General features: G+C 42.8%; 3 protein-coding genes across 3 annotated transcripts; 2 read left to right on the top strand and 1 right to left on the bottom strand.

The window, feature by feature from the left end:
• Positions 1-95,620: 95,620 nt before the first annotated feature.
• On the top strand, positions 95,621-149,040 carry chrm3b (cholinergic receptor, muscarinic 3b; the record flags this gene model as incomplete). The annotated part of the gene is made up of 6 exons (XM_080747427.1): positions 95,621-95,781; positions 145,023-145,174; positions 145,415-145,587; positions 146,057-146,352; positions 147,034-147,830; positions 148,553-149,040. The coding sequence occupies 6 exons, from the start codon at positions 95,621-95,623 to the stop codon at positions 149,038-149,040; spliced, it is 2,067 nt and encodes a 688-aa protein (XP_080603553.1).
• Positions 149,041-155,535: 6,495 nt separating this feature from the next.
• fmn2b (formin 2b) lies at positions 155,536-277,505 on the top strand (the record flags this gene model as incomplete). Its single annotated transcript, XM_080747426.1, has 19 exons — positions 155,536-157,826; positions 158,015-158,292; positions 172,825-173,006; positions 181,863-182,013; positions 185,420-185,481; positions 188,375-189,360; positions 192,053-192,200; positions 200,683-200,770; positions 224,588-224,649; positions 232,411-232,502; positions 233,869-233,998; positions 235,402-235,548; positions 237,576-237,635; positions 241,372-241,492; positions 251,076-251,168; positions 267,256-267,307; positions 268,040-268,189; positions 276,651-276,732; positions 277,479-277,505. The coding sequence occupies 19 exons, from the start codon at positions 155,536-155,538 to the stop codon at positions 277,503-277,505; spliced, it is 5,202 nt and encodes a 1,733-aa protein (XP_080603552.1).
• Positions 277,506-282,476: 4,971 nt separating this feature from the next.
• On the bottom strand, positions 282,477-282,983 carry grem2b (gremlin 2, DAN family BMP antagonist b; the record flags this gene model as incomplete). The annotated part of the gene is made up of 1 exon (XM_080747028.1): positions 282,477-282,983. The coding sequence occupies one exon, from the start codon at positions 282,981-282,983 to the stop codon at positions 282,477-282,479; it is 507 nt and encodes a 168-aa protein (XP_080603154.1).
• Between the last annotated feature and the right edge of the window lie 5,375 nt (positions 282,984-288,358).

Genomic DNA, 288,358 nt, shown 5'->3' with positions numbered 1-288,358 from the left:
TATGCCCATATATGGAGATCCCTAACAGAATCCCTTTTATGCCCATATATGGAGATCCCTAACAGAATCCCTTGTATGCCCATATATGGAGATCCCTAACAGAATCCCTTTTATGCCCATATATGGAGATCCCTAACAGAATCCCTTTTATGCCCATATATTATGGAGAAATCCCTGCTCTGAGTATCTGACATCAGTGTGATGTCACCTGTTTATGCCCATATATGGAGATCCCTGCTCTGCGTATCTGGTTGCTATGGTAAACAGTTGGTTGCTAGGGTAAAAAAACATGGTTGCTATGGTAAACAGTTGGTTGCTAGGGTAAACAGTTGGTTGCTAGGGTAAAACCATGGTTGCTAAGGTGGTTGCTAACGTACACTAACAAACCAGCAACAACAGACTGTTGCCACAGCAACGTACACAAAGGTTTGTGTACACATGTGGTGTGATGTCATACTGATGCGGAGATATGAGCAGGGCAAAGGTGTGACGTGTGACGTGTGACCGACCGACGGACGGCCGGTGGAGGTTTTCATAGTAAACTGCTCCCTGACGGTCGCAATTACACACAGACTGGATGGATTGTCTGACATATTGTCTGACATTGATGTGGAACTGTTTAGTTTCCCCTCATTTTTTTATCCTGTTTGCAAATTTCACGAATCATTGTGGCTATTCCAAGTTTTGCAAATATGAGCCAAGTAATCGCAAATGTCTGCTTACCTCAGATAGCCTATGTGAGTCACTACTTTATGACCCACTCCACCATTCATTTTTATTGACAGGCCATACAGGATCCAAAAACAATCATGTATGATTAAAGGTTGGACCTACAGGCTTGTGGTCAGAACTTTACAAGTTCAAATCACTGGACTGACTGCGAACCACAATAGACTTCAACCACATTACATATTGAGGAGAGGCCTGAGAGTGAATGCAGATGGTGTGGTTCTGAGTCGCCATGAATTCATGGTTGAGCCTTCTGGAAGTGTTGTCAGGTTTATTTATGGAGCGCATTTAAAAACAAGCCAGGGTGCTCGGGTGGAGCAGAGGTAAAGTACCTGTCCATCACCACAGAGTCTAGGGGTTCAAATCCACTGCACTGCATCCTGCTTGCTGTGCGTCTGCACGAACACAATTGGCCATGTCTGGGCTAGGGTTGCCCGTCTGGGAGGGCAACCTTTATCGCTGCTACAAGCTGGGGGCGGTGCCTGTCAGCAGGGGTGTTGAACGGGAGAAGTACTAGGCACTACGTCCTCCTGATGGGGGCTCTAGTAGGTGAGCCAGTAGACAATGTGTGGGGAGGATTCATTAGAAAAACCAAAAAAAAAGGGTAAAAATCATCTACAATTAATTTAGACAAGTATGGTACTATAGAGTACAAACTTGTTTACCCATTTTGTCAAAAATAGATTGTTGTAATTTTGCAATATAAAACAAAGCCATGCATTGACATCTTGACCAAGTGGTTCACTGTGGGAGGAAAATGTAATCCATTCATAATCCCACATTCAGTATTATCTTTCATAGACAAACGAGGCAGACGGAGGGAGGCTCTCTAGAGGACTTCATAATGAGCATTAATGTGAAGCTGCATGTGGCGCTCTCTGCTATATTGACTATCGAGTATCGGCACAGTCACAGATGGCGCTGGAATGAAGCTGGTTAGTGAGTCATTGCACAATGTGTCGCTTTTGTCAGAAAGGCAATATATACTGTAATTACTTAGATACTAATTAACAATTAGCAAGCTAAGGCATTGCAAAGTACAGTTTTATACATTTGACTTATTGTGCTGGTACATTTTCAATAAATGTATTTTTTTCTCTCCCAGAAACATACAACAAATTAATAAAAAAATAGACTATAGCTGGATGCCTGGAGGAGAGGGGCAGTGATTTGGCCAATCGCTGCTGATGGCCACCTGATGGCTTCTCTTCCAGGCCAAGGCTGTATCCATTAAACATGGATTATAATCGCATCTTTGATGTATTTACAAACTTTATTATATTTAATGGTTTACGAACCATCTGTATCATTCATTTAGTATGATAAAATTATAACAGTTTCAGTTCCCTTACAGTAGCTGTATCTCTTAGATTTTCTTTTGATCAAGGCCTTTTTCTTGCTGGATTAGAGCATTCTTCATTCATCTTCCCTTGAAGATGTATTATACAGTTACTGAAGTACATTACCAAGCATTCCACTGCAAGTTGTAAAAGTTAAGTGCACAGTATGTGACAAATAAAACTAAATCCACCATGCAACAAGGAACACTGCTGAATCAGGGAAAGTAAACCTTCCCACTCACAAAACTCAACCTCAAGTCCAATGCCTGCCAGCATATAATTATGTCCAAACAACTTCAACTTTATTATGACAGCTTTATTTTACAGATAAAAGAGTGGGAGAGTGGGAGTGGGATATGTTTTGTACAAGCTCCCAGAAAAAGAGTTGTAAGGGTAAAGAATAGAGGGAAACAATTAAGTCAAATAACAAGAAGACAATGGCAAATTTACAATGTGAAATATACACAAGGTATGGAAAGTATAGAAATGAATATGCTTCTCGTACAAGTAGAGAAACCGTTGCAGCAGAACTAAATAGCAGCAGATATCAGTCTATTGTGAAGGTCAGAGATCACCTTTTAGCAGCAGATATCGATAACATGCAAGTGCTACATTATGTACTCTAGGTACTATATAGTGCTACCAGTTGGGCTGTTGAATCGTATTTCTAGTGATTTTAACCACTAGAATAGTAAAGAACAATTAGAACATAAGTATAAAAGATAGACATATAGGTCTAAACCTGAATAGAACAGCAGAGAACCAAAGAACATCACAGCCCCTCAGGGGCTCTGTTACTTGGTCCACTTCTTGGTCCCCCAACACCAAATCTCTTCGCTGAAAATGGCTGATCTTCTGTACACACTCACAACGCAATGCATTGTGAGCTTGTAGATTTGCTATTTTCACAGAATATTCACTCCAGAGACACGCATTTGGGTTCATATGGTTATGAAGAGGCCTGCTGCATGCCACCACAGAGGCTGTCTCAGTGAACAGCTAGATGAGAGGCTGATTAATGGAACACTTGGTTGGCTTATAATAAAATGAGCCAAAATAAACAATCTGTCGAGGTCGGATGTTATTGCTGTACGGACTATTTCAGTAATCGCCATGAAACAACTGCACAGTTTGTCCAAGGACTGCCTTGGGTCTAATTGGCCCCTATGAATTAGTGTGTCAGAGAGAGGTACAGTGTACACACACACACACACACACACACACACACACACACACACACACACACACACACACACACACACACACACACACACACACACACACACACACACACACACACACTTGAGGTTATGGAAGGCCATCCCCTTGCCTTGACAGAATTCAACAAACACTAATGGTGACCAATGTATTTGTCCTTGTATGGTCAGGAGGGCTTCTGGAGAATTCACCATGCACCTCCAACCTGACAAAAACCCCACCACTTAAGGAGTACATGTCACATGTGTGTCACACATGGAGAGAGACAGACACATAAGAAACAGATAAAGCCGATATCAACAATACCTGTAAAGCCACTATCAGCAATCCCTTTACACAAAACAAATGAGTTATAGCCTACTAATTAATTACGTAAAGACAGAATTTGTTTTGAGCTATGTATTTTCTCCCCATGAGTGTATAGGGAACAAGGGGGAGAGGGGAAAAAGTACTGAGTTTGTAACATACCAGTAAGACACCCTATAAAGGCGAGAAGCGACGAGGTCGCTCACATTGGCGTGTGAAGCATCCGCCTGGGTGACGGCAGCCTTCTGGGCGAGGGCTGGCACTTTGGCATGGTATCAACTTTGACCAAAAAATAATGTACAGACCTGGTTGGTTGTTTAAATTTGAGAAAATGTGGCCAAAATGTGGCCATATTTTCCAAATATGGAGATCTCCAGAGATCAGAGATCTCCATTATGGGCATAAAATGGACAAGGACATGTATTAATGACATCAGGGATCTGATGTCATCAATGATGTTCTGACATCACAGAATTTAATGTGCTGGGATGAGGTGTGCTGGGATGAGGTGTCACACTGTGACGCACGCACAGGATCTGTTTTTTTTTTATTATAGTAAATGTGACCTACGGTTACAATATGCAGATAGGCTATGGTATTTTTTGCATCCCCAGAATAGAGACCGGTTCATTTGACTATGACGATACTATTCAAATGTAATGCTGGGTGCAACTTGCATACTTCAAAGGTTTTAAAACTAATTTCTATATTCTGAATACAAGTGTATGAAAAAGTAATGAGTTATAAGCTATGCCTACTGTATACAGGCTACATCTTATTTAGCAAATGTATGTCAACTTTCAAAGACCTTCAAAGAAATTTGAATGAACCACATGCAGCTGTTAATACTGAAGCTGCACAAACCAACTAATTGGCAACACCTGCGTTGATTCATCGCTGACTAGCCTCAGGAAGCTACACATAAATTAAACTGCACAGCGAACTGCTTTGATGCGAGGTTTGAGGAATGGTGACTAGCACTGAATTGTGTAGCCCTGACATGGTGAATTACCAAAGCCTTACCCCAGTAAATTATTTTCAACAAGCGGAATAAATGTTTTCTTAGGAGTTTGTACAGTTTGTGCATTTCCTTTTTGCCACTCACTCACCTCTATCCTTCACATGAAGCCTTTTTCTGGCTGAGGGCTGGATAATCTGCATGCCCATATTAGGATAGAGTTCCTAAGGGGTGTAAGGTCAAAGCCGTAATTGGAAAGCAGCCAATTAAGAGACTCTGGCCGTGTGTGTGTGTGTGTGTGTGTGTGTGTGTGTGTGTGTGTGTGTGTGTGTGTGTGTGTGTGTGTGTGTGTGTGTGTGTGTGCGCGCGTGTGCATCGCTTTCCTTGTTTACCTCAATGTTGGGTGAAAATGGCCGGACATATCGTGACGTTGATCGCCTTCGCTATTCGCTCATTCAAGGACATGACGTTCTGTAGGCAGAAGCATTCCGACGAGGAAACGCAAGACTCCGAGAAGTTTGAGTAAACATTAATTTATTGGAAACATAATGGACACCTGCCGATGAGTGGGCGCGTCGGTAGAAAACAGTTTGGACAATGCGGTGAGCACCTTTCTATATTGATTATGTTTGGAGCAGAAAATGGAAGGAAGGACTCGCCCAGCAAGAGAGGACTCACAAATAAAAACACTCCAAGAGTTATGATTTATGGCTAGTAAAAACCCTGGTTTACGACACCATGTATTTGACAGATGTTTGTATTGTACCACTCAAGGTGGCAATTGTTACTAAATTTTTTAAAGATCCATGTCTGTGTAGATAATATTTTGGTATAACCCTCCCTAAGTCATAGCTAAATTAGTGTTATCAGCTGTTAAAGTTACCCTCCCCCATTGAAAAATTCCATTGTAGACGCTGGTGCATCTTGATATTGGCTCAGCAGTAGTTAAATGTACTGAAGAATGCATGGACAACTTTTTTCAAAACCCAGCTGAGATGTAAATCCTTAATCCGTGATATATTCTTACGGTGATAGTATGCTGGAGTGATGCCTACCATTTTAACCAATTTTTTTCTGGATGGTAAACATTCTCTGCGTCAGCGGTAGTTACGCCCCTGATTCTTCCTCCACACTGGGAGAAAAACAGCATCTGAAAGTTTGATGGAATGCTTTTTTAAACGTGACCGCTATCCATCGTATTCTATGGGCAGCGAGGTTCATTTGGTGCGACCTGCGCGTACATCTAGTTTCTTATCAGTTTGACGTGGTCCAGAAATTATTTAATACAGCAGCATCAGCCAGCAAGGAGCATTCCTCCTGCCATGTGCCACATACACAAAACAAAACAAAGAAGAAACGCCCCTGATAAGATGGCAGGTTTCAATGGAATGCAGAGTCACTGATAGTTTTATTGTTGTTGCATCTTGTGTATGGAGATAAGAGTTAAATATTTTTGTTTCAGTCCCTCAGACATTGTAGCAGCAAGGTTAACATAAAAATAATAAACACACACACACACACACACACACACACACACACACACACACACACACACACACACACACACACACACACACACACACACACACACGTCCCATTTGTCTGACGGTGGTTAGGGTAAATGTAGACGCGGAAACCCAGGCTTTTAGTTTGGCAATAGGGAAAATGGTAAATAAATGGTAAATAGTGCATTTATATAGCGCCTTTATCCAAGGCGCTTTACTTAGATTGTGCATTACATTCACCCATTCACACACATTCGTACACCGATGGCGGAGGAAACCATGCAAGGCACCAACCTGCTCACCGGGAGCAACTAGGGGTTCAGAGTCTTGCTCAAGGACTCTTCAACACTAACTCTGGGGGAGCCTGGGATCCCTTCGGGAACCGTCCATGTTCTAATGACGGATTCTCTACCCCTAAGCCACTGCAACCCAGGGTTAGGGTTAGGTTTAGGGTTAACATTAAGGAAAGACCATTCAACAAAAGAGAGAGACTGTATATGGACTACTACTGTTTCACAAAGACGTGTTTTCGCTGGACACAAATTTCCGTGACCAACTAGACTCTAGTTGGTCACGGAAATTTCAAGAGGAAGGTCATTTACGTGGAAGATGGCAATGGGAGATAAACTAGGCATGCACGATTCTTTTTTACTTTGACTATGATAACACATATCACAAAATCTTAAGGCAGCATGACTTGCTTCTTTGGGGAAGCATGTGGAACAAAACATAACAAATCATTTCTTATCTCATCTTCTCTGGTATGATAGATACAGTATGTAGGCACCATAGCCAGACGATCTTCCTTCTGAATGAATCTAAATTCATAATCCACGTGTTGTTATTATTAAGAGTAAAAGCTTTGTTGTTTTGCTTCCTTCAGACAATGCAGCATAGATAATTACAAAAATAGTTTCCAGACAGTTTTAGCCCGTTCATTGAATCTGAATTGACGTATCAGTAGGCTGAGAGTTTGCTTGTTCTACTTTTGTTTTTAGTTAGCTTTTACTCTGGTTTCCTCCCACAACAAAACACATGCATGTTACTGTAGGTGCATACTCCTGAAACAATCATGGAAAACAATTTCATGAATAAAGAATCCTCCACACTGCTCTTGCTCTGCAGCTCTTTTTTATTTAAGTTGACAGACGTAATGGGCTGCACTGTAAAGCTCATTGCTCCTAGGATATGGACAGAGTGGACGATGAGGATGGTGCCGGCTGGTCTGTGGGGGGGAAATCTCGCCATAATAATAATAAGAAATAATGTGTTGGTAATTAGAACGTATGGCTTTATTCTGTCTTATTCTGTCTTATTAGTGTACTGTAAAATAGGGTGGGACCCCTTTATCTTATCTTTGATCGACTGGCAATGCAAGATTAGAGGTGTGTGCGCGTGCGTGCGTGCGTACGTACATGGATGTACAGGTTTGTCTGTCTGTGTTGATGACAGATGATTCTGTTTCTCTTCAAGATTTACAGAACAGATAACATCTGCTCACAGCAAACTACTGTATAAAATGACATGCAGTTTGACTCTGTGTGAATACCACACAGAAATGTCTCAACGAGTTGGTCCTTGTTGATACTGTAAAGCCTCATAGCCTGTCAATATACTTCCTCCGTCTCTCCAGATTTGACATTTTAAAGCAGGTAGGACACTGAAATTGTTTTGTCTTTTGATGAGACTTGTCTTTTAATGAGACTTGTGTGTGTGTGTGTGTGTGTGTGTGTGTGTGTGTGTGTGTGTGTGTGTGTGTGTGTGTGTGTGTGTGTGTGTGTGTGTGTGTGTGTGCGTGCGTGCGTGCGTGCGTGCGTGCGTGCGTGCGTGCGTGCGTGCGTGCGTGTGTGTGCGCGGAGAGAGAGAGAGAGAGAGAGCTTGGCAGCCTCCTAGCCTGGGTGCCATCCTGCTCGCTCCTTCCAGGATGGCACCCAGGCTAGCAGCCTCCTGACATTGTTCTAAAAATGAACTTTAGCAGTAGTTGGCTTTAATATTTTTGTTTTGGTGAATAACTGTTTGCTAATACGTACGCGTAATACATATCTGTGTAGCTCTTTATGAGCTGATTAATGTTTATTTAATGTACATTTTGCACCCCCCCCCCCCCCCCCTCTCTGTTCTCTTTTTCTGGAACAATTCCTTTCCATGTCTCAGGGATTCAAAAAGAAGGCTAGATTAACTCAAAGCAAAAAGGAAGTCTCTCCACATCTGAAGTAGCAAACCATAGTGAGAAGACTCCAGAGGAGACAAAAGAGTTAGATGAAGAAAACAGAAAAACATCCCCTAGAGGAAGAGGGAAGAGGCATAGAAGGCATACAAGGCATAGAAGAAGAGAAGTTTTTGATTTCTCAACCACACATCGTCCTGGTACAATGTCACTATCCTCACCAGATCCCTTGTTGGAGCTCCAAGACAAAACTTCATGCTTCATTGGCTGTAGGACGGGAGAATCTGTCTCTGTGCCTCATTCTCACGGTTTAACCTCACAGAGCCAAATTCCATTCATAGAGAACAAGAGAATTTTCAGAAGAAAGTGGTCCCAAAGTTTAAAAGATGATATGTTATACACCTGATATCATTGTTGTAGAAAACAAGGAAAGCTACTGGTTACGCTGCCCCCAAGCAGGGCTGTTCCAATGCAATGTGACTGGTCTAATGTTTAAGATAGAGGCAGAGGGAGATGTGACTTACAGGACAGTCCCTTGGAACCGAAGGCTTCTAAGCTTGGAAAGAGGCCTGCAGGTCCACTGTTTGACATAAAATGCCTTCAGACTCAGAGCCAGAGGTCTGTGTGTCAGTTACATCTTCCACATTGTGAGATCCTCTCCACTGGTGGAGACAAATCCTTGTATGTTGGCCATGTGATGGATGAGGGCATTGAGCTTATTGACCCCCATGTGATTACTGAAACTCATGCTATCATAAATGTAACTGGACTTTCTCTCTATGGTCTCGTCAACAATGTTGACAGCCACAGTCATAACAGTGCATTGATATTACTGTTTTATACACCACCGATTGATGATGAGTATCCCGTATCAACCCTGAATGTATTGCTGCTACCCGTAAATGTTGTGCTGACTGAAGTGTTGAACGAAAGGAGAACCATACATGGAGAGGAGATTTACATTGAAATCCCTCCCTGTGATCTGATGCCAAATCGAAAATATACCCTCTTCACTTCCCCTCAAGATGATTCCATCATTGTTCAACCAAATTCACCAATATTTGATGAATCCTATCACAATTACGTGTCAACATTTATAGTGACTTTAGAGAGAAAGTTTAATAGTGTTTAACTGTTTTTAAGATATACCGGTAGTAACACCTTGGACTATGCATGGAAAGGCTATGTAAACCTTTCAGCTCCTGCTTTAAGACGAAAACAAGTTCAGCGTACAATGAGTCTTCCTGCGGAGGAAAACTGTTTTCTGTACGGTGTGGCTTCATCAGCGGGGTTTCACTTCCTACCCTCAACAGTGTCCTGGACAGACTTTTAGAGAATAGGGTGTTAAACTATGATGAGTCGGAGATGGCTGATGGAATTGAGGGGGGAAAGAACAAGGCACGTTTTATCATCGATACAGTGAGGCTCAAAGGACCTGCTGCAAGTTCAAGCATGATAACGATTCTGTGTAATATCGACCCAATTTTCTCTGCATATCTTGGGTTGATGCAATCATTCGCATGTCCCTTGGTTCCTCAAAGTCTTTTGTGGTGGCAAATTGTTTGTTTATGTTTTTTTATTGTCAGTGCTATTATTATTTTTAATAATGTATAGAAATGATTTATGATTTATGTAGCCTAACAACATATCAAAAGTGAATATAATGTGAATGCAGTCTATAAACAATGACTAATGAATACATGTACAAGTACAGGGTCGGGAGTGGCTTATTGTCGGTATCAGCCGGTAACACACGGGAGTCTGTCCTCGTTACAATGCGCTAGACCCCTGGGAGATGGACTGCTGAGGTGGAGCGGCACACCTACCATCAGCTCCCAGTACTTGCCGCACAGCTTGCTAAGCCGTGCTACTCATACGCTGAGTTGGCGGTGCCCAGGATCGAATCCATGACCTTGTGGTCCAAAGGCGAGAGCTCTACCGACTGAGCTACCCGGGCACAGTCTGTCAATAATGATTATGTGAGTAAATATACAGTATGTACAGTCTATCAATGAATATGCGTGTCTGTTAAGTCTTTCGTCCCTTAACAGGCATCTGTCAAAGTTGTGTAGTGTACCTACATTTGATGTAGATATGTCAGATATATAAACTTATCTTGACAGAACTTTGGTAGGTTTTATGAAATTATGGTCATTAGCATCATTTGAAGCCCAAGTAGGCTTAGAAATGTACATGTGGTGAAATGTAACAGTATGTGTCTATGTCTGCGTGTGTCAGTGTGTATTCTTTGGCAGTCTCAGCTTGCATTTGTGTGAACAGTAGTCTTTGAAGTTATTTATATCTTCATCAAAATCACAAATCACGTATCTTGAAGCCATTGGCTAATTTAGGTAACGCTGTTCTGTTCTCTAGTTATAAGTTATAACTTGTGTAGACATAGACACACAACTTTCTGATTTATTTTAAAGAAAATACCAGATTAAATGCATCTTAAGGATATCTTGTCATGGCATTTACCTTGAAAGAATCTGTTATTGAAGTATTTTATCATTATTTTCAAGAATATAAAACAAAACTCAATGTGGAAAAATATCCACATTGCAGCACACTGTGAAATGGACCTTTTACAACTTTACTTTACTTTGACAAAGTCTAGAATTCTCCTGCCATATGTTAATTTAGTTACTTTAACTAAGGAACCTGTACAATTTACAACTGGAGCCTACAGAGCTACTCCCAGGTGGGTACATTGTGTGTAACTGGACAAACATTATACTGCAATAGAACACTACAGCAAAAGGGTAGAATGTGTGCTAGTTTTCTGTCACACAAGTTTATGTCACTAGTGCTTCAGGCAATTACACTATATTTAACCTTTCCCTGTTTTAACATTGAGAGCAGCAATTCCTTTTTGAATATTATACCATTTTAGATCTTTAGGGTGCTTTGGCCAATAGCCTCTAGATAACAATTAACACAATATTATATATGTTTTAGATTAGTAATCAGTAATACTTTTACATGTAAGTAACAAGAGTCTTTTAAACCATGACACTATTATTTGTGACATTTTAAAGAACAATTAAACTATAATATTAATTGATCCTGGAATATTAATTGGGATTAAATGACAAATTGAACGCTTCAGAGCTTTTGCAATGCAAGACCGTTTTACAAGAAACAACAGTAGCAATGTGAACCATATAGTGAAAGAGGTTGCAACCCAAAAGGTGGCAGTTGGTACATATTGGCAGTCATGCAGTTGTGGTCAGTCATACAGTATACGTAACGTGAGGCAGTGTGAACTGAATAAAACATTTTGATGACAAAAATAATCGAAGAAGTTTGACATCTTTAATTCCCCTCCGGGATCAATAAAGGATCATCTTATCTTCCTGTTTTGCTGACTCTGCATTTTGTTACACATTAATCGCTCTAGGTTCAAAATGTATGTTCATCACATTCACACAATAAACAGGAGTGGGTGAATTTATTTTGTTTTGCTAAGCTAGAAAGGTGTGCTCTCCTCTGTAGAGTGTATATTTATTTATTTTCTAATAAAATCCATACTTCAACCATTGCAACGTGCAAATGTGTATCCCCCCACACACAATTTTACCATTACAATTTAAGCATTTAGTAGAAGCTCTTAACCCAGAGCGATTTACAATAAGCAAGGTAATACATCGATACAATAAGCAAGGTAGGCCTAATACATCAATACATCAAATGCATAGAAATATCAATCTAGAAAAAATTACGTAGGTAGACCAAGCACCTAATCAGTAAAACACTTTATATAAAACCTAAGAATGCTATCTAGCTTTCATGTGGTCATTGAGGGTAGGTAGGTAGGCGCACACACTCAGTTTACAGTTTAGGCATTTAGCAGACGCTTTTAATAAAAGCGACTTACAATAAGCAGATACAAAACATCCAACATCCACACGCACAAGCACGCACGCACGCACGTACGCACGCACGCACGCACGCACGCACAGTCGCACACACACACACACACACACACACACACACACACACACACACACACACACACCTCACTCTCGCATTCCCGCAAGTGTAGTTAGGGATGTAGGTGAAGCATGAGTGAACTTGAATGACATTGTAAATGTGACGTGTCATTCACTGACACATGTGATTAATGGACTGTTGGTCAGGTTGCATAATAGTGTTGAGAGCAGCTAGAAAACTGACTGAATAATTGTTTGATTAATGTTACTGTTTTATCCTAGAGACTGGATTGAGAGAAAATAATCTTGTGTGTGTGTGTGCATGTACAGTATGTGTGCGTGCGTGCGTGCGTGCGTGCGTGCGTGCGTGCGTGGTGCGTGCGTGCGTGCGTGCGTGTGCATTTTGCCTTTATATTTGTACTTCTCACAATTTAAGATCATGGGAAGTGAGGACATTTTGCTCCTTCTATTTAAGATAAGGGTTGTGGTTATTAGACATTGTGATGAGGGTTACAGCTAGGTGTTATTCTTTGTTTGACACACGAAATCAAGTGTACTAATATGTATACATACTGGAATGTAGTTATAATCTATTCAATCTTGAGTTTAGTCTACTTTAAATTAACATCACTTTACCTGGCTCGCAATATAAACACAAATGAATTATGTGCATTTAAGTAGAACAAACAATTGGCAGGTATCAATCAGCCCGAATCTGCTGATGCCAAAGATTTTACAAAAAGTTTGAATTAAATAAGACTAACTACAGTATTGTGGGTGCTGAAGTTTAAGATCCTTCTGCAGGCTATTCCAAGCGGAGTTGAAGAAAATATATTCTTACCCAACTCGGGGTGAACTTTAGTCATAAGCACAATGCCTTGAGATAGTACCCCATAAATGTCACATTTTCAGGCTAATAAGATGATATATAAATAACAGTTCTGTCTACCAAGAATGGCCTTATACATAAAATATACCAGTGACAGGGTGTTCGAGTGGCACTGGGGTAAAGTATCCGTCCACACAGTGGTATAAAGTACTATAAGTACATTTTTAGTTAAAGGAGTAGTTCACCCCCAAAATGATTTCTTTTTTTCTATTGATTACTTACGCTATGGAGAAGAGTTCAATAAAAAAATATATATATACTGTATATTTGTCGCATTATTAAGACACAAAATGTATTATAGTACATTTACCTCAATTGATTCCGGATGGGGACCCAAATGCAAATGGGGGCTCTCTCTCACACACACACACACACACACACACACACACACACACACACACACACACACACACACACACACACACACACACACACACACACACACGCGCGTTTATTCCGATTAACAATTGCAGTATAGATAATGAGCTCATGTAACTAATGGGATGTGCTTGTAGTTGAACTTTTTACTTTTCCATTTACTTTATTGATATGAAAATACAGGATTGGAACTACAAAATGAGGCATCATTTAGATATTTAGACACTGTCAACCAGTATTCCTATTTACAGACAAACCTTTAGGTCAAAAGTGGTTAATGCTTGATGGAATTATTCTTTATCACCTCATCAACTATTTCTCACTGTATTGAGTTTCTCGCCTTATAGACCTACTTCACGCCCTCTCTTGCTCCATAAACTTTTCTGTCACCCTTTTTTATGAAATTGTATCTCTCCTCCACTGTTACAGTCACTGTCTATCAATCTCTCTTTCACACTGTTTTCCATTCAGGGTCCAGAAAGGTCTGCTATCAATGTCACTGTTGCAAATGCCACTGGAACCACAGTATGCCCTTACTTCAAGTATGGGAATATATCTATCGCAAGCCACATCCAGGAGGACAATAGCGTGTCCTCCTCCACAGATCATCAGTCACTGTCATCGCAGCTGGCAGCTACAGAGTGCCTCATTGACAATGATCTTTTTGTCACTGTGGTCCCTAAGAGGCTGTGCCACTGTGACTGTCCCTATGGCAAGCCACTCTTTGAGATTTTCCTGGCAGAGAAGAAGGCCTCAGGCCAGGACAACTCCTTGATCATCATCAACACAAGCGGGGAGGTGAAGCCGCAGTGAACCCCACTCTCCACTGTGGTGGCAGCCAGGGGCGCAGATGTCATTACGACTGAGGGCACACAAACAAGGTTCTAAAGAGCATGTTCAGCAGGGGACATCAATAATATCACCAACGTGGAGGTCATGCTCATTTATTTTTATTTCGTTTTAATTGTTTGTCTTTCTGTTTGTGAGCTCCACTGTTTATATCCATTCATGTTCGCTAAGCGCATCACTCATTGAACTAACATGCAGCAAGGAAGCTAATGAAAGGAAGGGACGCTGGAGACCGGGGATGTGCCATAATGCTTGTGGCAAACCTCACACCGGAAGTGCGATGAAATACCGTACATGGCAGTGAATGGTGAACAAACAGTATTTATGAACGATTGCGTCCTTTGTCATATAATCGGTTCAGGAATATAAAAGAAGACATACTGTATCACAGGTTGAAGAGAACGAAGTTGTAGCGTGAACATATTTTTTTCTGTGAGCCTTACAGGTCTATTTTGGTCCACTTTTACATTCAGACCCCGTTCAGACGACAATGCTCTGTAGAGAAACTGGTGAGGTCCCGGGACTTTGCTGTCGCGTTGTAATTTTTTATCCAGCTGCATATGAAGCCGCATCAGGGCATGATATGTAGTGTCCATTTAATTTCGCTAGGTGGCGGTGACGCAATTCAATTCAATTCAAAGGAGCTTTATTGGCATGAGAGAACAGACATTTGCAAAGCAAGTTTCAAAACTTAACTTAACTTAATAAAAAGAAAAAGAAAAAAATGGGGGACATATCCACAACTTTCCAAAGTCCCATCGTGCATTCCGCAGGTGGCGTGCAGCAGCTCCCGGCGCCGCAGCCGAGTGTGATCTACAAGCTCACAACCGTTGCATCTGCGACGCGACGTGAGCTTGTATGTCTGCTGTTAACCGGAAGTGTCCGGCAGATAATGCTACAGTAAATTCTCGCGGAAACAGGTGGATAGCCTGTTCCACCCGTGTAAACGACCCCAAAGAGTTAAATTAACACTGAGGGGTATACTGTGTGTTTTATAGTAGATTTCAACAATTCTTCTTGAAAACATTCCCTTTGTTGTTTGCCATCTTTCAAAAGCAAAAGCACAAGGCCCATGGAGCACATCAAAATAGATTCCCATTTGTCATTCAAAGTAGAGTTTTGGAGATTGGTGGAGGGTAATGAAATGTACAGTTGAAACTAACAACTCTCACAAGCTCACAGGCAAAGGGCAAATTCAATTGGAAAGGTCAAAGCCACAGGTTGGAAAAACACTGAAGAGAGTACAGACAGTTACGCTGAGTTTACTCTTCCCTTCTATAAGACAATCTTTGAGAAAACTTTCTAATAAAGATCTCTCCAGTTCTTTAGTTAACTGAAGATACATTTTCAGTTCTGGATGCCAATTTTATCCAATCAGTTAGGAGAGAGAACTCATACAGGATACAGCCATGCATATAAACAAGTGAAATTGGAAGTGATGAACCAACAAAATGAGAAGCCAGATTGGAACTGGGACACTATTGAAGCCGAAATGAGTTCTCTCTCCTGTCTGGATGAAACAGGTGTTCCACCTGGAAATGTAGCCTATTTTCTGTTTACTGGAGCTCTGGAGAAGCAGCCCATTATGACGCTTTAGAGGTGAGAACATGTTGCAGGAGAAGAGATGGAGTCCATGGGGAGACCATGCACTGTTCTACTGAACAAACACTCTAGTCCACTGGTTCCAATACTGGGTCGGACTCGGACACATTTTTATGTTTTTTTTTTTTTTAAGATTTGTTTCTGGCATTCCATGCCTCCACTGACAGGACAGCAGACTGACTGGAAATGGGGGGAGAGATGGGGAGCAACACGCAGCAAAGGCCGGGACCAGGAATCCAACCGGCGCCGCCGCCAGGCATCCATGCCCATTCATGCGGCAATGCATATGCACCCGGACCAGTAGGCCAGCGGGTGCCCTCTACATTTTGTTTTTAATTATTATTAATACAAACATTTTCAAAAAACAATCCCCAAAAAGCTAAGATTTTCATGAATAAAAAAATATAATTTCTATAATTTCATTAATTGGCCAAATAAAAGAAAAATAGAAGAAATTCCAGGATAACATAAAACAGGATAAAATAGCTGATCTACAAGCTCACAAGCGGTGCAAAGGGACCGTTTTGATCTTATACAGTAGCTAGATCTGCTATTTTCACCAGTTTGGGTCACAGACTCAAAGTTCTCTTTTGGGTCTCGAGCTAAAAAGTTTGGGAATAGCCTATAGCAATGATTATAGCCTACCCTAGGCTCTAGGCTATAGAACTTTAACCTTTAAACAAAACTAATCCTGCGATAGCATAGTTTGTAGGCGTCTGTCTGAGTGACTGAGAAGAACTCTGCGCGTACGGTAGATTTGGGTGCAGCATGGAACGGGAGAGGGCACCCGCAGCGCGAGGATGAATGGGATGAAGCCCCGTGGCACGTAGCCTACACTAACACGTTTTAGGATGTAGGCTACGCTATTCACCAGAGATAAAGGAGACTAACTGCGGGCTGCGACTGTGATAACTGATAACTGATAATAAACTGTAAGCCTGCCTATTCTGTCATATTGTAACGTTTCCTTAGGATAGCCTATCTCTAAACTCTTTAATCATTTTATTGTAGGCCTACTTAATGGCCTATTATTTTTTATTTTATTTTGCAGTTAATACTCAATGGTGTGTGTAGCCTAAAGTACTTTAATTGGCTTTTTACAATAATGCATTAATTTAAGACTAGGTCTACCCACAGCAAATCCCAGAGAGAGTCATTTGGGGTCGGGGTTTTTAGCCTACAACTCATTCAGGGTGACAGGGTCGCCCGACAGGGTGCAGCAATGTGTAAAAACATTGATTTCCATGAAGACACAATCGAACAATGGACAATCAATTACCAAAAGCTGCACGTACTCCACGTAGCCTACTACTACAGTACTAATCCATAGACCTATGGCCTGGTTCGAATAATCGAATTAGTTGTCCTGCGGGATGATAACATAATTGTAAAATTAAAAAAAATTCTGACTGAGTATTTTACTGTCCAGCTCAATTGATTGATTGAAGACTTAAGTTTGCATAGGAAAAGGTACAGTTTCATGATGGTACAGTTCACTGGTACAAGGTCTACTAAAAGGAGATCCATGAAAAGACTAAGCTTATTTCCACTGGAAACCATTGAAGTATCTCATATAACATTGAATGACAGACAAATAGAACACAGTACTATGCAGTAGATATGTAAAGAAAAACAAAAAACAAAACAGTAAGTCTAAACAAACAGTAGGTCTATATAGATCTACAAAGAAGGGGCAGGGGAGGGTAGGGTTGGGCTAGGTTCATTTTTTTTTACCAGTTGCAACATGTAATGTAGGTCTGGTTCTGTGCCACCTGCTGCGCCCTGCTGCGTCATGCTGCTCTGTCCAATCACAACGCGGCCGTAAGCGCACCGGTTGTGGAGCTGCCGGGGTGATTGTCATTCACTTTAAAGCGAGGCTGCTCCTAGTTGACACTGTGAGGCAGCGGACTGCTCTGTTCTGTTCCCATTCAAACTGCACACAGCAGCGGAGAAAGAGAGAGTCAGCCTGACTCCTAATACATTCTTGTGTCTTGTGTGGTTGAGTTGGGCAAGTTATTGATTGTTTGCCGAGTGGTTTCATAGAGGCTGTGGTGGCTGTCGCTGTAGCCGGCTGCCTGAACCGCGGACGTGGGGATACATAATGTGAACTGTCTTTGATGGAGATGCAAGATGTTGATGATGCGATGGTGCTGATTTGAGCGGTGCTTTTGACTTAAAAGAAAGACAGAAGGAAGACAGAAGAAAAAAGAACTCTCCACAACCTCCCCATAACGAATGGGATATGGAGGAATAAAGAAAAGCCGGTGAGTAGTGAATTAGGCTATTATTTATAAAGTTTATCATGTATTTCGGACACCAACAACACAGTGTTTTTGGTTAGTTTTATTCGGGGCTCTGACTCTGAAGGCAGCTAACCCCATACACGCTCGCACTACAGTAGGCTACACGCACTTAACCAATCCCCCTTGTTATGGCAAATAGGAGAATGTGAGCTCGTTGAGAATTCGAGGTGGGTAGGCTACCTGCCACTGTAATTTCTCCTTTCAGTGAATTAAGGCTTTTGAGAAGACCAATTGGCAATGAATGCCTAAACGATTATTTAAGTTAAGTCGACACAATTTCCTCATTTTACTTATAGCCTGCTATCTACGGAATTGTCTTTAATGTATACATTCAAAGTTGTGGCTCGTCAGTGTGGATAATAAACAAGGAACAGACAAACTGACTGTCTGTTGCCTGTCCAAACTGTCATCATCTCCACTGACTTGGCGTTTTAAAAATGACTACCTTCAGCAGATGTGTGCTGGAGACAAGGGGACTGTTGCAGCAGCACTTTGTCTTCTTTGCCCAGTGCTCAAAATTGATAGGCTAAATAGCATTCAAGCTGGTGCACAAGTTAAATAGTGACTTTCAGATGTTATATCATAGGGCAGGCAGGTCAAGTAATGCAAACATTCTGATGTCTGGCATTTTTTGTGTCTTTGCCCTTGTGCCACTGTTGCCAACCTGGTCTGACACTCTCATATTATGATGAACCTCTTCAACCCGATTTTGGCCATTTAAAACCCTATTTTGGCCATTTAAACAAATTCTTAAAATGTTCATAATGAACATTTTAAGATTTTTTTTAAATGTCTTCATACATTTCATATATATATTTTTTGTAGAATAGCTATTTTCACGATAACGTTTTTTTTTTTAAATTTGGGGAATTGTTTTTGCTGCTATTTATGCCATTATTGATAAGACAGACAGTAGACTGACAGGAAGTGTGGAGAGTGACACGCAGCAGAGGTCGTCGGGATCGGGACTCGAACGCGCTGTCGAGCATCCGAGCCTATGTGGTACGCGCCTGGACCGCTAGGCCAGCGGGCGCTGGCCTAGCGGTCTAACAGTTCAATGGTATAGTTAGCCCAAGAATGGATGTGATCTTACATACATTTCATGTATTCCACATACAGTGATCACAGCCATTTTAGGGCTATGGTTTAGTATGCATTTGCAGTCAAACCTTGTTTGTTCAACATTGCACAGCACACTGGTACCACCATAAAGCAAAATAGGTTTCATTGTACCAGTTAAGAAAAGTGACAGAATCGAGACTGCACAATATAAAAAATTGCATTGTTTATAATATCATATATGCCATAATCATAATGTGTACTACACAAATATATAATGCACAGGATTGGTTTAAAAGCCACTATTAACACCCCAAACAATAACAAACACTACACTAGAGGACTTTCTGTAACGGCGTGCTGATTTAGCATTTGCATTAATCAGGCACCTAACTAAATCTCAAGAGACATAAATTATGAGAGACTGGCTGTGATGTTCCATTTCCTCGCTAATGACATAAATGTATCCATCGAGCAGAAAGTGAGTGTTTTCATCATTTCAAGGACATTTTTGTGGCTTATCAGGTGTGAGAGATTCATAAGTCATGACCCCTGATTCCCCCCCTGGTCTGTGATGGAAAGAGTTCCTGAAGCCTGGGCTTATGCAATGCGATCAAGCTCTATTGTTTTATTTCAAAGGTTCAATGCACTGTTGATCTTAAGACTTTGTTTCTTGTAAAACATTGCATTCTTGGTAGCAGAGAGAACCTGTGGATGTGCCATGCTTGTACAGTATTGTGTACACCAGCAACAAATATGGTATTTTGATGTTCTTGAGTTGTTGTGTCTGCATCTGTCCACCTTTCGGATCTCTATGTCGAATTATAATTTTTGACCTATTTGAAATCTTTCATTGTACCAGATTAGGGCTGTCACAATTATTACATAATCGTCTAATCGTGATTATTTGACATTATCGCAATTATTTTGTCATAATCGTGAATGTTGAAAAATGGCCGAAATAGTGGAAATAGCAGATCTACAAGCTCACAACGCGTCGTATCGCGACGCGTTGTGAGCTTGTAGATCGGCTATTTCCACTATCAAAGTTATTTTTAAAGTAGTAAGTTGTCAAATATGTCAGTAATTTCTTTGTATATTTAGGTTATGTGTCATATCTACCATGTACAACTTCAAAGCCTAAAAGCCAAACAGAAATGTAATTATCAACGACAAAAACACAATTAAATCGTTAATCGCCAATTATTTAAGTGACAATTAATCGTCATGTAAAATGTCATATCGTGACAGCCCTATACCAGATGTTCCTGATATCTTGGTGTACTGCTGTACACAATGTCTATTTGTATGTGTATATTATTAGGCAGTGATCCTGAGCTGTATATACAGTTCTGTAGGTATAGGTGCACACCTCTGATTACCACACCATCAGATTTGATTTTGTGTTGTTGTTATTTTATATATTTTTCTGTCCCATAGCAACTGGGTGCATGGATCCACCATACGTATGTGAGCGGTCTCTTGCCCCAAACCATTCGATTTGTAATAAGTTATTGGGCAGAAATCCACTTTATCCCCCTTATCATTAGATTCATATTGATTAAAGATTTAAAATGCAGTCGTGATAGGCTAGACTTAGCGTTCTGTATATGCTTTCATGTAAGATAAGCTTATGACCTCAGGGTGGCTGTTATGATTATTAGCTGGGCAGCCAGAAACAGATCTGACTGTGAGCGGAGAAAATGAATGAACAATTCTCATCTTGGAACTGCTTCAGTGGAGGTGCACTTGAACTGGGCTTATTTCACTAGTGTTCACTAATGTGTGTGTGTGCACATTATGTGAACACAAATCTGTGTTCACATTTGTGCACTCTTCCGAGTTAAATTAACACTAAGGATTCTGCCGTGAACTGTATGAATTTGAAGCAAGGCATCGATGGAACGGTACATCAGGGTCAACTCGGTTAAAGACGGCTTAAAACCGCTGATGCTGCACTGTTCGGCGACACCATGCCAAGAAACAATGTTTAGCAACTCCTCCTGAATGCAAGTGGTCTTCGGTGGTTGTTACGCGGTATGTGTCTAACTTTAAGTCAGGTTTATGCTATAGGTGTCTTACCATCTGTTTCCAAGTTTTATTGGAGGGATTATAGCATACAACTATATTAACCAACTAAAAGAACTGAATGATGGCACTTCCAAATGGTTTTAATTAGCCACAGGAGATTTTACAGAAAATGGAAAAGGTCATTTGTCAGAAACTCTTCCCACTGCAATGGTAAAAAATAATAATCAGAGGATCAATTTTGTTGTGTTTTAAAGCATTTGTTCAACATATTCCTTTCTGGAAAGTAAACAGAGAGAGCACCACGATTTGGGAAAGGAAAAACAATGTTGGTGTCTCATTTGGGATGTTGTCATCCTGTAACTGTGATTTCATTTTAATGAGCACTGTCACATACTTGATGCCATCTGTGTTCTGCAGTGCTATGCGTTCAAACCTGTCGCAGATACACACACACACACACACCTGAGACTACTATACTCGTTCACCCTGATTTGTACTTTGTCGTATGGCGGTGTTGTGCACAGAAAATAGGCCATCTATAAGCTCACAATGCATTGAGGACGGCCTCAAACGGTGCTTCTTACTTTAGTTTTCCTCGTAAGACACTTATTGATTTTAGCCATTTCAGAGGTAAATAGGGACTGTAAAACTTCACAGAACGGACCCGTTAATCTGATCACCAATGACATTGTGCCAGTTCTAGAATATTGTTTTGCTATTGTTCATGTACTGTATATACTGTACATATGGGGGGGGGGGCTTTATTGATAGGACAGTAGACTGACAGGAAATGGGGGGAGATAGATAGGGAGTGACACACAGCAAAGTTGGTCGGGATCGGGACTCGAACCAGCGACACACTGCAGGCTACACCGAGCCTACAGTATGTGGTATGTGCCTGGACCGGTAGGCCAGCAGGCTCCCCTCACATCTTTAGAAAAGCGGTTTAATAATTTGGGTGAGTCATAAAGTGTCGGACCACAATGAAAAATGGTGCAGGAAAAGGACAAAAACAGATGGCATGTCGTCTATTGAGAAGGAACACCAAGGCATAGGAGAGCAGAACTGGACAAGTAAAGTTGATTTACGTCAGTTGAGGGAAAGTGTTTCAAAGTGCCCAATAATACCAATAACGACTATAATAAAACTCCAATCATAATCCATGGAAACCCGTGATCCACAGCCTCGCCATCAGAGCTCCTTCTCACCTCTGATCAAAGTTAGGGACATTTGCATAAAACTATTGTGACACTGCATTCCTTTCAATCCTGTCATGTACTTCATCATGACTCCTCATATCAGTCCACGGACAGCTCTATTTTAAGGCTGATAGAAGTGGTCTTTGCTGCGTTTTTCGTTGCGAAATGCGTTTTTCAGGGCAAGGAGAGAGAGAGAGATAGAGAGAGCAAGGGACCGAGTGGTGTGCGAAACGGGCGGCAGTGTGCAAACGTGACTGACATAACGTGAGGTTGATTTTTTTTATTCACGCGCTCCGAAATTCACCCCGATATTCGGCCCGAAAAACGCAGCAGTGTGCAACCACCTTTACAACCAGAAGGTGGTCGGTTTAACAGACCATGGCATGGTCAATCTGGGCTAAGGAGAAATTCTCCCTCTCTCAACATATGTCGAGTTGCCCTTAAGCAAGGCCCTTAGACCTCAAATGCTCTTCTAAAAGTTATGTTTGTGCAAATTGAGGGCGGGGTAATAAATTACTTTCAGCAATCTATAAACGAATATCAAATCAATCCAGGCCAATCCACAAAGTGAGCTGACTGACCGCCAGTATATATTTTCACAGGGCCTGACGGCACAGTGGCTTTCTATCAATTTAAAAGTTCTCTTCACATCCTGGGTTCTCTCTTCTCTGCTTGGAACCACTCCAGGAGTGCTCCCAGCACCATATGCTCTGTCCAGCCATTTGAAGCTCCTTGCGAGTGAGAGAACAATCTGTTCTTTGATACTGTCCTGTGACACCTGGTGTTGCTCCTAATGATGCATCTGTGGTCTTGTGTTGGCGTGTTGGGGAGCGTGTTGCATCTTCTGAGAAGACTTTGAGGTGTGGCGCAGACACAAACAACCTGCTCCCCCACTCTGGTTACATGCAATCTGTTATCACTGAAATGTAATGTGGTTGATGGCCAGAGGGCTGAAATGTGTTGGCCACTGATTTATTCCTGTTGGATGAGATTAGAGACTGATTTTGTAGTACCTCTTTGGTTCATTTTCCCCTGATATTTGAAACCAGAGCCAGTGGTGGATTGACCACTTAAAACCTATACTGATCTGTCCCCATGGGGTCTTTTAATACAGGTCCACAATATTTTTTCCCTCTATATAAAATCAGAATGTTCACCATGTTTTTGAATGTTCCCCTATTAGGACAAGCCCAGAAAATTGGGACGCTCGGGTCGGGTTCATGTTTGGTGTTTTTTGTTTGGTTTTGGAATCAACCTTCAAAATGCAACCTTCGATGTGCACGGCCCCTGAATTGGGACAGAGATTGTTGTGGTTCTGCTGGGCAGCTGCCAGTGTGACTAGACACTAGACTGTGTGGAGCTGTACAAGTGTGAATCAGTAGCCTATGTGAAAAATGAAAACTCTATTCTATTGCCATGTGCTGCTGTACAGTAAGTAGAAAACCATGGGGGCAAGACTGTCATGCTTCACCTGCTAATTCTTCGTAGTTTTTTTTATCCTAACCCATCTACAAGCTCACAACATATTGTGAACTTGTACTAGTGTAGATCTGCTATTTTTGGTGTGTGGAAATCGGTGTGCATTGCAAAGTATCAGTCTCTAAACCCTAAACCCTGACTAGAATCTTTTACTATGTAATTGTGTGTGTGTGTGTGTGTGTGTGTGTAGGGCTGTCACAATTATTACATAATCGTCTAATCGTGATTATTTGACATAATCGTGATTATTTTTCATAATCGTGTCAAAAGTAGTGGAAAAAGCAGATCTACAAGCTCACAACGCGTCGCATCGCGACGCGTTGTGAGCTTGTAGATCGGCTATTTCCACTATCAATGTTCTTTTTTAAGTATAAAGTTGTCAAATGTGTCAGTAATTTTTTTGTATATTTAGGTTATGTGTCATGATTGCCATGTGCAGCTTCAAAGCCTAAAAGCCAAACAGAAATGTAATTATCAACGTCAAAAACACAATTAAATCGTTAATCGCCAAATATTTGAGTGACAATTAGTTGTCATGTAAAATGTCACATCGTGACAGCCCTGTGTGTGTGTGTGTGTGTGTGTATATAAGTATAGTACCTCTCTCTGTCTCTCCCTCGTCTGTCTCTCACTCTCTCTCTCTCTATCTATCTCTCTCTCTAACTCTCACACACACACACACACACACACACACACGCGCACACACACACACACACACACACACACACACACACACACACACACACACACACACACACACACACAGGTTTGCAATTACTACTTTGTGGGGACATTACACATAGTCTACTATATTTGTGGGGACATTCCATTCATTTTTATGCAAGTCCTGTGGCCTTACCCTAACCTCTATCCCTAAACCTAACCCTAACCCTTAACCTTACCCCTAAACCTAACCCTATACCTTGTGGGACACTACATTTGTCCCCACAAGGTTTTTTCTCTCCGATTGTACTATCTTTGTGGGGACATGAGGTCCCCACAAAGTAGTAATTCCCTGTCCACACACACACACACACACACACGTCCTCTGTCCTACGTATCGTTCTTGCTATCTCAGAATAGCCAGCAGCCACTTACTAGGACAGCCTACGATGATTTAACATGATGGATAATAGATTTATAAGCCCAGTGTGTCATCTGAGGTTGGTGTATTTTCCACTTCAACTGAGGAGATTGAGGCGACTATATGCAGTCAGTTTGATGTCTGTGGAAAGTGGAAACTGCTGTCTTTTTTTTCCATGCGAGTCCATGAGGTACTTTGGCAATTTGAGAGGAAAGCAAACACAGCCTACGTTAAAGGTTAGCTCTGCTTGCTATATAAAGGCACAGTGAACAGACCTGCAGGACATATTATTTCAGATTATTTGAAGGGATCTGTTGACCAATCGTCCAGTTTCCATGCTGTTGATACAGCAGTTCACAGCCGCTTTAAATTCTATTGCCTGGCCTGCCTCCAAATTAACCAGTAGAATCTCTAATTTCCTCCTCCAGGGTGTTGGGGGTGGCGTTCCATATTTAGACCTATACTTCTCGAGTTTGAGACTTTCAACTTGAAGTTAACCAAATTTGGCTTTCCTCTCTCCTCTCCCGCTGTAATTGAAAACAAATGGAGTGAATCAGCCCACTTCTCACTGTCATCATCTCTGACTGCCACTTGATGTCAGCTAAAACACTTTAATTGAAATGTCATGGGAGGTTTCTGTTCTCACTTTGAAAGATACTGCGCCACCTATGCCTGCAAGTCTGTTTATCCCATTTCCATTTCATTTTATTCATTTATCTTTTTCTCACCAACAAATGTATTTGACGTAGCTCTTATTTTAATACAAGATGTAAATTAGTGTGATGGTGCCTGGGAATTTCCTCCTGAGGCTCACGCGGAGTAGAACACAAATGCAGAGATTAAAAGAAGTCTAATGAGTTTTAATGTCTTTGCAAATCATATTAGGCAAATAAGTAGGATAGATTACACTAATCTGGTGGAATCTCAGCCAATCTATAAGGGGTGATGCTAGGGGAACACCATAGATTGTGGTGTTAAGTAGTCTTGGGAACCAGCAGTGGCCCAGAGGCCAGGAGCCTAGCTCTTGTTTCCATAGCATGGGGCAGCTGATGTACTGTAGTACACCCCACAAGCTCAATCCACATTAAGCTAATCATCTGGTGAGAGTTTGGGAACCACTGGTCTATGCTATGACCCGGCTGGGTATTGAACTGCTGACCTCAGGGCAGACACATTTCCACTGACTCGGCTATGATCTCGGCTAGGACCTCTCCACCACCCCCCGTTGTTCTTGTTAGCTAGTTTTTATTCCAATGATTTTTAAAGACTAATGATGTTTTACGTATATATTATAGTTTTTATTATGGGTTATATCATGTCCTGAGTGTCTTGTCTTAAATGTGCTCTGTCTGTGTGTTTTTATCTGTGCTGTAACACCACAACAAATTCCTGTGTGTCCTTGTGACGCATTTGGCAATAAAGTGTTTCTGATTCTGATGATGGTGTGGGCAATGTCTATGTAGGGCTTCAGAGGCTCTAGCGAGTCCAGTTAGGAGTCTAGTGCATGATTTCCTTCCGGCTCCTGCGTGTGTTCGTTGGAGCACCCGGCCAAACCTCGCACAAAACACACAAGTAGGAGAACTGACTCTTCTTCTTATTCTCTTCGTCCACAAGGAAGTCAGTAACAAAGTTTTAATTTACCCATTTGTAACTCTGAGAATTGAACTGTAAGTGTCCAGTTGTACAGTCTCAGAGTTAAATTCACAGTTAGAATTTACAGTACATAATATATGAAATCATCAGGATCGAGGTCCCATTTACTGGTGTAGGTCATATAAAGTTGACACAGCATTATCACACAACCATACAATCTTTTTCGCCATCTAATCTAATGCACTTTCTCCCTACTTCAGCAATTTCACAATCGCTGAAGTGCATAGCACAAATATGACGATGTGCGCAGATCAATTCGGTACTACAAAATGTTTAACAAGGTGAAAATGTGAGCCACTCGTTTGCAGTTAATAGGTTTATGGTGTCTTTTAAACCCATTCAAATAATGATATGATTTCAGCTTTCGCACTGTGAGAATCTTGAACCACTGTATAATGTTGCTGTAATGGAACTTGGATCAATATTTAGCTGGCAAGGGACTGATTATTCTGCAATACAAGGTCAGGGTGCATTGATAGGCAGGCACATGCGCGCGCACACACACACACACACACACACACACACACACACACACACACACACACACACACACACACACACACACACACACACACACAGTGACAGAAAGACATACGCAGGCATGCAAACACCCATTCATCAACTCAACCTGATGCCATCAAGCGATGACGCTAATACTAGAGCCATTTGTTGTGACATCGATATCGATGTCAAGTTGAAGTGTTTTAATGGTTAGCCACTTACACTGATAGCTGAGACATAAAAGACCGTTGAAGTGACGTATGCATGGCGTGCATGTCTGTGTGGTTGTAACACAGTAAAATCCTCAATGTTGATTCAATTACATTTTATTGTAGTGCCAAATCATACAACAAGTTGTCTCAAGATAAAATAAATCCCTTTACATATGAACCAACATTGTCCCATGCTGAAAAAGCATTTCTGTGATGGTGGCAATGAAAAACTCTCCCTTAACTGGAAGAAATGTCAGGCAGACCCAAGCTTTAGGCTTGGGTCTTTAGGGGGGGGGGGGGACAGAGACAGGGAGAGATAGACGGAGAGACAGAGTTTAAGTCAACCACATGAACACTAGCAACCGAGTTGCCGATTTCTCTTAATTACACAAGTTGAGGTCATTTTGTTTAGCCATGCATGTTGGACAGGAGGGGCCACACCACTCCTAATTGTCCTAAACCAGGTTTCGCATGATGACATCACATTAGTGCTCAACCCACCCATCCATTTTGTTGCATTTTACACTCTTTGTAGGAAATGGATAAATTAACACCAGTGACATATGTGTTTTAAGGTCAGCATTCAGAGTTGTATAACAACAGACAGAAAAAGACCTAGCCTCAGGTCTTTGATAATATGCGCTGATGTTCAATTCTTTGATGCTCTGTCCCTCAGCATCTGAAGGTGCTGGCAAAGCAAATAATGTGGCTACACACGCAGCAAGCTAAACATACAGACTTTTAAACTTTGACTTTAGATGCTTACTTTGAGTGTGAGAGCTGACTGCCGCAACTTTCTAACCAATCAAAATGTCTCACAGCGTGCCTCTTGCCAATAGTGTTCTGTACAGGGAATTCTAATAAGGAATACCCAAAAAAAAACATTCCGTCCTAAACTTTTAGAGTTTGGTTATTGAATTGTTCACAACAGAGTGGTCCCCTTATCACCCTATGCTCTGCAATAATCTGATCAGTTGTGATAATAATATCACATTATACAATAAAAATGGTTCTTGATTAGCTGCTCATGACATGCTTTTAGTTACTGTATGTAGAACATTCTCTGCAAGGGTCCGTTTGACTGTCTGTCTGGAGTTAATCTCGCAAATGACTGGACTGATCAGCAGCAAATTTCTTGTGTACACAGTTTTTCCTTATTTTTATTATTTCTTTCAGCTGCAGGGGTTAATTTCAGTATGCATTGTGCTCCCTTTTATTTGAATGTGGCCAGACACCTTTATTTATTATTATATATATTATTTTTTTTCTGTCCATTTCCATTCTTCTGATTACGATATCTCAGGACAACCTTCAAGGAAGGACTGCTTTGTAGATCGGCCATTTTCACCCCTGGACAACGTTGTATAAATGGTAAATGGTAAATGGTGCATTTATATAGCGCTTTTAATCCAAAGCGCTTTACATAGATTGTGCATTACATTCACCCATTCACACACACATTCATACACCGGTGGCGGAGGAAGCCATGCAAGGCACCAACCTACTCACCGGAGGCAATTAGGGGTTCAGAGTCTTGCCCAAGGACCCTTCGACATTAACTCAGGGGGAGCCCGGATTCGAACTGGGAACCCTTCGGGATTTATACCCTTCGTGCTCTAATACCAGTTTCTCTACCCCTGAGCTATGCCGCCCCCATGTTGTATGATGTAGTATGAATCAGACTCCTCACAGTAGTTGTCACTCAGAAAGCATCTGGACTTTTTAGATAGTCCCCAATCTCTCATGGCCAGCCAACAACAGCATGGTAAATACGTCGTCTTCTCTTTGAGAATTAAGTTGCATGATTCATGGTCTCTGCCTAACGGAGGCGTTTTAATTGCAATTTGGTCGCTGCCTGTGGCACAAAAATCTTAAGCTGGAAAGCGCTGTAAATGTTAATTTGGCTTCTGTTCATGGTGCATTTCCGTAAAAGAAAATACAAGGCTGTAAAGCCTAATTTAGTCTTTGGCGCACAACGGTGTCTCTCCCGAATATCATTTGGAGAATCACAAATTAGGCTTAAGCTTCCCACCCCTCTTCACTCCTTCCCTTTACTGGCTTGTTCTTTCTAATGACGTGGCTCTTCAGGAGTTAAGCCGTCTATAAGAGGGTCGGCCTCTGTCTGGCTGTGTGTGCTAATCTCCCAAACCGCTGGGCCAATCAGCGCCCCATTTCCACGTTTTGTAAGACTCGTTAGATCGCAATGTGCTGGTCAGGACAAGTGCTGCTACTGATACCTTTTTACATGACTACGCATCCTGTATTGTTGAGGGTCAAACTGTCTTTTTGGAGAGATATTACTGTACTCTCCATCATAAGGTCACACTGGCCATCTCTGTGTAGCCTAAAGCACCCATCAACTGCCACATGCACTGTTCAATGTGTCCTTGGAAAAGAATACTGTACCTGACTCGCCCAGTCGTCACATCAGAGCATCAGCTAAATGGATAAAAAAGCATATGTGTGTTGGCCAAAGACTGTTATTAAGAGTGCTCCTTCTCATGCACGCTCAGCTCAAATGCTAAAGTGCCATTACAGTTAATGTAAGTAGAAGCACAGCTATAGTGAAAGCTGTCTTTTGTTTGTCTCTATAACCCGCCTTTTCCTTTCTCTCTCAGTTCCCCTCTCTCTGACTCACTCCCCCTCCCTCCATCTCCATTCTTATATTGTCATCATCTCTGCCAGGCCGCCCGGCTGGGCATCAGAGATTTTGTTTTCGCCCCCGCTCCAAGGGTTGTCTGGCCCTGTTACAGATGTTGTCCAAAAATCTCACAGATCGATACACAGTATCTCTATAGCCATTAAACGAAACGGGTATTTCTTACATTGATGCTCCTACATATTATCATGTAAGCACCAGTTAAAGTTACTTTCCATCCCTCATATACTGTGTGCACAGTAGGTCGGGAGTGGCTTATTGTCGGTAACAGCCGGTAACACGCGGGAGTCTGTCCCCGTTACAATGCGCTAGACCCCTGGGAGATGGACTGCTGAGGTGGAGCGCCACACCTACCATCAGCTCCCAGTACTTGCCGCACGACTTGCCAAGCCGTGCTACTCATACGCTGAGTTGGCGGTGCCCGGAATCGAACCCATGACCTTGCGGTACAAAGGCGAGAGCTCTACCGACTGAGCTACCCGGGCACAGTGCACACCCCATAACCCACACACTGCACATAATTTCAGAGCTCATATCATTGAACGGGTAAGGGCTAGTTTATTTAATTTTCAAGATTTAAAATAAATAAATAGCAGATGTTCAAGTGATGCGCTGCAAGCGTACATCTGCTGTTTTTGAATAGCCAACCTATAAATATGGATAAAGTGGTTAAAATGATTGTGATGCTATATTAACACATTTAGATCTGGACCCCCTGGAACGCCCTCCCCCCAAGGACTTTTAGAACCACTGTGCCGGAGAATACGTTACCTTGAAAAAACAAGAAAAGGAGACAGAAAAAAATGAGCAAGATTTTGACCTTTTGTTTCGTCTTGACAGAAGTGGACAGCTTGAGTTGGCTAATTTCCAGAAGGAGCCATTTGTTCCATGAAACTGTCTGCACATACTGACAAGCAGAGAGTGATTGTTTCCCTGTAATGAAAACACATGGAACCTGTGGAATTGCTGCAATCATTTCTCCACAAAAGGTAGCAATTTCTGTAAACACAAATAATATCCTTCACTTTTCTTTTCCCCGTCGTGTTGGTTACACAATCTGGAAACCCATTCACTTTGGATAAAATGGCTGTTGTATAACTGTCTCTGACCATGGTTAAATAAAAGCCCTAGCTATTGTCAATGTGAGACAGTCGATTTGGTAAAAAAGAAAAAAGGCATTATATACCTAGGTCTTTGTATGACAAATAGCAAAATAGCGATTCAATGTTTGTGCTTGTTGTTCTGCTTAGACAATTGTCCAAAATAGGGATGCCAAGGTTAAGGACATGCACACTGAGCACTAAACTATAAAAGAAAATATAGTTTTAAAATTGTTCTAAGGCAAGTGAACGGCAGTGTTCATACCAACTATTTAAAAAGAAATGCAATGGTGAAAGATATAGTTTATTGTCATACCTCCAGACAAGGTCCCCCTATGGGATAACCAGCGCCATCTGGCGCTGCAACAGAGTAAAACTCATAAGCTCCCGTACGAGAAATATCATTTGTCGGTAGGGCTGTCAATCACAAACGAGGGCGCCGCCCCCGAGTGTATAAAAGCCCTGCGGGCTATCATAACTTCCTCTTCCGCACCTCTGCTTACCTGCAACTAGAGTGTCGCGAACTCAGCCATATAAGTATATTTTTCTGTAAAGTTTAGCCTAAGCGTTGACTAGGAAGTCGGCCACTGGCCTTTATAGATTATTCTCCTGTACGTTTCTACTTCTATTCTTCCTAACAGTTCGGTCTTTTTCTTCACTTTCGCTTTGAGTCTTTACTTCTTCTCTGTACGTTCTGCCACGTGTCTCCCTGCCTTAGCTTAGCTTCGCTTAGCTCACGATGGCAGCTCGTCGACCTACAGTTAGCAGCCTGCTAGCTAGGGTACCGAAGAAGTGCGGCCTTCCCAGCTGCAAAGGCCTCATCGCCAATGAAGATACTCATCCGTTCTGCATTGTCTGCATGGGGGTAGGACACGCCTTGGCCTCTCTGTCCCCTCCGGCCCCGGCCACGGGGGTGAACTGTGCTGAATGCCTCCAGTACGATGTTCCAGCCCTCGAGGCACGATGTGAGATCGCTGCCGCAGGCTACGGCCTTCACACCACGGTCTCCGCCGGAACCCTCCCAGACACCTCTCCTCGTGTGCCGGACAGCGCTGTACGCCACAGCGCTGCTTCTCGCCACGTGGTTAGGCCTCCAGCGGCCTCGCCCTCAGCTAGCTTCGGTAGCCCCGTTGCTAGCGGGTCTGCGGCCCCTGTTTCCACTGCTGTTTCTCCGACGGGCTCGACTGGTGCCGTGCCCAAGAAGAGAACATGCAAGACCGCCCACGTTGTTTCTCCGCCAGCTGCAACATGGACCGTCCCCCCCAAGGAATTCCACCCTCTAGTCGTCGGTGACATTCCTCTCTCCTTCTCCGTCCCCCAGCTACGGGCTATGCGGCCACCTAGCCCCGTCTCCTGGCATGCTAGCGACGGAGACGAACCGGAGCTAGAGGACTGCGACATGGAGGAGTTGGACACGGAGGGTGAGTACTCGGAGGAGGACGAGTCCTCTTTCCCCTCCGGACAGGGCGGAGGCGCGGCCAGGGTGGTTCCTCATGCCGAGGCTTCCATCTCCGCCGCGTCCTCCCAAGCCCCTTCTGCCTCTCTCCCCCCTTCCATGCCGGCTGGGGCGAGAGGGGCAGCGGCGCAAGACCCAGACTCCATCCCCATGGACGAGCTCTCGGTGCTGGAACGCGCCACCATCCGTTGTGGCCTGGAGCTGCCACTCGGAGACGCGCCACTCGGACCACGGGCTAGGATTCCCCTCCTTGGCCAGGATGTGGATTCCTCTCCCCCGCTTCGGATGGAAAAGCTCCCACTGGTCCCAGGCTTTGCAGAGGCCCTGCATTCAACCTGGACTACACACAAGGACCCCCCCAAGCTCCCCTTCCTGGTCGATTGCCGCGACGCAGAGAAGGCGGGAATCCCCTTGTGCCCTCCCATGGACAAGCTGATGGCCCAGTCCCTGGTAGGGAGCCTCAAGCCTAGTCATGAGCGGACCGGTCCTGGAGGCCGTCCTCCCCTCAATCTGGCCGTGGGTAAGAAGCCTCCTGGGTTTGCCATCCCCTTTGACGACAAGCAGTCTTCAAGGGTGAGGAACTCTTACAGATCGTCCGCGCTGGCAGCCAGGACGATGAACGCCACCCAGCTGCTGCTTTTCTCCACCAGGCGCCTCCTCAGCGAGATGCGGGAGGTGCCTGACGTGTTGGTGGAGGAAATGGACAAGTCGCTGCGCATGCTGATGGACCTGAATGTCCACGCAATCGAGTGGCTTGGACACGGCATGGATTATTGCATCCAGGCGGAACGTGCCAGGTGGCTGGACAAGGTAAAGTGTCCTGGCAGTTCCGGAGAGGAGACCGAGAAGGTCCTGCAAGACCTCCCCGGCCACCCTTCCTCCCTCATGGGCGGTGGACTGGAGCTTCTCCGCCAGGAGGTGGCGGATAAGAAGATCACTCTGGAGCTCCTGGGAGCCACGACGGACCCCCAGGTACCCAGAAAGGAAAAGAGACAGGGACGGAGCAAGGCCCCTGGTCAGGCTGACAGGGGGCGCTCTACCTCCAAACAGGGGAAACAGAACAATCCCCCTAGGACCCCCTCTTCTTCCTCCGCGGGACCCCCTCACACTGCAGCGGGGGCTCAGGCCCGCTCTCAATCCCGCCACCCTCCCAGGCACGGGATACCGGCCAGCTCCCACAAAGCCCGTGGGAAGCCGCCGCGAAAGTGACACTGGACTCTGGCGGGGTCCCCCTGAAATTTCAGGGGACCCCCCCTTGCAAGCGCAGACGTTTGGACAATACGAACAATTTTTCTTATGCCAAGAAATCAATGTTTATTCCTCCTTTGTGCTCTCCTCCAGTGCCTGTAATAAAAAGTGTGTTGATAAAACAATGCCTGTTTATTTCAAACCCACCTGCTTTACTACAGACGACCCCATTTTGCATGAATTTAACCAGTGTAGAGAAGTCCAGGCTGGAATTTCTTTCCACTCAGAAAATATCGCTTCCTCCAGTCATGCAGACAGGTTACAAGCAGAATATTTCTCTTTGCAAAATGTTCCCAGACAAGCTAATTCCTATTCACAGTGGTATGGTCTCACTAGTGTGCAATACCCCTCTGTCTCCACCGAGCGGCACTGTTATGCCGACTCTAGTTCAGGACAGGAGTTTGGTCTTAGCGTCAGGGAAGAAGCCAACACATATCACCCAGGGTCGGCCTCGTCTTCCCGCAAGGAAGCATATAAAGGCCTTAGCACAGGTTATAAATGTAAATACAATTCCCCGAGCCGGGGATTATGTTACTTATGCGATGAACCCTGTCCCCCGGGCTCCACGTTGTGTGTCGCATGTATTATTAACAAGCGAGGCTTCTTGGAGGTCACGTGTTCGTCTCCCACCGGATACGGAAATAAGCGTACCGGAAACGGAAACGCTCTTTCCGCCGGTGACTCCGCGCCTTCCGGCCCGGCGTCTAGCGGATACGGATACGTGCCCGGATACGGAACCTTTCCCTCCCGGCCCAGTAGTTCCGCTCAGGCGGTACAACCCCAAGGCTTCTCCGTTGCTCAGCAACACGTTAGCACAGTGTGCAGAGCAATGGAAACGTTGCAATCCGAATCACTGGGTGTTTCGGACGGTGACACGGGGTTACAGACTACAGTTCGCGAAAAAACCCTCCCTATCCAGCAAGGTTATTTATACTCGAGCCCGCGGCTTGAAGGCGGATGCCTTGAGGGAGGAGATAAGCTCACTATTGCGCAAGGGCGCTATAGTGGAGTTATCACGCGACCAGAGCCGTTTAGGCTTCTGGAGCCGTTATTTTCTGGTTCAGAAAAAAGGAGGGGGGCTGCGTCCGATTATGGACTTACGTGCTCTGAACAAGCACTTGAAAAAGTTCAAATTCAGGATGCTGACGTCAGAGTCACTGATGAAATCAGTGAGACAGGGGGATTTCCACTGTTCAGTGGATCTGAAGGACGCTTATCAGCACATCCTCATTTATCCCCCACACAGGAAGTTCCTGCGGTTCGCCTTCGAGGGGCGCCTGTACGAGTACACGGTCCTCCCTTTCGGTCTTTCTCTGAGCCCTCGGGTTTTCGTGAAAGTGACCGAGGCAGCCATTGCTCCACTGAGGCATCAGGGAGTCAGGCTGGCGAACTACATAGACGATTGGATGATTTCCGCCGCCTCCTGCTCAGAAGCGGCGCGCCATACCAATCTGGTGTTGTCACACCTGAAGGCCTTGGGTTTCAACGTCAACTTTGGCAAAAGCATGTTGTTACCCTCCCAGCAGATTTCCTTTATAGGAATATCTCTGGACTCGGCCACCATGTCCGCTCGCCTCTCCCCGGAGAGGGTGGACAGGTTTCTGACTTGTCTCGGCTCCTTCCGACTGAACCAGGTGGTCAGGTACAAGGAGTGCATGAAGTTGACTGGGCTGATGGCTTCAGCAGTGCAACTTCTGCGTCTGGGCAGGTTTCATATGAGACCTTTCCAGCGGTGGTCACTGGCGCTCAGGATTCCTTCCCTGCAAGGGTACAGGAAGGTGACAGTCAGCCAGGTCTGCATGGACGCTCTGGTCCCATGGAGGGACCAGGCGTTGTTGACAAGTGGGGTCTCCATGGGCGAAGTGGTGTCACACAAGGTGATCACCACAGACGCCAGCCGCTCAGGGTGGGGCGCCACCCACGAGGGGCGCTCAGCCAGGGGTCTTTGGACCCAGGCCATGTTGGAGTACCACATCAACTATCTGGAGTTAATGGCGATCTACTTGGCGCTCAAGCATTTCGAACCATTTCTCCGGGGTTGCCATGTCCTGGTCAGGACGGACAACACGGCGGCCCTGTATTATCTCAACAAACAGGGCGGCCTCTCCTCGCGTACGCTGGATCAGCTGGCGCGCGAGATGACCCTCTGGTGCTTGCCTCGGTTGAGGTCCATCAGAGCCTCCCATGTCCCGGGCCTTCAGAACGGCGGCGCCGATCTGTTTTCCAGGGGGGAGCCTCGTTACGAGGATTGGTCTCTCCACCCTGCGGTGGTGAGGCAGATTTTCTCCAGGTTCGGTCGACCGCGAGTCGATCTCTTTGCCTCCCAGGAGAACGCGAAGTGTCCCCTTTACTTTTCAGTGAGGGGACCTTCTCCTCTGGGGATGGACGCGTTTGCTTACGAATGGCCACAAGGTCTTCTCTACGCGTTTCCACCCCTGGAACTGATTCTTCCCACTCTGGAGAGGATCAGATGTTCCAACCAGGAGGTTCTTCTGGTGACACCATCCAGGGGAGTGTGGAGGTCTCTGATCACCCCACTGCTCTCTCGACCCCCTTGGCGGCTTCCCTTGCTCAGGGATCTGCTGCGCCAGGCAGGGGACGAGATCTTCCATCCAGACCCACGGGGCCTAGACCTGTGGGTTTGGCCCGTGAGAGGGAGAACCTGCTTGCAGCAGGCTTCTCACCGATGGTTGTAGCCACTATTCAGAGTGCTAGAGCCCCCTCTACTAGGGCTGTGTATGATGGAAGGTGGAATGCCTTTTTGGACTGGTGTGAGCTACAGGAGCCACCTGTGGTGGCTCATTTAGCTTCGGCCCAGAGGGTGTTAGATTTCCTGCAGGACCGCCTGGACCTTGGTCTGGCGTTCTCTACACTGAGGGGTTATTTAGCGGCTATTGATGCCTGCCACCTGGGGGTGGCAGGTAAAGGCCTTTCTAAAATCCCTGAGGTGGTCCAGTTCATGCATGGTGTTGACCATTTGAGACCTGTGACCAGAGCCTTGTTTCCTGTGTGGGATCTACAAGTGGTTCTTGAGGGCCTTTGCAAGGCACCCTTTGAACCGATTGGGAGGACCTCTTTGAAACATTTAAGTTTCAAAACAGCTCTTTTGCTTGCCTTGTCTACGGCTAAGCGTGTGAGCGACCTTCGTGCGCTCTCTGTGAGCCCTGATTGTATGAGGTTTCTCAATAATGACTCCAAGGTTCTTCTAAAACCTCATTTGAGTTTTATTCCTAAGAACCGGGTGGTCCCGAAGGAACCTGTTGTTTTGACGGCTTTCCATCCTCCTCCGTTTGCATCAGAGGAGGATAGGCGTCTTCATTGTCTTTGTCCAGTCAGGGCCCTGAAGGCCTACTGTGATAGGACGGTGGACAGCAGGTCTACTTCTCAGCTTTTCGTGGTCATGAATGCCCGTCAACGGAAAGCGGTGTCCAAGCCCACTCTGGCGAGATGGCTTGTGGATGCTATTAGGTTGGCTTACACCCGGTCTGGGTCTGAAGTGCCGGAAGCACTTAAGGCCCACAGTACTAGGGGTGTGTCTACCTCTTGGGCTTTGTCCAAAGGTGTCTCCATTGAGGAGATTTGTGCAGCGGCGAATTGGTCTTCGCCGTCCACCTTTGCGACCTACTATCACCTGGACGTTGCGCCTTCTGCTATGGCGCATACGGTTCTGGGTGCTGCTGCCCTTCCTACTATGTAGTGGGGCGGCTCTCTCCCCTTCCTGAGATAGCATGCTGCTGTCTCTAGGATACGTGGGGGGACCCTGAGTTTTTCCCTTATATTATTGCAATTTTATAAGGTGGACCTGTGTCTGCCCTTAGTGCATAAGGCAGGCCTCGGTCTGTCAGGGTCTTTCTCTGTCTGAACACGCCCAGGCCCTGTGGGTCTGGGTCGGATCAGTCCTGAAAGGGGTCACGTCGGTTGACAGGACCTCCTTTCCGGGTGTGGTCGGTGTGCACGACAGTCTTGTCGGTTCATGACTTCTCGGGGAGTATATGAGTCCCATAGGGGGACCTTGTCTGGAGGTATGACAATAAACGTATAGGTTCCGAACGGAACCATGTTTATTTAATACCGGAGGACAAGGTCCCCCGAATAAAGCCCCTCGGTTCGCTAGTTGCGGGCGCAGAGGTGCGGCTTTAGAGGAAGTTATGATAGCCTGCAGGGCTTTTATACACTCGGGGGCGGCGCCCTCGTTTGTGATTGACAGCCCTACCGACAAATTATATTTCTTGTACGGGAGCTTATGAGTTTTACTCTGTTGCAGCGCCAGATGGCGCTGGTTATCCCATAGGGGGACCTTGTCCTCCGGTATTAAATAAACATGGTTCCGTTCGGAACCTATACGTTTTAATTCCAGCTCAGTGGCCTTGTGGTTAGAGTATCCGCCCCGAGATTGGAAGGTTGGGGGTTCGATTCAAGGGACCCCCAATGCTCCCTGCTTGGCACTCAGCATCAAGGGTTGGATTGGGGGGCGGTTGATCACCTTTACTGATTCCCGAGAACTGCTGCATCTCACCGATCCAAGAGATGGGTCAAAGGCGGAGAACAAATTTCAATTACAGTATCTGACAAATACATTAATTATAGTTATCTTTATAGTTATCGTGCCCAGTGGGAATGGCGCTTTAATGTTTTAATGTGGTGATGCAAATTAAACGCTACTGGACTTCGGTATTGGTATAGATCAATTTGACCATGGAGTTCATCGGTTATCAGATATCCTCCAAAATGTAAATTTTGTTCATTCCTAATTACGATGTGGACATTTTGTCTGGGACTTACGACACTATTGCGGCCAATATCATACACCTACTGTATCATCTATCTGTTCATTCTAACTATCTATCTGCTGTTGTGTGGAAACCTCATTGTGCATTGTTGTCATTGTTTCCTTTCAGGATTCAAATGTAAAAATAGCAAATCTACAAGCTTAACATGATTGACTATTTTTTCTACTTTTGTCTGACACTGTAGTATGATTAAATAGGACATTAGTTTATGAAAAAAAACATAAAAGTTAAAATAGGGAAATAAGCGGTTTTCTTTCCGACAGTGACGATAGACCATAGTTACTGTATGTTTGGTATAAAATGTAATGAAGTTGTGTTTATAACATTAAACATCCAAGCAAAGCATGAAACAAAACTATTTTAATGTAATGGTATCTAATGGAATAATATGGCACAAAATGTACAGCAGTACATCAGAATCACTTTATTCACCACAGTTGGGAACTGGAATCAGCTCAAGGACATACAACAAAAATCCACCTTTCAGGCGGATGATTTATGCTGTGCCTTTGTAACATCTGCTACCTGTTTCTTGTTCTTGTTTTTCAGTGCTGGCGGTAGGTCCTGTTCTTTTTGCGTTATTTGTTGAAGTGTAGTCTAGTTAGTAGTTAGTACAGTGGTTTTCAAACTTCTTTGCCCCCAAGGCACTTACAAAGTAAAAATCCCAAGGCACATCAAGGCAAGTATTAATAACTGTGCAAAATAGTCTCTAAAACACGTTCTCACTCTTATAACGCTGTAAGATTATTTTTATATTTACTAATGCCAAATATAAGGTACACTTGAGCCATATTTCATATTTTTTCTATTAAATTGTGGAAATTGTATTCATATAGGCTACTGTATTTGTTTTTCAACTCACCACAAAAATAGCCAATTTACAAGCTCACAACATATCACCATATAACCTGAGCTTGACCAATGTTTGCCTACTATAGGGTATGAGTCTGTGTTTGATTATTTTTCCCAGCTCTCAGGAATACAAATTAGTCTGGTAATTTCAGTGTGTTAGGTGTACAGTGTCTTGTGGTTGATAATTCCCCAAAAATAGGCCCACACCTAAAAAGATTATTGAATCATTGATTGAATATTTTTGATTGAATATTTTATTAGACAGAAATGCAAAAACAGTACAGTCAAAACACTTTGGGCTCTAATTAAGTCCATGCCTTAACCCTTATCCCTAAAGTTCTTTGCTTCTTTTTTTTTACTATTTTGAAAAACATTTTAAAATAGTTTTACTGGCCGATCTACATCGACACGTTGTGAGCTTGTAGAACAAAGTATTTTAAAATATTTTTCAAAATAGTAAAAAAAAAAAAAGTTTAGGGATAAGAGGTAAGGCATGGACGAAAATAGAGCCCTTTGTCTAAAAAGATTGTACCAAAAAGGTCCTTGCGGTTATTGTGGTGCGGATGCTAGAGAGGTCTACTAAATCTATTTGATTAAAAATCAATAATTTTTTATTATAGTTCGAGCCTTGAAGTAGGGCGAATGGCATTGCTGTAACCATATTACTGAAGTTGAGCAAATCTGAACATAGTTTTCACAGTCAGGCATATTAGCTTATAATAAATCATGTCCAATAACTGTATAATCCATAGATAAGTACATTTAACCTTGGTTTTGGATTAAATGTGAGGGGGAAAGCATGGACCAGTGTTTCTCAAATGGGGGTATGTGTACCCCTAGGGGTACGCGGAGGTACTGCAGGGGGTACTCAAGATAATGGCCCCCAAAAATAAAAATAGAAGTATAAACCATGATACTATTATTCATAGTTAAATAATTAACTACAATTGAATTAGAAGGAGAAAACACTTTTACTGTTATGTTTAATGATGACACTTGGAGAAACTTGTTGTGAGCCTGACAGTTGCCAACCCAACTTACATATTAGGCTACCAGGCAACTGGTATGTGTTTGAATGTTGTTTGAATGTAATTTACTAGAATTTTGCGGGCGCTTCGCTGTTAAAAGTTGTTATCCTTATGCATAGATTAAAAGCTGCCGTTTCATTTGCTGTGACGTTGAAAGTGAACACGGTAACACGTGTGAAATCAGTGGTGGAAAAAGTACTCCCATGTTATACTAAAAGTATCAATGAGCAGAGTGAGATCAGCATGACAGAACAGTTAGCTTAAATGGGACTAATAGTAGTTTGTCAGTAGTCAGTGTCAAATTAGGCAAAGTACAAATTGTATTTAAGGCAGGTGTGAGATTCAAGTTAGAAGAGAGGCTTAGCTTACAAAACTGCAGACAAATTGACAGGAAGGGTGTAAATGTTAATGTGTCTGATAGCTGAATGTTTGTGAGACAGAAATTGTGAAAGAAATTGTGCAATTGTTTTTTTTATCTCTTAATTTTTATCCCACGATGTTGCAACCCATTTTATCACCCAGTGCCAATTGCCTATGTAATCCTGGGCTCTGCTCTCCCTCTGCCGCGCCTGGGGAGACAACGGACTGACCTCATGCTTCCTTCAATGCATGAGTAGTCCAAGTTGTTTCTTTTCACCTGACAGGGAGGATTTTCCCCGGGATGGACGTAGCGCGTGGAAGGAACAAGTTATTCCAACCAGTTCCTTTCCCCTCCAATCGCGCCCCGGCTGGCCAGGGGGAGGCATTATTGAGACCAGGATTACTGAATGTTTTTGTGAGGGTATCAACCCTAGGAGACACGGGGAGAACATGCAAACTCCACACAGAAAGGCCCTATCGCCGACCCCACCTAGGGTGTGGGCACTGATGACGCGGAGGGAGAAACACGCCCCCAGCACCCACAGCGCTCCCCGGTGGGAATCGAACCCAGGACCTTCTAGCTGTGAGTCGAAGCGCTAAGAAATTGTGCAATTGTGTCTGGATTCTTAACCACTGACGAGACAAAAGTTATGAAAGTAGCTGTTTATCTGCACTTGAATCTGCACTTGTGGGCTGTTTCTCTGTTCTTCCCTATTCTGAGATATTGTAGGTATTTTGCGAAACTCTCCTCCAGAGAAACACCACAATTCTTTCACATTTCACAAGCCCTAGTTGCTTATTTTTGGCTTATTTTTATAGACCTGGTTGCTTGTTGTGTTTTTTGTCATGTCTAACTCCCGACTAAGAATTTATGGCCACAGTGTTGAAACTCTCACTCCCTTTTTTTACTTTTTGTGATGTTAGATTCTTGAAAAGGGGGGTTATACCGTTATATACCGCTAGTTATGGTTTTAATTGCAGTTGGGAAAATGTTGTTGTCGGGTAAAGGGGGTACTTGGATTAAAAAATCGGCGAAAGGGGGTACTCGCCCCACTGGCACTGGCATGGACTGTCCTGATATGACACAGATGCCTTGTTTTGGATTGCAGGCCAAGAACCCTTTCCCCTCTAGAGAGAACTAATCACGAACAAAATGTCATGTCTGCAGCAGATATGGATGTGGCTCTGAGGGCATGCTGGCCAACTTATGGGCCTTTTAATAAAGGCAAGAGCTGTCTCAATCTGATACTAAGGAGAGGTAGGTGTTGGGAGACAGACTTTGATATTTATTTTTACATTTTATACTGAACGGGAGTTCTCATGTCCTTTTTTTATTATACTTGCAGGGGTTGACACTAGGGTCTCAGAGGCACTTGCCCATCGGCCAAGTACAGGTCATGTTCTACTTGGCCGAAGGTAATGCCCACTTGCCCGAAAAGTAAATCGTCCATTATAAAATGATAGGTACAATTTTAATTACCGCTCAATTTAACACTTATTTCTTTACGTTCTGGGGCTGTGCGATAAAATGTCACACCTCAATACCTCCAAATCCAAATACCAAATACTTTAGCTATGATTGAATATGTCTATGGTTTCACACTTGTTATTATTTTTAAATGTAGCAACAGTAAAAAGTAAAAATAGAGCTCTTATTTTACATTCCACAGACCAGAAGACACAGCGCACTGTACCACGTTCAGGTGTTTAGACAGATATCTGGTGTTGTGTTTATAGACATTTGTGTCCCCTCTCAAATGAGCACTTGCCCGGGCGGTCGGGCAACCTGAAAGCCAACTTCACCTGCCCTGACGTTTTATTTACCTGCCGGGGGCAGGTGGGCAAGCCTTAGTGTCAATGCCTGTACTTGTTTATTCATCTCTGCCAGCCAGTGCCAGGAGATTAATATTGTCAGCACTCTCTCAGACAGACAGACAGACAGACAAAATGCTGTTGTAATCATCAGCGTCACCACATAAAGGATGAGAGAACAGTACAGAATAAGTGGAAGAATAATACTCATTAAAATAGAATAACAATATACATTATATGACTGATATCTAAATTAATAATATGTTAAATAAATATGGAATATGGATGAAATCATAACCAAAATAAGACGGAGACGAGCCAAAGGACTATATCTTAGATTGCTGTATTTGAAGAGAGTCAGACAAGGAGACAAAACAGTGAGCGTACCATCCTAGTGGTAGCTCTGCTAATTCTCTCTCTTTCAAAATGGAAGTTAACTTGTTGACTGCCAGGCGCCGCTAGTGGCCGCTAGAGTGCCAGCCATTCTCCCATAGGCATTCACTATCACATCCGGGTCGCCAGCCTGAACTGGCTTGGCTTTTCACTCGAATGAGTGCTATGCTAGCGAGCCGGAGGAAGTTAGCTATCAGTTAGCAATCGAGTATATAATTTTTTTTAGAAGTGCGATCTAAAGTTATTCAGCCGCCAAAAAAACGTTTCTGCTGGCCTCGGAACACAATCCGGAGAAGATCCGCTGTAAAGATGTGTTTTTCTATTGGAGTGGGCGGCGTGGTGCGGCCTTTTCTTCCCATTACGGGCTGTGTAAACAGAATCGCGGCCTTGTGCTTGGATGGAAAATTAGACCGGGGCTTCGTTGATGCCTCCGATTATTTAATTCATTTTACTAAAGGAACTGAAAAATTTCGGTTATTGTAATCCTTAATACGTCTTGCAAAAACAGCGTTTTTTTGGGGGGGCTCTAAACTTTTTTCTAAACCATTTTCAATGGAATAAATCATCGGGACAAGTAGAATGGCTCGTTGGGAAGCGGTGGAGGAGCCAGGACCACCCACGTCGCTACTAGTAGCTCAGGGTAAGCGAAATAGAAAAAAAAATCAAACCTCGGTTCGAAGTGGAGCCGTGAATTTGAGCAGTTCCAGGTCTATGTTTTTGATTGAAGTGATTTGTAATTATAATCAAAATCTACAAAGTATTTACAAAATAAATAACTTTTGAACGGCTCTTTGAAAAGAACGGATCCCAGAGATTCGGCTCACTTCAAAGTGACATAAATCCCATCCAAAAAATCGGCTCACTTCAAAGTGACATAAATCCCATCCAAAAAATCGGCTCACTTCAAAGTGACATAAATCCCATCCAAAAAATCGGCTCACTTCAAAGTGACATAAATCCCATCCAAAAAATCGGCTCACTTCAAAGTGACATAAATCCCATCCAAAGAATTGCGCATGGGCAGATCCTATTCATTCTCGACTGGACACAGACTCTGGTGAGACAGGACACACATTGCCACTCAGAGGGAGCCCATGTGCTCTGCACACGGCTCCAAAAATAGTATTGGAATGGAAAAAAGAACCGAAATTATTCGGTTTTAGCACTGTAAGAGTTAACATTCAGTATATAAAGAGTACAGACAGTAAGATCTTCGTGGGACTCATGGATTCGTTCCCAGATCATAACAAGGAAGACAGTGACACGTAGTGTTGGTAACTTTCCACTAGTGACATACAGTATATCATGATTTCATAGTCAGGGCAACCTGTAATCTATTAGCCTGAACTTACAGTATACAACCAAAATATGGTCTCCTATACTGTAAGTTCAGTTCATAATATAACTTATATGGTCATATGAGCCTCATACACAAATCATAGAATTATGTATCATAATTCATATCTAACAATGACAGTAAAAGGATGGCATTATTTCATGCATAAGTAGAAATAAAATCATAGGCATTGTTTGCATTCTACCACCAAATATACAAGCTCAATATACAAGCTCACAGCGCGGCACCAAGTGCCGCGCTGTGAGCTTGTAGATCTGCTATTTTTGTAAAATTGTGAAAATTAGAATTTTGACCCGATTCTATAAGTGTCTTTTGAATCCTAAGATTTTTTGAAAACCCTATGTTTCTATATGTCGGCAATCTGGCTAGCCATCGTCAAAGAAAAGGTCCTTTTCACTTTAAAGAGGTGGTGCCATAGTTTTGTACTTTTTCTGTTTTTCATGTGTCTAGGAGGTTGAAAGTACTTCATTAGACCCCCTGGTGTGTTTATTCTCTTAGTATTTGTTTGTTTTCTCTTGGAGGCTGCCACCTTGTGGTGAAAAGTGTCAGTTAAAAAACACAGATACTAAGTATGTCACAGTATCAACTCCTCCCCAATTACCATTCACCCAACACTGTGGGGTGTGGCTATATCAGCTGGGTCACCACCCACAAAGGAATCCTTGCATAGTTAATGAACTGAGGGTGTGGCCACATAAAAACCCAATTTTAACTCTTTCTGTATACTTTTTTGGAAAAAATCTTCCTTCTAGTATAATCATAATACCTGATAATCATGTTTTAGAGGGGGGGTAATCATGGCACCTCTTTAACTGGAGCTCAGTTAGTCTGTTCTTGAGAGACTACTATGTCAGTGGTTCTCAAACCTTTTCATGTCAAGGACCCCCAAAATGATATGTATTTGGCCACGGACCCGCATCTCAAAATATTTAGTTCCAGGGACCACCCAGAAGCAAAATTTGAGTTACAAATGTTCGATATCTATCTTTCATATAATAATTAGTGGCATTCGGGCGTATTTGGAGTGCCATGCAAATGCTGTATCCTTCAGTAGACTACTTCTCTCTCTTCACTTTTCTTTTGGAGAGGAGAGACGCTGAAAGCGCCGGAAACAGAGGTGAAATCAGAAAATGAATAGAGCTGTCACAGCAGCAGCCGCTCTGCCCAATATCGTCAGGCACTTTCCAATCTCACCAAAAATACTCGACGTTATTATTCATACACCGTGAGTGGGCAGCCCGAAGAATGTCCCGGAAACTTGATTAAAGATATAGTTGGCCAGAGCTGAAGTGTTAGAATATCGCTGCCTGAAACCGCGGTGTAACTTCTGTGCTCGGAGCCTAACAAATCTCACAGATACTGGATTTGAAGTCACCGGTTGTACGTATGCACTGCTTGTACTGTAGTTGTAGGTTATGCACACTGTTGTGAAAATGATGACCAAAACACACATGAGATGGAGATCAACGGATTGAATAATGCTCCAGATCAGATACTACAGCAGGGGTAGGCAACCTTAGGCATGGGTGCCAACATTGGCACAGGGGAGGGTGATCACTGGCACACTGGCAGAAGTGTGTGAGAGAGGATTTTTATTTTAAAACCAAATATTGTTTTAAATGTGGTCAATTCATTTTAGTCAACTAATTTGCAGCAAATTACATCCTGCACATAATTCTACATTCATTCACATTTTGAACATTGACTGGGGAGCGAGTCTGGGAGCTAGATGGTTATTGCGTCTAATGAGTCTAATAATCGTTATAACAATGTCCTGCCAATCAAAATGTGTAGAACGTTTGATAGCGCCTCATTAAAATGGATGTTGACATGGCACACGGACTATCTAGAAAAGTTCTAGTTCACGCAAAAAAACAAATTTTGTCTTTGCTCAGCCCATGGAGACTTCATGGATATGTTTTTGTTTTTGTCGTATTCCTAAGTCAATAATTTGATGACCAGCAGTGGTTCCCTATGGAGACACAAAGCACCTCCTTAAATAGTCAAACAGTCTTCTCAAATTATTGGCTTAGGGGACAAAACGAAAGAAAAAAAAATATATATATATCCTTGAATTCAAGTCTGCATGTGGTGAGTAATCAAAGTAATTTTGGGGGTGAACTATCCCTTTAATGTGCAACATTGTTTCTCACTCAACAGCACACAAACCAACATACCTTAAAGTAAGTTACAATTTAAGGACTTTTAATACCTTTTTAATACCGCTAAACTAAATGTAATGCTTCAATTCTTACAATTACAAGTGCTTTTCAGGGTGGGGGTCTCCAGTTCAAATACCGGTATGATTATTTGGGGGCGGGGGTCACGGTCAGACAACTTTGGTCTCCGATATATACGGTCTGGGGGGTTCATCCTGCAATCTCCCAGTTAGATTTTGAGAGGTTCTGTGTCAGGGTGGCAAGAGGTCAGGACATGGGTCACCGGAGTTCATCAGATGGTGAGAATGAACACTCATTCCAATCCACCCATTCTACTTTGAGAAATATATTGTGTGCAATTGGAAACTTAACATTTCTCCCAAGGGATGTGCAGGGTGAAAGAGGTCATGTGTTCGTGGAAATCTGTAGAGTCAATTTGCCTGAGAGCATGAAGGTGGACAGTAAATTCCATGGCAATCAAATCCAGGAAATCATTTTTGAGATATGTTGTTTGAGACCATAGGTAATAACAAGATTTTAGCAGGGATGGGTGCGTGCGTGCGCTTGTGCGTGCGTGTGTGCGTGCATCTAAATAAAGGTGGTTTGCGTGCCTTTCTACAACAGCAATTTAAGCACAACTACTTATTACTTAGATACGTCTGAGAAAGGCCATGACAAGTCTTTTGCACACCTGAATAAAATGTCTGATGCGTTGGTGGAGTAGACATGTATCATTAAAGGTATCAAGAACGCCCACACACTAGCTGTGTGCACTCGAACAACCCTCTTCAGGCATACATATGCATATATGAATAATATGGAAGTATTAAAAGCCTCTGAAAAGGACAATAAAGAGAAAGAAAGGTCATGTGATTGTGGTCAGGGGCCACTCGGCAAAATGCCAAAAGTTCAAGGGCCGCAAGCTAATTATATGACAGTCCTATTTTGGACGTTTAGACAATGATTTTGTAACACACTACACGACTAGTTTAAACATTAAGGAAACGCAGAAATCATTTCCATCTATAAGGCCAAATCTCATTGAACAAATAGATTGTCATGGAATTAATTATGAAATTATGAAGTTTCTTCTTCTTGAATAAACAAAATAGCTAAAAAATTGTTTGTTAGGGGTGATGGAGATGGAGAGAAACAAAAAAATTACATCAGAAAATATTTGTCCACACTGAAAGTAGAAAGTACATACATTTGTATTGGTAACGACATGCCGCAGGGGCCACATGTGGCCCACGGGCCGCAGATTGAATAGCGCTGGTAGACCCTACAGCAGTGATACTCAAACTCAGGCCTGTGGCACAATTTTGACTGGCCAACCAATCAATTAATGAATCAATACAAAAAATAGACAGAATGAAGTTATTATCTTATCTTTATCATAATTACATTACTATTATATGAATAATCAGCCAGGAAGGGAAAGCTGCGTGCACTCATTCAGAGCAGCAGCAAAGATGAGCCTCTGCAAGCTCCAAAAAGTTGATGCAGAAAACCGTCACTTTAACCCAAAATGGACCGATGCTTTGCTTTCATTTTAGCATCTCATCGAATTCAATAACACTATGTTTAATTTGACAGAAAACAGTGTCAGTTGTTAAGATTGACACCATAAGGCACCAATGAAAGCCAGAAGTTATCAAGTATCATTAATGTTGTCATTTTATCAACTAGCCCCTGGCGCTTTGCCATTTTTGTAATGTGGCCTACATGCTCAGCTATTTGAGTATCCCAACTCTACAGTCTACAGCAGTGGTTCCCAAACATTTTAGCCTGTGAAAAGAGGGATTAGACGTTTGCCCGGAACCCAAACTGTTGAAAACTGCAGATCCACAAGCTCACAATGTGTCGCTTCACGCCGCGTTGTGTGCTTTTAGATCGGCTATTTTCACTACTTCTTAAACATTTTTGTTCTGATTTATAGAATTTCTCATATTTTTCTTTGATTTCTTCATGAAACCATAAAAAAAATCATTGAAATTTGTTTTTAATTCATGAAAAGAATATAGCTTTTCAGTGATTTTTGTAAAAAAATATTTTTAATATTAATAATTAAAAAACTAAATGTAGGAAACGAAAAACAAAAGGACCCATCAAAATGTGTCCGCGACCCACACATTGGTCCCGACCCACTGTTTGGGAACCAGTGCTCTACAGTATTTCCATGCGGAAAAAAAATAGATATTCTGAGAGAAGGAAAAAAAAAATAATAATATTATAGTGACCCGTTTGTAACGTCCTTGTAATGGAGGCATGATGTACATTGATCTAACATTGAACTGCATTCAGTATGCATGCAGAACGCGGGGGTCATAACGGAAGGTCCCCGGTCCGCCTAGTCTACGTGTCGGAAGTGTCCCTGAGCGAGCCACTTAAATCTCTAGCGCCCACTGCTCCTAATAGCTATGATGGGAAAATGCAGAAATGTACTGTGGCATTCAATCATCACTTTCTGCTGCTTCTTATCAGCTTTTGTTCACAGCAAGAATGTTTTACCAAGGCCAAAATAAATTGATGTTGTCGGGTAGAAACCTTGTATGTCCAAAACCGTTTGTATTCATCATTTTAAAAATGATTTAAACTATTGATTTAAACCAATCTACAGGTGAGACGTTGTGTGCTATCTGCTATTTTCACTAGCTTCGTGCGACAGTCTTGTATGATGAAGCATGGCTTTTTTAAGAAAAAACAGACACATTTGAAACTTGGAGATACAAGGTTTCTGCCCGACGGTGATGAAATGGTGGTTTGTTCCACACGGTCAAAGAAAAAATAATGCACAACCACCATGATGGATTGCAAGACCGCCCTGACAGCAGATGTGACACTGTGTGACAGTGTGGGGAAAAGTCTCACAGTCCTTTCTTATCATGTTAGATCCTGTGTCACACGGCCACACAGGCCACACAGCTTGCGTGGAGCAGGTATTTACCATTTCCTGTCTAGGGATGGGACGATAAGCGATATTATCTTTTATCGTGATAAAAAACACTCACGATAATCGTATCGTGGAGATTGAATTTATCGCGATATCGTCCTCCGTCATGCACTGGGATCAATTCACCTTTTATTTGCCGAGCTGCATATCCGGTACCACGTAAACCCTTTATAATTGGTAAAAAAGTACTTATAATATACGTACTTGATACAGTCTTTTTTTCACTGTATCAAATGTCTTTGCCAAAAAATAGCCGATCTACAACTTCACAACGCGTCGCAACGCGACACGGTGTGAGCTTGTAGATCTGCTATTTTTTGGCAAACGTTCCGCCCCAGGATAATTGATTTTGATTATCGCGATAATATCGTAAATCGTGATTTCTTTTGTCACAATAATCGTGATATGAAATGTTCTTATCGTCCCATCCCTATTCCTGTCATGTTATATGTTTAGAAAAGACTCTGGGGCTCCTACAGTAATTAGTTTATCTCTGTCTGTTCCTGTTTTCCTTGCATTTCGCCCTGTGTTTTTCTATGCGGTCCTCTCCTCCGCCGCTGTCAATCCACGTTGCCATTTTGGTTTGTCCGGAGGGTTTGAAGTCAATGATCCCTGGCCTCCCATAATCTCTAGTTTTAATTAAACCGCCCATAGCTATAGGAGATGGCTATCGCAGCGCAGTGACATGCATGAGCCAGGGAAACGCAGCACATGGCCAGCCGCCCCCTCAATCACCAATAATGATTCAGGCTTTGGTTTTTTTTTTTTCGTTCATGAATGACTTGTGAGTCACTTCACCCGTTCCTCTTTGTTTCTCATGTACAATGCAAACAATGGCTGCCATCATGTAATTAGCAGTACATCAGACAGAGTGATTGTTTCTGCCTGACACATTCTTGCTTCATAGCTACCGCGTAACCATTCTGCTTGCTACCTGTAATGCCATGATGTACATGAACGCTAGTGTCCCTATTCTGGGGTAAACATTTGGCAAAAAAGTTCAGAATCACTGATGTCCCTCTACATACATAAAGAATATAATATACTGTTTCCCCTCAGTCACTTGCAGTCCAACATAAAACAACAAACCATCTAAAAAGCATCATAAACAGACAAAATCTAAAACACAACATAGACAAACGTGCAATTCATCTGAGAGTCACTAGCACAGTACATATTGCGACCGTAGGTCGCAGTTATAAGAAACGGCACATCATGTCTACGTCTGTCCGTGTACGTTTTTTTACGGTCTATGGGTTTGACGTCTTACTGGTATAAAGTGCCATGGTGCAATCCTTTAAAAATTATCCAGTGAGTATATTAAAGTACTGTTGTGCATTTCAAAAGTGCAGTTACATCATGTCCAGTCCCAGATAATTTCAGTTGGGTTGTGGGGGGGGGGCAGATCTACAAGCTCACAATGCAGCGGTGTGAGCTTATACAGCGCTATTCTCCACAAAGATATGGTGTAGAGGGGGAAAATGAGCCTGGGCCAAGTATCTGGGGACCCTGGGACGCAAAGTACAGTTATGTTTTGGGAAAATGGTCTATGTTTATGTATGATATAGCCTATGGAGGAAACTGTACGTATTGACTGAAAGTTGAATGCACAGGTAGAGCGCTACTGTATGTGTCTTCCATGGCTCCTGTGGTGTTTCAGCGCTGACTGTCAGGTCCTGGGTTTTTGTTTGGTATTTTGTACTGTATTCACTATATTAATAAAGTGTTTCTGCGTTTGGTGCCACCCACACAAACCTTGGCAAGATGTTGTACTTGGCAAATAAAATGCTTCTCTTTCCGATTGCGGAGGATTAAGACTTCATTGCATCAGTTAAGCCTGGTTACAGGATCTAGTTATTGTTTGTTCAGTAATCGATTTCTTTCATGTGCTCCATCTGAGATCTTGCCGTGTCAAGTATCTGTCTGTCATCTTGCTGACGCTTCGTTGTTGTTGCGTGAGATGTTTCATAAGATTTTCTTTTTTTTCATTTCACCCAACAACATTTTAGTTTTTATTTTTATCTCTTCGTTCTGTGTTCTTAATATTCTTGGACTCTGAGTGCACATAAATATTACACAGACTTTTATATGCGTGTGCACACACACACACACACACACACACACACACACACACACACACACACACACACACACACACACACACACACACACACACATACTGTGATTACACACACAGACACATTCGTGTTAAGAAGCGGCGAGCGCCTTGGCAACATTCTGATGCCGTGCTCAACAGTGCGTGTCGTCAAGGGAAACATCAATTAATACGGTGAGGGCTACAGGCCAGGCCACACACTGTGTGTGTGTGTGTGTGTGTGTGTGTGTGTGTGGGGGGGGGGGGGGTACTTGGAGGGAGAGCTAGAGCGATGGTGGAGAGAGGCCAATACCTGGAGGAAAACCGAGAGTGAAAGAATTAGTTGTCGGTAGAGAGGGAGTAGGTGGGGGGGGGGAGAGGTGTGTGTGTGTGTGTGTGTGTGTGTGTGTGTGTGTGTGTGTGTGTGTGTGTGTGTGTGTGTGTGTGTGTGTGTGTGTGTGTGTGTGTGTGTGTGTGTGTGTGTGTGTGTGTGTGTGTGTGTGTGTGTGTGTGTGTGTGTGTGTGTGTGTGTGTGTGTGTGTGTGTGTTCGCACTGCGTTGCGAGCTTGTGGTTCTGATATTTTTCACTACTTCTGAAAGTGGGAAAAAGAGGAAATTATTATTATTGTATCTTATTTATGAAAAACTTTTGAAAAGTGTTTTAAATTTATGAAAAGCGGTGACTTTTTTTGTTGAAACAATACAATCATTTTCTAAATGTAGGAAACGAAAAGTAGGGGGGACACGGGTCCCAACCCACTGTTTTGGAAACAGTGCTCTATAGCAATGATTACTATCAGAATGTAGTACTTTCCTTTTAGCCGGTTTCGATATATTGTCAGTGCATTATATTCCGAAATATTCCCATCCCTGGTACACGCAGACTGCTGCTTTCCTTCCTCAAAGAGCAGTACAGATTGAATCGCACTATAACTGTACACCAGCAAGTGTTTCATTTACAGCCTTTATGAGAAGTGTTGTTTATCTTCTGTTATTCATGTCAAGATAGAAAAGCGGTGTGATCTTCGTCACGCTCTCATGCTGGGCGTCTGTAGTTCGTGTCTCTTGCTCCTCCTCTTCCTCCATCTCGTTGTCTCGTTCCTCCTTCGTCTCTGTCACCGTCCCTCCCGGTCATAGATTGTGAGTCATACTCTCACTCGTACGAGAGCGTACGAAAACATGTCTTCTGCCGGGAGCTAATTCCATCTGTGTGTCAGAAGCTCAATGGGGTTCCAGGAAAATGGATATTAGGGGTTAAGGCCATATTTCATTATATTCCAACACATGCAAAATGCAAACACGTTTATGTTGGGCATACGTTGTTTCTGCTGAAAAACATCATTTACCACTTCAGCCAAGGAGTGAAAATGGCTGATCTTCAAGCTCTCAACGTATTTTCAGAAATTTGCACAAAATAGAGACACCAGGGTTCATGTGGTTAAGCAAAACAGGTAACTGACTGTGATCCACAGTAAGGAGTAAAACCACAGGGATTTCAGTAACTGACTCTAGTGACTGTGATCACTTGGAGTAATCGAGAAGGAAGGTGAGGTCCGCACACTGGTGGTTTGCTCCCAAAATGGATTATTTATTGTACCATTATAAAAAAGACAACGTTTCGACGCCCTTCGGCGTCTTCATCAGGTCTAAAGTGTCTCTGTCCTCACTTGGAGTAATCCACAGGAATTTCAATGACTATTACAAGTTATACAGGTGATCTGTGATTTAGCCGTGATATTTAAAAGATTACTGTGAAATACTACTCAAAGGGAGTGGTTGTCCAGGATTAGGACCCGCCGCAGTGGTGTCCGGTGAGAACTTAACCGAGATGTCAACCCTCATGCTTATGAGATATCTGGGTTGTAAGGCCAGATATCCCGACTCGTACGGATTACGGAAGGCTATGGGCTCTCTCCGTGAGAGCTGGCTAATGAATGGGATTATAGACTAAAAGAGTTGTGTCGGAGTATATCTCATCCAGGTCCAAATTTGGAGTTTGTAAGGTCAGACTTGGTGAGCTGCGTCGGGTATCTCCATATATGGGAATATCTCCACATATGGAGTATCAATATTCAGTGGCTACCTATCAACTGCCCACGTGACGTGAAGGTGAGTGAGGGTCTTCATAACAATTACATTTGTACAAGTTCAACCGTGTGAAACTGTGAATGAGATGGATGGATGTGATTGCATAGCTTAAGTTTCAATCTCAGTCATTATTGCCAATCTGATCATCGCAAGGCTATGCAAAGCTATTTGGCTTAATAGCTACATACACGCAAGCATGCACGCATGCACGGCACACGCATGCATGCACACACACAAACATACTTTTGTATAAACATGGGAGCGTACTTTAGCACACACACACACGCACGCACGCACGCACGCACGCACGCACGCACGCACGCACACACACACGTAAACAGTCTGGCACTGTGGTGTAGGTAGACTGGAGATAGAGGGTATTAAACATGGCCCATAAATTCTCTTTGTAGAGGGTAGGTTACGACCAAGTGCAATACTCTGATTGAATTGTTTTGGTTATTGACACAGATGAATGGGGTATGAGCAAGAACGGTAATTGTTATTGCTAGGGGGTGGGGGTTATCACTCCGTTCCTCAATTTTATGGCATGAGTTCACTTAGCTTAATACCGTAGATGTGTTTTAAATGGCTTCTGTTTTATTGGTGTTCCGTGAGTTTGAGTGTCTTCTTCAACAGAGTGAGCAAAGTGGTGCCTGAGTCTGTACTTCATTGCCAGGGCACACCAGGATTTTGAGACAGACACACATGTGACAGGCACTCTTGGGATTTTGTGACAAACACACATTATTATTATTAATACTAGAAGCTCGGCCGAGTGTCTAGTCGGCGCCCTGGCCAACTCGGGAACAATGTAAATAGGGGATGAATGCCCCGCCCTTTAATGCAAACCCCATACCTGTTGTCATAGGATCTGTTTTGACCATCTGTTTGTGTGTGTCCATTTATGCCCATATATGGGGATATCTGTCTGTCTACGTCCATTTTATATCCATATAATATGGAGATCTCTGTAGGACCCGTTTTGACCATCTGTTTGCCTGTGTCCATTTATGCCCATATATGGAGTTATCTGTCGGTCTGCGTCCATTTTATGCCCATATATGGAGATCTCTGTAGGATCTGAATTGACCATCTGTTTGCCTGTGTCCATTTATGCTCATATATGGAGATATCTGTATCCGTCTGTCTGCATCCATTTCATGCCCATATATGGAGATCTCTGTATCTGTTTGTCTGTGTCCCTTTATGCCCATTATGGAGATCTCTGTATCTGTCTGTGCCTCCGACTGTGTTGCAGACACAGTGCTGGTTCCCCCTTTAATGCAAACCCCATTATACCTGTTGTCATAGGACCCGTTTTGACCATCTGTTTGCCTGTGTCCATTTATGCCCATATATGGAGATCTATGTATCTGTCTTTTTACGTCCATTTTATGGCCATATATGGAGATCTTTGACCATCTGTTTGCCTGTGTCCATTTATGCTCATATAAGGAGATATCCGTATCTGTCTGTCTGCATCCATTTTATGCCCATAAATGGAGATCTATGCAGACACAGTGCCGGTTCCGGAAAACCCTGATGTCAGACATCAGAATCCGAACCTTTCGTGCTGGATCCAGAAAATCGCGTATCGGATCGGGTCGAGGCCGGGCACTGCACTACCTGCTGCGGCGGGGAACGCGCGTGCCGAATTTGAAATAGGGAATGAATGCCCCACCCTTTATTGCAAACCCCATTATACCTGTTGTCATAAGAGCCGTTTTGACCACATGTTTGCCTGTGTCCTTTTATGCCCATATAGGAACATCAGAATACGTAACCATGGCATTTTTTGTTGACTCATTCATAGGACCCGTTTTGACCATCTGTTTGCCTGTGTCCATTTATGCCCATATATGGAGATATATGTATCTGTCTTTTTACGTCCATTTTATGCCCATATATGGAGATCTTTGACCATCTGTTTGCCTGTGTCCATTTATGCTCATATAAGGAGATATCCGTATCTGTCTGTCTGCATCCATTTTATGCCCATAAATGGAGATCTATGCAGACACAGTGCCGGTTCCGGAAAACCCTGATGTCAGACATCAGAATCCGAACCTTTCGTGCTGGTTCCAGAAAATCGCGTATCGGATCGGGTCGAGGCCGGGCACTGCACTACCTGCTGCGGCGGGGAACGCGCGTGCCGAATTTGAAATAGGGAATGAATGCCCCACCCTTTATTGCAAACCCCATTATACCTGTTGTCATAAGAGCCGTTTTGACCACATGTTTGCCTGTGTCCTTTTATGCCCATATAGGAACATCAGAATACGTAACCATGGCATTTTTTGTTGACTCATGTGGCGTACGTGATGTCAGAGCCTTTTATGAGGTGATGTCACAATGAGTCAGCGCTTGCGCCGATTTCCTCCGGAACAGCCTGATGTCAACAATCAGCCCGCATAAGGAGATTCCGAACGTTTCGTGCCGGTTCGGGAAAACCGCGCGTCGGGTCGGGTCGAGGCCCGGCACTGCACTCCGTGCCGTGGCGGGGAACGCGCGTGCCGAATCTGAAGCCGGTGGGACGAACGGTTCTCGAGATACGCGGATTACAGACACACAGACAGACACGCACGCAGAGACTTCTCGCATTTATAGATAGATTATACAGCTATATAAAATAATTTCTATATAAAACGTTATTCAGTACTTTAATACAGAGGCATATTTCCTGGTGAAATATAATATATATTTTTTTAAACTTTCAACCCTGGTGTCCCTATTTCGGGTATGTCGTTGAAGGCATATTAGGCAAATCTTTATTAATGTGGTTGCCCTAACAGGGCCATATGTCAAATCAACCGCTTCATCAGGACTTGTCTGCTTGCATTTAGCTGAGAGCGTATTATTGTTTAATTGATATTCATTTGTTAGTGAATTAATTTTCTCCATTGACTTGAATGGGAAAATGCAACAATTCGACTTTTCCCAAATATGGAGATGACTGACATCATAGATGTCTGACGTCATAGACCACAATACACATGAGACTGACACAATATGTCCATGTATGGTTATTTCAAGATATTGATGACTCGGGGATCTCCATATATGGGCATAAAAGGGACAAGGACTGACAGAGATTTCCAATATATGGGCAGTAATTTATTAGTGAATACGTTTTCCCCCTTTGAATTGAATGGAGAAAATTCAAAAGGTAAGACGGAATTTGTTTGCAAGTGTGACTCGCGTCACAGCAACTCACTTGCATTTTCCCAGAATTGCATTTTTCTAGTTATTACTGAGCTTCTTACGCAGTGTAAAAACTACTGCTGTACATACTGTAAGTTGTTAGTCTCCCCTGATAACCTATCATCAAGGCTTTGAGCTCACTAGAGAGAAAGAGAAAGCAGCCCGTTCCTGCGGCTCTGTGTGTTTTTAGTTTTTTTTTTTTTGCTACTAGATATCAGAAAGGAGCTTTTCAACTCATTTCAGCTCAACTGAGCAGAGTGGGGGAAACATTGACACTTGGATGTAGGTTGAGGTGGGGGGAGAGAGAGACGGAGAGGCGGAGGGAGAGAGAGCTCAGGGCAGAGTAGCGCTGATGTCTGGAAGCCTGGCAACGAGAGAGTGAGATGTAACGGCGAGGTGGGGGCATCAGACAACGAGAGGCTGATCAAGAAGCCAGGCAACCAGAGAGAGGAGGGGAGGGATGACATTGACGGAGAGATGGAGAAAGACAGAACGAGAGCATTCATTTTTTTCAAACATTTAATTACATGCCAAAATCTACTTTTAATCGCTTGTGTTGTTAAATTGTAGGTTATAGATTCATTTTTATTATTTTGTATTGTTATAATTTATTGATTGAATTGATTTGTTCGATTAACTGTTAACCCCTTATTGATTCATAGCCTACTGTACTAAAATGATTAGTTTAATGTTCAATTTCTACTTTTCTAATCTTCTACTATTTATTCCAGGTTGCATGTTTTTGGTGGTAATGCTTTTTACTGACCTTTCAGTGCTCTTGTCTCTACATGGAAACCTCTTATGTCCATATTCTAACTTCTTGTGTTTTTTGGAGCGGTGAAAGCGCTCCCAATAGACAGGTATGTCCGTGGGTATGTGGCTGGGTGGCTGGCTGGGTGGCTGGCTGGCTGGGTGGCTGGCTGGCCGTGTCCGTAGTCTGGCAATACCTTGAGTGGCCACACACAACACACTAGTTAAAGGAGGGGCGCTGTTTTGTGCAGGCCAGGCACACTCACCACTCACTCACAGGCACAGTTTACAGTTTACAGTTTACAGTTTAGGCATTTAGCAAGCTGCTCAGATTCACCGCTCCACTTCGAACCGAGGTTTGATTTTTCATGAATGAACGCCCTGCTTCATCATACTACAGCGTCACACAAAATGATCAAACCTCAAAAGTAACAGACATACAAGCTCGAAATGCGTCGAACTTGTTTTGAGCTTCTACTGTTGCTTTTTCTACTTTTTAGGACATACAGTAGAGGTTTCCACCCGACAGAGACGATATACTGTACACAATAACATACTATGAGAGAGGGAGAGGGGGACAGATAAGGAGCCTTATCTGATTTAATAGCCGCATAATGACATTTCTTCCCAGCAGGGGGGGTGTGTGTGTGTGTGTGTGTGTGTGTGTGTGTGTGTGTGTGTGTGTGTGTGTGTGTGTGTGTGTGTGTGTGTGTGTGTGTGTGTGTGTGTGTGTGTGTGTGTGTGTGTGTGTGTGTGTGTGTGTGTGTGTGTGTGTGTGTGTGTGTGTGTGTGTGTGTGTGTGTGTGTGTGTGTGTGTGTGTGCACGCTACGTATGCACTCACTTATATTTGTTTCTCGGTGTCCATTCCCCAACGTACTGTCACAGTTATTGAAGACTAAATGATTAAAAAACACAGACTGCCCACTGGGGCAATGTGCCGGTGTCGGACACACACACACACACACACACACACACACACACACTCATAAATCAAACAGAACACTAACCCTCTAAATGCCTAATCTTAACCCTCATCCCATCCTGAATCGTTTACTACTGTAATTGTAAGCCTATAACTCCCCAAATCTTTTAACCTTCACAACGTCTTATTAGAGAAATAAGATTCTACTGCACTTGTAGGGACAGCATAAGTATAATAAAACAAGTACACACACGCACGCACGCACGCACGCACACACAGCAGGGGGCCTGCAGGACAAACTGTATGACCTGCTCCAGGAGCTTTGAAGGCCCACAATATTACAATAATATGACTAATCCAATAAATATTTCATTTCAGATGATGTGCACAGATTGTGAGTCAGTAAGGCTAGGTAATATTTTATTGATCCCCTTGGGGACATTCATCCTCTGCATCCTAGTTATTAAGAACAGAGGGCAGCCATGACACCCTCCCCAGCCTTGGTCTGATAGGAGTGTGTCCCTGACATGCATGTGTTTTACTATGGAAGGAAACCCCCCGTGAACATGGGGAGAACATTATACAGACTCGCACGCATGCTGGCCCCAGTCGGGTTCGAAACCCGGACCACCTTGCTGTGAGTGAGGCAACGGTGCTACTGCTAACCACTGAGCCACCGTGCCACTTATTGTTCAGATCAATAATGATTCATCCAGTCAGCTGAGAGGGTCATCAGTTGCAACCTGCTGTCACTTCATGACTTCCTACACCACTAAAAGAACGACTTTACCACTTTTCAACTTATCTTAAATATATTTAAAAATCTTGCAAGTGGTAGGCGGGTTTCTGAACAGCCCACAGCCCTCCTCCTAAGAGACGCAGGCCAAGTCGTCGCCTTTTTTTTTTGCTATTTTATTGTGAACGTTAAGACCAATTATACAGAGATAGGTTGAAAAGTGGTGAAGTCGTCCTTTAAGGATCTGCATTCTGCACCTATGGAAGAAAGCAGGACGATTATGGCCTTTCCAGGGGTCATTGCCATGCTGGCTTGTGGTGGACATTTTGTCAAAAAGAAAAAAAGAAATGCCACGGACATAAAAAATAGATATGTCCACATAACCAGAAACACATAAAGAGATAGCCCTAAATGACCATAACAGGTCTGTAACACTGAGTGTAATGGGGGTCCTTGAAAAATAAAACATTTGAGAACTGCTGGTGGACTCACAATGTGCCATAGTGTCATACGTATGCCATAGTAAATCGGTGTTATACATATTCTGAAGAAAACCTGCAGACCTGACATTCAGTAATTGAGACTTACAGTATGATGAAAATAAGAAACTTATAATGGTGTGTAAAAAAGAAAATCTAGAACTTGCCACAGACAAAACCAAGTCTTGCCATGGACACATTTGTCAGTGTATGGACATTGATGAACCCTGATCCTTTCCCCCTCTTTCACCACCTCTCTTAAAAATGTAACCTGCAGCAAGAGGTCTATTATGATCACTTCCCTGTAACACGCCAGCGGTTTCCTCCATATGGCAGTGAGGCTCACAAACGAGCCCCACTGCACTGTCAAATTCCTGCAACTATGACTTTAATAATTGCAATAATCAGCATTTATTTATTAATCTACCTACACTGCATGCTAAGCCAGCCTGCGCAATCTATAATGCACATTGTGTGTATTGCCATGTATATTGCCATTTATATAGGACGGGGGTGCCCAAAAGGTAGATCGCGATCTACGAGTAGATCACAAAGGCTGTGCAGGTAGACCACATGAAATGCCCCTAAAAATATATATTATTCAAATATGAAAAGAATATATATTTATAAAAGATAATCACAAAACCCCTATTTTTTGGCATCTGTGACTTGAATTAATAAGGTTACTTGATTGATTGACAAACCCCCCAATGCAATGCTTTGTTCAAGAGTCAGTAAAGAACCTGAAAACCAACTTCCATAAAGAATCGTATGAAGACTTTTCCCCCGAACTATTTCCCTATTTTTTCCCCCTGCTATTTAAGTGTGTTTATCTTATATGTAATGCCAGTTGCCACTATTCCAAAGCCCCCTCAGGGAATTTTGGGTGGGTAGATCACGTTGAGCTGGTCATTTGAAAAGTAGCTCTGAAGTAGAAAAAGTGTGGGCACACCTGATATAGATGTACAGTCAGCCATGTTGCACGAAAATTGCTATTTAGTATATTGCTACAGTATAGTGTTTATTGTTTATTACCTACTGTATATAATTTCTTGCTATTTGAGGATACCTTTTATATTGTTGCCTGCATCTTTATGTTTTCAGTCAGTTGTTGTAAATACTTTATTTGATTTGAAGGTAGTTATTTTACATGTATTCCGTGTAATTCACCAACCACTGAGACATGTATTCTCATATTTGCATAACTGCTAATAAAGAAATAACTGATCAAACTCATATTCACCAGGAAATGTTCATTAATGTGTATAATCAGCATGGAGACGGCCTGGTGTTTGAATAAGCCTTCATTAGTTGAGTTGAGTGAATTTCACTTCCTCTGAGGTGGTGTAATGTGCAGATCCCATTTCACATGGGCTACAGTACAGGTGGTAATTTAATTATATGACACCGGAGAAGTTCTCCTTATACGGTCTTGGAAAAGTTGTAGTCGATCAACTAAAACACGTCTGCTCTTTTGCTAATGGCGCTCTGATTGCTGTGTTTGCTTTTCTTTTGCTTTTTTTAAGTTTCTCCGCGAAATGATCCAGTTGAGGGCCGCCGCCACCTTCATGCTCCGCAGACAGCTTGGGCTGCACTGTGACCAGAGGTGAATTCATCACGCCATTCTCTTCACACATTGGTAAGTCCTGATCTTCAAGGTCAATGTGATCGATGGCATACTTGATGGTCTCTTGGTCAAAGTCACTGAAATCCCCCCCTTGCTTCAGTTAACCTCTTGTACCCCATGTATCCAAATTCTTCGTGGGAACATTAGCCCAAACAACCCGTCGCGGTCCACACGCGATGTGTTGTGAGCTAGAGACAAATTTTAGTTTGAATACATTTTCTGCTGATGGAAAGAAAAAAAAACTCATGTCCAGACTCCAGTTTTATTAACTCTAGAGCAGGGGTCTTACATTTATTCAGGCCAAGGACCCCTTAGTTGAGAGAGAGATGGAGGAGGGACCCCCACAACCTTTTCATAGATTCCATATAGTTTAATCGTTTGACAGCACAATCATCATTTTGGTTTCATGTCAATTTGTGTTTTCATATATTTAACCTCTTGAACTGTCAATACTTAATAAACTTGGCCTTTCACTCTAGTCTGCTCTTTTTCCCCTCTACACCAAACGTCTTTGCCAAAAATAGCCAACCTACAAGCTCACAACGCCTTGCAGCGCGAGGCGTTGTGAGCTTGTAGATCGGCTATTTTTAAGTTCTCAGAATGATGGACACTAGGGTTCTAGGCCAGTCAATCTGAGGTTTGACCCAAAAGAAATTGCAATAGTAATGGTTCAAGGCTTTTTATGATCCTTAGGGTCATCCAATAAACATGTTAAAAGTTCCCATTATATTAGTGGATAGTGGATAAAGGTATATTCAGGGTGTACCTAAAAAATCGTCTTTTTAGGTAGCATGTGAAAAACATTCCTTGGGCTAAAAACAGATCCCACAAAACGAAAAAAAAAAAAAAAAAAAAAGGGATGAAAAGTGATAACTCATCACTAAACCATAGTTTTGTGGGTCTTTTTTCAGAATCATGAAACCCCCCTAGTTAGACCCCTCACATGCTACTTAAACAAGATTTTTGGGGGGACTTTTTGTCCTGTATAGTAAGTGAAGGGACCCAAACACGAACCCCCTGAATTTACCTTGATCCACTAAGAATATAATGGGAAACTTTTAAGGATCCCCCTGTTGAAGACCCCTGCTCTAGAGGGTTTAAATGGTTATGGTGAATCAATAGAGTATGTGACGATCTCCTGGTAAAGACACTCTGGCCCCTTTCCCACCTGGGTTGAACCGGTTCAGTTATCTTTTCTCGCCTACTAATGTTGAACCAGTTCAGAGTGTTTCCACTGAAAATGAATTGGTTCAGAACCCTAAAAGTTGGTTGGGAACTGGAACCAAAAAATGTCCGCCGATTCCGTGGAAGCACCAAGGTTCCAAGAATCCAGAATGGAACCATTTCTAGAACCAAAGTTATTTTAGTGGAAAAGGGGCATCAGTGAGGCTGAAATACCCCATTGCTTCGGTTAAGCTAAGTTTTTGCACCCCAGTTCGTTATCAGTGTTCACGTCGCCCTGGGACACTACTTCTTTTCATCTGTCTGAGAGCTTTTGGATTGGTCCGGGGCAGGAGATTAAAGCATTCTTTCAGAATTTTGCAAGGGCTTACAGTGGATAGAGAGACATACTGCAGCACGATGGGGACAAGGACAGGGAGAGACCATGTGATTGTCCTCTTCAGTCAAATTCACCACCTGCACTGTGCATGCCTCACTGCCTCCAAATTGAAACGGGCAGTGAATTTGTCTTCGGTCAGCCGCCCATCAAGCAATGCATTTCGCTCTGAAGTACTTTGCCAGGATTAGTTTGATGTTGTTTGATTGCTCCTCTTTTATGATGTGTGCTCTTGCCCCTCTGGGCTGCTCACACACTGTCTATTCATAGAAGTTGTACCAACAGCAAAGTTCCTCATCCATCAAATATTCACATTTGCTTGAGGATTTACACTTTTATATTAACATTCATATTTCAACATGCCCACCCGGCTGAAATATAAAATCGTTCTGGGTATGATAAAGGCAGACCCATTGCTACCAAAGTACAGTAAAGTACAGTTGGGAAGCAGTGAATGCAAATTTACATCCTTAGTTCCTTCCTGACATACAACATTAAACTGTTAAAACAGGAATACAAGGCAAGTAGATTACAGAAAGGTTCAAAGTACCGGTATACGTAAATAAAACTCATCTTTAGTTGACCGCTTTCACTGTTATTTAAATGTTTCACAAAAGAGCAGATCTGCAAGCTCACAACTTGAGCTGGCACAACGTCTATTTTGGCAAATTTTGTGTGACACTGTTGTATGATGAAGTTGAGCACTCATTTACAAAAATAAAAACTTGAAAAGTTGGAGATATAAGCTGCTTTCTGCCCTACAGTGAAAAGAGTGGTTTATTTGTTATTGAAGGAAGCCACTGAATTTAATTAATTTCTGCTCAATATGAATATCAACTTGAGACCTGGAACTAGCTTGAGATGGCTAATCCAACACAGCAAACTTAATATTTTGTTAGAGTTATGTTATTGCATTTTTTTTGCTGACCAATAGTTTAGTGGCGAATAGTCTGTTCTGCAGGGTATCAAACCAGGGACTCGAGATCCCACGTGGCATGCGCCCTAACCACTTATCTACTGTATACAATATGGGACATTAAATGCCTCATTGTTGTATTAAATGCATTTTAAAGCGTTGAGTGATTTGTAAATAAAGAAATTGGGCGAGAGAGAGATGGGGAGTGACATGCAGCAAAGGTCGCCGTTTTCGGGACTCGAACCTGCAGCGCGCTGTTAGGCTGCAATGGAGCCATGGTGCACGGTACCGCTAGGCCAGCGGCCATACTTCTCCATTCTGGCCCTGTCATAATAGATGAACATTCGGTGAGAATAGGTAAACATTTGGTGGAGGGGGCGACGTGCAAACCCTTGGGGACCCAGGTCAACGAAATATACAGTATAGTGTTTAAGTGGTTAAATGGTTAATGACTAGGAAGGAAATGTATTAGGTATGGTCCTAAAATAAAAATGGGGGGTTGTGTACTGTACATAGCTGGTATACAGTAACTTGTATTTGGTGTTACAGTCAATCTATAATAATTGCTTTCCTTCTTGAACACAAGCAGACCTGGGACATTTATGGTTGATACCTGAGAGTTCATGTGGTACGATCATTTCTTTAGGTTGCAAGGGAATGTTCATTTCACAGACCTTTTTGTAAAATAAACCCTTGAAACAATAATCAAAGAGTTACCATACATTGTTGACATTGGAGTGATGTGCAACTCACTGAAGTAGAACTGACTGAAATCAGCCAACGGCAGAATAATTTACCAGCGTGTGCTAAATCTAACACAGGATTGAAAATACAATCCACTGCATCTACAGTATGAATTTAAAAAATATATGTTAAAGGAACTCTTAACAGTGGTACAGAAAGAGAGAGCGGGATATGCAGTGAAGGTAGTGCGTGCAGGTGTGCGTGTGCGCACGTGCATGCCTGAGTGTGTCCTTTTTAGGAGTCTACATCAGGTTTGAACATAGGTAGCATCAAGTACAATGGTCACCACGTGCGTGCGTGCGTGCGTGCGTGCGTGCGTGCGTGCGTGTGTGTGGGTTTGGGTGGCTGGCTTCAATAGAGAGGGAAAGCGTACGTCAAAGGGTCCCATTACCTTTTGGGATGGAACATTATTATGTAGATTAAGTGCACCCAACTTTGCTCTCTTCCATTAAAGCTGTTCTTTGCCTCCTATTCCATCCATCTATCCCTCTATTTTCTGCCATCCATCCATCCATCCATCCATCCATCTATCGCTTAACAGCATATCCGTAGGGATTGAAAATATTATTCATTGTGGGAGATATTTTTGACAAAGCAATATTCAATGTTTACTTCACACCTGCCTGAGCACCGGCTCCATTATGCAAAGTGAAATAAACAACGGTTGTTTCTTTTTTTCTTTTCTTTTTTGAGCTCGAGAGTCACCAAATGAGTTATTGTGCTACAATGCATTAGTCTGCTGGCCTGCCAGAGCATTTAGCAGTTTTACTCTTAATTTCTTAATTATGTTTGCAAAGCGTTATTCTGTTATTAATTTCCGGCTAAACAAAATGTGTTGAAAGTATTTGATCATTGTATGTGAGGTTTTAAGACCAGCTTACACAAAGTATAACGCTGACTGTGGTTTGCAGTGTTTCACATACAGTATCAAATTGTGTAATGAATGTCAGTGGTTCTCAAAGTGGGGTCCCAGGGGGTCCCCAGCTAAATGGGTTAATATGGGATCAAAACCAATTTGACCACTTGAATCTTATTTTATACTTTGGCTATTCACAAATTCTACAAGTGATGCGTTGTGAGCTTGTTCAAACGGTTGTTTTTGAAAAAACAAATGAATCACAATGTTCTATTGCTATTTGTCATAATGATGAAGGACATACTGTAGGGGTTAACTGGGTTTAACTCTGTGAGTGAACAGCTTTATGGATCCGATGGGTCTTGCTGGGCGCTTCAATTCCTCGTTTGAGAAACAGTGCTTCAGGTATTGCAGGTAGCCAGGTTCCCTGTCTAAATTCATTTTTACTGTCACTCCAGAAGGGAATTGTAATACATTTCAAACATTCTTCTTGCTGTCTTACTTGGACACCAAGGCCACTAGTAGAGGCTAAACAAACTTCATGTGTTTCCTCAGGCTCTGATAACACTTCCAATTTACAAACTGCTGTAGGTACTGTATATCTTAAAGTTGGGCGTGTGTGCGCGTGTGTGCGTGCATGCGTGCGTGTGGAATAAGAGGCAGACAGGATTTCTATTCAACCAATGTGAAGGGCTTGTGGGATGGCTGAGGCCTCAGGGCCTGGGGGGGCTCCCTGTGTCTCTGGGTCTCTCAGTCGACCTGGGGTAAATGCAGATGACGGGGTGAATAATGTAGGCAGTCAGGGAATGGTTGACAGGCTTACGAGTCTCTTGGTCCGTGCAGAGTTTTTCCTGTGAGCCAACAATGCCCAATACCAGCACCCTGACTCGGTTTGACCAGAATGGAACAGAGCTATAATGATTAATTAGCATTGGTAACACCTATGAAGGAGGAAGTAAGAGGCCTTTCTTTCCAATATGCTGTGCATAGAATCCTGCTCACCTGTTCTTTCTCCAGGTCTGCCACAACAGAGTGGGGACATTATCAGCCCTCCCACACCATACTGCCCGTCTCCTCTGTGGCCCTGGGCTCTGCCCAGTGAGCTGTATGCCACAGTGTGTGTTCGTGCACAAAGTTGAAGCTGCAATCTGTGAGATTTATGTTTCGAAAACCATCTAATAGAAGTGTATTCCTGACATTCGAAATCAGGTCTCGCACACAGGATTACGTTTCTACCAGAGAGTTAAGACAGAACTCTCTTGTCATGAATGGTAAATGAAAATGGTGCATTTATATACAGGTACTTTATGTGCATTATATTCACCCATTCACACACCAACAGCGGAGGAAACAATGCACCCCCCAACAAACCAATCAAAAGCCACGGTTCGTTTTCTGCCGTTTGTGCACGGAGACGGGATGCTTTCCAGACTGTGAGTGTGAAGAGAAAAGTGCTGAACGAAGCAATCGGTCTGGATCCCAGGCTAACCAACCTGTGCCGTCACCAGTGTTGTAAAGTAACAAAGTACTGTGCTTAAGTACAATTTTGAGGTATTGGTACTTTACTTGAGTATTTCCAATTTCCAATACTTTTATTTCTACTCCACTACATCTCGGATGGAAATATTGTACTTTTACTCCACTACATTTATTTGAACACTTTAGTTACTAGTTACTTTTCAAATATAAGTTATAATATTTTAAAGTTATACTATGTAACTTTTTAAATAAAACAAATCTTAAAATTGTCCTAACTATTAAATCGCTAAAGTTTTAGAACACCCACTCCGTTAATTTCTGCCCCAAAAGCCTTTTCTTTATATGTTTTCTACATAGCCTTGACAGGGGCTGTATTTCCCGGCAAAATTATGTCATCTCCCACATGATACACTACCGGCCAATCACAGCGCCGATCATGCACCACCGGCCAATCACAGCGAGTCTTCCTGTCTTCAGGAAGTAGCTTCCCTCAGCAACTGTGTTTACATTGGTGAAGGAATCTGAATCTACTCCCTCAATCCTGGTCTAAAAATGATGTCTCTACGGATGCGTATCGGCGAGGTGGAGGTGGTCGCGGCAACTCCGGGCGAAAAAAGCAATACCGCTACTGACCACTAGTTGAGCAGCTTCCACAGTACAGCTTTAAAGTATACATTAACCAGTTTAGCCATGTTTTATACCTAGGCTGTTTGAAAATAGCCGATCTACAAGCTCACAACGCGTCGCGATGATCTGCTATTTTCAAACATTTTGTACTTTTACTTTTGGTACTATAATACATTTTGTACTTTTACTCGAGTACATTTTTAAATACAGACTTTTACTTGTACAGAGTATATTCTTCTATATTGCAGTATTGATACTTGTACTTAAGTAAAGCATCTGAGTACTTTTTCCACGACTGGCCGTCACATACGGTTGGCTGGTTGGCTCCCAACAGCTTGTCGGGAGCCGTAGTGTTCAGTGTCTTGCTCAAAGACACATCGACACGCAGCCTGGAGGAGCTGGGGATCGAACCAGGAACCTTCCATTTCCCAAGCGCCCACTCTACCTCCTGAGCCACTGCTGCGTGTTCGAGTCATGTTCCTTTACCCAACACAGGCTCTAGAGCAGACCTGTGGGACTGGACCCCCAGGGGGGTCCCCAAATTAAATGACAACTTAAACATTGGCTGAATTGTCATAATTAGAGGCAGAAATTGTGAAAATAGCCGATCTACATGCTCACAACGCCTCGTCTTCTACAAAATGTAATGCATCGACTCTTAGTGCTCGTCAGGGTGGGGGGGTCCCCAGTTAAAATATGATTATTCTGGGGGTCGCAATCTGAAAAGGTCGAGAACCACTGCTCTAGAGAGCAGGAAGATCACTTCCAACCGCTGCAAATGTACTAGTTCTATTGTATCGACATACTTGACCACACAGATTGGTCAAAATAATTGTAATCAATAACATAAGTTCCAGATTTCAGCTTTTACAAAGAAGGACAGCTCTCTGTCTATCCACACGGTTGAAAGCTTGGCTGCAGGGACCTTTTTATTTTATTTTCACTTCTCATCTCTTCTTTCTCAACCAGCCCCCTCATTCTCTCTCTCATTCTCTCTCACATGCTCTTTGTATCTGACCCTAGGTGTTTAAAAAAAAAAAAAAAAAAAAAAAGGAGGAAGAGAAAGATAGATTTGACTGCAGTGGAGGCCCACCACTGGCTAAAGTCATTCATAGTATGTGTGCGTTTCATAGCAGACAGAAACACACTGTTCACATTCCCTTATCTGGCAGTGTGGCCATGGAGCATTTAAACCATTCTTCACATTCTCTCTCACTCTCTCTCCCTCCCGCCCCATCTGTTTCTTGCCTCACCTACCCTGTGTGTCTATTTTCTCTCTTTGTGTGTGTATCCGTTAATTTTTTGCCTGTCATCGCCAGCTGCTTCTTGTTTGTCTGCAATTTGTGAGTCTACCCCTGTTCATGATGTCCAGTGACTGCAGTGTTTAAGCCTACTGCTACTTTATAAGTCCTGATTATACTTAGTTGTGTGCCGGTGTGTTGCACACCGAAAATAACCCATCTACAAGCTCACAACTCAGGCTTTATAATCTAGAATACAGGGGTCTTCAAAAATTGTGTTGCAGATTAAACCTTTTCATAGATTTCATAAATATCTTCTTAGACTATCCGTGTTGTGTGAATTCATGTTTTTTGTTTATTTCATACATTTAATCACTGAAACCCTCAATGCACCAAACCTCTTTCCCGAAAATAGCAGATCTACATGTACATCTGCTATTTTCGTCTAATGTTTCCCTCAGAATAGGGCGTTAAAACAAAATCTCTATCACACAAAGACTTGACGGTCCCCCCTGGAGTAACTCTGAGGACCCCCTTGGTGTCACGGACCGCCTGTTGAAGACCCCTGAGCTAGAAAGAACCTTGATTTTTGCCATGATACCGATGCGTTTTAGGTTTAAAGATTACAAAAACCGGTCATGCGATGAAGCAGACAAATTAACCGTTTTTTTTATCTGCTCCTTTTGAGGTTGTATTTTTCCCCTGACTAGTGTCTGATTGAAAAGACAGAGAGAAAAGCCGACAAGTCGGTCAGACAGAAGGAGACAGAAGCCAACAAGATGTGTTGGGTACGTCAAATAGAGGAAGAAAGAAAGATAAAAGGGAGATAAAAGACAAACCAATTGAACAAAAAGATGAAGGTGACAGTGAGGAAGAGAGGCAGATATACAGAGAAACACTTAACTCATTTAGTGCTGATCCCGAGAATACTCGTGAAAAGTACTCGAGTACCCGGAGTGCCAATCCCGAGTATACTCGTGAAAAGTAATATATTACTGTAACGGCGAGTACATTACCGAGAAGAATGACCGCAGGTCCGGAGACGAAATCCGTCGCTGATTTCGCATCATCACGGCTCCACGAGCACAAAATAGTCCCATCCATAACATTGAGGTGGACAGGGGATCTCATCTTTAATGTCCATTATCTCAAAACTACACTTTAGAAGCTAGGATGGAGGCAGATGCTCGCTTATGTTACACAGTTATAAAAGCTCCCGGTCGGCCATTACACAACTCCACGTGGACACGGATCGGTTCCGGCGCACGATCCGATGACGTCAGACCGGAAGTGATTGCGTGGTGGACTTCTGGCCTTCAAAATAAGATAACGGCGGTGATGCCAGCCTGAAGGTGGCATCGTGGACTTTATAATCCGTTAATTTCAGGGGCACTAAATGAGTTAAGATGGAGAGATGAAGAAAGTAAGCGAGAAATAATAAGGGCTCAAAGCCTAGTTCATACGCATTGTTAGTTTGAACTAGCCTGGAGCCAGCCTGTTCGCTCCGTTCCACATTTTGTATTGTCTCTACGCGACAATACAAAATGTGGAACGGAGCGAACAGGCTGGCTCCAGGCTAAGTTTGAACATCATACGTTTTCACTGAGTGACGCCATGCTATGACGTAAACATTTGGCTTAGCTTCATTTTAATTACTTATCTTGGTGTTGGAGCTTGCAATAACAACTTGTTGACTATAGTGTTCAACACTATAGTCATTTGGTATATTTTGAAATGTATAAAGAAAGAATAACGCTCATCTGTTTTTTGGTGCTGAGCCAACAGTTCTGTTTGTCGCATATATATATATATATATATATATATATATATATATATATATATATTGAGCATTCAAAAATGAGTTGCAAGCCCCCGCTTTGTTATATATTTTGAAATATAAGCACGGGCACACATGCACTTGTTCGTTTGTAGGTTATAAAGGTCTTATGTAATGTTATGTACACATGCCTATGGACGGACACAAAACACACACACACACACACACACACACACACACACACACACACACACACACACACACACACACACACACACACACACACACACAGCATCTCTGTTTGTTCTGTATCCAAGTTCCCCGTCTCATTCATCATCCTGCCAGGTAGAATTTACTAAAGAATGCTGACCACACACACACACACACACACACACACACACACACACACACACACACACACACACACACACACACACACACACACACTCACACACATTCTAGAACACTTCAATCATACAGTACGTATTAAGTCCTGACTGATTGTGAACGTGGCTATGTAGTTCACTTCAAACACACAGCAGCTTGGAGAAAACTTTAATTCTCTTTTAAAAGTCGAGGCAGCATTCACAACGTTTCGTGTGTGTGTGTGTGTGTGTGTGTGTGTGTGTGTGTGTGTGTGTGTGCGTGTGCGTGTGCGCGTGTGAAAGAGACTTTCTTTCGGGGATGGTGCCTCTGTGAGAGATAAAACACTAGAAAGACACAGCGAGGAGAGAGCACAGAGAGAGCACTCAGATGTCCCTGTCAGCGTCTGTTTTCCACCCCCTCTCCCTGTATTTGCCTCATTCACTCTTTACTCACTGATTTTCTCACCTGTGTCCCGTGGAGAACGTGTATTGTTATATGTGTGTGTCTGTCTGGCTGGCTGTCTGGCTGTTTCTAACAGCAATAATTCAGGGGGAGGTCCAAATGGACCTTGGCAGGTCTGTAAGTCTTGAGAGTATACAAATTCCATTTGTACACTCTTGGAGTTATGGGGGTCCTTTAAATAAAACAATAAATGTTGAGAACCACTACAATATAACAATGACATAATGATAGTGAGCTAGCTTATGCAAATCTTACCATTACACAAGCACTACAGTATTTGTTACTAAGTGCTTGCTGAGCTGATGTCACAAGTTTGCTCCTGGAAGACTGGAGGAATTGTCTGGAGAATATCCAGCGTCGCTCTTGTTTTAGCTGTTGAGTTATCAGAAAGGGTACTTTGTTGGTTGAGAGCCACTTGAAGTTTGTGTTTTTGAAGTTGATGACTTACAGGAGATGTATTAACCCTTCCAGTTTGTTTTGCTATTTTACTTACCCTGAGCTGCTTGTAAAGACGTTGGTGGTCCTGGCTCGTCCTACGCTTTCCAAGGAGCCGAGCTACGTGCTCCGACGATTTATTCCATTGAAAATGGCCAGATGCCAAGTTTACAGCCCCCCAATTTTTACTGAATCTATGCTGTCGGCGGCGCGACGTTTCACGGGATGCCGATCCCGAACTAATTCAGCTTTTTATATAAAATGAATTAAACGCTCGGAGGCCTCACCGAAGCCTGAGGCTAAATTTTCATCCAGTCCGCCGGCCGCGATCTGTTTACATCGGCCCGCGAGAGCGTCGCGCCGCCGAATCGCGCCGCCGAATCCAATGCATTCTCACATCTTTGAAGCTCATTTTCTCTGAACTGTGCTCTTATGGAAGCGGACAAGGTTTATTTGCGGCTAAATCGCCGAAAATTGGGCTTCTAACATGAGTGATAGCCTATATGGCTATCTTGTAGCTAACTTCATCCGGGTCATTTTCATGACACGCACGAACGTGATCACGCACGTCACTGCTACATGAGTCCCCGTATGTTACAGCACTGGTCTATGGGGCTTTTAAGCCGTGACATCATTTTGTAGGCAGAGGAGAATCTGCCCCCAGAGCATTTTCTTTCCCTCGCTATTTTCAACAGATCCGAGACAAAAATAATGACTAAAGTATAATTCTAACACTTTCCTTTCAACAACAAAGAGAAGAAAAATGTGTAAATAGTAAAAATAGTAAAAAGATTCACGGAAACTGGGGGCAGAAATTCTCCTCTGCCTACAAAATGATGTCATACTTAACAGCCCCTATTTGGTGCCCTCAAGTGGCCGTGGCACAGTATGAGTTAAAGTCAGAATAGACTTTAATAGAAAATGTGAAATAGAAGTGAATGCATCACAGAGTTGGAATTCATTGTCATTGACTTTTCTGAAGGCTTGTGGTGTCTCTAAAACTAAACATATCTGCAGATGTCTACATGATGACCACATTTCCCACAAAATCAGCTTTGGGTTAAGATATTTTGAATATTCAGATCACAAACAAAACCCAACAGCTCAAAACAACGCAGAATGATTTGTATTTTGGTGAATGACACTAATCAGCTGTTTGTTTGTTCTGTATATTGTCACTTTTGGGTGGATAAATTGCATATCCAAAGAACCTGTGCTCTATTGGATCCAATGTAGTTATTATTTAGTCACAAGCTTTTGTTAATACTTTTCATTGGCTAATATTTATAAAACCCACAGACAGACCCACTTAACCACTTTCAACCCGGCATGATATTAGAGTCGGAAATCCCCCCAAAACATTTTGTGAACTTTTAGATAATGCTGCTTTTGTACAACATGGTGCCAGTGTCATTCAACAAATACAAATAGTATACATTTATGAAAAGAAGAAGAAAGATATGAAGATACAAGGTTTCTGCCCGACAGCAACAATAATGTATCCTCTCGTAAGCTTGAAGTATCCATGTTGTTTCACTGCAGCGTCAAAGTCATTAATTTCCATAATGTTGGCTTCCACACTGAGCAGCCCAGCAGAACACGTGAAGTCAGCCTCCTCAGGGTATTCAAGACAGATAGTTCAAATAACACAATGTCGACAGTGGTTTTCATATTTTCATTTTGATCTCAATAAATTATTCATTCAACTTTTTTTTATATTTCTTAGAACTCGTTTAGAGATGACAATAGCAGAATAAAATACAATAAGTAAATGCCAATAGTTATTATTTATAATCAACAAAATACACTATACTCTCAAATCTAGCTACGTTTCAAATCAGATACTTTCCTGTAATTTAATATTTGATTCTGTTGATATGTTGTTGGGAACATGTATTTGTGGTATACATGTGACATTTTGCTAGGGTACCACAAATAAAATCTACCCTGAGAATGCTGAAATATCTGTGAAGGTGAAGAAAGATCCCCTCCTCCCCTCTCATGGAAATGTATCAATCCATGGCGTTGTGTTCTCCGGAACCTCAAGATGGAAGGCCCGTGTGGAAGACATTTGATGATTCTGTGGAAGACGTTTGATGATTCTGGCTTTAATTAGTATAGCCTGTATGAGTGATGTCATCTATTCTTTACAGGCTATGCTAATCTATGCCAGAATCAGCAATGCAATGGGACCAGTGGATTTGACCAGGGGTGCCGGATTGTACCACGTAATGGGGGACATGAACGGACAATCACGTTTACTCTAATAAAGGTTTGAAGAACGGTGTATTTTGAGATTCATTTTGTGACTTTGAAACATTTTAACAATGTAGCCAGGAGTCAAATAAATTATATAAAATAAAACTTTACGAATATCTAGGCTACTGCATAATAATGCAATGGTTCTTATTCAACAGTGTTTAATCTTTTAGTAGTGAAATCCAAGGCAATAGCAAACCACAATCATTCAGTCAGTCAGCACCATGAACATGATCCGTGGCCTCCCTATTTCTCAAAGTAGCCTACTGGGCTCGCCTGTCATTCTCAAGCAAATGCTTTTCACCTTTTTACCTTGTTCACGTCGTCCATCTCATTAGTCAACAGCTTGTGGCTGTGCAGGAAAGGGAGTTTAATGATTGGTTTAAAAGGTAGATTATGTTGCACACATTGTGCACATTGCTCACGCCGTTCCCCCAGCGCAAGACTGCCCTCAACCACCGTCCTAGACTGAGGAAATCCCAGATTTCATTTGAATTATTTCCACTAATCTTGTGGCAATCATCAATGATTTAATCATCTGAATGTGTTCTTTGGTACAATTAAAATCTACCCAATGTGCGCATTGAATCATGCAAGATGTTCTTAATAATAATAATAATAACTAGAAATAAGCCCCCTGCGGGGGCACGAATGACACACACACACACACGGAGTAAAAGTAACACACACACACACACACGCACACGCTCTCTAAAGGCACAAATGCAACACTTACACGAATGACACACACACACACGGAGTAAAAGTAACAGCACGCACACACGTGCGTGCACATTGTTTCTCGTTGTCTCACTGCTTCTGCCAAGCAGGATTTAGAAGCACGACACAGTATACACACGTGTGGTCGGCGCGCGTGCGCGTGCGTGCGTGCACAGTCATACAAATGAGAGTGAATGGAGCAAAAATAAACATCACAATCTGTCAGCAAGTATTGAAAGAAAGTGAACAAAATTAAGTAAATAATCACCTGTTGTTGATGCTGCTGCTGTTGCTGCTGCTGCTGCTTTAACCACGCGTAAATAGTGTTTGCGTTTATGACGGCCAAGGGATGTCTTTTTTTTTCGTCCCATGTTTTTACACGGGAGGTGTGAAAGGAAGATCTGTCCCTATAAAGGCGATGTCGTTTCTTGAATTTGACTTCGAGAGATTGCATCGCCGACGCTGAACTGAGCGAACAGTGTGTTGACTTTTAAATGTATGTACAGTCCTGTTTGCTGGTTGTGTCTGTGTGACGCTAACTCTGCACCAGAGCAGTACTGGGAAAGATGGATAACCACGGCCCGGACTCATTTTTGAAGCTTGTGATAGGCTGAACCGGACGTAGGGAGCGCTCCGTTGTAGTCACTTGGACCGCGCGAGGTGCACCAAAACCCAATAAATGATTGCGTTTATCGTGCACTTCAGGCCTTACGGCCTGGGCCTAAATAGAACGGTTTCCATCCATCTTTCCCAGTGCACAGACAGCACAGTAGAAGAGACGTCAGTCTATTCCACGTGGCAAGGAAAAAAAGCCGTAACACTTTGAGTCTGGATATTTTGCAACCTGTGTTTGCTCTCTCTCTTTCTCTCTGTTCTGAGTCCTCTCCCCCTCCCCTCCGCCCCCTCCCCCTCCCCTCCCCTCCTTGGAATGCGCTGTCTGCGCACAGAAAGACAGAGTGGAACTGCCCCCTCCCCCTCGCTCCATCTCTGCATGTGAGCTTGCAGGCAAGCTGCTTGTGGATGCCCATTTGTGACGTAAATCGCATCACAGGACAAAGCCGCCGCCTACAGGCCAAAATTTTGGAAAATATTTTAAACATTTGGGGATTATGAGAAGTAGAGACACATTTGAAGGTGATAAAGTTGATGTTGGGCAAGGTACATGCGTTATTGATTTTTGTATTATGTTTTTTAGACAATTGAACAACTGCTGAACGTGGAGTTACAGATGGAAACACACTCTAAGTTTTTGGGGCGATTCTGATAAAGTTGTGAGGATAATAGCTTGGATTTATATAGCGCTTTTCTAAGTACCCAAAGCGCTTAACAACAAAGGAAAAAACAACTTTATTAGAATAAAAACATCAAATTCAACAATCAAAAAGATAAAAGTCAGTCGGGGACTCTGGGCATAAATTCCAGACCTCAGCTGGGATAGGCTATCCTGAAGAGGTGGGTTTTGAGTGAGGTTTTGAAGGAGGGGAGGGAGGGAGCGCTTCTGAGGTGGTTTGGGAGAGCGTTCCAGAGGGTGGGGGCAGAGACAGAGAAGGCCCTATCCCCCCAGGTGCGGTATTTGGCCTTGCGGACCTCCAGGAGGTTGGCTTCACTGGACCTGAGGGATCGGGTTGGGATGTAGGGATCAATAAGGTCAGATAGGTAGGAGGGAGCCAGGTTATTGAGTGCCTTGTAGGTGGTTAGCAGGAGTGATATGGTCTTTGGAGCGGGTACTGGTGAGAAGGCGGGCGGCGGAGTTTTGGACATACTGTAGTTTGCTGAGGATTTTGGCGGTGGTGCCGTTGAGGATGCTGTTGCAGTAATCTATCCGGGATGTAACAAATGCGTGGATGAGTGTTTCGGCAGCTGTGAATGTGAGTGAAGGCCGGAGGCGGGCAATGTTCCTGAGGTGAAAGAAGGTAGTTTTGGTGATCTGGTTTATGTGGGGGCGGAATGGGAGGGTGGAATCAAATATGACACCAAGGTTACGGATGTGAGTGCAGGTTGATACAGTGGAGCCGTCAATACTGAGAGTGAAATTCTGGGTGGGGCGGGTGAGGGAATCTGGGCCGATGATGAGGATTTCTGATTTGTTGCCATTGAGTTTGAGAACGTTTTTTTGCATCCATTCTTTGAGTTCTGTAAGGCAGGTGGTGAGGGTGGAAAGGGTGGCAGCGGTGACAGTTTTGGTGGAGAGGTAGAGTTGAGTATCATCGGCATAACAGTGAAATTGGAGGTTGTGGTGACGGAGGATCTGACCAAGTGGTAGTATGTAAATGATGAAGAGGAGGGGACCAAGTACAGAGCCTTGGAGGACACCGTGGGTGACTGGGGCAGTGGAGGAGTGGCAGTTGTTTATGGAGACAAACTGGTGACGGTCGGAGAGATATGATGTTAACCAGGAGAGTGCAGTGTTGGTTATTCCAAGGGAGGATTTGAGGCGGGAGATGAGGATGGAGTGGTTGATGGTGTCGAAAGCGGCAGAGAGGTCGAGGAGGATGAGGATGGAGAGGAAACCATTATCAGCGGAGAGGAGAATGTCATTGGTGACTTTGAGGAGGGCTGTTTCAGTGCTGTGATTTGAGCGGAAACCAGATTGGAATGTTTCGTAGAGGTTATTTGAGTCCAGGTGTGATTTCAGTTGAGAGGCAACAGCTCTTTCCAGGATTTTGGAGATGAAGGGGAGATTTGAGATAGGCCGATCGTTGTTAGGGGTGTCAGGGTCAAGTCCGGGTTTTTTGAGAATGGGGGTAACGGCAGCCAGCTTTAGGGCAGCTGGGATGAGACCGGTGGACAGCGAGGTGTTGATGATGTTGGTGATGAATGGAGAGAGCGTGGGGAGACAAGCTATGACTAGGGAGGAGGGTATTGGATCGAGGATGCAGGTGGATGTTTTCATGCCAGAGGTTATGGAGGAGAGGTCAGTGGTGGTGATTGTGGCGAAGGTGCTGAGGGGCTGACCAGAGAACAGCGGGGGGGCAGGTTCGGGGTCAGAGGGGTTGGTGGAGGGGGTGGCCAGTTCAGAGTGAATGGTGTCGATTTTGGATTGAAAAAATGTTAAGAAGGATTCACATTTACTGGTGGTGAATGAAGAGGTGGTGGTGTCCATAGGTTTGAGCAGTTTGTTAACAGTGGAGAACAGTGTTTTGGGGTTATTGCTACCGGACTGGATGATGGATGAGTGGTGGGAGGTGCGTGCATTGTTGAGAGCTTGTTTATATTGCTGCTGGTGGGAATTGTAGACTTCGGAGTGGACAGTTAGACCAGTTTTAATGGCGAGCCGCTCAAGCTGACGGCCCTTCTTTTTAAGCTGCCGGAGGTGGTCAGTGAACCAGGGGGCAGAATGGGTGTAGGAGACCGATTTATTTATAGTAGGAGCAAGCTGATTGAGGCATGTGGAGAGTGAGTTATTGTAGTTGTTGATAAGTTCAGTGGGGGAGGCATTGGGAGTGAGTGAGGAGTCAGGAATGGTATCAATCAGGAGGGAGGAGAGAGAGGAGGGTTGGATAGATTTGAGGTTGCGGAATGTGATGGAGCGTTTCAGCTTGGTGACGGGGGTGGGGATGTCAATATCCATGGTGAGGGCCAGATGGTCAGAGATGTGTTTGAGAGGGTGTGTCCTTTATTATGAGTTGGAAAATCAACGTGCTGGGTGATGTTGAATAGGTTTAAAATGTCCAATAATTATATGGCAGCGGGAGAGTTTGCAGAGTCAATGTGAAAGTTGAAATCGCCAATTAAGAGAAGAGATGGGGAAATAGCACAGAGGTGAGTGAGGCATGTAGGGGGAATGATATGTTGGGTTTGGGGGGGCGATATTCTTGAACCGACATGCCTTCTGCTTGGAACTGACCTATAGTACTGAGTGCAGAACCATACATTCAAAGAGTGCATGGAAAAATAAGCTGTTTCTATGTAATTCACTGATTCCTGATGAGTGGCATCAATTAGAGAGCGGCAGAGAGACACCAGACACAATATACATACATTTTAAAAGATATGAATGAGAGATAAACACAGGTGTAGATATAGCATAGACATAGTAGAAGAGACAATTCATTAGAAAGATGCAAGGCTGGGAAATTGAAGTGTGGTTGCCATGACGTGAGTTCCGTCTTTCCATTTGAATTTTCCCCATTCAAGTCAATGGGGAAAAATGTATTCACTAATAAATTAATATGGAGGTCTATGAATATGATATATGGAGATCCCTGATGTAATCAATATTAAGCCCATATCTTGGAATTCCCATATACTCTATGGATATACTGGTTGAATCATCATTTTCCCATTTGGTCAGTGTTTTGTGGTCTATGATGTCAGACATCTCTGATGTCAGTCATCTCCATATTTGGGAACATCTTATTATGTCCATTTCCTCATTCAAGTCAATGGAGAAAATTAATTCACTAACAAATTAATATAAACAAATTAAATATAACATGTCTCTCGAAATGCAAGAACACGATTCCCAATGAACAATTGACATACAGTATATGGCCCAAGTGCGTGCCACCAAAACGGTGGGAGTAGCGCGGCAAAATAACGTTTACCTGGAAAGATGGGAGATGGAATATGGAATAAAGAAACAGACAAGTGACCACACTTATTAGACCACAGACAGACGGGCTGACAGGCAGTTAGAAACATCCAAATAACAGTACTCTGCTGTCCCTCAGAGTATGACTGCCCTCACTCTATTTTCAAACATAACTTTTACAAGTGCATCCCCAGGCTAGGCACACACACACACACACACACAGTCAGTCTCACACACACACACGCACGCACGCACGCGCGCACACACTCACACACACACACACACACACACACACACACACACACACACACACTGTGTCCTTATGCAGCCCTGTCCTCGCATTGTCTGCTGCTGCAAGCCTTTGAAAATTAGATGGTCTACTTGACATTCAGATCGCAACTCTAGTCAGAGAGAGTCTGCATGTGTGTGCGTGCGTGTGCCTATTCTAGGCTCTGTATGACGGTTATTCACACACAGTCTATGCTGGATGATTTAACAAGGCCTTGTTGCTATAATTCAGGCCATAGTTGCTTACACAGCAGCTTGTCCAGGACACTGGAGTTGAATGGAACTGAGTGAATGCCACAGGCCCACATGCCCATCCAATGTCCATACTGCCTGTCACAGGTGTGGATGAATAAAACCCCAAATGCCTCGCTAAGCTGTATTTCAAACCAACTTAAGTAGGGCTGAGCGATGTGACTTCAAATATCAATATCACGATTATTTTGAACCTTCCTCAATGTGTGTTACTATTGCAAACAAATACAAATACAAGGTTAAGTGGTTGATCATATCTATGTTGTTTTGTTGAGATATAAGAAATGTAAATTCTTCTGCTTCTAGATTATTCGATTAACCTACATGATGTCTGTTATTGGTTCTAAATATCGGTGTCAATGTATTTTCACCAGTCCTAAACTCAAGGGCCGGGCAATTACCTCCTAAGAGGCCAATGCGTTTCTCTCAATTATGTGTGACCTAGTTTAACGCAGACTTATTATTTTACTCCTTATTTTAACTTTTGGGAAGAAACTAGCAAAATCTTTTCATTCTTTTTTTGAAGGGCATGGTTCATTTCACCCACTGACAATAAGTGCAATGCAATTATAAGTATACTTTTGTGTGTGTGTGTGTGTGTGTGTGTGTGTGTGTGTGTGTGTGTGTGTGTGTGTGTGTGTGTGTGTGTGTGTGTGTGTGTGTGTGTGTGTGTGTGTGTGTGTGTGTGTGTGTGTGTGTGTGTGTGTGTGTGTGTGTGTGTGTGTGTGTGTGTGTGTGTACTGTGCGTCCGTCCGCAGCTAACTTGGCAAAATGCTGGGCAACAATCAACAGCAAACTTTTAATGCTCACTACCAGTGGGCAACGAAAGTAACTCCACTGTTTATGTTTTCCACATTTGAAATATTTAACTTTAATGGAGGTCAAAGGGGCTCTGATCAGGCTGGAACCTCGCCCCCATTCTTTATTTGAAAGTGACATTTGACCACTGTGATGCATAAGGTTGTAGTGGATGATGTTGTATATGGTGCATAAGGTTGCAGTGGATGACTTTGTCTACCAGTATGGTACATAAGGTTGTAGCGCATGAGGTTGTTGTGAACCAGTATGGTGCATAAGGTTGTAAAACAGTATGGTGCGCAGGGACGTGCAGAGAATGTTAGAGAGGCAGGGGCTGACATTTCTAACGGCCTTTTGGTGAAAATATCGGAAATAGCAGACCTCTAAGCTCATTGTGAGCTTGGAGGTCGGCTATTTTCGATGCTTGATTTTTACACAGAGAGGGCAATTCTTTCAACATAAGATGCTGCATTCAAGTTCAGGAGAGTTTGGACAAGGCAATTCTCTGGAATGCTGCATTTAGGTATGGCATATGGAAAGAGGACATTTGTGTTTCTTTCACTGTTGTAAAAACTGCATTCATGGTCTGGAGAGGGTAGTTTTTTACAATTGGATAAAAGGGCAGGCTTTGATGTCTGTGTGCACGTGCCTGTGCATAAGGTTGTAAACCAGTATGGTGCATAAGATTGCAGTGGTTGACGTAGTGAACCAGTATACAGCACAGCAACTGACTAGGATCCTTCTGACTGGACCTAACCAAATATGGTTTCTGGACTGGAAGAAAATGTGCATGCACGCACGCACATATGCACGCACACATGCATGCAGGCACCAACACGCACAATGACAGAATGTGTGCATTCATAAAATTCTTTGAATGCACATTGTTAACACACAGCAAAGTGAGTACACAGACTAAACACAAACACAAAACTGAATTTTTATAACATGAATATTCAAATATCACACACATAAGGCCGGACAAACCGAAATAGTCTCTCTCTCGCACGCACGCACGCACGCACGCACGCACGCACGCACGCACGCACACACACACACACACACATACACACACACACACACAGTACAAACACATACAGACTCATTTAGGTCCTGCCAGCCCTTTGCTCTAATCATCTCTGTGTCATGTTGCCAGTGGAAGAATAAATAAACCATCGTGATGAATACATATTTCATACTTTACATCTGGGCATAGTTTTAGGCTCGTGTTCATGGAAATCTTTCTGCGGTCTCTCCCTCTCCTCTCCAGAATCCATATTCATCAAAGTGGAGAAATCGAGAACAATTAGTCCAGTGGCTCTCAAAGTTTTAATTTCAAGAACCCCCATAACTCTCAGAGTTACAGATCTGTAAGGGTCCATTTGGAACCCCCTTAAGAAACCCAGAGGACCACTGAAGACCACTGGACCCCACTTTGAGAACCACTGAATTAGGGTTAGGGCAGGGATCTTCAATGTTTTCAGGCCAAGGACCCCTTAGTTGAGAGAGAGATGAAGCAGGGACCCCCACAACCTGTTCATAGATTCCATAATAGTTTCATCGTTCATATAGTTTCAGCGTATTCAGTGTATTTTGGATTCATGTCAATTTGTTTTCAGATTATTTAACCACTTGAACCATCAATACTTATAAAACTTTACCTTTCACTCTGTTCTTAGTCTGCTCTTTTTCCCCTCTACACCAAAGCTCTGCGAGGCGTTGTGAGCTTGTGTGTGTTGTGAGCTTGTAGATCTGCCATTTTTGGCTAACGTTCTCGGAATATGGACGCTAGGGTTCAAGTGGTTAATATAAAAAAGGAGAAAAAAAAAGTTTCTATAACACAAAGATTTGGAGGACCCCCTGTAGTAAGTCTGAGGACCCCCTGTTGAAGACCCTTGGGTTAGGGTGAGGCCAACAAAACGCGAATGTCACTGACTGATGAAGTTGCAGCATTGGTTAGCCAGTTGGCCTTAAAACGACCTAGCCAATCACCAAGCAATTGTCCCTCCAGGCAATGGGATTTAGTCTATCACTGATATGGCTGGTTGCCCTAACAAGAATCTAGCCCATTACAGATCACTCCATATGGGATGTGCCAGAGCGAGGAATATGGGGAGAGGCAGAGAGTTTGTGTCAGAGAGAGAGAGAGAGATACTTGCATTTTTTATAGTCTATGGAACACACTCCTTTCTTCGTTTCCAGTCAGAGTGGATGATTTATTGAAGTAGAAAAAAAAATGAGCACACTCTGTATAAATGCAATTTGCCCAGTGCACGGCTCACAAAGACTCATATAAGAAAATAATAGCCAGCACTCTGTCTGAAGTCCTACTTTTAGTATGTGTACTGCAGTGGTGTAAAGTAAGTACATTTACTTGAGGTATACTGAGTATTTCCATTTCCATTACCTTTACTTCTACTCCACTACTTCTCGGTTGCAAATATTGTACTTTTACTCCACTACATTTATTTGAACATTTTAGTTACTAGTTACTTTGTAGTCAACCTCGGCTCTTTCTTATATTATTTGACAATTTCTTGTTTAATTTAAAACATTTTAATTGTCACTTGACTGTCAACCAGCGACTCCGCCCCCAAAAAATCATGTGAGGACCCCCAGTCCTGACCCACTGGTTGACAACCACTGCATTAAGCGAGGTTAGATTAAGTTCAAGTTGTCGTTATTGTCATCACACTGTACATAACATTAGGGTGAAATTGAATTTCTTAAAAACGGCACTCAAGACTAGACACATTTGTATGATGTGACACATAGGCAAAACATCTATCGTATATGAATGAATAAAATGCATTCATAAAATAAAATGCACAGTGTGCAAAGTGTTAAGATTAATAAATAGGAGTACAATTTACAATTTAGGCATAGCAGAAGCTCTTTATCCAGAGCGACTTAACCCTGCAAGGCCCAGCGTTGCTTTTTGGCAACATTTTTTAAATCATTTTAAAAAAAATGTTATAGTTAGTTTTCCTGTTCTTTTTTCACATTAACATCACCATTAAATCCTATTGTTTAGTATTACAATGCCATTGGCCACGATATTTGCATATAAATACCCCCCACAGTGGCTGACATTCACACCTCCCAGAGAAGTTGAAATTCCAGCGTCTGGACGAAAAACATCTCACTTTTTAACTGAAGCTATTCCTCACAAAAACATAAGTAAAATGCCTGTAATATGTTTTTTCGTGATCATTAGAATGTCTAGAACATGTACATATGTTATTATTGTGAAAAATATCCCCAAAATGCAAATTAGAGCATGATTTATGATTTATGAACCTTACAAAAACTCCTAGGACTCCTACAACAGCATCTGATTAAAAAAAAAAAAAATTTGGACAGTAGAAATTAATTCGGGCCTTGCAGGGTTAAGCAAGGTAAACAAACACATACCTAAATCAAATCAGTATAAACAGTATAATATCAAAAATAGAATCTGTTCAATGAAACTATAGGAATTCCAGGTCAATAAATGAACCCAGCATCTGTCTAAATAACATGCTATCTAAATTACCTTTGCATACGACTGCATGGTCGTCAGGCTATGGTCTTGTTGTTGTTGTTTTCCTTTATTTATTCAGGGGAGCCCATTGAGAGCAAGCTCTCTTTTTCAAGTACACCCTGATCACATCATAAAAACAACACAAGCAATGACAAATACAATAGACAATCAAATCACAGTATAACGTTACAGATGCAAGAAGTACATAAACATATACAGTACCGTATATATAGTTCTTACACAAAACATGTACAGTCACTATGTCGTGTGCCCTCAAGGAGCACTTTAAATGTCCCTATTGAGACCAATCGAAACAGTTTCAGAGAGTCCTGAAGTTTATCCCACTTGTGTGGAGAATAATACTTGAAGGCAGTTTTTCCTTGCTCACTGTTCATAGTTGGACAGGGGTCTAAGGCAGGGGTCTTCAACGTTTTCAGGCCAAGGACCCCTTAGTTAAGAGAGAGATGAAGCAGGGACCCCCACAAGTTGCCACAACCTTATCATAGATATAGTTTCATTGTTTGACAGCACAATCATCAGTGTATTTTGGATTCATGTCAATTTGTGTTTTCTGATATTTAACCACTTGAACTGTCAGTACTTAACTTGACATTTCACTCTGTACTTAGTCTGCTCCTTTCCCCTCTACACTAGAGCTCTACTGAAAATAGCCAATCTACAAGCTCACAACACCTCACGCTGCGAGGCGTTGTGAGCTTGTAGATCTGCTATTTTTGGCTAAAGTTCTCAGAATAATGGATGCTAGGGTTCAAGTGGTTAATATAAAAAAGGAGAACGTTTCTATCACTCAAAGATTTGGAGGAACCCCTGTAGTAACTCTGAGGACCCCCTAGGGGTCCCGGACCCCCTGTTGAAGACCCATGGTCTAAGGTGAAGTCTGACGGAAAGTTGGGATTGGGTCTGCAGTTCTAACTGCAATGGGGAGTTTGTTCCACAGTTTGGGAGCAAGACGAGAGAAGAATCCGGGATTGTTTAGTGTTGTCCCGGATGTTTTAGGGAAGGTTAAGACGGCTTCCCTGTGTTAGCTGATCTGAGTGAGCGGGAGGGGTTGCATAAGGTTGCAAAACAGGTAGTAAAACAAATATAGCTACAAAATGGATAATTGATTAAAACAAGTACACAACCCGGCACTCCCTTTGTTCAAATGGAGGCACTTGTGTGGTCAAAATGTGCTCATTCTCAACACACAACACAACACGACAACAATGTTGCAAATTGTACACCCAGGCAAACATAGTGTACTATGGAAATTGTATAAGTGCTCTCCTGCTGTTAAGGTTTGTCTGCATTTTGTGTGCCGATATGTACTGCTCACCTGTGGGGTAACTACAGGATTAGCAACATGCAGAAGCTTAAGGTGGTTAATAATGATGCTTTGCAGCTGCTGTTGCACTGGCACAGCGCCAGCCAGCTGTTGGGAGTCAACTTGGGAGTGCCTACCTGTCAAGCTCTCTTAAAAATCCTGATTCATGTACAAGGCATTGTGGTTTGAATTAATCCTGTAAAGCGCTCCAATTGCTTTTCTTCTACGTTGTGGAGACATTGGTGCTACAGCCTCTATAAACTGTAATCATCTTATGTGGACTGTATGTAGGTAGGACTGCTTGTTTTTTATATGGACCTCGGGAAACATAGGTAACACTGAGGTTGACAGTAGACATTTTTGTTATAAACAGTAAATGTATTCCTTTTCATTGTTATTTGTATCCTCCCAGAAACAATTTATCGTGCTATTCCAAGTATTCTGCGCTGTTATGCCATGGCTGTCTTTTAGTTTTCTGTAACTAAAAGACAACGTTTCTGTGTGTGTGTGTGTGTGTGTGTGTGTGTGTGTGTGTGTGTGTGTGTGTGTGTGTGTGTGTGTGTGTGTGTGTGTGTGTGTGTGTGTGTGTGTGTGTGTGTGTGTGTGTGTGTGTGTGTGTGTGTGTGTGTGTGTGTGTGTGTGTGTGTGTGGGTGAACGGGTGAATGTAATGCACAATCATTGTAAAGAGCCTTGGATGAAGGAGCTATATAATATAAATGCACCATTTAACATTGACAAAATGATGCCTACAGTATCAATTGGTCTATAGAATCTCAAGGTTCAAGGTATTCATGGTGTTCTATTGTCACATGCACATACAGTACATGTAGAATACAGACGTGCTGCAGTAACATTGCAGGCAGCAGCAACAACAGCGTAGAATGGATACAAAGATTATAATAAAAATGTTTTATGTTTATTGATTTTTTTTCCACACAACAATACATACACTCACACTCATTCACTAACTGCCACACACACAGCCTACCCCCTGCACATGCCCATTAAAAGTCACCTTGTTTACAAAATAAAAATAAAAAATAAAATGAAATACCAAAAAATAAAAATAAAAAACAATTCAGATGACGTTGTTCACATAATTTTCTTTTTTCCCCCATTTATTTTCCTCCTCTCCTTAACCTAATGCACATTATTTTCAGGTATTTGTCTCCACAGCACCTATATACCTCCCAAAGCTGTTCGAAGTCACTCTGTCTACCCCCATTCCCAATTATATAAGTCAGTCTCTCCAGCCCAATAGAGTTCATGAGTTCTCGATGCCACATTCTCAACGTGGGGGCATCAACGTTTTTCCAGCATAATGCCACCACCCTTCTAGCTTGAAGAAGACCAAAATCTAAGATTTGTGTTAGTTTTGCTGGCTGTATAAAGTTCTTCGGATAGATTCCAAGTATGCAGAGTTTAGCACTTAGTGGAACTGTGGTTTTAAAGATTCCTGACATACAGTACACTTCATGACTTCATTCCAGAAAGATTGCATTGCAAGATTATAATACACCAGTAAGACTCCCTAATCGGGAGATAAGCGACCGTAGGTGGCTTATCTCCACAAATAGGGCTAAAATGTGTTTTTCCAAAATCTTCCTGATCCATGTTGATGACATGAGTGTAGACATGCTGTGTAGTGATATTGGTGATTTTAGGGCAAAAACTGTAGGAGCAGTGTCCAAAAATGTGTTTTAAAAATCGGCCTGAAGGTGGCGCTAGAATAGGGCCATGTGAGAAATGAGGGGTGGGGTCTCCGCGTTGCCTTGGCGGACGAATAGGTACCGGCCCCGGCTGTCCCGGACGCTCCTAGCCCGAGTTACGGCATTTTATGTGCGCTGAAGATTCATTCAAGCCATAATTTTCCTGTGGTTTTGACAGCACAAGAATAATACTAATGTAATATCTGCCTGTTGTTTCTTTCATTACGACACAGAATCTTTGGTTGCCACTCTGGAATTGAATTACACAATGGCAATCATAGACACTCCAGGTTATAATGAAGCTGTGTCATTATTCTACCAGCATGTTCCGCAACTGCACACTGCAGTGAAACGGAACCTGTGCCATGGCAGAAAACGGCATCAACACTTTGTAAAAAAAAAAAGAAAAAGAGAGAATATTCATGTTTCGTGGCAATGTTTTCATATTGTTTCTTAGAGTCCTTGTCACCCTTCTAGAATGTAACCCAAAAGTAAAACGTACTACATTAAATATGAGTCATGTTAAAGACTCCAAGTTGAACTAGAGTTTTCAGTGCTACAGTAATAGTGAGCTTAGAGAGGCTGGTTGTGGTGCTGATCAGGGGCGTCACAAGGGGTAGGAAAGTGGGACTGAGTTACTAGGGCCCAAGGTGGAGGGGCCCCAGTAACTTTAGCTATTGAAAAATAGCAGATATACAAGCTCACAGCGCGGCACCGAGTGCCGCGCTGCGAGCTTGTAGATCTGCTATTTTTGAAAAGGCGTGAAAACGTGCGCAAATCTTTGAATAGATGTATTTTTTAAGTGAACATTTGTAACTCAAATTGTGCTTCTTGGGGGGTTCCTGGAACTAAATATTTTGAGATGGGGGTCCGTGGCCAAATTCACATCATTTTGGGGATCCTTCACATGAAAAAGTTTGAGCACCACTGACATAGAAACAACAAGTTTCTTGCAAACATTTTCACAATTTTTTAAAAATAGCAGATCTACAAGCTCGCAGCGCGGCACTCGGTGCCGCGCTGTGAGCTTGTATATCTGCTATTTTTCAATGGTTAACATTCATGGGGGGCCCGCAGTGAATCCTTGTACCCAGGGCCCAGAATTTGGTGTGACGCCCCTGGTGCTGATGCTCAGCTTTACAATGGAGGCCTCTGGAGGTGTCATCATGATGAAAACATCTTTGATGGGTGATCCATCTTCATAATCCCAATGATATCCTCTCTCTCTATCTTTGTTCTTTCCTCTGGATTTCAAGCACATATTTATGGAGGTCCTGTTATAGCAGTGGTTCTCAAACCTTTTTGGCTGCAGTATCCCCCTATATTGATCTGTGAAGCCAAGTACCCCCTTCCCCTGACTACAACACTTTTCTAAAAGCTCATCAAAAGTCCAGTTCCAATGCCAACATCAAAATAAAATGGCATAATGGCAAATAAACATGCTTTCTATTCAATAACAGTTTCACTAGTCAAGTTATTGATGTAATTTGGTTTTACAATTTACAGATGAGCAGGTTCACACAAAGTCAATGTGTTGTCATTACCCATAACAATAAAATACATTTTCCCATTTTCTCCATACCCGCTGCAGTACCCCTACGTACCCCCATTTGAGAAACTTTGTCTTATAGCACTACTTCATGTGTACTGGTAAATGGCTTCTGGAAATTAAGGCATGGCATAGAAAGCAGTTCTTGCAGTTCTTGAAAGCAGTAATTGCTGTCTTTGTTGTCTCCGCCAGGCTCAAAGGCATGGCTGAGACTATGATTTCGTCCGTCCGTCCGTCCGTCCGTCCGTGTTTGTGTGTGCGTGCGTGCGTGTCCTTCCGTCTAATTGTCGACAGCTAATCTGCGGCACCGTTGGCACGATGGCAGCGAAACTGTGCATGCACACTCGCTGGGTGCCAGAGCAGATCCTCTGCCCACAATAACCCTTAGGGTTAACCTAACCCTAACCCTTTTCACATGGGCCTGTTACAGCGCCACCAGGAGGTAGGTTTGTGCAAAACACATTTTTGGACAGTAGCCTACTCCTACAGATTTTGTAAAAGAAAATCCAAAAATCACGCAAATCGGTACACAGTATCTCTATAGCCATTAAACAAAACGTGTCTTTCAGATTCATATTCCATCCTGATTGGCTAAGATTGGATCCCTTTTGAACAAAATGTCTTAAATCATGAACACAGAGTGCGATTTCCATAACATTTTGCACACACATATCAACTAGACAAGACGGATCTGTCCGATATTTCACATTCCATTATGATTGGCTAAGTTTGGCATCTAAAATTAGCGGAAGTGGCTCGTTTTGAGCAAAATGCCTCAAATCATGAACTTATTATTGCTGTGAAACTTAACATTGACCTGTTTTATAACACCACCAGGGGGCAGATATTTTGTCCAAACATCACGTAAATCGATACACATTATCTCTAAAGTCATTTCATCATGGATAATATTGACTTCTACTACCTGGCCTGGCAGAGGCCCTGTGCTTTTTTCTATTCCTATGTTTTTTTTTTGTTTCATTCCCCCAAACTAACAAGTTAAAACGGGTTGGGAACATACTGTCACAGGTTTAAACCAAAAGAAAATCCGCTTGCCAATTCCTGCTTTCCCTTTTATAAAACATTTATTAAAAGTCAAAAGTGGGAATGAACATTAAATGCTTAAAAGTTCCTCAGCTGCAGGAAAGATATGCTAATTTTGTCTCATCTGTCTATTATGACAACCTTGCCTCATATCCTCATATGGTTCAATTCACCATTACTGTTTTCATGAGGCGTGATTGCTGACTGCAAACTTTTAGAATATGGTTCAATTCACCATTACTGTTTTCATGAGGCGTAATTGCTAACTACAAACTTTTAGAAGATAATGTATGTACTGTATGTAAACAAGGGCATAATTGGGGAGCAGTTGCAGCCAGCTCTCGGTTTATGCTTGAAATTGTTTGGACCTACAAACTGACAGATCGACTAAATCTTTATAAAATTGTGAGCTACTAGAGCAGCTATTTTCAGGACGGTGCACAACAAAGTATACATCTATAAAGTCTTTGTTTGCACTAGTTGCATGCTCCCAGAAAAAAAGAAAACAGGGTCTACCAACGGCATGGCATCCCTGAGGATGATGATGTCATATTGTGAAGATATCAGTCTTGCAGGGACTGGAGGACGGTGGATCTTAAATTATGAATTCACACAAATTGGAACAATCTTCACAACGGAAATATTCATAACATTAGGGATTCTGGGATTTACTTCTTTGGCCTACACCGCAGGGGTATTCAACTAAATTGTTCAGCCCCCCCCCCAACTTTCATCTACATTGCAAAGTAGAACACTTCATGTAAATGTGCTTAATTTCTGTGCAACAACTGTACAACATGCTTTCTTGTTTAGAACCTAGCCTAGCTACATCACACTAGTGATGGCCAGCCACTTAGCTTTGATGCTATCTTAGAATGGATGTCAACCTATTTGATAGCCTGACACTCAGCCTGAATTGACATTTCGTTTCACTCCATTATTCAGTCTGAACTTGGTCTCATCTAAGGCAATTTCCAAAGAGGCAGTCTTCTGCGATTGGTTAACTGTGACGTAGTGTTGTTATGTGTGGCTGGCTAGTGGCTAGCCTGTTGCTTGCTAGTGCTACTTGCTAGCCAAAGAAACAGGCAGAATAGGAGCACTACGAACTAGTAATCAAACACAACATAACATGCCTGCTACTGGTGTTTCATAGCGAGATCGATACGATCGCATTTTACCGCAATTTACCACATTTTATCGCGACGCGATGCGCGGTACGGTACGGCGGCGGCGCTGGTGTACTTGGAAACACACATGAGTTCTGGGAAACCCCCACCCACGCTGATCACAAGACGCTGATTCACAACGCTGATTCGCCGATCGGATTTTCAACCGAGGCAGGCCTCTTCAATGAGAGCGATGCTAGACCTGAATCGCCAAAACAAAAAATGTAAAGGGGTGTGGCTAGCGATTCAGGGTCTGGAACTAGGCTATATTAATGCCACCCCATAGTGTGCCTATCACTGAAAGCGGTGACATGGGTCAATTGTGAGGCACTGTTTGGGACTGTCTTCTAGATATCAATTTGTCACTGTTGGGCAGAAACCTTGTATCTATTTAAACTTTTCATGATTTTTCGTAAATTGGAATCATCGGAAGACAGGTTATTTTTTCCATTTCCTGAAAAGTAACAGTTGGACATACAAGGTTTCCACTGACATAATTGAATTGCATTTCAATACCCGCTGCTACAGTATATTGTTCTTCTAACCATGGCACTTTAACCATACACACGAAACTGTGATTACTCCTGCTGCTACTTGATTCGTTTTTTAGTACATGCTGTTCTGTTGTTGTTGTTGTGACCGTCAGGTCGCAGTTACTGCCAAAACCTCCACCGGCTGTCTGTCAGTCTGTAAGTCAGTCAGTCTGTCCGTCATGTCACACTTTTCCCCAACTCATATCTCCGCCACCGTTGCCCCAATACATGCCAAACGTTGCACATACACTCTTTGCCTGCCAATCCACAACCTCCACCCCTCCAGGGACCCCCAGGGACCCCCAAAAAACTGCAAAAATGATCAAATGCCGTAACTCGGGCTAGGAGCGACCGGGAGAGCCAGGGCCGGTACCCACGCGTCCGCCTCGGCGGCGCCAAAAGAGCCATTAACATGAATCTGTTTTTCAAACACATTTTTGGACACTGCTCCTACAGATTTTGCCCTAAAATCACGCAAATCGGTGTATGTCTACACTCATGTCATCAACATGGATCTGTCCCATATAGCACCACCATCAGGCCCAACACATTTTTGGACACTGCTCCTACAGATTTTGCCCTAAAATCACGCGAATCGGTACACAGTATGTCTACACTCATGTCATCAACATGGATCTGTCCCATATAGCGCCACCATCAGGCCGATTTTTTCAAACACATTTTTGGACACTGCTCCTACAGATTTTGCCCTAAAATCACGCAAATCGGTACACGGTATTTCTACACTCATGTCATCAACATGGATCTGTCCCATATAGCGCCACCATCTCGCCGATTTTTTAAAACACATTTTTGGACACTGCTCCTACACATTTTGCCCTAAAATCACGCTGCGACCTGACGGCCGCTTATCTCCCGATTAGGGATTCTTACTGTTTTTTTATGGCTTTAAAGGGATACTGCTGTAGGTAGAATTGCAGCGCTATGTGTACACACACACACACACACACACACACACACACACACACACACACACACACACACACACACACACACTCCCCCTCCCCTCTCTGACAGCTATCAAAGTGATTGCTGTCATTACTTGCGCCAGCAGAGAGCGCAAGTGATGATGGCTGTCTGTGAGTAAGTATGTTTGTGGGTATATTTGTATATGGCCATATTTGGCTATGGGGCCAGCCAATGAGGAGAAAGTAACACGAAATCACTAGACGATGACTAGATGACTAGTCTCTTGTCACCCTATATTTGGCTATGGGGACAAGGCCTCGCCTGGCCATGTAGTATGCTCTTTTGCACTACTCTAACCTATCTGCAATGTTGAGATTGTGCACAGTACACACACACACACACACACACACACACACACACACACACACACACACACACACACACACACACAATTCAACCACTCTTTTATGCCTGTAATCATGTGACATTACAATAAAGTTGATTGTGATTCCTATTACTGATTGTTATTGTTAATTTTGTTGACTAAGACTAAGACAAAAAGATACATTTTGATATTTAGTCGAAAGAGTAAGACTGGAATAAGACTAATTTAGAATTTGCTGTCAATATTAAGACTGTTCATTGTAGAATGTTGAATAAAAACGTTGCTACTGCTTCTGTTGTGCGTCGAGGTCCAGTATTTCTCTCACCAAGTCATGGGATTTGAAAGGTATTTTCAGCTCTAGGTTGGCGTCTTACTTGCCGTTGCTTGTTTTGCGCGCACACAATTTCTTCTCGCACACGTTATTATCTAATGTTCCTGTTGCCAAACGTCCACCTCCCAGACTCAATTTTGAACAAACATTTCTGCTCAGATGACACATTATTACTCCCCCTCTGTCAACACCCACACACAGCAGCACATATCCAAACAGTGTATACATGTAATCAAATGGACCTGTAAGGGTCAGATATTTATATACACTCTTGGAGTTACAAATGGATATAGATCAACAGGATTTTACTTTGTACTTCACTCTTTCATTCATTCACTTTACTTTTTACTCATCTACAATATCTCGACAATGTTGACAATCTCTAATTCCCTCTTTCTTAAAGCTCTGTGCAATTAGCATTCTATCCTTTCTCTCGCCCCCCTGTTATTACGCTCTGGACTATTAATGAAAATATATCAAACGCCATTGAGAACCACTAACCGACTAATCTTTTTTATTTGTGTTTTAGGCTACATATCGATGAATCAACACAATAAATTATTTTAAAGGTCTTTTATAATCAACTAAATTGATTTGTCTGATTTATAACATAACTCTGTATTATATTGTACTTTGTTGTACAATGGTGGCATACAAAGTAAAACATAGAAGATGTAAAGATGTGTAGATTTTCACTGTGTTAACTGTTAAATAATCGAAGCAAAGCCCCCCTAATTTCCTTTTTCTCAAATGCTTAACATTCATCCTTTCTCTCTCACCCCTATTATTACTCTCTCTCTCTCTCTCTCTCTCTCTCTCTCTCTCTCTCTCTCTCTCTCTCTCTCTCTCTCTCTCTCTCTCTCTCTCTGTCTCTCTCACTCTAGCTGCAGTATCTTGCTAGTCTCCCTCTCTTCTTTCTCTCTCTCTGGGGATGAAGTACTCAAAGAAAGGCCCATTTATGACAACCCCTACAATATTCCTGTGTGTGTGTGTGTGTGTGTGTGTGTGTGTGTGTGTGTGTGTGTGTGTGTGTGTGTGTGTGTGTGTGTGTGTGTGTGTGTGTGTGTGTGTGTGTGTGTGTGTGTGTGTGTGTGTGTGTGTGTGTGTGTGTGTGTGTGTGTGTGTGTGTGTGTGTGTGTGGTTTGCTATAAAGCACCATTTGCAATTCAAACAGACTTGCTGATGATTTGTTTAGTGAAACGTTTGAATCATTGGGTCACGATCATCAAACACACACCGGAGACAGCATTATAAGCTTCACCTCTGACACCACTGAGAGAAGTGTGTGTGTGTGTGTGTGTGTGTGTGTGTGTGTGTGTGTGCGTGTGCGTGCACGCGCATCTGTGTGTATTATGTATGTGCACACGCATTTGTTGTGTTTGTGCTCAAGGTTAATTAGTTGAAGTAAACATTGACATTGGGGTTATGGCAACTGATTGTGTACGGATTCAATGGTTCGTCCTTCACTTCCCTTCATTTGCAATGATTATCCAACATTAATCCACACTGAAGACTGTTAAGACAACGTTGAGCTCAAACTCAAATAAAATGTAGTTAAAAGAAAAGTTATGCAATACAACTACACAAATATGTTTACCGTATATATTGTTTCTGCATGAGGCACTGTAATTTTGGGAGACATGGGACAGATGGTTGTTAGGACGACATAATATTGACAATAATGATACTCTAGTTGTATTTGTTGAGTATATTGGCTTTAGATAGCAATGTAAAAATATGTGGACAAAGATATGTGGACAAAGCAGTCGTTGCAATTGTTCTTTGCAGGTCGGCTATACAAGTGTGTGTGTGTGGGCGGGTGGGTAGGTGGCTGCAATTACTAAGTGGTCTCTTTAACATCACACACAAGATATTTGTTCTTCAGCAGTTCTTTAGGGTGGTTGAAGTGCCCCTCTGTTAATCTTTTGTGCGGACTATCTAACACAGGGGTCCGGGACCCCTAGGGGGTCCTCAGGGTTACTACAGGGGGTCCTCCAAATCTTTGTCTGATAGAAACTTTTTTTCTCCTTTTTTATATTAACCACTTGAACCCTAACGTTCATATTCTGAGAACCAAAAATAGCTGATCTACAAGTTCACAACGCCTTGCGCTGCAAGGCGTTGTGAACTTGTAGATCAGCTATTTTTGGCAAAGAGGTTTGGTGTAGATGGTAAAAAGAGCAGACTAAGTAGAGTGAAAGGTCAAGTTTATTAAGTATTAACACACATTGACATGAATCCAAAATACACTGATGATTGTGTTGTCAAACAATGAAACTATATGGAATCTATGAAAAGGTTGTGGGGGTCCCTGCTTCATCTCTCTCTCAACTAAGGGGTCCTTGGCCTGAAAATGTCGAAGACGCCTGATCTAACGTCAGCTGGGGACGGGAGGATATGGAGGACAGCCATTCAGCAGCCATTCAGGGCTGCCCTCCATATTCTCCCGTCGAGCGATAAGTTCCTGAGCTCTGCAGTGTTTTTAGCTCTGCTGTCGCGCTTCAGCGTGTCTGCGTAGGTGGTGCACCTCTCTCCCCTCCTAGCTGTGCCTCGGAGGGGAACACAGTGTCAGTTTGCTCGCCATCAGTTCCGGGTGCCTGATGCAGTGCCTGGCCAGCCTCATCCTCCTCTCTCTGCCCGTACTGTGACCCGTGGGAGGTGAGGTCCGTGTGTCTGATGTGGTCCGCCCACGCATCGCATCGCATTGCATCGCAGCCAGTGGTCCGGGGACCTGGTCCTTGAGTGGTTTTCAAGTGGTCCCCAGGTAAATGATGGAGGGTTAGTAACCAAAAGAACCCTTATAGATCCCTTATAGACCTATGCCTAGGTGAACCATAGCCATATGGTTCACCAATTATTTCCCAAATGGTTTCGTTTTACACTCACAAGAGTTACATTATTGTTAAACATCTGCGCTACTTAATTTACAAAAAAGTCAACACAATTAGAGAATGTAGAGAATGTATTTTAATCAACGTTTGCCTGTTATGTCTCCTGTATTACCACATCAATACAACATGGACTTGTGGACAAAATAGAGGCCAAATCTCATCAAATGGTGGTCTGTGGCTCAAATGCAGAATAAATAATGGACCTTGATATGAAAAGGGATGAAAACCACTGCAGTAGAGCATTAGATGAAATAACATGCTATATCAACACATTTTGCTGGGAAACCTCCTTGAACCCCACTTTGAGAACCCCTGTAGTCCAGAACCTCTAAAGTTGCTCACCATAACAAATATGTATTGTGGTTTGAGGTAAATTTTGAGTTAAAACAAAAAACTAAACAAAAGTCAGTTGCTGATGTGAGACCAGCACTCCAGAACACAATGGATGCTTGGGTGATGGGTTCAAAATATAAATGCTCCGACTCTAAACTGTAAAAATATGAAAAAATTATTTGCCCTGTCTGGCATTGTGTAACGGTCATTCCATAGAGGGAGACATGTGTGAGATGTGTGGGTGGTGTGAATGAAATGCTCACACAGGGCTCCTGGTTTGAGGGTTGGCTTCACAGTGCTGACCTCAATAAATCATAATGGTGGTGAACTACACTCTGCTGAAGCATGAGAGCAAAACGTTCAACCCTGGCGAAAATTTCGTTTTTTATTTTCTAGATAATCATGTTGAAGCTCTGGTTTCATATTGTTACAGTGGAGGGTGCTTTTTTCTTTCTTTCTCCCTTTTTAATAGTCTAGCCACAGCTAGACCAGAGTTAGGAACTTGGTGGGAAACAATGGATGAACGAAGTAGACGTTTGAAGAATTGACAATAATTAATATAGTGGATTTACTTTTGTTCAACCTTTATGTATGCAGGTGAGAGTTTTGATGGCATGCTTTCTCTTTGTAGAACCCCACTGAGTTACACTTACAGCACATGCCATTTGTTTATGGTCTGAGCTGTTGTCTTCAGCCTGTTGTCTACTGAATACCTCCACATAGGTCAAATGTCTTGCTCAAGGGCAATACCTTGCTGTAAGCGTGCCTTTGCTTCCCAAAACTGGCTTGAGAATCACCTACTTGTGAAATGAACCGGCATCTTTATTTATTGTTTAACTTTGGATGCATTGCCATTATTATTATTTTCTTCACTTTCAGAATTGCACTAACACTAACACTTTTTGATTACTTAAGAAAGAAAAGAAAATTAGAGTTGCTACTGAAATAATTAGAGTTGTGAGCACAAGAGCAGTCTAATCAAGCCTTACAAACCAAAACATCAGATAGTTAAATAATTGCTTTTTAAAATGGCGTCTGGGGTCCCTCATGAGGGCGCTCCAAGGGGTGGTACCCCCAGGCTAAATGATTGACCGTTAGGAACCCAATGGGCACTTAGAGGTCTATAACTCTCAGATTTAAATTAACAGAGGGTTTTACAGTGTGGGTCCCAGAGGTAAGAATCGTGTCAAATAGTCTGTGGCCTAATAAAGTACATAAAACTGGGGGTCCTTGAAATTCAAAAGGTTGAGAATAACTGGGCTAATGAGGCAAGAAACCAGGCACAGCGTTTTCTTTCCATGTGGTCAACATTCCAGAGCACACTGTTCACAAAGACAAAGAAACCATACCTGAAAAAATAAAATACTGCGTAATTACATGTTTCTGCACACGGCTAGGTATACACTGGTAGGTGTACATGCTCATATCGACTGTGGCACACTCTCTCTGTGTGTGTGTGTGTGTGTGTGTGTGTGTGTGTGTGTGTGTGTGTGTGTGTGTGTGTGTGTGTGTGTGTGTGTGTGTGTGTGTGTGTGTGTGTGTGTGTGTGTGTGTGTGTGTGTGTGTGTGTGTGTGTGTGTGTACAATTATGTGTGGTGTGATTTATTTCCTTGAGGCATTGTCCAAAACCACTTACCAGACGCATCCAATTAGTGGTGAGCAACATGAGCTGAAGCGTTTCATAAACCTCATCATCACCGGCATCACTTTTCCATGACAGTTTGTGAGCGCCGGTAATTTCAGGGCAAACGGATTTCCATTCCTCATTTTGAGGACATTACCGGTGGAAATTAGATCTTTACTTAATCCAATCAGAATGAATTGGTGTTGGAATTGGAGAGGTTTCGGTCGGTTTCAAATATTTGCTGAGTGTTTAGCGCCTTCAATCAAAGCGAACAAGTCTTGTTCCCTGAGGGGAAGTACAATGTTTTAACTTAAGTAACTACTGATTTTCATGGTGATCACATATCTTGGAATCTGCATTTACCCCACGGTTTTATTTTATTTCCCTAATATTATATCCCAGAACAACATGAAGAATTATTTAAAACTAGCCCTTACCCGTTCAAAGATATGAGCTCCGAAATTATGTGCAGTGTGTGGGTTATGGGATGTGCACTGTGCACACAGGTGCTTGCATGATAATATGTAGGAGCATCAATGTAAGAAATACCCGTTTCGTTTAATGGCTACAGAGATACTGTGTCCCCCCCCCCCCCCCCCCCCCGCCCGCCCACCCGCCCGCCTGCACACACACCCGCCTGCCTGCACACACACACACACACACACACACACACACACACACACACACACACACACACACACACACAGAGCTGGTTAAACATGTTGCCTCATGCTAGATGCAGAATAGATATGCCTCATGCTAGATGCAGAATAGATAGTAGATACACCATAAAAATGCTAATATACAGCATATGATTTGTGAAAGTGACAAACAGGCTTCACAGTTATGTCAGGTGTGTTCATATGCTAATGGTGATGCCATTTCACATCAATTGCTCCAGCCAGTGAGGAGAAACGCTGTTTCAGACAGACAGACAGACAGACAGACAGACAGACACTAAGACATTTCGAAAATTATATGTTAGATGTTAATGAGCATACTGATCTCTCAGGATCTCTCTCTCTCGACATTACTGCTCAGGGTTAAGTGAAGTACCTTGCTCAAGGCCACTTCAGCAGCAGTTGCTGAGAGAGGAGATAGGACTGCTTGTTTACTTTCTCCACACAGATTTGCCCAGCTGGTCTGGGGATTATTGCCTGCACAAACCCAATTGGTCCTCTAACGTTGAGCATTAGGCTGACGGAATACCCGGGGGGGAGTTGGGGGTTTGGGGGGTAGGCCCTTTGAGCAGCCTAGTCAAAGTTAAATCAATAAAGGGGCATCTGGGTGGTGGAAAGTTAAACTCGCACGGCCCACTGTATGGACTAGGATTCAAATAATGGCGGCAAATGATCGTGTTTTTGTCCCTGGACTAGCGACTCTTATTGGTTGGTCGAGTTCAGTGGGGAGGGGATCTGGGGGGGAAACTCCCAGGGAAGCTCTTCACTGTCAAGTGAAAATAAGTATCTGGTGCATCATGATGTATTGGAGGAGACATGTGGTACCCTCCCTGGGGGAAGAGGGCTTACAGCACAGACGGACAATTGCTTTAGCAATGTAAACGTATGTTTTCTCATGCCAGTAAAGCTCCATTGAATTGAATTGAAACATGAAGCTCTACTAGTCCATACCCGGGGATGTGCTCACTCAAAGCAGTTGCAGACTTTGAATTATGTATGGACAAGGCGTGTGTTCCTATGACTCAATCTCTGCTAGCTCCGGCCGCTACAACACACGCCACAACCCACTGAGGAGAGCCATGCGAGACAGATGGTCTGTCGTGTGTCTGACTGACTGACTGACTGACTGACTGACTGACTGACTGACTGACTGACTGACTGACTGACTGACTGACTGACTGACTGACTGACTGACCCGACCGACCGACCGACCGACGGTGATGGACAGAGGTTTCTTTAATTTTATGTAGGATATTCTGATAGTAGTCATTGCTATTGCTTAAAGGGCCATTTCACCTCTGGGACAACCCGATCTTATTTTATTGTTGTTTGGGACACGATCAACACAATCCTGAGTTATTTTTTGTGTTCAATCTATGTTTTGAGATATTTTAGTATTTCAGCATGTACTAGTGATGCAAAACGCATCATATGATGCTAAACGCATCACTAGTACAATATAAATACTAAAATATCCCAAAACACAGATTGAACACAAAAGATAACTCAGGATTGTGTTGATCGTGTCCAAAACAACAATAAAATAAGATCGGGTTGTCCCAGAGGTGAAATGGTCCTTTAAGACAGTGGTTCTCAACCTGTGGGTCCTCAAGTTATTTTCTCATTCAACAGTAAACAAACCAACATAAGGTTTAAGTGTGTAGAGGGTAACATCACATTTCTAAAGTGACAATTTAAGGACTTTTTAATACCTCTAAAATGACAAATTACAAACATTAGAGGCAGAAATTGTGAAAATAGCTGATCTACATGCGAGGCGTTGTGAGCATGTAGATCGTCTATTTTCACCATAGAACCGTGTTATACGTACAGTACAAAATGTAATGCCTCAACTCTTAGTGCTCTACAGGGTGGGGGGGTCCCCACTCCCCAGTTCAAATATGGTTATTTTGGGGGTCACGGCCTGAACCACTGGCTTAAGAGATAAGAGTGTTTGTTATAGGTAACAGATGTCTCCCCATCTCTCCAGCTCTTTAGTAAACAGATCATGCGTAATATCGGGATACCAATTTTATCCAATCAGGAGAGCGAATTCCGTCAAGTGTTCCAATTTTGTCAGCTAATTTTCTTGTTTCAGCACTTCCAATTTCAGTTCTTTATCCTGTATCACATAATGAGTTCTCTTTGCTGATTTGAGCACACTGATCAAATCATGGGATTTGATCCACTTGATCAAATCAGGATAAAATATCCCGACCTGAACATTTGTCTCCTGTTTACTAAAGAGTGGAGAGATGGAGAGACACCTGTTACTGAACGAGCAACGACTGCTTGAGAAGACTTTCATATCTTCCAGGTGTTCTACAAATCAGTTTTGCAGAGTGTTCTGTCTTTCGGCCTGCACCTTCGCCAACATACAAGTTCAAGATCATCCCTAAGTGTATGCCCCCCCCCCCCCCCACACACACACACACACACACACCCATGAGCAATACGTGTGCCCCGTTTGTAGGCAGTTGGTGTGTTGTGGAACCCCAACGCAACCCCCATCGGAGAAATGGGGTGTGCGCGTGTGTGTGTGGGTGTGTGTGTGTGGGTGTGTATTCATGCGTGCGTGTCTACGTGCGTGTCTACGTGAGTTGGAGAAATAAAAAGCGTATCTATCCCTTCTCCCTTTATGACTGATTCTCTCTCTCTTTCTTTTTATCTGTCTAACAGTTTTCACTTGCCTCTCTTTGTCTTTCGTTATCTTCTACTTGTCTTGTCCACTCCTTAAGGAGAGAAAGTCTCTCTCTCTCTCTCTCTCTCTCTCTCTCTCTCTCTCTCTCTCTCTCTCTCTCTCTCTCGGGAGAACAGATGACTTCCAGCTCTCATTGCTGTTGAATAGTCTTCTATTTAGCACAGTTTGCTCTGCTTAATTTGATTTTTTTGTGCCCCTCGTTCCATAACATTCTCTCTCCCTCTCCTTTGTATACATCTCCCATTCACTTTCCCTCTTTGTCTCGCTTGCACTTACCTTGGACAAGACCTTGGGCTGTGAAGCTCTGTACACAGTGAAATCCAGAGTGTTAGTTTAGCTCTGAAAGTGTATTATTGTACCCTTTTGGGTAGTGGGTCAGCATAACACTCCAGACTGTCTACTGCTGTTGTAGGTCAAATTTCCCACATTATAAAACCTAACATACTGCATTGACCCCCGCAGGTCTGTACATGGTCCTCTCCTTGTTTCCCTCTACACAAATAAAACTCTACTAGCCCACAGTGTGTCGCGTTTGCAACGGGTAGCTTCTGACTACAGTGGGTATACAGAGCAAATGGAATCTTGTAATAATGTGTATTGTCACTCTCTCTCTGTGTGTGTGTGTGTGTGTGTGTGTGTGTGTGTGTGTGTGTGTGTGTGTGTGTGTGTGTGTGTGTGTGTGTGTGTGTGTGTGTGTGTGTGTGTGTGTGTGTGTGTGTGTGTGTGTGTGTGTGTGTGTGTGTGTGTGTGTGTGTGTGTGCACGCGCGCGCGCAAGTACGTACATGTGTGTGTGTGCGTGCGTGTGCATTCGTGCGATTCAATTGTTCCAGACTGTCAGCTCAAAAATGGTGTTCTGTTGATTTCTTAGTTTGTATTCACACACACACACACACACACACACACACACACACACACACACACACACACACACACACACACAGCAGGATCACTGTTACTGATTGAATAATCAATAATCACTCTCCTGCTTGTTGAATGGCTCTGTCTGTCCATCCGTGTGTGTGCATGTGCGCGTGCGTGCGGGGGGGGGGGGGGGGGGGGGGGGGGCTAGCGAGAGGGAGACAGCAGGGAATGTCAAACGTATTTCATTATTTAAATTTAAGAAAAGGTCAAACTAACTTTAAATGTCAAACTAATCATTGTGCCGGCAAAGTCGGCAATCGTTCTTTCCCTTTCCCTTTGTATACAGGGACAAGGATCCTCTCTGTGCACATTTTGTGGATCCTTCAAGGGATGTGGTATACAGTATGGGGTGGTATGTAGTTTTCATGTGGCGGCTAACAATGCTAACCAGCATATTTCTCTTGTGTTAATTGAGGTAACACAAAGAGGAGACATTAGAGCCCTGCACTCTCTCTCTAGTAGGGCTACAGAGTTTTACAAGATTATTATTATTATTTGTGCTAGAATTCGGGGAAGGAGGTGGTATACTGTATTCACCAAAGGATTAACATTATAACAACTAAAGCTTTAATGTGAAATAAACTAATATCACTAATAATAGATTGCATTTTGGCCTATGGCACAAGATCAGCGACCAACTTCACCATAATTACAACACCGACCTTAGCAGGGTTTAAAATGTAACTACCTATAAGAGGCCCCCCAGACGAGATGCGACATTGCATCAGATCAGAACTCGGAGCCGGGGGTTGATCGGTGTTCATTTCAAACGACAGCGATCCTCTGTCTTGAATTCGGGCCCGGTATATCCCGCTGTGCCAAGTGAAATATCTGAGACCATTACAAATGAGCCAGATATCCTGGATGACCACCCCTAGCGATCTCGGGCCAGAGTTGATTGGGGAAAAAGTTTTATTTTATTTTTTCTGGCAGTTGATTGAATAAAGAAACAAGGCTCCAGCCTCGGTTCTCAAACTATGTGTCCCGACCCAACGTGGGGTCGCGGAAGGTGCCATGGGCTCGCACATTGACGACCATACTACTGTGTATAACGTCTATTTGCCCTTCAACTATAAAATATATATTGTTTTTTATGAGACACGCATTGTAATTAGGCTATGCTCCCAAATCCATTTTATTACCTTCTGTTTGCATATGCAATGAGTCCTGCAGTGCTGCCAATCTGTTGAAGGTGAAATGGAGGTTTTTTAGCGAGGTGAAACGCCATCAAAAGCCACCTCGAAGATGCAGGTTGGAACTCACTTATATGGAGCTCAAATTAATCATTACATCATTGCGCGAAACTAGGTCATGATAAATAATTAGCGCATCAGTTCCAGGTGGTGGTCCGCTCTCAAAAGTGGCCAAGCGTCGTGAACCTTTTTCATGTAATATCCATCTTCGCGTTCGTTGATAGCCAAAAAAGCAGATACAAGCTCACAATGCACTGTGCCATGGCTGCGTCTACAGAGAACAGATCTGTTATTTTGGGAACATAACCATGCTGCGCATTTTGATGACCAAATAATCCTGTGTGCACTGTAATATTACGTGGGAATGATATACCTTTTTGAACAATAGCCTAAATTGCGTGGTGTTAATGAGTTGTGGTCATACAACACCAAACAAAACAAGAAAAAAGACCGCACGTAGTAAAAAAGAAAAAAAAAATCCCAAGGAATGTATGTCTCTCTGACTTTGAGTATGATGACATTATATGAATAATAATGTGGCATATAGCATCAACCAGCATTTTAACGGCAACCAGCCAGACATTAAACAGACATGAGCTTAATCAGCTAATAGCAATTATGAATGTCCAAACCTCGCCGTTGTGGGCGCGCGTGCAGTCGCAGAAAAAAAAAGGTTTAACCTCTCGCTTTTTTTTTACTGTCCCACCACCTCATCCAAGCATATAGAATAGGGACAGGCCTAGGTTCCTCAATATCATTTAGCTGGGGACCCCATGGAACTCCCCAAGGACTGGCGGTCCTCTTTTAGGACCAATGAACAAACTGACAGCACGAGAGGCGCAATGATGTGCCCGCAGCCCGCGCGTAAAAGTAAAAAAAAAAAAAGGAATGGAATGTCTCTGACTTTGAGTATTACATTATATGAATAATGTGGCATAGTAGCATCAACCACCATTTTAACCAGCAACCAGCCAGACATTACACAGACATGAGCATAGGCTACTATGTCTATATAGCAAGATATGAAGAGCAGAAGAGAACTTTAACTCCGATGTGACTCCGCGTTGGGCGTGCAGTCGGAGAAAAGATGATTTGACAGCCAACTCCAAGATGATAGCCCAATATATTATCTTTTATAAATATAAAAAATATATATTATATATCCCCATGTGTTGTCGTGGGGAAAGGCTTTCGTGAGGTGATAGAATAGCCTACACTGCATGCCGTGTCGCCAAATGACTGCGCAGAAGAAAAAAAGGAAAAAAAAGAACGCTATAGGCTATAACGTTTTTGAACAAGTGATTACAACATTTTAGGGAGAAAGTAGGCTAAAGTAAAAAGTAAGTAGGCTAATAATAATAATAAAAGTGTAGGCTATTCTATTGTGAGGTGACAGAATAGCCTAGGCTACACTCTGCGCAGCATAAAAAAAGGGGATCTGGCTTCATATAATCTGAAGCAATCCCGTGTGCTCATTGAGACGACAATAATTGTAAAGGATTCCTACCCGATGACCCGAGAATATCAAGCTTTTTTGATTTTCTCGGGAGAGCCCCCGACGAGTCCCGAGATCATAAAAAGCTAATTAACACCAGTAAGACTCCCTAATCGGGAGGTCGCTTATCTCCTGTCACACTGCTGACATCAGTATGACACCAGTAAGACCATGGTTGCTAAGGTGGTTGCTAACGTACACTAACAGACCAGCAACAACAGACTGTTGCCACAGCAACGTACACAAAGGTTTGTGTACACATGTGGTGTGATGTCATACTGATGCGGAGATATGAGCAGGGCAAAGGTGTGACGTGTGACCGACCGACCGACCGACCGACCGACCGACGGACGGCCGGTGGAGGTTTTGATACTAAACTGCGACCTACGGCCGCAATAATCCGATCGTGTCGGGGTACCGTTCAAACCCAAGACCGAGTCCGGGGCCGACCGAACGATTTTCCCGGGGGATCATCCCGACAATCGGCCCCGGGGAATCGGCCCCGGGCTCGGCCCAGTGTGCACGGGCCTTAAGACTAAGAACTGAAAAGAGAATAGATGAAATTAAAGAAAAAAAAGGGGAATAGAGGCAAACAAGACAATTAAGATAAAGAATCTATGCCGGTGGGGGGAAAAAACATATCAAATAATAACATGGTTAAACAGTAGAAACATGTGAGCCAAAACAATAAACAGATAATAAACTGAGAACTGGATGAAGTAAGAAGAGATTTAATATAGATGATACTGGTTATACTTATAGTGGTTATACAGCTGTGGAGGTATTCCACCGCTGAAATATTACCAGTAAGACTCCCTAATCGGGAGATAAGCGACCGTTGGTCGCTTATCTCCATAAATAGGCCAAAAGTTTGTTTTACCAATTATTACAATCTATGTGAACATTTACATCAACAAATCCCAAGTACTATGCAGAACGACCCATTTCAAGTTTTTAATGTACAACAATATTTAGAAAATAGGTCTACAAGCTCACAATGCTACGCATTGTCCTCGTCCCTTATATTCCCATAGGTTATATGGAGATCTCAGTGTTTGTCAGTCCTTGTTCATTTATGCCCATATATGGACATCTCTATATCTACTGTAACAGTCCTTGTCCCTTTATGCCCGGAGATCTCTTAACTGTAAGTCCTTGTCCCTTTTATGCCCATATATGGATATTCCTGATGTCATCAGTATATGAACATATATGGGCTTTCTGATATGCCCATATATGGAGATATCTTAACTGTAAGCCCTTGTCCCTTTTATGCCCATATATGGATATCCCTAGCCCTATATAAAGGGGCAATTCTCACCAGGGAAGAGAGCATTGCCTGGAATGTTGAATCTCCATATATGGAGATAACCTACGCATCACACAAAGTCTGACCTCACCAGCCCATACTTGGGCATGGACGACTTATATCTCCATATACGGAGATGGCCATATATGGAGATACGATGACATCACAGAGTCCACAGCTGATGATGTGGCGTGATGTCATACAATAAACAAACAAGCCCTATATACTGATGCGATACGATGACATCACAGAGTCCACAGCTGATGATGTGGCGTGATGTCATACAATAAACAAACAAGCCCTATATACTGATGCGGAGATATGAGCAGGGCAAAGGTGTGACGTGTGACCGACCGACCGACCGACCGACCGACCGACCGACGGCCGGTGGAGGTTTTCATAGTAAACTGCTCCCTGACGGTCGCAACCAGCACAACACACAACCAGTAAGACTCCCTAATCGGGAGATAAGCGACCGTTGGTCGCTTATCTCCACAAATAGGCCAAAAGTTTGTTTTACCAGCCCATACTTGGGCATGGACGACTTATATCTCCATATACGGAGATGGCCATATATGGAGATACGATGACATCACAGAGTCCACAGGTGATGATGTGGCGTGATGTCATACAATAAACAAACAAGCCCTATATACTGATGCGATACGATGACATCACAGAGTCCACAGCTGATGATGTGGCGTGATGTCATACAATACACAAACAAGCCCTATATAAAGGGGCAATTCTCACCAGGGAAGAGAGCATTGCCTGGAATGTTGAATCTCCATATATGGAGATAACCTACGCATCACACAAAGTCTGACCTCACCAGCCCATACTTGGGCATGGACGACTTATATCTCCATATACGGAGATGGCCATATATGGAGATACGATGACATCACAGAGTCCACAGCTGATGATGTGGCGTGATGTCATACAATAAACAAACAAGCCCTATATACTGATACGATACGATGACATCACAGAGTCCACAGCTGATGATGTGGCGTGATGTCATACAATAAACAAACAAGCCCTATATACTGATGCGGAGATATGAGCAGGGCAAAGGTGTGACGTGTGACGTGTGACCGACCGACCGACCGACCGACCGACGGACGGACGGACGGACGGCCGGTGGAGGTTTTCATAGTAAACTGCTCCCTGACGGTCGCAATAATAAAATGCCTTACGAAATTAAATTACAAACCAAAGATGGAGCACCGAGAAAGAGTATGCTTTCTATGTGTGTGTGCCTCTGCAGGTTTGAGCAACGGAAATGTGCTTCATCTCACAACTGCACATTCTTCCTCTCGAGAAGGTCCCCAACGCTCCATGCTTACACTAAGAAAGAAAGATTGCTGACTTTGTTAATATACAGGTAGTCTCTTTGGAATAGCTGCAAGAATGGAGGCTGTCCGGAGGCTGTCTGAGGCTGAACACTTGCTGAATTTACAGTATTATGTCAAAATGTGTCTTCAGCCCACTTGAAGCACTTTCAGAGAGAGGTGAATGCCATACATGTCACTGCTTGTTCCTACTTGATGCGGGACAGTAGAGCCTGACCACTTGAGCTTTATCTACAAGCTCACAATATGTTGTCGTGCGGTGTGTTGTTGTTTTCTGGACGTATTTGAATATGTTTGAAATGGGATTTCACCTATTCACATTATTCCTGGCTGCTCCCAGGAAGTAGGGCGGACACCTGGGAAAGTGGTAAACAGGAAAACTCAATGATGTTGAGCTCTGGGTGAAACCTGTGTTGCCATGTCTGCTTATAACCAGTAAGACTCCCTAATCGGGAGATAAGCGACCGTTGGTCGCTTATCTCCACAAATATCACAACCTCCACCTCTCACGTCATACGGGTAGCCATAGTTACACCTGGAATGTTGAATCTCTATATATGGAGATAACCTACGCATCACACAAAGTCTGACCTCACCAGCCCATACTTGGGCATGGACGACTTATATCTCCATATACGGAGATGGCCATATATGGAGATACGATGACATCACAGAGTCCACAGCTGATGATGTGGCATGATGTCATACAATACACAAACAAGCCCTATATAAAGGGGCAATTCTCACCAGGGAAGAGAGCATTGCCTGGAATGTTGAATCTCCATATATGGAGATAACCTACGCATCACACAAAGTCTGACCTCACCAGCCCATACTTGGGCATGGACGACTTATATCTCCATATACGGAGATGGCCATATATGGAGATACGATGACATCACAGAGTCCACAGCTGATGATGTGGCGTGATGTCATACAATAAACAAACAAGCCCTATATACTGATGCGATACGATGACATCACAGAGTCCACAGCTGATGATGTGGCGTGATGTCATACAATAAACAAACAAGCCCTATATACTGATGCGGAGATATGAGCAGGGCAAAGGTGTGACGTGTGGCGTGTGACCGACCGACCGACCGACCGACCGACCGACCGACGGACGGACGGCCGGTGGAGGTTTTCATAGTAAACTGCTCCCTGACGGTCGCAATAAGCGACCGTTGGTCGCTTATCTCCACAAATATCACAACCTCCACCTCTCACGTCATACGGGCAGTCATAGTTACACCTGGAATGTTGAATCTCCATATATGGAGATAACCTACGCATCACACAAAGTCTGACCTCACCAGCCCATACTTGGGCATGGACGACTTATATCTCCATATACGGAGATGGCCATATATGGAGATACGATGACATCACAGAGTCCACAGCTGATGATGTGGCGTGATGTCATACAATACACAAACAAGCCCTATATAAAGGGGCAATTCTCACCAGGGAAGAGAGCATTGCCTGGAATGTTGAATCTCCATATATGGAGATAACCTACGCATCACACAAAGTCTGACCTCACCAGCCCATACTTGGGCATGGACGACTTATATCTCCATATACGGAGATGGCCATATATGGACATACGATGACATCACAGAGTCCACAGCTGATGATGTGGCGTGATGTCATACAATAAACAAACAAGCCCTATATACTGATGCGGAGATATGAGCAGGGCAAAGGTGTGACGTGTGACCGACCGACCGACCGACCGACCGACCGACCGACCGACGGACGGCCGGTGGAGGTTTTCATAGTAAACTGCTCCCTGACGGTCGCAATAAGCAATGTGGGTCTTAAAAGTGAATAAAAGTGTAGTCACTTACTGGGCTATATCTAATGTTTTTCATAACAAGGATTCTGAGCGTGATCCACAAGCTCGCAATGTGTCGCAATGTGACACATTGCTATTTTCAAATACCTGATGTAAAGTAGTAAAATTGTGACTAGTTGCTTCTATTGGACTTATTTTCATAGACCTGCTGGTCCCTTGTTTCTTTGGCAAAATCTGGCAACACACGATTCCCTGTTCACTTCCTTATGGGAGCACACAGAGAAAAACTCAATGGCGCCCTCTGTAAGGCACTGGCGGCGTCCTCACTGCCCTGGAGGGCCAGGAATATGGTGAATAATGACATGCTGAAAATAGGGATGCCAGTTTGAAAGTAATGAATGCACAGGGCACTGCATTTACCCATCCTAACTATAGTGCCGTTAATACAGAGGACACATTTCAATGTATGTGACAAATACCCCAAAACCAACGTATCTTTGTACATCAGTCAGCATTTCACTGACACTGTCTGCAGCTCTACTGCAGCTCATTCGTGGGCAACAATATGACTTGAGTCATAAAGTATTTGGAATGCATCAGATAGATCAAAGAAGGCTGGAGTTCAAAATCTCTCGCTGGTTGTTGCAGGGGTCATATTTGTGCCCTGCAAGTAGGGCGGGTCAGTATATCATGTCGATATGAGATAATATCCTCTTGGATTTTGGATAATGTAATACTGTGATACAGTGTTGTTTCCTGGTCTTAAAGGCTGCATTACAGTAAAGTAGTAAAGAGTTGTAAGTTGTTAACTTATCTTCTCGTTATTCTGTTTTTATGTGCCTTGGCATGTACCCATGCCATTATAGAGGCAATTCTGATGATAATTAATAATAAACTCTCTTGAGTTATTATCTTTGACAATATTGTCACAATATCGATATTGAGGTAATTGTAAAAAACTAAACAAAACTTTTTTTATTTTTTAACCTATGACAAATATCGTCCATATCGCCCAGCAGACTAAAATGCTATTGATTGAATTACCTCGCCTGCCCTTCCCACCTTAAAGTCACTTGCTAAATTTTTTCTGCTGAGCATGCATTAAATGTATTGCTGGCAGCAGATCTAGATCGTGCTCGCACGTTGTCTTGTGTTAATTGAGCTCAGAGTCAAAATGTCCACTGGGGATTGTGTGGCTCAACCCCATTGAGATCATTGTCTCAAGCGAAAGTGTTGAAGTGGAAATGACATGTTGCTTTTAAAAAGGGCAAGGTGACATTAGAGAGAAAACATTGCGTGTGGCTTAGTTGAAATTTTATGCGCGTCTGTGTGTCAATGTGTCCTTACAGGAAATGGAGGATGAGCTCTCTGTGTCTGTCTGCAGGCTGTGATACACTTGAGCAACATTGACACCACGCATCCAAGTTTTACTGACACGCATCAAGAGAAAAAAATAAAAGGTTACCTTCCTGCATTGCTCCAACTGGGTCTGACTCTGTGCCACGTGTCGACCCTCCAAAATGGAACAGAGCAGGAAGGAAGGCCAAGCAGGATCCTAATCAGTGTGTGCGTGTGTAATGACAACTAATAACAGATTTAATTAAAAAAGAAAAGAAACTCGATGAAACAAGATGAGCCGAGTGCTTCAGAGTTTAGCATGTGTAGTATCTCCAGTCTTGTCGTGTTTGAGGTGCTAGAAGTTAATATAGGATCAAATCAGCATGGGGTCCCATCGGGAAGTTCTTCTCGCACACTCGGAGCCAAGGAACGCATTAAAAAGCCTTTATTTGACAACTAGGGCTATTACATATTAAAACAATAAAAAACCAATAAAGCCTTTATTGGTTTTTTATTGTTTTAATATGTAATAGCCCTAGTTGTCAAATAAAGGCTTTTTAATGCGTTCCTTGGCTCCGAGTGTGCGAGAAGAACTTCCCGATGGGACCCCATGCTGAAGAAAAGAAACTCTTTTGACTGGATGACACAGGCAATTCTTCAAATAGACCCCATGGCCTGTCATTTATATCAATATAAGTTGGATAAAAAGGCTATATGTTATTTTAGTCCAGACTTGTCCTTAAAATGGCATGTTACGTGCAAAGAAGGGCAGTGCTAGGTGGTATTAAATCTCTGATTTAGTGATGGGTGTGATTTGTGCATTAAAAAAATTACCAATCAGAGTGTGGCTAGACACTAACTGATAGATTTATTTGGAGGAGACGCAACCTATCTTCTCCTTGGGAAAAGATATGACATGGACAGTGTGTCCATGTCATAGCAGCATTAATAATATCAAATGAGATTTCTGGAGATGCTTTAAACTGCTGAAGGAAGGTGTGATTATTTTTATGCCCTGAAGAAGGCAGTTGGCTGCCGAAACGTTGGTTCTTCTGATCTCTGTGTCCTAAAATAAATACTGGCACTTTGGCTACCGTGTGTGTGGCCACTTTTTTGTCTCTTTAAGACTACTTTTGTGATTATTTTTATGCCCAAAATGGCAAAGTCACCTCATGAATGTCCAAGCCAAGCCACAACTTCACAGGTTCATTCTCAGTTATGTTCTTCATTTAAATCACCTATTACAGTATGACAGAGACGCTGCATCCTCCTAAATGGATCTTGACAACTGTCACTGCTGTCCATTGATCAGAGACATAAAGAATGCCAGGAGGCTATGGATTCTGACACTCTTACATGACGAGAGGTATTTGAACATATTCTGTCAGCAATAAAGTGTTACTTACTGAAAAAAATGCATCACTATTGGGGATTCCAAGCTAATGGAAATTATACAGCTTTGTCTTCCAGGAAAGCTAATAGCCTGAAATACAAGCTATTGTTCTTGCATTCATATATTTTATTTATTTATTTATTATAAAAAAGGTAATTTTTTTTGTCAATGCCCAAACCTGCCTACCAAATGATGTCACTGGTGTTACAATAGGTGTCCTATTGTTGTCTAGGTAGTTGTCTAGGTAGGAACATTCCTTTTACAGGTGGCGCACGGACGGCACTTGTTGGTTACACCTGGCGGGAATAGGCACTGTACTGTTAACGTTAGCTGGAGCTGTAATAAACTATTGCCCGGCTGGGCTGAAGATATATAAATTCTGTGTTGCTTATTAAGAAATATAACAGAATTTAACAACTGGTGGTAGGTAGGTTTTTCTGGACACAGACACAGAGCGAGTAGACATCTTATAATGAGCATTATCAAGGACACATTATATGAAGATAATGTTGATAATATAATGCCTGGTAATCGTCTTTTATAGTCCATATCCTTCTGTCATTAAAGACTAGGTTTAAAAGGTTAATAATGTGATTTTGAGTCCATGCTCCACTGTTTTAATTCATTATTTCCCTTTCCCAGTGGGGCTGAATTGAACTTAAAATCTAATAAGATAAGATAAACCTTTGATGATCCCCGGAGGGAAATTCTGGCATGTGCATGTGTGTGTGTCTGTATTATGGCGTTTCCGATTTGGTTTTATCTTTAATGGAGGATCAATGAAGATTAATCAAGAGGTTCAATTAAACATGGACTCTATAGAAACACATTACATCTTGAAAAACTTGACAGAATGCTTCAAAAACATTAACAGCATGCCATAATTGGATTAAGTAGCAACATTAAATACCAACATTAAAACATAATTGGAAAGAATTTCTTTTCACAGTTCATCAAAACAAAAAGCTTCTTGTAAATGTAGTCTGCCAATCACAGATTAGCATTCCTAAAATTGGTGCTAAGTATTCCTTACTCCCTTACCGCCCTCTTTTTCCTCTTCACTTCACTTCACTACCTTTCCTGGCTCCTCAAGCTCAGGGGGCATGTTTTCACCCTCCTAAATCCTCCTACTTAATTACCTCCGCTCCTCTCTCTCTCTCTCTCTCTCTCTCTCTCTCTCTCTCTCTTTCTCTCTCTCTCTCTCTCTCTCTATTTGATTTCATTTTATAGTCCCCTATGGGAGTTTTGTGGAGCAGCAGCCATTTAGTGTGGCACGAGCATGCACTGTACCTAGCATGCATTGTGTCTTTTGGTGTAGACAGGAACCCAACGCACTGAAAAGAAAAACTCCTGCGCACTTCAAATGCAGTTAAAAGGCTTTAATGGAAAATCACAACATTTCTGTTTGTTAGACCATCGCCAGGCTAGAACCCAAACATGGTCAGAACATGCAAACTGCACTCAGAAATGACTCACCTGACAGGATTTGAACCTGGGACCTTCTTGCTGTGAGACAATCCGTGCTAACCACTGTGCCACCATGGCTGTTTGTTGCCTTCCTCTGTCCTCACTTCCCTCCATCGCCTATTTTGTCCCTTCCAAAGCTCATTACACTCACGAATAAAATGTTGCTGTGGCAATGGACCATACAGCGCTATCTCTGGATTTTTATAAATACACATTAATCATTCAAATGATGAATGAAAAACGCAAGGATTTACACACACACACACACACACACACACACACACACACACACACACACACACACACAGGCAGCAGATTTGTCATGCTGGTCGCAATTACTGTTGGGTTAGTTGTTGCACAGGAGGTGTTTATCACCTTTCATTCCGTTCCCTTCATGCCAGGCGTTCTCCTTGTCCCCCAGCACCCCTCTGCCTCAGTACGTTAATATAAAATATCCTGTCTCTCCGTGCACATTGTAGCCACCCTTACGGCCAGCTTGCTGCAGGACAACAATCCTTGCTAATAGGCACACTGAGAGACGTGTGGACGTGCAACGTGGTCTCTGCACTTCTTGCCTTCGTTTTTTTGCAGGTGAGTATATGCCGGTTCACATGAGGACAGAAGAGCCGAGCAAGTGTGTGTACATGGTTCATGTAAGGACAAGAGTCCAGCAGTGGCTCAGGGGAGCTGTCTTGAAATGGGGAGGTGTTTGCGGCACCTCGACCCTTAAATGCTCCTCTTGATGAGCAGGTTGGTGTCTTATATTTCCTCCCCTGTCCTCTGTCCTGTCGGTCTGTGACTGTGAATGTGCGTGTGAAGGAGTTAAGTGAACGTGACCCACATTGTAAAGTTTTGGATAAAAGGTGCTATACAGTAGAATGTGCCATTGGCCTAGCCCAGACCGCTAGGCCAATGGTCTGGGCACTTATAGGCTCAGTGTAGCCTGGCAGCGTGTTGCATGTTCGAGTCCCATTCCTGACGACCTTTAGTGCTCGTCGCTCCTCGTCTCTCTTCCTTTCATTTTTCCTGTCATTCTCTACTGTAACCTAACAATAAAGGCAGAAAAGTCACAAAAATATCTTTAAAGAAATGCAGCAATTTGCCATTTAGAAGAGTGAATAAATTGGCATCTATAGTCCAGAATAACATTGTGGAAACCTCGACTGCCATATCAGGTTGACATGCCCTACCTACTTAGGCGTTTTCACTCTTTGGAAATGTCACATCATGCATCTATGACTTCAGCTTCAGCCCTAATAACCTAGACTGGAAATGGGAGAGGCTATAGGTCTTGACTGTGTCACCCATGTTTCATTGCTTCCAACAAGTCTGCACAAACGGCTTTGTAGGTGGTCAAGGGGCATACCCTCATTAGTTCTGTGAAAGGTTGGAACAAACAAGGGGGGAAAAAAGGGACATTTATTTGAAAAGGTATAACTTAGAATTGTCATACTTTTTAAACTTGAAATGGTGAATTGAGTTCCTTCTAATACATATAATGGATTTATATAGATTTATATATTGTTATTTTCCTTTTTTATTGTGCTGTTTTTTTTTTAATTAAGTCTTGAACTGAATATAATCTGTCGCCAAGAATTCATATCCTTTTTAATCACACAGATTTTTATATATTTTTGTGGCAAACAAATTAAATGGATGATTGCTGTGCGCAATTTGGACCTGTTTGTTACTTGCTTAGGTTTTTGTCATCTATTACATTGTTGTCATGTTATGACATTCTTTAGCATTTTGCACAATAGTATAATAACTAGCCCTTACCCGTTCAAAGATATGAGCTCCGAAATGATGTGCACAGTATATGAGGGATGGAAGTAACTTTAACTGGTGCTTGCATGATATGTATAGGAGCATCAATGTAAGAAATACCTGTTTCGTTTAATGGCTATAGAGATACTGTGTACCCCCCCCCCCCCCCCCCCCCCCCCCCACCCGCCTGACACACACACACACACACACACACACACACACACACACACACACACACACACACACACACACACACACACACACACACAGAGAGCTGGTTAAACATGTTGCCTCATGCTAGATGCAGAATAGATAGACATAAATTATAACTTCCAGCAGAGATCGATATGCCTCATGCTAGATGCAGAATAGATATAGATGCACCAAGTTAAAGTGACAAATGGGCTTCACAGTTATGTCAGGTGTGTTCATATGCTAATGGTGATGCGATTTCAGATCAATTGCTCCAGCCACTGAGGAGATACGCTGTGACAGACAGACAGACAGACAGACAGACAGACAGACAGACAGACAGACAGACAGACAGACAGACAGACAGACAGACAGACAGACAGACAGACAGACAGACAGACAGACAGACAGACAGACAGACAGACACTCACTTAGACAGACAATCATTCGGAAAATTATATGTTTGATTTGATCATTTGTGAAACTAACTTCAGTGTTTTTTCACTAATGACGGAGTGCCTTGGAAATCCTTTCTCTGTAAGTCTGCTGTCTACACCTTTAGAACTTAGCAGTACTTCATTGAAACTTTTTTTGTTCATAACTTTGTTTGTTTTTCTGTATGAGTTATGGCACCTGTACCTGTGGTGAGTTTGTGGGTCTGATTTTGCATTAGACGAGGTTATCGTGCGTGCACCTTGATAAACGTGACAACGTTCGGTTCTATCATCTTATCAATCAGATGTCGTACATAGATCTACTCACTATTTGCAAATACTTTGTCAAAATGAAAATCCTCTGGCTTTGTTGCGTTTTATCCTATTTTATTTTCTTAACTAACTGTCTTGGCTCTCATGATATGTTTGTCTTAATGCCAACTCGGAATGCAAAATACTATAGCTTTTTAGAGATGAGAAGAGTTCTCCACTGCTTTTGATTGCTTTTTCTAATCACGGCATGGAGTGGCACTGACCACGGTGCCAGCCTGCGTCCAGTATATTATTGGAGTGCAGTGAGTAACATTCTTGACATCTTGGCACAAAGCGCTCAAAGTTTGTTGTAGGCCTACGCCCATGGACACATTGGCCAAGCCTCAAGACGCTTAATAAAATTAACTCATAAATAGCAGCCCTCACTTAACACTAGGTCAGATTATTTTTGTGTGTATGTGTGTATATATATATATATATATATATATATATATATATATATATATATATATATATAATCGAGCGGAGCCGCTCGATTGACCACGACATTGCAAGCGGCGCGAAGGCCAGCGGACCTTGGTCCTGCTCTTCGCCCCCGAGCGCCGCAGGCGCGAGTGGCCGCGAAGAGCGAGTTACGAAGCCGTGGTGAATGCAATCGTTATATTTATGCCCAGGCCGTAAGGCCTGGGCAAGCCCACGATAAACGCTCATAGTAAGCTAATGGCTAAGCTAATGGCTAAGCTAATGGCTAAACACCGCCGAGCTAGGCTAGTAAATAAAGAAAGAGAGTCGCAAACGAGTGACGTCAGCGCCTGCACTAGTGAATGGCTGTCGTCGCCATCTGGTGGTGATTAGTGTGTGGTGAACGACAAAACAAGCGCTCTTACAATGAACGTCCTGAGTTACCCAAACATACTGTAACATATATATATATATATGGGGCTCCTTGGCACGAAAAAGTTTGAGAATACTGATTTAGAAGGCATCTGTAGAATCGGCCTCAGGTCGTTATGGGTTTAAAACGAGCACAATAAAGGTAACAGCTATAGAGCTGGAGGCATGCTGGGGGCTTGGATGAACTGAATGCCATTGCTGTTGAGCAATCAGTACTGATTCTTAACCTTCATCACTTGATTCCCTCTGCTCCACTTTGCTTCCTGTCACACGCCACTGTCTGCTGTCTGGGACGTCAGACATGCCCTCATCACTCTCCCCGACTCTCTAGACGGATGATAGATGGATGAATGATGGATGGATTGATAGACGTTCCCCAGGTCCACTTCGTAGTCAAATTAAGAGGATTTGACTTTGTATATGATAGATAAATAGATAGATAGCAGTATTTAAATTAGAATACTGCATAAATAAAGCAATATAACAAATCTGCTGATAGAATTAATGTATTTCTTATTCCAAGACAGGGAAAATATGTGTGCCTTCCCCTGCAGGCCCAGAATGTGTGCACTCATGACTTTGTGGAGGAGACTGCTTCTACACAGCGGGGTGTATTACAGTACGTGTACGATGAAAGACGAGCTGTTAATCCCCATGAATTCACTCAGAAGAGAAAAGGTCCGTCCACACTGAGCACTATAGCTACTGTATAATGATAACTATAATTGTAACTACAGTATATCGCTCACCATTGTATTTCGTCTCTGTTGGGTGGAAACCTCACATGTCCAAAACTGTTACAGGATTCAAATAGAAAAACAGCAAAAGTAGCAGATCTACAAGCTCAAGACGTGCCACTTCTCGCCGGGTTTCGAGCCGTTTATTGGATCTGCTACTTTTGATGCTTTTGTCTGTCACAAGGGTGTTCATTTATGAAAAAACACAAAAAGTTTAAATATGGAGATAACAGCAACAATTTGTTATAGTTGTGGTGTGGACTCCATCCACTTGGCAATTTTTAAAACTATATAGTTATAGTTATAGTGCTGGTGTTAATGGCCCTATATATGAGAGTGGAGCCAGAGAGGAGTTTTGAGAGGCCCCAGAGGCTGCATCTACACACTTGATAGAGCCTCAAGGACAAAGTTCTCCTTCTGCTGTATAATAATTAATACAACTAGTCAGGATGCCCTAACCGGTTATGAAATACCCCATGTACCAGTAACCCCTTATCAGAGTACCCGTTGTACCCGTTTTGTCTGGCTGTGTTCCTTTTTATGCCCATTTGGAGATCTCTGTATCAGGTGTTTCTTAACCTCAGAGCACATTTTGCTCTTTTCTTTTTGTACAGTTTTTTCTAACCTCACTGTCTCTTGTTTTTCCTCTTTCTTACTCTTTCTCTCTCGCTCTGTTTTGATGGCCCTCCTTTCCCCCCTACCTCCCTCTCTCTCTCTCTCCTGTTCTCTATCTCTTTCACTCACTCTATCTTCTCTCACTCTCTCTTTCTATCTCTGTATCGGTCTCTCTACACCGTAGCGTATATCCTTCCTTTCCCTTCCGACCCTTACATTAAATCACTCACTTTATTTTTTCTCTACTGTGTTTTTCTGTTCCTGCCCTCTCCTTTTTCGCTCTCTCGTCTCTTTTGCTTCCCCCTTCTCTCTCTGTCTCCCGCTCTCTTTTTATAATCTTTATTCCTTTCTGTCACTTGTATGCGACGATGCGACTGGACCGCTAGGCCAGCGGCCCTAGTGGTCACTGTTCCAACAAAAAACTTTAATGATTATACAGCTTACACTTTTAACAAAAATGTATCGCTGTGATCAAACCTTTTTCCATTGCTGCCCTGCATCTTTAATAAATATAGGCATATTACTGTATCAATGTACAATCGAGCACCAGTAATATGGACATACTGTATGGGTAATAATGATATGAGGCTGATAAACGTAGCCAGCTGCACAGTGGGAGTATGGAAAATATTTACATATTTACAGTCAATCTACAGTGAATATACTGTAATGAGCTAAATTCAATCGATTAAAGCAATTAACCACGGTCTGGCCCCTTTTACATTGATGTTTGGATGTTAATTAAAAGATCAGGATCGTTTGCTTATTTATTCTATTTATCGTTTATTTTCTGGCTTGTGACTTGCAGGCCTAATCATTCTGCACTTGTATAGCCATCTGGTTAAAATAAACTCCAACCCCACTAGCTCACCATAGAGGTTTACTTTGAACCTTAACCTCCATCGTAGTGGCACTGGGAGGATAGCTTACAGTGTACATCTTCTTCTGCATCCTCCCATCAGCAACTACCTTGTGTGTGTGTGTGTGTGTGTGTGTGTGTGTGTGTGTGTGTGTGTGTGTGTGTGTGTGTGTGTGTGTGTGTGTGTGTGTGTGTGTGTGTGTGTGTGTGTGTGTGTGTGTGTGTGTGTGTGTGTGTGTGTGTGTGTGTGTGTGTGTGTGTGTGCGCGTGTGCGCGCACGTGGTGGCCTGGTGGGCGTGCGAATGTAACGCACATTGTACCACTTTGGATAAATGTGCTATAGAAATGCAGACCATTTACAAACAGCCTCATTACAATCACTTTGTATACATTTTAATGTGTTTGCAGGTTCCGCAGGTGCCATGATTCCCGGCCTTTCAATTTTCACATTAATGACATGGCAAACACCTTTCCATAGCAGATGGTTTCAGTAAAGCGATAATGAAAGGTGCCTGCTGTATTAGTTGATGGCACAGTATTGTTCTCATTACACACACACACACACATGCATACAAACACACATAGCGGGCATGAAACGGTGTCTCTTGAGTACACTCTCTGTTGCAGTCAGATAAACTGTATAATGGGGCTGCGTTTGTCTCTATCAGAGCTCCCTGTTCAAGGAGGATTTATACTTGACTGCATGTCGTGTCACACACACATCGCAAATAGCAGAGCTATAAGCTCGCAATGTGTTGACGTGTTGCAACGCAACGCTTTGTGAGCTTATAGATCTGCTATTTGTGTGCAACTAAGTATAAATCATCCTTGAACAGAGCGCATTGTCTCCTGGGGGCACAGATGCCCACTTTTCTTTTTTATTTTATCCCACAAATTTGTGGTGCCAATTGGCTAAGCTGTAATCCTGTCCCTCTGCCAACCTGGGGAGAGAACCCAACATGCATGAGGAGTTTGCATGCTGCTTCTTATCACCTGACAGGAGGGAGTTTCCCCGGTAGGGCATAGCGCATGGAAGGAACACATTGTTCCAACCAATTCCTTTCCCCTCCATCAACCACCCCAGCTGACCAAGGGGAGGCAGTACTGTATAGAGACCACTGAATGTTTTTCCTGAGGGTACGGGGAGAACATGCAAACTCTACATGACAACCCCACATAGGGGCACTGATGACGTGGAGGAGAGAACACACCCACTGCCTCCCCGGTGGGAATCGAACCCGGGACCTAGCTGTGAGGCGACAGCACTAGGCTGCCTGTTTTTTACTTTTTTTTTTTTTATGTTTAAGTAAAAGTGTATCAGTGTTTTTGAGCGGTGGTCACACCGTCTCCATAGCGTGGCCGTGTGTGTAGGTATGTTTGTTTGTTTGTATGTGGGTCTGTATGTAGCCTCAAGCCTGTGGTGTAGTACCTTTTCTGACCACACATGTTAAGGGAGGGGCGCTGTTGTTCAGGCCAGGCCACACACACACACACACACACACACACACACACACACACACACACGGGGGGGGGGGGGGGGGGACCACCGCTCAGTTCACACGGGTGTGATTTTTTTTTTATGATTACTATTAACAAGATATTTGATCCTTCGAATCCTTTTTCAATTTCCTGAAGAGTAACGCTTTTGGGAATACAGTAGGAGGTATCCACCCAACAGCGAAGAAAAGTCACATTATGTTGCTTTGCTTTTGGTATTGATCATCCGTACTTGCCTGGTAAACCAGACCGAAAAACAACACCCCCTGGCGGTAGTGGTGTTGTAGTACGGTCTGGTACTGCTTGGATTAGCTTATTTTTCCCCAAACAGCTTCACTGTTTGGCCAATCAGGGTTGTATGCTTGGGGCACGTGGTTTGGCGTCTGGTGGATTCCCAAGGCTGGTCCGGTCCCAGCCCCCCCCAGCCCCCTCCCTTCAGAGCTCTTCTGCCCACGTGAGAGTCCCTAGTGGACTCTGATTGGTGCTCTTCTGCCCACGTGAGAGTCGCTAGTGGACTCTGATTGGTCCGTGAAAACTGTCATGGCGGAGTCAGGCGGACGCCCGCTCGACTCGAATTATTTTAATAAACTATACAATAGTGCCGTTTCATTACGTTTTAATACCATTTTGCACTAACGTAAACATGCAATCATATGATATGTTATAAGAAATAACGTATTTTTGCAATGTCACGCCTAGGGTTGGGTACCGAAATTCGGTACCGGGACAGAACCGATAAGGACATGACGGTTCCTGGGTACCCAAAAATAATATTTACTTTCGGTACCGCTTATCGGTTCCTAGACGCACCAGTAAAAAAAAGACGTGCTGCTATCCGTTCAAAAAAGGCTACATTACATTACGTGCACTTCACAGGAGAAGCCCTACACGGGCTACACAACGAAGGGCGCACACTCTGAATTGGGAAGCGGCTCTTGTATTCCTCCAACACACATAGACACACAAGCGCACACACAATAGGCGGACAACTGCGTTGCCGCTCAGTCAACAACAGCGATGCTAGCAAAATTAGCAGCCCATCCACCAGTACAGCTGAGCCCTGCACAGCCACAGAGAGACGTGAGATGGAGTCGAAACATTTATGACAGCGTGGCATTCATCTGAAAGACTGAACGGCAACAGCAACAGTGCTTGCGGACCCCCGCGTGTCTCTATGAGTTATGGAGCGACTGCGGGCTCAGTCAGCTCTCTGGCGCTCGCTCGCTGAGCTGTGTTATTTTGTCAAATCTAAGCTGGCAAATCGAACACTTCCGGTAGCCGATCTTTTCAGAATAAGATATGTTGCGCTAGCCGCAATAAGACTTCCAGGCGGTGGTCATTTTCGTAATGCAATAATACTTCCAGACGGTGGTCGACTTCTTAATCTCTTCAGAATAAGAGTATCGCTGAAGACATTGAAATATGATTTAATTTGTCATAATTCATTAAAACTGTAATTAAACATTCAAATTAAATTAAAAAAATATGTTTTAAATGATTCATTCAAACTGTAAATTAAACATTAAAATTACATTTTAAAAAATGTGTTTGTGTAAAAACCAAACCATTTTGGAACCGAAATAGGAACCGTTTGGAACCGGAACCGATAAGCAGAACCGAAACCGGAACTGGAATTGTAAAAATCCAAACGATACCCAACCCTAGTCACGCCACGTCGCCGTCGGGGGCTCTAAGCGTGTGTGTGTGTGTGTGTGTGTGTGTGTGTGTGTGTGTGTGTGTGTGTGTGTGTGTGTGTGTGTGTGTGTGTGTGTGTGTGTGTGTGTGTGTGTGTGTGTGTGTGTGTGTGTGTGTGTGTGTGTGTGTGTGTGTGTGTGTGTGAGAGACGTCAATAGGCTTTAGCCCGCCCCCCCCAGAAGTGGAATGTCTCCCCGAAATACCAGACTCTCTTCCCAAAACGAAGTGTGTGATAGAGTCAGGCAACATCCGTACATATACGGATATGTCTGTAATAGTCGTCCCTCATTGCCCTCTCATTACATTGCTCTCACACTCTTATTACCCAATCAGTGTACTCTTCTTAGAATTTCCTCTGTGCTGTCTGGTGTCTCTGATAGACCGTTCACTAATCATTGACCAATTGACCAATGACAGTCCGGGTGTGTCCCTATCTAGTCTTGTGTGGCCAGACTGTTGCCTCCCACAATTTGCAAATGCTCCCGTCATACAGTCTGGGAGACGGAAGTTCGAATCATGCGTATCCGGTATGAGAAGCGATAAAGCGGAAGTGAAGCCTCCTCCCCACTTCCGTTTTGTTTTTACACTCGCGCACATTTATCCTAATATAAATAAAAATCATCTAAGCATGTTTAGCGTGCTGCTTTGCAGAAATGACATTTTAAAATATATTTTTGTGAATGGAAATGCCAGCTTCCGTTACGTGGATTTCAGGAGGAGTAGTTCCAGACTCTAAATAGCATTCGCAGGTTGTGGAATAGTTTTCTGGCTACACGAGACTAGTCCCTATATAACCCCTCACTCCCAGTCCACAGCCCTCATTCAGTTCACATGCAGCACTCACTCCTCCAGCCCTGGCAGCCATTCGTACATGACTAATGTAAGCATTTGTACAAATTTGTTCTGTACTGACTTGACTTGACTTGTACTGATTTGACTTACTTTGCAATATAACCTTTCATAAGTTCTATTTAAATGCCAGTTGCAAATTCGTAGCATTTAGTTTACTTTGTAGAAACCATGGTGAATGGGAAATCTGTGAATTCTTTGAAATGTACTCTTTGTGTCGAAACCTCTCTTTTTTTGGAGAAACAACAAACACAACCAGATGGCCAAGTAATTAATGGAGAGAGATAGCACACACTTTGACCACTATCTGTTGCCAGAAATGGTGAAAATTCAGAAACAGATTATGTCAAAGCACGTCAGTGACTGATGAAAATAAACAGCGGAGATCCAGCCAGATGATGCTTAAGGCCTGTCCATAGTCAATCCGAAAACCAAACCTTTCTTCTGAGAGTTCCGACTTTCCGGCGTGCAGATTTCCGAACTCTAATTCGGTGTAATGCTTTTCAGAAATCACGAGTGACGTCATTTTGTAGTCGAACCGGACCTTTCCGACGAAGAGTTTAGTTTTGGATAAAGTATGGACAGGCCTTTAGTTGGCAGCGTCTAGTATTCAGGACTGAAAGGCGAGTTCTGCTGTAAGGCGTGCGTGCGTGCGTGCGTGCGTGCACGCTGAAGGTGGAGTGAATGAAAAAGTTAAGGAGTTGCACTATAGTTGAACTATTTCCGTCAGCTATTTCTCAACTATGACCTGCTCACCTTTCATTATCCCATGCATATATTAAGTTGTCTATTTTACATCAATGTACACTTGAATTCTTTCCTGCTATTTATTCTGCCTGGCTTTAGAATGTCACTTTTCATCCTCCTGGAGAGTTTTTGGAAGTTCTCCTTCACATTCACTTGCAAATCATATATTGCTTCTTTTTACAGTATATTGTGTGTAGGGGATGGCAATGGCATACAATAAAACCGTGTGCACGCACGCACGCACGCACGCACGCACACACACTCAAACACAGTACCTCTCGCTCTCATTCAGTATTCCATCGACTTTTTCCACCTTTTATTCATTCCATTGTTTTCCCTCTCCTCCATATTATCATCTCCCTCTTTCACTCTGCATTCCAACAGTAATAATCTCCATCCTTGAAGCTGGAGTTTTATCTACTAGGTTCAGACTTCTATTTGCTGACGAAATTTGTTGTCGGCTGTCATAAAAAATATGGCCATCCGATATAATGTCATCTAGCATAATATACTGGAGAAGTAACCGCAGGACCAAATTATTTTGTGTAAAAAAAAAAGGGATCTTTAGTGCAAAACAGCATGACTGAGGTGTTTCGCTGTGAGTGATGAATCCTTAATGAACCTGACAATGCACTTAGGGAAACTCTTTTATCATGTCGTCTCTCATTAATGTTTTTTGTTGCAGTTGCCAACACCTAGGCTATTGTCGCAGTACAGGATGTGCAGTAAGCTTTTTAACACTGCGTGCGTGTGTGAGATGGAGAATGTTCAGCTAACTTAATCGCTTCTCTATCAGATACTAACGTGCAGAGTGTGTGTGTGTGGCTGCACTCCTCAGGGGGTTGATGACACAAGGAAATTACCCATCAGTCCTTTCTGTCGACATTGCCATCATGTCTGATTGTGACCATTTATAGAGAGCGGTGCCACAGGAAGACGGAATAACAACAAGAGAGAAGGTAGAAAGAATGAGGAACTTGTGTGTGTGTGTGTGTGTGTGTGTGTGTGTGTGTGTGTGTGTGTGTGTGTGTGTGTGTGTGTGTGTGTGTGTGTGTGTGTGTGTGTGTGTGTGTGTGTGTGTGTGTGTGTGTGTGTGGAAGCTAAATCCTCTGCGCTCTATTTTTGCCATAACGCAGGATCCTAACTTGTGCCTTGGAGGTGTGTCCTGTAGATTTTGTGTACAATCTACAGGGAGTGCATTATGTGGGTGCAACGTGATGGCGCCTGCTGTAAAACGCCCTGAATTAGTCATGGGTGTGTTTTGGGCATTAATCAGAGTGTCGTCTGCCATCACCTTTAACAACAAGCTGCTCCCGGTGTGAGGCGCAATTCTATTAAGAGATCAAAAATGATGAAGCCTGTTAGTAAGCCTACTAGTTCAGTCAGACAACTTTAAGACCAGTCCACACCAATGCAACTCCTTGCAACATTCAATTTCCCTGCCTTTCAAACATCTTTGCTCAAATGTTATGCTCAGAGTTTTCTGACTGAACTGAAGACGCACAGCACACTTTTACTGCAACTAAACCAATGTCCTTGTCCATGAAATGAAAACCAAGCAAGCAACGTGACGCATTGTGCCTATTTTTGGCTAATCTTACCCCTAGGATATGGATGGTGGGGTTCAAGATTATATAATTTGTCATGCAACCAATAGTGAAAATATCCAATTTACAAGCTCATAACCTCGGCTCCCAGGCTTGCTTTCTCAAAAAGAACACACAGCACATCACACAAGGACATTTGTGCATTTACACACATTTGTGAGTGTGCTTGTATACTTTAGTGTACGAGCGAGGGTCCCCTTATGTCTGGTGATTTTCCATCCATCTTTCTCCCTAGATAAACTTTTTTTGCAGGACTACTCCTCCCACAGTTTTGGTGGCACGCACTTGGGTACGATACGTCACATAGTCTAAGTTATATATGATATGGGCATTCCCAGATATGGGCTTCTTAACTCATTAAAAGCCAACCCCGCGATGTCGCGGGAAAAGTAATAGAGTATCTATAGTGCCATCCACGCGATGTCGCGGGAAAAGTAATATATTACTGTAACGGCGAGTAAAAATACCTAGTACAATGGCCGACGCTCCGGAGACGAAATCCGCGCTGATTTGTCATCATCACGGCTCCACGAGCACACAATAGTCATCCCATAACATTGAGGTGGACGGGCCGCCTCATCTTTAATGTCCATTATCTCAAAACTACACTTTAGAAGCGAAGATGGAGGCAGATGCTCGCTTATAAAACACATGTATAAACGCTACGAGCCGATCCAGCATGGCTCCACATAAACAATGATCGGTTCAGTCGAAGGATCCGATGACGTCAGACCGGAAGTACTTCCGGTGGCCTTCAAAATAAGACAAAATAAGAGAACGGCCGTGAATGGGGGGGGGTGGGAGGCACTCTGGATATTATAATCCGTTAATGTCTGAGGCTTTTAATGAGTTAATATGATGACATCAGGGATCTCCATATATGGACATAAAGGGGACAAGGACGGAATGGGTAGCACCACTAAAATTGCGACAAGGACTGACAGATAAAGAGATATTTGCAAGTGTGACCCGCGTCACGCCAACCACACTTGAGATTTCCAATTGCATCTTCCTAGTTTTGTGTTAGTGTTAATTTTAAGGCATTACTTTTTACTTTAAATATCACTTGCATGCTGAATTTGTCAAATTCTGAAGTAGGGCTGTAAATCTTTACCTGAATCAGGTTAGGATGAATCCAAAGTTAAAGTAACTTTGCCCTGTTTACATAACAAAACAATATTTTTTACCCATCATTTCCCTAGCTGTATACCAGTCACCTGCCACTTTAACTGCAGAAACACATTGCTCTCTGGCTGTTTTTGATGATTGTTTTTTGGTTACCCCAAAACTTTCCTGAATACACCTTCCTGAATACAAAAACACACCAAAATACAGTGTGTTTCTGCAGGTAAACAACACCACACTCCAGTGGCTGATTTCTGCTGGTATAGAGATTAACACAGGGAAAATTTACATAATATGCCTTTGAAGCACATCAAACCTTTCTAATCATAATCTATTAGGCTATATGAACACATCCCCAAATAGTGATTGCTAAGAGAGAAGAGCTTACAATTATGAAAGCACTTATAGTTTATGGAGCACGCTCATTTATGGCAAAATAACGTCATGATTGAAAACACGCCAGATAGATTAGGAGATGATACTGATGAAGCAGGTTGGATCTTTACAGCTGCGTATTACACAACGCAGCAAATTCCATGCTGGCAATCTATTACTTTCACTAGCAGGCTGTACACAAATAAAATTAAGTACAACATAATCACACTCTAGTCCAAAACAGCATGCTGTACGCTGTATGCAGTCTCCACACTGCCTCCGCATCACACAAACGATCCAGATAAAAACTGTACAAGCAACCTATTAATAATGGGATCTGATTCACTGTTTCAAATGAGAATTTCGGAGTGGAGCGAGATTGGCCTCCAATCTCCAATGCACCACATCACGATACGTTGCATCTGCTATCTGCGGGAGATTTTAAATATTTGTGAAAATTGATTGAAAGTGCTTAAATGGTATGATCAGCAGTGGAGGTGGGTGGGGGAGCGTCTACCTTGAAGTTTTCCAAGTGGACAGGCCGGAGCCCAAGTGTCCCGGATTTGAACATCATCTCTCACACTCCGGGAGAGGAGTGTAAACCTCCTGAAATGTTTACTTAAATTGATATCGGATGTCTGCAAATCATCATTCATGACAGCTCAACTACAGCCCCCAGTCCAACAATTCCCTCATCCTCAACCAATACTTTTGTGAATGTCTACTCTCTTTTAGATTTGAAAATGAACGGAAGAGAGTGTCCATCACAGCTGGCTGGTCAAACAATGCCTTATCAAAAATGGCAGTTGGGGACCAAAAATAAGGAGATGGCAAATACAATGAGGTGTGCAGATTTTTATTTTCAACCCCAGTAAAGGAAAACAAGCAGATGTATCCAAAATAGTAGCAGTCCACAATAATGAAGAATTTATCACAATCTGTTAACAGCTTTGAAAAAAAGGGTTTTTAGTGTCTCCTACTCCTACACCTTTAATTTAAGTCGGAGGCAAGTTGTGAGTCAGAGACGGATACAGATACATGTAGATGGGTAGATATGAGAGAGAGAGAGATAATCCGAGCAAGCGACATTGGGAAGTATTGTGGTAGACAGGTGGGCGACTTCTTCTGAGAGAGTGTGGGGTGCAGTGAGAGTCAAGTGCAGTGGTTGTGCGTCTTTGATATGCACAATGAGTGAGTTTGTTTATCAGAACTGTTGATTTATTGTCCTGTTGTCTGTGAATATTTATTTTGTCCCCAGAGATTATGTTCTCAGTTGCCCACTGTTGTGTATGTGTGCCGCCTTTTGAGCTACACATACATAATAATAATATACATACTAGATAATTAGATCGCAATGGTCACAGTATCTTTGAGGTACTTGTGTAGGTACTGTGTGCTTGGTTCCTACATCTAGATGTTAACCCTACTGTAGGTGTGCATTGTTCAGTATGTATAAATATCTATTTATGTATATTTATGTACGTGTACATTAACATTGTGTGCATATGTTTTTGATATTCAAAGTGGCATGTGGCAATGTGCATGGTGTGATTCAACACATATGCTTCAGGGTTAACACTTACGCCGCTCGTTAAGTTTTCCCCAAGTATGTTTGTTCATAAGCCTGATTATTGGGAAGCAGCTTTTTAGCTATTTCCATACAGGGTTCACACAACATAGGGCTGTGCAATTAAACAAAAGTATATTGAAACCGATATTTAGAAACAATAACCTACAGTACTTAATCTTGCAGTTTAATCGAATAATTGGGAATAATTGTTTTTCTTATATCAACAAATCAACATGAAAAAAATCAGCAGTGGTTCAGGAGTTAGGAATGGTTCAGGAGGCCTTGGAATCCGAAAGTTCTGGGTTCAATTCCCGGCTCCACCTGGCTATGTGTCGAAGTGTTCTTGAGCAAGACACTGAAGCCATACAGTAACTGCCCCCTAACTGCAGGTTGGTGCCTTGCATGGTTTCCTCCGCCATCGGTGTGTGTGTGTGTGTGTGTGTGTGTGTGTGTGTGTGTGTGTGTGTGTGTGTGTGTGTGTGTGTGTGTGTGTGTGTGTGTGTGTGTGTGTGTGTGTGTGTGTGTGTGTGTGTGTGTGTGTGTGTGAGAATAGGTGAATGTGAAGTACATAGTATAGCTTTGGAGAAAAGCGCCATATAAATGCAGTTAATTTATGAATGATTAGTATCTATGAATAACCACTTACGTTGTACAAGGGTGTGCACAAAATTTGCTGTTGTGACGCATTGCTAGCTTGTGGTGCTACCATCACTTTCTGTTTTTATACAGTTAATAGTTCATTAATCATAATCGAGGCAAAAGACTTAATGGTGATATTGATTTGATATATAGTATGTGTCCTGGATGTAGGACACATACGCACATCCACTGGGCTGTTTTCATGACCTTCTGCAAAGCTTTGTGGTTGAGGTCAGTCCAGGTCCCAGTGATGCAACCAGTGCTCTCTCTCCCCGGTGGCGGGGAGAGAAGGCCTGTAGGACCTTGGCCCCGTGCCAAGCTTTCGAAATGTCCTCACTCTCTGTCATTTTAATCATTTTAATCATCTTTCTATCCTTGAGAGGACATTTAGTTCTCACACAAATAGCAGTACAAGTACACACATACACACACAGGCACGCCCACAGACACACACATAAACACAACTTTTGGCCATTAAATCTACTGCGCATTATGTTGTCTCATTTCAATATGTAATTCCCCGCACTGTATATTTTGTTTATTGCTTGTGTTGTGTTGTGCATGACACCAGCTGCAAATTTAATTTCCCATTAGGGATAGGAGTGTGTTGAACATCAACTTTGAAGAACAAGTCGACTACGGTATCAAGCACGAGGGTTTGACAGTTGCCACAGTGGGGGAGTATATACTGTAGTCGCTGTTGGGTGGAAACCTTGTATGCGCAAAACTTTACTTACTTTTCGAGAAAGTAAATAAATAACCTGTGTTCCACTGGATCCAATGTAGTTATTGATAAGTCCTTGTCATTTCATAGGCCTATTTATAAATCCCACAGACACACTTAACCACTTTCACTTTGAAAATATTTAAAAAATAGCAAAGATCTGCAATGTTTGCGCTATTTTTGCATGTCACTGACACAGGTTATATTCATTTACGGGTGGAGATACAATGTTTCTGCCTGACAGCAACAATACTACAGGGCTGTGTGCATGATAAGTAACGCTGTATGTGAGCTGTAGCCTGCTTGTTAGAGTTTCAAAACAAAGAAACAATGCCCCAGGCTTATAGATGTGGGAGTCAAGACTCTTCTATAGAGTCAAGAAGACTCTTCTGTTTTGTATACTTGACATCTAGGTTGAATTTGAACCCCATGCGCCCAATTTGAACCTAGCATCCGTATTGTGTGCATGTCATAATAGGCAAACATTTGGCATAAATAGGCGAAACATTCTGCCAAAAATTGCCAATCCACAAGCTTGCGACGTGTGGTAAGCTGTGTGTTGTGAGTGGTGTATACTGTATGTGTGTGTAACTCTGGATAGAGACAGGCGAAAGGGGAGAACGGCTAGTTCCTATTTGTACATTATAGCACTTTTCAACAATCAATTCAAACAATCAAATTAAGTGCTGTCACAAAACATCACAAAACATTTAAAGCATTAAGACAAAGTGCTAAAGAAACCATTTACATTTAAAATTACATTTAAATACAATTACAAATAGTTATTAAAGAGTTTATCTATTTTTTAGATACATAAGACGGATAAAAGACTAGGATAAAATGACAGTGCAATGCAAGAAATTAATCAAAATCTTCAGTATAAAACAGGCAGAGGAAGTTTTTTCACCTTTATATATTTAAAAGTGTAGCAGTGTTCTGGATGTGTGCGTGTGGCACGTGCAAGTTAATGTTGCAGACCAAGGGTGTTCAACAGGGGTTCCGGGACCCCTAGGGGGTCCGGGACCCCTAGGGGGTCCTCAGAGTTACTACAGGGGGTCCTCCAAATCTTTGTGTGATAGAATTTTCTTTTCTCCTTTTTTATACTAACCACTTGAACCCTAGTGTCCATATTCTGAGAACTTTAGCCGAAAATAGCAGATCTACAAGCTCACAACGCCTCGCAGCAAAGAGGTTATGTGTAGACTAGAGGGTGGTGGTTAAATATCTGAAAACACAAATTGACATGAATCCAAAATACACTGATGATTGTGCTGTCTAACAATCTGGAATCTATGAAAGGGTTAAAAGATATTACATCAAAGATATTACATCACATAATAACTTAAACCCGGGAAGCAGGGTCCCTGCTTCATCTCTCTCTCAACTAAAGGGTCGTTGGCCTGAAAACATTGAACATCCCTGTTGCAGACTACTATGCCAATTTGCGTCATATTTTCTTGTGCATGCTGACAGCAGGCCAAGGACCTATTATCTTATTATCTTGGTTATTTTTCAAATCAGTCAACGACAACTCTACACGTCCTACCAGGCTCTGGACTGGAACTATCTTGTGCCTGTCTGTCCGGGTTATGGGATCTATACCACTAATTTCCCGATTATAACATGCCTATTCCATAGAGTACCGGTATATACAGTATATAATAGAGAGCGGACAGCCCCGCCCCCAGCCATTCACTTCAATGCAAGTGCTCAGTGGCGTTTTGAAGCATGCGGAAGTAGCTGAATCCAGGTGCATTCTGGGGGAATTGGAACCAGATTTGGTTCCAAAATGTTTGACGTCGAGACGTAATGACGTCACGAATGACGTCGACGTCCATTGAACCCTATTGTAGACCCCAGGGGCGCGCTCTTTGCTTGTGCATGTATGTTTCACCCCGCCTGAAATTCCAGCTTTGGCCAGTAGGGCGGCCGCTTCAACGTTTACAAGCCGTTCTGGGGGCTTGGCCTATACGGTACCTCCGGCTTATGGGAAGTACCAGTACTAGCCAATCACAGACATGCAAATACAACAGCAAAAAAGTAATTGGATTAACACCAAAATGAATAAACAGACAACATACCCCAAAACCACAAATCAAACCCACAAGTCTTAATTTCTGTTCACATTCAAGTCAGCCTGAGCTGTCTTTAGCCTCTTGACACAGTTTAGAGTGCCAACATTCACCAACGCATGCACCCACATTTATACAGTAGCCTAATACAGCACCATCTCGAAATCACAGTAAAGCTGCCAAACGAGCATGCTGAATTTGAAAATAAAATGTTTTGGGTGATTTGATCGGAATTTAACATTGCATATGGGTTTGCGAGACCGACCGGTCTGTTTTCTCTCTTTCCATCTCATGCACATTGTTACACAGACACAGGTCTTGGATCTCTTTCCTGACACTATGACATGGTCTTTCACCTTTCTGATACAGTACATTTACTGCATTATAGATGTGTACATCTCATCCTACATGCCATGACAACATGCTACTGTTTGAGAGGTTCCTGTCAACTGATGTGTCTCCAACTCTCCATACAGCCTGTCTGCTTTGGTTGATCATACTTGTGCTGCATATACTGTACTGTTTATGTAGTATGTACATTAATAAAGTAACAGTGTGCGCAAAGGCACAGTTAGTTTTCCAAATCCTTCATATAACTCCTCTAATCCATGATGTATTGTTGTAAGTGGGCTGTCTTAAAGTTGTCTTAATGTCGCTTGAAATTCAGGTCCATGACTTCACCAGGATTTGGCTTGTGTTGTCAGCTTTCACTTCTCTGTTATCTGTGAAAAAGAGAAAACAGACAGACAGACAGACAGTGAAGTTCAAGCGCTGAAGGTTTTGACGTCTAAGTAGCTTGGGGTCAGAGGTGCTGTGCTTCTGTCACTTTCTGATATGCCATGACATGTCAACAGTCTGGTCTCCATGGTAACTGACCGACCTGGCCAGGTGGGAGATGCTCCATACTCCAGGCTGCATAAACAGCGATACTGTAATTTCTCTCAAACTAGGATTTTCTCTTGTGGAAATACTTGTCTTTACTTCAATGGGCATTCTGGGCAAAGTGAATGTGGATTGAGGCAGATGGCAAGATCATTATGAACAACAGGGGTACGGTAAATGATCTCTCTAGTTACCCACCATCTCCCTTGATGACAGAACAGCTAATTCAGTGATTCTCATTCATTTCAAGGACTCCCAGTTTGATATGCATAGACCATAGACATATCATAATAATATATACGGTATATAAATATTCATACTGTAACAGTGTTTATTAAACTCTGAGTTTACAAATGGAACCAAATGGACCCTCACAGGTCCATTTGGTTCCATCCATGTTATCCCTGGTTTAAGTTATTATGTGATGTAATATCTTTGATGTAATATATTTTACCATGCTGTTTTTAAAAAAAGTAACAAAGGATTGCCCCCTCACAGCTCATCAAAAGTAAATCAGATATAGCTATTTTTATAGCACCTGTCCTGTGGTACAGTACACCAGTCATTATGTAATCCTGCAATATTGGCTTTTGTAATAAAAAAGATATATATGTGAATGGTATGCCAGCTGCCTTTTGGAAAGTTTGGCATTGCATCATGGCAGTTATTACAGAGAATAATGTCACATATTGTACAGCCAAGTCTTTTATCTAAGCCAAATGTTTTAGTTTTTTTGTGTGTTCCAAATTGTTCCATCATCTCCAAAATGTTATCTGGTTTGATCTATTCCAGATTGGCTGAACCGCGGGGGTCCACATGGGCCTCTGATTGCCAAATCATCAGTACTTTGCAATTCACCCAGAATCGCTTATTTTCATCCAGCTTAAAAGGATGGAAAAAGCTTTGCCGACCAGACGTGCACTGCACTGCACCAGCTCGGCTCTCAGTATGCAAATCACCATATAAAGTATTAATTCTTCAAGTATCAATTAATTTTCAGAAGCAAGGACAAACATTAGCAGGTTGTCATACTGTACTGTCAGCTGTGATATTATATTTACTTAACATTGCCAGACGTTGAATTCCTCTTCCCCCTGCTGACTGCAGAAAAGCCTCACTCAAAAACTTGGACAATGAGAACATTTTAGAAATCTAGCTGGTCAATCTGAAGTCTGGTCAATCCAAATACACTGCGCTGTATGTCTGTACAGTCTGTGACTGTATATGTACCCAACACTATTAGCACACATGGAGTCTAAATATTTTGTTGGCTTGTACGGTATTTCTCTATTTCAGAGACTTAATGTAGATGGATACAATTATTATTATAGAGCGGGTTCCCTGGGTACAATTATTTTGTTAGGGTGCATTTTGTGAGGCATTTTGTTAAAAACGGGCCACTCATGCAAACTTTGGTTCCTTCTTGGCTTCCAGGGAGTGTGCGTGCAAAGTTTCACGCTGATGAAGCTCTCTGCAATCCATGAAAAATCTTTCATCTGCAATGCAATTTTAGATACCTAGTCTTGTTCCCCACCCACATTAAAGGAGAATTCTGTGCTAAATCGCTTTCTTACCTTTTATTGTTGTTATTTTGCCTCCAAAAAAGTGGTCCAGGTGTTATTTTGTTCAAAAAACGCAATATTGTCCATTTTGGCCCACCCGACCACAGCTCAAAACGGCTTATGCAAATCTGCTTATTCCAACCCTCCAAAATTAATTTGTTTCGGCTAATATCTTCCCTTCATACAAACACTATTGACATAGTAACCACATTGTACTTCAGGGTTATGTCATTGATGAGATTCTGCCGTAAAAGGATTCAGTCACGTTCTAAATCTCGTCTTGCGAGGTGAGATTTAGAATGTGTGACTTTCAGCCACAAACCCAGACCCATAGAGTTTAGGTCACCGCAGCCAGCATAAAGCCCTTGCTATGGTTAGCAGCATCTGGCATTTTTAGAGTGATGTTCTACAGCCATGCAGAGCTGGATTGTTTAATAATGATGGTGTTAAATTGGGCAGAAGATGTGAATTGTTCAACAGCCGCCAACTGCAATACAATTAAAAATGCAGCTGTTGAAAGAGGGACAAAGTACCAGCTGCTACAGCCTAATTTATGTTCCGTGGCACAATGGTGTCGCACGGCAAAAATTACACACCTACAAGCAGGCCCGCAGGAAGTCATTTACAGTAGGGGGGGGGGCTAATGCACACAGGTTTCCCTGTGGGAAGAGGTCAAAAGGGGGGTGAGTGTAGCAGAGTGACTCACTGCCTCTGCCTGATGGCCTCAAAAGTCTAATATCTCCCCCGGTCCATAGGGATATCCCTTTGGTCTAGTGGTTAAGATATTAGATTACTTAGGAGAGACCCGGGTTCGAATCCCTGGCGTTACAGGTACGTACGTACGTACGTACGTACGTACGTACGTACGCCATACATACATACTGTATGTATTACATACATGCATACATACATACAGTATATACTGTACATAGATACAGTACTGGATACCACATAATGCTAGCTGTGAGGAGTCACTGATGGAGACATCAGTTTGCTTGAATGTATTTATTTATTAGCTTAGGGGCAACCACAGTATTGTACCTACAGTATTTTATTCATAGCTAAATAGAGGCATAAATCATGTCAGTGGCTCAGGAGGCAGAACGGCCGCTTTGATCCCCGGCTCTGCCTGGATTAGTGTTGAAGTGTCCTTGAGCAAGACACTGAACCCCTAAATGAACCTGATGAGCAGGTCGTGCCTTCCATGGTTTCCTCCGACATCGGTGTGTGTATGTGTGTGTGAATGTAATGCACATTGCAAAGCACTTTGGATAGATATTAAGCACCATATCTAACTATATACCGGTAGTTTATGGAATGTCTGTCTGTCTGTCTGTCTGTCCGTCCGCCGTCTGTCGTCTGTCTGCAACTCTGCATGCTGACATCACTGATACTAAACAGTGACTCCAACATGGTAACAGCCATATGATGAAACGATGCCCAAATTTGGAGATGAGCATGCTGACATCACTGATACTAAACCGTGTCGCCACCATGGTAACAGCTGAATGCTGAAACAATGCCCAAATTTGATGATGATGATGATGATGATGATGTCCGCCATCTGACGTCATAGTACTGACATGCCATATCACAGACTGATACAACAAATGGATGTCAATGGTGACTGTTCTGCCCAACGGGCACCGGTCTGGGTTCTCCAACATTACTTCTGAGAGTACTCAGGGACATTGACTTTATGTGTAGGTCTCTATGTACCGTATGTGTCCTTATGTATGCAGTAGTAACGTTTCAGAGCTTAATGCCCAGAACTCCATGTATGGAGATAACTAACGTACACGTGTCAGGCCTCCATAGATCCCATCTGGTCACACGATGCAAACTGCTCCTACGTTTGCGTTTCAGAGCATAATTCACAGAACTCCAACTTACTAAAGACTAGTAAGATGCCTCAGGGCGACAAGCGACCTCAAGGCCATGTCTTGGCTGTCTGGCCAGTGATGTATATCAGACCAGTTACCCATATCTGTAGACCCCTGGTACCCATATATAGAGAACCATGTACTGCATATGGAGATATGCTGTGAGACCCCAAACATGCTTACTCAGTTATTCATTTTGTGAAAATCCTATGACATCTATCACATATCTGACATCATACATACAATCCCCTTTATGCCCATACATGGAGATCCCTGTCTGAACCAGCCACACAGATATGGGCAGTCTTCCTCCATATACTGTATGGGCATTCCCATATGAAGATATGGGCTTAATATTGATGACATCAGGGATCTCCATGTATGGGCATAAAAGGGATTCTGTTGAATCCATAGACCACGCCTGACACTGTGGTTCCCCTGACACTCCCCTGACACCTGTGATGTCACAGTGATGTGTCAGTGTCAGGGGAACCACAGTGTCAGGCGTTATAGACAGACAGACAGACAGACAGACAGACAGACAGAGATACGGTCAAGCTGTGACTGTTCACATACTAAACTGCGACCTACGGTCGCAAATCAGACTGACAATGAGTTATGGGCCATGTTGTTCTTACATCATGGGGGGAATAATAAAACTAAACGTTCCCTTTAGTTGTTGCTGTACATTCACTGTACATTTGCACATACTGTATCTGTACGTGAAATATGTCCTCAGTTAGGGATTGGTGTCTTGCTCAGGGACACTTCGACATATAGCCAGGAGGAGCCAGCTAGGGATCGAACCTGGAACCATTGATATTTCTTTGAGTGGGGGGGGACCTTCTGATTCCCAGGCAGCCTCTGCGTTTTGTGCGTGTGATTGCGTGCGTGCGTGTATGTGTGAGTGTGTGTGCGTGGGTGTGTGGAAAGTATTTGAATATTTTAAATTATTTAATATATTTTGTTTGCAAACCTCACAACAATTCAAAGCACACTACTTTTTACTCTTTTGGAAATAATATGATGGGAATGGATCTACCGCTCACCCACAAATGAAGGTGTTGAGCGTAGATTACTGTAGGTGAGACGATGTTGTCCACCCACAGTTACATCAGGCTTAATTAAGCCTGATTTATACTTTGTCTTATGACGTTGCTGTGTCCCACAAATAGCCGATGTACAAGCTCACAATGCATTTTGTCCCATCATGCTGTGAGCTTGTAGATTGGCTATTTTCTTTGGATCAATAGACCTTCATTCGAGCATGTCTTTGATGGAGGTCTATTGATCCAAAAGGAGTTATATTGACTCATAGTTAGGTAAGATATTAGCATACAGTTAGGTAAGATATATTAACCCACACAGTTAGGTAAGATACATTGACTCGCAGTTAGATAAGTAAATTAATTCACGACAGGTAAGATATATTGACCCATATGACCTGCAGGGTTAAGTCAGCTAATTAACCTACAGTTGGGTAAGATGTATTTGCCCATGGCTAGTTAAAGGGATATTTCACTTTCAAAAAAACTTTTGGTCATTTTATTGTTTAGTCAGGCTTTTATGAACACCCTGAACAGTTTTTAATTTGCTTAATTCAATATTTAGATATTTGATGTAAATGTTACCAGGTCCTCCTCCTGCAGGAGGCCTCCACATACACCCATTGTAACTTAAAACTCCATTTTAACCATGATGGATTCATTAAAAACACGCATTATTTTTTCTCGTGACTCATAATACCCTCCTAATACGTGAGCAGGTCGGGTTTTTTCAATAACTTTTTTCATTTATTTTTAACAATATTTTATTGTATTTAATTTTTTCCATTTTCCAAAATAATTATTAAAAATAAATGAAAAAAGTTATTGAAAAAACAGCCTGCTCACGTATTAGGAGGGTAGTTTGAGTCACCAGAAAAAATAATATGTGTTTTTAATTAATCTATCATGGTTAAAATGGAGTTTGAAGTTACAATGGGTGTGTATGTGGAGAGGAACTGGGCCTGGAGGGCCTGATAACATTTACATCAAATATCTAAATATTGAATCAAGCAAATTAAAAACTGATCAGGGTGTTCATAAAAGCCTGATTAGACGATAAAATGACCAAAAGTTTTTTTGAAAGTGGAATACCCCTTTAAGATATATTGACCCATAGTTAGGGAAGATATGACTAAATGGACTGCATTTATATAGAGCTTTTCTGACCCTTAAAAGCAATGTACTTCACATTCACACAACCGATGGCAGAGAACCTCATGCATGCAAGGCACCAACCTGCTCATCGGGAGCAATTAGGGGTTCAGTGTCTGACTCAAGGACACTTCGACACATAGCCAGGAGGAACCAGGGACTGGAACCATTGATTGGTTGATGATTGATTTTATTGACAACACTCATTGTGGTCCCATCTGTTGTTGTGGAACTCTCTACCTCCTGAGCCCCTTCACCCAACAACACGTTGCATCGTCATGTGCTTTGAGCTTGTATAGATCCTCTATTCAGGGGCGGAGCGTCCGGTTAAGCTGGGTAAGCGGCCGCATATAGGCCCGCGAACCACAGGGCCCGGCCGTCAGATGATCAGATCATATGGATCTTTAGTTTATTATAGGATTTGGACGCACTTTGCGTCCTCCGCCTCTAGGTGGGGCAGGCGGGCGGCGGGCCCATTTAAAACTTACATCATCTGCACACTTACATCATCAATCACTTGTCAACACAAGACAGTTAGCCTTCAGCAATGCGTTGTTTACGCAATAGCTTAATCATGAGCGGAAATGCATATAAACCACATTGGGACAAAGGAGACTTTACTGGACTGACTGTCCATGCTGTCAATAGAAAGTGAACGAGGCAAAGAAACTGCAGGGCATACAAAAATACAAGTGGATGATTTTGCAGAGCAGAGCGTGGAGTCTCCTTCAAATAGTGGTGAGTAGGATGATTTAGCATGACAAGACAATGAAGAGCAGAGGCAGAGGAAGCCTATTTGTTGTCATTATGGTTGGTTTTAAATACCTAACCACAATCATTTTGGATCTATTTGATTAATTTAAGAAGAGTACAGTAAGGTAATCAAAGTTATATAGAGTAGGACTATATGTATATTTGTATACATGACATATTTGATGCAGGACAATAATTATTTTAATAACAATAAGGGAATATCAGTGAATAATAATACTTTAAAATTTATATTTTTACAATTTCTTTTTAATTATTATTTTTCAAAATTTAGATAAAATAATTTATTTTCTTAACATCATTAATTTTTTAATTAATTCATAGAGAGACAAGAGAGAGAGCTGATCACTTAACATTCAATCAATCAACTCAATTGTTGACAGCTGGTCTCTGTGTGAAATCTATTGACTCCAGTGAGCAGTTGGTCAATTCTTTAAAAAATCATACCCGGTCATTGTAGCTCGCATACGGGCCCGGTGTTCACTTGTTCCGCCATTGCCTCTATTTTTCTTCAGGTCAGCAGACCTTCTTCGAAGCATGTCTCCGATGGAGGTCTATTGACGCAAAGGCAAACCCATTACCTGGAATATAGCATTTGATTGCACTCTGCAGGCAGCATCACATTTGTCCTATACATTTACACCCACGGTTACTGGTCTTTCTTTCTGCAAGACCTTGACTTCAAAGCTTGCATTAAAAATACAAATAAAAGCTCTAGGGCAGCCAGAGGTCATGGCAGGTCAGGGTCCATAAGTGCCGAAACTCTGTATAAGCAGACCCTAGTGTGATCCATGGCAAATTAATGAGCTGCATTTATAATATTATGATATTTTAAACTATATTATTTTCATGTATAATATTATGGATCGCAAAAAAGGAAACCAGGTCCCAAAAAAGGACTTCAAGGATTTTGACTGACACTTGGAATTAAATATTTAGATTTTGATGGAATGTATGGTTCTTCTCTTCTCTTCTCTTCTCTTCTCTTCTCTTCTCTTCTCTTCAATGTTCATAAATAATGTATTATCATTATTATCTATTCATACTCACCCCCACAGTTAATGTTATGTGTCATGGGTCTGTAAGGTTGTTCATTCAGCTTTTATGATTATTATTTGTGTCTTTTGGGTGACAATTTATGTCTCACAAATCACAGATTGAAAGTAGACACAAGGTTTATAAGAGGAAGAATAACATGTTTTCATTACCTTCAAGAAGAACTAGTCTTTTGCAGCGTGGGATGGAATTTAGTACATACAGTATGTATGTGTATACAGTCAAAGAGAATGGCTCCCTAAAGCTTACGGAAATGCATTTTCCTGCTTTCTTTTCATTTTACACCCCCCAACAAGCACACACACGCACATGCACACGCTCACACTCACACTCACACTCACACTCACACACTTGTCTCATTCACTATGAAAGGAGACTTCTGCCTCCTTGCTGCCTTCCATCATCCACACTGCTTTTATTTATTCATTCATCTTTAACCCCCCCCCCCCCCCCCCCACACACACACACACACACACACACACACACACACACACACACACACACACACACACACACACATCTCGCTCCCTTTCTCTTGCTCTCTCCAGTGCATTCCAAGCCCATTTCCCGCTCTCTCTCTCTCTCGCTCTCTCTTTCTCCCCCCCCCCCCCCCCCCCCCCCTCCTCAGTCTAACTCCTTCACTCTGCCCCCCCCCCCCCCCCCTTGCACAATAGAGGAATGAAAGTGTATGACTTTGATATCTTTTATGTAAACCTGGCACACTTCACCTGAGCCCTGTCACTTGGCGTATACGCTCCTTCTATTTATAGTTCCATTTGGCAGCCCCGGGGCTCCAGAGTCAGCAGTCTCATCAGAAGAGAGGATATGCTGTGAGACTGACCATGGATTCATTCCCGGCCAAACACTAAACCTTTTGGTGGAAGGTCATTTAATGAGGAGGGGTTTTAGACATTTAGCCGATGTTCCAATGAGAGCAATTTGGACTTTAAAGTGGTTCTGTTGAACAGTTGGGTTTTTATCGTTTGTCATCAATTTAGTCAACCGTAGTCCAAAATGAGGTTCATGATGATCCTGTATGAATTATTTAGAAGCCTGTGAAGGAATGTGATATTTTGATCACTGATCATTCTCTTTGCTCTTGTTAATCCATTCAACATCCCTTCAAATAATTTGATCTGGTCCATTTCATTTTACAAAACAATGTTGGATTATTGGTAAAATATTGTTAAAAAAATCTAGGACATATTTCTAGAAATCTCACTTGTTACTGCCTGCTTGCTATGGACATAATAGTCCTTGATATCGTTCCCACTGTGAGAAAAGCCTTCATCACTGAAATGGCACACAATTCATTTCCTTATCAGAAAAGATTGCATTGTTGACATATGGAAACATGTCAAACTATTGCTCGACCCGAGGAGGAAATATCTGTACCCTGTTACAGATAACAAGTATAATCTAGTCAGCTGAGAGAGATAAATTCTTTGGTATGTTAATTTTACACAAGTGCATAAAATAATCTGTTCCTGCAGTACGAACCATGGAGTAAGGATTTACCTACAGTAGTGTATGATTTACCTACAGTAGTGTATGATAACTCCCGATTTACTTTTCCAATACTGTATTAAAGTCTGTCATCTGCCTATTCTCCAGGAATGTTTATTTAACTGGACACAAGGAAATGGTACAATCCATGGGTGGTTTAAGGTTAGCCATAAGGTAATTCTCTAACCTGACAGAGCGGACTTGTGTGTTTATTGTGTGTTACTTAACTGTACGTCCATAACACTAACTCCAACTCTAATGTGCCTGCTCTGCCACTTACACGTTCACTACTTGTTGTGTTACATTGCGACACAAGAGTTTTTACATCTCACATACCAGTATACAGAGGAACATTCTTTCCTTTGTTCCCTCAACGTTGTAGAGTAGAAGCAATGATACCAATTGCAAAAGAAATAACTAGGAATAACAAGTGGTAAGGTAAATTATGTGCATTAATTATAGCACACTTTGAGTTGCTTTGAAGTTGCTGCTTGCATGGGTCCTGCGTCTAAATATTATATAAATGCATTTATATCCATTTACATTTGCATTTGTGTATTTTATAATGAGATACAGGATGTATACAAAATATCAATTTTAAAATGCTTATGGTGAATCATATTCTGCACAGGTTCGTGTATGATACCGTGGCCCACCAGCTGTCCATGAATTATTACTGTGTGAATTACTGCTGTGCTGATGTGTGGAAATATAAGCACACTCTAAGCTCACTGTTTTCAAGAAGAAGGGTCACACATGAGGGAACAAGGGGTGTCAGTGTTCACAATTTAAAACACAGCACCCCTTGAGTGCTCCAATGTCAAACTTTGGAACGAACATATGTCTGGAAAATGCAGTGGCTTTGCAGCACAAGCTTTACATAATGTCAAACAAAATGTGTACGTCCGATCCACATGAATGAAGATGTACAAATCCTTTTGTGTTCCCTAAATTCTCCTCTCGTCTCTTCACATCTCGTCTTCTCTCAGGCACTTGCACACGTAGACAAGCAGGCTTGTCAACTCTCCTGGATTTCCCAGGAGTCTCCTGGATTTTGAACCCGTATCCTGGGAGTCTCCTGGATTGGCAAATCTCCTGGATTTCTCCTGGATTTTGTATCAAACTCCCAAAATTCACCAGAACACAGGAAATTACATCTACTATGTTAAAAATGTTCTGGGGGAGGACCCCCAGACCCCCCGCTTTAGGGGTGGGGGCAATGCATGCAAGAAAGATCATACAGATATTGACTTAAGTAATGACTTAAAGATGAGAACTCATTATTAAAGATGTCCTTTTGCTTCAGTCATCAAATCTGTACACCAACATTTGGCATTTTAAGGGTTAAAAATGTTCTGGGGGAGGACCGCTTTAGTGGTGGGGAAAATGCATGCAAGATCATATAGATATTCACTTAAGTAATGACTTACAGATGAGACGTCATTATTAAAGATGTCTTACTTTGCTTCTGTCATCAGATCTGTACACCTACATTTTGGCATATTAGGCTGAAATTGTACATGCTAGTATATCTATTAATACGTTTTGGGGAGAGGACCCCCCAGACCCCGGTTGGGGAGTTCCGCGCATCCCCCAAAAATAAATCTCCTGGATTCTGACAGTCCAATGTTGACAACCCTGGTAGACAAGGGGGGATTGAGCCCCTGCCCTTTTATCTGTCTGTAAAAACTGCCCTTTCCAGACCATAAATGCATTTTTTACTATGGTGAAAGAAATGCAAATGCCCTCTTTCCATGCCATACCTGAAGGCAGCATCTACTATTACATTTTTCTTAGAGCCGCATCCCACTTCCAAGGCCATACACGCCCCTTTACATCCACTTCAACTCATAGCTAGCTCCGATGTTGGTAGAAGGCCATACACGCCCCCTTTTACATCCACTTCAACTCATAGCTAGCTCCGCTGTCGGTAGAATGCACGGCACAGCCGTCCGCTGATTCGCCCCCCGTCGCCATGGTGAGAGAGAGAGAGAGAGAGAGAGAGAGAGAGAGAGAGAGAGAGAGAGAGAGAGAGAGAGAGAGAGAGAGAGAGAGAGAGAGAGAGAGAGATGCTCCGCTCTGAGAGGGGAGAGGTTGGCGGCCCTTCGGGCCACTCACATCTAGAGTTCGGCCCACTCACCTCTTCACAGCAACATACTGTCTGTCTGTCTGTCTGTGTGTGTGTGTTGCTAAAATGAAAACATTGAAATAATGAAAATAAAACATTGGCAGGCCTATTACAGTAACAATAATAACACAATTAGGCCAAAACTTTTTTTTTTTTTTTCAACAAACATTTTTTTTTCAAAATTTTTTATTTTTACTTTTTTTTTAAATTAAAAAAAAAAAAAAAAAACGGGCGTGGACTCTAGATGTGAGCGGCCCGAAGGGCCGCGAACCTCTAGTTCAATAGAATTGCCTTGTCAAAGCTCTCCTGAACTTGAATGCAGCATCTTATGTTGAAAGAATTGTGTAGAAATCCATGCCATTACGCCACATCTCCAGTATTAACTTGGTTATGCTTAGTTCAGTGTGGTTTCACACACCAAAAATAGCCGACCTCCAAGCTCACAACGTTGTGAGTTTGGAGGTCTGCTATTTTCTGTGCTTCCACGGGCCCTTTTGGAAATTCCAGCCCGTCTCTCTAACATTCTCTGCACGTCCCTGTCTTCTCGTCTTGTCTCCTCTCATCTCCTCCCCTCTCCTCTCCTCTCTTCTCCTCAGATATCCTCCTGGACTATGCCTTTTGGCCACCATGAGCCTCAACTCCAGCTCTGAGCCCGGCCTTTTCCTCTCCAACAGCTCTCCTGTAATGGGAGTTCACCCTGACACTGCCATCTTAGCTGTGGGCAACCACCCGGAGTCTGCCATCCTAGGTACAATTAAAGGGAATCTCTCTCTACACAGTAAAATCCTCAGTATTCATTTAACATTGACAAGTCCATTTGTTTCCATTCACACATAACAACTAAAAACACAATGACAGCCAACATGTAAACATAACGACGGAATGGAATTATTTTAAACTCAATTGCCATTATTTCAGTACATCTTATTAAAAGGTAGATGATTTTCCTGTTTAATTTCTTGTCTGAACATGATTTTTGTAACCGTAGGCAGCCCTTTCCAGGAGTCCGCCATTTTATCCAGCAGTGCAGGTGGATGGCAGCAGTTCAATGACAGCCACGTACCAGGGCAGCGAGGGAACTTCACAATATCACCAGTCAATGGGACTCTGATGCCCCCAACAAAAGAGTACGACCCTTTGGGAGGCCACACTATATGGCAGGTAACAAGTAAGACTGTTACCATGCTGCTTTCAAACAGCTTCATCAGAAAGTGCTTCAAAGCTTGAATCCGTAATTTTTATGTCCTGTCTGGTGTGATTTGAGCCTGCGCCTCCCACCGAACTTCAATCCCTCAGTCAAGACATCCCCTGCTTGATCGAGGGCTATTATTTACCATGTATTTAAATATTGAACATACTGACCCCCATACTGATTGTTTTATTTAGTACTTTTTTGTGTTTTATCCTGTTATCCTGTTATTTACTGAGAGTAAATACTTTACTGTACATACCGTTGTGGCATTTACATGTTTTGACTGATAAAGTGATTATAATTAAAATAGTTTTAACAGAGAACATGTTCTAATCTGTGTGTGTGCACGCACATGCAATTTTGTACTTCTAAAATGTCCCAACATCCCATCTCCAGATACTATTGTGTGTCATACTTAACTTTGTCTTCCTCCCTCAGGTGATACTCATCATCTTCCTCACCGGCTCTCTCTCCCTGGTCACCGTGGTGGGCAACATCCTCGTCTTGGTGTCGTTCAAGGTCAACAAGGCGCTGAAGACCGTCAACAACTACTACCTGCTCAGCCTGGCGTTTGCCGACCTGACCATCGGCACGCTGTCCATGAACCTGTACACCACCTACATCATCATGGACCAGTGGGCTCTGGGCCCCGTGGTGTGTGACCTGTGGCTGGCTATCGATTATGTGGCCAGTAACGCCTCGGTGATGAACCTGCTGGTCATCAGCTTCGACAGGTACAGTATAGAGGGAATGCGCGTGACATCATCATCATACCCGGAAGTTATGCGGGAACACCTACTGAGTGACAAAAAACTACTTTCTGGCCATGACAGCCCATACATCCAAACAGAAATGTCCTGATTGCATTAAATGACGTTAAACTCACTTGGCCACTCACTTTGCCACTCGGTTTGCCATTCACTTTATGCATGCGCATACCCTCTATTTCGTTGTGGTTGGATGTCCAAAACCGTTCGTTTTGTATTGATCATTTTTGTATTGATCATTTAAAAAATGATTTAAACTAGTGAAAATAGCTGATCTGCAAGCACACAACGCCTTGCGGTGCGAGGCATTGTGTGCCTGTAGATCTGCTATTTTTACTAGTTTTGTGCGACAGCCTTGTATGGTGAAGCAGGCCTTTACTTGATGAAAAAACATACACATTTGAAACTTGGAGATTCTGCCCGACAGTGAGTTTTGACTTTGCTCATAATTAAATGTATTAATGATGAATTAGTGTCTTTGCCATCTTGTGGTTTTAACTATTTTATTTTGGTGGTCCTGGGACAATTCAATCCCCTTACATCTGCACTATACTGTAAGTGCCATCAGCAGTAACGTCGGTGCTGTCTTTTCAGATCTACTGTACTCATTCCGACGTATCTCATCTCATCTTTGTCCTGTCTCCTTAGATACTTCTCTGTGACCAGGCCGTTGACCTACCGCGCCAAACGGACAACCAAACGCGCCATGACCATGATCGCTTTGGCCTGGTCCATCTCGCTCATCCTCTGGGCCCCCGCCATCCTCTTCTGGCAGTACTTTGTGGGCAAGCGGACGGTGCCGCCCGACGACTGCTACATCCAGTTCCTGTCGGAGCCCATCACCACTTTCTGCACGGCCATCGCCGCCTTCTACCTGCCGGTGACCATTATGACCGTTTTATACTGGAAGATATACCAGGAGACGGAGAACCGCTCCAAAGACTTGGCGGGACTCCGGGGATCCGGCTCGAGCAGCAACCGGAACCAGTGTCAGAACCAAGCCAGCGCAGGTAGTCAGGGGGAGTCTTCGGCCATGCTCCCCCAGGCCGTCAGCACCCGCCGCTGCAGCAGCTACGAACTGAGCGATCCGGCCGCGGGGAAGAGCCACAAGTCCAAGGCGGAGCTGGTGGGCCGAGGTGGCGGAGGAAGGTGGGGAGGTCTCTGGCTCCGCCTCTCGGCGCTGCTGCCAGGCCGGCATTCGTCCAAGAGGTCCGTTACCACGCTGACGACAACAGTCGGAGAGGCAGAGCACAGCAGCAGCGACAGCTGGAACAACAATGAAACGGGCGCCTCTCTGGACCAGCTGGACTCGGAGGATGAAGCTGAAGGGTCCACCAAGGCCATATACTCGATCGGTGGGAAAAGTCAAAGGTCAGGAGACGAGCCACAGCTGACCTCACCGGAAGAGGATGTAACAGAAGAAGACCTGTTACGGCCGTCTATAGGTTGAAATAATAATATGAATAATAATGTCTGTGTAAAATTGTGTGGCTCTCAAACCTTTTCATTTCAAGGACCCCCAGTTTGATATGCCTTCCTTAGGCCATAGACCCCCAATTGACACCATTTGTATCTGTGGAACGCCAATCTATATTGTTAAAACTTTAACTTGTGATTAATCAATGGATTAAACTTTGTTGAGTGTAAATAATCAGGAATAACCTATTCTCTTGAGCCTAATATCATTAGTGTTAGTTTTATATTCACTTTTGAAAAGAATTTGGGCAAAGAACATTCTACTGGGTTTAGACGGTCCCTTATTTTTGTTTGAGGTAATGTTTTCATGAATCCATCTGATATATGCTACCATGTTTACATTTAAACCACCTCTACTGCAAGTTTAAAATTAATCCTTTGCTGATGTTTAAATCTAAGTTTAAAGTAGTAGTGCAACAGGACTAGTAAGACGCCTCAGGGCGACAAGCGCCCTAAAGGGTGAGGTCGCGCCATGTCTTGGCCATCTTGGCCAGTGATGTATATCGGATCAGTTACCCATATATGGAGACCATATAGACATGCCGCTGGGGCCGCATGTGGCCCACGGCCCGCAGGTTGAATAGCGCTGCCCTAGAACAACCTCAAGGACCGTTGGGGGTCTTTGAGTACCAATGTGATATGTAATAAAATACCCATCCATATGTCTGTCTGTCTGTTTGTTTTTGTCCAGATGGGAAGAAGTCCAGAAAGGTAAAGAGAAACAAGGACAAAGCCCCGTCGCCGTCCAGCAAAAACCCAAAGGGGTCCAAATTGAACACCACCGCCACGGCGGAGGCCAAGCGCCTCGCCTACAAGACCAAGACGCACGCCGTCAACAAGCGCAAGAACGAGAAGAAGGTGAACGAGAAGAAGGCGGCACAGACGCTCAGCGCCATCCTGCTGGCGTTCATCATCACGTGGACGCCGTACAACATCATGGTGCTGGTGAACGCCTTCTGCCAGAACTGCATCCCCGCCAAACTGTGGATGCTGGGCTACTGGCTGTGCTACGTCAACAGCACCATCAACCCCATGTGCTACGCCCTGTGCAACCAGAACTTCCGCACCACCTTCAGGGACATCCTGATGTGCCAGTGGGACAAGAACAAGAAGAAGAACACCAACGCTCAGTTCCAGCAGAGGCAGGCTGTGGCCTTTCGCAAGAAGGATCCGCTGTAGTGGAGAAAAGAGGGGAGATCATAGGATGGATTTATGCTTTAAAGATGGATTATTTCCTGATCAGAACTGCGTGGAGCTTGTAGTATGCCAGGCTCTTCTTGCGTTTGCAGGAAATGCTGGAAGTACAGTATAGCCTACTGTATGTTTATTCAGGAAAAGGTTGCTGAGCTGCAGTGAATGGAAGAGATTTAGGGGATATTTATTTAGGGGAGAGCACCCCTAAATAGTGTGATAGCTAGCCTTTCAGGAGTTTATCAAAAGGACAATAAAGGGACTTGGGCAGAGCTTTTATTAGTCTGAGTTTGGTGTCACCCATTGTGTTTCAGCCTCTTGTCTTGTCCTTGTTTGAAAGGTCTTATAATAGGGTGCTGCAGTAGACTTTTGTCATTCAGTGAAAATGACTGTCTTTATACGTACAGGAGCCTTATCATGTTATAATATGACACTCAACTTACTCAAACTGATCTACTTTGAAAATGAATGCGTAGACTTCATCTATGGCATATTCAGATCACACAATCCCACTTTCAGCAAACGTTGTGATTCCTGGGGATTTTTTTTATATGAGCTGAGCTTGCAGAACTGATTTGATCCAAGCTCACCTTAAATGTCATAAATGTGTACATGAACTGAGATGACTGCGAGGGAACTAAAGAAAATCCCTCATGGTGAATATGAAGTTTATAGCTGCACTTCAGTGCAGGCATAATGGCACTATAAGAATGCCATCTGAATTTGTCTAAAAGTGTTTCTTTGTGTTTCTACAGAACTATGAACAAATCGTATTGTATCTGTGTATACTGTAAGTCAATTAGGCCAGTTTAAAAAAAAGAAAGAAAAGAAGCAAGGCTGAATTTCTGACTGACTCTTTTCATTAAATATTATTACATTTCAACACATCAGTGAGATTTCGGTGAGAATTGTTGTTACTGTTGCTACACATCCACTATTTAAAAGAAGAAAGCCAGCCACATTGATATTGATGGAAAGTGGGGAGTCTTCTATTCTTCTAACACATGAGAATATCATTATACTGTCAACGTGGTGCAGATCTGCTCTGCTCGGTTTCTGATCTGAGGATTACACTGTGGAGCAGTGGCTCTCCAACTTTTTCTACAGGGGATACAGAGGGAGAGGATTACGTCTCTTATGGTTTGTAGGTTAAGAAGCACTGCTCTTAAGGTCAGGGATTCAACTTTTAAAAACCCCACAGATGATTCAGCCCGTCCTCATGTCACATATTGTAATAGCCTGCTTCATCCCAGACAGTGATAAAGGGACAAAACACAATTTATCACTATTGACGTATGGCTGTTTATTATCAGAGATGAAAGGGCTATTGAAAATTAAATGTATTAAAGCCCAGTTTGTTAAATATTAATTTGTTACATTGCTTTCGTGTGGGGGGTGCATGTGCGTGTAGGTCGGAACACATAAAGGGCCCATGTGCAGTTATTTTCTTTAATTATTATTATTTTATTTTTTTACACATGAGGACCATCATTATGGTCTTATACGGTCTTTGCAGCTACAGGTCCCTAGTGATTCTTTAAGTCCTTTCCATTTCCGTGCTCTGTTGATTTTGCCTAATTGAACAAAAGGCAAAAATCCCTCATGCAGTAGATTACTCAACCTGGATGGCTCTCCTGCCATCATGTGTGACATGACATCACACACAACTGTCCATATTACCACAGCCCTATTTTATACTTGGCATCGCATGAAAGTAGCAGGTTACAAGCTCGGCGGTTGGCTTGTAGAGCTGCTATTTTCTTTTGCTATTTTAGAACAATTTTGAAAAATGAATGCTCATCTACTGTTAGATGGTGTTGTGAGCACTGACATTGTGATGAGAACCAGTTCAATCCTTTGACAGAGGGAGTCTGTACTTATAAGTATAGTACATGTTATTAAAAATGTTTAATAAAGTGTGTGCACTTTGAATTGATGTGTTTATCATGTGTGCGACTCAGTGTTTCAATAGAAAATGATTGTAATTTTTTTTAATCAATTGTGTCTGAATGTTTCACATGTACGCAGATGAGTTGCAATAAAATGTATAGCCTCGAATATCATTTTATCCAGGGATGAAGGTATAATATTGAAATGTTGAAAGAAGAAACATTTTTGAATCTAACATTGATATCAATGAAACAGAGTTTTGCTCTGTGGAAACAGTGGTGGTATGATAGCGCCATCAAGTGGCAGCAAAATTAAATTAAACCCAGTTAGATTTTTTATATTTCTTTATTCAGGTATTTCGGTGACTTATGAGACCCTGTTGGTTTATTTAAATTTTGAGACAGGGCATTGATATAATTTGGGTCCAGAACACACACACACACACACACACACACACACACACACACACAGGTTGTAAACATAATACTGATTTCCAACATAGGTCACACATTCTCATCCTCAGCTGTGAGATTGGCATTTAGCCTGATTTATTTATCTTTTACGTTTTTAACACATGTATAGTTAAATTTTCGTTTCTAAAGGCAAGTTCAGTTTGTATTGGTTGTATCACACACCTATAGCTGACACAGACTGCATGATGGATTTAAGGGAATTATGGTTTCACTGTTGACAGAACAAAGGGAGTTTTTAGAAGTGTTGTGTATTGAAGGAGGAATTAATAAATAAATGTCAAATTGTGAAGTCTCATTTGATATCCCTGTGTGCATGTTTTAACTGTCTAATTGGATTCTTCTTTCTATACTGAATAGCAGGGGTGCCACACTTTTTGACTTGAGAGTTACTTTTAAAATGACCAGCTCAACATGATCTACCCATCCCAAAAGTTTACCTGCGGGGGGCCTTTGAAATACAGCCCTGGCGTTACATATAAAACACACTTGAGATGGGAAATAGTGGGAAGAAAGGTCTTCATCCCATTCTGTATGGAATTGGTATAGCTTTTCCACTCTTGAAAACAATTAAAGCATTGCATTTGGGATTTTGCCTACTTTAGAAGCCATAAAGGGAGCTGACAGGCCCTTCTTGATGTCAATCAATCAAGTCATCTAGATTCTAGTGACAGATGCCAAAAAGAGAGGTTTTGTGATCATGATGTTTATGAAACAAATTACATCTTTTAGGGGCCTGTCATGTGGTCTACCTGCATAGCCTTATCTACTGGTAGATCTCGATCTACCTTGTGGGCACCCCTGCTGTATAGCATGTTTCCCTCTCACTCTTTCAGCAAAAGACACACGTGGTCATGCTACAATAAAGATGTGATTATTAAAGCTGCACTCTGTATCTGATGTCATACCTGAAATTTAAAACCAGGTCCACCACTTTAGTGGTTCAGATGCTATCACAGGATCTGCCAGGGGTCTTCAACGTTTTCAGGCCAGGGACCCCCAAACCGATGGGGACATGGAGCAGGGACTGACTGTGCATTCAATACTGCCATCTGCTATTAAAATAATAGATTAATGTATTCATGCCTTTATTTTAAACATGCATTAAATTATTAAAATAAAAATATATTATTTTATATAAATATAATATTTTTTCTCCAACAATTTCGGGGACCCCCTAGGGGTCACGGACCCCCTGTTGAAGACCCCTGATCTAGGCTAATATCTCTGTAGAAGAGCAGGGAGGGAGTAGTAGTAGCCTAGTCGTCTACCCTACAGTTTGGTCAAAATAAAAATGTAGCCTATTCACACAAGAAGTTTGATCAGCTATTTCAAACCAACCAAACCAATGGAATATGTAAAATAGGCGCAGCTTACCCATAATGTCTTATTTTCTAAAACTGTTATTATTATTATTATTATTTATTACAAACAATTCAGAGACCATTTAAATTGTAAATCCATTATCATGACAGCCACCACCACTGGTCCAGCGCGTGAACAATGTGGTTCAGAGAGGTTCAGAGACTGAACCATGAGTTGGACTGAACGCATTCTGTCTAGCTATCGCAAGATGTCGCTGCTCTCTCAAAAATGATGAGCAGTTTCTGCCTTTCAGTTGGTTAAGCCCAATATACTGTAAAAATATAGGCTAAAATAGGTTATCTGGCGTCAACTGCTGGCGAAACTGAAAACAACATGCATGCGCGTTCACGTGAAGGGGGAGAAGAGGGGATAGAAAATGATACACCTGGCAGGACCCAAAGTGTGAGTATTTATTTTACTTTTATTTTATGTATTAAAAAAAAAAGTTAGAAACAGGCCTATTTTTTCTTTCTTTTTTTGAATAATAATTAAAAACAAAAATGTAGGAAACCAAAATTAAGGGACCCATACAATGTGTCCATGCTGACCCACAAATGGGTCACGACCCACTGTTTGGGAACAATGTGTGTTAAAGTGATTTGAATCAGCCGTGTGGTGCGGAGGAAGTGAAGTGAAGCCCGGCGTACACACTTTTCCCCCTGTCAGTTCCCAGCCTCCTTGCTTGGGAAACCTTGTCGATATCTGATATATTTGCACTAACCGTGTGTAAGTATCTTATACGTTGTAATATAAGTATCCAAACACGATGAGTTATAACTAAAACACTAGAAACGAAACTATAAAACTGAAGAATAAAAGACCCGCACAATGGCATGCACTGGATATTTTGTTGTCATGGAGGAATCGTTTGTGGTGGAAAAGTACTCAAATGTTTTACTTGTAACTTGAGTGAAAAGTACAAGTGCATTACAAATCAAATGTAGCCTATTAATTATTATTACTCTAAAGTATCAGAACTGTATTTTAGAAAGCCTGGATTTCAAAATGTACTTTAAAAGTACAAAATATTAGTATCAGAATCTACTTAAAGTATTTAAGTTGAAAGTACTCATTGTGCAGAATGTCACATTTCACAATATTAAAGTTTGACCTGACATTAAGTTATAGGCTATTTACTGCAATAAAGTACCAATTATTGTAGTAGTAGTAGTAGTCTATACTTTATTAAATACATAATGTTCAATATCATGTACACATTTGAGCAATCTTTACAGGAATAACTGCAGTTTTGAATGCCAACACAGAACTATTTATTTATTTATTTATTGTTATTTTATCTTATTCCCATCCTTTATTATCCACTCAGGTTTGACAGCACAGCACTCCCAAGTTCTACTGAACTCAGCAGTCTGATGCTGACACTGACTGACTGAGGGCTTCCCACTGTACTCTCACTCCAGGTCAGATTTCCATGTGTTAACCCTGGAGGAAAAATCGCCTTAATTTTGGGTATACATGTTTTTAAATGCAATGCATGTGAAAAAAAACAACAACTAAACACTTCTTATGGTTAATATGAGGCACAATCAATATATATGTTTTTTTCTTTTCTTTTCTTTTTCTTTTTTTTTTGCACAAAAAACCTTGACTTGGCGTATTAGTAAGGGATCCCTTTAATACAGTTTTGTTTCTCATAGGTTTTCACAGTATATGGGGAATCTAATGCCATATTTTTAATTTGAGATCAAATGTGAGCACTGAGCAAAGTGCACGGTCATTTATTGGGGATATTTCCAAAAAACCTGTCTTGACTCTTCACCAATACAGCAGATTTGGATTCAGCACGCCTTTACTCCTAAAAACATGTATGCCCTGGCCTAAATTAACACAATTTCCCTTCAGCACTTTAAATCAGCATCTCTTAAGAGCATTGATTTAGTTTGCAGCATGATATTGATGTTGGTATAAAACAATTTGTTTATGAGTTTTAATTTTTAATAAAAGCAAAGTGAATCTACCTGCAATACCTTCCATTGTTGTTAGCCACTCTCACTGCTTTAGCCACTTGGCCCTATTTGCCACTTCTTCAAAATATCCGATCTGCAAGCTCACAGCGTGTTTCTGTTTCAACACATTGTGAGACTGTAGATTGTCTCATAATTATAGATGGCAGGCACATTAATGACATGCCCAAAATAGGGACACTTGTGACCAGGGTGAAAGTGTTTAAAACAACCATCTTCTGTCACATGACTGTAGTGTTAACTGTAATATTCTCTTTCCATATATTTTAGCGAATGTTCTGCCCCGATGTCAGAAGATGAAGGCGTTTAGAACAATCGAGACCCCCAATCGAGTTTTGGTGAAGGAGACCTCCGTCCTCACTCCTTTTATACACAAGGCATCCCTCAGAGACCGAGCGATAAAGGGGGCGCTCCACACCACAGCACGTGCTTTCGGAGGTGTAAGCAAGAGCCTGAGGTTCATGGGAGATGTGGTGAGGAAACATATCCTTGAAAGCTGCAGCAGCCCCCAGGATGTCAGCAGTGGCACGCACTCCCAAGAGAACGATCCACAGCCACTGTCTAGCCCCCACCCCCACCCCTGGGTCGCCTCGCATCCCACTCCACAGCCCCACCCCCTGCCACAGCCACACACGCATCACAATAGCGGCGGTGATCATTATTCCTCTCAGCTCCTGATGTCTCCCTTTGAGTCTCCCTTTCAGCCTCAGCCACAGTACCACAGCTTCTCTCCTCTCTGTCAATTCTCTCCCCTCTGTCAGTCCATGGCAAGCATGTCTATGTTTTTCCCTGAGCCTCAGCCCTCTGGATGGAGCTCGCCCCACCATCAGCCCCTGCCGCTGTCATCCCAGCCCCCCTCCATCTCTCCCTCTGTGCCGCGCGCAGCCGCACACAGCCCCTGTCCGCCGGAGAGCTCTACTGAGCATGCCCCGGAGGCACGCGCTGCAGCCTGCGTCACACCTCCAAGAGGAGGAGGGGAGGAGAGTGAGACAGACCAGTGGAGGAGGAGGAGGAGTAGAGAGACCAGGGCTCTGAGGGGTAGGAAAATCAAAGCATTTACCAAAGCACTTGCCAATAGAAACAACAAGCAGACGCGGCAGCCGTACGTCTCGTACGCCTCAGCATCCCCATCACTGCTGATCGGGCCCCCCTCGTCTCCGGAAGGCAGCAGCGGGGGAGAGCACAAATTGCAGCGCGGTGCACACAAAGCCAAACGACAACAAGAGCATCATCATCACCATCCTCCCCCCCACCTCCTCGACTCCTGTGCACAGAAGCGGCGATTGGAGCACAGCGATTCAGCTTTCTGCGGGCACAAGCGCCTGCGAGCTAGCCCAGACAGTGGCACATCGGCCAACCATGGCCTGAGAGGAAGCGGAGGCACCTCTCTCAAATCCTCCACTGACATGGGCAACCAGGAGGCTAAGCTAAGGAAGGCTGCTGGGAGCAGCGCCGCTCCGGACGAGGGATGGCGAGATGGGGCGATGGAGAGCACGAAGAAAGGTGGGAAGAAGTCCCACGGTAAGCACGGGGGAAAAGGGGACGATGCCGGGCCACTGCCGGCCAAGAAGAAAAACAAGTCTGAGTCCAAGTCGTCGGTCTTCTCTATCCGGAAGCGAAAGAGCAACCTCAAGGGGAAGGCGGGCGCCTGTTCCTCCACCAACGGCTCCAAGGAGGATGTCCTGGCGCCTTCTCAGCGCGACGAGCTGGACAGCACGCAGTCTGTGGGAACCAAGACACCGGATCTGTCCGCCGACGAGCTGGGCCAGTCGGATACGGAGGCCGACAAGCAGACGAGGAGGCAGAAGAAGGATGGAGAGAAACAGAACGGAGGAGGGTTGAGAAGAGGCGATGGCCGGCCACAGTATGCGGTGCCGGTGCAAGCCACCGCCACTTCCCCTGCAGAGTCAGGAGGTCACAAGGGATGTAGCTCGGGGTCGGACACGGACATATACAGCTTCCACTCTGCGGCGGACCATGAGGACCTGCTAGCAGACATACAGCTGGCCATCAGGCTTCAGCAGCAGCAGGGGGGAGCCATTGTCAACTCCATCACGGGAGGAGCAGCAGGGGTGAAGTTGACCCCTCCTGAGCCGCTGGCGCTGACCCCAGAGCTGGAGCTGGGATCAGACGCGCTGTCATTCCTGGAGACGGGGCAGCTGTCCGGCTCGTCTCGGCAGAACGGCCTGGCCTCCGCCCTGCGTCTCTCCCTCGGTGGAACAGAGGAGGTGAGGGGGGGAGAGACCAAACAGGAGGAGGAGGAGGTGGGCGTGCGCGTGAAGCAGCTAAACGGAGTGAGGGAGCAGGGCGAGCACGGAGGGCCCGAGGAGCAGACTTCCGAGGCCTCTCTTTGTGTTGCCACGGGGACAAAGGACCAGCATGCTCCGGTGCTGCAGCGGCTCCCATCACCACCTCCTCCTCATACGTCCATAACCACAGTGGCCAATGGGGTGGTGGTGGCTGTTAGTCCCGTTGCCAAGACGACCAGCACTAACAGCTTCCCCAGCCTCCTCACAGCCTCATTCGAGAGTGCCGTGGAGCCCCCTGACGAGGAGGAGAAAGGAGGTGAAGAAGAAGAGGGGGAGACGGAGGGAGGAGTTCCTGCTGCTTCAACAGACGGCCACAGCGGGAGTTCCGGGGGTCGTGAACTGAGAGTGGAGGTGATCTCACAGACCGCATCTGAAGAAGGTGAGGGCGGGCTGGACGACGGCACCAGCGCAGAGTCCCTGGAGGACTGTCTGAGTGCAGAGTCAGAACCGGATCACTCGAGCACCACCAGCGCCTCCCTCACCGTCCCCCCGCACAGGAGGAACAGCGTCACGTTCAACCAGTGGCCGCCCCAGGACAGTCCTACGCTGGCCACGCGCCGCCTCAAGTCTGCCCTGTCCTCCACGGCCTCCAACACCACCTCTTCCTCCAGCCCCACGGTGAAGCCCTACCCTCCCATCTTCCCCACCTACATCAAGACCACCACGCGACAGCTGAGCTCACCGGGACACTCCCCTTCGCTCTCTCCCTCCCTGAGCCCCCGTTCCCACCACAGGGTGCACGAGCAGGTTTACAGGTAAGCTTGTACCCACATATTTTCAGATTTGATTGATTACTGAACCATACAACTTTCATGGGGGCAAAGGGCATAATGGAATAATGCTTGACCTTTTTTTAAATCTTTTTAATCATTTTTATTCTCTTCTGTGATGCACATTTACTGTATAATGCACGTAGTAAAGAAACACATTTTCGATCCGTCAGAACGGTCGCTGAACATCGGCGGTTGCGCAGAAAGCGGTCTCAGAGCCTCGGCGGGCCCCTGGCCCGGCCACTGAGCCGCTCCGCCGACTGGACGGACGAGCTCGAACCGGAGAGGAGGCTGCGGCGCAGCAGGGAAGACGACGGAGGATGGTCAGGGGCCGAGTCCAGGGAGTTCCTTGGTGGTGGGTACGGGGGCTCCGAGGAGAGGCTGAGAGGAGGCAGTCAGCCCATCTCTGCCACCAGGAGGTCCTCCTGTGGCTTTCAAGACGTCTTCACCGGTGAGTAGAGAGAGTACGCTCTTTGAGATGGGTTCACCGGTGAGTAGAGGGAGTACGCTCATTGAGATGGGTTCCATCTCCCAGGCTCACTTGAAGCAAAATGTAAACAAAAACTGCACTTTACTTTATTAGGGTTATTATTGGACATTTGCCTCCTGTGTTATCTAACCACTATTATATCGTCGTTGTCGGGTTTAAACCTTGTATGTCCAAAACCGTTTGTTTTGTATTTATCATTTTAAAAATGATTTAAACAATCTACAAGCACACAACGTGTTGTGTGCTTGTAGATCGGCTGTTTCCACTACTTTTGTGCGACGGCCTTGTATGATGAAGTAGGGCTTTGCGAAAAAATTTACAAATTTGAAACTTGGAGATATGAGGTTTCTGCCCGACAGTGATGGTTGACTGGGGTCTCCCAGGGCTCTACGCTACTGTAGGTACGCTCCTTCTCTCTGCACCAAATATCTTTGCAAAGAAATGCTTGTATTTTTGCTATTTTCATCAAATGTTTGTTCCAGAATTGAAAAGGGGGCAGCACCATGGCATTCTACTGTATAATGCAACCTGGACAAGAGCTTTGACAGTATACTGTAGCATCATATCATAGTTGGCACCATATGCAAGGTGAAGCCATAATAGAAAAACAATAACGCACAGCACAATTTTCAGAAGTGAAATAACACTTGTACTGTAGCATGCACCATGCAGCCTTGTTCTCGTTTATTGCTCACTTTGCATTTTGATTGACAACAGAACAGAACAAGACCTTGTCCCTGTCTTTCCGTCTTTGTTGTGCCCTCTCTTTGTCTCTGTCTGTCTTGTGTTATACTGTACGTGTGCAGTATAACACGTGATGTACGTGATTTCAGTCCCTTAACGGTGTCTTTCATTGTAGAATGACCACTGTGCTTTACATGGGGCCATCTCTTTACGTTTTATCTGTGGCAGTTCACTTTAATTTCTTGCAGTGTTAGAAACACACTGTATATCTTCACAACTATGATCAAGAGTGAACCTGGCAGTTTTTTTCCCCCGTACTCAGCCCATAACAAGTTAAAAGAGAAAACTGAGTTACTTAGCTTGAGAGTATAATCAGTAAACATTGGTCAGCGCAGTGACGTTTATTAAGCTTAGCGTGAACTGGCTGAAAAAGAATGCACTGTTTTGTTTCAAAGCTTCTCTCACCAAGCGAGACAGAACAGCTTTTCTCTCTCATGGACAGAAAGAGAAACAAACACATTGACTGACTCATGAGTTAACATTGGCCGACTTACTTCTGAAAGAGGGACAAAAGACACAAGGGGCATGGGGTGCAGGAAATGCAAAGGAGGCAAGAAAAAGATGGAAGGCTATGGGGGAAAAACAAACCAGTTGGGAATAGAACCATGCGAATATTAGAGAGAATGAAGCAGATTGATAAGACATACAGTAGATAAAAAGAGAGCAAGAGGGACACAGAATGAAAGGCACAGAGAGTAGAGGACGGCTGTTTCAGTTTCAGGTCCATACTCTATTCAGCATTGTCTTCTGTGAAACTGATTTATACTTAGTTACGTGCTGGTGTCATGCTCAGTAAATAGCAGATCTTAAAGCTCACAATGCGTCACGGATTTGACACGTTTTGAGCTTATATATCTGCTATTTATTCACAGCACGTAACACCAGCGTGTAACTAAGTATAAATCAGGATTAAGAAGACTGCTTTGGGCCTAACAATTACAGTACACGTACTATACACACACATTGAGACTTACAAATGCGTACATAGTGTGGGAAGAGAAAGAGACTGAGGGAATGAAGAGTGTATGATATGCATGGTAAAACAAAGGAGAGACAGAGGACAGATAACCGCTTGCATCCAGTCAATATTCAGACAGATGAGGCCACAGCCAAGAGCAGGCCCATAAACCTTTATATTTTGTCGTAAAACGGCATTGCTTACCGAAAATCTGACTCATTGTGATCTTGTAGATCATGGCTATTTTTGATGAGCGACAGATCTTGTAGATCATGGCTATTTTTGATGAGCGACAGACAACATAAATTAAGCAGCATTACATTCATTTTGCTTTCCTCAGTATCATGCATCTCTAATAGAAATATTGTTTACTGTTCCTGTATTTGTTGTGATTCCTTCTCTGTGCTTTAGCCGTCCCTTCCCCATCTCTCACTGTCCGGCAGGCTAATAGTAGAAGCAAGTTGGAAATCTATGGAACAGCGTTTTTATTTTTAGTAGCAGTTCCTGGAGTGGCATTGCTGAACTCTGCACGCAAGACCTGCTATAGGATAGTGTTTTCTGGAACGGAAAACGGAAATCTGCTAACCAGAGATGAGTTGAGGGAGGAGTGCGACAGAAAATATAGATTGTTACATATATTATGTATAGATCATTGCAGTGTATGGATTTCATTTGCTAATCTAGTCCAACTTGCAGAGCAATAACCTCCACTCATCTCAAATGGAAAATCAATGAAAATGTCAATGTTAGGAAAACAAGGTTATTATATAATTTTGGAAAAATGCATAATGACAAAAACCAAACAAACTACACCACTGGAAAATAACATTTAATTGAATTAGAATTAGAATGTATTTGGAGGTGACTGCCTAGTGGTTTTGCAGTTATAGTGTTGGTGTCATTCAGCTGTTCATTGAGATGCTGACCTCAGGCTGTGCTGCCTGATTGGGATGGCTTGACAGCGATGTAACAGTCGATTGTACTGTAACTGTCCTGTCTGTGTACTTGGTGTTGACAGCCCATCACAGCCATGAGGTCAGACAGACACAGTGCAGTACACATGACCCCCCCCCCCCCCCCCCCCCCCCCACACACACACACACACACACACACAGAGCAAGAGTGTCGCTCCATTGCTCTACCCATCAGATGGGTGTCTTCTGAGCATGCTCAGTGGATCTCCTCTCTTTAAGCCTAATTATGCTGTACTTAATGGCGCAATGGTGTCTCTTACCAAAAGCAGCTGATCCTGTGTAGCTGATGTTTTTTGGGTGAGCAATACGTTTACCAATTATTTATAATCAACAAAGCATTACAGTAGAAACGTAGTAGGCCTTTTACGTTTCCTCGTCTGTATCTGTTATGATTCCATCCCTGCATTAAGCGTCTCTTCCCCATCTCTCACCGTCCTGCAGGCTAATGGCTGCAATAATAATAGTACCCTCATGTGTACTATAAACCGTGCTGTCTGAGTGCTTGGTGTTGAGAGCACAGCAGGGCCATGAGGTCAGACAGACACTGTACAGTACAGTACAGACACACAACCCCCGAGAGAGAGGGAAGGGGAGAGGAGAGAGACACGCCATTCCGCTACCTCTTGTCAGATGGCCGTGTTTATTCTTTAGACTTGGTATTGATTGATGACATCATCAATTCCCCAGCCCCCCATGGGAGGTGGGACACCGTTAATATTTCAGAAGCCCTGGAGAGCAGAAAGGATCCATGGGTAGAAACTGAAGGCATTAGTGTCTGCATTGGTTTTTGGACAAGGATGCTACTGCTAGGCAAGAGGCAGCAGGATGCTGTGGGAAGATTGCCATGGAAACCTGCTTAACGCAGGAGATTGTGATGGGGGAGGGGTGCCAAACACACAGCATCTCATCAATAGACATTGAGCTTAACCTTACACACAAACACCCTCTCTTTATCGCACGCATGCGCTCACGCTTAATTCAATAGCATAACAAATAGATACTGTACCTTGGTACACTGCGAAAGTGTTGAGGTTTCACATCCAGACAGCAGGCTGCCAGGCTGCTTTCTAGGCTGCCAGGCTGTGAATCTGAATACACGATGAAGGCACATGTCGAGTTTAATTTAAAACTACCAATGCAAATTGTAAAATGTGTTCGCGTATAATTTGGTTGTAAGATAACATTTCATTGTTACTGTACATGGAGAAAAGCTCATATTAAATGTTACAAGAAATGTTGCATTGTCTTGGTCTCGGGCTGTTGATTATGTTGCTACTTTTGGTCATTATGGGTAAACATTTATGGTAGTCTTGACTCTTGAGAAACCAGGAACTTGATGTTCAATGAAGAGGATTTAAAATGTTGCAAATTACAGAAAAAAATATCTTTTTCAACCATACAGTAGAGGCAAAAGAGCTGTTCAGTGAAAATAGGAAATGCATATTCCCCCAGGGTAATGATTCTCTGTTTTTTTTTTTTCTATAACAAACTGTTGGCAGGTATGCTGTGGTCTTTATGCTTAGACTCAGAAAAAGCCGCCTCCCTGGAAAGAAACAACCGCTTTGTGCATGATTGTCTCATTATAAGTGTGTGTGTGTGAGTGTGAGAGAGAGTGAGTCACTTCCCTCCAGGGCCTGATATAAAACTGGCCACATGAAATCATTTTGAGATACGTTTCACCTCATTTCACCTGATTAAGCTCAAATGGCCAGCTCCTTTTTTAGGAGACAAGTATGGATCCTGTGATCTGGACTTTTGACTCTGATGCCTTGTGTATCTGTAATGTTGTGTAATCAATATAATGTGAGCAGCAGTATACTGTAGATATGCCAAACGTTGAAAGCGTTTGCCCCAAGATAAGTCCACTTCACACGCCATGTTGCATGTGATTAACTTGTCATATGTCCGTGGCTGAGCGCCAGTCGGTTTGCAGTGGTGTTCAGATTATAACAACAGTTAATACTAATCTCCTGCCTAGTGAGCCGCTTAACTCCACTTCTCAGCAGATAGAGGAAATTGACACCATTTCATATTTTGTGTGATTTGGCGTAGAGAGAGAGATGTTACGCATTTCACTCTTTATTCCTCCCTGGGATCCCTATAAGGATGCAGTTACTAATACGTGTGTGTGTGTGTGTGTGTCATAATAATAAGCTCATAATGCGTCACATTGAGACGTGAGTTTATACATATGCATTTTGTAATACCGTTAAGTATAAAATAGGGCAAAAGTGCTATGTGGTTAATCAGACTAATCAATGTATTTTAAAAAAAGCGCTTTAAGGTTATTTGAAAAAAATAATCAATAGAATAATTGCTAAGAAAGAAAATATAGTTTTAGCAGCTCTAGGACCCAATCAGTCTCTTTAAAAAGCATACATTCCAAATCCGAAGTAATGTTTGGCGCTTGATAACTAATGCAGTTGTTTGCCCTCATTTCCTGGCCCTTTCCAAACGTTGTCCACTCAAGCTGTCATCAATACAATCTGACCTCACTGCTTCGCTCCAGTGATCCCTGGTAACTCGTATCGACTGATGATACCAATGGAGCAAAAGCGAATAGAATTAAACCTGTAAGCATGTCCAGCTGAACAGGAATGGAGGTGTCACACACAGTATAATGGGGGAGAGCGAGGTTTCAACTAGGAATGGGATTACTGATAGTGCACATCTTTACACTGGACATTTGACAGCTATAAGCAGTGGTGTAAAGTAACTAAGTGCATTTACTCAAGTACAGTACAGTTTGAGGTATTTTTACTTGAGTATTTCCAGTTTCCAATAATCTTACTTCTACTCAATTACATCCGAGAGGCAAATATTTTACTTTTACTCCACTACAATTATTTGAAAACTTTGTAGTTAGTTTGTAAATAAAAATAAAATAAACACTATAAATCTCGGCCATTTGAAAATAGCCGATCTACATACTCACAATGAGCTTGTAGATCGTCTATTTTCAAAGATCTGCTATCTGATATTTGTACATTTGAAAAAATTCTGCATACTGAGTACTTTTACATTTTGGCACTTTAAGTACATTTTTATGCCAATACTTTTACATAAAGTACCATTTTGAATTCCGGACTTTTACTTTCTAGAGTATTTCTACATTGCAGTATTGATGCTTTTACTCAAGTAAAATATGTGAGTACTTTTTCCACCACTGGCTTTAAGTGACCTCTGATAAGAATGCCATGTTTGCCAGTCTCTCTGTCTGTCTGTCTGTCTGTCTGTCTGTCTGTCTATCTGTTAGCAGGATATCTCGAGCAGTTATTAAAGGAGTAGTTCACCCCCAGAATGGGTTCAGAAACATTGTATTAACTGGTCACACCATTTCGTTGTCAACCAATAGATGGCACTGAGTGACAGCAGAATTTGTAGGATGTCATGAAGTTATATTTGATGAAAGAAGCACCGGAACACTTTTACAAAACAACATTTAACAAATACACTGACACCTTGGCGGAGGTCTGTGCGCCATTGAGTACATTTAGTAGATTTAACAGTCTTTTATCTTGTGCCGCCTTCATTTCATCTAAATTCGTCTGAATTTAGTGGTTGCTCTCGGTGTGATCGGCACAGATATTTTAACAATTTGTCCCTGAGAATAGATATGGTGGACTTACTCTATACTGCTACAGTTTGATGATTTCCAAATAAAGGACGGGGTTTTATGAGAATGAGATCTACACAGTTGACAATGAGAATAAAGAATATATTTATTTTAATGTGTGCCATTACACTACTGTATGTTAAAGTATAGTAATGATGAAACGATAACACAAACCATTCATGTAAAAGCACTGCAAGCAAACGGAGTGGGAAAACAATCCCTCTTCTCTGTAATTGAGGCCCGGTATTTCACAGGGATATTTAAAACCTCTGGTCTTACAGTACAACTGTAGCCTTTAAATTGCCTTTAAATAGTCTGTTGAAACCTTTCACATGGCAGTCTGTGTCTATCCCTACAGCCTATTAGACAGGGCTAACGGTGTAAAAACCTGATTAAAGGGTGTACCAAACTTTTCTCAATTGATTCTTATGTATTTTTTTCCTGTAGAATCCATTTCTGCAATATACATTTTTATATCGTGCATAATTAATGAGATAATTAGCATTTTTGACTAATTATGCTAATTATCTCATTAATTATGCACAATACAACAATATACTTTGCAGAAATGGATTCTACGGGAATAATTACATAAAGGTCAGCTGAGAAAAGTGTGGTAGACCCTTTTATCAATTTTTGATGAATTCTTTCCCGTTCTTTCTGCCCATGTGTCAAATTATTTGTAACATGGGTGGAAATGACAGGACAAACCCTATTTAAAAAATGATAAAAGGGTTTACCAAACTTTTCTCTGTTGATTCTTATGTATTTTTTCCTGTAGAATCCATTTCTGCAATATACATTTTTGTATTGTGCATCATTAATGAGTTAATTAGCATATTTGAAGCATATTTGACATATGAGGGGAAACAACAGGAAAAACCTATAACAATTTGATAAAGGGGTTTAACAAACTTTTCTCAGTTGATTCTTATGTATTTTTTCCTGTAGAATCCATTTCTGCAATATACATTTTTGTATTGTGCATCATTAATGAGATAATTAGCATATTTGACACATGGGCGGAAATAACAGGGCAAACCCTATAACAAGTAGGTCGGGAGTGGCTTATTGTCGGTATCAGCCGGTAACACGCGGGAGTCTGTCCCCGTTACAATGCGCTAGACCCCTGGGAGATGGACTGCTGAGGTGGAGCGCCACACCTACCATCAGCTCCCAGTACTTGCCGCACGACTTGCCAAGCCGTGCTACTCATACGCTGAGTTGGCGGTGCCCGGAATCGAACCCATGACCTTGCGGTACAAAGGCGAGAGCTCTACTGACTGAGCTACCCGGGCAGACATAATTAGTCAAAAATGCTAATTATCTCATTAATTATGCGCGATATAAAAATGTATATTGCAGAAATGGATTCTACAGGAAAAAATGCATAAGAATCAATTGAGAAAAGTTTGGTACACCCTTTAATCAGGTTTTTACACCGTTAGCCCTGTCTATATGGCCCAGACCACGCACTTACACTCCAGTTAACCACCTGTCAAGTTGATGGCTCACTGGAATGGAGTGTGTGTATGAGATGGAGAGAGGAATGTGGAAAGGAAATGGACAAGTGCATGAAGCCAAGGACATTGAGGAAGCGTTGAGTGCTATTTATAGTAATCACATAAAACGTTTAATGTATTCAGAATACAAGATAAGTTCACCTGTGTATGTGCGTGTGTACCTGTGTGGGAAATCTGGGAATGAAGTTTAGAGTCCATTAATGCTGTCACAGTTCTTGGAAAGAAGCTGTTTTTCAGTAGGCTATCTTAGTCCTGACTCCTGACGCAAATCCTATCTATAAAGACATGAAAACGTATTTTTGGTCTGCAACACCATTATACAGTGCTGCAAAATTGGGCATTAGAGTGATTGTGAGAAGACTCAGTGGGATTCTGTTTTACTGTTTGATTGGATAGGGTTCTGTTAACACATTAACACAATCTACAAATATGCTTGCAATGTAAACACAATATTTAATAATTAATAATTACAGTACCTCTCTGGCTTGTACTGTCTCCACTCTCCAGGGCCACACTTTATAAATGTGCCATTTCTGTACAGTATGTCCCGACTCCAAGCGCCACTTTGCATGAGATAATTGTGTAGCTGGAAGGTTCTGTATGACTTAATGATATTTTTGGACTGAACTGTGATATTCAATATTTCACAACATTTTCACATTTATTATTTTGTGGCAGAGGCAGGGCAGGAGTGGAATGTAAAAGCAAAAAAAGTGATGTGAGAACTAGAGAGATGGGAGAAGGATGAGGCTATGACTCATCAGTGGTGTTAAAATAAACCAAAACACTTCAATTCTAACACTCAAGAGACAGAACACTAACAGACATTCAACGGAATACCAAATACCAACATAAATAGATTGAAGTGGTTGCAGTTTATTTTATTTATGGTTAGAACTATTTACTTATTTTAGCTGGAGGGTCACAAGTCAACGAATTATTCTAGTCTAATTTTACCCACCACCACAGACCAGGAGCCATCATAGACTTCTTTATGTTTAGAATTTTTACTTCATGTGCCAAAAGGTCATGAAATATAATGTAACTTTACCCACCACAGACCTGAGGCCGTCAGTGACATCTGCTGTTCAACCATTGGCTTAAAGGCTGCAGTAATAAAGTCAAATGCAGTGGTGATGAATGGAAGCAGGAGGCTGTGACGCACCTCAATGCAGTGGACTGGAGATGATTCTACTACTGTATGTCCATGCACAGTATCAAGACTACTGAGCCAATGTGGGGGCACGGTGGCGCAGTCAGTAGTGCTGTCGCCTCACAGCTAGAAGGTCCTGTGTTCGATTCCCGCCGGGGGACACTGTGGGTGCTGGGGGCGTGTTCCCTCCTCCGCGTCATCAGTGCCCACACCCTAGGTGGGGTTGGCAAAAGGGCCTTTCTGTGTGGAGTTTGCATGTTCTCCCCGTGTCTCCTAGGGTAGGGTAGGTGCTCCTGTTAATGTTCAACAAGCAGTGGCTGGGTTAAACGGTGACCTCGGTTGCCGCCCTCTTTCTTCCCCTGCACCATCCCCCCCCCCCCCCACCCACCCTGTTTCTCACCACCGAGCAAGTGAGGCGCCAACTCGGAAAAGTCAACACCAGGAAAGCAGCGGGACCTGATAACATCAACTCTAAGGTGCTTAAGGCTTGCGCGGAGCAGCTTGCTGTCCCCCTCACGCATCTCTTCAACCTCTCCCTGAGGACGGGGAAGGTACCACAGCTGTGGAAGTCCTCCTGCATTGTCCCAGTGCCTAAGAAGACCCGTCCCTCGGTCCTCAATGATTACAGACCAGTCGCCCTGACATCACAGGTCATGAAGGTCTTTGAACGGCTGGTTCTGAACCTACTGAGACCGGCGGTCAGTGATCACCTGGACCCCCTTCAGTTTGCCTACCAGGCTGATATTGGGGTTGATGACGCCATCACCTACATGCTCCATAAGTCTCTCACCCATCTGGAAGATCTGGGCAGCACAGTCAGAATTATGTTTTTTGACTTCTCCAGTGCTTTCAACACTATCCAACCGTCTCTGCTTGCGGAGAAGCTTACGCTGATGGGGGTGGACAAGGGCTTTGTGGCATGGATCACAGACTACCTTTCAGAAAGACCACAGTCTGTGAGACTGCAGGGCTGTCGGTCCGATGTGCTGGTGAGCAACACGGGGGCCCCTCAAGGAACTGTGCTCTCACCCTTCCTGTTCACTCTCTATACATCGGACTTCCGCTTCAACTCCAAGACCTGTCATCTGCAGAAGTTCTCAGATGATACCGTAGTGATCAGCAAGATCTCGGGTGACAACACGGCTGAGCACGATGGTGTGGTTAGGGACTTTGTGCAGTGGAGCGAGGACAACCATCTCAAGCTCAACGCAAGCAAGACTAAGGAGATGGTGGTGGACTTCCGCACCTCCAAGAGAGTCCCCCCGGTGCCAAGCACCATTAACGGTGAGGTCGTTGAGCTCGTGGATAACTACAAATTCCTCGGAGTACACCTGAATAGTTCACTGGACTGGTCGGACAACGCGCAGGCGATTCACAGCAAGGGGAAAAGCAGGCTGTTCCTCCTGAGAAGACTGAGATCGTTTGGGGTGTGCAATAGGATGCTACAGATGTTCTATCAGTCTGTCATGGCAAGTGTCCTCTTTTTTGGCATAACATGCTGGGGTGGCAACAACAGAGCAGGTGACACGTTTAACCTAAACAGACTGGTGAAGAAAGCTGGCTCTGTCGTTGGGTCCTCTCTGCAGGGGGTGGAGGAAGTAACCAGGGTGCGCACTGCGAAGAAGCTAGATTCCATCTTGGAGAACTCCTCCCACCCCCTCCATCTAGAGATCACCAGTTACTGGAGTAAGAGAGGAAACGACCGCTTTACCTACCCAGTACGGAGATGTGAGAGATTAGGAAAATCTTTTGTACCGGCTGCCCTTAAGCTGTACAACGAGACACATAACGGACGCTTGAAAAGGTCTCCCTTCCTAACTTAGACTTACGGAACCATTGCTGTATTGACTTTGACCTCTAAGGAACAATTGCTGTATTGACTTTGAACTCTAAGGACCTTCCAAGAAGAGTGCTCAGGTGCGCCTTGCGGTGACACGCTTCCTAGTTTCTTCGTTTTTTCGCACTGATTTTTGACACTGCACTATTAGGTTGTTAGTGTTGGTAGTTTCTGAGTATTTTTGCTTTGTTTAACAATGACAGTGAGATACTTGTTTGCACTAACTAGCATTGACTGCTATGGTCTCTTTTGCAAGACACTTTATGTATATTTACTTGTATATTATTTGCCCCCCTCTATTGATGCACCTTCTCCTTATTGGTACTGTACTGCTCTTGTCTTTGTTTTTGTTTTTTTCCCTCTTATCTATCTTTCTTACGTCTCTGTAACTTTGTAAATAACTGTATACTGCTGTGCTACTACTGGACAACTAAATTTCCCCCTTGGGATAATAAAGGTATCTATCTATCTATCTATCTATCTAGATACCCTCACAAAAACATGCAGTAATCCTGGTCTCTATAAAGCCTCCCCCTGGCCAGCCGGGGCGCCTGATGGAGGGGAGTGGAACTGGTTGGAATAACGTGTTCCTTCCACGCGCTACGTCCAACCGGGGAAGCTCCCCCTGTCAGGTGATAAGAAGCGGCCTGCTCACTCCTCATGCATTGAAGGAAGCATGAGCTCAGTTCGGGGCCCTCCCCAGGTTGGCAGAGGGAGAGTAGAGCCCAGGATCACAGCTTAGGCAATTGGCACCGGGTGAAAAAATGGGTTACAAAAATCGTGGGATAAAAATTTAAGAAAAAAAAAGACTACTGAGCCAAGTTTAAGCCTGATTTATACTTATTTGAGTGGTGTTGCCGCACCAAAAATAGACAATATATAAGCTCATAATGCGTGTAGATGTGTTCTTCATAGTTTTTAAAGGTACTAGTAAACGTACTGTATATCGTTGTCGGGTAGAAACCTCATCTCCATATTTTGTCCTACTTGATGATCATACTACTGGGTCAGAAACCATTAAAAGTAGCAGATCCACAAGCTCAAAACGCGGCGGCTTGCCGATCTGCTACTGTACATTAACGATTTTTGAATTTGATTCCTGTGAAGTACCAAACACATTGGACATATGAGGTTTCCAGCCGACAGAGACAATATGTAGATTGGCTATGTGTGTGTGACACGATGCACAACTATAAATCTGGCACACCTCACCATTCACATGCTCTGTTTGTTTGTTTCCTTTATTTATTCAGGGGAGCCCATTGAGAGCAAGCTCTCTTTTTCAAGGACACCCTGATTACAACATAAAAACAATACAGCAATGAACAGAACAACAAACAATTGAATCAAAATACAACAACATACAACATCAGAGATACACATAAACAGTTTTTACATAAAACAGGTACACTCCCTATGTAGAGTGTCCTCAAGCATCACTTTAAATGCCTCTAGTGAAACCAATCGAGACAGTTTGAGCGAATCCTGAAGCTTTTCCCATTTGTGTGGAGCATAGTGCATAAAGGCAGTCTTTCCTTGCTCACTGTTCATACGTGGACAGGTATATCTAATGTCTAATGTCGGAGTAATGTGCGCGTGTTGAATGTCCTGTGACTTTTAGATCTAAAAGTGAGGATAGATACAGAGGAAGTTTACCACACAAGGCCTTATAAATAAATAACATACAATGTTGCTCTCTGCGAACTTCAAGAGATGGCCATCCCACGTTTTCATACAACTCACAATGATGGGTCAGATAACTATCGCCAGTGATAAAGCGCAGGGCACTGTGGTATACCGCATCAAGTGGCTTCAGCGTGGAGCGTGAAGCATGCATGTAGAGCACATCTCCATAATCAAATACAGACATTATTACAGACTAGCCCTTACCCGTTCAAAGATATAGTCCTTACCCGTTCAAAGATGTGAGCTCCGAAATGATGTGCAGTGTGTGGGTTATGGGGTGTGCACTGTGCACACAGTATATGAGGGATGGAAAGTAACTTTAACTGGTGCTTGCATGATAATATGTAGGAGCATCAATGTAAGAAATACCCGTTTCGTTTAATGGCTATAGAGATACTGTGTGTCGATCTGCATGATTTTTGGACAACATCTGTAACAGGGCCAGACAACCCCCCCCCCCCCCCCCCCCCCCCACACACACACACACACACACACACACACACACACACACACACACACACACACACACACACACACACACACACACACAGAGCTGGTTAAACATTTTGCCTCATGCTAGATGCAGAATAGATATGCCTCATGCTAGATGCAGAATAGATACCATAAAAATGCTAATATACAGCATATGATTTGTGAAAGTGACAAACGGGCTTCACAGTTGTGTCAGGTGTGTTCATATGCTAATGGTGATGCGATTTCAGATCAATTGCTCCAGCCACTGAGGAGAAACGCTGTGACAGACACTCAGACAGACAGACACTCACTCAGACATTTGGAAAATTATATGTTTGATTGAACAATCGCCTTTCTACTAGAGAGAGAAAAACAAGATCTGTTTCTGTAGAGAAACAGAAACTGTGAAAGGTAACATATTGGCCATGTCTGTACTGGAACATATATACAGTATACTGTTCATGCTGAAGATGAATGCATATCTTAGAAGATTATTCAGAAGAGCTTCATTCAGCCTTGCATGTCCTTTCTCCTCAGCCCATTCCACCCAAAGATCTCTCTATGTCACTCTTGCAGTGATTGAGTGAGTGAGTGAGTGAATGAATGAATGAATGAATGAATGAATGAATTTATTTGATTAAAAGATGGCGCAGATCATTATTTCCACAACCTATACAGACACAATATCACAGAGGATAAAAACACAATAAAGCCCCTGAGGCTTATTTCAGAACATGGGCTATGCAGACACCCTGACTAGGGCCCAGCTTTGTCACCAGCCACTCAGCCAACATCTTGGTCAGAACAAAGGAATCACCTGAGGCCATTGATCAAAAGTATTTTCAGTTGATTGAGTTATATACTGTAGCTGAATTATAATTAAGCCTGATTCAAATACTTTAAAAATACCAATGCCATCAGAAACGCCCCATCTACAAGCTCGCGCTTGTAGAGCTTGTTGATCTGCCACTTTTGTGTTTATTTTTAAGTGAAAATCTTTACCTATAACAAGTTTTTCAAATTCACCCTTTGTCAAGTCCCACTCGTTGTCCCGCCCCTCTTCGCGCCCATTGGTTCCTGTGTCTTGGTGGGACAAAAGTCCTTTCTCTCCATCCACTACCATTGTAATTCAGTTGCTTCGAATTGTTATTCTATGTATTCAATTCTCATTTTAATCTTGGTTTCAGTAAAAAGGTGCCTCTCAGTGGCAGTATAGTGACAGGGCATGTTTTAAAATGTTTTTATTCCAAATTCAACATAAAAAGGCAGAACCAGGGTGGGACAAGGCAGAAAGAGCCTGCTGGTTGGTCAGTCAGGGACCAACCAGAATGCTGACAAACGGTGAATTGTTTATAAAATGTTGCACTCTTTGCCACAATCTCAGTCGAAACATTGGTAAACAATGGGCTACGACTCGGCATCGGAAGCTAAGTATGTGATTAGTCATCTTGTCAGCTCACAGCTTGAGTAATGGCGTCTTGACTCCCCTAACATCCAGTATCTGTGGTCCCTCGGTGTCTTGGCCCAGGTCGCACCCTGTTGGAGAAGTTCTTCCTGCAGCAGGAGGAGACGGAGCCAGAGGAGGCGGAGAGGCTGTGCTCCAGGATCCTGGCCATGGGCCTCCTGCTGCCCTTCACCGACTGCTTCAGAGAGCAGCTGGGAGGCAGCGCCGCTCAGCTAAACACCACAGCAGCTGCAGCTAAGTTTGATGTAAGTGTCCATTCTTATATCCCTATGGTTTTGGTTAGCAACAGCACTGCAGCAGAGATTGATCTTTTTGTTTTGTTTGTCAGTTTGCTGTTTAGTTATTTAGATACATGCTAGTAGGTTATTTCGTCAGGTGCTAGGTTTATGTCTACTTGCTATCCTAGGTACTTTGTATCACTTGCTTGTAGATGTAAACACTCACATTTTTCAACCACTCAGCCCATTGAATGCACAGTAGATAGGATCATAGAGACACAGGAAACCAGATAGAGTGAAGGTCATGCAACACTTTGTCTCAGAGTCAAACAGAGGATGTTGCGATCATGTGGTCAACAGTGTCTGAGCACCTACCACCGATTGTTATCCTCTTAAGTAGTGAGCCTCCCTCACAGGTCCTACAGCTTACAGTATTCACTCTGTGATTGAAACACAACTATTGACATAAAACAATGTAGCAAAACACTTTTTTATCCCAACCAATTTTATTTTGTAGAATAAATTCACAGACTGACGATTGCATTGTTAGCAAAAATCTTATTAATAGTGGAATGACAACTGATAATGGATTTCAGTTTGAGAGAGAGTCAATCTGAAGTTGTCTGGAGAAGATACTATAATGTCCTTAGGCTATTTAATGAATTAACTATTCTCTATTTATTATGACTAGAAGCTAAGGGCGGCCCAGCGTCTAGTCGGCGACCTGGCCAACTCGGAACAATGTAAATAGGGAATGAATGCCCCGCCCTTTAATGCAAACCCCATTATACCTGTTTTCATAGGACCCGTTTTGACCATCTGTCTGCCTGTGTCCATTTATGCCCATATATGGAGATATCTGTATCTGTCTGTCTGTCTGTCTGTCGGCGTCCATTTTATGTCCATATATGGAGATCACTGCAGTTATAGTTCTGGGTCCATTTTATGCCCATATATGGAGATATCTGTCTATCTGCGTCCATTTTATGCCCATATATGGAGTATCTGTCTGTGCCTCCAACTGTGTTGCAGACACAGTGCCGGTTCCCCCTTTAATGCAAACCTCATTATACCTGTTGTCATAGGACCCGTTTTGAACATCTGTTTGCCTGTGTCCATTTATGCCCATATATGGAGATATCTGTATCTGTCTGTCTGCGTCCATTTTATGCCCATATATGGAGATCTTTGACCATCTGTTTGCCTCTGTCCATTTATGTCCATATATGGAGATATCTGTATCTGTCTGTCTGCAATCCATTTTATGCCCATATATGGGGGCATTCATTTTATGCCCATATATGGAGAACGCGCGTGCCGGTGGGACGAACGGTCATATATGGAGTATCTGTCTGTGCCTCCAACTGTGTTGCAGACACAGTGCCGGTTCCCCCTTTAATGCAAACCTCATTATACCTGTTGTCATAGGACCCGTTTTGAACATCTGTTTGCCTGTGTCCATTTATGCCCATATATGGAGATATCTGTATCTGTCTGTCTGCGTCCATTTTATGCCCATATGGAGATCTTTGACCATCTGTTTGCCTCTGTCCATTTATGTCCATATATGGAGATATCTGTATCTGTCTGTCTGCAATCCATTTTATGCCCATATATGGGGGCATTCATTTTATGCCCATATATGGAGAACGCGCGTGCCGGTGGGACGAACGGTTCTCGAGATACGCGGATTACACACTCACAGAGATTTTTTGTTGACTCATGTGGCGTACGTGATGTCAGAGCCTTTTATGAAGTGATGTCACAATGAGTCAGAGCTTACGCCGATTTCCTCCGGAACAGCCTGATGTCAACAATCAGCTCCGCATAAGGAGATTCCGAACGTTTTGCGCCGTTTCGGAAAAAACGCGCGTCGGGTCGGGTCGAGGCCGGGCACTGCACTCCGCGCCGCGGCGGAGAACGTGCGTGCCGAATCTGAAGCCGGTGGGACGAACGGTTCTCGAGATACGCGGATTACATACACGCAGACAGACACGCAGAGACTTCTCGCATTTATAGATAGATTACGCACATTTAATATGCACTTCATTTTGTGCAACTGTTTTGCATTAATTTCTGTATCAATCCCTCTTTCAGCATGCTCGGAAATGATACTGTATATTGTTATGGTTTCCATGGAAATAGGGTACTGATGTGAGAGATCACATGATGCTTGTTTCAGGAGATGATTGGTCAGTCTGTTAGGTGATGATTGGCTTTTTAGTTTGATGTAATTTGCTTCTTGGCTTCACACACGCCTCAGTTGTGTGTGCGCCATTGCGTGTGCGTCTCCCAGTGTGAGTTGGGCCATCTGTGCATTGTGCAAGATTTTGTCCAGTACCTCTCCCATTAGCCCTCACTGTGTCGTCATACTGTAACCGGTCTTACAGACTAGCGTCTGTGGATTTCAATGTGGAACCTTGATGGGGTTCCATGGGGTCCCCTGTGAAATCGGTTAAAAAGTGTTTCAAGAGAACCACTTATGCTGTTGTGTTGATGTACATTTTAATTCATTGTTAATAATAACCATAGTCCAGGTGTCTTCAAAGTTTTCAGGCCAAGGACCCCTTAGCTGTGAGAGAGATGAACCATATACCAGTAATTTCATCGTTTGACAGCATAATCATCAGTGTATTTTGGGTTCATCAAAATTTGTGTTTCCAGATATTTAACCACTTGAACCATCAGTACTTAATAAACTTGACCTTTCACTCTGTACTTAGTCTGCTCTTTTCCCACTCAACACGAAACCTCTTTGCTGAAAATAGCCGATCTACAAGCTCACAACGCCTCGAAGCGCGAGTCGTTGTGAGCTTGTAGATCTGCTATTTTTGGCTACAGTTCTCAGAATATGGACACTAGTGTTCAAGTTGTTAATATTAAAAGGATTGGAAGATTTGGAGGACCCCCTAGACCCCAGACCCCCTGTTGAAGACCAGTGCCATAGTCTATAGCAGGGCCAGCAGGGACCCCCATTGTATTGTTTAAAAAGTTTTGCAGATTGAACTTTTTCATAAATTTCATAGATGGCTTCATAGACTTGTTTGACAGCAGTATCATCAGTGTTGAGTAAATTAGTTTTTTTAAACACATTATCTTTTCTATTTATGTGTATTTTCAGATATTTTTAAAACCCTCGATACTTATTATATTACCAAACTTAAAACATCTTACCTGAAATTAGACGATCTACAAGCTCACAACTCGCTGCAAGCATGTAGATCCTTTTTTGTCAGTGACTGTCCCCCCTCAAAATAGGGATGCTAGTTGCGACCGTCAGCTCGCATTTACTACCAAAACCTCCACCGGCTGTCTGTCAGTCAGTCAGTCTGTCCGTCATGTCACACTTTTCCCCAACTCATATCTCCGCCACCGTTGCCCCAAGACATGCCAAACTTTGCACACACACTCCTTGCCTGCCAATCCACAACCTCTAGTCGAGGAATGCTCTCTTCCCTGGTGAGAATTGCCCCTTTATATAGGGCTTGTTTGTGTATTGTATGACATCACGCCACATCATCAGCTTTGGACTCTGTGATGTCATCGTATCTCCATATATGGCCATCTCCGTATATGGAGATATAAGTCGTCCATGCCCAAGTATGGGCTGGTGAGGTCAGACTTTGTGTGATGCGTAGGTTATCTCCATATATGGAGATTCAACATTCCAGGTGTAACTATGGCTGCCCGTATGACGTGAGAGGTGGAGGTTGTGATATTTGTGGAGATAAGCGACCAACGGTCGCTAATCTCCCGATTAGGGAGTCTTACTGGTGTTAAAGTGGTTTATGTTAAAATGAAAGTTCCTATTACACAAAGTTTTGTCGGCCCTTCTGTAGTAACTCTGAGGACCCCCTAGGGGACCCGGACCCCCTGCTGAAGACCCATGGTCTCTACAGAAACAATATTCATGTTACAACGCATATTGACCTGAGAATATTTCCCTTTCTGGCTATTTCGGGAACAAGGACAATATCATGAGCAACCAGGCTATAGCGGCTAAAACCATAAAGTAAAGAGTTATTTTCACATTCACAGATTTCACCCCAGGGAGTTAACTGCATCACTGCCACTAAAGCTTTCAGCACAACTTGGGCGTCGTTTTAGAGATGCATAGAAGACTGCTCGGTGTTATCCGTGTGAATTGAACCCTAGCATTCCTTTTCTGGGCATGTCATAATAATAGGTGAACATTTGGAAGATGGAGATCGGCTATTTTCGGCAAATAATGAAGGGGGGGCAAGTATAGAGCCCTGAGGGGCCTTGGCATATGGTTTATGTGGTTAAAATGTTTTCCTGCATTCCCATGTTGGATCACTGCAGGAACGGTAGCCCAACTCTAAGATGTACAGTATGGCATCTGAATTTGCTAAAGTCTTGTAAATGCATTATTGGAGATCCAGCATAAATGTTGCAGACCTCTGGGTGCGGTTCAAACTGTTGACTTCAGCACCTTCCTGATGTCACCTGCGTCACATGACAACCCATGGAGAGAGAAACCTGAGATGGTGCATGTGTGTTTGGAGCTAAAACAAGCTGCAGATGTTCTACAAGGCAGACTAGCCCTGCCAACCATCGACTGGACTGTCCTCTGCCACGGACACATTCTATCTCTCTATCACGTACCGCCTGCTCACTTACACATTCTACTCTTATACATTCTACCCAAACTCTCTCCCTCTTATAGATTCTGCCCCAAACTCACTCAGTGTGTCTCTTTTTCTCTCCCTCCCTCCCTCCCTCTCTATCACAAACTACCTGCTCACTTATACATTCTATTCCAAACACACCCTCTCCCTTATAGATTGGATTTTACCCTAAATGCACTCATGCTCGCTCGCTCGCACACGATTCTAACCCAAAGCCACTCATTCTCTCTCGAACCCACACACATACCGACACACAGAGGTCCCAACACAAACTCTCACCCTACACACAAGTTTATGTGCACACACTTTTCTCTCCACCCTCCTCTCTCTCTCTCTCGCATCCCTGTCCCCACCCAGAGCCTGTTCCTCGTCACCACAGCAGAACCCGATCTGACTGCATACCGCAGCCTGGGAAAGAAAGCTGCAACCCCAGCATAGAAAGAGAGAGAGGGAGGGAGGAGAGAGAGAAAGAGATAGGGGGGGGAGAGATGCAGGCGGAGCAAGGGCTGAAGAAGAGGAGGAGGAGGTGGCATCATGGAATGAAGGCTTTCAGGACATGCAGGACTGGACAGGGCTGATGGCTCGATGAAGGCCTGAGGAAGAGGAGCAGGGGATATACAGTTTTGTGACACATTTTTGTGATGAAGGACACAGTGAGTGCCGGAGGGAATTTATGCTCTTTTCACACAGGATACCGGATCAGTGCCTTGATCAAGGATAGATGAATGGAGAGGATAAAAGAAAAGATGAATGGGTGATTAGAGACATCATTCACAGAGGAGGTAGCGGCCCTTGTAGAGGGGGGCCAGAGAAATGGAACAAATCACAGGAGACGTTTCTCTACAGAGGCTGAGTGACGAGCCCCAACCACCATGAGACAGCCGCATGGATACAGGACTTTTAATTTGATGGATAAGAAGTGTCAATCATTTGAAGAGGTGGGTTCAGGGAAGAGAGACAGGGAGAAGTATCAATATCGGAAGTCAAGACACTACCTGATGGCATTCTGTAGCTATGGAGAAATCTTGGATGCTATTTTGCTGCTTTGTCTACTGCCCCTACAGTATAATGGACTATTTTTTAATGCCTTGACTTAATTTGCCAATGGATACGCGTATAGACCAAAAAACACTGATGCATAACGGAACAAATCTGCTACATCTTAATGCTCTGTATCTCTTTTTGCGGGGAATGTGACAAGACTGAGTGCATGGAAATATACTGACTGCTTGGAGTGGAATACATAGTGTTTTCAGTATAAGGGGCTACCATGCATGTATATACCGGAGTTCATCAGCATGGGGAATCAAACATGCAGCATCGGTCAGCCAAAAGCAGATCTGCCTGGTCAGAGGAAGATATCTGGATAATTTCAAACTGGTGAAAGCCACATAGCTGAGATGTCAGTTTCCTAATTTTAATGCGTTTTTGCGTATACAAGCATGACATCATTTGGTGGGTGGAGCCCCGCTTTTCTTGGATGTTGAGCATTTCATTCACTGATACACAACTACACAACTCATTCAGTGTACACTACAGTGTGGTCACACCTTTCAGATTTTGAAGATATCCGGGTATACACAGGCTTTCGGACCAGCCCTATGTCTTGACCAAGTTCCAAGAAAACGACTGCAAAGCAATGAATCTTCCTTGACATTATTGCGGAAGTCTGGCGACTGTTCGCCCGACATGGAACTGGAATTATCGTTCCTTTGGAACAGCTGAATTGGCCTGAATGAATGAAACTTAAGTGTAGCTGCTCTGTCATGTGGACTAAAGTAGCAGTGCTGATTTCATGTGATTCCATCGGCTTTGCAAAAAAACTAATCTCGACTTAGAGACACATTTTCAGCCGTTAAAACAGCTATTGCAATGAGGCACACTTTGCAAATTTCCACTACAGCAGGCCAGCCATGATGAGGCATGTAATCTAATGGTGCCGTGCCAAATCTAACCAAAACCATGGATACGTCTGAATCAGACTCGGACACTGACCCAGACACCGAGTCCTCTGCCACGTTGATGGAAGCCACATCACCGGACGATGTGCCCACACCCACGTCTGCGTGCACCACCGGTATCCTGACGGCAGCAGCGGCAGTGGCCGACACCGCGTCCTGCCTGCTTTCACAGCTGCATGTGGATTGCATCTCCAGGCTGTTGCCAGCGCAGGAGCCCATGCCTCCCACCGCGGGTGCGTCACAGGCAGAGGATGACATGGTGCAGAGAGGTGGGAGAGTATCCATGGCAACTGGGCATAACATCACTGCCGCCGCTGCTGCTGCTTCTGCTGCTAACTTGGCACCAGACCGCTGTGTAAAAGACTCTGCAGGGTTCGAAAATAGCTGGGATGTATTTGTGGGTAATGGGCACAATTGCACAGAGAAGAGAGATGAGGATGTGTGGGAGAAGGGGAGAGACCATGAGAAGGACAGGGAGAAGGGGAGAGACTGTGAGGAGGAGAGGGAGAAGGGGAGAGACCGGGAGTGGGAGAAAAGCGGAGACCAGGGGGTGGGGATGGACGGAGGCAGGCAGAAGAGCGACGGCCGAGGAAAAGTAAAGGAGAAGAGGGGGGACGGATGGGACGTCACTGAGAAGCAGACGGACATGGTGCCCCACTTTGTCCAGGAGCTGCTGGAACTGATCGGTCACTGTCACGACGAGGACAGGGAGAAGCTGCTGGACCTGGCATGGCTTAAACTTACACAGACTGTCCGCAGGAATTGCAATCTCTTTGAATACCTGCAGGTGGACATCTCTCATTTAGTCAAAACGCTTTAGTGCCTCTTTGAACAGTTGCAGGTACACACACTGAACGCCACTGTCATAGAATTAAGCCTGATTTATACTTTGTTGTGCCCGAAAATAGCCAATCTACAAGCTCACAACGCGCCGCAGTGTGATAAGTTGTGAGCTTGTATGTTGTCTATTTTCGGCATGGGACTCTAACCTACCATTGAGTATAAATTAGGCATTAGAATAGACATAAATGGAAGTTTTTGTGGCAGTCTCCCTCACAGTTCTGTGTATCCGTAATTAATCCTATAACTGGTATTGTGATTCTGATTTTGTACATTTTAATGAATTGACACTTTTTGTAAAAACATCTATGGAAAAAAGCAATAGATCTAATTGATCAATATCGGATAATATTAAAACAAGGACGAAGGATATCCTATACTTAACTTTTTCAATGCCAGCCCATTTCAGTGTTTTTTTTACGACCACAAGAAAACACTGTCTACACATCTATCCGTTCTGTCCATTCTTTTCAGTACCCTGGGTGACGCTAAATTCCACCAGTGTTACACTCATACAACCATGCTAACAAAATGAGCAAATACCTACTTTTGTGTCGGGCGCTCCTTGCACGCGCTCCTTGCATGTGCTGCTCAGATCTTTTTTCGGATTGTAAATCCGACTTACGGGTGAGGAGAAAAGTGTGTCTATATTTCATAGGGTCTAACCAGAATCATAACAAAGCAGACCCAGAATGGATCGTGCACTTCCGCTTTCACGTTCCGTCACATGATCTGCCGCTGGAGGCAAGCAAGTGTTTCGAATGAAACGCCTGTTTTATAAATCCGGCAAAAATAATGTATTTTGAGTGTTTTATAACAAAAATAATAGCCTATTCTCGTCAATCTACGTCAGTGGCCTAGTTGCCTAATTAATTGATTGATTGAAGACTTTATTAGAAGTTTGCATAGGAAAAGGTACAGTTTCATGACGGTACAGTTCACTGGTACAAGGTCTACTAAAAGGAGATCCATGAAAAGACTAAGCTTATTTCCACAGGAAACCATTTAAGTATCTCATATAACATTGAATGACAGACCAATAGAACACAGTACTATGCAGTAGATATGTAAAGAAAAGAAAAATGATTCTGTCAATCTATGTCTGTGGCATTAAATGAGTTAAAATCTATGCTACTTTCATTTTACATACTGTATAGTCAAGCTGCGTCCTTAAAGAACATTGGAATTTATTTGATGTCCCCTCTTCCCTGCTTTAACTAAGTTTAAGAGCTGAGATTCATCAGTACTTTATTGGCCTATCAACAGGGAGCAATGTGTGCCTGTGCAAAATAAAACCAATTAATAGACTCCTCTCTTTCCCTCCATTTGTCCATTTCTCTCCGTTTCTCTCTCTCATGCTCTCTCTATGCCTCATCTGTCTCTCTTCTGTTCCTGCCCCCCCTCCCCTCCCCTCATTCCCTCTGTCTCCATAGCAAGATCAGCTGTACACATGGGCAGCAGTCAGCCAGCCTCCCCACTCCTTGGAGCCGTTTGAGGGCAGACTGCCGGGGCAGATCAGGGGCCTCTGGCCTCCACCGAAGGTTGGAGTAGAGGACCGGACTGGACTCAAGTACACTGAGGCTGGTAAGAACAGAACCACAGGTCTAGTAGAAAGACGGAGGGACATATACACACACACACATGCAATCCAGTTAAAGTAAACATAAGCATGAATGCGTCCCTGCATCCAGGTTGGTAATAAGGGTGATAGATACAGATAGACCCATTTTTCTTATACAGGAACACAGTCCCAGGTGCACATTACCCACTGATTTACACATACTTTCCTGATGTGAAAATATAATGGACATGGTGCAAATGCACACAATGTGACATAGCGGGGAAACGGCCCACCTTTTGGTTGTTGATGTTCAGAGTTTTACTTTGGTTTTAAAGGCCAAGTTGAAGTGCATGTGCGTTGTCCAATTACCCTTTAGACTAAATGTTCAGCTCTATCATTAGACAACAGAATGGATTGGCCCAGTTATCACTTCTCCTCCGTGCTCTCCTGGAAAACAATTGGAGATAGTTGGATTTATATCCACTTAACTGTATGACTGTCGTACCATTTATTTGTGATTAGAACGCACTGGAAGTTAAGGGGAGAGGATGAGAGCCTTTAAAAGGCATTTAATAGTCTATGGATGTCTTCCACTATAGACCTTTTCACGCTGTTTCCTGTTGCAGTGTTTGTGTCGATAGATGGCAGGAAATATACAGTAGTTGGAGTGAAGAGGTTTCCTAGCAATGCAATTCTACTGACAAGGTCGATGGGATTTCAATCTATAATAGATTGTACACACAGAATGAAGGGCTTTGTGCAAGAATCCTATTGGATTAAGACTGAGTTATTAAATGTATTAAAAATACTTAGTACCTTAATAGAGTACAAGTTATTTAAATTAAAATAACGTTACTTACAGTATATGGTTTCAATAATAGAATGAATAATAGAATTATGAGGCATTCTTATTAATCAGGATAGCAGCAAAAATCTGCAAACTATAGTGTGGTCCAACTTAAAGGTAATAATGTCAGGATAAAATAATGTAGAAATCTGTGTTATGCCTTTGGCGTGTAACAATGTGTGTTGGCCCTGACATATCAACAAACTAATAAGAATAGTGCAGAAATGATAAGAGCATATCTACCAGATACCCGTGGAAAGACAGCCAGTGTTAAGAGTTCTTTAGGATTATTTCTTTGGGCCAAGTGCCTTGATCAGAACGTTTTCAAAAGTCCATGGCAACCCAGAACTGCCTTCTGTTTGATCAGCTTGTTCTTTATTGTCCTTAATTCTTTATGACATCCTCCTTTGCTACTATAACTAAGCAGCGTAATACATTTGTGCCCGAAATATCCAGGTAAAATGTTATATTGACTTTTTATTCCAATGTGGAATCTATTGAAACTTGTTCAAATGAATCCAGTTTATCAAGCGTGACGCATGCGTTAAGTGAATTATCATTAAAGCAAATGTACTTGGGAAGATTTCAAATTGAACCTGCTTGTACAGTATCTTCACTAAAGAAATAGCATAGCATTTGGCAGTAAAGTGGCTGAGAGATTTCCACAACTTTCTGATTTGGTGTAAGCCTAAAATGAACCTAACTGCACAGCCATGATGTCACCCAGACACAAAGTCCCAGCTCCACAGTACTGCTGAACATGGCATGCCATTAGGCCAGGGGTCTTCAGTGTTTTCAGGTGAAGGACCCCTTAGCTGAGAGGGAGATGAAGCAGGGACCTCCACTACATATTGTATAAAATTGTGTAGCAGATTTTCAAGGATTTCATAGATGACTTCATAGACTTGTTTGACAGCACTGTCATCACTATGTTGGAATTGTGTTAATGTGTTTTTTAAGACATTTTACCACTTATAACCTCTACATCAAACCTATTTGCGCTGCGAGGCGTTGAGAGAGCTTGTAGATCGGCTATTTTTGGCTAAAGTTCTCCTCAGAATAGGGATGTGAGGGTTCAAGTTGTTCATTTAAAAATTATCCTATCACACAAAGATTTTGGCGGCCCCCCTGTAGTAACTCTGAGGACCCTGTCCCGGACCCCCTGTTGAAGACCCCTGCATTAGGCTTTGTGGGAAAACGTCCCCTCTCACTGCTGTTAATGTGCTTTCTCTCTCCGGCCATTTAGTTTTTGCTTTGATGTCTTCCTTTTCTTCCTACTCGATTAACCTTGTTCTCTGCAGCCCAAGAGAGTCCGGGCGCTCCGGCGCCTTTTTGTGTTTCCTCCTAGATTTATGCACAAAAGGGAGAAAATGGTGCTAATATATGCAGGGACTGCTGTTCCTCTTCTTCTCTAAAGCAAAGGAATTAGAACCAGGACGCAGTTTCAGGCTGGATGAGATGCGCGGATGCTTAATCTTTTACTACTAAATACATATATTATGCATCCTCCTGGTTTAGGATAGTCTATAGGGGAAAGGAAGGGGCAATTAATGTCAGCACACACATACTCTCCCATAAAGAAATCTAAACAAGTCGTGGCTTGGCATCAAAGACAAAATATAATATGGAGACTAGAAACTGTAATGAGAACTTCCAGTGACTGCTGTGCAAGGACTTTTATTTATTCACAAGTTTTCTTTTACTTTTGTTCTGAATGGAATCTCTCTTTCTTTATGCTGTGACATGTTTAGAGGACAGTGAAGGTGAGTAATAATTTTGTTTTTTTGTTTTGTTTAAAAAAATGTTCCATTGAGCTTTGGATTTCTCATATTTATGATTCATTCAATGTGTGTGTGTGTGTGTGTGTGTGTGTGTGTGTGTGTGTGTGTGTGTGTGCGCGTGCGCGTGCGTGTGTGTGTGTGTGGTGTGGTGTGTGTTCAAGTGTCTTGTGCCACAACATTGTATAAAAGTGGGCATGGTCGCATAGCAACAGTGAATGAGTCACCAACAGGGCAGCAGCTAAAGATGGGTTCAAACACTCAACAACATTATCCCCCCCTGCTGTTGTCAGTGAAATACTAACATCCATCCATCTGTCTGCTCGAAGCAAATGGCTCTGGCATGCCATCTCATTTTCAGAGATCTTAACTGTTAACCATCCAAATACATTAACTGTTTTTTTCTTCTTGATATCATTGCAGTTCCTTTCTGTGAGTGAAGCATGATCTGTTCGTGTTACCAGTGTCTCACCAGAGTTTTCCCTTCGTGTGACTCATGTTTATTGACAAATAGGACTTGTCAGCATCAAATGTATTCACATTAGTTCTTACATGTAGGTGTTGAATACATTTTATTTGATGCTGCTGAGCAAAAAATAAATTGCATTTGAGAATGTATAAATGGATCCTAAGTCGACAGGTCCATTTACGGGTTCTATTCGTACACTCGAGTCTCGAAGTTAAATATTCACAAGGTCTTATTTGGTCCGCTAGTGGTGGTGTTGCAAAACCTAACAAGGATCAAGTTCAAAATGATGCCTGTGTTACTGTCCTTACACACTGTCTCTCCATATATTTATCTAGAATACCAGTCCGCCATCCTGGGTCTTAAACGGCTGCAGAAAGAAGACCTCAAAGAACTGCAGGTCAGTTTTCTTCATATTTGATTCTTAACCCATTAAGACCAGAGGCAGATGCAACAAATGCCTTCTAAATTCATGGGACCCTCGAAAGTGAAGATTTGTATTAAAAGAAAAGTCACTTTCAAGATTTTTCAAACGTGTTCCAAATAGCAGATGTACAAGCTCGCAGCACGCCATGGCATGAAGTGATGCGCTGTGAACTATTTTTAAGAACCACTTATGAGTTTTCTGAAAAACGTATGTTGCTATATACCGTACAGTTGATATAACTAAAATCTTAAATGACACGGATGCTTTCCCAGATCAGATTGCAGGGGGAACATTTGTAGGTATATTTACAAATCACTATATATCACTTAAAGGACTTTTAAGTGGTTAAGAGTTCTGTCTGATTGGTGCTCCGTTATAGTATAGCGTTTATGTACTACTATTAAAATGTAAATTGATGTCCACTAGTGACTAGCATGTTTCAGAGTGCTCTACTGCTGTTTAACCAGCAGGTGGCAGCATAGGCACATATTTGTTTTGAGAGGTGGTGGGGGCTGATAAACAGTCATGTTGTAGATCAAGTGCTGTGGAAAAATGTAGTCACACCACCATGACCCCAGCTTGTAAATCAACACCAGCGCTTTATTGGCAACACAAATTATGACCCAAGTGTTCTTGATCTTCCTGTTTTTAAACATTATTTAAGCGGACAAGTTGACCTAAAACACCCTGGTATTTATCGATCCAACAGCCTGGAGGAAGGAACATCACTGTTTGTTTTACTGATTACCTATAATATCGATAATGTTGCAAAAGTTTTTCAATGACTGTTGGTGTTGTTGGGGTTTTACAAACATATTTATACATCAAGTACATTTTGACAGACTATCATTAGTAATCATTCATGTGGATCTGATGGCCAAACAGGTAGAGGCATTGGTCGTTTATTTCACTCAGGTAGGCCTAATCTAACACGTCTAAAAGGTTAAGGAAAGGATATCACTTTGCAATAATGCAGCCTTTAAGAACAGTTAAAGACATGAGATCAATTAAGCTCTGTCGCAATATTACTATAGTCGTAGTCCAAGATGATATCTGGTGTAGGGCTGCAACTATCGATTTTTAATTAATGAGGGGAGAAGAAATGGGATTTTTATTTGAGTCGTGACCCATAGAAATTGGCCTGTGGCCCACAAATGGGTCCTGACCCAGTGTTTGGGAAACACTGTTATAGATCACCTTGCTCTAGTTTGTAGGATGAGGATTTTACAGGTTCAGCTTTTCCCAAGCTGCTGTGAAGGTTTCAAACTGGTGACCCGGGTTGAAGTCATCTTGCGTTCCTGTGAAACGTCATGTTTGGATAGATTCACAGAACATCGGGGTATTTATTTCTTTCTCTCAAAATGGCAGAAAGAGCAAGTACATGTTTATTTTTGATTGCTTAAGTTTGTTCCTCGTTGTACCCCAGTGCTTCTCACGTTATGAGTCTACGTCCAAAATTTGTCACAGCACGCTTGTTAGCTGATGGATGCGGATGTTAAAAAATGTACAACTTAACGATTTGGTTCATGGCTCATGGTTTTCATTATGTTGAGCCCCTAGAATTAAGGAATACATTTATAAAAGTTTGGTCCTGGACTGAAGAAACCATGGAATGCCCCTTTTCTTAACATCATGGTTGCAAAGTGAAATTTCATAGTCTTGCAAAAGTGTAGTTGATTTTCCCATAAATCCTTTGGGATGTTATACTAGTACAGTACATTTGTATTCCAGTGGCTTGGCCCTTGGGCCTTAAAGCATTACCAAAAAGGCAAAATTTAAGATCATATTATCCCTTTTTTTCTGCTCATCTATACTATAATTTTGCGAATGTCTGAGTGAGTGTCTGTCTGAAACAGCGTTTCTCCTCAGTGGCTGGAGCAATTGATCTGAAATCGCATCACCATTAGCATATGAACACACCTGACATAACTGTGAAGCCCGTTTGTCACTTTCACAAATCATATGCTGTATATTAGCATTTTTATGGTGTATCTACTATCTATTCTGCATCTAGCATGAGGCACATCTATTCTGCATTTAGCATGAGGCAAAATGTTTAACCAGCTCTGTGTGTGTGTGTGTGTGTGTGTGTGTGTGTGTGTGTGTGTGTGTGTGTGTGTGTGTGTGTGTGTGTGTGTGTGTGTGTGTGTGTGTGTGTGTGTGTGTGTGTGTGTGTGTGTGTGTGTGTGCAGGCGGGCGGGCGGGCGGGCTGGGGGGGGGGGGGGGACAGTATCTCTGTAGCCATTAAACAAAACGGGTTTCTTACATTGATGCTCCTACATCATGCAAGCACCAGTTAAAGTTACTTTCCATCCCTCATATACTGTGTGCACAGTGCACATCCCATAACCCACACACTGCACATAATTTTGGAGCTCATATCTTTGAACGGGTAAGAGCTAGTGTTATTTATTTTGAAGAGGTTGTTGTTATGTATTACATGAAGTTTAAATAAACTATTCTAATGCAAGTTCTAGGGTTAGGAAATTATTTGCAAATATATGAAAACCGATATTTAGAACCAGAAACTGTCTTATAAAGTTATTTTTCAATCAAAATTTGAAATCAAAAATCAAATCAAACATTTGTATAGATTTTTTATAATCAAATAAACCGATTAGTCTGATTAACCACTTAAACCTGGATTAGACTTTGTTGTACAATGGTAGCGCAGTAGAGAAAATTGCAATCTATTGCAATGCGACATGTTGTGAAGTTGTAGATCTCCAATTTTTCTTTCTTTTTAACAATCATTCATTAACCGAAAAATCACCCAGTAAAATCGCCCAGCCCTATAGCAACTTGTCTCTTTTTCTAATTATGTCTCAACATCCTCAAAATCTTCCTTCTCTCTCTCTATTTCCAGGACGACTGCTCGCTAAAGACAGTCAAACTGAAAGTGGAACACGTCAACGTCATCCAGCAGCTAGAGCAAACCATCGAAGACCTGAGGACCAAGATCGCCGAGCTCGAGAAGCTGCCCCCTCTGCCGGACAGGGAAAGCGCCGCGACCGCCAGCACCCGGGACCAGGAGTGCGGAGGCGACGATGGCCTCCTCAGGGCCGTGTGTGACGTGCACCTGCAGACGGAGACGGCCATGGTGGACTGCCTGGAAGCCAAGTCGGTCCAGACCTCGCCCATGGACGAGAGCTTTAGGTTCAGAGTGCCTTGTGCGGCGGACGCGGCAGATCGGACTGGCGAGCTGAGCGTGCCCGTGCCCACCTCGCCCAAAGCGGTGCAGGCGGAGTTTAAGTGCGCATGCCAACAGCAGCCGCCGCCCGTCCCGGGCGGGATGCCGCCCCCACCCCCGCCACCGCCACTCCCCCCCGGAGCGGCCATGCCACCTCCCCCTCCCCCACCACCTCTTCCAGGACACACAATACCTCCTCCTCCTCCATTACCAGGAGGTGCAATGCCTCCGCCTCCCCCACCGCCCCCCTTGCCCCCAGGCTCAGCCCTGCCGCCGCCGCCTCCTCCTTTGCCAGGCATGTCGGGCCCTCCGCCCCCACCACCCCCACCACCACCTCCTCTACCGGGCGGCCTTACCGGACCTCCTCCTCCACCTCCGCTACCTGGAATGGGGGGCCCGCCGCCTCCACCCCCGCTACCTGGAATGGGGGGCCCGCCGCCTCCTCCTCCCCCGCCACCTGGCTGTGGGCCCCCGCCTCCCCCTCCTCCCCCGGGGCTCCCAGCTCCTCCCGGGGCCCTGGGCTTCCTGCCTCCTCCCCTGCCCCTGGGCCTCTATGCCCTGGGCGGCGTGGCGCACGAGAAGCCCCCCAGGAAGGCGGTGGTGGAGCCGCCCAGGCCCATGAAACCCCTGTACTGGACCAGGATACAGCTGCACACAAAGAGGTAGGAGCATCACAGTATGTATGACTGTGTGCACACGTACAGTACCTTGTTGCTGTGTGGGGGATGTGCCACGTCTACATCTCCATAACTTAACTTTTTGTGTATTTTCCCCCCATACTGTAAATCAATGCCCTACTTGATACAACTACGTCACACAAAAGCATCAAAAGTAGCAGATCCGCGGGCTTGAAACGCGGCTTGAAACGTGTTTTGAGCTTGTCTATCTCCTACTTTTGCTATTTATGAATTTGAATCCTTGTTTTTAATTAAATAGTGAAAATGGACAATATACAATCTCACAACACGTGTTGTGAGCTCTTTAGTAGGGCAGGAGAGAGGGGTCTACCAGCACCCCAATGACATGTTTTCGAAACCTGTTTTTTTTGGACCGTTATGATGTCTAGTTATGATTTCTGCTTGTTGCCGTCGCCAACTAATACCCCATGGGGTTCATTTTTAACCTTTTCTCACAACTATTCCCAATCTGAACCATACAATGGTCATAACAGAAAATGCCATAACGCTTGATGTAAACAACCTACAGGGACAAATGAACACACTTTTCTATATGATTTTGACCCAGGGAATTCATTAAAGTGGTTATTTTTTACATTTAAGCACATCTTGACCCTATTTCAGGACAGAAACGGCGAAGAATAACCCAAAAATGTTCAAAACACGTCTATACTTCTCTTTGTACAGATGAATTAAGGTGTATTCTTTTGATACCACAGGTTTTTTAGGACCCTTATGATGTCTAGTTATGATTTCTGCTTGTTGCCGTGGTCAACTAATGTCCCATGGGGTTAATTTTTAACCTTTTCTCACATATCCCCAATTAGTGTGGGGATTTAGGGGAGCAAATGCTAAATTCGTGCAATTTTGACTTAAAGCGCGAAATTTTGCACAGATGTAGCCCAGGGCTTGCTCTAATGATTTAGCTAGGGCGCCCGAGTCTGCGACCTTCGGGGTCTCCACAGCGGTCAAATCAAGTTGGGCTTCCATTGACTTTCTATACAGGAGGAAAATACCCAGAAAAAGATTTTTTTTCTGGGTATTTAAGGAGGATCTGAGGGGTCTAACTAGGGGTTTGTCATGATGCTGAATCCATTGCAGGCATTTGTTTTGCACAAAAAACATTCAGTGGGCTAGAAATGGCCTTAGAAAACAATACACGTATGGGTGAGTATTCATGTTAGTCGGAGGCCTTAGGGTTTTTTTTTCTCGTGCTAATCAGTCTAAAAGTTCAAGATTTTGCACAGATGTAGCTCAGGGCATGCTCTAATGATTTAACTAGGGCGCCAGAGTCTGCGACATTCGGGGTTGCCACAGCGGCCAAATCAAGTTGGGCTCCCATCGACTTTAGTGATGAAAAGTGATGAGTCATCACTTTTCAGAGTTGTGTGGGTGCTGTGGCGACCCCGAAGGTCGCAGACTCGGGCGCCCTTGCTAAATCATTAGAACATGCCCTGAGCTACATCTGTGCAAAATTTTGAACTTTTAGACTGATTAGCACAAGAAAAAAAAACCCTAAGGCCTCCGACTAACATGAATACTCACCCATACGTGTATTGTTTTCTGAGGCCATTTCTAGCCCACAGAATGTTTTTTGTGCAAAACAAATGCCTGCAATGGATTCAGCATCATGACAAACCCCTAGTTAGACCCCTCAGATCCTCCTTAAATACCCAGAAAAAAAATCTTTTTCTGGGTATTTTCCTCCTGTATTGAAAGTCAATGGAAGCCCAACTTGATTTGACCGCTGTGGCGACCCCGAAGGTCGCAGACTCGGGCGCCCTAGCTAAATCATTAGAGCAAGCCCTGGGCTACATCTGTGCAAAATTTCACGCTTTAAGTCAAAATTGCACGAAATTAGCATTTGCTCCCCTAAATCCCCACACTAATTGGGGATATGTGAGAAAAGGTTAAAAATGAACCCCATGGGACATTAGTTGACCACGGCAACAAGCAGAAATCATAACTAGACATCATAAGGGTCCTAAAAAACCTGTGGTATCAAAAGAATACACCTTAATTTATCTGTACAAAGAGAAGTATAGACGTGTTTTGAACATTTTTGGGTTATTTTTCACCGTTTCTGTCCTGAAATAGGGTCAAGATGTGCATAAATGTTAAAAATAACCACTTTAATGAATTCCCTGGGTCAAAATCATATAGAAAAGTGTGTTCATTTGTCCCTGTAGGTTGTTTACATCAAGCGTTATGGCATTTTCTGTTATGACCATTGTATGGTTCAGATCGGGAATAGTTGTGAGAAAAGGTTAAAAATGAACCCCATGGGACATTAGTTGGCGACGGCAACAAGCAGAAATCATAACTAGACATCATAACGGTCCAAAAAAAACAGGTTTCGAAAACATGTCATTGGGGTGCTGGTAGACCCCTCTCTCCTGCCCTACTACTTGTTTCTTGTCTCTCTATAGTCTATACTGCGCTACCCAATAAAGGCAATGAAACTAATATTCAAAGAAAACTATCATTTGTAACTGGATTCAAATTTCAGAAAACGGCCCTCTAAATCGGAGATATTATTATTATTATTATTACCCCTATTATTAGTTGTAGTAGTATTTCACCGTAATCCATAATTATTTCATAGCATGTTCTGACTCTCATGGCTACTTCTATCATGGCTACTTTTAACTTCTGTTTCTGCTTTGCATTGTCTCAGAGAGGTGTCTTCTTCGTTGGTGTGGGAGAACATTGACGAGCCGACAGACATGGACTTCCAGGAGTTCGCTGAGTTGTTCTCCAAGACGGCGGTGAAGGAGAAGAAGAAGCCACTGTCGGACACCATCACCAAGACCAAGGCCAAGCAGGTCAGCGTGTGTGAGAACCTGCTCCCTGGTCCAACTCCTTTCAACTTCCTCTTCCCTTTCTCCTCATTCTTTCTTATTCATTCAGAAGGGAATGAGAAATTATCTTCCCTTGTTTCCCTCTCCTCGCTTTCCATCTCCATCCTTTGGCAGCCTCGCACTGCCTCTGTTGACATGATGTACACCAGTGGTTCTCAACCTTTTCAGGCTGCGACCCCCAAAATAATCATATTTTAACTAGGGACCCCACCCCCCACCCTGACGAGCACTGAGGAATTACATTTTGTAGAACACGGTTCTATTGTGAAAATCTGCTATTTTCGGCTTAAGTTCTCCGAATATGGACACTAGGGTTCAAGCGGTTCATATAAAAAAAATCACACCTTGTGAACTGAGTGGTGGTCAAATAAAAATAGTCAAATAAAAAGAGTCAAATACATGGATTGCAAGGTTGCTCATGCTCAACAGTGGCGGGAGACAGACGGACGGACGGACGGACGGACGGACGGACGGACGGACGCATTGTGAGCTTAAATCCGCTTTTTTCCAACTATTATTTGTTTATTATTATTTTGACCTGCTTTAAGAAACTCGGCTAATGATGGACGGGTGGACGCATTGTGAGCTTGTAGATTTCTGTCCGTTCCGAACCCGTGGGTCGTGTCCGACAGTTTTTTGTCCGACCCGAATCGACGTCGGAGCATTAATCATTAAAATGCGTCCGACCCGCGCCGAGGCCCGAACCTTATATTTCCGACGCTTTTTCCCCTCTTTTCTTTTTCTTTGAGGAATCCACTGATTTACACTCAAAAGCAAACTTGTTCTAATGTGCAGTGCATGCAGCGTGCCTGCTTGTTACCCTTAATGTGAATATTAAGCCACAATGTGGCTTGTGAAAGTATTTAAATAGTAGGCTATGTTAGATTATTAAATAATACAAATAATAACGTGCGCTGCGCTGCAAGTTTCTGCGCCTGGAAAATAGCAGATCTACAAGCTCACAACGCGTCGCGGATGCGAGGCGTTGTGAGCTTGTAGATCAGCCACATTTTGTCACGGAACACGCCGTGATGAAGAAGTATAAGCCAGGATTTACTTGGGTGATGTGTGTTGAACGGACGGACGGACGGACGGACGGAGCTGCAGTGCAGAGTGCACACAACAGCGCCGAAAAATAAAAATCCAATGCGAGGTAAAGTAGTGGGAGCACAAGCAGGGAGCTCCATTCAGCGGCACGCCACTTCCAATGAAACCACAACATTGCGTTTACCTCAGCGTGGGACTTTTCTCCATGCTCAGAGTTGTCTCCGGCTGCAACATTAGCGCGAGCAGCCACACACACACACACACACACACACAGGAGTTGCACGCTGCGTGCATCATCAGAGAGAGTGAAAAAACGTTGTGCGTTGCAGCCACCCACTGAGACCACCACTCAAAAAGGAGGAAAAAAGTTTATATCACACACAGATTTGGAGGACCCCCTGTAGTAACTCTGAGGACCCTCGAGGGGTCCCAGACACCCTGTTGAAGACCCTTGAACTAGATTATACTTGCAAACATACAGTAGACTGTTCAACCTATTTCATGTCACACGTACGTTATGGATGCACTTTTACAGGTCTCCTATTTGTCTGCTTTGCTCATGTGTATATCCACATGTCTGAGTGAGCACCAGGAGTAGGGGGGAGGGAGGGAGGGAGGGACTGACGCTGGCTGTTTCGGAGGTGTTTTGGCGTCTGTGGCTTTTTGCTACACAGAAGAAAGTCTTCCATCGGTCCCGACACCCGCCCCCCCCCTCCTCCTCCTCCGCTCCCCCCCCCCGCTCTACAGCTGCATCCTCTCTCGCTCGCACAGGGACTCGCATCAACATGCACGTATTGGCATAAACTCGTTGCTTTCATATCGGTTGTGCACGCCTAATGGAAACAGTATAATGGTTATGGGTTTTGAAAGATGGGGTCGATCTAGTGACACTGACGCCTCTCACCTTTCTACTTGGTGCGTTAACACTTTCAACCTGGCGTCTTCCTATTTTGGCTGTGTCACATCAAAGTAGGCGAATCCTTTTTCTGAAAATGTCAAAAATGGTAAAAGAAAAAAAGGATCTACAGTACATGGTGCTGCGATGCATTGTGAGCTTCCAAATCGCATATTTTCGCTGCACAACACCATTGTGTGACGAAATATAAATAGGTCTCAACTCTCAATACTGAAAGGCTGCAGTGTGCGATGGTACTTTTTGTCAATGTATGTGATTATTTATTTTTCCCCTTCTTTTTTGGAGGGGGTCGTATGGGGAGGTTTTCCAACTTTTGAAGTCGATTCCATAATATTTGTGAGTCCTTAAGTGAAACGGGGCCCGGAGAGGCACATTTAAAAGCGCTCTCCCCCTCCCCCATGATGCATTGCCGTGGTAGATGGCAGACAGACCAGGGTCTCCACTAATGTAGAGCTTATTTATTTTACAAGGCTCTCCTAAACACGACGCGGTTTCACTGGATTCCTCCCCACACGTGCACCTCTAACATTGCCCTAATTCTTTGTTAGCCTTCTGGTTGGTCCCTGACTGACCAACCAGCAGGCTCTATTTGCCTTGTCCCGCCCTGGTTCCGTCTTTTTTATGCTGAATTAGCTAAAACATAATTTTTGGAGAAATAAAAACATTTAAAAACATGCTGAGTCACTATACTGCCACTGAGCAGCTCCATTTTACTGAAACCAAGTTTGAAATTAGACTTGAACACACAGAATAACAATACGAAACAACTGAATTAAAATGGTAGTGGATGGAGTGTCCCACCGAGTGTCCCACCAAGACAAAGCAACCAATGGGTGTGAAGAGGGGCGGGACAACGGGCGGGACTTGACAAAGGGTGAATTCAGCATGCACCGCTGTACGGCCGAAAATAGCCGACCTGCAAGTTCACACTGTATCGTGTCCGTGACACAGTGTGAGCTTGTAGGTCGGCTGTATTTCGCCCTGGCGATACAGTCTAGAAAACAATATAAAAATTGGGCTTAAGTCACTCTCTCTCTCACTTTCTGCTGATCCCTCACTTTTGTCTTCTTTCTTCTTCTCCTCTGTCCCTCTGTCCATTTTCCCTTTGTATTTTTCTGTGTTATCTCTACCCCCCGACAAACACACCCCCTTCCATCTTTCTCTTTCTTCTCTTGCTCAATCATCAATTCTCTGTTCGTCTCTCTCGCCCCCTTTGCCTTCTTCAACATCCATTTTATAATCTCTCTCTCTCTCTCTCTCTCTCTCTCTCTCTCTCTCTCTCTCTCTCTCTCTCTCTCCATCTCTCCATCCCACTCTGTATTGTTTCCTCCATGATTATTATCTGATTATGGGGCTATTTGGCTGCAGTTAACTTTTATAACATTTCATTAAGTCGGCGGTTTAGTCTGTCGCGTGCGTTTCAGAGCATTCTTTTGTGTCTCCTTTGAACTATCGCTGTCCCACCGCCGGAGTCTTTTTTTATGCCGACTGGTGTGTTTTGCAATTTTTTTTGTGTGTGTGGTAAATCTGGATGCAATTTTGAGTTGCCAAATAGTGTTTTAGGAATTTCTAGTTGTTTCGGCGATTAACCTTGTGAATAGCCTGGTGGAGAGGCTCTCCTTTTGATGTGAAATGCTTACTTTGAGTACTGTCTGTGTGTGTGTGTGTGTGTGTGTGTGCGTGTGTGCGTGCGTGCGCGCAAATTCGTGCGCACACGTGTGTGCGTGCGTGGGCACACAAGCATTTCCTTCTTCCCTAACCCTTTTCCCTGACACTAACTGATTGAAATAATTGGAAATCCTTATTTTTTTTCTCTACTAAATTGCTCCTACCAGGAAGGCTTTTATTTTGATAGTGGAAAATAATGCTGTTTTTCTTTGTTGTCATTGTACAGGGCGCTGCGGCCATAGGAAACAGGTTAACCCTAGAGGAAATATGTCATAACCATTAATAGCCGCCGCGGAGTCTGTGATGTGGGAAGGTGGAAGATTGGTTAAATTCCTGTTACTGTGCAAAGCAAAAGGTCCTCAGTCAGATTCCCCAACAGCCGGTTGTTGCAGAGACCGCTGTGTAACCCATTCCAACCAGATTGACAATTCAAAGTGATTATGATTTTTCTCACATAAATATTTTTATCCGGTGCTAGGGTCCAACTGTTTATCGGTTGGATTGGGTCAGTCATACAGCTGTGGCCTGATGTGTATATAAACACAACTCACTATTAATCCAGATTTTGATGATGTAATCTACAGTATGTTCTTAATCTTTCCGACCACTCACAATGTACGCGTTCAACCATTTACACACTGCAACAGCAGAACACACGTCACAGGTGGCCTTAACCCCTGTATCCTTAAGGTAGCTCTACGCTGCTCCGATGCAGGCAAGCTTTCCAAGTTGGAAAGCTTGCCATCGATAAAGCCATACCGACGGGTCGGGACCCGTTGATGAAGAACTGACCATGTTCAGTCGTTTGTCGTCCTCTCTAGCCGCCGCAAAAAGCGCAAAAACAATGTTCTTTCAGCTGACTACAGTTTGTGCTTAGTCTGTGCCAACTAAATACCACAGACTGCCAGTCTGAACGACTTGGAAAGAGTCTCTTATAGTCTGTTTGGTGGAGAGCACCAGGAGCACCCCCAGAAAAGGGGGACCCTAGAGTTCATATAGTTAAGAATACCATCTACACTGTACTAAACCCATTGTGGTGGTGATGAAGGTCTGGTTGTTCTGTCAGAATGACCATTGTCCAGAGCTTTGATAGACATCTGAAAACATGACTGGACTGAGAGAGAATAGGTTTTGTTCTGTACACGAGAGAGGAAGGCTATGCTTATGTAGTGTACACACACACACACACACACACACTGTAGCGTGTCAGTCAAATGCGATTTTACAGCACATGTTAACGTCCATGACCCGCGCATAAAGTACGCACACGCCTCGGCCAATACGACTGCACGCATAGATGATACTCATGCCAACATACACACAATGCTTCGCTCAGCCGTGCACTGCACACACTGCAGTTCAGTTGACCCTATATTACCCTTTCCATTCGGCCTGTCCGGCCCTGACATGGAAATCCAAGCTAATTATTTAATCAAGCAGAAACACTCTCATTCTCACTCATTCACAGACAGGAGATCTAACAGCTGCTGCCTGATGTGCGAATGGACTCTATTAAAACTCGCAATCATACGATCACAAGACGTAAGTCTTAGGTTTCCAGCTGTCATCTCTGTTTACATTTTAATTACATTTTTTTGTTGTGTCCATGTTTTTAATGATCGGCCAACACTGACCTCAGCTTTGATCTGTGCCGGGTCACTGGTTTGGGACATGGGAACGTAACGGGTCCCGCGCCCTTCGGCAGCGTTGCAGTGCATTTCAGGTATCGAGATTGCACGCCTATACAGAAAATAAAGCCTTGATTTAGACTTGGTTGTGAAATGTGTCTCACGCAGACAAAAGCAAATCTACAAGCTAATGACACCTCCCAGCGTGACAGGTTGAGCTTTAAATAGGCTTTTTTCTGTGCAAGACACTGCCACGCAAACAAGTATAAATACGGTGTAAGAAGTGTGTTTTCAGTATTTTACTCTGCCTCACCGGGAGACGCATACTGACTGGTGCGAGCGATGATTAGGGTTGGGATCTGGAAGCGGCGTGATGTGGAAGTAACTGGCACAGTTCAGGTGTTATGGAAGCCCAGGATGCCTTGATGTTAGTTAGCCTTCAGCTCGATCGTCAGCATTGTTGGGTCTGGTGTCTCATCTTCCTCTTTTATAGATTCTCTATGGCAGGGGTCTTCAACGTTTTCAGGCCAAGGACCCCTTAGTTGATAGAGAGATGAAGCAGGGACCCCCACAACCTTTTCGTAGATTCCATATAGTTTAATCGTTTGACAGCACATTCATCTGTGTATTTTGGATTCTGATATTTAACCACTTGGACCGTCAATTCTTAATAAACTTGACCTATCACTCTGTACTTAGTTTGCTCTTTTTTCCCCTCTACACCAAACCTCTTTGCTGAAAATAGCCGATCTACAAGCTCACAACGCCTCGCAGACCCTTGCTCTATGGGGTTCAGGTCAGGCGAGTTGGCTGGCCAAAAAGTAATACCATGGTCAGCAAACCAGTTACCAGTGGTTTTGGCACTGTGGGCAGGAGGTGCCACGTTCTGCTGGAAAAAGCGAATTAGCATCTCATACAGTATAAAGCATGAAGTGCTCTAAAATCTCCTGGTAGATGACTACTCTGAATTGTTCCACAGTCAGTGATGATTTTGGGTGCCATATGTCATCTGCTCGTGTTGGTCCAGTGTGTTTCATCAAGTCCAGAGTCAATGTAGCCGTGTACCAGGGGATTGTGGAGCACTTCATGCTTCATGGTGTCTGCTGAAATAGCTTTATGGCCAAATTGGCCAATGGACCCTCAATATTTGGTCTATGTGCCAAATATTGAGTGCATAAATATAATGGTTAGACTGTCAACATTTCTATATTATAAATCCTTTATTTTGATCTATGTTGAGATAATGGATTTTTTGTCCTTTTCAAGCAATGTATTATAGGGAGGGATTAATAGGATTAATATTGATGGGCATAAAAGGGATTTATTAGTGCAGTTTCCCGAACAGGGCATTATCTGGGAATCAGATGAGGTTAGCTAGCTCCATATATGGAAATCTAAGTGATGATCCAGTCATCCCCATGTATTTATATCCAGGGTTTGATGAGGTCGGTGTTGTGATCTTCATACTGTATATGGATATCCAGGTGGTGATTTTCAGCAGTCTTGATTTGCAAATGAATTCTGTCTTGGCCATACGGAGTGTCCATATATGGGCATTGCCAAATATTGGCTTAATATTAATATCTCCTCTCCATATACAGTATCATTGCCAAAACAGGCTGTCTTGGTCATGGAGTTAACAATGTCATGTCACAACAGGTCATTGAGGCGTTACCCACTGACTCGGGTACAGACAGGATCTGCCGGGTTTCATAGTAAACTGCAACCTACAGTCGTAATGATATTTTGACGTGTGCACACAGCACCTATTGAACCTCAAAGAAGAAAAAAAATCTAGAATTTTGAAAAAGGCTAGTATACTGTAGGTGCTAGTTTGTTGCAGGGATGGGACTATACGCGATATTATCGTTTATCGTGATAAAAAACACTCACGATAATCGTATCGTTCAGGAGATTTAATTTATCGTGATATCGTCCTCCGTCATGCACTGCGATCAATTCACCTTTTATTTGCCGAGCTGCATATCCAGTACCACTTAAACCCTCTATAATTGGTAAAAGGTACTTATGATATATGTACTTGATACAGTCTTTGTCTCACTCTCTATCAAATGTCTTGGACACGTTATGAGCTTGTAGATCTGCTATTTTTTTGGCAAATGTTCCGCCCCAGGATGACGGATTTTGATTATCACAATAATATCGTAAATCGCGATTTCTTTGGTCACAATAATCGTCATATGACATTTTCATATCGTCCCATCCCTAGAGGGGATCCCAAGTTTTCTACTCCTGATCACTGCTTCCCTCCCAAATGTGTGTGCACGACCCTGCTATGAGGTCACCCTTTGGAGCGGTTTCCTTACAGGAAATTCGTAGCTTGAAATATTTCACTTTTATTACATTTTCAAAGAATAGTTTTTTGAAATGACAAGGTCGGTTGTGCAACATGTGAGTACGTTTGCTGTTTTCACATGTAATTGACTACATCAGTACCTTGTGTGCATTCATTTCAGTACAAAAGACATCATCTTCAAAGAATCAATCAAAGTCTTTCAAAGGAATCCCATGATTAAAAATTTTAAGAAGTAGTGAAAATGGCCGATCTACAAGCTCACAACACAACGTATCATCACTAGCTTGGGTCCCGGTGAGACATAAAGTTTCTATTCTGGGTCTGGAGCTAAAGCGTCCGGGAACCCATGCCTTTATAGTTGACTTGTTCTAGACAGCATTCTCTTGGCTTCTCCCTTCAGTTTGGCTTGGGCCAGGTTTGTGATAATCCTGTTTCCTGTGTCTTCTCCTAGTCGTTCTTCTTTCCACCATACTGTATACAGCTGTGAAAAGATGAGGTTATTCCTCGGGACGCCAACGTAGAATGTTGAATGAAGATGTTCCTTTTTGTTTGTTTTTATTAGGATCCCCCATTAGCCAACCCAACGCCGGCGTGACATCTGGTCCATTTGGTTCCATGATTTACCAGTTAAAACGAACACTCAGGATTTTGTGTGTGTGTGTGTGTGTGTGTGTGTGTGTGTGTGTGTGTGTGTGTGTGTGTGTGTGTGTGTGTGTGTGTGTGTGTGTGTGTGTGTGTGTGTGTGTGTGTGTGTGTGTGTGTGTGTGTGTGTGTGTGTGTGTGTGTGTGTGTGTGTGCGCGTTGTCTTTCCTGGGGTCGTGACGTGATGGCGGACGTTCCTGACATGATGCCTTTTTTTTCTTGTTGCAGGTTGTGAAGCTCCTTAACAACAAGCGCTCTCAGGCAGTGGGAATCCTCATGTCCTCCCTGCACCTGGACATGAAAGACATTCAGCATGGTAAGGACCGGCACACATTTTTTAACGACTTGGATCTGTTTAGCGGCTATTTATTGGCTAATTATTTGAACAGACGAGTACATTCCGTGATGCACTCGTTGGCTGCAGGGTGTCCTCGCGTGTCGGCAACCTCCTCGACGCGAGGCGACACACGAAATGGGGTCGGAATTAAATGTGCTGTGAAACTGGGGCTTTCCCTTCAGTTGGGCTTTTTTCTTTTTTTCTTTTTTTTTCTTTTTACAAAACGTCTGTCGGCCACAAACCTCATTATGTCCAGAACTGTTACTTTTCAGGATTCAAATTCAAAAGCAACAAAAATAGCATATCTAACAACAAGCTTGAAAAACTGTTTTGCACCACTTTTCAAGCTTGTTGATCTGCTTTTCTTTTCTTTTGATACTTTTGTGTGAGGCTTTCGTTTGCTCAATTAGGGAGTTAAATTACGAAAAAAAAGTTTAAATGTGAAGATAAGGGGTTTTTGCTCGACAGCGACGATATGTTTATCGATTCATTTTTACAAGCGTACGTGTACAATATTTTTTCAGTTTTTCCAGATAAACAAATTAGACAAAAAATGGTTACTGGATTAGATCTGTTAGGCCATTTATGGGCGTATTACTCAACAGATGAAACATTCCATGCACTCGTAGCTGCAGGCTGGCCTCATGTCATCCCCTGCACCTCGACCAGAGACCAAACAGAGAGAGAGAGAGAGGTTTGAAATGAAACGTATGAAACCGGGGCTTTCCTCTCAGATCTTGTCTTGAGCATTCTGCGTCACTGTTCTCTTTCTTTTCCTTCTCTCACCCTCCTTGTTCTTTGCGGTCTTGTTTTGTCTGCCCCGTTGGCAGTTCGTGCAGATAGCATTGTTTTTAGCGCTAGTTCGTGACCTGAAGCACATTTATCGATACCGCTATCGTAACCGCAAACGTCATGTCCTCCGACTCTCTTCTGATGCCACGCAGGCTTTAGTGCAGGGGTCTTCGACAGGGGGGCCGGGACCCCTAGGGGATCCTCAGTTTCCACAGGGGGGGCCGCCAAATCTTTGATAGGTTTTTTTTTTTAACATTAATCACTTGCACCCTAGCATTGCTATTCTGACGGGAACATTAGCCAAAAATAATGGATCTACAAGCTCACAACTACAGCCTGTAGATTGGCTTGTAGATCGCTAATTTACGGCAAGGAGGTTTGGTGTAGATGAAAAAAGGAGCAGACCAATTACTGCGCCAAAGGTCAAGTTTACCAAGTATTGACGGTTCAAATGTCCTAAAACAAAAAAACTAAAGGAATAAAACGTTCATTTACACAATAATTCTCACTGCTGATAAACAAGTCAATCTATGAAAAGGTTTAATCTGCGATTTTATACAATATGTAGTGGGGGTCCTTGCTTCATCTCTCTCTCTCTCTCAGCTAAGCAGGGTCTTTGGCCTGAAAAACGTTGGAGACCCCTGACGGACTGCACACTGTAAACTAACTGCCCACGCGCCTACCATCCAAACCTGGCCTCCCTATTTTGGGCCGGGAGAAGATTGTAATTGAATAATTCTTTTTATGTTTACAAATAAAAAACAAATCTAATCATGTGGATCTCGGGACTGTGACATCAGTCATCTATTCTATGACACATCTATTATATGTACAGTATGACTCCACATTTTCAGCCCAATCAGAGCCCAATTGATTTCCATTATAACATAAAAAATACTTACTTTAAAGTATACTTCTGTGGCCTACTGGCACTGTGCCCAAGACATTTGGTGCCGATGGGCCCAGCGGTTTTATGAGATTACCGTAAATCTGGACATGCAGACAGACACTGACAAACGGAATATAGAATCCTGCAGAGCAACGTTGTAAAAATTGCGAATATAGACGATCGAATGGCTCGTTAAGCTTGTAGACCAGCTATATATGAAAGTATAAAATAGAACTTAACTGGTTAGGGAACGATAGGAAAAACTATTACTGTCAATTGAAACGGACACAGCTGTTATTTTGACATTTCAGTTTAGCAGACACATTACATGAAAGGGCTGTCATGTCACATAAAAGTTGAGGACCCTGGAACCGCATACAGTAGTAGCTTACGGTGATTAGACAGACTGTCAAAATGTCCTAGCTTTGAGCCCTGCAACAGCTATAGCTGTCCATGCCTGCCAAAACGCAGGCATGGATACTATATGATCTCACATATACAGTACACATGTTCACGCTCTGTTGATCTCCCTGAATGAGTATGGTTCTCAAACATTTTCATGTCAACGATTAAAACCATAAAAATAAAAAAAATGTGCCAGGGAGAGGATATTAAGGTTATATCCACATTTCTTAACATTGTATTCAAACTCACGATGAATCTTCTGAGCTTGTAGATTGGATATTTTATAATGAAACGGGTGTGTGTTCACGCTCTGTTGATCTCCTTGAATGAGTATGGTTCTCAAACATTTTCATGTCAACGATTAAAACCATAAAAAAATAAAAAATAAATGTGCCAGGGAGGGAATATTAAGGTTATATCCACGTTTCTTAACATTGTATTCAAACTCACGATGAATCTTCTGAGATTGTAGATTGGATATTTTATAATGAAACGGGTTTGTTTAAACTCATTTCCTCATTTCACTGGGGCCAATTTGAGAATGACTGCCTTTAAGCGTTGCGATACCCCTCCATAAGTTGATGATAGTGGGGATATAGCGGGATAGTTGAGTCCCCCCCACACACACACACACACACACACTCACAGACACACACACACAGACAGACACACACTTTGTCGATATGTGCTGGTAGCCATGAAACTATACAGTGACACTTGTGGCCATTCCTCCACCAGGCCTTCCTCCTCGTCCTCAGATTAATGACTCATGCTCTCTCTCTCTCTCATGTCTCTGGCGCCTATGCTCAGGGACTACTGGGATTTCTGGCATTATCATAATTAGAAGCCTGCCAAGGCAAACTGCACTAAATGCTTTTCACTGGAGATAGATTGAACCTTTCTCTTTTTGCTCTTTGTAGATTACGGCCCATAATTATGATGACACACACACACACACACACACACACACACACACACAACGTATAACGGCCATAATCGGCCATTTGATTTGTTCCACAATAGATTTTTTCTGTACACTCCTAACCTAAAATACATTTATGCACATATATTTATACCAGTTAATATCTCATATGGAGAGTCATGCCAGGAACCTCAACTCCTCTTGGATTATGGTATCGCATTCAAATCCCTGTACGTTACTAAAAAAAAATCTTCTATTTTTCGTATTCTTAGTTACTTTTTCCCCCTTTTCTATGTATCTGTCCTGTAACTGTATGTTTCATACTGTAGTGCTGCATGATAACATAATTTCTATATCTATTCTATTCTTTCAGTTCCATCTACATAACCCATCAACATCTTCACAACAAATCCACACGCACGCACGCACGCCAATACGATAACATCACTGTCCAAAATGTAATCTATGCATACAGATGCAATGATAACTACTGACAATACTGCCCTCATTTTGTAAACTAATGTAAATGCAGGTCCCAGTGTCCCTCTACTTTTACATGACATGACAGCCTACACATGTTTGGCACACCACAGCAACTAGATGGTCATTGAAAGGTTTTGCATTTTATTCTTTTATTTTATCTCAGTATAGGAAAGTAGACAATCAGAGCTACGAAATGAGCTGACACTTGCGTTGATTCACCCAGCAGTTTGGGAAATGCAGCCTAAAGAAACTTGTTTAAAAAAACTGAACTTTTGAGAAGACACTCCTTCGATGTTTTGGCACAGATTTGTACACTTTTCAGCTCAAAATAACATGGTTGTAAAGATAATTTATGCTTTATTAGGTATTTATTTAATAGTAGGATGGGGTTAATTGCCGAGGACATACTTCCAACAATTACCAACAACTTTATCCAACAAATTAATAATGGTGAATGTGGTACACCAAAATGTATTCCAATTTAATTTAATTTCAGTTTAATTTGGATTATGAAATTCATTTTTTAGTTAAATTCTTCCACCATCAGTTGAAACTTTTAATCAGTAACAGCTGCACTCTCTGTTGAGTTATCAAAATGTGTCAAATAGGTAATTATCACCTCAACCAACCACTGCTACGCTGTGTCAGTTTGCTCTTTTTTTGTGCATTGATGAGACCAAATGTAAAAAATACAGAAAGCATACTTTACCCACATGAACCTAAGCATCCGAATTCAGAGCATGTCATAATTTGCGAACATTTGGCAAAAATGTACTTGTCTACAAGCTCATAGTGCATTGTTTTGATGCGTTCTGAGCTTGAAGATTGGTTATTTTGGCAAAGAGGGGAAAAAAATAAATCGGCCAAGGATAGACCCCTGGGAACCCTGGTCAACGAAGTACATAAGGTGGAATGGGTTAAATGTAAATATTGTTGTCAGGCAGAAACCTCTATTTTAACTTTTTGTTTTTTTCGTAGATGAATGCCCTAATTGATCATACTACAGTGTCACACAAAACTATCAAATAGCAGATCCACAAGCTCAAATGCGGCGCAAAGTGACATGTTTTGAGAATTGTAGATCTGCTATTTTTGAATGTGACCTGCCGCAGGTCACATTCAAAAACTCTTTTTGCAAAGCGACTTGTCAGGACCAGGGTTAACCTTTCAGTGACCGCAACAATTATTTGAGAAAGATATTCTAACAACCCCAAAATGTAAATGGCTCCTTTTCAACACAAAACAGGAATACGAGCTGATCCAAGCACAGCTGCGCATCAAATGTTACACATCGAGCACACAGTCTTCATGTGGTAAGATCATTGCACAGCGACAGATTGGGGAAACAGCCCATCCCCAGTTTTATGTGACAGTTATTTGACAGGTTCCCAGCGAGGAACAATGGTTTTCAGACACTCAACATAAAGAAGCAGAGGAAAAAAAGGGGGAAAAAGGCTCAATTTGTTTTTACAAAACGCAGACACATTACAAAGGACGGTGTACTGTATGGATAAGGTTATGATTAATGTTCCATAGGAGATATTAACCACTTACAGTAAGAAAAAAAAACACAGTAGCCAATCTTCCGTATAAGCTCACAACACGACTTGTTGTGAGCTGCTAGATTGGCCGCTTGTAAATTGGCCATTTTTTAAAACCACATACTCATACTATAACTATAATACTATACCCAAAACAGGGCAGACGACAGGTTGAGTGAAAGTGATCAACTTTTAATGTGTATTCTTTTTCATGCAGAATCAATTGGAATACAAGGAGATTAGAGTATATAGGACCACATGGCAAGATGATAAAATATAATTATAGCTGCGTGGCCCAAGATGCCCTTAACTCCTCAAGGGCATCCCAGGAAATCCACTCTGAAAAAAAAAAAAAAACTCTTGACATCACAATGAATAAAAGAATATAAAAAAATAACCTAATGAGGGCTTTGATTTAGCTTTGTCAATTTGGAAACCGAGAAATTGTCCCACAGCATGAAATCATGAGGTTTTCCCTGTCTATATTCGGTATGAACCCCTCTGGGACAAAAACTTTTGTTTTATATATATCATTCATCAGTAAACATTGTCCAGAATATAGTAAATGTGTTGGGAGAGGTTGTGAAATGACCTGGTCTAAAGTTGCATGAACAGAACACACCACATTTGAAGTTCATTGTTTATCACAGCCCAGTGAGGAGTGCAATCTGTAAACAGCACTGTTGTGGAAATATTATCCCAGAACAATTGTGAGCATAGAGCAGAACAGAAAACGATTGTCATGAACACAAAATTAGGGGGGAAATAATAGCATAAATGACTATATTAGATTTGAACTTGAACAGTGCGTGGTAGAATGGTAGAACAAATCTTAATTAGATTGCATGTTGAGCTTTTCCATGTTTTTGGGCTCTTGTCTCACACTGTTGCGTATTGGCTCACAAATATCCTCAAGTGGGGAGAATATTCCCTGACATATTTCTCAAAGCCGTTGCCTGTCGTGGCTTTGTTTGCCCTCCATATTTAAATTATAAACAGAGAAAGACGGAATCGCTTGCAGATTTCTGTACAATTTGCATGAGTAACGTGGGCTATCCCTTTGAGACTGGTCTCCTCTTCCCTGCAATGCCTTACCACTTCACATTTACATAACCCCCGCTCTCATTTTCCATGTGCTGGAGTGTACATTAGTGATTGTTTGAGGTTTTCACAAATCCCTATAGAGACTGCATGTTTTGACTTTACTCAACCAGTGAAAATGCTGTCAAATTCACAGGAACAGGCAGGCTGGGTGATTGTATTATTGTGTTCCCATGTACTCATAGGACTTTTTAGTTTTTCTTATGCAGCTTTGAGAAACACCCCTTTTTTTATCTTTTATTCTTTCATCTACAGTACCTGTACAGTCATCGCTGTGTGACGGATTTCTTAATTCTTTTGGGGGGGCTTTTCTGCCTTTATTGATAGTACACAGTGTAGAGTGACAGGAACGCCACCAGGCCCAGACAGAGCCCACGTGGTACGCGCCTGGCTCGCCAGGCCAGCGGGTGCCCGATCTTTGAATGCTTGTTGAATGTTGAATGTTTTGAAAGTGCAGGTGTTTAAGTCTGTGGGTTTTATGATATTTAACCAATGAAAGGTATTAAAAACAGCTTCTAACTAATTGGATTCATTGGAATGCAGGTTATTTCTCTGGTTTCCACCCGGCAGCGACGATATACATGGCATGACTTTGTTCATACCTTATGACCTTAAACACTTAAACCCCAGTATCAGTATGCCGGGAAAGCTTTCCAAGAAAATACCAGATCGACAAGCTCACAACAACGTCACAAAATCATCTTGCCTTGAAGTTATGCGGGAACGCCTACTGAGTGGCAGAAATCAAACCCAGTTTGAAGTGGGTGTTGCCTTTGAGGAGTATATTTCATTAGGCTATATATACTAGACCGGTACCCATTGGGCAGAACCCGTTGTATCCGTCTGTCTGTGTCCCTTCCATGCCAATACGTTATATGGAGATCTCTTAACTCTCTGTCTGTCTCTCTTTTTGTGCCCATATATGGTGTTCCGTGTCCAGGCCAGTCTCTGACATCAGTACCCTGACATCAGAATGATAGATGTATTCTTATTCCATGACGTCACTCTCAGACCATTTAGTCCCTTCTCTCCACTAGAGGTCACCCTCTGACGGCTTTAATCTTCCATGCCAGCAGTTGTTGCTACTCATATGTCTCATGCCCCAAATATTCATAGCTTCACACTTGTGTATGGGAACGCTTGCACCACTCAAAAATGGAGTCAGTAGTAGTCATGAGGAGTCATGGAAGTCAGCAGGAGTCCTGAGGAGTCAGGAGTGAGGAGGAGTCAGGAGGAGTTTCCCAACGAGTGCTTCCAAACTCAATGCTTCATGCTGCTTTACTCAGTCTAGATGAGTGGCATATGATGCCTACCCTCTATACAGTACATTAAAAAAAACATTCTGCCTGCCAGATTCTTCTTTTTTGACCCTCCATTCTAGTTATGGGCCGTTGAATATAGCATGTCTGTCAAAAATGACAGAGTAGGGTAGATGGATACAAGCTCTTACCAAAATGAAATAAACCAGGAGTAGGCCTAAACATGGAGGAAATCTCATACGTTAGCAAAGAGTGCCATCTAGCATAAACACTGAACAAACTAAACACCCATGAAAAGACGTTTTTGGAAATGAGTTAAGCACTTTTTCTTAATAAGCCATATTCAAATCAGACATCTTGACAGCTATACAGCTGAAGGTAATAACATTAATGGTAGGAGTGTGCGTGAACAGCACCTGTACAGTTAACTTCATGCTGGCACACAGAAACGTCTAAATGAAACACACCTGCCAATAATGTTATTACCTTCAGTTGCTTTTACCTGGGCCAAGTGAAATCTCTGGTGTAATCATGCAGTTCACAGTAGCCAGGATTCCTTTTTCTTAACTTTCTCCTGATATTCATGGGGAAATCTGTCTGAATGATTAATTAAACATTCTAACTAAAGAAAAACATACCGTAACTAAAGCCTTTTAAGTTAGCAATGATTTACAACTTATTTTATCTTCATTAAGCATTCTATGCTATTGCATTATAATTGTTAGTGTCACAAAATGGGAACACTTTGTTCAAAACGTTCTGCTTTTATTTGCCCATTAATTCAACTGTCCGGGGGAGCAGCACGTCTCACACTTTTCCTTGTAATCAGTAATGTAATCCAGGGGTTCCAAACATGTCCATGCCAGGCTCCTCAAATAGCCGTAGACTCTGGCTGCAGCCCCCTAATCCCAAATGGCTTTAAAACATTATCCTGCTATTTCAGAAGCTCACAATTCGTGGATAAATTGGCATTGGCATTTCATTAGAATGTTAATGAAACGAATATATAACATGTGCATATATTAATACAGTATAAGCTGCAGATACAGTGCAATACAAGCCCATTTTGAAAACCTGTGTTGTAAGCTGTTTATCAAACCGTGTGGGGCAATCAGCGATTATGAAGGTTTCTATATTGTTGTCCACCTCTGACCTCCGCTCCGTCCTGCCTGTGTAGACTGAATTTAGTCAAAGCAGCAGACGAAGGGATGAGAGAGGGAGAGTGAGAGAAGTAGGGGTGGAGGGAGTGAGAGAGGCTTTGTCTCCATTTATCTTAGCTCAGCCAAGCCCCATAGGGGCCTATTGAGGTGGAATGTCGGTGTATATTTTATGCCAGGGCCAGAAGAATTTGTACTTAATTTTCATGTAATCAATGTGTTTATACGTTTTGCTAGGCTCCGCAGACACGGGGTCTGAACACACTGGATTTGTGTGTCCGTTACAGGGGGATTAGGAGGTTCCCTTTTGTTAAACATCCAGTCGCAGATTTGTAGGGAGATTTGATCGTTTCAGTCCCACGTACTGAGGTGCAGTTTGCAGGTTAGGCAGGTCTTCGGGATGTACAGTACGAGACCTTAAGGACGATCATGTACTGTGTGATGGCGCTGCACTATTGACCCGACAGAAAATATCCTTCCCTCTCTTTGTCCCTTCACTCTCTCTTCTTTATGCCCAGCTTGTTTCTCATCCTTCATAATTTTCCCTCCTCGAAAACAGAAACGTATTGGCATTCATGTAAGAGGCCTGTTTAGGATCACATTCTGGAATACGCTGTGTTCACGCAGCATTAGAATATTTAACCCCACTTTCTATTCTATATAGCATCCATTTTTTTCTTTTCTGAAACTTTATTTACCGACTTGATATTACTGTTGACTCACACATTGACACATTGGATCTGCCCAGTACTAACATTCTTTGCACTTGACCTTAACTGGAGCAATTGCCGACTTTTAGCGATGTCATCAACACACAGGCTCTGCTCATGCATTTGAATCTAGAGGACAAAGAACATTTCACATGTTATTATGACGAAAGATGTGAATTTTAATTTATGCTATAGATGATCCTGATCCTTATGAAATGCTAAAGCAAGTGACTTTGGTCTTTGACCTTGTGGATTCCATCGTAAAAAAATCTAATCATGTGGTGCTTGAGATCCACATGGGAACATTGTGGCTACAATGTGGATCTCTGACTTAATTTGGCCAGATTGTGTTGTCAGTCATTTTTGCCCTAATTTAAGGTTTCAACCTGATCCAAGTTTGTCTTACATTATAAAATGTCAGTGTATTTCTTTAAGAAAATATATAAAAACACATGTAAAGGTGTATTGTTTACTGCCAGAACCGGCACAGCTTCTCCGTATACGGGTTAACGCCTGACACTTCCCCTGACACATCACTGTGACATCACAGGTGACATCACAGTGATGTCTGATACTCAAAACAGGGATAACGCCTGACACTGTGGTTCCCCTGACACATCACTGTGACATCACAGTGATGTCAGATACTCAGAGCAGGGATCTCCATATATGGGCATAAACAGGTGACATCACAGTGGTGTGGCTGGTTCAGATAAGGATCTGCATGTATGGGCATAAAAGGGGTTGTAATGTTGTGATGTCATGGGAACCACTCTAACAGAATCCCTTTTATGCCCATGCCCATACTGTATATGGAGATCCCTGATGTCATCAATATTAAGCCCATATCCAACAGGACCTTATGGAGGAAGACAGCAAATATCTGTGTGGCTGGTTCAGACAGACATGGGTCCCACAGCATATCTCCCTATACAGTACAGGGATCTCCATATATGGGTACTAGTCCAGTATCTGGCTTAAAGTCCTGTTCGCAATTTGGTGTTAGGGGAGTTTCTCACCTGAACTGAGTCAGTGGGTCCCTAGACATTAAAAATCACAGAGGTGCTCGTCCGCCATAGTGCCAGGAATGGCGCAATGGCCAAATCAAATATGGCTGCCATCGGCTATGATGAAAATCCAACTTTTCTGTTTCTGGGTGTATATACACATGTAATACCTCTATTTGGACTAATTGTGGTGTGGGGAATTCATTTCTGATATTGTTTTGACCATTTTGGGCGATTTGGACCTCAAAAGGTCATGGTCAAGGTAATTTTGCTATTCCGAAGACCGTGGGCCATAACTTGGCCATTGTTAGGAGTAAAAACAGGTGCAGTAGGTCTAAATCAACTAATGCTGACATGTATAATTCATTTCTGATATTGTTTTGACCATTAAGGATCATCTTGTCTTTGAAATATCAATGTCAATGCCATTTTTCAAAAACGATTTTGTTCATTACTTGCACTTTTATAGTATTTTGTGTAAGTTTGTTACTATTTTATAGTACGTTTGTTTTGTTTATAACAAAAGACATACTAGTGAGAAATACAACAAGTAAGCATCCACATTTAACTTTAAATTGGGGTTTAAAATGGGTGTTTAAATGAGCAAATAAGACTATTTACGAATAAAAGTGACAAATAAAATTACACAACAAAATCACACACAATTAAATAACAATTTCCCTCAAAGTGCACCATATTGGGATTGTGTGCATGCAAGTTAGTATGAGGTGTTTTTACAGGATTGATTTGGCATTGTTCCATGGCAAAATATGATGCACAGAACTCCATCAGTGTCGAGTGTCTTGCTTCAGACATGGCAGGAGTGTACTAAAGTCAAAGTGCTCCTTCCATCCATCAGAGCTTGACATTGACTTTTTGAGGCAGTTGTCCTTTGGACAAGTATATTTCCCATTCACTTGTCCGGAGACAAAAGTCACTTGTCCGGATAAAAATTTCATACATTGAAATAATAACAAAAGGACGGCTAATGACCCCCCTTGCTCCCTCCACTCCATAGTATGGGCACTTGTCCCGGACAACAGGACAAGCCTTTATGTCATGCCCTGTTCCATGTTCCATTGGTTCTAGTCTTTCCTCAGGTTCCTTGGCTGTTCAAGCAGGTGGCAAGAAATGCGCTAGAAAGGTGCCTTGTTGGTCTCAGCAGTTGTACTTCTCTGCTACCAATACTGTGTCTTGTTCTGTCAAGGTCTTTGCCTCTCCAAAGTTTGTTAGACATTGTACTCGGTCAGAAGCCATAACTACATGTTTAATCCTCACCTGGCCCATGCAGTCATCTCCTGTCTCCAAGGCATATGTGCCTTGATCACTGTCTTGGCTAGTGGTGCTCCAAGATGAGACTGCTTGATGCAGTGCAAGTGAGTCTCACCAGTGCCATACTGCTGCCAGATCTCCTTCATCCCCAGTGCTTGGAAATATGGGGTGTAGTATAGCAGTAATGTGAAGGAGACAACAACTCTCTGGGGTCCGCTCATAGTTCCGACATCCCATTATTCTGACCATTAGGTTAGTGAAGGTTAGGGATAGGCTTAGTTATAATGGAGGCTGTACATGCACCAGGTGTCAGCCGCCTTAATCCTATTCAAGATGTCTGGGATCTCTTCTCCACTAGCGACATCATCAACAGAGACAACAGAGCTGATAATGGTAAATGGACTGCATTTACAGTATATAGCGCTCTTCTCCAAAGCGCTGTACAATGTATTTCACATTCACCCATTAACACACACATTCACACATACATTCACACCAAGAAACCATGCAAGGTGCTCATCGGGAGCAGTTAGGGGTTCAGTGTCTTGCTTAAGCACACTTCGACAAATAAGCAGGAGGAGACATAAATCGACCCTGGAACCTTCAGATTCCAAGGCAGCCGTTCTACCTACATCGCCACAAGCTTGAATGGCCACCATATTCCGAACACACAGCTGGAGAGCTGTTTGTTCACCTCAGACACCCAGAATGTGTAAAGTTGATGAGGGATGGGTGCGTCTATCGACTCTGTTTTCTCTGATGATGATGAGTGGCTCCCTGCAAAAGGGGCTGGAGGTGAAGAGATCCCAAAGATTGAACTAGATTGAGGAGGCTGTCACCAAGCTGCTGGTACATGTGGAGTCAACTGGCCCTATTATAACTAAACCTACCCATAACCCTAACCTAATGGAGGGAATAATGGGTCGCCAGGATTATGAGTGGACCCCAGAGAGTTGTCGTAGTGATACTTCCAAGCACTGGGGATTAAGTAGATCTGGTAGCAGTATGGCACTAGGTGTGCAGCGGCACATGCTTCTACAGCATCAAGCAGTCTCTCATCTTGGAGCACCACTAGCCAAGACAGTGATCAGGGGACATATGCCTTGGAAACTGGAGATGACTGCATGGGCCAGGTGGGGACTAAGCATGCAGCTATGGCTTCTGACCGAATACAATATCTAACAAACTTTGGAGAGGCAAAGACCTTGACAGAACAAGACAGCATTGGTAGCAGAGAAGTACAACTGCTGCCTGAGACCAACAAGGCACCTTTCTAGTGCATGTCTTGCCACCTGCTTGCAACAGCCAAGGAACCTGAGGAAAGACTAGAACCAATGGAACATGGACGGATGCAAGGAACACTTCGACTCTCGAGGATATGGCTGCCTTGCTGAATACATCCTGTAAAAACACATCATACTAACTTGGATGCACACAATCCCAATATGGTGCACTTTGGAAATTGTTATTTAATTGTGTGTGTGCTTTTGTTGTGTGATTTTATTTGTCACTTTTATTTGTAAATAGTCTTATTTGCTCATTTAAACACCCATTTAAAACCCCCCTTTGAAGTTAAATGTGGATGTTTACTTGTTGTATTTCCCACTAGTATGTCTTTTGTTATAAACAAAACAAACTTACTATAAAATAGTAACAAACTTACAAAAAATACTATAAAAGTGCAAGTAATGAACAAAATCGTTTTTAGAAAATGGCATTGACATTGATATTTCAAAGGCAAGATGATCCTTAATGGTCAAAACAATGTCAGAAATGAATTATACATGTCAGCATTAGTTGATTTAGACCTACTGCACCTGTTTTTACTCCTAACAATGGCCAAGTTATGGCCCACGGTCTTCGGAATAGCAAAATGACCTTGACCATGACCTTTTGCGGTCCAAATCGCCCAAAATGGTCAAAACAATATCAGAAATGAATTCCCCACACCACAATTAGTCCAAATAGAGGTATTACATGTGCATATACACCCAGAAACAGAAAAGTTGGATTTTCATCATAGCCAATGGCAGCCATATTTGATTTGGCCATTGCGCCATTCCTGGCACTATGGCGGACGAGCACCTCTGTGATTTTTCATGTCTAGGGACCCACTGACTCAGTTCAGGTGAGAAACTCCCCTAACACCAAATTGCGAACAGGACTTTAAGCCAGATACTGTATTATACCAGGAGTCTCCATATATGGGTAACTGGTCCGATATACATCACTGGCCAGATGGCCAAGACATGGCGTGACCTCCCACTTACACACCCTATTATATAGCTAGCCTCTTGCTGAGCCATGCTGTGAAATAAAGCTTAAATTCACAATCTTTGTCTCACTTTGTTAACTTGTCCTCCGGAATGAACTTGATCCTACTCTCAATCGCTCATGAGACTTGTGAATTTAAATGCCTCTTCCCTGACAACTGAGTAGTTGCTGACCTAGGTGAAGAGCATTGGCCATTCGCTGTCACCTAGATTTGACCACTCTTTGCAGTGATTAGGGTTTTTTTCTAAATCAGTTGGAGCTGTCACTTTTTTGGAGTAGGAGGTAAGGAAAGCATGATGCTCTTAAGGAAACTTCATAGAAATCTTTGTACTGGTGGTCTGAGGCAACATTTCCAGATTTTTAAATCTGGAAGTTGTTTGCATTTCCAATAAAATTTCTTATCTAAACACTTCCAGTCAACAGTGAGACTTTCATCAAGTCTCATACTTGAAGAATGCAACATTACTCATTTCAGTATGAATCCCATATCCTGCACTGAATATCATTATTGGTTCTCACAACCCAATTTAGAAGAAGGAAAAAAAAACGTTTCAGCATCTTTATGGATGGATATATTCGTTACAGATATGCCCCATCAATCAGTTTTCAACACACTATCAGAGCAATGTTTTTTTTTTTTTTTTTTTTTATGTTTTCTTAACCGCATGAACCTTTAGCTTTGCTATTCTGAGCATGTCGTAACCGGCAAACACTTTCGGTAAAAAACGGATTTGGCAAAAATAGGCAAAGTCTGTCATCTCGCCTATCCTGCCATATTGCACTCTAGCTGCGTTGTAGAACCCAAACGTTTCACCAGACACCAGTGCGGCAGTCGCTCTGGAGTTGGAGCTGCCGCTTGGGAATCATAAGGTTCCTAGTAAGATCCCCACTCCCTCTTGGCTTACTGTCAAAGAGTCCTTGAGCAAGATACTGAACACCTAACTGCTCTCAATGGTAACAAAAAAACAAACAAAAAGAAAGTGGGGTGCGTGCCCCCAGCGGTTCTTCGTTTCACTGAGGTTAAGGTTAGGAATGAGTTTAGTGTTAGGCACCCTGCAAGCCAAATGACGTCATGATGACGTTATAACCTCCTCCGGTGACTCCGGTGACGTTCAGAACTAGGCCGGCCAGATCACAGCCCATATGGGGATGATCTTGACGTCATTACCAGGACGTCAAATGGACTTTTTTGTTTGACAGGATTGTTTGTAATGTTAGTTGAAATATGAGCATATAAGGTTATATTCTGGGACATATCTGACTAGTTATGATATTTATCTGGCCTCGATCGGACCCCCTCTGATTAATCCAGGACGTCCGTTTTCGTGGGCAGGATTTATGTTGGTTGAAATCAGGTGATATTATAGGCCAGATCTGACTAGTCATGGTTTGACTTGATCTGGCCCCAATCGAGACTTCCAGCTCCTGACCGTGCTTGCTGGGCATAGTTTGACTGAGGCTAAGGTTAGGAATAAGGTTAGGTTTAGGCATAGTTTTACTGAGGTCACGTGGGTTAGGGTTAGGGGGCAACATTAGTTAATTTAGCGTTTTCTTCTTCATCTTCTTTCGTGTATCATCGTCCTTGATGATTGGTAACCTTTTGAACCACTTAAAACATATTTTATACTTTCGCTATTCAGATATAGGCTACAAGCTCATAGTGCGTTGAGCTTGTGGATCTGCTTTAAAAAAAAAAAAAAAAAATCAACTCAAATCTTAACTTCTAGAGGTCGTCCGGCACAAAACATTTTCAGATGGGGTGCCGCGGCCAAATATATCAATGTGGGGGTCATTGGCACAGAAACGTTTGAGAAGCACTGCGTTGTGTCACTTACCGTATGTTACGTCATCAGGATGTGTTGAACTGAGAATGAGAGTGCATGTTTTGTGCAGTCGTGATTGTTGACCCTAAGCCAGCTTGAATGGCTGCAGAATCCAAACGGAGACACAACTTTTACAAATCAAATTTGAATCACATCCAACCACCTAGGAATGTGTTTCAAATCTGATTTGCAAAAAAAAAAAAAAGAGAGAGAAGGAAAAAAAGCAGTTTCCATGTGTTTTTTTTGCTGTCAGACTAGATAAAAAACAACCTGATTGCAGTCCGGTTAAGCCAATTTCAAGACTGGAACCATTAAAAATAACTACAATCTTGTCACGACGACTCCTACGCCCTGTGTTTTGGCCACGGCTTTGTGTTTGTGTTCTTGGGCAGTTTGAAGTTGTTGATTACGAATACTTGTGTTCTCAACAAGCCATTGTTGATTCTGTCTATCGACTACCTTTTTTTCCTCTTATGAAAAAAAAAAAACATAAAAATGAAATAAAATAAAAACAAAATAAAATCTAAGCTATGGTGAAAGATCGCACCGGTGCGAAGTGAGCGGTGCAAACACGGCACATGTGCATATTGGAGCATTCACGAATAGTGATTTTTAGTATTTGAATTATTCGACCTCAAAGTATTCGAATAGTCGAATATTCGACAGGACTGGCCAAACTGTCAAATATTAAGTAAGCAAGAGCGAATATTGTGAAAATAGCCGATCTACATGCTCACAACGCCTCGCAACGCGAGGCGGTGTGAGCATGTAGATCTGCTATTTTCACAATATTTATCTGCAGAACCGAGTCACATTAAATGTAATACCTACAATTCCAAGTGCTTGTCAGGGTGGGGGTCCCCAGTTCAAATATGTTTATTTTGGGGGTTACGGCCTAAAAAAGGTTTGAGAACCCCTGGTATAGACCATTAACAAATTCATCCACCAGGGGCATTGACAACTAATTTTTATGACTTCCTATCTAGCCGAGCTTTATAAACTATACATTTTTTAAAGAGAAAACAATAAAAAAATTAAAAAAAAAATAAGCGAATATTCGACTTCGGTGAACAACGTCGAATAGTGACTTTGATATTCTAATATTTGGTGTATGCCCTAGTGCATATCTCCTTGTATTGGCCGTTCTGTCCGTGACATAAGTTACTTTATGTGTATGTGCACGGGTCTCCATACATGGAGATCCGTGCTCCTACATTTCTTTGGCTAATACACACAAAGTGAAACATAGGAGTGGTTTGCACTGCTCAAAAACTATGACAAAATATTCTGACAATTTCGTCAACAAATAAAAACTAGACTAACATTTTTGGGAGAGACTAGTGGAGAAGAGATCCTGTAGAACTAAGACAAAGTCTTCATAGAATAGCTGATCTACTAGCTCACAACTTGTCGCAGCTTGTAGGTTGGCTATTTTCGGCATGCAGCTAAGTGACAATCACCCATTTCGAGGACATCACGACCGTGCCAAAAATAGTTTTGGTTGACTAAATCAACTGTAGACTAAAAGTAAAACATTTCAGGTTTCTAAAATATGACTAAACAGAATTTTATTCATAAGACTGACTGAAACTAAATCAAAATGTGCAGTCAAAATCCACAGCAACAAAGCCATTGGGAGATCTGCAATTTCTTTTAAATTATCTGGATTTCTTTGGGGGGAAAATTTGACCAAAATATGGACACCAGGATTAATGTTATTAATGGGGTTATATTCTGCAGACTAGACACTATAGGGAACCCAATAAAAAGGGGGGGGGGAACGATTTTCCAGTGATTGTTTATGGGATATTGCTTTTCCCAACACTTAGGTTCTCTGTGTGCAGAATGTGCTGTATACATACCATACAGTACACCGGCAGTTTAGCGCTGTCTAATATGGAGGTTTGATTACACTGCAAATCGCAAAGAATGATAAACATGGATTTCCTTAGTTAGAGCAAATATGCCTGGATTAGGTCCTAATGACTTTGTGTGTGTGTGTGTGTGTGTGTGTGTGTGTGTGTGTGTGTGTGTGTGTGTGTGTGTGTGTGTGTGTGTGTGTGTGTGTGTGTGTGTGTGTGTGTGTGTGTGTGTGTGTGTGTGTGTGTGTGTGTGTGTGTGTGTGTGTGTGCCACTGCATGTGCACTGTACTGTATACATTACTTCATGCACATACGCAAGTCTGGTTTCCTTAATTCACGCCTCTTGTCTGCTGTGTTTTTTGTTGCTACTATTGGTGCGGTCGGAATCGGAAAATAAACATATTTTATTGCACATTAATGGGGACATTAAACACACAAGGTCCAGTTTTTGGCCCGAAGGGTTTAGATTTTAAAACCCCTGTTTACCGTTGGTTCAAAACAGTAATACAATATACCAACTGCTTCTTAAGTTGGTTTGGATCAGCTCGGATTTTCCAGTGTTGACACTTTAGCTAGCACATAACAAGTATACCTACACACACACACACACACACACACACACACACACACACACACACACACACACACACACACACACACACACACACACGAGAGAGAGAACATGTGCACATGTGAAGTATACAGCCACACACACTAGACCAATTACATGCTGTATACACCCCACGTGCACAAACACTCACGCTCTTACACACACACAAAACATGTATTTACAGTAAAGGAATTGGAGTGCACAACCTCAAAGTGAGTGTATCCAATATCCAGTTTATTTTTCTGATCGGGGGGATTCCCAAGGGCAATCCTTTTTAATGGCTTTTCATGCATAAAGACAACACAGCAACAGGCCTGAGAGATCTGGCCTTCTTACAGATGTAGAAAAACAAATATTTGAGTGCTGCAGGCACGATAAGGTGCCAGTTGAACGGTGTAGTTCAGTTTCTCCTTGGTTCGTAGTAAACATTTTCTTTATGTCAAGATACAATGTTGTACACTGAAACAAAGAGTCTTAAGATGATACATTAAAATCCTATCTATGTTTGTAGCAAGCAGTATCAGAAATCTTGAGGCCTCTGCACTGCATATTGATATTTGGTGTAATTTAACTCAAGCTTAATTTCTTTCTACTCCAACGAATGATGTTGTGAGGCGTGAAAATAAGTTCTTGTCGATAAGCGACACTGTCCTACTACGGCCTATAAATTAAACCTGATTTATAGTTGCTTGCGCGACACCCGCGCACAGCTCAAGTATAACTCCGGCTTTAGGCTTTTTGTTTCACAAATTACTGACACAGCTTTAATGGCTTAAGACAGTTATTGGAACACGGAACGTTGTGGGGGCAAACCTCACATACCTCTGAACTAGCGCACTAACACACACAAACACGTGCGCACACACACACAAACCATTATGTTACATACATACATACGTACGCGCCCTCCACTCTGTCCTGTTCTGTTCCTCTCGGTGGGGCTCTGTGTAACACTATAGCTTAAATTAAACAATCGACAACTCGCTCAGTGTTTGTGTTCAAACATTGACTTTTTAAGGATTACAGAGTTAGGCGCCAGATCTCAGCGCTGAGGCCGAGACAAGAAGGCGACATGAGGAATTTAAGCCACAACTCCTTCTCTTTGTTCTCTGGCTGATTTGAGGTATATTGCTTTCATCCCAGTGCTAAGTAATGTGTTGCGTGCGTGCGTGTACATGTGTGTTGCCAATCACATGCGCATGCAGGCAATATACTGTATGTGGGTGTGTCTGTGTACAGCATTGTGATTTTTGTGTGTGCGTAATCCACCTATGATTTGGCACTTCAAAATGTATCTGGCAGGGCAGGAATTTCATGGAGGCCAATGAAGGCCATGGCCGCCGTTGCCCCTCAGTTTGGCCTTGTGCCCCTCAAACCAATGGCATGACCTGAGGCCACAGTGGCCTTAATGCCCCAGCTGACCGTACCACTTTCTCCTCTGTCTCTCTCTTGTCAATATGTAGACAGTACCAGTGTCTCTTTCTTGTCAATATGTAGACAGTAGACAGGTGTCTCTTTGTAAATACCATAATTTATCTATTTCACTGCAACCCTAACCCTTAAATTCAACAAATTATTTCAGTGGATTAAAATCTTGTTTTATTTGATGGCCTTCCTGCCCTGGCATTTGGCCTGTGTGGCCTCAAAAAAATGACAACAACAAAGGCCAAGTGGCCTTGCCCCTAAAATGATGAAATTCCAGGCCTGGTATCTGGGTTTCTATACAATAGACCGGCAGGTGAAATTGAAGCAGTTCAGGTGAGTGTGTGTGTGTGTGTGAGAGAGAGAGAGAGAGAGTTAATTAGTGGTGAAGAGGTGTGCTTGCATTCGATCATTGAACCACTTGATTTGAATTAAAACAGTCTTCCTAATCAGTCGTGTATGCACACGTGTGCTTTGATATGGTTGTGTGCTGATGGTCTTGTCTGTATGGTTCAAAGCCGTTCTGGTCTCTACAGAAGTTATGATGTCACAGATGAAACCATAAACCATGAGGTTTATTCATATTCGATTGACTCTTAACTCATTTACTACCGGAATTATTTAACCAAACTACTTTCAGCTGTTTTGTCTTACCTTTTTTAAAAGTAGTCGCAGAATATCGTGCACGATCGTGCACGTGTAGATCGTGCGTGGAGATGAGCCACTGAACCCGTTAATCCAGGCCCCAAAGCTACAAGCTAACTAGCTAGTGTTGTAGGCCGGAAAACTCTAAGCAGGAAAATTAAATGGAGAAATGGTTGTTTTTTCTGCAGAATTTAACATGGGTGCCAATGGAGATTATAGTCTTTTTGATCACGCCTACTTCTGGTTCCGGGTGGGAACCGGATCGAATTCCTTTAAAGCAGATGAGCACCATTGTGATTTTCAATGAAATGAAATGAAAAAAAGAAATCTGTTGTATATCTCGTCATTGGTAGTGTTAAAAAAAGAAATTCAAGTGCAGTCAACATTTTACTGAACAAGCTCAGAACTGAACATCACGTGTGTGTAAAAAAGGGAGACTCTGTCTGTCTGTCTGTCTGTCTGTCTGTCTGTCTGTCTGTCTGTCTGTCTGTCTGTCTGTCTAAGCGGAGGTCCCATCACCCAATAGACCAATGCAGTTAATTGGCTGTCATTCTCATCTCACGTCGCATTAAGCGGCTTAATGCCACGGGTGTCAGGCTTGGCTAACCTCAAGTGTGTGTGCGAGAGTAAGAGAGAGAGAGAGAGAGAGAAAGAGAGAGCAAGGCAGGGAGTCAGGTGGTGGGATTGCATATCGCCTTGTCTTGTATTCATCAGATAAGTAGGATAACAGTTGTCTCCCATTAGAGACATCCGAACACCTCAAACAAGACCATCCACAAATGGCTTCCTGGAACTCTGGAGAAAAGCTCTTCTGTCTAAAGATTCCCAGTTCGTACAAAATCGAATGCATTCATTCATTCACGCACAAACTCACACATTTATCCTCTCGCTCACAAAGCCTGGATGCTGTGAGAAAGGACCGTAATCTGTTGCCTGCGTGGGTGTGTGTGAGCTGTGGGTGGCATGGTAGACATTTTAAGGTGTGTGAACAGGAAAGAAATCTGTCCCAAATCTGTTCTTAAACCGTCAGCTTTACACACTCAGGGTTTGACCCCACGTTGGGGTCGCTAGTTAGGGTTAATTCTGCTGGCGGGAGAGAGTTGTAGGGGATTAGATTAGAACTGTGTGTGTGTGTGTGTGTGTGTGTGTGTGTGTGTGTGTGTGTGTGTGTGTGTGTGTGTGTGAGTGTGAGAGAGAGGGGGAGAGAAGGAGTATTCATTTGTTTGCTCGCTCTATGGACTGAGCGCCTATCAGGAGAGAGCTTATTGGATGCCTCACCATTACTGCCTTCTTTGTTTCCCGCCTCCGCCTCACTCTCTCTCTCTCTCGCTCTCTCTCTCTCTTGCTCTTTCACTCTTTTCCAGTTTTCTGTGAAGAAAATGTGTTTTATCTGCACGACTGTCAAAAAGAATTATACTAAAAATGACACAATGTAGGACAGTATTTTAACAGCTGTCTTAGAAAGACAACCTCATACCTCCTCTCCCCCCTACCTCTCTCTCTCTGACCCCCTCCACTCCTTTGGCCGTTCACACAAACACCTCACTCTCTCTCTCGCCACCCATGTCCGCTAAGCCTCCTGGCAGGGCGACTATCTGGCGTCACAGGGGCTTGGCGGTTGGCGCCTCACGGTCTCGCTTGGCACGGCGCGGCATGGCCCGGCTTTGACCGAGTCCTTTTTTTTTTTTTAAGGAGTGGACTGGCGCCACGTCCCTTCGTGGCCCTGTGACGCTGTGATGAGCAGATGAATATAAAGCCCCATCAACCTCTAACCCTGTGACCAGAGGCTATAGCACTAGCGGAAACCATCAGCCTTATCCCTTTAAGGTCAGGGTTTCTCTAAGTGGTTGCCGTGGCACCCCAGGGTGCTGTGACTCAAGTCCAGGGGTGCCTGGATAACATTTGTAATTCATCATTATCACTTCAGTTTAACCACGTATAGTAAATTAAATTGTATATTAAAACCTACCTGTGTTGCACTGTACTTGCGATCTCTTTCACAGCAAGTCACCAAAAATAGCATATCCACAAGCTCACCACGTTGTGACGCGTTGTGAGCTTGTACATCGACTATTTTTGGTGAATGTTCCCCCCAAAATAGGGATGCTGGAGTTTAAGTGGTTAAACGCCAAGTGTAAAATTATTTCCAACCTGTCCTATAATGGAAACAGATATTCTCTCAAGTTTTCCTCGTGACATACTATATCTTAGGGGGAAAGATGTACATATTTGACATAAATGTAAGGTACTGTAAAGTAAAAAATGTATTCCGGGGTGCTGTGGATGAAAACGTTATCTACAGGGGTTTCCTGAGACAAAACGTTTTTTTTTGAGAACCAATGCTTTAGGTACACATTTACACCTGTCTTTTATTTTCCCCTCTTCCTCTCTGAATTATCTCATTATCCCCGCCGGGACACCGGAATGGCCTTAGGCGAGGGATTATATATGTTTTCGCTCATGTGAGGCTGTGATTCTGTCTGTCTGTCTGTCTGTCTGTCGGTGAACAGCCAATCTCCGGCACTGTTGGACCGACATTGCACTCACACGGCCAGTAGACCACGGAAATATTTCAAATCGACCTCATGGTGGCACCATAACAGGCCACTATTTGTTTTGGTCTGTAACTCTTGAACCGCTCCATGTAAACTATAATATTCTGTTTTGAGTATCAATTAGTGGTCACACATTTAAATGCAACTACAGTACATGTAATAATAAACTTGATTTATAAAACACTTGCACACAAAGAAACAAAGTGCTTTACATAAAACTGAAGATAAATCAAATCAATAAACAGAATTAAAAAAAAGTGTGAAATTAAAAGAAACAACAATAAAATTATGGAAAGGCCCTTGAACAAAAGCAAGCACTAACATGAGCAAAGAAAATTACACCCTCTGTCCTTACACCCTCAATAGGGCAAAGAAAAACTCAAAATAGGGGATAGGGGGTGCAATAGGGCCATGTATGCACTATGCAATGTTGAAATGCCGACTGAACGAACAATAGAACTGTCAAAAGCACCATTATCGGGTAAAGGACCACTTTACTGGGCTGTGTAAAGTATAGAAACCCACCTACCAGTGACATCATTGATGGGGTATTCAAGCTAATGGACAATCGCAGTCCAATCCTGCCTACTGATGAAGATACTGTAGGATGAAAATGGATGAAGTGGTCCTTTTAAGACAGTGGTTCTCAAAGTGGGGTCCAGTGTCCCAATTTCCAAATGGACCCTTACTGGTCTATAACTCTTGAGTGTACAAATTGTTCCATACTGTACATACACTCTCTGAGTTATGGCGGTCCTTGAAATGTAAGCGTTTGAGAACCGACTGCTTTTGAAGAGTCAAACAATGAATTGACAAAATGTCAGTGTATAGGAAGGCCTTTCAGTACAAGCTTGGTGGGTTACTGTGTCAAGGAGCCCTGACAGCAAAGGCACAGCCATCCTTACTTCAGCCTTCAGAACAACCAGCACGTTCCTGCCAGAGGACTGACTCAACAATGGGTTAATAACAGAAGAGCAGCAGCATTCTCTATGATTTGGAACAGATTTCAATGTATGTGACAAATCTAAATGCATGTATCTTGTCTCTCTTGTCTCATTTCTCTCCAGCCATTCTGAACCTGGACAACACAGTGGTAGATCTGGAGACCCTTCAGGCCCTCTATGAGAATGTAAGAGACACACACACACACGCACACGCACGCACACACACACACACACACACAATACTATACTTTCGTATAATCTCTCAAATTCTGCTATGCTTGTATGGTGAATATGATAAATAAAATCAATCTTGGTGACCTTTTCAGAGGGTCATGAGGTAGACTAATGACTGAGCTTTACTTACAATACAGATATGTGACCTTTCACAAGTTCAAATGTTGAGTGGAAACATTTGGCTTGTCTTAATATTTTCTTTCGAAGATCTAATTTTCACGCATATTACTCCCTATTTATTCGTAAAAAGGATTTTCCCATCTCAGCCTTTTGCTTCTCCGACATTTTCCACACTGCGTCGTCGCGCTGGGACCTCTGGTCATTGTCCATGTTATAAAGGTGATAAGAACTGATAAGGGTTTGTCTCGCAATCCATTTTACATTCTCTCCATAACTAATTCCTCTAAAAAGGTGGCACGGAAAAATGAGAGCGTATTCTCTCTGAGCATTACCCATTTGGTTCCACTCAGAGCTAATAAAAGAGAGGGGCTGTTTATGATCAAACCTTTCAATGTGGGTTTGTTCTATTAGTCAGATGAAAACCTACTGTATTTTCTATGTCCAATTGAATAATTAAATTTTCTTGTTATTTAATCCCTCTGTAATCACATTGATTTAGAAATAACGGCCTCAGATTAATCAATTAGAAGTGTGTGTGTGTGTGTGTGTGTGTGTGTGTGTGTGTGCGTGTGCGCACAACCGCGCACATGCCTGTGTGCATGCATGCATGCAAGTGAGTGAATGTGAACATGCATCCTATAGCCATGTGTGCTTGTATGCACTATTACATGTGTGTGCGTGCGTGTCTGTGTTCCGCTTGGAAGTTTCTTCCAGTGAATTTGGACTTCAAATATATATATTTATATTTAAAAAAAAGTCTGGCAGATAAAAAAAAATGAATATGGAAACCGCAAAACTGAAAGTATGTTCTCTGTTTTACATGAGGGACAAGTCTTGTAAAAGCTTAAATTGCCCTCATTTGACGTTGCTGAACAAGCGCTGCGCTTTTCGTTTCGTGTAGGATAACGTTTATAAGAAGGCTCGCGGTCTATGCCCGTCTTTGTTGTATTTTTCATAATGCCATGCGTAGGCATATTATGCTATATAAAATTGTGCTGTTATTAATGCTGCTTGCCTTTGATATAATTCATGCAATGACATTTGTGGCTGTGTGTGTACCTGATGTTGTTTATTAAACGTCTGCAGAGCGTGGGTATCTTCCTCAGCGCTCTGCGTGTTCCAGTGTAGAGCCAGTGATGACATGGTTCTGGTTCTGGTTCAGACTGTGGGCATTCTCTACTGCTCAGAGTGTTACAGGGTAGCGCCAGTGATGACACGGGTTTGGTTCTGGTTCAGAGAGCGGTCATCCTCGCCACTCAGCGCCGTTCCGGTGTTCTAGCACTGGTGATGAAGGGGGTGTTTGGTTCCCAGGGACGTGCTGGCCATTGGGAAAAGCGGGACAACTCTCAAACGGCTGGTTCATTCCCGGCCGGTCCAGGCCGGCCATTAGGAATAAAATACAAATAAAATGTCGGCCTTCGTTCCATTTTGGGGGCTGGGTATCTCCAAGTTTCAAATTTGTATTTTTTTTTTTTTCGAAAAGCAAAGCCCTGCTTCATCATACAAGGCCGTCGCACAAAAGTAGTAAGAACAGCAGATCTACAAGCACACAACGCCTCGCACCGCGAGGCGTTGTGTGCTTGTAGATCGGCTGTTTTCACTAGTTTAAATCATTTTTTAAATGATAAATACAAAACAAACGGTTTTGGACATACAAGGTTTCCACCCGACAACGACGAAATACAACTCATGTAATTGGCCCACTGGCTTGTCACTTGTCATGATCTGAAATGGCAAATCTTTGAGTAGCAGCAGCGCTATAGAGAGAGGGATCTCTCTATAGCGTGCAATGAGGGCCTCTACAACTCTTTTTCCCGGGCTGAATCAGGGGCCCAGCACGTCCCTGTTGGTTCCTGCTTAGAACGTGGCTGCTCTAAGGGTTACGGTGTGGCACTGTCGATGACGTGCGGTTGATTCATCTTGAAACGTTTTTCTTATAAAAAAAAACATCATCAGCTTGAACACAATCGGAGTGAATATTCTTCTAAATACTTTTTTTTATTAAAGATCAGTGAAGAGATTCTGTTCAACATAAACGTGTTAGATCAAATCTGCCCCTCCCCCCTCCATTTTTGTTAGATTATTTGTTTAATTTCTTAAATTCGTGTTTTTTAAGTTTGCAATAATTCAACTGCTAGCTGTTTGTTGAGACATACTGTCTATTTCTTTGACTACATTGTTGATTCAACTGTCTTTTTGGCCTGTTAATATTGTTGTAATACTGTTGTCCTGACTGAACTTGAACTTGATGGTATCTTTTGCCAGTTCTTCAGTGTCCTCTAGAGGCCACTTGCTGCTAAGAATAGCTACTTTTGTTGCTACACAATAAATAAACAATGAAATAACATACTTCTTTAAAGAAATGTCTCCCTCCCACATGATTGGATCGGTGATTGATATCTGTCGATGTGGCTTCAGGGTATCGGTGATGGGGCCCACAAAACCTCATCGGAGTATCACTATGCCTATAACTTCTGGTGCTCCCGAGTGTTGATCTTGGAGATAAATGCCCACCAAGGTGTGTTTCTCAACCTCTAAGGAGAACCGTTTTAATGCTCCTAAAATAATGTATTACCAGAGCGGTCAGAAAGTCAGAAAAGAAAATGTTTCGGCCTCTGTGGCTTTCGTGAGGTATACTCGAGGAGTATACCTGACAAAGGCTGTTTTTTTTTCTTTTCTGACCGCTCTGGTATTAAATTATTTTGGGAGCATGAAGACACTGTTGTGCACCTTCTCCTTATTTGATCAAGCACCCATCCAAATGTTTGTACAGTACGTCCGTGCACCTCTTGACCCTTACGTTTCTCAACCTCAGCATGATTGGCACAGACCCTGATACAACATGACTGGCAGTTAAACGCAGAACAAAAGAAAAAATAACCACGTTTTTTTTTTTTGCCGGAAAAAAATAACTCTGAGAGAGGAGGCCCAAACGTTGCCGTAATCCAACAAGCATGCAGTGTAAAGTGGGTCGCTTTGCAGGGCCTTAAATGGTTATGTCTAGGTAGCCGAGACCACCGCCACCACACAACAACAACAAAGAAGACCCCTCGGTCATGTGAGCTGTGAACGGGACAGAGTTGGACATGTTGCATTACATTCTGTACGCCAGGGTCAAACGGGGGAGGCCCCTCGTGTCTACTCTGGTCTGCTTCTCTCCTCTCTCTCTCTCTCTCTCTCTCTCTCTCTCTCTCTCTCCCCTCTCTCTCTCTGTCTCTCTCTCCGTTTTGCCTGAGGTGCTGTTTCAAGACTTCCACATTTGTTTTTTCTATATTGTCTTGTTTTGGCTCCTTCGTGTTCTCGACTCCATCCTGTCGCCTCCCCTCCTAATTTGAGTGTGAAGGGGAGGGGGGGGGGGGGGGGGGGGGGGCAGTGAAACGGAATACGGAGAGATGAAGGTCCGCAACGCTGGGATGAAGGAAAAGAGAGGGAAAGGGTCCAGAGAGAAAAAATACTGTTGAGGGAGGGAAAGGGATTGAAATATGATGGGGGGGGGGGGGGGGGAAAGCATGCACATAAACTATTATTAATAATATCAATTTTATGTACAGCTGAATGCTGAATGTGCTCCGAGTGTACTAAATTATAAAGAACACTCAAATTAAAGCAGTTACAATCAATAGTGATGTTAAAGAGCATGACATTGATACGATTGTACAAGGAGAGCACAACACATAAAAATATATTTATAGTGTGTACTATTTGTGGTATACTACAGTAGGTCAGTGTTTCTCAGACTTTTACATTTCAAGGTCGCTCCTTAACTCTGACAGTATACAAATGGAACCAAATGGACCTGTTAGGGTCCATTTGGTTCCATTTGTATGCTGTTGGAGTTACAGACTTGTATGGGTCAATTTAGACCCCCATAAAGGAACCCACAAAGTCCCTAGAATCCACTTTGAGAAACACTGTACTAGGTCATGACACACAGGTTCAGTAGAAACATCTGTAGTTGGTAAACAAGTGTTCATATACGCAAGAAACACACCTATATGCTCTGCAGAGCCGTTGTACCGTACACAAATACGACTTAGACCAATGAATGGGAAGTAGAGCGACCGAATGAACAAATGAATGGAAGATGGATGGAAGATGGAACCATTAAGATGTTTTGTCTAGCCAGCTTGGAGTCAGTCGTTAACAGTATAGGCCAGGGTCTCTTTCAGCTTTCAGCAGGATTTCAAACTGATCAAGTGTGATCACAAAATGTGCGTGTGTGTGTGTCCTGTGCATGGTTTCAGATGTGTTCATGAACTATAGTGTCAGGATTATAAGGTCTTAATTTAGATTTGTTGACGGAAAATATATTAAAAGCGAAAAGTATCTTAGAGAAAAAGCTGATGCAGCATTAAAACGTACTCACTCGCACTCGCGCGCACACACACACACACACACACACACACACACACACACACACACACACACACACACACACACACACACACACACACACACACACACACACACACACACACACACACGCGTACGTGTGTATCCCCTGCAGCCTTTTATTTTCTTGTTCCCATGGTTTTCGGTTCACATGTTACTTCCTTCAGATCATTTGTAACTGTCCCGTGTGAGCAGTTTTTGTGAATATTTTACAAAAAAATCTGATATGTCGTTCTCATCCATCTGTGTCTTCCCCTGCCTGTTGATGTTTATCACTCACTGGCAGATATGAGCAATGCCCCCAGGCCTCAGGAATACATTCCTCCAGAAACATGTTGTACTTTTGATTGCCTTCTTGCTTTTTCCAATTAAGCGTTTCACCATTTGCACAGCGGGCGCTCGAACGTCCACGCACTCTTCCACCCCACCGGCTCGGCTTTGGGAACGGGCTGCTTTCTATTAAAACTATTTACACTTTAAAAGCGATGTAGACTCTTCTAAATGAGAAGCAGAGAGTTGGGAGTGTGTGTGTGTGTGTCTGTGTGTACGTGAGTGAGTGCTCTCACACACACACACACGCACACACACACACACACACACACACACACACACACACACGTGCGCGCGCCCTTGTAGACAGCTGGCGAAGCAATAGAATACTAATCACTGTGTTGATGCCTGTGTTTGAAGTGTTGAAGAGTATGCAAGTATGCAAGTATGCAAGAGAGGAGAAAGGGAACAGAAGGAGAACGGCCTTCAAGAACCCCCCTTCAACACACACACACACACACACACACACACACACACACACATACACACACACACACACACACACACACACACGCACACACACGCTCCTTTCCCACGTTTCATTGATTGGACCTTGTGATGGATGGTTCAATGGACAGTGAGGTTTTTCCAATGGACGGAGAGATAATTTTTTCCCCCCGAAGATTACTTCTTTTTCCCCACGCAGAGGAGCGTGCTCTTGCAAACCCACCCCCAGGCCATGTCACTCTAGAGGCGGTAATTGGCAGCAGCCAGGGGGGTTCCCGTACCTCCTGCACAGTTCAAAAATCTTGGCATTCCTGCATTTACACCTAGGAGTATTACCTAACATTTCCTGGTCTAAGCTGTGTGAATTGTGACCGCAAGATGTGAATAAAGGAACATCTATTCAGAGTCGACACTAACGCTTTCTTGAAATGATCCGAATTTAAGTTGATGGGTTCACAGTAAGCACACGGCCAAATCAGTCAAATGTATTTGTGTGAGTGAAAGAGTTGACCCACATGGATCGGTTCGACTCTCAGATTGTGAGTTTTTTTTTCTCTGTACAGGCCATTATTGTTAAGTTAATGCTCTTGCAAGCATCATGATCATCTTGACTTCACATAACGGAAGAAAGAATGTCTTAAAATTGTATGACTACATAAAATATAAGAAATATTGATTGATTGATTTTATTGAAAATGAATTCAAAGGGATAAATCCACATGAAACCCCAAAGGCCTGTTTCCATTGTGGTCCGTTTGGGGAAGGGGGACAAGCAACAATACAAATACGAACCAGGGACAAAAAAACTAAAACAAAACAACAGAAAATTGACATGAAAGAAATCTGAGATGATCAATGATGATACTTTAAAATTAAGTCATTATTATTGGACAACCATCTTTTTAATGCGAATTTAAAGTTTTCAAAGGAACTGATCAAATTAAGGTTGGAAGGTAAACCATTCCACTGAACTGAAGATGTTTTTCCCATATTGCTGTTTTAAAACGGCGGGGCACAACATTTGTACTATATATACTATATACTAAGTAACGAGACCTTCTTGTCGCTCACTAAAATAAAGGTTTAGAGCTACTGTTAGTTACTTCCTGTGTTCCTTCTCTGTTCGACGACTTAATCAAATGACAGAAAACGTTATTCGTCAATCTCAAAAAGGGCAGGGTAATTTAAACGTTTAAAAAGCAAACGATAATTGCTTACAGAGCTCTGATACTTGTGACTCTCATGGGCAGCCTGGGATCCCTTGCTGTTGCGACACATCGTACGTGAACATCCAGGACCGTGTACCCACGTCTCCGTGTCCCCACGTCTCCCAGGGGGACGGCCCATACTGTCATCTCCTCGTTGACATTGTTTCTCACCCCCGGGCCTTAACATTTTTCCATGGTTTCGAGGTTAACCACGTTCCTCTTTATGCTAAAACGCGTTGAGGTGGAGGAAACGTTTTAGACAGTGTGGTTTTTCTCCTGGTTTTTACTGCACGGGTTTCCCCACACACGCCGTCCCCCTGCAACCCCCCCCCCCCCCCCCCACACCCGTCACTGCCTGCGTGCGTGCACATCACAATTGGCCCGGTTGCGTGCTTCCAGGACACCACGGCCGCTACCAAAGCGGCACTTTATGATGTGAAACACGAAACCAGCAAGTGTTGTCGTGTGTGATTACTGTACCCTAAGACAATGTTTATCTGAATGCGGTGAAGGCCAAAGCAGGTGATGTCGGGGCTATTATGTTTGCCAGTCACACGTTAAATCATTGACGGGTGGTGGGTTAGAACGAGATGAGATGATGGCATCTTGAATCATTTTCATTTTTATTTCCAAAGCGGAAAATACCTGTGACAAAAAAGGGGAAACGGTTTGGTTTAGTTTGGCACTGCCAAACACAATACCCTCATTATATAAGCTCTTATGCTATAGCTACAACGCTGACAGTAGTGGTTACACATGAGTAACCCGCTTCCAGCGCTGTGATTTTAATAGAAGCTTGAGGTTCTTCCATGCACTGAGGCGCCAGGTCTGGATGAAATCCAGGAAGTGGATGAAAAGTGGTTAAAAAAAAAACTAAAAACAAACGTTTGATCCTTTTATAAATGCTTGTGACAACTAAAATAAATAATCCTCTGATCGTCTAAACCATGATTAATTTCATAACATTTTAGCCAAAAGAAGTAATTCAAAAGGTAACTGGTCCTGTCTTTCTCTACGCAATTTATCTTAACAACTTATAACTTTGCTGTACAGATAAAAAAAAAATGGAATCTTCAAGCTTCCATTGAGCTTGTGGATTTGCTAGTTTAGCTGTTTTTGAAAATGTGTTTAAGAAATGTGGGAAAAGGTTTTTAAAATAGCCTAAAATGGGGACGCCACAGCTAATGATTCATTACATGTATCTCTTTGTTCCAGAGAGCACAACAAGATGAAATGGACAAGATCGAGAAGCACATCAAGTCCTCTAAAGATAAGGACAGCGCCAAGCCCTTGGACAAACCGGAACAGTGAGTCACTCTGGGTTTAATTACTGCTCCTGAACTCACTTTCCATACAGTTGACAACGGAGAGGCCATAACGAACCCTTATTGAAAAGATATTTTAACTCTTTAATAGAGGGAACACCTTACCTTTCATGGGTGTCCAGGACCCCTAGGGGGTCCTCAGAGTTACTACAGGGGGTCCTCCAAATCTTTGTGTGATAGAAGCTTTTTTTCTCCTTTTTTATTTGAACCACTTGAACCCTAGCGTCCATATTCTGAGAACTTTAGCCAAAAATAGCAGCGGCTGTTTTTGGCAAAGCGGTTTGGTGTAGAGGGGAAAAAGAGCAGGCTAAATACAGAGTGAAAGGTCAAGTTTATTAAGTATTAATGGTTCAAGTGGTTAAATATCTGGAAACACAAATGTACACAAAGCCAACATACACTGATGATTGTGCTGTCAAACAATTAAACTATATTGTATCTATGGGTTGTGGGGGGGTCCCTGCTTCATCTCTCTCTCGACTAAGGGGTCCTTGGCCTGAAAATGCCTTACTTCATTACTTCATTAGTTCTGCACACCCTGTTAGATCATCACACTCAGGAGCGCTGCTCCGGTGGCCCAGCTGCACTCACCACCTCTCCACCACCACCACAGAGTGTCATCTAAATCAGTCCTTCTCAAACCTTTTAACTTCCAAGGACCCCCATAACTCCTCCTGAGAGTATACAAATGGAACCAAATGGAGCCTTCTGGGTCCATTTGGTTCCATTTGTATACTCTCCCTGCAAGGGTCCATTTAGAAGCCCATCAAGGTACCCTGAGAGTCTAATGCACCACACTGTGAGTCTAAATCACTTGTTTGCTGAGCGTCTACACCAGCGGTTCCCAAACTGGTGTTCGAGACCTCCAGTGGCGTCCCCAAATGATTGTATTATTCCCAGATGATTATTGCAACATTGTTTTCTCACTCAACAGTACACAACCCAACATTCTTTTAAAGGTCGTTGCACACTGCCGCGTTTTTTCGAGCAAATATCGGAGCGAATTTCGGAGCACGTAAATAAAGAAATGTACCTCGCGTTATGTCCATCACGTTTGCACACTGCTATATAAATAGCAGCTGCGAGCTTATAGATCTGCTGTTTTTGAGAAATCGTGAAAATGTGTGCAAGTCCTGGAATATTTCAAATCATTCTAAGGTTTTTTTAAAAACCTATGTTTCTTTGTCAGTGGTGCTCGAACCTTTTCGCGGCACTCAGTGCTGCGCTGTGAGCTTGTATATCTGCTATTTTTCAATAGCTAAAGTACAACCCTTGTGACAACCCTGCCCTTAACACTGACCCCACTAACTCCAGCTTTCTGCCGTTCTTTTCCCTTTTCCTCCGTTAGGTTCCTCTCCCAGCTCTCCCAGATCCCCAACTTCTCTGGGCGAGTCTTCTGCATCCTGTTCCAGTCCACCTTCCATGAGTGCGTCTCGTCCCTTCACAGGAAGCTGGACATCCTGCAGAGAGTCTGCAAGGTGATCCCCTTTCCACGCAGTCTGTCTATGGTTTTCACATTAGTTAATCTGTGGAATATATGTACAGTAGATCGGGGGGGGGGGGGACAAGGACCTCAATGATTGCACTGTGTCAAACAACAAGGGAGAGCATTTATTTGTTTGTTCATTTATTTAGCACCTTTCTTTATAAGGTTACAAAATGCAAATGAATAATAGAGAAAAAACAGGTGTACAGTATATAGCATAGTTGCGACCGAAGGTCGCAGTATACCATGAGAAATGTCGTAGCTTGTCCGTCCGTCCGTCCGTCCGTCCGTCCGTCCGTCCGTCCGTCCGTCTGTCCGTCCGTCCGTCCGTCTTTCAGTACAGGAAGTGATGTCACGTGACATCACCTCATCAAAGATCAAACCCTGGTCCCTGACATGACAGGTGATATCACAGTGACAGTCCATATATGGGTATCCCTGATGTCATTGATATACATCACTGGCCAGATGGCAAGGACATGGCCCATATCTGTGTGGTCCATATCTGTGTGGCTGGTTCAGATAGGGATCTCCATGTATGGGCATAAATATTATTTATATATAAACATATTATCATTAATAAAGGATAAAATGAAATAAAAAATCCATATGGTCATTCCCAGAAACAAAATCCCAGAAACAAAGGCCCCTCTTGGCTTTACTAATTAACATACGTGTTATGCCCATATATGAATTCTTATCCTTATATTGTCAATATTAAGGACATTATTAAGGATATTATGTTATCAATATTAAGGACATATCTGGGAATGCCCATATTTGGTAATGTCCATATATGGGCATGTTTTGACATAACATTGTTGACTATCATGCAGGGGTCTCCATATATGAGTAACTGGTCCCATATACATCACTGGCCAGATGGCTAAGAATTGGTCGCATGTCACCCTGAGGTCGCATGTCACCCTGAGGTGTCCTACTAGTAATAATAATAATGGTACTTGGTGTACCATCGTGTCAATGGAAAAACATAAATACTAACTAAATAACAAAACAATATGAAGCTAACAAGCAAAGACTGAACTGAATCAGATTTCAGATCACAAAAAAAACCAATAAAACCAAGATCGATTCCTGTTTCAGTGATGCTTGCAGAACTCTGCTCCGCCTCGTTTCTGACCGCATCACAATTATGCACAACCTCTCCTGTAATATTGCTTAATTAGTGTGTCACTCACCCTTTCTCTCCACATTCATCTATACGAGTGGTTCTCAAAGTCCTTGGTTCCATTTGTGTTATATGATCACCAGAAATTGTGCGATATAGATTAAAAGAAACTTTTAACACATGAGAGTCCGTGGCCTAATCAATGCTATCAAACCGGCCTGATCTAAGCACTCCCCTCCTCTTCTCTCCTCCACCTCACGCCGCAGACCCTGGACAGTGGCGAGGCGGTGAAGCGGGTGCTGGGTCTGGTTCTCGCCTTCGGTAACTTCATGAACGGCGGGAACAGGACCCGGGGCCAGGCCGACGGCTTCACCCTGGACATCCTCCCCAAACTAAAAGACGTCAAGAGCGCTGTGAGTATATGTGGAGGGATGGGTGGAGGTTGGAAAGAAGAGAGGGCTGTCAGGGGTCATGTCCACTGAAAGGGTTTTTTTTTTAGCTGCTACGCCTTTTGTGTCATGAATTTCAATGGTAAAGACGCTCTGGAGATCGCCACGCTTCCCAGTGCTGAGCATCGCGTTTCAGTGCACTCGATGTCCAGCGTGTGTTTGGGGGGGGGGGGGGGAGCGGCCAGAAAAAGTTAATATGAAAATATATCAAAGTCAGTTATTCATGGGTTGCATTTGTAGTCCTCCTAAACCGGCCATATTGAGGACCAACACAGGTGTTCAATTTGTCTGATTGGCATAGAACCAATGTTCTATGTTAATCAAAACACCTGTGTTGGTCCTCAAAATGGCTGGTGTAGGACACTACAAATGCAACCCATGAATTGGCGAGCTAAAGTTCTATTTTCAAAAAATGTTGTGGAAAAATGAAAAACGTTTTCACAGCATGGGGGGTCCACGGCTGAATACAGTCATTTGAGGGTCTTTGCCATGGAAAAGTTTGAGAACCAGTGCCTCAGAGGGAAGGAGGGAGTTAATTTCAATTCAATTCAGAGAGGGCCTTATTATTCAAGGACCTTCATTCAAGACCCCATACCTCCTGACAATGCCGGCCCACCTCTCTATTGCCCCTATCACCTTTGAGTGTCATTTTATTTTGATCCATCATATTGACCAGCCTTCATGTAGAGACAGCAATGTAGCTTTGTTCGTGAGAAGCCTCAGTCGTTATATAGATATTTTTAGATATCTTTTATGAAAGCAGAATGTTGTTTATTTATTGATTGATACAAAATCATTACAAACATTTGTTTGAAATGGATGACTGGATGACTTATCCGAGCAGGTCCTTGTAAACCATTGTTGTCTGCTCTTCCTTCCCCGTGTCCCACAATAAAAACACTTGAAGAAGAACGTTTTGTACAGCTGGCCATGACACAGACTTAGTTAGTTAGTGGTGATGACACTGGGAATTATTGTTCTACTTAAACCAATGATTAGTTAATGATGAACAAATGATCACTGCACCGAAACACAGGCCGTTCCTCCCTAACCTGATCATTCAGCAACAACATGTTCACCCGAACATCCTCTCAGGCTATGAGATCTACTATAAGGTCACGCGTGCACTCGCGTGACCTTACCCATCCCATAGTATGAAGGGACATTTTGACAACTGATCTGCTGGGAGAAGGGTACTAGCTTATCTCTACAGTCATGTCATCAACATGGATCTGTCCCATTTCCCATATTCCCTCCTGATTGGCTACCGGGATGGTGTTTTCTGCTGGTGTTTCAGTCCGAGTGTATCAAAGGGTGCGTTCGGAAATGCGCACCGGGTGTGTGCTCAGTGTAGTGAGTGCCTAAACCTAACCCTAACCTCAGTAAAACTATGCCTAACCCTAACCCTAACCTTAACCTCAGTAAAACTATGCCTAAACCTAACCATAACCCCTAACCCTAACCACACCCGGTGCGCATTTACGAACGCACCCTTTGATACACTCGGACTGAATCACCAGCAGAAAACACTCTCCCATTGGCTACCATTGCCTTCCAAAGTTTGACCTGACCTCGCTTATCTCCCGATTTAGGGAGTCTTACTGGTTATAGTAGAGAAGATTGCAGTCACTAGTGGGTTATTGATTTCATTTTGTCTAGTACACCAAGATTGGGAATACATAAATGATTTGTCCTACATTTAAATACTAATATCCAAGAGCAATGCCATAGTGAGATTTATTTTCTTTCTAACCGGGATAGCATCTGTCATTTTATATAAATTTGTATACGTTCACTTCCTGCCGCGCTGCGAGCTTGTAGCCTAAATCTGCTATTGTTAAACATTTTGTGAAAAATCCTGAAAGTATGAGAACTACTGATTTAGAAGGCATTTGTAGAATCGGCCTCAGGTCTTAATGGGCTGACGAGGCCATCCTTGTCCTCTCATACAAATCTGATTGCATGGTTTGTTTTTCTCCTCTCTTCCGCAGGATAACACCAGGAGTCTTCTGTCTTTTATCGTGGCTTACTATCTCCGACACTACGATGAGGTAGGCTCATCCACCACACTCATTTCTACTCTGTTGGCAGAGGAGCAACCAAGAGAGCTGAGACTGTTCTTATTTACATCTTGTTTGGTTCTCACAATATAACATAGATTAAGAATTATTGAATGCTTTAACCAGTGAAAAATAGCAGATATACAAGCTCGCAGCGCGGCACCGAGTGCCACGCTGCGAGCTTGTAGATCTGCTATTTTTGAAAAAGTTTGACGATGGCTAGCCAGATTGCTGACGAAACAAAGGATTTTTCAAAAAACCTTTGAAGGATTCAAAAGACACTTATAGAATCAGGTCAAAATTCTAATTTTCACGATTTTTCAAAAATAGCAGATCTACAAGCTCGCAGCGCGGCACTCGGTGCTATTTTTCAATAGTTAAAGCATAAAATAATAATACACAATAATGTGTACCCGTTCTGAATGGGTTAAAACAATCAGCCATAACATTGTTTTCTATTTTGACATGGATTTATCTGCTGTAATTTTATTGTATTTCTTGTTTTCTTGTATCCCAGGTAACAATTCTTACACATGGAGCTAAATAATTGTTGTGATGAAATGCAATATGTTTATTTTCTTAGAATGACCTATTACAGTACCTCTATGGAATCAAATATTGTACATTTTATGTATTTTATGGTGTGGCTCTGCAGGAGTTTAGCTGCCTAGAAGAGGGTCTGTGTCTTGAGCTAATCTCGCATATTGGAATTACTTACACTTGTACACATATGTGTTAGTTTATACTTGAAAATAGTGAAAATGGCACATCTACAAACCAAAAATGTGTCGCAACACATTGTGAGCTTGTAGATCAGCTATTTTGATATACTTTTTCATAATAGATTAAATTGATTGGTTAGTTGCATCAGCTCTCAGACAGATCATTTACCTGACCAAACCTATAATGCTCTGTACAGTACAGTACAGTACAGTACAGTACAGATGCAAATAAAGGCATGGGATAATTGCTTCTTTGTGTCTGTTTTAAACACCAACAGAAAGCCAGACGTTTGACAGTAATGGTGCTTTTCAAACCCAAAGTCTGAGTCGCAGCCAAAATTCAACCTCTGTTCAAAGTTCAAAATAAAGTGTTTAATAAAGTGATCGAATTATTTACCCCTCTAAAACGAGACCTCAATTTAAATTCTTGTCAAAGCCTAGGGAAGAGTACTAATTAACCACGTGAACCCTAGTGTCTCTGTTATGGGGTGAGTAGTCGGCGAAACTAGCAGATCTTCTTCACAGCAGTTCACAAGTTCAAAACAGGCCGACGAGTAGCGAGCTTGTAGATCGGCTATTTTCAGAGGATCAGATTTGGTGTGCAGAGAAACGCTAGCGGACCTAATATCGAGCCCTGGGGGACTCGTGTCAACTAAGTGAATAGGGTTTAAGTGGGTTAATTTGATATTTGAAATGAACACAGTTATGCTTGGTTTGTGAGTTGAGTGATAGCTTTTGCTGTGGAGTCACAGAATTCGATACAGATAACTCTGCCAGGCATTTTCAGTCTAATTACAGAAACGTTCAGTGTCTCCAGCGAGCCAGGACTTTACACATGGGGAACGGACAGATAGGCAATCAGAGAAAATCACTGGCATTTTTTGTCAATCCCAGAAAATTGAATCAGAAGACTGTATCAAGCTCCCCGTTATTTGCCAAGTCATGCTGAAGCACTTGGACCAGTGTTGAACGTGTTCCTCTTTGTGGGCTCAGTGGCGTCAGTTCAGCAAAAGCTAGGGTATGGCAAAGATGGGAGTCCTTGTGGAAAATAGGCATTACATTTTGTATCACACGGTTCTATTGTGAAAATAGCAGATCTACATGCTCACAACGCCTCGCGCTGCGAGGCGTTGTGAGCATGTAGATCGGCTATTTTCACAATGTCTGAAAAAATTGCCGGGTTTCTACGGTTTCTTGGGCTGGATATGGCAGCCTGGAACTTTTTTAAGTGCAGCTAAACTTAGCATGTTAGTAAACGTGCCATAATTAACAATAATGCATTGCACCTGTGCAGCTGACCTGCGGAACCTGGGAATATACCATTTTGTCAAGATGGGGAGAATACAAGTGTGGAGAATATAATTATAATACCTTGTTAAAGTGACCATCTAACATATAATTCTCCAAAGGTCTGTCTGTCTGAGTGTCTGAGTGTCTGAGTGTCTGTAACAGCGTTTCTCCTCAATGGCTGGAGCAATTGATCTGAAATCGCATCACCATTAGCATATGAACACACCTAACATAGCTGTGAAGCCCGTTTGTCACTTTCACAAATTATATGCTGTATATTAGCATTTTTATGGTGTATCTACTATCTATTCTGCATCTAGCATGAGGCATATCTATTCTGCATCTAGCATGAGGCAACATGTTTAACCAGCTCTGTGTGTGTGTGTGTGTGTGTGTGTGTGCAGGCAGGCGGGTGTGTGTGTGCAGGCGGGCGGGCGGGGGTGGGGGTGGGGGGGGAACACAGTATCTCTGTAGCCATTAAACGAAACGGGTGCACACATCCCATAACCCACACACTGCACATCATTTCGGAGCTCATATATTTGAACGGGTAAGGGCTAGTTATGTTAAATTTTGCATTTGTAGTTATTTTACTGTAATTTAACAACATAATAACCAGCGCAGATAGACAAAGAGACATTCATGGATTTATGTTTAAAAGTAACTTTTCCCCCCTGGACCCAGGGTATTGCAGCTGCATACCCCTGCCATACCCAATTGACGCCTCTGTGTGGGCTCACACGACGATACGACCCACGCCTGACCTTTTAGCAATAGAAAACAGCATTCCATGTAATATTTAAAAGGCCTTTAATTCGTTCCTAAGCGGTTAAAACCCCCAGTACATTCCTAACCCATGGCTTCAACATGGCGAACATATAGAGGGACAAGGGCGAGAATGTAGCATTGGGTAGTGGGCACATTGACAATTCTCTTATTACCCCCATTTTTCTTTATAGGCCTCGTACGAATATTGGCTCAGAATCTTTCCTCGGATACTGTACTGAATTCCAGGCAACAATAGCCGAAACATAACATTCAACAGGTCTCGAAACATTCCGGAAGGCCAAAGATCAAATTTGCGGGATGCTTTGGGCAGCCCTGCTCTAATGCCTGCATTTGGCCTGTCTGTCCATTCCTCCTGATGTGTAAAGTCCTGGCTCACTGGCCAGGCCTAAGCCCACAGGACAAGCCCAGAGATCAACAGCGCAGAACCAGCAGATCAACACTTTGTTTGATGTCGACATGTCTCTTTGATCTGCCGTGTTGCATTCAAGGTTGTTTACGTCGCGTGAAGCCGCCGCGACTGAGCCAAACCTGAGTCTGTACATTCTCACCCTCACATGTTGCTGGCCTCCAAGGTGTTTTTGGTTGCGCGTGGTGCTTTTGTTTGTGTGTGCGTGGGCGTGTGCGGCATGTGTGCGTTTATTCCGCAGTGATCGAGAGTCTAATGAAAAATGGAATGAATTGCCCCAAGATGTTCTTTTGTTTTTCTTTGATTTTGTTTCCTTTGCGTTTGCAACTTTTTCTTTCTTTTCTTAAGTTGTTGTGTCTCACTGGCATTTCTCCAAAACGGCGCAGAAACAATTTGGTGTCAGTGGTGTCTCACTCAAGTGTGTGTTTGTGTGTGTGTGTGTGTGTGTGTGTGTGTGTGTGTGTGTGTGTGTGTGTGTGTGTGTGTGTGTGTGTGCGTCTCCATCTGTCTTCACCCTCAGGACGCGGGCAGAGAGACGTGTGTCTATCCTCTCCCAGAGCCCCAGGACCTGTTTCAGGCCTCCCAGATGAAGTTTGAAGACTTTACGAGAGACCTGACTCGACTAAGGAAGGACCTGAGAGGTACAGTAAATGAACCCTTGACCCCCGAACACAAAAATAAAACAACTGAGACGTGTTATAGGGGCCGTGCCTGGCCGCACAGAAATGTTTTTTGAGCAGAGGAGCCAAAAAACACTGGACGCAGAGAGTGCTGAAACGCACTCATCAGTGCCGGTGAAGGGGAGTGCCCTCGTGTGTCTTCCCCATAGAAAGGAATGGCAGAAAAGTGTGCTGGCAGACACTTACACACATGCACACACACACGTGGACAGCCAGACACGCATGCATGCACACACGCGCGCCGCGCACATCTAATGCTTTAGCGTAACAGGAGCCCTGCTGAGCCCCCGCTGTTGATAAGCATCAGTTAGACATGCCCTGCCCAATAGACGGACTGATAATGGCCCCCGCCTGGCTCTGGAAATAAGGCTCTGCGAAGGTGAACAGGCACGGTCTGGAATCCAATTTATAGTTTTATTACAGGAGTTCATTGAGGCCTACCAGTCGGGGTCAGATATTGGCACCAGAGCACTAACCAAATGCTGGCTGATAAACCTGTCTCCCTGTTACCATTCAATCTCTGTAAAGGCCATGACACGGTGCACATGGATTAAAGTTCTCAGTCGCCACAACCGATTTGGATTCCATAGAAGCCAGCAAGTCTTCTATGAAAGCATTGTTGCACAGAGAGCTTGTAAATAGGCTATTTTCTGTTATTTTTCTAAGATTAGGGCACTTGAAGTGTTCAAACTATAGACAAATTATTTGTTTTCAAACATTGAGGACTGAATGCACAGGTGACTGTATCATGTAATCAATTCCCAACAGATCCCCAAACCTTTTGTTTTGGGGAGCGCTGGTTTCAGTTCCTTCAACCTCCTCTTGTGTGTTGGCTAGTGAGGTGCGCCCTTATCGAGAGATATATACCTCATTGCGCAATGGTATTGCACGTCGAGAGTAGCTGATATACAAGCTCACATCGCGTCGCCGATGCGACCGTTCTGAGCTTGGAGGTCTGCGCGCATGGGACAGAGCATAAATTAGGTTTCATGGACTGCAGCTGGGTGAGCAATAGCAGCTCTGGTGCCGTGGTCATGAGGAGCGCTCCCTCTGTTCTGATGACGGCGAATGGAGGTGTGGGATATGAAGTGCAACTGTTTGGAATCGATATTATCGTTTACAATCAACAGAAACCAAGGATTACATATTTCAATAGTAGGAAATCACTGTAAAAATCCTAAGCATTCTTCCTCCACACTGGGAGAAAAACATCATCTGAAAGTTTGATGGAATGCATTTTTAAACGTGAGTGCAGTGACCACTTATCCATTGCATCCTATGAGCGGGTTCATTTGGTGCATTGGACCATTAAAGCATCTACGTTCGGAAGCACTCTAATCGCATATCAGGACATGGCCTGACAAATATTTGAGATTTTATTTTTGCTTTGTAAGCATGTCTTCCTTTTCACAGCATTTATTTAATAGAAAAATAGACTTTCTAGAATGGTCTAACCCAGTGTTTCTCAATCTTTTTTGGCTTGAGTACCCCCTTTTCCTGATTTCTGAATCGAAGTATGCCCTTTACCCGGCAACAACATTTTGCTTATAGTGGTATGATGCTATGATAATAAAATCACAAATAAGAAATAGAGTGAAAGAGTCTCAAACGGTTTTCATGTCAATAAATTCAATACATTCAAACAACTTTAAAATACACACAGTTACCTGGTACCATGTAATTTGGGTTAGAAACTCAGGCTCATATCAGGTTTCTCCATGTGTCATCATTAAACATAACGGTACATGTTTTCCCCCCTCCTAATTCAATTGTAGTAAATTACTTAACTATGAACAATATTAGCTTGATTTATACTTCTATTTTTCTTTTTAGGGGGAATTTCTTGAGTAGCCCCTGCAGTACCTCCGCGTACCCCTACGGGTATACGTACCCCCAATTGAGAAACACTGGTCTAACAAATACCGTACAAGTGAAAAGCAAACATACAGATACTGCAGTAGTTTGAAGCGGTTACCTTTCTTTGCTCCAACTCATCTCGGATGGTCTGTGCTGCATGTCGATGCTCCAAAATGGAGCCAAGCTCTGAAAGACACGTCAACCGGTTTTGACGTGTCCAATTGACGCCTCCAGTGTGGCGCGCTGTTGTAGTGCCTTTATTCAGAGAGTTTGACGTGTTATGTGGGAGCCAGGTTGCTAAACATGCCCTAACCATTGTTTACCAACGGCAACTTTGAATGTTCTATAAGACAAGATAATGGGTGACGAATAACAAAGTATATTAAATTAGACATTGGCTTAGGATGAACATAAAGTTACTTTTCCAATGAACTAAAGCGGCTATGGAACCACAGAACACATGTTTCTTGTTCCCCCAAAAGATTGAATGTTACTTTTAAATCCATGTTGTTTTTAAGGATGGCATGTACTGTAGCTCTTATCTTCTCAAGCCCGTATCATAGTCGGGTCTGCGGTGGAAGGCTTTACACCGCGGTGTAGTCTTCGAGTCTTTTTGAGTCATGAAACTACACCGTTACATCATTCCTCACGGTGGAGAGCTTTCCACCGTGAGTCCCAACACATCTCTCTGTTTTTACTATCAGACAGGCAGGCTCTACACCCCGTTCACTGATTGGTCGACCTGAACCGGTCTAGACGTGGTAAAGGACTTCACCGTGGGCCGTGACTATGATGGCCTGCACTTATTTTCTGACTTGAGGTGGAAAGCTTTCCACCTCAAATTTGCGATGGATAGGTCTCCACCGTAGACTCTGATACGGGCTTTAGTCCTCTTGCACTTCAAGGCACGTAGAGCCAACCATGGCAACCAGGTCTCTCCATCTGTGTCTGTCATGGCAAGGTGTTGAGCTTATGTGCCAAAGTCATATTGCAAGCATTAACTGTAAAATGTTTAAAATATATATACATTTAGAACAGAGATAAGGCCTCTATCTCAACAGTGTGTGCTTATCTGAAAATCAAGCCAAATAGAGTATCCACCTATGTGGTATAAAAAAGAGATGAAGTTGGATCGATTATCTTCAATAACAGTCAACCTTTTCTTAAACCCTTGACAGTCTTGCGTATTTAAATAAAAAACAAGCTAATGGTTTTACAGCCATGATGTGTCTTGCTGCTCAGTTTGTCTTCGACGCCAAAAATAGCAGATCTACAAGCTCATGACGCGTTGGCAGCACAACTCATCGTATCCTTGTGGATTGGCTATTTTCGGTGCGTGACGCTGGCACGCAACCGAGCACAAATCAGGCTTAAGTCCTTATCGAAGACAAGTGGTTGAGTGGGGGGGGGGAAAGTAGCATGAATGGAAAGAAATGAATGGGGGGGGGCGGGGGGTAGGTTTGACAGTGAAAATGTGACCAAGAGAGAGCGAGCGCGAATATAAGTGGTGGCCCTGGTCAAACTCATATGTGTTGCTATCTCCAGGATCTTAAGGTCTTTGTATTCAGGCTTCTGAAGCAAGCCTGTGCATCCTGGTTGTACTTAAGTTCTGTGTCGAGTCTGATCCAAACCATCTGGCCGCAAGGAGGTAGAAGGCTTTCTCAAGCATTTTTCAAAGGGAAAGTCACAACTCCTGACTATTTTTCAAACCGCACCAAACAGGGGCTGACACACGTTAGTTATCCGGGAATGTTGTGTGTGCTGCACAAAGGCAGAATGCGTCCTGTCCTCCTCCACGCCAAAGACCGGGCGCTCTTCAGTGTGCCCAGCCTGGAACGGCTGGAAGATGTAGTCGTTTTGTTGTTTCGTGCCGTTTTGAATGGGCTTTGTCCCATGTTGCTCTTGTGATTATGTTTATTTGAGAAGCCAGGGACGTGCTGGCCATTGGGAAAAGCGGGACAACTCCCGAACGGCCGGTTCATTCCCGGGCGGTCCAGGAAAAAATTCAAAATGAAATGTCGGCCTTTGTTACATTTTGGGGGCTGGGCGGCCAACAAAGTAAATCGTCACTGTCGGGCAGAAACCTTGTATCTCCAAGTTTCAGATGTGTAAATTTTTTCGCAAAGCAAAGCCCTGCTTCATACAAAGCTGTCGCACAAAAGTAGTGAAAACAGCAGATCTACAAGGCGTTGTGTGCTTGTAGATCGGCTGTTTTCACTAGTTTAAATAATCTTTTAAATGATAAATACAAAACAAACGGTTTTGGACATACAAGGTTTCCACCCGACAACGACGAAATATAACTCATGTAATTGGCCCACTGGCTTGTTCACTTGTCATGATCTGAAATGGCAAATCTTTGAGTAGCAGCAGCGCTGTAGAGAGAGATCTCTCTCTATAGCGTGCAATGAGGGCCTCTCCAACTCTTTTCCCCAGGCTGAGCAGGGGCCCAGCACGTCCCTGCTCGTGATTATGTTTATTTGAGAAGCATGCTGCAGATAAAAGTCATATTTTGGACAGTCGTCGGCATACCCCGGCCTGCTGCATTCCAGGCTCATTAAAATCATTTTTATTGTATGGAAATAAACCAAATGCATGTCCACAACCCATTTGGTTCTTGGTCAATAGTTTTAAGTTATGATGCATTGGCCTGGCCTTTGACTGAATCTGCTGTAGGTTTAGGGTCAATTAGATTGGACAGTTATGGTGACAGGCAACTGTAAAAAGTTTATGAGCATTTTCCTGTGTATATAAAATGTTTGTAGGGATTATAGCCACTCTTATCCAGATCGACTAAAAGTGCAAGGACAGAGTAAATGCTAGAAACCTTTTAAAAGGCAGCTCAAGGATAACTGTAACAAAGTATGTCTTTTTAGAACTCACGTGAATGGTCACACCACAACATTTGTGGAGAACGATATTGTTGGGTCACTTTCACAGCAATTTAATTTATTCATTTTCAAACATTATAATTGTGATAAATACATTTTATACAGTATTTATAGCTATTTTATAGACATGCATGGTGAAGTGGTAGATCTATAGGCGAATACATTTGGAAAAAGATTTCGAAACTTTTTCACCTATATTATGACATGCCCGAATTGGGGACGTAAGTGCTGTTAATTCAATTATGACTTTGTTATGCTGAATGTATCTTGTGAGTCCCTGTCGTAGCTCCTAATTACCAGGCTTTACACTGACGGTAGGGTTGTCATCCAGTAAAAACGCATTTGAATATGACAGCCGAGTATCCATATTGGGATTGTTTGGCAGTGAAGTGTCTTGCTCAAGCCGATAGTGTTTTCTCATTCACTAGCCCTACCCTATAGCGTTTCCCAGTCAGGACCAGGGATTGAACTGGCAGCCATCCAATTACACCCCCCCCCCCCCCCCTCCTCTCAATCCTTCAGACAACCAGTGCCCCCGCCTATCGTGTGACAACAAATGAATGAATGCACTCGCATGTGTAAATATTGACATAGACGTGGAGTCCTTAGGCGACTCTTTGAACACAGAAGTTAAAACTACTAGGTCATTTCTCAAGGTCATGCTTCCCTGCAAGGTTAAACGTCCTACTGGACTGGATGTTGTGAATGCTCCAGAAATGGCAAGCAGACCGTGCTCTCTCTCTCTCTCTTTCTCTACTAAATATAAGATTTTAGTCGACTCAATCTACAGACGATTTTGCCAACAAAAAATATTTTGGCGGGCCTTGATGGAATCGTAATGCCTGATTTTTACCTTTGGTTGCATGCTGAAAATAGCCGATAATAAGCTCACAACATAGATATGCTATTTTCAGAGCACAACACCGTGAGTGCCACCAAACGTAAAATGTCTTTTGTTTCAGTTCTACTGGATCTCTTGTCCACTAGTCCCTCCCTAACATTTTAGTCTAGTTTGTGTTTGTTGACGAAATTGTCAATATATTTAGTCTTAGTTTTAGTTTTTTTATTTGGTCAGGTAGTCAATGAAAATCTTTCTTTGTAGTTTTAGTCTCGCGCTCTCGCCCTTACAGTAATTATCCTGTTTCTCACTTGTCTGTTGTGTCTGTCCTAAGTGAATTCACTTTTGAATTCCTGGTATCCCACCGTTATCTTTGACACACACACACACACACACACACACACACACACACACACACACACACACACACACACACTATGCCCACCCTTGCCCTCTCAAAGGTCAACCCGTTTCCATGGATGGGGGGCGTAATTGGTGCGACCAATTATCCTCTCCCCCTGCCCCCTGCTGACCTGCCAAGTGGTTCCTAGCTGCTCAGATAATAATGATGATGAGACCAGGAAGCAGGGAGAGAGTTGGGTAAACAAGAGCCCCCCAGCCCCGCCAGCAAATCTGTTTTTATTTCCCCCGTCTTCTATTCTTTCTTCCGACACTTTCTGTCTTTTTCATCTCCTTTTTTTTGCTTTCTCCCTGACCCACCCTATATCACCCACACCCACACCACCATCACTTCCGCTCCTCCCAGTCATTTACTTCTTTTCGTTTTTTTAGGCCTCGGTCTGGCACCCTCTCTCTCTCTCACTCTTTCTCTCTCTGCTTCTGTCTTCTTCGCTTTCTTCTGTTCTCCAGCTTTTTCTATCCTTTCTTCCCCTTCTCATCTTTCTCCCCTTTTTCGCTCTTCCCTTTTCTCTCTCTCCCCCTTGCTATCCTTCTCTGACTCCCAATTCTCTCACTCTCCTTTATTTCTCTATTTCTTTCCTTTTCTTTTTCTGCCTTTCTCCTTTAATCTCTGCTCTCTACTCTTTATCTCTTCCCTTTTCTCTCGTTTCTCTCTCTCCCCTTGTCTTATCTCAACTATAATTCACTGTGTGTGTGTGTGTGTGTGTGTGTGTGTGTGTGTGTGTGTGTGTGTGTGTGTGTGTGTGTGTGTGTGTGTGTGTGTGTGTGTGTGTGTGTGTGTGTGTGTGTGTGTGTGTGTGTGTGTGTGTGTGTGTGTCACTCTGTGGCTGGCATAACTCAGAACGCGTCCGACCAAATGTGACTCCGAGGTGTGCAGTGCCGAATGGCAATTCGACCGACCAATGTTTTTTCCAAGAACCAAAAAAACACAAATATCTCTGTCTGACCGCGGGTCTGAGAACAGCAATTTTGTGTTCAGGAGATGGGTCAGCTTCCCTGAGTGGCCAACCTGAACTGTCCGCTTAACTGATTGACTGAGCTTCACGTAACATTTCACCGCGCAGATTCGTCCACGATTTGCCATCGGAAAGCATCTGTTGCCGACAAGTTGCCGTCGGCACCTTGCGAATTTACATGAAAATAATCCCAAAGTCGCTTATTATAAGCAGACCTGGCAACACACAAATCAGCACAAAAACAATGTTCTAGAGCTTTTGCATAGTCTGTGCCAACTAAATGCCACAGACTGCCAGCATGAAGGAGTTGGAAAGAGTCTCTTGTAGTTTTGTAAATGCGTTTCGTATTTAAGTGTACAGCACTTTAGTTCAACGCTGTCGTTTAAAATGTGCTCTATAAATAAAGTGGTTTGGATTTACTTACCGCATCCCTCCCTTTCTAATCGAACACCCCTTGCCTCCTCCTACCTATATTCTCTCCGTCTGTCACTCTCTCTCCTTTTCTGTCCTCCCACCCCCCTAGTTCTTTTTCTTTTGTCAGTTTCTCCTCTCACCCCTGCCATCGTGGTCACCCAGGGTCAGGTAAATGGCCCTAATAGACCAGATGGTTATTACATTGGTATGAAGGCAGAGTGTGGTGGGGCAGCCCGCCTGCCAATCCATCTTCATCCACTGATTGGCCTACGTGACTCTGGGCACTTCACAGACATTTCTTAAGAGCTCCACTGGATTCCTTACAAGTGTGTGTGTGTGTGTGTGTGTGTGTGTGTGTGTGTGTGTGTGTGTGTGTGTGTGTGTGTGTGTGTGTGTGTGTGTGTGTGTGTGTGTGTGTGTGTGTGTGTGTGTGTGTGTGTGTGTGTGTGTGTGTGTGTGTGTGTGTGTGTGTGTGTGCGCGCATTTGATTGCAGTGCCATTTTTACCCCAATTCTGAATGCCCTCTCTGACTGATTAGCCCATACAGACAGATAAATGAGCAAACGTTTACAGAAGTATAACGTCGATGTAGGGCAGAAACCTTGTGCTGTATCTTTAGTATTCTTCTTGTTTTATTGTCATGCCCTATTTAATATTTTGTCATATGATGGTATATCAGCTGCTTTGTGCACATCCTGGAAAATAAAGTCCCTGCAATTATTCTACGTGCAATTGCTTTTATTTCCCTTAATTTTTGTTGCATATTAATGGAACCGAATCTGACCTCTTTCTTCACCTCTTCTTGACTATGTTCTTGAACATTTTTGGATTCCTCATTTTATAGCTTTAAACCCCATCTGTACCAACGGAAAGGTTGATCTCAATAAATCAAGTTCTGCGTGTCCTGTGTAGGTTTCATATCTTTGAAATGCTATATTCTCCAAACAATTTTGGAAATGTTAAAAACACGTTTAAACATTAAAACCGTTATTTGCATTTAACTCATTTGCGTTTCCCGAGTTTTGGGCAGTTTTTTGAAAAGAGAAAAAAAAGTTGAAAGATTATTTTTGGACCTATCTACTAGGCATGATCGCGTCGCGATCGCAAAATTGCATGTTTGACCCCCATACCAACCCCATCTTTCAAACATGGCAGCCATGTTTGTTTACATTTGAAGAAAACATAATGGCTGCTATCTCATGAATGTCTGATTTCCAAGCAGATTTTTTAGTTTGAAAGCTGTGAACGGTGTGCACTCACGTCACGTGGTGCGTGATCTATGCATGGGCGTGCATAATCCGTGCACTATGAATTACATGGAAGTCTATGGAGACTTGTGGCATCTAGGGACTTTGGCAGCCATTTTTAAAATGCAGCGAATGAGTTAATTTATCAATCTTTTCTGGTTCCCTTTACACTTGTACTTTACTACCCTTTCCTTTCTCCTCTTTTCTCTCCCCTTTCTCCTGCTCTCTCCACTTTTCTCTCTCCCCCCTTTTAATAATTTCTTTTCTTTTCTTCTTTCTCCCCTTTTCTAGTTCCTCTTACACATGTTGTTCTCTCGTTGAAGGGGGCCTCCTGGTGTGTCTGGTCTAGGGATGGGACGATATGAACATTTCATATCACGATTATTGTGACAAAAGAAATAGCGATTTACGATATTATCCTGGGGCGGAACATTTGCCAAAAAAATGTCGATGTTGAGACACTTTGTGAGCTTGTAGATCGGCTATTTTTTGGCAAAGACATTTGGTAGAGAGTGAAAAAGAGAATGTATCAGGACAGGTATGTATATTATAAGTACCTTTTACCAATTATAGAAGGTTTAAGTGGTACCGGATATGCAGCTCGGCAAATAAAGGTGAATTGATCCCAGTGCATGACGGAGGACGATATCACAATAAATTAAATCTCCACAATACGATTATCTTGAGTGTTTTTTATCACGATAGACGATAATATCGCTTCTCATCCCATCCCTACTCTCTCCCCTTTTCTAGTTCCTCTTACACATGTTGTTCTCTCGTTGAAGGGCCTCCTGGTGTGTCTGGTCCTTCAGAGAGTCTAACCTGTTCTGTTGTTGGACTGGTCTTTTCATGACTCTGCGTAAAAAGCTCCAGCTACTTGTCTGACCTGCTGTAACGGTGTTGCGTTTAATCTCTTGGCAGCGTGCACGTCCGAGGTGGAGAAGGTGTGTAAGGTGTCTGAGGAGGAACATCTGCAACCCTTCAAAGACAACATGGAGCTGTTTCTGAGCCAAGGTGAAGCAAAACACGCACGCACACTCAGTCTCACTCACACACACACTCTCAAACTCAAACACAGTCCTCTGCACCGACTAGGGCTGTCACAATTATTACATAATCGTCTAATCGTGATTTTCTTTTAATAATTGTGATTATTTTTCATAATCGTCATAATCGTTTCCATGTTAAAAAATGTTCATATATTTTTTTAAAAAGTCAAAAATTGTGGAAATAGCAGATCTACAAGCTCACAACGCGTCGCAAGCTTGTAGATCGGCTATTTCCACTATCAATGTTCTTTTTGAGCGGTGGTCACACAGTCTCCTATACGTGGCCGTGTGTGTGGGTATGTATGTATGTATGCGTCCGTCCGTCCGTCCGTCCGTCCGTGTGTGTATGTAGCCTGCAGTACCTTTTCTGACCACACATGTTAACTCTTTGAGTGCCACCTTTTCACCACTAGAGGGCGCCCAATGACCAGAGAATTCTACTTAGACAGTGCTGGTATATGCACAAAGCCCTGCAGCCATGACTTGCCTGAACACTTTCCTTTGTGCATGTACAGGAAGAGGATGAAGTTAGCTATTGGCTACCAAGCATTTTAGAAGCCCTATTGTCGGCCATTTAGCCATGATTAAACCTTGCACACCTCATGCATGGGAGAAAAAACAGAGAAAATGAGCTCTAAAGATCCTGGATTGCATTGGAGTGGATGGTAAATATCGGCGGCGCGCCGCTCTCGCGGGCCGTGTAAACAGCTGACGGATTTAAATTTTTTTTTATTTTTTTTATTTATTTTTTTTAAGCCGAACTAGTTCGGGATCGGCACTCTGGTACCCGCAAATAAAGCCGAACTATTTCGGGATTGGCACTCAATGAGTTAAGGGAGGGGCACTGTTCTTCAGGCCAGGCCAGGCACACACACATGCGCGCGCGCGCATGCACACACACACACACACACACACACACACACACACACACACACACACACACACAGCCTCCACCGCTCAGTTCACACAAGTGTGATTTTTTAAGCATAAAGTTGTCAAATATGTCAGTAATTTCTTTGTATATTTAGGTTATGTGTCATATCTACCATGTGCAACTTCAAAGCCAAACAGAAATGTAATTGTCAACGACAAAAACACAATTAAATCGTTAATCGCAATTATTTGAGTGACAAATAATCGTCATGTAAAATCAAATGTCATAATCGTGACAGCCCTAGCACCGACTGATATCTTGTTGTCTTTCTTGGTGCAATTGCCCCACACAGTACATGTGGACACGTTTCAGAAAAATCTTTTTGTTTAGGTTCATTGTTTTGTTTAGGTTTTCAGTTCAAATAACATGAATGATTTTCATGTGTGACATGCAACATGATTAAATAAACTTGAGCCCTCGCCTTGTATATACAGTAACTAGTGGTAATGACAGCTTGCGAAAATGAATGATCTACAAAGCGACACCTCGTGTGCTCTTAGATCTGCCGTTTCATCTACTTTAGATTTTTGACTTTCTTAAGTGCTTGTCTTTGACATGCCCAAAATAGGGTCACCAAATTGAAAGTGCTTAAGCCCAGGATTGTACACATTTGATATTTTTGTATTACTCTGAGAGAAACAAAACATGAATCAGCCTCCCGTTATACCAAAATTCTGTCAATATATTAATACACGGGGCGCCCGGTGGCCTACTGGTCTAAACGCATACCATATAGGCATTTGATGCCTGGCGGCGTCGCCGGTTCGATTCCCGATCCGGACGACCTTTGCCGCATGTCTCTCCCCATCTCTCCCCCCGTTTCCTGTCAGTCTACTGTACTATCCAATAAAGGCATAAAAGCCCAAAAACAAATCTAAAAAAAATATATATATATATTAATACACTTAACCGTAGCACATTGATCAGGCGTCCTGCTGTGAACAGCATTGGGGGTAATAGTTGCACCACACCTCTGCACACAAAGACCGTGAGTGGCGCTTTTTTGGGTGGGTTTTCAATCGTAACACTGTAAAGACATATATATATAATGATAATAATGACTTGAATTGATTTAGTGCCTTTCAAAATCCCCCAAATTAAACAAACTATTTGCCAATAGCCTGAGTGAACAAGTGTCTCTTCAGTGCAGACTTGAAAGAGTACATACATACACATATAGTCACGACCCAATTAACACTGGTAAAGACGCAGATACACATACAGTCACGACCCAACCTTGGATCAAAGACTGAGACACGCACACGTTCTCTCATTTACATTTGTAAGCCATCACTCCTGGGAAGCGGAACAGAAGGAGGACATTTCTGTCACGCCCTTTTGGTAGACAAACAAACAGACAGACACCAGTGTGTACTGTACCAAAATGTACACGCAGAACAACAAACACAAAATCGGACGTGCCGTTTCTGCAACACACCCACACGCTGAAACAAAGACACAAACACACACACACACACACACACACACACACACACACACACACACACACACACACACACTTGTATCATTATACTTCTGAGGACATCCCATTTTAGGATGGCGATTTTAAAAAGAATATATATATTTTTTTTTCTTATCGATTTAAAATGTTTTCCACAATCCACAAAAGACAAGGACATACCCTTAACGAAACAAACAAGGATGGTCGAAGACCCCCAAATTGACACTTATTAGCCCATGGACCCCCCCCCCCCCCCCCCCCCCCCCCCCATTTGAAAATGTATGCCAGGGACCCCTATAAGAGAAGATGTATACGGCTCTAGCAGTGATTCTCAACTATTTTAATTTCAAGGACCCCCAGTTTGACATGCGTTAGGATAGGGACTCCCATTTAATGGCATTTCTATCTCGGGTCCATTTGGTTCTATTTGTACACTCTCAGAGTTACAGACCCATAAGGGTCCATTTGGTTCTTAACTATCATTTAGCTGGGGACCTCCTGGAACTCCCTCAAGGACCTCTCCTGGTCCCCGAACCCCACTCTGAGAACCAATGCTGTACTGTACATGGGACATTTTGGCCCTCACAAGTTTAGTAATACAAGTACACACACACACACACACACACACACACACACACACACACACACACACACACACACACACACACACACACACACACACACACACACAGGGGCGTCACACCAAATTCTGGGCCCTGGGTACAAGGATTCACTGCGGGCCCCCCATGAATGTTAACTATTGAAAAATAGCAGATATACTGTACAAGCTCACAGCGCGGCACCGAGTGCCGCGTTACGAGCTTGTAGATCTATTTTTGGAAAAAAATTAAAATGTGTTTCCATGTCAGTCGTTCTCAAACATTTTCATGTCAAGGACCCCCAAGATGGTTATGTATTTGGCCACGGACCCCCATCTCAAAATATTTAGTTCCAGGGGACCCCCCCAGAAGCAAAATTTGAGTTACAAATGTTTGCTTAAAAAATACATATATTCAAAGATTTGCACACATTTTCACGACTTTTCAAAAATAGCAGTAGCTTGTATATCTGCTATTTTTCAATAGCTAAAGTTACTAGAGCCCCTCCACCTTGGGCCCTAGGAACTCAGTCCCCCCCCCCCCCCCCCCTTGTGACGCCCCTGCACACACACACACACACACACACACACACACACACACACACACACACACACACACACACACACACACACACACACACACACACACACACACACACACACACACACACACGGTCTCACACTCTCACACAGTGGTGCTTGTGGTCTGAAACCATATGACACCAGCACCAGGGCTTGAAGATTTGTGGCGAGGCTGCTCTCACTTAGCCAGGCTGCAGACTTTTGATGTTGCAAACCCCATTGATGTTGCCATCCATGTGTTGTTACATAAAAAGCCTGTACAGTACGTTTACTATAGGGTACCTTGGTTAGGAATTCAGCTTTTCCCTCTGTTGTCCTGCCAGAAGCTCGGCCAAAAAAGTCTGAAGTATCAGGGTTTACTTTTAACGCATTTAGACCGGGAAACGCATTATTACTCGTTATTTGATGACTTTAACTATTAAAAAAATAGCAGATCTACAAGCTCGCAGCCGCACTGCGAGCCTTGTAGATCTGCTATTTTTGTGAAAATTTGTGCAGGTTTTTGAATATTTTGACAAGATTCTAAATCCTTCTAAGGTTTTGTCAGTGGTGCTCAAACCTTTTCATGTGAAGGACCCCCAAAATTATATGTGGCCGCGGACCCCTGTCTCAAAATATTTAGTTCCAGGGACCCCCCCCCCCCAGAAGCAACATTTAAGTTACAAATGGTCGCTTAAGATTTTTCAAAAATTGCAGATCTACAAGCTTGGGTGCCGCGCTGTGAGCTTGTATATCTGCTATTTTTTCCATAGTTAAAGCATTAAATCGTTCTAAGCCTAAATGGGTTAAGGCCTTGTATATGAATCTGTGATATTTATTAGGTTATGTTTGGTTCGGCGGCAGCCTTGATTGATTGATTGGCTGCCTGATTGATTGTGTTTCTGCTTTGCTGTTATTGCATTACTGTTTTGTGTTTGTCGGAGACGTGGCTGAAGATTGAAGGTTCTCTTATACACATCCACATTCATAAGCATTGCATTTAATCAGGTTCTTTTAGCTTTTCATTTATTTTCTCTTGTAACGAGAGACGGCATGAATGTACCAATAAATACACAGTCTGACGGATATGTATTTGTTTTGGTTATGATTTGCAATGGGCCTTATTCCATTTTGCACGTCATGCTGTGGATGTAGTGTTGGATACACTTTTGTATCCCGTCTACTGTAGCCTGTTCAAATGGGGGAAAGCCCATTCTACTATATTCTCTTTATTTCTCTTAAGCTGAACCGGTTACATACTATATATCGTCACTGTCGGGCAGTAACCTCATATCTCAGTTTGTCATATCTCGCAATGTAAAGCACTGCTTCATCATACAAGGCCGTCGCACAAAAGTAGTGAAAACAGCTGATCTACAAGCACACAGCGCCTCGCGGTGCGAGGCGTTGTGTGCTTGTAGATCGGCTGTTTTCACGAGTTTAAATCACTTAAAAAATGATAAATACAAAACAAACGGTTTTGGACACACAAGGTTTCCACCCGACAACGACGATATACTAATGTATGTATCTCCGTATTCTAACTTTGTATTAATGCCCCAGGTTTTGCCTTAGTTGCCTTACAGTAGTTACTCTACAGTGTCACACAAAGGAAAACATAGCAAGTACATGTGCTATTTTTTTATTTGAAGTGACGTACAGTAACAGTTTTGGACATAATGGTTACCACCTCCCGATAGCAATGATACATTTAGTAGACCAGAGACCCCCAGGGGTCTATACTTGGCTCCCCCTCCTTTTTTCCCTCTACACAAGGGGTCTTCAACAGGGGTTCCGGGACCCCTAGGGGGTCCTCAGAGTTACTACAGGGTTCCTCCAAATCTATGTGCGATACAAACTTTTTATCTTCTTTTTTATATTAACCACTTGAACCCTAACGTCCATATTCTGAAAACTTTAGCCAAAAATAGCATATCTACAAGCTCACAACGCGAGGCGTTGTGAGCTCGTAGATCGGCTATTTTTGGCAAGGTTTGGTGTAGAGGGGAAAAAGAGCAGACTAAGTACAGAGAGAAAGGTCAAGTTTATTAAGTATTGGTTTAATGTCTGAAAACACAAATTGACATGAATCTAGAATACACAGATGATCGTGCTGTCAAACGATAAAACTTTATGGAATCTATGAAAAGGTTGTGGGGGTCCCTGCTTCATCTCTCTCTCAACTGTTGAAGACCCTTGCTCTACACTAAATCACTTCGCCGATATACAGTATAGCTGGCCTACAAGTTCGCAAACGCATCACAAGATTGCAGATCTGCTATTTTCGTTCAAACTTTCGCCCCCTTGAAGAGGGCCGCTATAGGCTTCGTGCGGTTAACGTCTTAGTGTCTTTTTCGTTTTTTTCCCCCAGCTTAATTGCAGGAATTCAGAAAAAAAGAATTCCTGGCATTCTCTTCCACTTGTTTCCCTCGAAGGAATTTCCTACCTCTTTAACCATCAAGGAATCAACGTTGAGATAAATGCCACCCATTGGCACGAATGTCACCTATTTGGGCGGCATTATAAATCAACATGACAGATGCATCCTGGGCAAATTGTTGCTGTGTTGCTGCCTGCCTGGGAAAAGCGGAGCGGTCTGGTTGCCATTAGCCACTCAACAGGACGCGGTGCCGCTTAATGTGATTGTTGGTCGGATCCGTGGGGATACGAGCACACAGGGCATTTTGTAAAGAGAGAAGAGACGTGACACACACACACACTCTCACGAGTCAATCACACAGGTGTTAACATGCACATGGACACATATTTGGATAGTAAGACAACTAAGTAATAATTTGAACTTTGACAATGTAAAAATGGAATGTCCATTTTTAACCAGTGAAAACACATGCACTCCTCCTCTTATTCAAAGATTACTATACTTTCCAGACTCATTCACGCCTGATTCCCCCCTGCCGACCTCAAATACCCCTGCTTTGACCCTTAGGACACCCTGTATCATTCCCACCGTGTCCATTAACCTCACAAGCTGTTGCACAGGGTGAGCAGTCTGAGCACAGGTTTCGTTTAGGATGGGAGTAGATGGGCTCTGCTGACTGTCAGAGTGCGAGAGAACCAACACCATTAACACATGGAAAGATAACAATTAAACCTTCAACTATTATTTTCCTTGGACATGACTCTGTTCAATTATAATAGATTTTTTTTAATATATGTCCACAAATGGATTAGTCTAATCAACACTTAATATTATTTATTACTTAATATTGCCTAATATTCGTTATTTCCACGTCCGTTTTACCAATTATAGAGGGTTTAAGTTCTACCACATATGCAGCTCGGCAAATAAAAGGTGAATTGATCCCAGTGCATTACGGAGGATAATTTCACGATAAATCTAAATCGACGATTATTGTGCGTGTTTTTTATCACGATAAACAATAACGATTATCGTCCCTAGTCCCAAGGCCACTAGGCCAGCATAGTGATATAATGCTCCCATCTGGTCCTTGGTCTGCCCCATGGCCAGAGGATCTCTCTAGGGAGAAGCATCTGTACTAGATGCTCCAAACACTTTAACCGTCTCCTTTCCAGTTGATACAGAGATTGTACAGTGGTGTCGCACACAACAAATATGGAAAATATCAGATCTACAAGCTCTCAATGTGTTGCATCACGTTAGGTACAGCAAGAGACAACAGAGATGTAAATAAATGGGAGAGATGGAGAGAGCGTAGAGAGATTTTCACCTGCTAGGTTTAACTGCTCTGTTAACTCATTGATTGTGAGGAGTGCCACACTTTACTACTGTATTGATTTATTATGCACATGTACCCTAGCATCCCTATTCTGTCATAATAGGTGAACATTCGAAAGCAGGCACACTTTCATCACCGTTAGAAAGGATGGGACCAAGTACAGACCCCTGGGTTTGATTTGATTTGTTAAATATTTTATTAGACAGAAATGTAAAAACAGCAGCAAGTACAGTCAAACACTTGGTCTAAAGGACTAACACCAAAAAAGTCATTGAGGCCTTGTTTCCATTAGGTCCTACATATTCAATTCATCATAAAATTCAAAATCATTACAATGTACAGAGTAGGAAAAGGGGGGGGGGGGGTAAAGAAAAAGTCACCTGTCAAAGGGAGAAGTGATAATTACCTCCCCCTTTGGCCTCCTGAAAGGTGAAATTTCAGGGCTGTTTTAAAGTAAGCCAGTGAACCACATTTTTTGAGGGATGGGGTCAAGGCGACCCCGCTCAACAAAGTATATAGGGTTTAAACGAATATTTCACCACCAGAATGACTATTATCAGCCTTGAGTTCATGGATAATGTTTTGTTGGTGTTGCGTTCCTTCTCGGTGAAAGAATAAAACAAAAACTCTTAACTCCATTTTCTCGAATTCATCAAGTATTCTCTTCATGTTTGGCTTCTTCACTCACCGTGGCGTGAAGGAATGCAACACAAACAAAGATCCTCCGCTGAGTAATTAATGGGGAGGGAAAAAAACTCATTTTGGGTGTGAAGTATTTATTTGTGGTTGACGTCCACTGCTTTTAGTTCCACAACCTTAACCCATTTAGGCCTAGAATTAGAAGGATTCAAAAGACACTTATAGAATCGGGTCAAAATTCTAATGTTCACGACTTTTCAAAAATAGCAGATCTACAAGCTCGCAGCGCGGCACTCGGTGCCGCGCTGTGAGCTTGTATATCTGCTATTTTTCAATAGTTAAAGCATGAAATAATGATACACAAAATGTGTACCCGTTCTAAATGGGTTAAATGAGTTCCTCTTAAAACCACAGTGTAATTGGTAAATTTCATCAACAATAATGAACCACAGTATTCATTATATTTATGTTCTTATCCATTGTGACCCAGTTAGATAGGCATACTCTACTATAGTAAGGAGGACAGTAATGAAGTACATTTACTTGAGTACTGTACTTACTAGTAAGACGCCTCAGGGCGACATGCAACCTCGCCCAATTCTTGGCTATCTGGCCAGTGATGTATATCGGATCAATTACCCATATATGGAGATATAGAACATCCCTTTTATGCCCATACATGGAGATCCCTGTCTGAACTAGCCACACAGATGGGCTGTCTTCCTCCATATTATGGGCATTCCCATATGAAGTCCTGTTAGATATTGGCTTAATATTGATGACATCAGGGATCTCCATATATGGGCATAAAAGGGATCCTGTTAGAGTGTTTCATCTAGGTATCACAACATACAATATATTTTATGCCCATACATGGAGATCCCTATCTGAACCAGATATGGGCCATGTCTTGGCCATCTGGCCAGTGATATATATGTTACAGTCATTTTGGGTAACTCAGTGAGACTGTGGTAAGAGTGCTCGTTTTGTAGTTCACCACACACTAATCACCACCAGATGGCGACGCAGCCATTCAATAGTGAAGGCGCTGACGTCACTCGTTTGCGACTCTCTTTCTTTATTTACTAGCCTAGCCTAGCCTAGCCTAGCCTAGCCTAGCTTAGCCATTAGCTCCATTGTAGTTACTTGGACAGGGCGTTTATCGTGGGCTTGCCCAGGCCTTACGGCCTGGGCATAAATATAACGATTGCATTCACCACGGCTTCGTAACTCGCGCGGCGCTCCGCCGGCCGCGTGGCCCTGGCCCGCTCTTCGCGGCCACTCGCGCCTGCGGCGCTCGGGGGCGAAGAGCAGGACCAAGGTCCGCTGGCCTTCGCGCCGCTTGCAATGTCGTGGACAATTGAGTGGCTCCGCCTGGAGGACGTTGTTGTGGCGACCGCTTGTTCCGCCCCGTGCGGCACGGCAAGCGCTCCGTTTCTCTATCTCACCGTTTCTCTATCTAACCGTGACATATATATATATCGATGACATCAGGGATCTTCATATATGGGCATAAAAGGGATTCTGGGGAATACCCATATATGGACTTTTACATAGGTGATGTCACCTGCAATATCACCTGTGATGTCACAGTGATGTGTCAAGGGAACCACAGTGTCAGGCGTGACCTTCAGACATACACGGAATACGTGGACAAGGTGTGCCTGACATCACAGTGACGTCAGAGCATGGTGTCAGAGTGGCAAACCCATAGAGTGTAAAAATGTGTACACGTCTACACGCGGACAAGCTGTGACGTTCTCATAGTAAACTCGCTTGAGTATTTATATTTTTTACTGCACTACACTACTGTAAGTAAAATGTTGTACTTTTGACTCCACTACCAGGCTAGATTCCTAGGGTTGGAAAAGGTGCAGTATGAATTATCCATTTAACACTAGTTCAAATATTGTGAAAAACTGAAAATGCCACATCTATAAGCTTGCATTGTGAGCTTGTTGTTATTGTAACTTTTTTTTTAATATTTTTGGAAAATCTTTCAATTTGGGGAGGAATGTCTACATTTTAAAACAGCAATGCATTGATATTAAAAAAGAAAATGTAGTTTGTAATTTGTACTTCTGAACACTTATGACTAAGCAATACTTTCACTTGTTGTTAAGTCATATTTTACCATTGATCTATTCTATACGTTGACTTAAGGGCTGGGGTACTTTATCCTCCACTATCAAACATATAATTTTCCAAATGTCTGTCTGTCTGTCTGAGTGAGTGTCTGTCACAGCGTTTCTCCTCAGTGGCTGGAGCAATTGATCTGAAATCGCATCACCCCATTAGCATATGAACACACCTGACATAACTGTGAAGCCCGTTTGTCACTTTCACAAATCATATGCTAACCCTAATCCTAACCCTACATTTTTATGGTGTATCTATTCTGCATCTAGCTTGAGGCATATCTATTCTGCATCTAGCATGAGGCAACATGTTTAACCAGCTGTGTGTGTGTGTGTGTGTGTGTGTGTGTGTGTGTGTGTGGGTGTGTGGGTGGGTGGGTGGGGGGGTCTGTTGTCTGGCCCTGTTACAGATTTTGTCCAAAAATCATGCAGATCGGTACACAGTATCTCTGTAGCCATTAAACGAAACGGGTATTTCTTACATTGATGCTCCTACATATTATCATGCAAGCACCAGTTAAAGTTACTTTCCATCCCTCATATACTGAGTGCACACCCCATAACCCACACACTGCACATCATTTCAGAGCTCATATCTTTGAAAGGGTAAGGACTAGTGTATGATAGTTTTTGGAAACGGGCTGATAAAGAAGAGAGGAGATGGTTAGAGTGAGAAGGAGACAAATTCGACACATTTTCACTTGAAAATCAAGCAATCCTCCTTGAACGGCGTGGTTGTTCAGTACGACAGACCACGAGTCCAGCTTTACACGCTCTGCTGCTTAGACACGACAAGGCGACAGGCTGCGAAATGAAACGCAGACCTCATTTGACAGCCAGTCTCATATTTCCCTGCCAATCCGTCACCACAGACTTCGTTTAGGCGGCTAATTTCATATTCTGAGGTCACAGCTAACAGTCGTCACAGTTGTTGTCAGCTGGCCGTGAAACCCCGCCGCACAAATTTAGTTAAATTAGTAAAATCTAGTTAGTTACTCATTTTTACATCCCTTTCTGCATGTCTGCCCCCCTCACTATCTCCACATTCTTTCACATGCCTGCGTGCAGAGAGCTGCCTTCTTCTCTTTCCTTTTTTTTGGTTGGAGACGGAACTCTTTATGTATACCAAAAGAAGTTCCCCGGTTGCAGCGCACCCACCGTGAAACCCACCATGCTACACCAAAGTGAAAGCAGATTCACAGCGGAGCCTCTGCTTTGGCGGGGATCATTTTAGTTTTTAATGTTTTGATGAGTTCTCCTTTTATCTGTGTACCCAAATTGAATGTTGAAAGATGTTACATTGGCACACGGCTGTCAAAAATTCAATATTACCTCATACTGTACATTTACAACAAATATATATGCTCATATTGTATCCATCAGGTGGAAATTTTTCAAACCCATTGAAAACCATTGTTATTTTGTCTCAATCTCTTGTCATTCAGCCCACAGACACCTTCAACCTTGTCAGTCATAGTTATTTTGGACATAATATCCTTATTTTGGGCATGTCGTTTCCAAATTCTTTAAAAGAATAGCCTATTTACACACTCATAACGTGGCGCGAGCTTGTAGGTCAGCTATTTTGGCCACGATTATGTGACAATGTCAAATGTGACATTGTCAACAACTATAAAATATTAATTTATGAAACTGCTTGAAAATATTAAACATGGATATACAAGGTTTCTGCCCAATAGCGGCAATAGTTAAGCATAATATTGCTATGACTATAATTAATGATTGTTTGTTTTTCTGCAATAATATGTCTTCAGTATGTCTCTTTTTCTCCCTTCCAATACATTCTTTCATGTGCCCTGGTGTGCACATTTCTCCACAACATCTTTTTTTTTTGGGTGGTGGGGTTCTCTTTGTGTTTATTATTCTGCTCAGGGTCTGTTTCTGATTGAAGCCTAGGCCTTTATAATGTAATACTTCCACTGTTGTTATTGTTTCTCCCTGGCTCCAAGACTCTCACGTACATGGTACTGTAGCTGTATGTATGCACTACACAGACATTTCTACCAGCGTTCCCAGATTTGAGAAATAAGCAACCAGGTCTCTGAAAACGGGCCCAAGAGAAGCGACTAACACATGAGCACTTAAAACCAGTCGTGTGTTTTCTACCATGTGTTCTACCATGTAACGCTATATACGTAGTATATATAGTATTGCGTAGGTCACTGTTAACTATGGAAACCGGCACATCCTGTCCACGTATCTCTGTCTGTATGTCACACGTCCCCTGACACATCACTGTGACATCACAGGCTCAGAGCAGGGATAGCGCCTGATACTGTGGTTGCCCTACAAATCACTGTTACATCACAGTTGACATCACAGTCAGATACTCAGAGCAGGGATCTCCATATATGGGCATAAACAGATGACATCACAGTGGTGTGGCTGGTTCAGACAGGGATCTCCATGTATGGGCATGAAAGGTATTGTATGTATGATGTCAGATGTGATAGACGTCATAGGATTTTCACATAATGAATAACTGAGTAGGTCTCACAGCATGTCTCCATATATGGGTAACTGGTCCAATATACAACTGGACAGACTGCAAAGACATGGCGCGACCTCGCCCTTTTTTCTTTTTTTTTTAAACATGCTAGCATACGACCACGCACGTGTCATGCAGGGAATGATTATCGTTTCCCTCAGAAAAAACCTAGAACACACCACTGCTTAAAACCTTGTTTACATCGCATATTTGAAAATAGCCGATCTGCAAGCTCACTGTGAGCACACTTTGAAATATTTTAACATCACAAATCTGGTGGGGATATGTGGACAATTGCATAGTTTAAGGGTTTAAGGGTTCTTCACATGAAAATGTTTGAGAAAGCTACTAGAAACACAACAACCACTACATTACAATATATTTACAAGCGACTTTACAGAAGAACAAGCATTGGGCTTCGCTTTAAGCGGACATGGCAACCCTGATTTCTACACAGGATTGGTTTCTCTCACGGCAGACAGACAGCGAGGCCCTGTTCACACAATTATAATAATATATAACTATATCATTATGTAGTTACAAAGGGCCCCCGCTAATCCAACCTGACAATGTCTTGTCCAGTTGCGTGGTGGTGTCAGTGGAAAGTACCTCACTAACATCCCATGGTTCAGATGGATATTATTTACATCAGGGATACCATTTTCTATCCCTGCGGGGGACCCCAAATCTACACTATAAAATCCAAACCAAATGGACTCTTGTGGGTGCATTTGGTTCCATTTGCGCACACTCTGAGTTACAGACCCGTTAACTGCTTTAGTTTAGATGATACTAAACTTTTGTTTAGCATGTATGTAGTAAAGGGATATTTCACTTTCAAACATGTTTGAAAGTGAAATATCCCTTAAAGGAGTAGTTCACCCCCAAAATGACTTTTTGGAGCTGTGTGAAGCACAGGCTCCCTATACGTGGCTGTGTGGGTCTGTGTGTCTGTGTGTCTGTGTGTGTGTCTGTGTGTATGTAGCCTGAACTTCCTAAACTTCGGCACGCTACTAGTCCCACAGTTTTGCCACCACACACTCGCGCCATATGTCAAATCGACCGGCTTACTCGGGAATCGTGGGCTAGTAACTTGCTAAGAGGAAGGTTCAATAGTTTAATTGATATTAATTTATTAGTGAATTAATTTTCCCCATTGACTTATAATGGGAATCGCAAAAACTCACATTCAATTATTTGTCTCTCGCAAACCATAGGGGCTAGAGTTTCAAGACTTGGAGAGGAGGTTCATAATGATTTCAAGGATTAAATAAAAAATAATTGTGTCATTTGGCCGCATGGTGGCGCCATAACACCCCACTTTACGTTTTGGCCTGTAACTCTTGAACCGTAGGTCGGAAAATTAAAAATATTTTTTCCCTGGATTCCTTGGGTCATGACGCATCTCCCCATATAGGCCACGCCCATTTGCGCCATGATAGATTTTCCGCCATCTTGAATTTTCTCCAAAACACACTTTTTGCTCCTTTTCCTACATATTTTCTTCAAATGTCACAAAGATCGGTACACATGATCCACACACACACACACACACACACACACACACACACACACACACACACAGCTCCACTTCACACGGGTGTGATTTTTTTCTATTGATTACTCATGCATACATAAATTTGATTTGAGTAAATGTACCCCCATTGATTCCGGATGGTGACCCGTTTCGAAACGGGTCACCATCCGAAATGAATGGGGGTAAATTTATTGTTATCACATTTATGTCTTAGGAATGTGACAAAAAACTAAAAATATTATTGAACTCTACTCTCCATGGCATGAGTAATCAATAGAAAAAAAAGTCATTTTGGGGGTGAACTACTCCTTTAAAACACTGTATCCAGGGGCACGGTGGCGCAGTCGGTAGTGCCGTTCACCTCAGAGCTAGAAGGTCCCGAGTTCGATTCCCGCTGTGGGCGTGTTCTCTCCTCCATGCCATCAGTGCCCATACTCTAGGTGGGGCCTTTCTGTGTGGAGTTTACATGTTCTTTACATGTCTCCCCACATTCATGTATTTTTTTTTTTTGGAAGCATGTGTCTGTAAAGTAAACATGAATCAAGGCTTTTGAACAATGATATTGTCAAATCACTGACTAAAGAAATATTATCCAGTTGTTGTTCTGACTATGTAGTTTGATTAAAGAACTTGGATCATTAAGGAAATTAAGCTGTAGGAATTTATATCTCTCGTCGTCTTTTAAAGATTAGCATGAAATCAGTTAATGATTTTTATTTTTATTTTAATCAGTAGAGGAGAAAGGTTGACCTCTTTTTCAAATTCCACAAAGCCAAAAAACTGAAACAAATGTTGGTAATTATATCTTTCCTCTGTGAACTATGAACACGAAATTGTCTTAATGAATACTGATTTTAAACAATGCAGGGGAAGGAATCGCTGGTTGAACAAATTCTCTTTAAGCCCAAAGACCAATAATTAGCTACCAACATTCCTGGCATGGTTTCACTGCCTGTGATGTCTGATTAATTACCTTGTACCAACAACAGACAACACATGGCCTTAAGTGAGTGTGTGTGTGTGTGTGTGTGTGTGTGTGTGTGTGTGTGTGTGTGTGTGTGTGTGTGTGTGTGTGTGTGTGTGTGTGTGTGTGTGTGTGTGTGTGTGTGTGTGTGTGTGTGTGTGTGTGTGTGTGTGTGTGTGTGTGTGTGTGTGTGTGTGTGATGTGCGCGCTCAAGCACAGGAGCTTGTGGGTGTCTGTACACACATGCATGTCATCACAAGAGAGAGTGAGTTCAGAAGGTGCAAACGATACTTAGGCACCCAGTCATCATTGCTCGTTGGTCTGCTCTAAGTTCTTCTGTAAAGTGTGTACAGTATGTTGCATGTAGGATTAGGAATGTGTGTATACAAGAACGGTGGAAGTACATAGATTTCTTTTCATGCTTTGGTATTGCTACTGTAAAAGTACAGTAGCAATACCACAATATGAAAATATATACGGTTAAGTAAAAAATCTGCACGTATACAAAAGTATTGACAATTGACATACCTAACAGTGAGTTGAGCGGAGTCCCTCAGAGCTCTACGCGAGTGTCTCTTCAGTTTTCTGTTACAGTATTGTGGGGAAAGCTTTTGCGATAAGCTTGCAGCATAACACGTGAGCTTGTCGATCTGCTATATTCAGCTAAAACAAATCCCCACAATACGGATGCTGCAATTGGTTATTGCATTAATAATATAAACTAGAAAAAAAGAGCCCTTTGCGGGTTTGGCTACTTCCATATGTGAAAGTCCCCTGTACCCCCACACAGATACAGGACCAGTGGACAGCTGAACATTCAGGATGCATTCAGGATAGCTTGACGTGTGGGTCTGTGTGTGTGCCTTACACACAGAGAGAGGTGTAACATTTATGACACATACTGTAAATCAAGGTCATAGTTTTGTTGTGTCAATTTAAAAGGTTATTGTGTTCTGTTTATTTCATTACGGTTTAATTTTTCTTTTTACAGCTAAGACAGAAATGGAGACGCACGACACTCAACTCGGCAGCACTCACAAGACGTAAGAACAGCTTCTATTGTTCAAACTTTGTCACCTCGAGACTCAAAAGAGAGGTTTGGTGTCTCCTCGGGACCAAAATGTACAAATATATAATATAATTATTAACCAATTAAGCCCTATTACAAGGTCTATATTACAAGGTCACAATTAGACGTGTTGTAATCATGTAAATCTACTATGTCCACGCTGTTTTTCGGAAAACATTTTTGATAAATTTTCTTAGGAAGAAATTGGATATTTATCCACAACCCACTACCCAAATTTTGGGAATCACTGCCACTAAACAGAAGGGGTACTTACACAGTTAAAACATAATAGATTGCAAGAGTGATAATATATCTGTCACACAGACAAAATATCCTCAGCTGTTAAATTGTGTTTAAGAAAAGCAGCGCAGCGCCATGGAGCCAGTAGTGTGTGGGGTTAAATTAATGAAACTGGGGAATTGAGGTGGGCCCCAAAAAGTCTGGACTGAGGTTCCTGCACAGATCTGGGGAAGTCTGAGAATGTCTGAAAGCATTAATTGGGTCATGACGGGATAATTGGATGGGAATCTGCACTAAAAAAGGTCTGGAAAACACGTTTGATACAGAGTTTATAGACAGACACAGGTCCATGTTGTACTTGTCAACATTGTTTATAAAGACCCCGACATGAGGTATATATACCATCAGTAAAGCTCAAGTGGAAAAGTTAGAGATGTAAAGTCTCTCTCCCATGTCTCCCACCCAGGTTCCTGGAGCTCACAGTGTTCTTCTCGGTGAAGGCCAAGTCGGGGGAGAAAGAGGTCTCCCCCAACACCTTCTTCACTATCTGGCACGAGTTCTCCACAGACTTCAAGGACCTGTGGAAGAAGGAAAACAAGGTCATTCTTCAGGAGAGGTAGGTCAATGTGCTGTAACCCGTTCAATTGTCTTTATTTTAACGTCCCCGTCCCTCGCCGCCACCCCCCAATAAAGCATTTACAAGTGGTGCACAAACAATTAATAAATAGTTTGTAACTCACTATAGTTTAGTTGTAAGCACATTTAAGGATACAACCTTGACGTCTTCATCTGCTGGTCTAAAGAAACACCCAAATCCAGTCTGATCACTTATTCAGGCAGTGTAAAGTGGATTAATCTCTTTCAAGGTGGTGTTTATTGTTCTGACGTGTGTACAGGACAGGTACATAAGAGTCAAATGATTTAATATTATCAGCCATTGTGGCTGTTATAATAATAATAAAAGGAAACGGTTTGAACACTGTCCAAGCGCTTAAGGTGCTGTGCATAATAAGCCTTACTCCTAGGTTATAAACATCTGTCTGCATAAAGTTGTGGCGTGACCTGGCTGTGCCTTGGCAAGGTTCAACACACAGGCTGCCTCTGACCCCAGACAAACAGGCGGTGCGTGTGAGAACCGTAAAGTGACCCGTGCCAGTGTCCTTGGCATTTTGCAGTGTCCGTAATGAAAAGCATGAACTCCACACGTTGTCAATCATATCCAACATTGCTACACTGTACGTCGGGCCGCTGGCACGGAGCCGTGCAGGTTTTTTGTTTGAATCGAGGCCCTTTTGTCTACAATTCAACTATCCAGCGGGGCAGGATTCATCGTTCTTGAGAAGGTTCACGGAAACCAGATCGCTATCTTGGCTCTGCCTGTAGATCTAGCATCCCATCCATTGTAACATGCAGTCAAAGGGTTCAGTACGTGCTGCTTTTTATCTCTGCCACATGATCATGTTTTCACCCCTGTGTGTGTCCGTCTGTCCACAGCTAATCTTGCATACGACTCGTATTTCTTGTGCACACTCACAGCAGGCCAAGCACCTGAATTCTTGTCAAAGAAATGGTCTATGGCACTGTGCGTGTGTGTGTGTGGGGGGGGGGGGGGGAGTGTGTGTGTGTGTGTGTGTGTGTGTGTGTGTGTGTGTGTGGGTGTGTGCATGTCCAGAGCTAATCATGAAAACTACAGGATGGATCAGTGCCATTTTTTTTGTGCACACTGCCTTGTACACCACAGAAGTAACTCCACTCATTTTCCTTGAAAAAGAAAATGGATTGTAGGTCGTAGATGACTGATGCCACAGGCACAGGCTGATCACATTGGAGCCTCACCTTCGCTACCGTCCCACCAGGCAATGGAATATGTCCCACCACCATCTAGACAATTACACTGCTCCTTATTCATCTTATGGGATATAACAGGACAAGGACCGATAGCAGACATTGAAGCACATGACAACATTCTCCCAAACCCCCACATTGCTCGAGTCTTAATGTCCATGAACATTCAACTGATTCAGGACAGAGAGAACGATGGACGGAGGTGGACAATGAATGAGTACAGTGGAAGGAATAGGAGAGGGTAGATGATGTACAACTGGTAATCCTGTGCTACTCCTTCATAATCTTTATGTCAACACACATTCAACTCAGTCTGAGCTTTCGCAAGTCAGACAGAAAGATGGCAGGGGGCACTAGTTGACGCCTCCTGGCAGAGATATGTGCTCTACTGAGGGCAGTACAGCGCACCTTTCTCCTGGGTATTTTAATGGGATGGAGTGATAACACTTGATATTTTCTGTGCACTTTATGAGGAGTTGTGTATTTCCAGAATGACATTTAATAGCTGTACATGGTTGTAGATTCCCTTCGGTTTTTACAGTGTGGCCGACTGCCAGGCCGTCTAGAACGGGGTTGGTTGGTCACAATTATTTGTGTGTGTGTGTGTGTGTGTGTGTGTGTGTGTGTGTGTGTGTGTGTGTGTGTGTGTGTGTGTGTGTGTGTGTGTGTGTGTGTGTGTGTGTGTGTGTGTGTGTGTGTGTGTGTGTGTGTGTGTGTGTGTGTGTGTGTGTGTGTACATACATACAAATAATTATGGTATTTGTTTTATTTTCTTTCATTATTATGACCAATTCTGTCCAATGCCTGAGCTAAAAAGGTTTTTCTTGTGTTCCTGTACAAGGTGTACACTGTACCCGTGTATACCTTGTATACATAAATATACTGAAGCAGGAACAGTCTGCACAACCAGTAAATACAATATATCGATAGTTTATCCTCTGTGCATATATGAAAAACAAATTATAGTGATACTCTCAACATTGTTCTTATTATGTTCTTATAATGCAAGGGAAATATTTCAAAAGATCACTATTTCCATTTGCCAAATAAGGTGGAAACCATCTCCACATACAGTACATACATCCAGCCTGTATAGCGCAGCCATTTTGTGGGGTCCCTTGCACCCCAAAAAAACCCTACTGTTTTACAAGGCATTCGTAGAATTAGGCCTCAGGTCTTAGTGGGTAAAGTAGGACTAATGACCCACATTGAACCACAATGTGTTCTGCCCCCTTGTGAAAGTCTTCAGGCACCAAATACGCGGCAGTGAGCAACGCCTGCGTCTGGCCAGACGGTGTCGAGGTCGCTCATCAGCTGGGGCTAAATCACTCTGAGTTCACTCACTTCCTCCCTCATAAGTTATCATCCCCTCTCCACCCCCTGCTGTCGTACCCTCCTTCCATCTCCGTTCGCTTCCAGAAAGGTATCTGTCAGGCCCTATTGGAAACAGACACACGCACATACTTTATCGCGGCATACGGAACGTCAAGTCATTGTCCAAGAAATTCTACAGAAGACTTAAGACCGAAGTGAAATGAGTTACCTTTTTGTTTTGTTTGAAGTTTATGTGCTTTATTTTCTAACCTTACCACACACAACACACAGCCCAAAGGCGCGCGCGCATGCGTGCGTGCGTGCGTGTGTGTGCGCAGTGCCGAGTGTGGTTAGATTTGTTACACCTCGGTGAGTGATGGTCCGAGTCTTTGTAGTGACAGAGGGAGGCAGAGAAAGGCAGGATTCCATACATTAGTTAGTAACGTAGCATGGAGAGATCAGCGCCACACAAGCAGGCTAAACGCATACGATCAATCAGTCGGTCCTGAATACACACTGAGTAAAGAAACGGATCACTACTGAAAGAGATGAGTACACGCACGCATACATACACACGTTTTGTGCACCCAATATTTTAGTAGTTTAGTAATATACAGCTTCTTCATTAAACATCTCATTAACAGAAGAAGGCCGATTTGGCAATTTGCAGACAATACTATATTTAAATTCTTTATTGAAAATGAATTCAACAGGCTAAGAGCACAATGATCAGACCAGTGAGGTTTAAAGTTATGTTGAGAACATTTTCTCCCCACATTATTGTTTTGTATGGAAATTACATCCATTTCAGCATTTGCGATCAGAGTTGAGCACATTGTTAGTAGTGGTGTTTTTTTTTCCCTTAACGATTTAATGCTACAACGCTTGACCACAAGCCATGAACAAGCATCTTTTTCAGAGCAATAAGACGATAAACAGAGATGTGCAGTTCATCCACAGACGAATCCACTTTGACACGTTTGGAATAGTCCGAATTTATTTAGCTATTGTACTGAATGAATGTATTGTAATGCTGTGGCTATATTAAGCGCCACACAAGATGAGCCAGCAAGCTCTCCGTCCTCAGAATGTGAAACCACATTCAGATGTATACCGCTCATGTGATTAGTATTCAGTCACTGTCACTGCTTTAGTATTCTGTCACTGCACTTACATGCTTCTCTGAGTGCCACTCTCCCGTAACGTGGCTCCATATGTTTGACATTAGATGCTATCTGTTCTCATTTAGATGCCTTCAGACTGGGGTGGGGGGGGGAGACTGGCCACTGAACCCACTGGGGTTTTTACTGCACTGCAGGAGGAAAAAGAAATGGCCTGCGGACTGCAGGTTTTAATTGTGCAATCAGGCTTTTCAACAGTAGATAAAATGAGGGCCGTTGGTTTTAGAAATTTACCGGACAATTTAATACTGTGGTTGGCCCGGGAAGTTTTCAAAACATAAAGGACTACTTGAAACCCACCAAAGGACACACTTTATACATGATTTATACTAGGACACCCTAGTGTAAATGGTTTTGTTTAGCTTATTTTCAAGTTGTTTTAATGTATTTCGTTGACTAGGAAGCCAATCTCTTTTCTTGTTTGTTGAATACTTGAACACACAGTGAATTTCATGTCCAAGAAAGCCCATGCTTTAATACAAGTTGATCTTTAAATACGTTTGGCGATACTTGTGAATCCGAGATGAAATCACTACTGTTGTATGGGCATAAAGATCTGCCCAACGGGCACTCCAACAAGGAACACCATAGTTTTTTACAGTCTATGATTCGGACATTGATGTCATGTGAAGTCCACAAGAATGGTCACAGTCGCCAATTTTACTGTAACACAGCCATGCTGTAAGGCGGGTGGAGGAGGCTGGGGGGCAGAACGTGGAGTATTTTGAATTTGGCTTCAGAGTGCAATCCCCTCTGTGGCAGTATGAGAGCTTGTACCGCCACGGTTAGCTTAGCAGTGCTCAAGATGCGGTTTCCTGATTAGAGTCAATGAATACAAATAGCAGACACGCAGATAAAACACAGTCACTCATACATTTATTCATTCATTCCCCCAAACCACAAAGCAAAGCAGTGTGTCTATCTCAAGTCTGGATTTAGGGCTCTTAATGCACTGGATGTTTGGCTTACACCGAGTTTCTCCTAGGCCATTATGGGTATACTCCCAAGCATACCTTGCAAATCAATGCATGTTTAAATGATGTATTCTTTTTTATTTATTTGACATTGATTCTGTCCAAAGTAGATGCAATGTAAGGAAATGGATATACGGTAAAATGTTCTGCAGGTATACAGTTATTACCAGTAAGACCCCTAAAGGGCGAGGTCGCGCCGTGTCTTGGCCATCTGGCCAGTGATGTATATCGGACCAGTTCCCCTTTTAATATGGAGACCCCTGGTACCCATATATGGAGACCCATGTACTGTATATGGAGATATGCTGTGAGACCCCAAACATGCTTACTCAGTTATTCGTTATGTGAAAGTCTGCCATCATACTGTATGTATGATCCCTTTTATGCCCATATATGGAGATCCCTGTCTTTAGAACCAGCCACACAGATATGGCTGTCTTGGCCATACAGGTATATGGATTCTGTTAGTGTGGTATGTGGCCGATGTAGCACATACACACACTTTGGGAAAATGAATAAAAAAAAAATATTTCAAAGTTCAAATGCTCAATTATATTGCTCCAATTTGCATATATAATTCATCGCAGGCATTTTTCGTGCTAAAGTATCCATCCATCAATCAATCAATCAATCAGTCAATCAATCATTTTACACAACCTTAGTTGACCAAAGTGCTCCACAGGTACAATCAACACAGAAGGTTAGGAGAACGATATAGGAGTTAAACAGGAGATTTGTACATTGAGCATGTACTGTAGGCTAAAAGGCAAACAAAAGAAAAACATTTAGATGATGGACAGGATGGTGACTTGTGACACCTTTTACATTGAGTTTGAACCCTGGGTCTTATGTGAATTAATGTTTTTCAAATTGAGTTTGAACCCTGGTCGTATTTGAATGTGTTCTATTGGAAGCAGCTGGAGATGTTGTTTGTCTTGTCTACTGTTCAGATGTGCCAACACAGGAATCTTAATTGTCTCTCTCCCTTCCTCTCTCTTTCACTCTCTCTTGCTCTCCCTTCTTCCTTTTCTCTCTCTACCTCTACTCTCTCTCCCTCCATTTCTCTTTCTCTCTTTCATGCTGCTATCTCTCACCCTCTCTTTGTCTCCTTTTCTGTCTTATTACTCTCCGCCAGGCCGAAGGCATGGGACATCGGGGAGACTTATGTTCGTCCGTCTGTTACCAGCTAATCTCTGTTGGCCCCGGTCACTACCAAACTGTGCACGTACACTCCCTGGATGTCATTTCAAAACCGCTGCCCCACATTTTTCACATGGGCCTGTTCTAGCGCCACCATGAGTCCGATTTTTGCAAAACACATTTTTTGACAGACTGCTACGGATTTTGTCCAAAAATCACGCAAATCGGTAGACCGTATCTCTACAGTTATGTCATCAACCTGGATCTGTCAGAATTTCCATATTCCATCCTGGTTGGCTAAGATTGGCTTCCAAAGTTTGCAGGATTGGTCCGTTTGAACAAAATGCCCCAAATCATAAACGCAGCGTGCGATTTTGGTGAAACCGCACATTCCCATTAAGCCGAGGAAGAAATTCCACTTAAGTTTGCCAGAGTTTCGCCATAATTAATGTAGATTAACTGCCATGGATCTTTCCTATTGTTTTTACCTGCTTTTTGGTGGAGCCGTGCACGCGCCGCAGCTCCTGTTCGCGGCCGTTTAAAGTCTTGTCTTTCACGCGGAGAAGAAAAAATATGCGATTTCTGTGAAACTTTGCACATGCATTACCACTAGGTCGAGGAAAAAAAAGCCTCCCTTTTCACATTGTCCTGTTAGAGCGCCACCAGAAGGTCAACTTTTGTAAAACACATTTTTGGAACAAAATGCCTCAAATAATTTTTTGAGGCCACAAAAACCTGACCTGTCGGAGACCTGTACTAGGAAGAGTACTGCTTCTAGTTTCCTTTCTTTTTCTCTCTCCCTACCTCCTTCTTTCATTCTCTCTCTGTCTGAGGTACGCATGCATGCATGCACGCACGCACACACACTGCACACACACACACACACACACACACACACACACACACAGTAATCATGTTCATGTGTGTGTCCAGTCATCTCTTGTCTCTTCATCCTCTCCCTGCTCTGTCGTTCTCTTTGATTTCTCATGCCAGTCCTCCATGGTCTACAAACTCATCCTGTCTGTCTCCACTCCTGTGTGTGTGCGTGTGCGTGTGCGTGCGCGTGCGTGTGCGTGCGTGCATCTCATGCTAAACCTTCACAGTCGAGTGAGTCCACCCTGCGTGTGCAATATTGTGTGTGACCTAGCATACAGCAGCGGACCTTATTTGGATCTCTCTGCTGACACCTACACACACACACACACACACACACACACGTGCGCGTTTATTCTCTCGTGATGAGTAACTTACTCCATATTTAGCCATGCACTGTTATCCTGGAGTCAGATTCACTATCATTATAATATGCATTATTATTCATGACTACATTTTTTGCTATGTTTAGTTTCACTTGTCTCTTTCTCTCCTCGTGTTTGGATGAACCCCCTGCCCCCTCCCCCCTCTCCCCCCCTCTCCTCTCTCTTCTCTGCTTCTTCCTCTTGAGGTCCTTAATGTTTATTGGAGCCTGTTGGCTACTGTTGCACTGATGTGCTCTCAACACCTACCTCCCTGTGTGGCTGTGTGTATGTGTGCGCTGTGTACATTACATGTATGGCTACCTCTTCCTCAGTTTCCTTTGTGTGTGTGTGTGTGTGTGTGGGGGGGGGGGGGGGTAGCAATTTGTGTGTGCAAGCCTACAGTATCTGTCTCCCATTCTTGTGTCCTGGTCTGTGCATGTGTGACCAGCCATGGTGTGTGTGTGTGTGTGTGTGTGTGAGTGGTCTGTGCATGTGTGTGTGTGGGTGGGTGTGTGAGTGAGTGGTCTGTTCATGTGTGTGTCCGTGGTGTGGGGGTGTGTGAGTGAGTGTTTGTCGGTCTCCAAGGGGTGAACGTTCAGTGGTCAACTCATAACTCTGTCATGTAAACTAGACCAACAGCTACAGCACAGCACGCTATGGTGAGGGGGGGGGGGGGGGGGGGGGGGGGGCATGTTGTAGTATAATACACAGAGAGGAAGAGGAAAGAGACAAAAGCCTGACTCGAGTTAGAACCGTGGTTCTCAAACCTTTTCATGTCAAGGACCCCCAAATTGATATGTGTTTTGTCACGGATCCCCATCTGAAAATATCTTCTGCTAGAGACCCCCCAGAAAGAGAGATTTGTGTTAAAAAGTATTGCTTTTAGAAAATGTATCCACAACTTTCCAACATCCCATCGTGCATTGCGCAGAAGTTGCACAGAGCTTCCGGCGCAGCAGCCGAGTGTGATCTACAAGCTCACAACGGTTGCATCTGCGACGCGACGTGAGCTTGTATGTCTGCTGTTAACCGGAAGTGTGGTGCAAAAAAATCTCCAGTAAATTCCCGCGGAAAGAGGTGGATATATTCAAAGATTTGCACACATTTAAGATTTTTCAGAAAATAGATCTACATAGCTCATAGTGTGGTACATAGTGATGTGCTATGAGCTTGTATCTGCTATTTTTGAATAGTCAAAGTGACTAATTTATCTGGGGAGCCCCTGATACCCCTGGCCCTGGGGGTCCCCAGACCACACTTTGACAACCAATGAGTTGAAGGGAGTTCTCCTTGTCTAGAACCATGGTATGTATGGCTGTTGCTGCAGCATTCTCTGAAATGATCCCTTCGACTTAACACTTTTTACTTTACTTGTTGTTCTCCAGGTTAAAAGCAGCAGAGGAGTGCTTCAGACAAGCGAAGGAGAAGGCCACCTACAGTGTTAAGCCCAAACACGCCTCTGGCATAGTACGTTGACTTGAACCTTATGTTATCCTGTTTTATTCAGATATACAGTACTACAATATATTAATTTATGTATCATTTTGGTCATCTGAAGCTCGGAGAAATTAGTTTGAGGCAATTGGAGTCCATAGACTGACTTAAGAAACTTGGAGAGAGTACAGAATGCTCTACCAAATCTCTTCCATATCTTTCTACAAGCTCACAACTGGTTGCATTGCGACGCGTTGTAAGCTTTTAGATCTGATATTTTTGGCAAATCTCTCACCTCTTCAGACTTCACCTCATCTCCTACAGTACATTTACTGTAGCTCTACTCATTCCTTGAATCACCTCTTGTTGCCTGTTTTCTGGTAGATGCTGGTTATGCTATGAAGATGCATATTTGTTTGTATATTATTTTATCTAGACAGACTTTACCGTTTGCTTGACCTCAAATGGCAGCACCTATAGTTAATTGTTTTCTCTGCACTCTATTTACTTGGCTATACACTGTTGTTTGTTTACTAGGTTTCACTCCATTCATTGAACCTTTTAAGTCCCTCTGGATAAGATCTGTTAAATGTTAAATGTCTGAATAGTAATTTGTAGGAAATGGTAAAGTCAGCTTTAGTCTGTAATTTTGACTCCAAGCATTCAACATTTCTCAACTGTCATTCTGCAGATGTTTTACTGTTCAGCAAATACTTTATGAATGTGTGAGAGTTTTGTTTTGTTTTCCTTCTTTTTAATGTTTTTTCTCCGTTTCACAGAAAGCCAAGCTGGGCATGAAGATCTGAGGACGTATATGTGTTCGGGACTTCACACAAGTGATTGCACTTGGACACACACAAAAAAAGAAGAAAAAAACTTACAAGATGAAACGCAGGGACACAGAACAAGTATGGACTGCATGTACAGTATAAGCAGATGACTATAAACTTGAACCAGAGCCCCCTCTATTTTATTTTTAACTTTGTCCAGTCCCCCAAGCCCTGCCTGCTCTCTGGACCCCATTGCCTTACGTTGCACCACCTCTCCAGCCATCTGACAACATTTCCCAACACACCTGAGGATGGATTCTGTGATTCTGGTCTCGGCAGGTGCGCTTGTTTGGTTGTAGAGTGCACCTCAATCCGGCGATCATGTAAGTTATGGAGGCAGTGATGCACCCAACTTGCCTAAACTTGACGGACGAATAGTGATTGAAAGGAACGATCACATCTGCAGCCTACACTGTACACCTTGTGAAATGCCCTCTTATTCAAGCTTGTCCACAAATCCATAACTGCACACATGAGTGAGTCTGAAGTGTTTTAAAAGCAATATATATTTGTCTTTTTCCGGATCTTCCTTTTAAATGTTTTCTTTTTATTTTATTTTGTTTTTCCTTGTTTAAAATAAAGACCTATGTACAGTACCATACATTTGTGGTGTGATGCACAGTACACATTGTGTTTAGTATTTGGTGCACTGTTCCAGAGTCTCTTCACGATTCGATGGGACCATAGCAAACCTCTAAAATTCACATTTATACCTGCGAGATAAGGATTGGGTATATTTGACCAAGACAAATGCATTCTTAAAAACTGTAATCTTTGTTCTATAGCAGTAATATCTCTGTCGGATGGAAACCTCATATGTCCAAAACTGTTACTTTTCAATATACAAATTCAAATGCTAAAAACGCATCCCTTTGTGCCACGTGTCCAGCTTGTGAATCGGCTACTTTTGATACTTTTGTTTGACGCTGTAGTATGATAAAGTAGGGCATTAATTAAAAAAAAAGAAAAAAGTTACAATCGTCACAATATAATAATGGTTTCTGCCCGACAGCGATGATACCAGTGCGTTGCAGTCTCCCAGTAGGGGGTGGGTGCCTTGCAGGACTCCATCCAGGGTCTCCAGTGAATCAGATGTAGCGGCACTCAACCGGGCTCTGATTATTCCCATACCTGCATGGTGTGGCAACTCCAGAGAAGAGGTGGGTCCAGGACCCTCTCTCTCCAGGAGTCAGGTTGCAGAGGCTCTGCTGTGCGTAGAGGTAAGCCCCCACCAGATCTAACTGCTGTTCACACTGGCAGCTACAAATACTTTGAGCTGGCTTCAACTTCAGAAACAAAGCGACAGACGTGTGCTTTGTATCCATCGAGGAGGGCCTAGATGGACCACCTTCACTGCCAGCTTTCTGGCAGTGCAACCGACCCCTAATAGTTCTTCTCATAGGTGGTGGACACGCATGATGGAAAGACATCAACATTGCCTTTTCAGGCTGTACCCGTCCTGGCTCGCTTCTTGGGCCTGGATCCAGAGATTGGGCTTCCTCTGGGGAGGGTAGCTATACTACTTACAGACCTGCTTTTCCATGGAATATTCTTGAACCCAATTTAGTCTGGAACCTCACCAAAGTTTTCCATGGGAGACCCTACCAGGAGCTCCAGGCTCCAGACTATACATACACATCTCCAGGTATATTAGGACTCTCAAACCTCTCCACCACGATATGGTGATTGTTCTCGGCCGAGATTGGTTCCCCAAATTCTGCAAACATCTGAATTGACCTCTATTGTAAAGAACATGATATTTGTGATGAGTTGGTATTGGAATACTAGACTCTGGGTCTTTTAACCACTATAGCCTTCTCAAAAGTAGGCGTGCTTTTAGGTATGGGACATTGAAAGCAGGTACAGTATTATGTGCTTGTACAGACTTTTCTGTAAGAATGTTTTCCATTCTTCAAATGGGAAAAGAAGATCAAAGTAGACATACATGTGTGAGTTGATGTCGGGAATGAGAGTCATGCCTCTTGCCTGAGTGACACCCATCATAAAAGTACGTGCGTGTGCGTGTGTGTGTGTGTGTGTGTAGGGCAGATACCCCATATCCATCCTTTTAGTGATGAATAATGAATGCCCTACTTCACCTATGTTGCACAAAAGTAGCGGAAATGGCAGATCTACAAGCTCACAAGGAGGGCTATTTTCACTCTTTTAAATCATAAAAACAATAATAAAAAAAGGAACTTATTGTATTTAAAGCTGGTTGCACACTGCTGCATTTTTTTCGTTGCGAAATGTGTTTATCAGGGCAAGGAGAGAGAGAGCAAGGGACCCAGTGGTCCGAAAATAAATGCAAAACAGGCAGCAGTGTGCAAATGTGATTGACATAACGTGAGGTTGATTTCTTTATTTACGTGCTCCGAAATTCGCTCTTATATTCGTCCGAAAAAACAGCAGTGTGCAATGACTTTTAATCCCTCTATTTTTTGTTTTAATCAGTGTAAAGAAGTATTTAAACTGTTGGAATGGTATGACTTGTTGGTTTCATTAATGTTCTGCAGCATGAACAGGACGTAGATGTCGGGTGGGAGGTTCAACAGCTTCACGTGCAATAAGTGTGTTTCTAGTACCTGTGTACCAGCACAACATGTCTGCTTTGGGTTCGAGAGCAGTGTAATTTATGTAAAATAAAAAGGATTAATTGATTCATTAATAATACGTTCAGGATTGTATCTGGTATCTGCCACGTGTTTTGTTTATCTCCACTGTACAAATGAAGAACTTGTGCGTGCAAAAAAAAGAGGTTTACACAAAACAGTTGAGTACTTGAATGAATTTAGTACAGTGTATATAATTTATTTTTTAAAGGTATATACAGTATATATGTACACATTTTCTTGTAATGTACCATCGTTTGACATATCTAATGGTGTTCTAACATTTAATATAATGCATTCAACTTCAAAATTATAAATCTTCACACAATGCTGACATGGCAGGTGACGGGTTGTGTCACAATGAGACAATGGAAGCAGTTAGCTTAAACCTTTTCATATGTTGTCACGGGGTCTAGTAAAGCAAAATGTTCACATGCTCAGTGTCACAGAATCCCTTTAACTGGCCTTGAAAGAGAAAACTATGTGAACAAAATATCCCACCAAACGACATTGTTTTCACTTCATTATTACTAGCCATTTGTCATGTGTGCTGATCAAAACATAACCGCTGATGGAACCCATAAAGTTCACAAGATTTCTGAATACAATTTACTTTAAACGTCATAGCTTTTAAGAGACAAAACTATGATGTCAGATTATGCAAACCTGTCTTTCTAAAATCTTGTCAAAAATATTCTAGTAGCCTATATATACCCACCCTTTCTGATAGGTTCCATACACACATATATACACTCACCCTCACTGATTCTAGGTGCAGACTCGGGTTCTATACATACCCCCACCCCTTACTAGTGTAGGTGCAGACCTAGGCTCCCCAGTTTGGTATGCATTGTGGCCACGGACCCCCATAACTTTGGGGTTCCATTTGGTTCCATGTGTACACTCTTAGAGTTATAGATCTACAGTATGAGGGTCCATTTATCCAGCGGGTCAAACAGTGCCGGTGCATATCGGTCAGTACCTTTATTGAGAGGATAAACCCTTTGAGACGTATCATCTCCTTTTCGAGGGGGTCCTTTGGTCCATTCGGTTTCTTTCTAACTGACAATAAATGTAGCTGGAGTGGGGACCCCCTGAAACCTCTCCATGGACTTCTGGGGCCCCCCCACTTTGAGAACCACTGCTGCAGGTCCCCAGTACTAAGTATTAAACATCCATGCTGATCGAGGGTGGAACCTCCAGGAAAACCCTGACTGAGATGATTAGGAAAGATGTGAGGGAGTGGTGCTTGATTCATTCATTTCTGTTGCATAAGCCGTTATGGGTTCATCTTAAAAACCTACGCAATTGGTCATTTTCAACCACAATTTCCTTGTAACCCATTTTCTAGTCCTTATCTGTTGATTGGTGTTACCTGGTAAAATTGTACCCATGCATCATATCTGTTATGATACTGTTATCATGCTGACTGTGCAGTCGGCTATCTAGCTGCAGTTTGCATGTCATGGCATGTGTTTTTATCCGGCTTGTGGGCTTTGTTGCGTATAATCAGCATCTCACTTGTAACAACCTGTCGTTTAACTAATTCAGTAAATAATGTAGCAGAAATGTACAGGCATACAGTTTGGTCCCCAGATACAATGTTTAGAAGATGTTGTGTCATTCATCTCTAGGGATAAAAGGATCAGTTCACACTCCAAGTAAACACCGGTGTGATAAGAGCTGTACAAAGTTCTGAAAAGCATCGTTGGGCATTGCAAAGCAAGAGGACTGCAGTATGACGAAGTGGTGATGGTGAGCTTAATCTTAATCTTAGGCTTAATCTTTGGTTCCCAGTGTCACATTTAACTTTGGGCCCCACAGTCCTTGTTTCATCAGATGTCACCCACTCTCGTCTGCCTCTATATTGCAGCAGCCATTTTCAGTCCCTCTTTGTAAGTATTTGGTATGATGACATTTAGGGATACAAAATGCAGTGATTGAAAACAAGACAAAGACTCTTTTTCTGGGCCATTGTGGGTTATTATCAGCCTCTCCGACCAGTAGAATTTGGTGATGGGCTACTGCGAGTGTAAAAAAAAATATCATTTCAAAAGGCAAAAAGAAAAAGTCTATGTTAAAATGATTTTCTTATGGTTGTTCTTCATCTTTGAGCTTTAGATGCCCAGTGTTGAGTACAGCAGCTCATGGAGTATAGCATAGTCACTATGACAATCAGGGCTTATTCCCCACTGGGTATGTACTGTACTGTATGCATTCAAGTTACTTGCAAGGCACTTTAAATGAAAGTGCCTCATCTGATTGTATATATTAACAATATATATCTTATTAGGAGGCTCCGGAATCCCTTAGCCATGACTCTCTTGGAGCTCCATCACTGCTTCCCGGAGTCTGCCACGCTGACCGATATGCACCGGCACTGTTTGACCCGCTGGATCTTGCGGTGTCTGAAGGGCGGCTGCAGGTCGGGGCAGTCCAGCTCCACGGTCAGCGTGGTGAACTTCTGTGGCCGGCAAAAAGCACACGACTGGAAGGACTCCTGCTCTTTCTTCATGTGCCGGGGGATGTAGAAGGAGTTGCACTGGCCGTAGCAGAAGCGGTTGATGACGGTGCGGCTCACGCAGCCCTCCTCGCTCACCGTCTGCCGCAGCGGCTGTGTCTTGCACCAGTCGCTCTTCAGGTACTTCCTCTCCGTCACCACCAGCGCCTCCTGGCTGGAGGCCAGGACTTCCTGTTTGCGCGTGCGGCGGTCGGAGGTGTTGCCGTTGCCGCCCTTGTACGGCGAGGGGATGGAGCCCTGGGGGCGGGACTTGCGCGACTCGACCCCGACGGCGAACAGGAAGCCGGCCGCCAGGACTGACAGCAAGACCTTCCAATACATCCTGGGGGGGTGAAGAGAAACGAGAAGAAGCAAAACATGGTGAGGCGGTAGTTCACACATGAAGCAGTTTTGTAAAATCTGGAGTTATTATTCTGACATGACTGTTGCCCCGGGCTCTGCTGTCTTTGTTTTGACTACTGTCTTTCATCTCTCTCTTCCTCTCTCTTCCCTCTTGTGTGTGCTACCACAATTCCACTCATCGCTCTCTACTCTAATGTAAACAAGAAACCCAGTGTTATAAGGGTCTGGTAAGAAACAGACAGCGCTCACCAGAGCCATACACTTAATAGATTTGGGTCTGTTAACGCGAGCCATGCTAGTTGATGAGATGTGTGCTGTGGTTCAACAGGCTGAACTGCAGGCCTCTATTTTGGCAGGTCAGTGGTGACCGAGTGCAACCAATTTTGCTATAGGAATGCCATCATATTATGGTTGGACCGAACTCTCACTTGTCGACGGTTCTGGCTGGGTCACCAAACAGCACATTGAGCTCTGTGTAAGCTGGTTATGGGATCTTATAGTTGCACTGCATCTAAAGCCACCAATCCGGCCACATATGGCCCTTTTGGGTCAAATTTGAGCTCGCTAAGCTGTTGGTTTGTGAGCTTATAGTTATACCTTTCAGACACAAGTGACACATGCAACCTTTTTATTCATAGATTGTTGTATTCAAAGAGTAACAATGGACAATTGAATTTCCCACAACTAATTTCATACATGAATCAGCTGGGACATTTTAAGAGTTATTTACCCTAATATAATACATTAACATTGTTGAAAATGTTCATTTTGAAAAAAGAGCAACATTCAAATGTTGTCATCCATATAAACTACACCTTAATTACACTTTAAAAGTCAGTCTTTGATAAGTATTGTTTAGAATACAATGACTATATTCTTAGAATTACAAGGAGTGCATTACTGAGTGCAATGCTGTATAATAAATCTTACTTGGCCTTTAGACCTCCTTATGGCATTAGAGCAAGAGGGATTAAAAAGGTCTACTATAGCTACTTTACCTTCTAATAGGCATGCATGTATGCAATATATAGTGCATGCGCATACACACCCATAGACATTAGTAAATGTGCGAGTGTAGATACACAGAGGGGTCACACGGCAATTCTAAGAAGCTTATGGTTAATTTAAGCTTTATAGAATAAATTAACCTTCATACTCCCACAGATTCCCACAGTTCTGAGTTCTTGGAGCTGAGAGGAGGGAGAGTTATGGCGTCGTCTAAATATTTCGAGTGATTATTCACAGAATGCGGTCAGGTATAACTGTACACTATATATGACTGAAAAGAGTTTTTTTTAATTGGCTATTATTATCCATGGTTAACCATGGCTGACCATGTATTAGTGTTGATTTTTACAGCAGATTTTAGTTCTAGTTTTAGTGGACTAAATACAGTATAAGATTTTAGTTGAGTCTAGTTTTTATTTGTTGAAGAAATTGTCAGTATATTTAGTCTTAGTTTAAGTCATCAAAGAGTAATTTATCATAGTTTTAGCCTACAAAATCAACACTGCCATGTAGCGTCCCTATTCTGGGGCCGAACATTCAGTGAAAAATAGCCCGTCACTCAAATACATGCTGTGAGCTGCTAAAAAAATTATATAAAAGGTGAAAATAGACGCTGTTTTTGTGCAACACTTGTATGAAGTACAACAGTGGAGCATTAATTTAGGAAAATCTATTTAAAATACAGTATATAAAAAGATATTTGGAGGGTTCTCCCAGACAGCAATGACTGCATGTCATTCTACAGTATGCCACCAAGCAGCAGACACTGTGGCAGCTTGGGAATTGAGTGCCTTGCTCAACGGTTGAGGCATCCACTTTACCCTTTTTTTGGAGCGGTGAAAGCGCTCCCAATAGACAGGTATGTCTGTGGCTGGCTGGCTATGTGGCTGGCTGGCTGGCTGGCTGGCTGGCTGGCTGGGTATGTCTGTAGCCTGGCAATACCTTGAGTGGCCACACTAGTTAAAGGAGGGGCGCTGTTGTGCAGGCACAAACACACACACACACACACACACACACACACACACACACACAGATTCACCGCTCCACTTCGAACCGAGGTTTGATTTTTTGGTAATATCCAAGTAAACGTGAAGAAAGTTAAAAATCCTGTTTTTTTATGTTTCTGTTTCATATTTCATCTTCATAACTGTCTGTATTGTTTGCGCTCGTTCAATTATCCTCACAGGTCCATAACCCATTTCCATGCCGTGTGTGTGTGCACAATCTGCATATATATGTGCATAACCACCTCTCTTCATGCTGCCTATGTCCATTTCTCTGGCTGTGCAGTATTTATGTTCAATCATCACCAGACATGCTGGACTTAAATGGGTCCTGGCTGCAGTGTCTGTATCATTTATCCTTACTGTCGGGCAGAAACCATGTATCTCCATATTTCAACGTTTTTATTACTGCTTCACCATACAAGAGTGTCGCGCAAACGTTAGCGAAGAATAGCATGTGACACGTGAGTGTGTAGATTTGTAGACTTTTCTCTTTTTCAAAATCATAATGAAAAAGGAAGATTTTTGGACTTACAAGGTTTCCACCCGACAGCGATGTTATACCGCGCCGTCTTCTTCACAAAATGATTGTTACAAGGAAGCTGACACTTCCTTTGCTATAACACATCTGCCACAACCAGCACCCAGGTGCTGGAAAGTGGAAACTAAAGGAACTAAAGTACATCAACTCAAGCACCGTTTTCTTTTTCTTCCTTTTTTTCTACTCCACTACATGTATTTGACAGCTTTAGCTACTTGTTACTTTGCAGATTTAGATGATTAACAATGAATAGTGAAATCTTTCAAATAGTAGACATAGTACAACGTCATTCTGCTTATCTGTTATGTGCAATAGTCGTTTATTTACTCTGTGGTATTGCTACTTTTGCTCAAGTCCAAACTTGTGAGTACTTCTTCCAGCCATTGCCAGCACCAGCACCATCATCATCATCCATCTTCAGATTGTAAAGCTCTCCTTGTTCCTTCTAGAGCTCCCTCCATCTTATCCCAACCTCTGCAGGCCTGTGTGCACATAACACAGGCTGTCTGATTTATCCTTGCTGTCGGGCAGAAATCTCCTATCTCTGTTAACTTAATCTTTAACTTTTTGTGTTTTTTTTCTTCCCCTCCCGTAAAATTAAAGGACAACTTTGGGTTTTTACAACAAGGGTTCATATTTTAGATTGTAATTAGAGAAAATAAAAGATAAGTGTTAACATGTTTTCATTTATGGCTTTGTATCGTTTTAGCTATTTTAGTATTATGATTTCAGTGGGTGGGGGTATGCGTACAAGTTGCTAAATATGTCTTTTTAAACACAATAAGCCAGCAATTTCTTTGTTACTATTTACACCAGCCCCCATAGGTTACATCTGCCCATGAAAGATTGCGGTGCATCTTGGGAATGGGCTTATTGTGTCTAAAACGATATATTTAGACACTTTATCCTAAATAATGTATCAAATCTAAATCGTTAAAATCACTAAAACGAGACACCGTCTTTTTTTTTTTTCTCTAATGACTATCTAAAATATGAACCCTTGTTGTAAAAAAACAAAGTTGTCCTTTAACACTTTGCTTGATCATCGTACAGCGTCACACGAAGGCATCAAAAGTAGCTGGTCCACAAGCTCGACACGTGGCACAAAGTAACGCCTCTTGAGCTTGTTAAACCGTTTTGGAATTTGAAACCTAAAAAGTAACAGTTTTGGACTATATAGTAACTAAGTACCTTCACTACAAGTATTGTACAATTTTGATGTGTTTGTAATGTACTTGCGTATTTCCATTTTTAAACACTTTATACTTCTACTCAGGCAACATAATTGTGCTTTTTAATCCATCACAAACATAGTTGTTAGTTGCAGATTAATATTATTATTACAAAACACCAATTATTACCAATTAAGACGTATTTCATAATTTGGCTATTTGAAAATAGCAAACCTACAATTTCACACCGTGTTACCAAGTTAAAGACTTTCAAAAGTCTAAAGGGAGGTTTTGACAAAATGTTACTTCCGTTGTGCTATTGCTTTACTTACGCAAGCACAAAAAAAAAAAAAAACCTGAGTGCTTTCTCTTCCAGCCGGTGTCATCATCGTCATCTTGAGATTGTAAAGCTTCCCTTGTTCTAGAGCCCACTCCATCTTATCCCAACAACCTCTCCTGGGCTGCTTTTCAAAGAGCATTGAGCCCAGCCTGATTTATACTTCGCCGTACGGCGGGGCATAAATTACGCATTACCGGTGACAGATGCTTGAAGTGCTCTCAAAGAGCTGCTCCAAGCCAAAACGTTGCACACAAAAAAAAAAAAAAAAAAAAAAAACGTAAAACACTCTCACCCATTCGTTCCCCTCCAGCCCGCTCTGTTTGTTTTCTCGGCGGGAAAAGGGGAAATTAATTTGTCGGCTGAGGGACACTTTAATTGGTCTTAATTGAGCCATTACTTGTGTTTGCTGTTTTGGCTGACTGGGAGAATAAGCTTGGATAAACAGGGGGTTTATTGATTAAAGCGAATGTATGCGAGCATATAGGGGAGACTTATGAGTGTGGCTGACTGTAACTTTTTGGGTTGAGTCGTGGGTGTTATAGCCGTGATCCGGTTAAACTAATGATTATTATCTAAAGGGTTCCTAGCCTGTATCTCATGTCAAGTTCTTTTGGACTGAGGCCGCTGTGTACATTTGAGCAACAAACTCGCTCACATTCCTGGGACTAAAAATGTTTAAATCAGACAATGTATACACTGCAAAGTCGGGGGTGTTAATTTAACGCTGAAAGTGTAAAAAACTGTGACATGTATAATGATCGGTACACAAATGTGGTCTCGGCGAATTACTCTGTAATTATGCCTCAGCCTTTCCTTTCACCCCCTCCCCTCCTCCCCCACCCTCCCCAATGCATTCTTCACCTTTCCTTCAACCCTCCTCCCTTACTCTCTGTCTGTGATCGGGCGCTCTGCCTTCTTGTCTTTCATTCCTCTTTCCTTTCCTTCAGTGGCTCAGGAGGTAGAGCGGCAGCCTGGCCCCCCCAGGGTTGGTGTCGAAGTGTCCTTGAGCAAGACACTTGACTTGACCCCTAATTGCTCCCGATAAGCAGGTTGGTGCCTTGCATGGTTTCCTCCGCCACCGGTGTATGAATGTGTGTGTGTGTGAATGGGTGAATGATTGAACGATCATTGTTAAGCTCCTTGGATAAAGGCCCTTGTACAGTATACAGTAAATGAATCGTTTACCATATATTTACATTCACTCAGTGGTGTGTTCTAGACTTTTTTTGAGGGCATACTATAATCTATGATCCGCAGCTATTCGTGTGGCCAGGGCATACGCCAGTGCA

The sequence above is a fragment of the Nannobrachium achirus genome, assembly GCF_963921795.1.
Source record: "Nannobrachium achirus genome assembly, chromosome: 18".
In the NCBI taxonomy this organism is placed as follows: Eukaryota; Metazoa; Chordata; class Actinopteri; order Myctophiformes; family Myctophidae; genus Nannobrachium; species Nannobrachium achirus.
This window is presented reverse-complemented; position numbering and strand designations above follow the sequence as displayed.